General features: G+C 47.3%; 13 protein-coding genes across 30 annotated transcripts in view; 9 read left to right on the top strand and 4 right to left on the bottom strand.

Annotated features, from left to right (window-relative positions):
- NLE1 (notchless homolog 1) overlaps positions 1-2,749 on the top strand; it is a 12,428-nt gene extending 9,679 nt beyond the window's left edge. For all 4 annotated transcript variants that reach the window (XR_003989597.1, XM_030472843.1, XM_030472844.1 and 1 more), the window contains one exon: positions 1-2,749. This exon is cut by the window's left edge and continues 2,552 nt beyond it. The gene's annotated coding sequence lies outside the window, so the exon portion shown is untranslated.
- Positions 2,750-4,182: 1,433 nt separating this feature from the next.
- Positions 4,183-44,875, top strand: ULK2 (unc-51 like autophagy activating kinase 2). Of its 6 annotated transcripts, XM_030472849.1 has the most exons (31): positions 4,897-4,973; positions 5,578-5,719; positions 6,184-6,276; positions 6,589-6,754; positions 7,522-7,563; positions 15,991-16,059; positions 16,963-16,995; positions 17,359-17,395; positions 18,920-19,093; positions 20,225-20,298; positions 21,273-21,374; positions 21,737-21,795; positions 22,112-22,194; positions 25,596-25,646; positions 26,046-26,134; positions 26,866-27,037; positions 27,837-27,897; positions 28,147-28,239; positions 31,299-31,436; positions 32,449-32,594; positions 32,828-32,908; positions 35,679-35,965; positions 36,085-36,275; positions 36,786-36,895; positions 37,749-37,901; positions 38,647-38,855; positions 40,160-40,338; positions 41,280-41,398; positions 41,758-41,915; positions 42,802-42,937; positions 43,039-44,858. In XM_030472849.1, the coding sequence occupies exons 7-31, from the start codon at positions 16,966-16,968 to the stop codon at positions 43,104-43,106; spliced, it is 3,000 nt and encodes a 999-aa protein (XP_030328709.1). In that variant the 5' UTR covers positions 4,897-4,973; positions 5,578-5,719; positions 6,184-6,276; positions 6,589-6,754; positions 7,522-7,563; positions 15,991-16,059; positions 16,963-16,965; the 3' UTR covers positions 43,107-44,858. The 6 variants fall into 6 exon arrangements, with proteins under 6 accessions (XP_030328706.1, XP_030328708.1, XP_030328709.1 ...); XM_030472848.1 differs by lacking the exons at positions 5,578-5,719; positions 15,991-16,059 and having other exon boundaries at positions 4,186-4,973; XM_030472847.1 differs by lacking the exons at positions 6,589-6,754; positions 15,991-16,059.
- A 3,100-nt stretch (positions 44,876-47,975) lies between these two features.
- Positions 47,976-51,733, top strand: LOC115602127. The gene is made up of 5 exons (XM_030472913.1): positions 47,976-47,994; positions 48,212-48,283; positions 49,021-49,423; positions 49,724-49,853; positions 50,231-51,733. Exons 1-5 carry the CDS (start codon positions 47,976-47,978, stop codon positions 50,345-50,347), a joined length of 741 nt encoding a protein of 246 aa, XP_030328773.1. The 3' UTR covers positions 50,348-51,733.
- Positions 51,734-53,268: 1,535 nt separating this feature from the next.
- Positions 53,269-61,407, top strand: ALDH3A2 (aldehyde dehydrogenase 3 family member A2). 9 transcript variants are annotated; one of them, XM_030472683.1, is made up of 12 exons: positions 53,269-53,459; positions 54,669-54,842; positions 55,233-55,464; positions 55,572-55,657; positions 56,506-56,714; positions 56,891-57,008; positions 57,145-57,286; positions 57,484-57,650; positions 58,146-58,245; positions 58,864-59,099; positions 60,122-60,245; positions 60,677-61,407. In XM_030472683.1, exons 2-11 carry the CDS (start codon positions 54,681-54,683, stop codon positions 60,197-60,199), a joined length of 1,530 nt encoding a protein of 509 aa, XP_030328543.1. In that variant the 5' UTR covers positions 53,269-53,459; positions 54,669-54,680; the 3' UTR covers positions 60,200-60,245; positions 60,677-61,407. The 9 variants fall into 9 exon arrangements, with proteins under 9 accessions (XP_030328543.1, XP_030328540.1, XP_030328538.1 ...); XM_030472680.1 differs by having other exon boundaries at positions 53,284-53,442; positions 60,560-61,407; XM_030472678.1 differs by having other exon boundaries at positions 53,285-53,459; positions 60,560-61,407.
- Positions 61,408-63,041: 1,634 nt separating this feature from the next.
- LOC115602005 (multidrug and toxin extrusion protein 1-like) lies at positions 63,042-69,110 on the bottom strand. The gene is made up of 17 exons (XM_030472688.1): positions 68,955-69,110; positions 68,760-68,861; positions 68,507-68,575; positions 68,095-68,243; positions 67,936-67,978; positions 67,762-67,806; positions 67,295-67,392; positions 67,008-67,105; positions 66,383-66,496; positions 66,203-66,270; positions 65,833-65,941; positions 65,618-65,693; positions 65,470-65,539; positions 64,992-65,124; positions 64,560-64,654; positions 63,960-64,107; positions 63,042-63,610 (listed from the first exon to the last, which is right to left on the bottom strand). Exons 1-17 carry the CDS (start codon positions 69,078-69,080, stop codon positions 63,390-63,392), a joined length of 1,764 nt encoding a protein of 587 aa, XP_030328548.1. The 5' UTR covers positions 69,081-69,110; the 3' UTR covers positions 63,042-63,389.
- Positions 69,111-70,389: 1,279 nt separating this feature from the next.
- LOC115602104 (multidrug and toxin extrusion protein 2-like) lies at positions 70,390-79,772 on the bottom strand. The gene is given in 18 exon segments (XM_030472886.1): positions 70,390-71,238; positions 71,598-71,679; positions 71,917-72,011; positions 72,385-72,517; positions 73,153-73,222; positions 73,549-73,624; positions 74,018-74,054; positions 74,056-74,127; positions 74,367-74,434; positions 74,661-74,774; positions 75,095-75,410; positions 75,783-75,827; positions 76,492-76,534; positions 76,688-76,776; positions 76,778-76,821; positions 77,182-77,275; positions 77,766-77,870; positions 79,674-79,772. Coding segments are annotated over 18 exon segments (1,818 nt in total). The 3' UTR covers positions 70,390-71,002.
- Positions 79,773-87,249: 7,477 nt separating this feature from the next.
- NXN (nucleoredoxin) lies at positions 87,250-139,579 on the top strand. Its single transcript, XM_030472397.1, has 8 exons — positions 87,250-87,703; positions 124,305-124,422; positions 125,809-125,942; positions 126,355-126,455; positions 127,006-127,112; positions 133,076-133,255; positions 135,811-135,935; positions 138,409-139,579. The coding sequence occupies exons 1-8, from the start codon at positions 87,386-87,388 to the stop codon at positions 138,589-138,591; spliced, it is 1,266 nt and encodes a 421-aa protein (XP_030328257.1). The 5' UTR covers positions 87,250-87,385; the 3' UTR covers positions 138,592-139,579.
- A 1,329-nt stretch (positions 139,580-140,908) lies between these two features.
- On the bottom strand, positions 140,909-143,054 carry MRM3 (mitochondrial rRNA methyltransferase 3). 2 transcript variants are annotated; one of them, XM_030472398.1, is made up of 4 exons: positions 142,766-143,054; positions 142,303-142,547; positions 141,728-141,895; positions 140,909-141,530 (listed from the first exon to the last, which is right to left on the bottom strand). In XM_030472398.1, the coding sequence occupies exons 1-4, from the start codon at positions 143,044-143,046 to the stop codon at positions 141,001-141,003; spliced, it is 1,224 nt and encodes a 407-aa protein (XP_030328258.1). In that variant the 5' UTR covers positions 143,047-143,054; the 3' UTR covers positions 140,909-141,000. The 2 variants fall into 2 exon arrangements, with proteins under 2 accessions (XP_030328258.1, XP_030328259.1); XM_030472399.1 differs by having other exon boundaries at positions 142,802-142,820.
- Positions 142,820-148,917, top strand: GLOD4 (glyoxalase domain containing 4). Its single transcript, XM_030472400.1, has 9 exons — positions 142,820-143,187; positions 143,493-143,542; positions 144,345-144,465; positions 145,284-145,428; positions 145,629-145,765; positions 146,477-146,563; positions 146,790-146,903; positions 146,991-147,077; positions 147,594-148,917. Exons 1-9 carry the CDS (start codon positions 143,098-143,100, stop codon positions 147,657-147,659), a joined length of 897 nt encoding a protein of 298 aa, XP_030328260.1. The 5' UTR covers positions 142,820-143,097; the 3' UTR covers positions 147,660-148,917.
- Positions 148,918-149,012: 95 nt separating this feature from the next.
- GEMIN4 (gem nuclear organelle associated protein 4) lies at positions 149,013-152,452 on the top strand. The gene is made up of 2 exons (XM_030472736.1): positions 149,013-149,046; positions 149,161-152,452. The coding sequence occupies exons 1-2, from the start codon at positions 149,037-149,039 to the stop codon at positions 152,361-152,363; spliced, it is 3,213 nt and encodes a 1,070-aa protein (XP_030328596.1). The 5' UTR covers positions 149,013-149,036; the 3' UTR covers positions 152,364-152,452.
- Positions 152,453-152,858: 406 nt separating this feature from the next.
- Positions 152,859-158,746, bottom strand: TLCD3A (TLC domain containing 3A). The gene is made up of 5 exons (XM_030472737.1): positions 158,465-158,746; positions 157,882-157,965; positions 155,625-155,838; positions 155,341-155,436; positions 152,859-154,857 (listed from the first exon to the last, which is right to left on the bottom strand). Exons 1-5 carry the CDS (start codon positions 158,584-158,586, stop codon positions 154,588-154,590), a joined length of 786 nt encoding a protein of 261 aa, XP_030328597.1. The 5' UTR covers positions 158,587-158,746; the 3' UTR covers positions 152,859-154,587.
- An 86-nt stretch (positions 158,747-158,832) lies between these two features.
- VPS53 (VPS53 subunit of GARP complex) lies at positions 158,833-226,420 on the top strand. Its single transcript, XM_030472326.2, is given in 23 exon segments — positions 158,833-158,957; positions 161,690-161,770; positions 162,875-162,924; positions 163,690-163,756; positions 178,409-178,495; positions 178,771-178,886; positions 180,037-180,156; positions 185,794-185,872; positions 187,113-187,206; positions 187,209-187,255; positions 188,510-188,652; positions 189,340-189,481; positions 190,776-190,877; positions 194,261-194,355; positions 199,458-199,700; positions 200,821-200,968; positions 201,903-201,985; positions 205,504-205,582; positions 210,524-210,672; positions 215,895-215,964; positions 219,764-219,901; positions 222,984-223,088; positions 223,450-226,420. Coding segments are annotated over 23 exon segments (2,523 nt in total). The 5' UTR covers positions 158,833-158,843; the 3' UTR covers positions 223,621-226,420.
- A 4,296-nt stretch (positions 226,421-230,716) lies between these two features.
- RFLNB (refilin B) lies at positions 230,717-236,769 on the top strand. Its single transcript, XM_030472860.1, has 3 exons — positions 230,717-230,990; positions 232,567-232,676; positions 233,974-236,769. The coding sequence occupies exons 1-3, from the start codon at positions 230,787-230,789 to the stop codon at positions 234,302-234,304; spliced, it is 645 nt and encodes a 214-aa protein (XP_030328720.1). The 5' UTR covers positions 230,717-230,786; the 3' UTR covers positions 234,305-236,769.
- Positions 236,770-241,303: the final 4,534 nt, after the last annotated feature.

The raw sequence follows: 241,303 nt of genomic DNA on the forward strand, positions 1-241,303 counted from the left end.
AGAGCTGCTGCCCTTCACTTCAGAGGTGGCTCTTTTTTTGGCAGGAGGTGAAGCAGGCGCGTGACCTCCCTCACTCTGCTGGCGATGGTGATGTGAGCTTTAATTAGCTAACTTTGAGAATTGCAGATGCAGATTTGGGTTGATGGTGTTAGTAATGGGGGAAGACGTTTAAAGGGCAAATCTAGAAGGTAGGCTGGAGCTTTCTGACTGCTTTTTCTGGGAACTGCATCATTAACCTTACAAAAACCTTCTGAAACACCTGAACTTTTCCAGTACTGTGTGATAGGAATCTCAGTACCTGCTGCTGTGTATCAGTCTAGTTTCTCCTGAGTTACTTGTTAAGCCTACCACACAGGTATGCCTACCACAAGGGTGTTATTTTGCACTGGTAATATAAGAATAATTTTAAGCATATCCAGAAACTATTAGTCCCATGAGCCCTCTGACACTTTGTTCTTTAAAAGCTGTGATAGCTCAGCTGATGCCACCATTAATTTTGTTACAAATGGAAGGGTCGTGATGATAAGGACTGGGAAACAAGCCAGTCCTCAGAGAAGGGTTTACCTGTCTAATAAATTCCTGGGTTATGATGGAGGGAGAAAAGGAAGGAGAGAAGAAAATTGTAAGAACGCCTAGAATGAAGGAGACTGTTTGGGATAGCACTGAGATGAGCAGACAGTGCCAGAGTCCTGCCTTTGGGGGTTGATTTAGGTAAGTGAGGCCTTAGCATCCTCACAAAAACCCTTTTTCGGGCTGTGTGTTCTGGTTATCCATGCTGGAGGGCTGGCCAAGTGGAGTACACATTGTGCTCCCTGGGTCCTTGGAGGCATGTGTTCATGTCCTGCTCAACTCAGCTGATCTTTTTGATTATTTTCCCAGATTAGAAATTTAACTTCCATGTGCATTGCCTGGGGGAAGATAGAAAAAATTTTTCAACGAACAGGAAGAAAATACTCTTCATTCATTGTTATGCGTGAACATTAGGAATAGCAGTTGTCTTTCTGCTTTTCTTTGGGCCAACCCAGGTGCCATTCAGGTGATGTTTCCACCTCAGAAAGGCCTGCGTTTCGGTGGTGTGGCAGAAAAGGGCTTGCTGGGAAGACCATTAGCACTTTTGAGGATGAAATGTGTTATGGAAACCCAGAGCAGTGATGTCTGTGTTCTGGACAGCTGCTACCACATGAAAGCATACTTCTGTGTACTCAGACAACCAACCTGGAAGGTGCCAATTCCTTCCTAGATTTGTTGCTCTTGTGACCATGAGTCCTGGCTCACATCTGAGGGTCTAATTTGTCTGAACCAGAGTAGTGCAGCTGGAGGGAGCCATAAATGCATCTCCAGTGCTGTTATTCTGTGTTTTCTTCACTCTGACCCTGTAAATCAGTGGTCCTTGCTGAGCTGGAGGTCACTGGTGGTCTCTGTCAGTGGGCTGCGGGTCTTGCACAGTATGATGTTTAAAATAAAACAAACTTGGGGACAGTACTCTGTGCTTTTGAAGGATCACTGCAGTCAATGAGACATGGTACTGGTGCCCGCTGCCTGGCCATGCTTTTTGAGCGCACTGGGTGTTCTACTGTCCTGCTGCGTTGCTTGTCACAGCAGAGCAGTGCATCCCTCTGAGTGCTGCAGGGCTGCCAGCACTAAATGGTGAATATCTGTGTGTATTTCTTGGATGAGGGAGGAGCTGCACGAGCCCCATGGGGTTATCCTTCATCGCTCTCCCAACATCTCAAGTAATTCAGTCCATTCTGTCTCTGACCTCTTTCAGCAGCAAAAGCAAATGAAGGTGCTGTTTGTAAATAAGTTTATTGTAGTCCACTGGTGCTGGAAATACTGACATGTAGAAGCTCTACCAGATGCTAATCAAGGACCCAGCTCAAATGAGTGACCTGCATGCAAATCCCACAGTCCTTATGTATTTCAGACATCAGCTCTCCAGATCCCATTCAAATGCCAGTGCGAGGCAGCGTGTTTAGTTATTCTGGTCAAACCTCCCTGCTGCTCCTGGCTGTTTTGTCCTTGCTGTGCTGAAACAAACCTGCTCGAGGGCTTCAGCCCCATTACGAGGACAAAAGGACATCAGACGTTCTACCAGAGGGAAATGTGTCTCAGTTTTGAAGTGTAATGCACATTGGGTGGCTTAGAAATTCCTGTAGTGGTTTTCTCTGTCCAAAAGGCATATTTCTGGGTTATTTTAATTTTTTTTTTTTTTAGCTTCCCTAAAACGTAGCTTGTGACATTGACTTTGAGGCAAGGATACATGCTGATGCTGAGAGGATTAATAGTGAATATGAGAATTGGTGGATGGCAATAAACAGCCAATTCTCAGGGAAATTATTTTCTGAATTGGAATATTTAACACGTTGAGACTTGTGGGCTTTTCCTAGGTTTAAAGGGGCACTGTGAATGCACACTAGAAAGTGTCTGTATTACTACCAACACCTTAATTTATCATTAACTTGGAATGTTTTTACATCTCATATATTCCTTTTCATGGGGGTATTCTGAGCCACTGAAATTACTTGGTCAGATTCACTTTCTCAGTTTTGTTTGCTAGGGTAGTGCCATGAACGGATTTTGGATAGGAGCTCAGAACTTCAGAAAACAAAGTGGGGGATCATGTCTTGAGGGGTTTTAAAACCCTTTGGTTCTCTTTGGCACAAAACAGATGTCTTGGGATTCTTCTGATGTCTTCATATAATGTCTAGAGCTTAAAATGTCCTTCATAAAGTTGTCAGTATTCCCTTAAGAATCTCTTGCTGGCTATTTTTTTAAATCAAGTGCGTTGTCTTTGGAGAATTCTTTAGCCGTGGAGGTTTTGACATGGTACACAGCTCCAGTAGTGCTTGGTGCCAGAAAATGAAGGGAGAGGAGTGAAGAATAGAGAGAGGACCAAGTCTACTCAGTCTTTATTTTGATCCAGCGGTGCTGAAAGCAGAGCCTGTATCACACAAGAGGAGGCACGGCACAGCACAGCTACGTGGGGTTAGAGCTCTGCCCTGAGGATCCCAATATGCACCTTGTGTCGACTGTAACATCAGTGGTGGGTTAATTGCTGATGCTGAGGGTTCTGAGGCAAATGGGGGTATTGAGGAGGCCTGAAGGAGCTTCACAGGTGAAACTGGGATTTGGGGGTGGCCTGATGGAGAATGTGAGCAGAGAGGAAGAGAGCTGTGAGGAATGGGAAGCAGAGGAGTGGAGCGCAATTACGTTGATCTGGAGGTGAAGGTCAAAGGCTCCATGTGACTGGTGTGTGGTGACTGTTTGTTTTTCTTAATGCTTGTACGTGTTGCTGTAAACAGCCTCAGGCTGATCTAAAAGTGCTGAGGGGCAGAGGCTGTAAATTACAGACGTTGTTCTCCTTATAAAGAGAGCAAGCAACTTGAAGTGTCTTTGGCTTACAGCATTTTGTGTGCTCATTCCTCCATTGCTTCTCCATTCATTTAAGTTCCTTGTATTAGGTTTGATGTAGTCTTGGTGAGTGGCTGTGACCCTGGAGGTGCTGGGCTGGCCATATCACCACCCTGGCAGGGTGGGATGATCTGTACCTGCCTTCAGGAACAATTTCTTCCTCAAAGGGTGGTCAGGCATTGGAACAGGCTGCCCAGGGCACTGGTGGAATCACTGTCCCTGGAAGTGTTCAGATACCATGTAGATGAGGACCTTAGTGACATGTTTTAGTGGTGGACTTGGTAGTGCTGGGGGAATGGTTGGACTTGATGATCTGAAAGGTCATTTCCAACCTAGTTGATTACAATTCTATGATTAACCCCTGCCATGCTCTGTGCTGAGGGCAGCTGTCTTGGGGGCACCTCTGGCCCTCCCTTCTCTCCTGGTGGCCCCTCAGCGTTGTGCTCACTGGCCGGTCGGCTTGAGGTGGCTGAGGAAGCAGCTGAAGTGAAAAGCAGCGAGTGTTGGAAGCCATGGCCAGGCGTGGGGGGCTCAACCCACGGTTGGCTTCTACCCCAGCTCTGGGGTGAGGACGGAGGCTTGCTCCCAAGGGCCTGGGTTGATGTGTCCTCCCTGAGGGGACGACAAGGATCGGCCCCAGCGCCGAGGGGGGGCTCGGCGGGGCGCACTGCTGATGGGAGGGCGGCGGAGGGACCCCGCGGCGCGCTCCCGCCGGGTTAAACAGGGTGAGGCACTCTTTAGCCGCCGGCGGAAGCAGCCGAGCGCTGGGGCCTGCGCGATTCAGCCTATAAAAGGCGTGAGGTGGCGCGGAGCTCTGGGTAGTCGGAGCTGGGGCTGGCCGGGTGTGGGTTGTGAGAGAGGCGGTGGCGGAGCGGCGGGAGCCCGAAGGAGGCGGTGACGGCCTGAGAGACCCCCGTGTGCACCCTCGTAGCTTCATCCCCTCCCGCGGGCGGTGCGGCGGCGACAGCGACATCCACCCCCGGCGCCGCGGGCCGCGCCTCCCCACCGCCCTGCTGGATGCTCTGGGGCTCGGTCCCTGAGGGGTGCTGCGGCGCGGGCAGCCCCCGCTGTGGCGGGGCCATGGGGGCGGGCAGCGGCAGGGCGCGGAACCCCTTTCCCCGCTGAAGAAGGCCCCTTGTCCTGGCGCCGATGCCGCACTGTCCCCTCTTCCCCGGCCCCTGAGAGACTTCCCCCCGCCCCGCTCCTTCCCCGCCTTGCCCTCCTCATGCCAGACGGAGCCCCTCGCCTCGGAGACGCCCTGCAGCAGCCCCGCCGGGCCGGGGGTCTGCGGCTGCCCCCGCGGTATGAGAGGAGCTGCTCCCGCCGCCGGGGGCAGCCAGGAGAGGGGCAGGCACCTACCCCGCCGCCGGTTGCCGTGAGGCGGCTGTAGCTGCCTCGGCTGGAGGAAGAGCCCCTTTGTTTTCCCTCCCTCTCTTCTTCCTTCCCGGGGCTTCATGCCCCGCTGAGGGATGATGGAGGTGGTGGGGGACTTTGAGTACAGCAAGAAGGACCTGATAGGACACGGAGCCTTTGCTGTGGTCTTCAAAGGTCGTCACCGCAAGGTAAACAGCGATGGGCTTTGCCCGCAGCCGGAGCGGGGCCGGTTACACAACCCGGGCTGGGGTCGGGGTCGCTCCGCGGGGCTGCAGCCGTCAGGAGCCCCTCCCGGTGGTGGGGGGTGTGTGTGTCCTCTGAGAGAGTTCTGTAGTGATTTGGGTATTTGGGGAGAAATAAGAAGGAAGGGGCCGGGGTGGGCTGGGTACCAGGGCCCGGGGCTGGGCCTGCCGCTGCTGCAGCCCCAGAGCCGAGCTGCCAGCTCCCGGCCTCCATAAACCTCCTTTTTCTCCCCTAACAACCTATCTGCATTTCCACCTCTCCTCTCTGCTGTTTGGTAGCTCCCTAACATAACGGCGAGTGGAGAGTTGCAGCTGTATCGGAGGCTGAGCCCTTTGTTTGTCTGAAGGGTCATGTTTATCTCGCTGGATAACGAGGGATCTAATGGAAAATTGTCTCCTTTGGGATTGGCAGAAGATCTCTTAAATTCAGAGGTGTCTGATTTCCTGGCGTGGCTTGCTAATCACCCTGGATATTCATAGTTACATTATGGTTTCTTGCTGCTGTGAGAGTTTATTCTGGTGTTTGTGCCTAAAGTGCTCTGCTTTTCAGAAAACAACTCTTCAGATTTATCATCTTGGAGCACTAGGGCAGCACTCGCAACTTGGAGAGGCACAGGAGAGTGATTTTTGAGATAAAGGGAGAAAGGAAAACAGAAACTTTAAGGGCCACTGGAGATGCTCCCATCTTACAAGTAATAGTCAATTTATTTTTAGATAATATATAAATAGACAATATAAAAGTTTACTTTAAAAAACCCAGATGTTTTCTTGTGCAATTTTCAGTTGTAGAGCTTAAGGATAAAAATGGGAAGTCCTTAAAGGAGAGTAAAAGTAACTGAATCATTGAGAGAAGACTAAAAAGCAGATACATAGCACCACTACAAAAAAAAAAAAGGCATATGATTACCTACTACTTTTGATTTTTAAATGCTTTGGAACCCATGAACATGCAGTGTAGCTACAGCTGGTTTTTAATAGCTGTCTAAGCTATTGTGGAATGAAATAGTTCTTGATGGTGTCATGTGATGCAGTCACTGGTGGATAGAGTAGGGGTGATATCCCAACTTTTTCTCCAGTTCTTTACTAGGTAGTTGTTAGTGGTTAAAGTTAAAAACAATAGAAAACTGACAATGCTTTTTTGTTTGTTTGCTTCCAGAAAACTGATTGGGAAGTAGCCATAAAGAGTATTAACAAAAAGAACTTGTCAAAGTCACAAATCCTACTTGGAAAAGAAATAAAAATCTTAAAGGTATGTTAATTTGCAATGATTTTTAAAGCTGCTTTGCTTGAAAAGGAGTAGAGACTTTTGCCCTAGTTCATTCCAGGTCATGGGTAGTATCACAATAATTGCTGTTCTGCTGTTTGTTTGTTAGTTCCAGGAGAAATTCAGAACTAAAAAGACCAAGGAGGGGGGAAAAAAAAAATCAAAAGATACTTTTTAATTCTGGAAATGGTCTCAGAATGGGTTATGGGCATGATTTTGTAGTCAAAAGTGGAAAATTATTATAGAACCAGTCTCGGTGCTTTGCTTATTGTACACGTAGAAAACTTTGTCCTTCAGGATGGCTGATGTGGCACCTTTCCCAAGCAGCGCATACAACAAAAGTCATAGCTGAGGGTAGAACTTCAGTCTTTGATCTTTCCTCACCTTCTTTGCTCAAAGATGCCTTGAAAGCTAAAATCAGCATGTTGGATTTGATTCCTGAAGCAGTCTTCCTACTTCTGAGGTGTGTTAATTGATTAAAATGTGTAGTGTGGCTCTAATGAAGGAAAAAGCCCGGAGCATCAGTTTTTCAATGCTGTGTTATGGGAACATCTCCTTGGATGGTCCCTCGTCATTCTCCACTCTCTGAACTTCAACACATGCCATTTTAGACAGCTTTGCAGTAATAGTTAGTGCTGCTTTCTTTCCACATTTCCAAGCTTCTTGAGATACATCACTATTTTATATACTCATGTATACATGTTATATTTTAATATATTTGTTACACACCAGGAATTGTAGTGTTTGGTATATTAGTGTGCTGCAAGCATTTAGCAAAGACTCATGTTATTTTGAGCAGTTACAGTTAGTTTGAGCTGACCTGTGAGTTTAATTTGGTGTTATTTGGTTTGATTTCCTTTTTAGTGCAAAATGGTACAGTTGACTTGAACCAGAGTTGGTAACTCTGCTAAGTGAGAAATGTGTGAGACTAAATTTAGTGAGTTTTCAGTGTTCATTGAAGGATCAGTACTTCCTGTAACAAGACATAGAAAATAGGTTCTGGAACCAAATGTTTTTATGACCTCTGAAGATATTGCCTAATTTCCTATTCCTGTAAATATTGTCTAAACAGCTGGGATTTTGTCCAAATTCCATCATGTGGTCAAAAAGAGATGCTACCTTCCTTTGCAAAATTTGGTTCTCTTTGATTATCACCTAGCATGATAAATTTAAAAGAATAATAACAATGACAACAGGCCATTTCCATAATGCAGATATTTTGTTTTACAGGAACTTCAGCATGAGAACATTGTAGCTCTTTATGATGTCCAGGTAAAACATATTTTGATGCCTTTTCATTAAAATTTATTTATGAAAATACAATGCATATGTATGTTTACTGAGTAGAAAGTTTTGAATGGCCACATATTTTGTTGCTATGATCAGTTTGGTATTTAGAAAAAGAAATTCAGTTCCCTAGCAGTGGCGGGGGAGTTGTCTCATCTTTAACACACTATGCACTTATTTTGTGTTGGCTCTTTCTAATGAGCAGGATGCAGTGTTGGGATAGAAAGCCATGAGGAATACGGTTTACTGCCAGGCAGCAGGGGCAAGTGGTAGCCTGAGAAGCTCTGCAGAGGCTGTTTGTGTATTTTGGTCCTGTCTCCAGAGGAAAAGAATCAGCTGGCTGGGCTGGGAGCTCGATCAGTGGCAGTAACTATTCTGTTGAATTAGCCTTGTTTCCTTGGCCCTATAATTTAATTGGAAAGTGGGTGTTTGTGGATAACGACTGAATACAGCTGAAGGAAAATGTACTAGTAGAAATTGATCTGAATGGATGAAGCAAGTGACGTTAAGAAGTCAACATAACTTAAAATACTATATAGAAAAGAAGTAGCATCCTTGAGGTCTCTGTAACAAGGAAATGCATTGTGTAGCTCTGTATCACAGTGAGGAAGAACTGAAGGAAGTAGAAGACCACAATCACACATGTATATATTGCTGTTGCCTGTGTTCAAGAGGACAGGATAAAGTATAAAAGCCAAGCAGACATTTGGATCTTTTCAAGTAGGAGAAATAAGTATTAAATGGCTTCAAATTGTCTTCCTCTTTTTATGCCCAGGATCTTAAATGGTAAGGTGAAGGAGTTGGCTTTCTGGCCTATCCAGGGTGGTGTATTCCACTTGGTAGGAAGTACATCATATCCTAAGGCCTGCAAGTGTTGAATAAAGCTAAATGTGATGTAGGTTATACAGCCATTTGTTCTGCTTGAATAAGAACTATATATTTATCTCCTCAGCTCAATTCTAATCTTAAATGCAGAGTTACATTTATGAAAAAATTATTAAGACCCACCCTTGGGGCAGTGCATAGTTACAGGAATGGAAAATAGACATTTTTACTTTCTTCAGTATTTTCTGTCTTCACATATTTGCATCCTTAAAGGTTTTCAGCTTATGTGTAGATGTGTATCTCTAGCTATAGTAATCTGTGTTCCCATGACACATGCTAGGCAGGCTCAGGTTTTGCTGTGTGTAGTGCTACAGGACGTGTACTAAATTCTTTTGACTTTGGTACAAAACTGATGTTCATGTAGCTACATGAACTATGCATCAGAACTTCCCATTTGGATGTGTAGACTCTTCTCCCTCCTGGATCTTCACTTACTTCAGAGCTGCTCTGAGAGGGAAAGTACAGTCTCTTGTGCTTCTTGAAGAGACCAGGTTTTCCTGACTATTGCTAAGTGGAAATAATCTCTCAGCATCCTAAATTTAGTATATCCAGACATCTTAAAAGAAGCTTGAATTGTTGACTGAGGGTGTTGGTGTGTGAGTAAGCAGCTGAATTTCAGATTTATCATTTACAGTTATTTATATGTGAGCATTACCTTCTAAGCTTTGCAGCTCAACCTGAGGGTAGTTGACTAGATACATATTTTGATGATTTAACATTGTGTATCTTCTAAGCCTTGGAAAGGCTCTTTCTTCTTTTGATCTACACATAGAGCATCCACAAGGGAAGAGAGGGCAGAGCTGTACACTTGTCTGTGGTTTCTTTACCTACAGGTTATTTATAAACATAACTTTTATGCTTCTCTGCCACAAGAGAAGGTGCCTGTAGGGTGACAGGACTTCTTGAATGATCAGTCCTGTGCTGTCCATTTGAGAAGGGGATGTTGCTGCTTGTCACCGACTATTGCATTTAAATAAAATCAACAGTTAAAACCAAGAGAAGGGAAAACCTGTGTCTCATACCCTGGGCATATTTCAAACACATTCATGGCAAACATAAAGCCTAGCAGTATGATGCTACCTCTATAGAAGAAATTGCTTTACAAAATATGATCTAAAGAATGTGACACTTGCACAAATAAGCTTTTCCCTTTCTGCACAGGGCTGTGTTTGTGAAATATTGTCCATCATTAACTTGTATGATTACATTAATCTATAACCCAGCAAGAATGAACACTATGCAAGGCATTCACATGTCTACTAGGCTGTTACACCTACTAATTTTCTTTAGCATTTCATGTTCTAGCATGTACTGCCCTTTGTGTTGGCCATAATATTGTGAACACAGTGATATAGTACAGCAGATAAGACTTTAGGATTTCAAGCAATTTTTAAGTCACATAAGCTTTTTTTTTTTTCCTCAGTGCTGGAGCTAGTGGAGTCTGTCACAGTAGGCAGTTCTCAGTGAGACCGGGAGTCTGTTTTATTTTTATGGTTCTGTTGGTCTGAAGTTTTTCTTAACCTTAGACAGTTTGAAATAAGAAAATGCTCATGTTTCAGATGCACTGTTTGGCAAACCATTTAGCGGAATAATCCAAGAACTGGTTGTTGCACCAAGTTTCCAGATAAAAAAGATGGTGTGAAACGTAAGTGGCAAAACGAAGTAAAAATGTGTAAATTAATTGCAATGGAGAAGAAATATTTTTACCTCTCATAGTATTAAATGAAATTATTTGTATTTAATAGCAGTACTTTGAGATTAAAGCTGTATCCCTGCGTAGCAATTTGGAATATATCTTTAAAGTTTGAGAATGAAAGGGTAGTTGTTATTTTACATATTGCAAAGGGCTTCATTTGGAATTGTTTTCACAGGAGATAGATTCCTTCTCTTTCATCTCTGTTCATTTATATGTTCGTAAATCAGTGTAATAAAGATACATACGCCATTAGATTTTAATTAGATCTAAGGAGAATTTGTGAGCTATTCTGCTGAGAGTACATGAATATTTTAAAAGCTTCTATACATTGCTGTTGCTTCAGCTCCTATGAACACCATTTTGATACATTACTTGGTATGTACAGGGTGCACTGAGATAAATTACTAGAAATGCCATTCATCCAGAGACACACCCGAATGAATTGGTGTGTGCATTGGTTGGCATCAGAATCTTTTGTTCTGGTGCCAGCACAATAATTGCCCTTGATTTCTGTGAGGTGTTTACATGTAACACTGGCAGGTTTGATCTGCAGTTCAGCATTTGATATAAGCAGAGAAGCAGAGCATACCATTGTTGTTTGTGCCATCTCAGAAGGCTGGGGATCTGCACACCAGGGTGTGGAGACCATTGGTTCTAAGCCTGAAGACATTTGTGCAGACAAACTCAAGTATGAACTCTCCGTCTGTGCGAGGCAGATGTTTTGCAATAGTAGGGCTCTGAAAAATAAATATAAGCAGCTCACCTCTAAATGTGAGATTAATATTTTCACAAAGTGAAATGCCTAAAAAACCCCAGACTATGATAGATGGATAGCAAGATATAACCTGTTGAGACCTATTTTTATTTATCTTCTCGGGCAAGACTTTGGTAGTCTTTTATTTCAAGAAAAAAAGAATCCTGAATCTCTCAAATGGTGTAAGAATGCAGCTCTTTTCCCATGGTGGTGCTGTGGGTTGTCATTCATCCTGCAAAAGAAGACTTGGAAAGGAACCTAAAATAACCTCTTAACTCACCAGCATAAAGTACGTTGAGGTCCTTGAATAAAGTATTATACTGAACTATGAAGGTATCAGTGAGTTATTTGGAATGTGCTATATTTAGGACATGAATTTACAGTTTTGTGCAGTTCATGATCCCAAGTGTGTGCTGGGTGGAACTAATCTCTTACACAGTGCCAGACAGTGCCTGTTTTAGCAAATAATTTAATTCAAAACCTCTTTAGAATGTCAGCAGTCAGAATGAAAGCTGTAATGTATCTTGGAGATAGAGTTTTAGAATGAATTAATGTCTTCACTGTATGGAGTCTGAAGTTTGCTATTTGAACAGTAGTTTAGGGACAACTAATTTCTAGTGTGTTAGTGGAGAAACAGTATCTGAACAGAAATTGTTTCTTGCTTTAGCTCGTTGGTCCATACAGACCAACATTCCTGGTCTGTATGACCAGGAATTTTTGTCTGCATTCCATGCAGACAAAATAACTGCAGCTACTTCTGCTGTCTTTGACAGCACTGAGAGCTATGGGAGCAAGGCCAGTGATCCTTCTGGTATCTGCACCTCAGCCTTTACTTATACACAGGTGCCCGTGAGTTCTTACTGGGGATGTTTGTGGAACAAACCATATTATCTATACCTGCTGTTTTACCAGTGGGAATTAAATATTGCTGTTTGGTTTACCCAAGGACTCCAGGTGGTCTGGTAGCATTGCATATGTTTCTTGAGGCACTTGCTTCAAGTGTTCTGATGTGTGCTCTTGCTCTTGGTATCTCACAGCTTTGATTGCCTCCATACTCTCACCATAGCTCTTTCTGAACTATTGTCTTGTGAAAGAGGATGTCTCAATATATTTATTTTTTCCCTCAGCTCCTTAAGTCCACTGTGTTTGCCAGTATCCATCCTCACTGTGTGTGGAAATAGTCATGTGAAAATATGCTGTTCAGACAAGTTTTCAGACAAGGCAAAAAGAAAAAATCCTGCCCTGTAGAAATTGTAAAGGTTTTGAAATACTACCTGGCAGCTGATGCTAACTGGAAGGTTGGTTACGACAATATTGGGCTGCAAGGAATGACGCCGGTGTAGGCGTTCAAGGTTAGGGACAACCAGTTGGAATTTGTTTTGGCCGACAGAACCAAAGAATTGGAGTTACTACATAGTCCTTAGCTTACCCGCTGTGCCTAGATGCTGTAATTTGTATTTCAAAACTGTTTCAGATGATCTTCTAGTATGTGAGTGTGGTAAATGTTTAGCGTGCTGTGAACAGTTTTGCCTTTCCTTTGCGTTGTGCAGCAGGCCAGTCTCTTTCACTGCCTCCCATATGTATTAGTTAAGTACAGCGTTTCACATAGCAGAAAATGATATGGCTATTGTGGTACATTTCTCCATGACTGATTGCTCTTTTATGTAAATAATTGGCAGCATGCATGCTATTTGAATCCTACAGGCACATGTCAAGTGACATTTAGTCTAAGACTTAACATTTAGTCAGAACTAACAAAATGTTCAGTCCTTTGCATGATAGGAGCTGAACATGTTAAAGCTGCTGCTGTGGTGCACACAGAAAGTGAAACAAGAGTATCTGTAATACAGTAAGAAACAGCCTTAAAAACATCTAGACCAGTCATTTTTTCACTAGATCATTAGAACTTCTGCCAAATGAATTTAATGGGTTTAAAAAAAAAAAAAAAAGTATTGCTGGGGAGAAAAAAAAAAACAAAATCAGAGCAAATAAAGCACAAATTAACATATCAGAAAATCAATCAGATAATAGCAGTGCACAAGCTGTCAGGTTAACTCTCATACTTTTGGGACTCTGATCATAAACTCCAGCTAACCAGAATCTACAGGCCTGGAACAGAAACATGTTAACTGTTTATTTGCTACAGTTTCAGCTGTGGCAGCTCACCAAGAGCTCCTTGCACACTTTCAGCTTGTTCTAAAAGAGGACTTCCTAACCCAAAAGAAATCTAGGCTATGTTTCTGCCAGTACACCAGAGTTCTAGCAACAGCTGTCAGAAGTAACCATGGATGTTTTGACTTCTTTTTCGATTAATGGCTTTTAAATGGAACTGCTGTGCCGAGCCTGTGCTTTGGGTTGGAACTTCACATCCCCTGAGACCACTGGGATTAAAACACAGCAAATTTTGGCAAATATGTTGCCTCTTAATCCCTATTAGGTTTATCTGTAAGCTTTCAGAATTGTAAAATGGTTTCCTATTAACCTTTGTCATCTTTTTCAACTTATAAGTTAAACCTAGATTCAGAATAAGGAGCAAAAATAGGTTTTGTCAAGCAAATTTCAAGCAACAAAGCAAGGCATGCTGGGCAAAACTGCTCTGTAATTGTTGCAACACAACGTACATTTGTTTTGCTTCATTATTTTTCCAGGTAGAAGTGTAGGCGAGAACCATTCCAGCTGCAGTAATTTTATGACCTGTGTATCAATGTAAATATTCAAAAGCTTGTTTCAAGAAGCAGTTTAGAATAGCTTGCTAGATCAGCTTTATTCCTGCAGGTTAGGTCTGAAATATGCTGGTTTACTAATCTTTTCTTTTTTGAACACTTTGCTTAGCAAGTCAACAGCAATCACAAATCTAGGCAATGATGATAGGGATAGCCTTATTTCTCAGCAAAATAATTTAGAAGGGAAACATGTGTCTACAGAATTATTCTGTCTTCTGAGTGTATTCCCAAAATGGAGATCACATTCCCAGTTAGGCTGGCCAAGAACTGTGATGCAAAATTTGAGGGATGAACATGTCAGCTGTTGTGAACTAAAGTTGGCGTTGGTGGGATATTGAAAAGTGTTTGGTTATGTGTTAAACTTGGGATGAGATGTGGCTGGGAATCTTGGTACCAGTAGTGTGCCAAGTATTACTTCAGCAGTACGAATTAGGAAAGACTTTTGACCAGTCTGGGACAATCTCTTTGTAAAACCTCTAATCTGATCTGGTTTAATAAAAAACAATTATCCAAGCTACAGAAGGAAACACTCTAATTCTTACGATGACTTTAACCAAGTGACTTGTTTGATTATTTTTAATCAAGAATATCAGTCAAAATAAGATGAGTGATTCTACTGGAGGGAAATTTAGTGACTTTCTTTAAGCAGGTTAGTACAACAGGACAAATCATTAACTCCATGTTTCTTAAGAGAGCAGATTGATTTGAAAGGACTTTCCAAGTGAATCCAGAAAACACATTCTCTTAGTTTTGAGATGAATAAATGTCTGTTGTGAGCTGAGCATTACATACTGCCATAAGCTGCTGGTTTTGTACAGAGACTGTTGTGTAGTGGAGGCACTGACGCTGTGGAACATCTATTTCTGATTCATGGGATTGCTATGTTTGGGTGGAAATCCATTAGCTGAGCTTCTTTCTTGTCACTGGAGAACAGGCAGTTTCCATGCTTCTTAGCTGCGTTATTCATTTACACATCACAATTGTCCTTTAAGTGACATGCTCTGCCGTTGGCAGAATTTTTAGTTCGGTAAATGGGGATGTCGGAGTTGCTGTTTGTCATCCTTGGGGTTCCTGAAAGAAAGTGAGATTCTGTCTTGTGAGATGTTGTTGTGAAAGAATTATGTAGAAAGAAACAACATTTATCATTATGTAGTTTCAGTAATTTACAGAGCAAGTAATTACTTTTTTATATTTTTTTCACTTTAATGTATACACTTTAGGTTTTGAGGCATTTACAGGATTGCGAATTATGGTTGCCATTGGCCACAGCTGTTACAGAAACATTGAACAATTGGGACTTCTGAAATGTGATCTACTGCTGCTTTAATATTCTATATTAGTTGGAGTTTGCCTTTCATTCCCAACAGATTTGACTAATGTTCCTAGAAACTTGCTTTCTTTGAAGCTCATTTCCAAATGTAAACAGATCTGTAATGTGCTTGATGTTCTGAGCTGGAAAGAACCTCAAACGCATTTCTGTAACACAGACAAAAGTGGCTAAACTAAACGCTTCCCGAACACGAAGCAGCCTAATACAGTCTTGGATTAACCTTAAAACATCCAGTTCATCTTGAACTGAACTTTGTACAGTTATCTGTAGTTGATATCTGTATCTGTGATGGTTTGGTAGAAATCAGCTTTAATGGGTTGTGCCATCCATGTGCCGTGTGTGATATTTAAGGTCTTTGGTTTCCCCCACCTGGGCCTAAGGGCCCATTTTTACTTTATTTTTCTTTTCAAGCTTCCTAGTCTGACCTGTTAGTGAGCCCTTGAAAATGGCACTCCTGTATTAGCTATTGCCAGGTCAGTCAAAGGGAACATGTGCTGAAGCTTTAACACAAACACTGAGAAAGGTGACTTAAGTTCACAGCTTTTGTTTTGCCGTGCAGTGTCCCTTTTGACTTTCTTTTTTGACACTAGCTAGCAGAATACAGTCAGGCTGACTACATTTCCATTTAGAGCTGGGGTATATGTCTGGCCTTGTGTTTTGCCGTGCAGTGTCCCTTTTGACTTTCTTTTTTGACACTAGCTAGCAGAATACAGTCAGGCTGACTACATTTCCATTTAGAGCTGGGGTATATGTCTGGCCTTGTGTGTTTTGCAATCTTGGTATTTGCCTTCAACTGTCTTAAAAACATATTTCCCCACAAACTGTCAATCCATTCTTTATTTTTAAACTGAAAAGGAGGTAACATACCATGCAACTAAAACCATCATCCTGTTTAGTGTGCATCTGTATGTTTCCTTCTGGTTCTCTTTGTGTTCTTTCTGTCTTACTCTGTCAACTCACAGGGAAAAAATGCTTTTAGTTTATAAAAGATCTCAAAGTGTTCTCAACTTCGTTTTGTTGCCAGCTGTAGGCACAACAAAACTTACATGCAGGAGGCTTTGTGGAAAATGATGTTGGTTATTGGCATAGACAGGTAGGTTCTTTCTTCCCTCACACAAAATAAGTATTTGTAAAAAAGGTGAATGTTCTTGTTAGGGTCAGGTTTAAGCACAGACATTTTTACTACATTTTACTGCTTTTAATGCATTTTCGTGTGTAGATAATTTACAGTAGAAGTTGGCTAATCTGTCGTTGAGTAACTTTTACCCAGTTACAAGAGAGGGAATTCAGGTTGCAAATAGGTTAGGTCAGAGGAGGTCACTGCTTTGGAAAATCTCAATAGGGCTGCCATAACAAATCGCACCTTTGCCATAAGGCATTTAGGTCCATGGCAGGGACATGCTTCTGCCAGTGACTTGCTGAGGGAGATATTTTACAGAAGTATGCATGATTCCTGAAGTAATTATCCTACAAAACAGCATTTGGGAATCAGTTTATTCCAGACAGTTAACTGCTGTGTGATTTCTGACTGACCTTTGGCTTGTCAGATGGCAAAACCAAAGCTTGTTTTACCCAGAAGCAAGGAATGTAACTTTGGAATTCCTCCTTAGAAAGCTGGTTGTCATAGCCACATTGTCTTGCTTATGGTTTGTAACTCTGTCCAGTATATTTGTGACTAAATATTACTGGCAATTGAAAGCTGAGGGAGTGATATACAGCAGAAACTGATGTTACTTACTGTATGATGCTCTTTCAAATGATAGCTTTAGTCTTCAGGATATTTATTGCCTGATTTTTTTTTTGCAAATACTAATATTTTTGAAAAGGTGAAGTATTTAATGGTGGGGAATGTATGTATCTGCTACTCTCTAAAGCAGTGACTTTAACATAAGGTGTCTCGATTGAAAAAAATCTCATGTTACACTTGGTTAATGCAGGTGCTGAAGGCTTTGTCTTGTCATATTCTTAAATGGGATTTGTTCTCCTTCTCTTTTAGGAAATGCCCAATTCTGTCTTCTTGGTAATGGAGGTATGTGTTAACGTACATGTTTCTTTCTGGCTGATTTTAAAGGTGTTTTTTAGACAAAGCTTCTTTGCACAGCTGCAAAATAACCATGACTTGTTAAAGCAAGCAGTTCTGAAAACTGTTTACTTCCCATGCACTGCTAAATTAGCAGTGTTTGTTCCATAAAGTATTCCATTTCATTTTCTGATACTAGAAGTATTGATGAAGTGTTACATCTCAAATTATTGATTACAGATAATCAACAAAACAATTTTAAGGCAAACAGCTGGAAGTGATCTTCTCATTTTCATTAAAAGATTACAAAGTAAAAAATATAAAGAAAGTTTCAGTGCTTGTGTTCTGAATAAAAACCTTTCTTTTTGACAGTACTGCAATGGTGGGGATTTGGCAGATTACTTACAAGGTAATTGATCACTGTATTTCCCTATTAAGAAGCTATTGCATTACATGCTTATAGACTGTATTCCTGTAATCCACTGATGTTTCTCTAAGTTGTTTTTTTTTTTTGTTATCTTTTAAATATTTTTCTGTTCATGAAATGTCTATAATTCCACAATGCATGTTCCCCCTGGTGTGATTTCTACAGTCCCCTCTTTACAAATTCACAAAGAATCTCTTGAGTGTTTTATTCTGTCTCAGTCCAGGTCAGCAGCAGAGTGTTATTTATTGTGCATTTGTGTGCCATCCTGGAAACTTGAAAACTAAATTTGAAGCTGCAGGGAACCATAAGGTTTTGCATTTGTTTAAAAATAGTGTTTTTAAATGCCATTCATAATTGAAACAAAAAAGCAATTGAAACAAAGTAGCAATGAAGGTAAATAAAATAATGCACAGGCAGAAACTGCTTTTTGCCACTGCTTTCAAAACAGTTGAATGTAATATTTCCTTATTTGTAAATGGGGGAGAAGATGTAACTAACCATAAATAGCATGCCGAAAAATGTGTGGTTTTCTATTGCTAAAGTTGTGTTTTGGGGGCTGCTCCCAGTGTTTTGATTCCACCTGCTTGCTTTTCCAAGATCTGCACTTAAAAATACCGAATTACTTATATAATAACACTTTCTACAAAGAGGCAGTTCTGGTTCAGAAGTGATTTTGCCCTTCGGCGTGGCTCTGCCCAAAGTGAAGACACAAGTTAGAGAATCATGACAAACCAATTCTTATTCCAAACAAAATTTTGAGCAGAGATGGTGACCTTCCTATTTTTCTTGATGAAAATATTCTTCTACTTGCCCTTGTATCTCAGAATGTTGAAGGAATCTTTCTGTGAATCTTCCTGTGAAAGCTATTGTTATGGTAACTGTGCATATTAAAAGCCTAATTCACTTCCCTTAAAATCCCTGGAAAGACTCATACAGTATAATCCAGCTCCTGTGTTCAGTACTTTTTCAGACTGCAGTGAAGTAATACCTTCTGAAGAGACTTTTAGAAGTACATCCTATTTTTTCCCTTCCAAATAAATTTTATCATGGATGAAATTTTTTTGAGGAGAGTGGTTATTTGCATCCCCATAATAATTTGTTTTAAGAACAGGTTTTGTGGCTTCAGGTTGTAACAAGATTGCAGATATATTTAATGTTCTAAACTGTGAAGCTATTTTATTTTCTTGGCTCCTTTGCCTTTTTGGTGAGTTTAGGATTTAGTGGTGATTGAGAAGTTTTTCAATTATTATGCTACGATGTTGACTGAACTATTATAAACCCAGATAATTAAGTACTGTAGCTAGTGTAAAACTATGGAGATGTGTATGTTGTTGGGAGTATATACATTTATAGGAAAACACTGAAGATTGGAATGTTCTGAATGTAATTCACTATGGTTTGATTGTCTTCATTGTTTTCACAGTCAATCACTGTGAAGTTTATTGCTTTTTGCCCAAAGATAATGATATTTATTTTCTCATCTGTTCCTGTGTATGTTATTTCCAGCTAAAGGAACTCTTAGTGAAGACACCATCCGTGTGTTCCTCCAGCAGATTGCAGCAGCTATGCGCATTCTGCACAGTAAAGGAATCATTCACAGGGATCTTAAGCCACAGAATATTTTGTTGTCTTATGCCAGTCGTAGAAAGTCAAGTGTCACTGGGATACGCATCAAAATAGGTAAATATGCTTTTCTCTGATGTCATTGTAGATCATCACTGTTGGATTGTTTCCCTACTCTGAAGTATCTCTCTACTGAAAGCACAGAGGGTGTACTGGGTATGGTGTGTACTAAATTTATGTAAATCAGGCAGTAAGTCTAGAATGATGAGCTTTATGCTGTAATGCAGGTTCTCAGTATAAGAAAGATGGAGCCATAAAGACCTTTTTGATTAAATCTGTAGGAAAAAGAAACCTATTTAGCTGATGTTTCTAGTATTAAGCTATTTTAAGTAGACATAAATCTGTAACCTTTGAAACTTTGAGTAGCCTTTAGTCCATTTCAAACTGTGCGCATGCAAGATGCCAGTCTGAGTTCCAGCTGGGGGTGTTTTTGTGGTAGACCCTCCTAAGGGTTATTTGAGAAGTTTAGAAATGTAGGTTATGACCTATTTTTGACAGAAGAACATTTGGCATTGTAACTGGGGGGAGATGTCAGTTGGTCAGGATACTACCAAACTCCTCTTCAGAGGACACTTCAGGCATTTTAACCTCTCATTGTTGTCAGTTAAAATGTCCACTTAAAAATACCTTGTTTTAAACAAGTTGACTTTCTGTGCTTTTGCTCAGCCAAAATCTGAGATCTGTTCCAACTCAATCCATCTTCTGAGCAGCACAGAAGAGACAAAATTTATTTCTTCTCTTGCTGTCCTTACTTGATAGTGTCAGATGCTTTTGCCTACATGGAAAATTCAGGCATCAGAAACTTGACTTCTTAAACTTCTACCTGATGTGATTTCACTGAAGCAGATTGTATATTCATCACTCTTAATGAACCATTTATATTTAGCCACTGACTTTAATCCTTTCCTGCTGACGCCAGACAGTGTTCTCTGCAGCTGGGGAGATGGTCGAGCAGCAGTTTGTGCAAATGATGCCACTGCTGTTTCTTGGCTTGCTCTTTGGAAGTTATACATTATTCTTTCAGTGGAACATAGATTTTACTATTCCATGTAGTTGGCTATATATTATATGTGTCTTTTTCTCTCTAGCTGGTAATTGTAGCAGATTTCAATATGAGACATGATTTTTAGACACTAAAAACCTGAAAATTTTCTATCTTTTCATTGACAAATATGTTTCTTTATGTAGCTGACTTTGGTTTTGCTCGTTATCTGCATAGCAACATGATGGCTGCAACTCTCTGTGGTTCCCCTATGTATATGGTAGGTGACAGTATATTTCAGATTATGTTGCTTATCTCAAACATTCTCCTACTAGAACAAAATAATCTACTGCTTGCAGATTGGCAGATGCCTGATATTGCTTCAGAAGTACTGGGGGCAGCATTCAGTGTACCTTTCCATAGATTTACTAGCTCCTGTTTTCTTGTGATGCGGAGATCACAATTGTTGAAATCAGAGAGACATTGAGCATTTTTTAGCACTGCAGGGAGGAAAAATCTTAGAGAATTAAAAGGCAATACATTTTAGTTTTGGGTTTTTTTGTTTTTTTTTTTGTGAAGTGGTTTCATTCCCATATGAACCCACTCCTCCCCCTTGAAAATAAGGCATTATCTCCTTCCCAGTTTCTAAGAAAATAAAAAGTGATCAAATATAGGCTAGAAGTTAAACAGCTACTTGATGTTTCATTCTGGTTATTTAATGTATTCTCTTACATGTGGGGTTTGTTCTGTTTGGGGTTTTTTAACAATTTGGAGTAAATTGCTATTAATTTTTACTAAGTAGTGTGATTGTCAGTTGAGCACTGAACTGTCTGACTTTGGCACTACCACTACTGTACTCTATGGTCATAGGAAGATCTTTTGGCTTTCCCTTGGCTCGTTTTTGTATATGTAAAATGGTGGTAATAATATTCCTTATGAAATGCTTTGTTATTTATCCATGAGGAACACTGCATAAACCAAGTAAATAACACTTAACCTCTTACTCCATATGTGGTAAGCGTTAGGTGCTTTCTTTAGAACATTTCTAGTTTTCTGTGGTTTGGAAAGATCATAGCTTTCATTTTAGATAGAACTGTTACCTTTCAAGTCATGTGATGCAGATTAAAATGTTAATTTTGTCTTACAATAAAGTGCTCTCTGTTAATGCTGCTCTGACAGAAGAACTGTAGAACTTGTATTCCTGTGGGTTTGCTGTTCTGCTTTTCCCCTCTGAGACTTTGCTGTTCTTTCCAGGCCCCTGAAGTGATTATGTCTCAACACTATGATGCTAAAGCAGATCTGTGGAGCATAGGAACTGTGATTTATCAGTGTCTCGTTGGAAAACCACCTTTTCAGGTAACACTTTTTTCCTTTTCCCTCTTTAGTCTCATGGAAATTCCTAGGGTTTTTCCTTCCAGTCACGCAAACAGAAGTAAATAGTGATACCTGAATGTAGTGTCAGTGATTCAAAGGCCAGATCTTTTGAGGATGATACCAAGGGAGGAGGTGCTCATACTTTGTCTGTGAGGTCCATGTGTTCAGTCCAGAGGAAATATGTAAGGATACACAGTACTGAAGTCACTGCTGTGCTTGGGGTTTTCTCCTTTAATGCCTCCTTTTATATGCAAAAGCCTCCTTTTTTGCATTTGTGTGCATAGGTACAAAAACTGTTTTCTACATGAAACTGAGCTTTAATAATGTACGTTTTTATTTGACAGGCCAATAGTCCTCAAGATTTGAGAATGTTTTATGAAAAGAACAGGAATTTGATTCCTAGGTATGTCACCATGGCCTTTTCTGTCACTCGAATTTGTTGACTAAACACTTTTTCATCTTTGGGAATGCTTGGGATTCATAAGAATATTTGGTGTTGCTATCTTTGCAAGGATGTAGTATGATACCAGTGACTCATGTTGCATCTTGCCTTCATTGTACCTTGCTGAGTTGCAAGGGTTACGTGCTAAGGCTGTAGAGCATGTATAGTGAAGACTTAGGGACGTGGCAGAATGCTGACTTTCTGAAATTTAATGTGCTATGCATTATTTAATGCATACATTAAATTTAATGCATGTTTTACTTCCTCTTGTGTGCAGTATTCCTAGGGAAACATCAGCTTATCTGGCTGACCTGCTGTTGGGTTTGCTTCAGAGAAACCAAAAAGATAGAATGGACTTTGGTATGTAATTTTTCCTTTTGCTCTCTTGACTTTCCTTGTTAGTTGTATTCATGTGACCAGAATAACTGTCTTGACCTTTTACCCACGGCCAATTAAATGAACAGTGAAGTATATTTTTTCTTCTCAGTAATGATAAAGAAGGCAGAGTAGCAAAAATAAATCATTAGGTAACTACTGTCAGTATTAAGGAATGCACGTAAATCATGACTTTTTTTTGTAAATTAGTTTAATGTTGTAAATTAGTTTAATTCTTTCAGTTGTGGCCTCCTGTCGTGGTTTAAGTCCAGCTGGTAAATCAGGACCATGCAGCCGCTCACTCACTCACTCCCCCTCAGTGTTAACAGATAGACCTTAAATTTCATGTTACAGTCTTTTATTTCTGTTACTTTCACTGGTGTTTTGGCTTCAGACTGGGAGCAGATATCTCTGATCTCCGTGTGGTGTTGGTTGCAGAAATGTAACAAAGTACTGGCGATGAGAGATGTAATCTTACATCAAAATTGTTTATATTTGCAAAGATGAGCCCCTAGTATTGCACTTGGGTATGATCAACTGTAGAGACTTCTTTATTATAGTGAAGTATTTTTCACTGTTTATTTTCTTTTAAGCCCAAAAGCAGTAGTAACATCAGTTGTATCTTTGTGTTTTGTGAAGTCCTAAAAATGACTGAAGTTTGCACACTGCTAGACATTACTGCAGTGTCTGTTTAGGACTGCACTTTGCATCAGTTGGGAAGTTAAACCTAGTACAAACTAGATGGATACCCTCTTAACAGGAGTGAACTTGTTTGGCTCCAGTTTACTTGTGTGTTTGGCTTTTTCTCTTTAGCTGGAGATCTTTAGTTGCAGAACATTGTTCTAACTTAAGATTTCAAGGCCTTGAGTCACTACCGTTGAATCATTCAAACTGGCTACAACTGCTGCCTCTTCAAAATTAGTCAGGAGTAGAGTTTACATTTGTGTGTGCTTTGTGCTGGCTGGATTGTTGCTCACTTCAGTCTCAAAAAGCCTTTTTAATGCTGGGGTTTTACTTACCTACTAGTGCAAAAGTAGTAATGCTTTTTTCCTTTGTTTTTAATTTAAACATGGGCAGCATTTTTAAAAGACCACTGAAAAGTTAAATCTTGATTAGTTCTTCACCCAAGCTGCATCTTGTATGTCATGTTATTCATGCTGATTGTTTAAATTTTACAGCATTCTTTGTTATTGCAGTTTTACCATAGCTGCCAGGAAATGTTAATCTTGAAATTTGAGTTAATTAAAGCTAACTTATCTAAATACAAGTATCTTTTTCATTACTATATATCAATAACAATGTGATTTATTACTGAGATTCATTTATAGCAACAAGATAGGTGACCCATCAAGTTTAATATATAGAATGGTGAGAAACAGCCTAAACCCCAAAGTCTCTTCATGCTCTTTGTAGATAAGATGTAGTTCTTTCCTCACTGTAAGCTATTAGTTCTTGTGATGCTGAGATCCTAGGTGAGTTGCAACCCAAAGTAAGACATGCTCAGTTTTTGTTTCAGCTTATGAAACTTCACCATCGCTCTTCAGTTATGCATGCGAGCTTGGTTTTGATGCAGTACTGAAATACACAAATTGCTCATGCATTACAGGTGGCCCTTGTGTATTTGTGATAAGACAACTATGTTTGTTAGGCTGTGGAGGGAGGAAGATTCAAAAGGCATTTTAGTTCTTTACTTGAAGCTCGATTTTCCTAGCTACTTTCTTTTTTTTTTTTTTTTTCTTTTCAACTTCTGCTAAGTTTTGCTCCAAGAAATATCAAGTATTTTCTTTTTAGTAATTTGGAATTTAAAACATCAATACTGGCATAATTAAGGTGTTGCTCTTCTGAGGACCAGGCGTGGGGTTTTATGTGTAAATGTGACTGACATAACTCAGCTGCTGTATGTAAAAACTTTAATAGAATTCAGATCCAGAAAAAAATCTTGCTAATTGGGTAAAATGTTCCAAATGATGCCAATATTCAGGGGTTGATACATAAATCTATATATCTAGAAGAATGAATATGTCACAAACATGGAGTTTGAGTAATTGAATCCACTTTGCACTCTGGGTGTGCTGGTCCCTACAGTTTCTTCAAACATGGAGAATTCACTGTATCATTTGTGGTAGTGGGAGAATGCATTTGTGCTTAGAAAGAAAAATAGAAAGCAGAATGCTAGTGATGAAAGTCATGTTTTCCTTGGCTGAGCCACTTAAAGGGCCTCAAAGGGGCTGCTCTGGAATGTGCTTAGCAAAGGGAGTGAAAGGGAGAGTGTGTAACTGAGCCCAGTTGCCTGTTGTTGAAGTAAAAATAGTGTTGGAAATCTTGTTGATCTTCCAGCAATATAAAGTAGAACAGCAGGTGTTGTACAAAAGCTCGAGAACACCTGATCCTCGTGTTAAAGTTAATCATTACATTGTTCTTGCGTTACAGCTGAGCCTGCCTCCCTTATCAGGTTGTGGAAGAAAGTGTGTTGAAGGGAGAGGAGATACTGCAGGCCTCAGATTCTTTCTTTTATTTTTTTATTTTCCCCTTTGTTATTTGCTTAGGCCTGATGAACAGCATTGTTTTTCCTCAACTGTTAGAACATTAAAGTCCCTGAAGCTCAGCAGCTGGCTTCCACCAACCCTCAATTTCCCCTAACTAGCTGAAGGTTGCTTCTTATAGAATACAACTTTCCACGTAAACTGCTAGTCAGCTGGTTATGCCAAGTCAATTAAATGCCCCTTGGCATATTCATTTACAACAAAAGCAAAATGTTTCTATTGTAACAGTAACAAGTTAACTGAGGAAATTGTTAGAGAAATTGTATAATAGTAGAGAATGTAGAGAATTGTTTAATTCTGCTTTGTGCTCTGAACCAGCTGCACAGGTCGTGTTCTACTGTGGGGAGTGGGAAGGAGAGTGGCTGCTGCTCTGTGATATTCAGCCACCTATGGAGCAGTATTAATGGGTTCAAAAATAAACATCAGTCCTTGGGAGAGGCAGAAGTGAAAATACTTTGTGTTTAATGTGAGAGATGCTCATTTTGAACAGCAAATTAAATCTGAATGAGTGCTGTATTTGAACATGGGGAACATAATTTCATGAGGAGTATAGGAAGGCTTCTTGTGTATCCTTAAGTGCAGTCATACGATGTCCTCCAGTAATTCAGTCTGATTTGCTTTGCTGGCCATTGTTTGAAGTTATTCAATTGATTTTTGTTTCCTTTCCAAATACTATAGCAACATATAACATAAAAGGCTTTAATCTTTTATAAGCTCTTCACCCTCTGGCTCTGAAATATTGATTCTGGGAAGGCAACCATTTATCACCATCTGCAGCATAGTCTGTAAATTCTATGCCATTTGTACATTTACTCACAATGGTGGTTGTTTCTTGTTCTACAGAAGCATTTTTCAACCACCCTTTCCTAGATCAGATTTCAACAGTCAAAAAATGTAAGTAGTTTTGGTTTTCCACTTACTTGTGTAAATGATGAATGATGGGGGCTGGAAGGGAGAAAGATGTGCCAAATATCATGCTAAGTGTTTATGAGACATTTTCCTGACTCTAACTGTAGTTGTGCTCTATTGAAAGCCTAAGTGTTGAATCCTTTTTTATATTATGCTAGACTGAAATGTGATACATATTTACTAGTTCCTTTGACATTTCAACTGAACTTAAAATACCCTTGTGTGTTTAAGGATATTTGAAAAATACCCTTGTATGTTTAAGTGCTGTGCCTATAAGTTGTATAAGGGTTTATGAATGAATAACAGTGAGGAAATGAGTTTGTTTGAAATTCAGCTTTTCAAAATCTCAGTCCCATTTTTTTCTCCTGGATTTTCCTCTTCTAGCTTGTCCCGTACCTGTGCCCACATACGCAGGCTCAGTCTCGGGCAGTTCCTGTGGTAGCTCTCCTTCCTGCCGTTTTGCTTCTCCTCCAGTAAGTTGTCTGCTTTACAGAACAATCTCTAGAATATATTTACTGTAATGTTTAGCCCAGAGCTACTGACTGAATTTCAGATCTTTCAATTTTTGATCAGTGTAAGAGCATGTTTAAGAGCACAGAGCAAGTAATACCCCTGTTCTGCTAGAATTCCATTAACATTTTTGTTCTTTTTTTGCTCTGTGTTGTATTTTGTGGGTTTTGTGGTGTTCTTTTTTTGTTAAAGAAAAAATCCCCATATGCGTATGAAATGCTAGAGTAGCAAATCTTTAGATTTGCTAATGTGATTTGCAACATAATGAATGTTACAGGTGATTTTCGAGTTAGCCTTTTTGGCTAAGGCCCCTTTTACTGATACAAACTGGTGACTTCAATTTTATGTAGTATTTGGAAGAGGTGCTTCTGTATCATCAGGAATAATATAATAAATTTGAATTGCTCAAATTCACAGCCTGTTTAATATAAAACTGTCTAAATTGACACTACAGGGGTATCTAGTATTTGAAATTTTCAAATTCAAACACAGTTTCTATTTCTAAATATGTAAATCTTGGGCCATTTTTTTCTTACATTGTTTGGGGTTTTTGTGTGGGGTTTGGTTTTTTTTGTCAAAGTTAGTGATGATTCTTATTTAGAAGCTACATATTCAAAAGAGCAGTTCTACATTCTGAATCACTGGATTTACAGTGGGTTTTTTAACTTTCTTTTTTTCCACCACCCACCTCCAGTCTCTGCCAGACATGCAGCATATTCAAGAAGAAAATTTGTCTTCCCCTCCATTGGGTCCTCCTAACTATCTCCAGGTCTCTAAAGACTCTGCCAGTACCAGTAGTAAGAACTCATCTTGTGATACAGATGACTTTGTTCTTGTCCCACACAATATCTCTTCAGACCACTCATGTAAGAACCTTCCTTATTTTTATATATTAAAACAATTCCCACTTGTAACATACCTTTATGTTCTGTTATTCTTTGTCTCTCTCTTCTCTAAATGTGTCTCAATCACTTTGGAACTAATTTCTAGTTTGATTAATGTTTGAAGGGCAGCTGTTTGGTACACCTCCATGTCCATCTGGGAATGTTTTCACCTTCAGCTTGAGTAGCCAGATATGCCAAAGATGCCAAGGGGATTTAAAGTCATGGAAAATATTGGGGTTTGGCAGTAGAACAAAAGTCAGTTGTAAACAACTGCTGATAAGAAGCCCAAGGATTCTCTTAGTGGAGGCAGGCACTTTGTTACCTCCAGACTAAACTGAACATTTATAGTCCATGCTGTAGAGCTGAAGATAATAAACATATGCAGGTGAAAACATAAAAAAAAAGTCTAACATGAAAGCATGAGAGGTGAGGCATCAGACTGGGCTTATACAATAGAAAGACTTGGAGGTAGCATGTTGCCATTTTACAATGTAGTCCAAACCTGAATTGTCACTAAGAAGCCACTCAGCTGATTTCTATATAATGCCACTAACTTGTGTTAAATATTTGACTAAATTAGTGCCTTGATCTCTGAAGGGCTTCTGTCTTCCCCAGTTATACTTTTTTGTTGGTGGTCACAGTTTATGGAAAACTTCTGTATGTTCACAGAAGTTTGCCAGAAGTGCCTATTTCTACAACAGTAATATTGGAGATTTTAATTTTTCTTTTAAGATTCTATTTCATGACGTGGATTTTCAATGTGTTCTTCTGCTCACTGTAGATGATATGCCATTGGGAGCAGCTGGCAGGCGGGCTTCAAGCGAGTTCTTGATGTGTGGAGGGTAGGTGTGCTGAGCTTTATCCAAAAGGAGTCTCATGTTCTAAAATTGATACTGCAGCTGTAGAAGGGGTTGCTGGGGTTTTGGCAGCGATGGGTTTTGCATAGTTGTGTGGACTTTATCTTAAAGATTAATATGCCAAGTTGAATTTAATGTGAATATGTAAACAGCTTGATTTCAGAAAGCTTTGCTGCAAAGGTAGTTTCTCTGATGTGGAGACCTCTCTTTTGACAGTGGTTTTTGTCTTCACAGGCAGTCACCATTAACTATTTCTGGAAGCTCAGGAACTGTACAGAAACCATCCTCAGCCTCTTCTCGAAGTACTGCTTCTGGTACAGCTAACAGGTGTGTGATGTAGGCTTTCGGATTTCCTCTCTTTTGAAAAGGTCCTCTTCTTCTATATGGGTGGTTTTTTTAATTGTGGGTGGCTACTGGAAACTGAGCTGACATAGAAGCTAGACCTGTTTTTTCCAGGCTCTCTACACTTAAACAGCTGACAATTGCATAGCTAAATTGTGGTTCTGATGCATCCCAAAAGATTTCCTTAAGGAAAGAGAGCATTCTTTTGTCTGTTTAAATTTTGAACTGATTGAAAGCATAAACTTCAGAGACGTAACTGATTTGTCCTTTTTGGTGTTATGAAGCACAGCACAGTCCATTTAGTGAGTCAAGATGTTGAATGCAGTGTACATTTGAAGAAGTAGTTGTGAAAGGAGAGGAACTTACTAAACCCAGATTGCTATGGATTTGTGTCTCGTGGCTGGGTTGTTTCGTGTCTGGTAACTGGGTGCGGCTTCTGTGCAAGCAATTACTGTGAATTTTGTGTTTGTGTCTTGCAAGATACTGAAGAAGCCACATGAAAGAGCTAAACATGTATTACAGCTTTCCCATCAGCAGGACTGTTAGTAAGTCCTCTTTCATCCACATGGTTGTAGACTTCAGTTAGAACTGATATTCGTCAGTGGTGCCTAAAATCTTTCCTGTGTTATAGTGAAAAATGTGAAGCTCAATCATGCTGTTTAACTACTCATGTAATATCTAAACAGAAAGATTAGATTTGTCATTTGACCAAGTAATGAATTTCATAATGTTTTCAGTACAAATAGAAAGATGATGAGTGGCTAAATGGGGAATAAGGCTATTATGTTGGGTGTATTTTTGGCTTATGCTAATACTACAGGGCTGCGAGTCAGCATTATTTGTTTAGAAATGCTTGTCACAAGAAAAGTTTGCTACTTTGTGCTGATCTTTGCACAGTTTGTGAAATCTGCTGACATGGGCTATCAATAGAGCTTTTAGTCTTACCTTTTATGTTTAAGGGCAGATAATGGGGGTGGTTTGTCTGTAAAGATCCATTTGCTCTGGATTGGCTGTGTACGACGTATTAGAAATACATTGTCATTTCCTATTTTAAATTGTGTCAGGCATCACAGTTCATAGAGTTACAGGTTTTATGAAAACATGTCAGTCACATTGTCTGTACATTACTAAGTTAAGAGCTAAACAGTCGTGTGATTAGAAACAGGTGCCTACTGGTCACACTTTCAGTGTCCGTACTGTAATAGTTTGATTTAATTATTGGTTGAGTAATTTCAGTAACTAACTGGCTGCTTGGACCATGGTGTGAAGGAAGCAGTGTGTCTGGTAGTCTACAAGGCACTGCATTTGGTTTTTTATTTCCTGAGAAATGTGCTTTTGTTGTGTCGTTTGGTTGTTGGGTTTTTTTGAGGGGGGGGGAACAGTGTGTAGATTTTTGTTTTGTCTTTTACAAAAGGTTATAACATGTGAAACAGTGATTAGCTGCTTGAACTATGGGAATGAATTGCACTCATAGTTATGCTGCTTTAAGTCAAGTAGAAGAAGCTGTAACGCTTCTCAAGACTCCAGCCAGAATGGGCAGAACAGGTAGAGGTGGTTCGCTTTCCTGTGGTTAATGGCTAATTTTATTCTCTGGATCTCAGAGAAACAAGATTTGCATGCAGGCACTTGCACACATCTGTGTTGCGTTTTCTCTAACTAATAACAAACCACATCAGACTGAGGATGCTGAACCAGAGTTTAGCTTTGGGGTTGAGCTGGGGAGCCCCGAGGTAAGGCCAAGTACTGCGCCATCCCTCTCCACCATGCTAACACCACATTGCTGCCTACAGTTAGCTCACAGAGCTTGCTTGGATATACCTACAAGGCTGTGTGAGAGCAGGGGAAGGGGTTTTACAGGGTGAATATTTTAAAAGTTGAAGCCGCCTCAGTGTCACTGCCACAGTTTAAAGAACATTTGCTTCCCTTCTCCCAGAGCTCGGGCCTAAGGAGTGCCTCCCTGTGCTACCTCAGGGTGTTGTGTTAGTCATAGCAGGCTGCCTCTGTGTTTCTGCTTGTGAGACCTTCTTGTGTAGAAGCTTTTAGGCCTTCCACTGACTGTGTGCTCATGGATGACTTCCAAATTACTCTGTAGTGTCTAGAAACTGAGTGGGAATAAAAGGACAAAGTTATTTTCTTTGCTAAGGCAGTTCTATGTGTATTAGCAAGTACTATTTTGTTCTCAGAGGCAGCAAAGAGAACAGGACAATTACAGTCAGAAACCAAGATTCCTGTTCAGTGCCATGCAGCGTGGCAGAACTTCTTTTACATTTCCACTAAGAATTTCTAATCTTTCTCTGAAGAGGTGGTCAATAAAAGGCTAAATATTAGCCTGATTATCTTCCAAAAAGCCCATTCATTTGAAATTCTTTCCACTGAATTCTGTCCTCCTTTAAAAGTATTGGTAACTGATTACATTGCAGTGGTTTGATTCTCTTATCAGATAGGATGCTGAGTAAGCCAGGTCACTGACACTTCAGTTGAACTCAGGAAGTGCTAATCTGCAGTTTGAGCCTGTGGTTTAATGTTCAGGTGTGTGGTTTTGGTCATTTTGTCAGGGGTTGGTTACATAACATGTTTTCCTTTCGCAAGTTCATGGTGTCTCTTGGGATATCTCTGACTCTGTTTTAGTGGCTTTTGTACACATTCCAGCCCTTGCTGCTGAACTTCCTGTTCTTAGTGCAGCAGGTTTTCCTAGAACGCTATTTTGAAGCTTGGTAAACAGAACAAGCTGATTGGCAGGAAGTCAGAGGGATCTCTGGATCCCGGGAATGAGTGACGAAATGCTTCAGCTACTTCTGCGCTCTCAGCTTGATCTGATACTGGCCAGTATAAGAAAGGCAGGTAGTAATCAACAGTTCCTCATCTTCGTCTCTGAAGTGTTAGAGTTAGATTGGGACAAGCTGAGATCATACGGCATACAGGGAGTGCAGAAGCAGCTTATTTGCCTGTTTCCTATATTTTCTTGAAACTTCATCAGTGGTACAATTCTGAGAGGGACCTGTCCACCCGTATTCACCTCCTGTCTCCACACCTTCCATCTTCAGGCATTGTCAGCCTTCAGTATCCCCCCGCAGTGAAACAGCACCAATCCCGGTTCCCACTCAGCTACGGAATTACCAGCGCATAGAACAGAACCTCTCCTCTACTGCCAGCCCCGTGTCAAACCCCCACGGATCACCAAGGTAAGCCTGGGGGGTTTAAACTCCTTTTCTTGGTTCTAGTGTGTGTTTGTACTCTGTCAGAGGTCCATGCTTTCTTGCTGATGTCATTTTTTGTTCTGCACAAAAACATACTAAAGACATTTTAATGATAACATAAGTCCTTCACAATCTCAAGATTGTTGAATGGGCACTTGAAATTTTTCATGAAAACAAAATGAGCTTGTTCTTTCACTCAAGCCAAGAAGGTAAAAAGATGAAGTCTTGCTTTTTTATTCCTCTTTGTTTATTATATGGCATTACATTATAAACTACAAAGTCAGTAATAAGTTATGTTTTGGTTTTACACATGTAATGATGAGATGAATGCATTGTTCTGTAGAATATAAAGGAAATGATTTTTAGCATGCTAGTTAACCAGCTTGTCTATTACAAAGCTCTAGTGTGCCAGACCTATTCTTTGCCTTGTGGTCTACAGGATCAGGATGGTGAAGGTCAAACAGACTACTCAGAACTCTGGAGATCTTTACAAAAACAAGCCCGTGGTTCCTTGCATATCTTTTTAAGGATCTCTGATTTTATAGTAGTTGCTACACTTGGGAGAGTGCTTTTCTCTTAAATCATCTGTATTCAGTTACCTGACCTGTGTATTTGACCCACTATGAAAACTGTCATAATCTTTGTTGACATAAAAATGGGCATTTGCAGCAATACATTTCACTTTTTTACTGTTTGTAAAATTCAAAATTTGATGGTTTGAATTCGAAGACTAGGATATCTGTTTTAATTTTCTCCAGTTAACAGACTGTTATGGCATTGAAAGTTAAAAAGTCAATGTGAACAAAGAGAATTAAATCTTGTTTGTTTTCAGTATGGGAAGCTTAGCTTAAGTTATTAGCTTAATAAGCTTCAACGTCATAGCTTTCACTTTAAATGTCAGTATTTTCTTTATCTGATATACTTAGGGGATTCTGAAGCTTATCTCAAGGAACCACAGTTAGTATAATGTGTGTAACCATTCTTTTCACCTTGTTAGAGCTGGAGTTGTGAGACGCTCAAATACCAGCCCAATGGGTTTCGTGAAGATGGGTTCCTGTTCTCCAGTACCAGCTGACACTGCACAGGGTGTTGGGCGCAGGTTATCCACAGGATCTTCTAGACCCTATTCTCCTTCACCATTAGGTAAGCCCATAAATTCTTAGCAATTAGTAAAGGTTTATCTGGAACAGTAATTCAGAACACTAATTCTTGTTTGAAATTATCTTAAACCAAATCCACCCAACTAGGTCACGTTTGCAGAAGTAATTTCTGTTAAATGACACACAGAAGTAAACTAACTCAGTTTTATTTTGCTTTACCTTCATTTGTAGGTGAAGCATAAAGTGTAAATTCACATTTTTATTTCATTTGCTTAGTTGGAACCATACCTGAGCAGCTTGGACACTGTTGTTGCGGACAGCTTCAAGGACATGAATCAAGGAGTAGAAACTTCTCAGGTGAGTGACTTTGAACAGTGTAACCACTACTATCTTGATAGAGCTTCTAGAGATTTTTGTGAAGGGAGAGGAGAGCCAAGGTTACACTACATTAGTATGGGTGAATAGGAGACAGTGGGTAAGCAGTGCACTGAGTTTCTCTAGACACTTAGCCCAGTTGTGGCAGAATCAAGACGCCTTTCCCCATGACTAATTCCCTACACAGTAAAGGGGTAACTGAAGTTTCTTTTTCTTGAGGTAAGAAAGAACTCTGATGATGCCTGTCTTGAAGCAGGGGTGGAAGTGGATGGATTATAATGAATGGGAGTAGCGTGCTCCTCAGAATCTGGTTTTGATAGACCAGCTCTGTTATGCCAGCCCTCAGAAAAGGGAGGGAGAACTGCCAGTGTACAGCATGCGATACATTTTCGTCATTCCTTGGAAATTGACTGGGATCTGATGCTAGTGTTGCTAAGCATTCAGTAAGCCTTGCAAGTCATAAATTATTATGGCATGCCAGCAGGAGAAGGGGAAAAAAAAGATCAGGGAGAAATAGGGCTTGTTTTGAGACTGTTAAAGATGGAATTGCACTGTAATGCCAGAAGGATTGGGTATAAAAATATGCAATTCAGCAACACGTTCTGCTCTCTGTACATTTTGGGTGCATTTTCTTCTTATTCTAAAATACTAGTTATACTCTTTAATTTGACTTTCTAAGAGGTGGTGTTGAAACTGTATTGTGGGGTTTTCTCCTATTTTAAACACTTCCCAAAATCATTTGGGGATGATAAAGCCTTCATTTCTTGGAGTAGCCATGTTTCATATCTGAGAGTGGTTTCATCCATAGGAGATGTTTGTAACGGGTCTCAAAAAGTGTCTTCCTAATTGCTGTGCCATTGGCAGTCTCAATAAAAGACAAGGAATAAGTGAAGCCTCAGATTTTAAATAGTCTCTTCTCTTAAAAAGAAAAGAAGGGGGTGATGTGCAGAGAATACAAAGCAGTGTGGATGCTTGTTGCATCTTTTCTTTGGATAGAATTTTGTAGGGCTTTTGGTTTAGTGCCTTTTACCAGTGTCAAACTGACTTGTAACATAACAGAGCACTGGTTTTATGGCTGTAAGGGGTTGGTTTTTTTTAATGTTTCATTTATTCATCTGTTGCCTTCATTCTTTTCCTTCTTGACTTCATGTCTTAATTTCAGATTAATGCAGTGGTATTTCTATTTGGAAAATAGCACAAATTGCAGCGTTTAAATGGCTATGGGAAGCTGTCTTTTGCTTCTGGGTGACAGGAGGCCATCTGTACTGAGATTTTGTAAGGACTGAAGATGTCTGTCATAATGTAGCTTCTAAACTAATTGAGCTACTCTTGCTGCCAGTGGCAGCAATGGACAAACTTCTAATTCAGAAGCCTTCCCCATGGTGGCAATGACACTAGAACAGTAAGCAGTGAGATTTAAGATTAGTTTCTTAAGTGACAGGTGAGGACTTTCAATGGTATGAGACAGAGAAGCAGAGGGATTTCAAACAAGCAAATTCTTGGCTGGGAAATTAATGAGAAATAGACTTGATCTTTGCTGGAGCTGCAGGCAGAAAGGCTATTCTAAAACATACTGTTTAAGGGAGTGGAATGAAATAAAGTAGCTCATATTCAAAATCTAACTAGCCAAAAGCCTTTGAACCTTAAGAAGGTTGAAAGATGTCTCAACAGCTGGGCACTTTAACGAGCAAACTGCAAGTTTGTGATGTTTTTTGAGCATACATTTGTGAAACAGAGCCTATTTCAGAAGATTGTCTTGGCCAGGTCTTAAACATCTTATGTAGTTCGTATGGTTCATTTTAAGTTTTGCTTTTATGTTTTTAACATGAAATTGTCACAAAGAACAGTGTCAGTTCTTTGAGGTTCCTAAGACAGGCATTTTATGTGGGACACTGTGGTCATAAAGCTGAAGTCTTATGTACTGTTGCACAGTTCCTCATCAGAGACATAAAAATATCACAAGGAATGTGATCAAATTTCAGGTTCCTTATTTCAAAAGAGGGGAAGGGCACCTTTGGGTGGGTGAGATGTTCATAAGAGAGATTTCACCAAAGCCCTCTGTTTAAATGACTTCTTTAAATGTTTAAATGACTTCTATTTCCATTTGCTTTAGGAGAAACCTTGTACTAAATTGTGGACTTTCTTTGTACATAATAATCATTTGAAAAAGATTCAGTCTGACAGAGTAAAAAGTAGATGACTGCCCAAAGTAATGATCCCAAACTGTTCTATTTGAATAATGCGGTTATTTTCAGTACCTAGTTTTCTTGCAGGAACCATGAGGTGAGCTGCCTTTTGTGTCTGCAAATTAAGTCACTATGTACAAAACAAGTCACTAACATGCAATGTCACATTCACACACTTGTTTTTAAGAACACAATTCCAGTACTTGAGAACCTCTATTCAACCTAGAGCCTCGATGGCTGCACTTGAAATTTCAGTATTGGTTATGCCATTCCTGCTGAATCTAACCACTTTATTTGTCTTGATGGAGGTTGCCAGAGGTACTGCAGTTGCCAGCACAGCTGTCACCTTGAAATCTTGCCTATTTGGCACCTTAAACATCCAAATAGCCAACAGGCTAAATCCGTTCTCCTTGCCATCTAGGGAATTAATGATCAAACACAACTCACAATATTTGCAGTCCCATCGCCTTTCAGTTTAATGTTGGTCTCTGGCATTTTGGGCTTTGTTGATGTATTTTCCAAGCACTGCAAGTGGAATATTACTTCATTGTTTTTCATCCCCACAGGTTCTCCAATACCACCATCTCAGTCTCCACAGTCACTTCTGATGGGAGCAAGGTTGCAGAGTGCACCTACTCTCACAGATATTTACCAGAACAAGCAGAAGCTCAGAAAGCAGCATTCAGACCCAGTATGCCCATCCTATGCTGGGTATGGGTACAGTCACTCTCCACAGCCAAGTAGGCCAGGTAGCCTGGGAACATCACCTACCAAACATATGGGATCGTCACCTAGGAGTTCAGACTGGCTGTTCAAAACTCCATTACCAACGATCATTGGCTCTCCTACTAAGGTTTGTTAAGTTTGCCACTGTCAGTAAAATGTGGTAACACACTGCCTGAAACCATTCCCAGTAATATTTTCTGGGTTCTAACTTTAGTTTTTGTGTGTTCTTGGTCTTGATTCTTAAAGGCAACAGCTCCTTTCAAAATACCTAAAACTCAAGCGTCCTCAAACTTGCTGGCCCTGGCTAATCGCCAGGGCTTGGTAGATCCCGCACTGCAGCCTAAAGACATCACTGACCCAAGGGATTTCACACACTTCCACTCAACCCAAGGAGGTGAAAAGCAGGCAGAACAGCACAGTAAAACTACCTTCGGCAGGTAGGTATTGTAGTATTTATAACTTGTAAAGCTGGGTAGGTAACTTGGCAGAAGAATGTACGTTGCACACAGCAACTTGGAGGGGAAGAGCATGCAAAAAGTGAGCTGTGAGGAGATGCTGAAGTTTGATGTATACAACAGAAACATTTTGTGCTGTGTATAGATATAGCATGGACTTCCTGAAGAGCTTTGTGTTGCTGTTTAGTTCCCTTTCATTTTGATTATGTGAATATGGAATTTCATTGCCTCTTTGAAGCCTGCTCAGTTTTTGCTTGAAAATCTGTATGATAAAATTTGCAATATAATTTTTTTAAGAGAAAAAGGTCTCTTTATTTTTATAGTTAGCTCTACTTCAGTAGGTCCATGATGAACAGTGAGTTTTCAAGACTTTCTGTACTTTGAAGAATTCTCTATAATGCCAAGAATCTGAAAGTCGTCCTTAGTTGCAAGTTAGGTAGGAAGATCTCACTGAAGAACTTTGTTGTGAATTCATAACGTTTTTCTGACTAGGTCTGTTAGTACTGGGAAGCTCTCAGATCAACAGGTAAAGACTACCCTTGGTGGCCAGTTATATCAAGGCAGCACAGACAGCCTCAATACGGAGCGACCAATGGATACAGGTAAGGAACAGATTGATACATCCAAGTTGTCTTTATGTGCTGGGGTTTTTATGGAGTGCCAACTAGATGCAGTTCTGCTTTCAACTTCAATAATTGGTTCTGACAATTTTTAGCCTCAGTACAGCAGGGCTTTGGGTTTTGTTTTTTTTTAAATCTTTAAGAGGGGATATGTTCCATTTCTTTAGCATAGCTTTAAAAATAACATACAGGAAAATAGCTATTTCTGTGCCAAACACAGAAATATCTCAACTGCCTCTACTGGCTAGAAGGGTCTGGGATTTTTTATGTTTCGTTTTATTTTTAATACATTTTGTGGTTGTTTCATTTCCCAATTACACCCTATTTTCATGTGAAAGACAGTTTATGGAATTCTGGGTATTTTTTTTTATTTTTTTTTTAATTTCTCCTTCCTCCCCCAGCTTATCCCTTGCCATAAGTGGCCACCAGAAGTTCTCACCTTGTTTTTGAGCAGATGGAAGGAGTTCTGCAGACAGGGCCGGCCTTTAGCCTGCAGACCTGTCATGGTCTGCATTTAGAATTTTTCTGTTGTATCTTTTGCTGCAGGACTGGTGGTGTCCTGAGGCTCTCACACAGCCTCTGTTGCTCTTTTCTAGGTGAGAATAGAGCAGAGAGAGATTAAAAGATACGTGTAGGCTGCGTCTTGTTTCTTTTTGTGTATGATCAAGGCTGTCCACTCAGCTTGTTTTATTTGCTGTCAGAACTTCTAACTAGTCTAAATCTTGGATCTACATCCAAGCATGTTGTGCTGCAGTGCTCCAGTTTGCTGCATGTAATTACTTACTGGTATGATTATATGTAATGGGGACTAATTTGTTGAAATTCTCTTTTCCAGCTCCAGCAGGGGCCTATGGAATTGCAATGGCACCCCCTTCCATGGGAAGCGGGGCAAGTTCTCGGGCTGTTATGTTTACTGTTGGGTCCCCTCCAAGCAGTGCTACCCCTCCTACCTGCACCCATATGGTCCTCAGAACAAGAACCACCTCAGGTAAAACTTCCCTGACTACTTTGCACTCTTTTCAAACGCAGTGTTTGGGCTTGCCTACTTCTTGGGCCAGTAACCTGATTACTGCCTTGCACAGTAGTTGCAAGTCCTCTAGGCCATAGGGTAAAAGTAGCCTGTAAAGTAGAGATTAATGTCAGATGAATTCTGCCCTTTCTTCTCCTAAAGAGAGGGCGAGAGGTACAGATTTACAACACAGCAGTGCGTAACCTGTGTACACAGCTTTACTCCACCACAGGGAGTGTAATAGATCTCTGTGAGAAAGGTAGAAAGGAAAAGTTGGATTTCTGATTCTGCTTTTTTGCCTGCTGCTGTGCATTGTACCAGAAACGGCACACAAGGGGTGTGAGCTGCCTGTATTTGGGCATGTGTCAGCTGTGTTGCCAGATATCAAAGATCTCAAGGTAAAGTCCGTCATCTGCTCAGGATGAGCAGGAGCATGCAGCAGTGTGCTTTTGTGAACTATAGCACAACCTTCAGTCTGTACTGTTGGAGACTCTGCCTTGGAATCCTTGTCAGCCATTCCCAGAATCTGCGTTTATGAATTGTCACTGTTCACTGTGGGGTAGCCTTTGCATTCTCTACAGAGTGATGCAAGGAACGATCAGGAGAGCTTCCCAAGAGTGACTCTGTGCTGACTACTGATTTGTTATTTGCTATCAACTGCAGTCCCAGTGCTGCGAGATGGAACAAGCTGTTAGACTGAATGTGTGTGTTGTTTTTCTTTTAGTTGGATCAAACAGTTCTGGAGGGTCTCTCTGCTCTACTAGTGGCCGTGTATATATGGGCTCTCCTCCTGGTATTTATATGGGTTCTTCTCCTCCGGGAGCCGAGGCTGCTCCAAGTCTGAAGTACATGCCTTATGGTACTTCGCCTCCCAGCTTAGAGGGCTTTATCACTTTTGAAGCTCCCGAATTGCCTGAGGAAACTTTAATGGAGGTATAGAAAAAAAAAAAAAAAAAAAAAAATAATGTTTTATAATGTGTAATGCTGCTAAAACAGAGACATGGTAAAAACAGGACCGTTCAGTGCACTTTGTAGCTTCCTCTTCAGTGTCTCACATGTTCCTTTTTAAGATCTTGAAAATAGTCCTGTATCAATAGTGACCAATTTCTCTTTGGTCGTTATTCCTGGCATATCATGTATTTGAATAGGTAACCAAAGGAATATGATTGCTTTTTTTCACCAGAGCCTTCCAAAGAGGCCTCTGTTTTAATGCCAAGTCTCTGGATGTGGGTGCTGACAGTGGCAATATCCCTCTGGGCACTGCTTTTAGCTGCTGCTTCACAGTCGGTGGATGACGTTAAATCCTACTTGTGGGAAGAGTGTCCTATATGGTTTTTTTAATGTGTGGAGGAGTGACACTTTAAAAACACAAATTGGGGTGGTCTTTCACCAGACTGCTATCCTTGGGCTGTAAATTTCTCAAGACAGATTGCTGTTCTGTTTTCTCATTCACATCTTGCTGGAAAGTGTTTGGATCCCTATTGAATCTATTGACTGTTTGACAGTACACTGTATTCTTCCCACAGATAGAGTTAAAATGTATTAAGACCTGTATTACTAATTAAAAGATTATAAATATTGCTAAGGCACATTTGATTAGTTTTGAAGGCTACCTGGGTTTTTTTGAGCAGAGACTATGCATGTGTTATCTGTTTTAGTCACCAAGAACTAGTTTGGTATTAGCTCTAGTTGAAGCTGTTTAGTTTAAATTGTAAACTTTGGCAACAGCCACCTTGTAACACAGTGTAATTCTAGATCTAACTGTAAATTAAAAGTGAAGCAGATAAGTATGAATTTCTAGATCAGTTCTTTTGTAGGTATCAAGTCTGTTTTTTAATAAAAGCCAAATGTTCCTCCTGGCTTCTCACACAAGTGCCGAGCATACTTTTGGGTTGCTGATAATATAATAACAAGTATTATGTCCCACTTGTGATTCCTTTAGTTGCTTGGGTTTCAACAAACATAGAACTCCATGTCCCAATTCCTTCGGCTTTGTCGAAAGACTCTTAAGTATAAGTACAGTATCTTGAAATTATTAACAAAGAACAAGGTAATATCTGTTGATCTATTTGGACCCATTTGATTCTGTAGTTCCTAGTTCTGGCTCTACTGCAATGTGATTTATGCATAGAACTGACATACCAAGAAACTCTCAAATGATTAGCAAGAGTCTTGAGTGTACTTGTTTGTCTTATGGCTTATAATGGTTAAATTGTTGTCATCTTTCCCTCTGACAGAGAGAACATACAGATACACTGCGTCATCTAAACATGATGCTGACATTTACAGAATGTGTTCTGGATCTGACAGCAGTACGAGGAGGAAACCCAGACCTGTGCACTTCTGCAGTATCGCTGTACCAAATCCAAGAGAGCATAGTTGTTGATCAGATCAGCCAGCTAAGCAAAGAATGGGGGTAAGTACACAGTCAAATAGTATTAAGAGAACTAGTGAATATTGAATACATCCAAAATGTATGCAAACTATGCCCTTTTTGTTGGGAGTGATTGTTTTGCTGTATAGAATCTTTTATAGGAATAAGTTTTTAGCAATGAAGACAGATCAGAAAGAGCAAAGGATAGAGAGACATTTGCTAGCAGACAAATAAAAGAACAGTGTTTTCTGGCGTGCCACATGAGTTGGGGAAAGTGGTGAAGAGTTCAGGCTTGAGGTACAGCCCTGCATTTCTAACCTTAGGAATTTGTGTAGCAGCTTCTGTCAGATCTGAGCCCTCATCTGTTCCTGTTGACCAGGCTGAAGCAGTAGCACTGAGGTGGAGGTTGGGAAGGGGGAAGGAGCATCCAACTTTGACCTTTTTTTCCAGTGGAACCAATCAGCCCTAATACAAAATCAAAATCAAAGAGAAATATGAGAAATGTGGAGTGGTGGGAAAGGGCAGTTCCACTTCCTGCTTTGCTTCTGGGGAAAAAAAAACAACAGAAAAGCCCTGCAAAATGTTTGCTTTTCACAACTGAGAATTCCAGGGGCACAGGAAATGACAAGAAAAATGACAAGAAATGACAAGAAAAGTACACCCAGTCACTTGTGGTAAGATGTTGACCTCAGGCAGTTAGTCCTCGCAAATAAGTGTTCTTTTTTAAAATGTCTACATTAAAGCAGTTTGTATTTGCTGCTGCAGCTACTAGATGAGCAGATGTACTCTTCAACCCGTGACAGCGTGTTTGTGAAGGGAAGGGAGGGGTGGAGTTGCATTTTAAACATCTGTCTTCCTCTTCTGCTGCTGCTGGGTCCTGTGTAGGGCTGTGATTTAAAGTGATGTCTGCCCATGGCTTGAATGTGTTCAAGAAAGGTGTGTTGGTACATAATTACTTACTTATTTTTTTCCCCCCTCCCTAGACAAGTAGAGCAGCTGGTGTTGTACATGAAAGCTGCCCAGTTACTTGCATCTTCTCTGCATCTTGCCAAAGCACAGGTCAAATCGGGGAAGCTGAACCCATCCACTGCTGTTAAGCAAGGTAGATGCAACATAATCTAGTTTGCTTTGCTTGTGAGTTTTCTTTGCTGATAGGTCACTCAAAAAGCTTAAATTACAACATTTGTGTGTTTTCTCCAGTACAAGAGATAATGTATGATTCCACAGTTCTAATAGTAAACAAAGGTACAGCTAGAAACTATTAAGAAATGGGCAGTTACTAACTTGAAATGGAAATTATTTGATGCATACCTAATTTGTAGAAGTGGCAGAGTAAATAAACATTAAAAGCTCAAGTTTAAACAGATTGACTCTGCTAGTGCTGGGAAGAGCTGAACTTCGGCTATGTTATTTGGTTGTTTTCTTTTATTGTGTTTTAATTTCTTCTTGCCTTTCTTCCAGTTGTGAAAAGCCTCAATGAGAGATACAAATTCTGTATCGGCATGTGCAAGAAACTGACTGAAAAGTTGAATCGTTTCTTTTCGGACAAGCAGAGGTTCATTGATGAAATCAATAGTGTAACTGCAGAGAAACTCATCTACAGCTGTGCTGTAGAAATGGTAAGTTACTCCTTTTACCTAAATGATAGGACATTGAGAAGAATTGCTTCCTTCTCTCTGCATCACCAGAAAATAGAATGTATGTTTCCAGCATTCTGTTCATCGTAATTTCTGTTAGTCTTTCACTCTCTTTCCTGCCCTGCCTTAACTGTGGCTAAAGTTCCTGGCAGATACTGTTCCTCAGGGACTTTTCCACTACATCAGCACATTTGGTACAAAACCACTAGGAAACAAACTCCTAAGCCACACAGGCGTGTGTGCTGCAGTCTCCTCTAGTAAGGCTTAGTAAAGCACAGAACCAACAGAAGTAGCTTCATCGATCTACCAGGTCAATCTGAAGAACATCAGCCTGTCCATACAAAGCAAAAATAATAGCAAAAATGTGGAAGCCTTTTCATGTAATTGATAAACTTTTTATCTGTTGTGGAGCGATGCAGTAACCACACAAGAAACTTAACTGCTTTTTTGATGAGGGAGGTCTTTTTAACACAGGTGTCACACACAAGACACCTGTGTGTGAAATTCCACACACAAGACTTTGCTAAGCCCTGATAATGGTGTGGTCATTCACAATTAATTTTTCTTCTTTACAAGAGAGTGCAGGTGTAAGAACAAGCATATTTATTCATGTTGTAACACATGTAAGCCAAAAAGATCAGAAAGTGCTGTTATAGTTTATATGTGCAGAATACCCTTAGTTAATACAGCACAGGTGCTATATTCTCTCTGACTTTGTATTGTTATCTCACAGTTATAAAAACAGATCAGCTAAATTAAGCCTCAAAAATATTTTCTTAATGACACTTTTGTATCATTCCATTTGAATTTTTCATTTCATTACTTGCCTCATGCAGTTTACACAACTGAATCTTCTGAATGATTCCAGGTTCAGTCAGCAGCTCTGGATGAGATGTTTCAGCAAACTGAAGATATTACATATCGATACCACAAGGCAGCCTTGCTGCTGGAAGGACTGACTAAAATACTACAAGACCCCGCAGATATAGAAAATGTACACAAGTGTAAGTTTAGATTGAATAATGAAAATATTGACAATTGCATGGAATTAATGCATTGTAAAATAACACTGGAGTCATCACCTATTTGTTACCTCTGTTTGCAGATAAATCTAGCATCGAGCGAAGGCTTTCTGCACTTTGCTATAGCACAGTGGCTGTATATGAGCAGTAGAAATATCCCGAGGACCAGATGGTGTGAACATAAGGGACCACATCAGTGATACTGCACTTTTTTCACTACAGCTTAATTGTTGTTCTTGTTCTGCCCCGTGTGGAAGATGATTCTTACATTTCTGTGGTGACTACCAAAGAAACAGCAGCATTATTCAAAGAGCAGAAATTCCAAAAGTACACTTGCCTTACTGATCCAGCAGCTCCTTTTTCTTCCTAGCAACAGAATTTAAAAGAGTCTCTCTTCACATTTCAAACTGATCCTTGTACGTGTGCTTCGAACTTGAATGATCAGGGGTTTTTTTGTTTTCCTCATGAGGTTTATAGAGAGTGGATCCTTCTGCATCAGGTACAAAAAGACATTTCCCTTGGAAGATTCCCTCAAACGCTTGTGAAAAATATTTTCAAGTTGTCAGTAAAATGTGGCAGAGTGGATTTGGGAAACCCTAACCATGTGCAAGTGCTGTTCGAAGGGGCTAAGCTGGCTTGTATTGGAGCTCACATGTTGTAAACATGGCTCAGCTTGTCATATGAAGGGATGACGAGGAAGTGCTCCTTTACACAGGGGAAAGATGGTCATGGAAGAAATTGTGCTCCATCTGTGCAAAATCCCCAGTGGGTTTTCAGCTGATGTGGATACAATTTGATGATCTTCCAAAATATTTTGTTTTGCACTAATTTACTAAAGCAACTGTATATTCATTTTTGAAGAACAATGTTAAAAAAAAGAGAAAGAAGGCACAATGGACTTGGCTGAATTTCATTTCAGTGTACATAAAATTCTTTTCAGAATTTCAAATGTAGCTTCTAGAAGACTTTCAAACAAACTGTAAAAACTTGTATTCATGTGAACCTTTCCATTTTATACCTATTTGTCTAATACTTGAGTAACTACTGGTCTGGACTTTTCTCAGTAATAGCAATGTTGAGTTGCTGGTTGTTTGCTTTTTATATAGATTTGGTTGCATCTTTTATTGTGCATGCAATACGTGCATTAATGCCTGCAGTCTCTAGGGATGTAATGACAGTTCTCTGTAGTTTGTTTCTTGAGCAGTATTACAAGAAATACTGTAAACTGAAAGGTTCTGCAAGGAACCATGCAAAACCAGAAAATAATGTTGGAGTTTGAAATGCTGATAAATTGATGTAGAATATCTACATACAGTGTGTGTGAAAAATCAGGATTATTATGTGTGCATTTTGGGGGAGAGGTGGGAAGCTTCATTTAGCCTTATAGGCATTATCATTTTAAGCATCCCATGAGATCATCAGGACAGCGATTTGCAAAGTATTTAGGCAGATCAGCTTCTCTGGAAATGGTTCCTATACTTTATTTTGGGGACTTTTTTTGTTACTCAACTGCTTGAATACTTGAATAAACCATTCTCCAGGACAAAAATCATTTTAATCCTCTTAAACACAGTGGTCTGAATTATTTGACAAAGTTGTACAGGGCTTACACATCAAAATACTGTTTCAGTGTTTGGATAACCATGTGTTTCCTTTACTTTGACAGAGTAATGTACTTTTTACCTTATTTATCTGTATGAAATTCCAACAGTTAATTTGAAAGTGTTTGTTTATATAATGTTTGTATTTTTAGGTCTTTAATACGGTGTTTCTACCTCTCCTTTGTAATTGCATGCATTATTCTTGAAACTAGGTAATAACTCACTGAACTGTTGCGTAATAGCCTTTTTATTATGGCCTGTATAAATGTATATTAAGGTAAAAATAAATACTGACACTAGAAGTGTTTCTATGGTAAAACTGACTTTCTGTGTCTCTATAACCAAAAGCCAGTGGTGTTAAAACAGTCTGTACTTGGCTGGTTAAACCAGTTGCTGAATGTTCCCCTCAGCACTTGGATGTGCCACCCAGGGCAGGATGGGGCAACTTGCTCGTGTTTGTTATCTCTGGATAGCTCTGGCACAAAGTGTCCCTGAGTTTGTTTTCCCTGGCTTCAGCAAAACAATTTACCCTGCTTTTTTTAATTTTTTTTGTTTTGTTTTGTTATTGGATTTGAAAACAAATATGCTAAGTTCGTTCCTGGGTAACAGCTGTATGTTCTTTCAACAAGGTGCTTATTTGTTGCCTCTAGCAAAGAAGAGCTGTCTGGGCTGCCAAAACAGCGTATACAGAGCGAATTGACAAAAACTGGCAGTAAGTTACAATTTCTATCCAAGCTTTACAAAAAACATGCTTTGTCCCACTTCTAACCAATATCCTCTCCCCAGCAGAGGTGTGCTGTGGTAGCTGGTACGTGGCTGTTGTATTTCTTAGTTGTACCATCAGATTTTTCCCCCAGTTTATTATTTAAAGAAACCCCCACGCCTTTTGACTGGCACATGAAGAGGATGAGGAAGGAGTGAGCAGGGAATGCTAATGATATGTCTGAACACAGATCTAGGAACAAAGCAAAAGCCTTAATGCACAAGTCTAGGAGATAGGCGGCTTTTCCCAGGAACTCACTGTTTTTTGTTACTTTTCTTCTTTTCCTCAGGATTCAAGCTCATTCTCCTTCCACTCTTGCCAGCAAGACTACAGCTGCACAAACAGGAGAGGAAGAAAAGGCCTATTCTTCTTCGCTGTTTTCAGGAGGAGGGGACCAATGTTCATGGCCTGTCTTTCTGCATAAACTCATTCCACAAAGATCCTGAAGCTGTCCTCTGTCTTCAGCTCTCTTGCGCTGAACAGCAGGTGCTTGTTTCTACCAAACACTTTTTTTCTCAGCCTTTGATAGAACTTGAAAGGAGATACTGGATGTGCTTTTCTAGTTCAGCTCTCTAGCATCTACTCAAGAGCACCATGTTCCGTACTTGTTCCACTCTCCACAGTGTATAATATAGACTGAAGAATCTAAACCACATTTTGATTCTGACATTTGCTGCTTTTTATAAGCAAGAAGTTGAACTCTCCCTGAGCCCTTCCTCTGATACAGGGGATGAAATCCAGTCAACTTAACATGCAACTAAGATACTACAAATTATTGAAAAGCGTTTTTCAGTTGAGAGGTGTGAGTTGCTCTTGGGACTCGCTAGGTTCTGCATAGGTCTTGCTACAGCCATGTCAAGGTATTGCCATTGTCACCTCTGGGTTCAGAGGCAGTAACTGTTGCAATCCACTGGTGCAACAGCATTGTGCTGTGCACAGCCCAGCTGTACCAAAGAGGGAAGCTTTCTCTTTCTTCTACAGTAAGTAAAACTGGATACTGCTGCTTTCACAGCTTGTTGAGGTTTTGAAATTCAGATAGGCTAGCTTGTGACCTGACTTGTGACCCACCTCCTTTTTGTCTCCTGCTTCCTCTCCTATTCCGTTTTTTTAAATTTGGATCCTTTGACTCCTTTGTCTGCTCTGAACTCTGCTTCCTACTATCTTTTTTTTGACTGTCCAGGGTGCCTTTAAGTCTTCAAGCAGATCTCCTTTTATTCCCAACTTCCCTGTCCAACCTGAGCCATAACCCTGGCTGTGGCTTGTTAAAAAGCTCCCCTATAGCTCCTTCTTTCTGTGGATCAGAGAAGTATATCTCCGTAACCCCTTTCTTGAGGTTTTTAAGTCAGCTGGAGCCCAGTCTAACCAAGTCTTGGCACTGCTTCTTCAGACAAACACCTTTTCAATAGGCTTTTGTATGCGGCAGGCTCCCCCCTCCTCTTTGGCTGAAAGCAAACCAAGTGCCAGCGGTGCTGCTGAGTCTTGTTGCAGTCTTTGTGCCAATCATTTCCATTGTTTCTTTGTGTGGCTTTCACATTTTCCATGGCCCCAGCTATGTCTACAATGCAGCCCACAGACCATGGCTCTGTACGACACTGTATCTTGTTCTCGCAAATGTGAGATCAGCCGCAGCTTTCAAAACAAGTGATGCCATAAATGAACTAAGCTGCATTTATTCATGTAGGTTCCTTAAAACCTCTCCCTGTTGTTAATCTTCTGTACCCACTTTCATGATTGAGCGCTGTTTGGGCTTCTGTTTCTGCCTGTTGTCTTGTGCCACTGGCCAGATTGTGTAACTTTAGAAAACACTTGGAACTTGAGACTAGGTAGATGTTTAAGCAGAAATTGGGGATTCTTAGCCTGGCTTAAAACTTGAAGTTCTGTGAGCATGATGTGTGAGCTAAAAACATGTATTGAATAGCTATGTTATTTGGTGGACTCTTGAAACTGCACAGTTTACCTCCTAAACCAAAGTTCTTCCCCAGGCTCTCCATGATGCTTTTGAGAGCAGGGCAAGGAACACTACAAAGGGATGCTCCTCAGGCCTAGTGCAGGGCAGGAGCTTGTCATGCTGCAGTGCCTTACTATCCTTGACTCCACGAGGGCGGTGAAACCAAGAGGCTGTGAGGAATGGAGGGGAGAGGGGAGTCTCAAGCTCCACTTCTCACTGAAAAGTCTCTTGCTGCTCTAAGTATAGCCTGCTAGGAGCACCCCTAGTGCTGCTTACCTCCTGATTCCTCTGGAGTTCAATTTCCCCATAAATAGTTCCCTTTGTTTCCTAGTGACTAAATAAAAATAGAAAATACTGTCAGCTCCCAGGCGTGGGGAGCACGCTGCAGACCATGCATTTCACTGGGTGCTGTCTGGGGTATTCTTCCATTTCACTGAAGATCCCATGCTTCCCCGAAATCCACGTGTCTTGCCCAGCTGCTATAGGGAGGCTCAACTGATATTTTGCAATGCTTAAAACACCCTCAGCCTTGTTTTCTCTCCATAATTTGCTAAAAGGTGTCCCTGACAAAGGACCAAGAGGGACCATCTCCCAGGATGGAGCATGCTGTTGCCAGGTTTCTGTGGAAGCGGGGCACTGTACCAGCCTGCTGTCCACTGCGATGAGCTGGGATGTGACACCAAGCACAAGAAGCACTGCTGTGGCATGATGACCCTCATGCTGAAGGGTGAGAATTTTACAGGCTCTGGAGAATGGCCACTCTGGAAAACACAGGTAAATCACCATCTCCCTGCTCCCGCAGACATCCCCTGGTGTGCGTGCTGCCCACAGAGGATGCGTTGCATTATTTTCCCAGGCACAATGTAATACTCCATGCTCAGACATTTTTTTCACTCTGATTTCAGTTGTGTTAATTCCTTATCTAATTTTCCTTGGACCTCCAGACAGTGTGGTGCCTGGACAGAGCTCCACCTGCAAGGATGCTAACAGTATTAAGGCGAGCATGTTTGCATCGGGTAATGCCCGTGCGAGGAATGTTCCCACTTCTCCTGCCTTTGTATCCTTGAATTCAAAACCCAGCTCCGTTCCGAATACCAAGTTCAAGGGCCCTGTCAAGCCCAGCCTGCTTTTCTTTCACATGCTGCCTCCTGCATGCCAGTATTGGCAGTTGCTCTTATCATTCTCTTCCATAGCAGGTTGTTTACTGCTGAGATTTGTGCAATAGCTTGTGAAATGTTCACATGCTGGTTAAGCTGCAGCCCACAAGTTGTTAGCAAAGCCAACTGACTTTACGAAAGCCAAGCTTTGTGTGTGGGGGGAGTTGTGGCTCAGGTGCAGACTGCTGAGCTAACAGGCACCCCCCGGCTTTGAAGAGCTGGGAAAACGTCATGAAACTTTGAAGGCAGAGCACGTGCTCCATGCTTGCCTCATCTCTTGGGCATGAGCACATGGCCCTGTGTTTTGCAGGCCCGGATTTGGTTGGACATGGTTTCAGCTGAGCAGCATTAGCAGTAAATAGCCTGTGTAAGAGCATGTCAGAAACAGGAGTGTTTAACAACCTGAACGGATGGAATGATGTCCCATGAATGGAATGTTGTCATGGATGGCTGTGTACTCTTCAGAAAGGACAGGTCCAAGAGGTGAGGTGGTGGAGCTGCTCTTTATGTGAGAGACCAAGCGGAAGGTATCGAGCTCTACCCAGTTAAGAGTTAATGGGTGAGAATTTAGTGACGGGCTAATACGGGGGACACAGTTGTGGCGGTTTACTATAGGAGGAGGAAGTTGATCAGGCTTTCTGTGGAAATAGCCTCATGGTCAGAGGTGCGTAGCTCCGGAGAGGCCGCCGTCAGCACCGGAGCGTGGGGAAAACAGCGCGCGGGAGCCTCGCTCCTGGCCGGGAAAAGCCACGGCGCAGCCCCAAGCGCCCACCAGGACCTGCCCGCGGCCGCAGCGCCGCGACCGAGCAGCGACCGACAGCGGAGAAAACACCCCCGGAGAGCGGCCGCGGGGAGGCAGCCGCGGCCGCCGCCATGTGCGCGGTCACCCGTACGCACCGGATTTGCTTCCCTGACGGGGCCGTGGTGCGAGCCCGGCGCGGCGGCAGCGCTTCGAGATCGCCGCTACCGCACCACGGTCCTGGGATGGCGCAGCGGAGCGTGAGTGACGGGCCGGCACCGCCGGGGTCGGTGGGGCGGAAGCAGCCCTGCGTGGGAGTCGGCTGTGGAGCCGGGGAGCTGGCATGGCCCGCGGGCGGGAGGCGCGGGGAGCCGGGCAGGGGCAGCGCCCCGGGGTTGTGCGGTGCCCCTGACCTGCCCTGGCGGTGACATGTGGGTCATGGAAGCTCCCGGGCTCCACCGGTTCAGCCCTGGGCAGTGGGACTCGTTCATTCCTGCTGAAAAGTCCTGTGCTCGCTCTCAGTTTGGTGACTTCACACGATTTCTAACGCGCATCCCCAGGGAGAAAGTCCTCGATGGGGTCTTGCAGACACACACGGTGTTTGTCAGCGTTTCCAAAGGCCAGGTGGTGAAGAAGGAAGATCTCATTCTAGCATTCGGGACACATGACCAAAGAGAAGTGTGTAAGGCGGTAGGTGTCATGCCCCCTTGGAGAGGAAGGGGACAGTTGCTTACTTTGGACAGCTTGAATTGAGTGTTAAGAACAGATCTAATTTCTTAGTCATTCCTCCTTGATGAGACCCAAACTGTGGCCTTGTAGTGAGAGATGAGAAGTCAATCTGCACTTCTCTTTTGGTATTTTAGTGTTTCTGTGGGTGGGTATTTTGTCTGAAGTCTTTCCAGTATCATATGTCATAGTGATGGACATTCTTAATATGGTTATTCTTTTTCTGCACTTCCCGTCTAACAAAATAATACAAACAATTGTTAAATTTAACTAAGTTACCTGCGGTTTCGCTCTTAACCCTGTGATGTTTATTAACTGGCTTTGTTACTTTTCCTGTTTAGATTTCATCAAAAAGAGAGCTGCAGGTATCTGACAAAGAACGACATACACAGCTGGACCTTCAGCATTCCCAGGACCCCCAGCTCAATGCTTGCCATGGCTCAAGCATCGCAGCCTGACAACCTGTAGGCATCCCATCCTCAAAGCTGCTGGCACTTGTGGTGCTGCTGCTGTCGTGGTTTGAGCTCAGCCGGTAACTCGGAACCACGCAGCCGCTCGCTTACTCCCCCCCTTCTTCCTCCCCCCGCTCCCGGAGGGATGGGGAGGAGAATCGGAAGAATGTAACTCCCACGGGTTGAGATAAGAGCAGTCCCGCAACTAAGGTATAATGCAAAACCACTACTGCTACCACCAATGATAATAATGATTAGTGAAATACCAAGGGGAGAGGATACAGTTGCTCACCACCCGCCGACCGATACCCAGCCTGACCCAAGCAGTGATCTGGCCTTCCGGGTAACTCCCCCGGTTTATATACTGGGCATGATGTGCTGTGGTATGGAATACCCCTTTGGCTAGTTTGGGTCAGGTGTCCTGTCTCTGCTTCCTCCCGGCTTCCCCTCCTCCCTGGCAGAGCATGAGACTGAGAAAGTCCTTGGTCAGAGTAAACATTACTTAGCAACAACTGAAAACATCGGTGTTATCAGCGTTGTTCCCAGGCTGAAAGTTAAAAAACACAGCACTGCACCAGCTACTAAGAAGGAGAAAAATGACTGCTGTAGCTGAAGCCAGGACAGCTGCCCAGCCCTGGGGAGACACCCACAGCACGCACCAATCAGTGGTGTTGGTGGCACCACCAAAGCCTGATATGTCCACAATGGTCAGGCACAAACACTCTTCCTGATGTTCACCACATGCTGTGTGATCAGTGTCTGGGTGATGTGCTCTCTCTTGGGTCTCCTCCTGCCCAGCATTTAGGGTCTTCTACAGGGTCTCCAGCAAGTGTCCCAATGACACTGGCTTCAGCAGGCAGATCCCATCCCACAGCTCCATTCCGATGGGTAAGGGGCTGTCCATTGTCTCAAAGATTGGTGTGAGAAGCTGATGTCCGTTTTCTGAGAGGTGGATGTGAGGAGCTGAGATGGGACTCCACCATCCATTGCATGAGTGATGGGTGTGAGGAGCTGCAATAAGACTCCAAGGTCCATTATCTCAAGGACTGGTGTGAGGAAATGCTGTCCCTTATCTCAAGGATTGCTGACAAATGTGCAGGTGAAGAGGTGGTGGCAAGACCAGCGAAATTGGGTGCACCTGATCCACCAGGAATGTGCAGTATGTGACATTAAGAACAGAGGTACTGCCCTCAACACATAATTAAAGGGGAAAAAGGTAATTACTGTGGTGGCCACCCACCTCTGATGACAACTACTGAGCCTCGGGATGGTGGTGACTCTGCACCCCAAATTCTTGCTTAATTTCTCTCCTTTTTTCTGAGCTGTCCTATCGCTATCTTTTCTATAATAATAATATTTTATCTTTTTATAATAAACTGATTGATTATGGTACTTGACCTCACATCTTAATTTCATTCTGGGGATCATGAACGAAATATTTCTGGCACTGGGTTTTTCTCCCTTCAGACCCTGACACCCTCCGTGAGGACACGGGTGGCACATGCTGGATGCTGCCTCAGCACCCTGTAGCACCCACTCCAAGCCTGCTTTGCCAGGGAGCAGTGCAGATGGAGACATTCTTGGGGGGAACACAGGGACATGACACAGTGCTCTGTGGTAAAGCAGCATGGATGGGGACAGCCTGGGGGGTATGATGCTGCAGTGCTCTGCAGGGCACCAATATGGATGGGGGCACGCAGCAGTGGTATGTTGGGAAGCAAGTTTGCTGATACGAAGCTGGGGCAGTGGCTGATACACCTGAAGTGCTGCCATTCAGCAGGACTGTGGTAGGCTGGAGAATTGGGCAAAGAGAAACCTGATGAGGTTCAACAAGAGCAAGCGTAGAGTCCTGCACCTGGGGAGGAAGAACCTGTACAAGTACCAGTACAGGTTGGGGGCTGACCTACTAGAAAGCAGTTCAGCTGGGAAGGACCTGGGACTAGTAGTGGATAACTTTACAAGGAGCCAGCCCTTGAGCCAGGAGGGACAAGAGTATCCTGGGGTACATCAGGAGGAGTTTAGCAGCAGGTCGAGGGAGGTGATTCCTCCCCCTCTACTTGACCCTGGTGAGGCCACATTGGAGCACTGTGACCCATTCTGGGCTCCTCAGTAAAGGAAAGACAAGAAGTTATTGGAGCAGGTCCACCAGAGGCCACAAAGATGGTCAGGGGTCTGAAGCATCTCTTACGAGGAGAGAATTGCAGGAACTGGGCCTGGTTAGTCTGTAGAAGAGGAGACTGAGAGGGGATCTCATGAATGCAGATGAATATCTCAAAGATGGGTGCTACAAGGATGGTGCCAGACTCTTTTCAGTGGTGCCCAGTGACAGGACCAGGAGCAATGGCTATAAACTGAACCATGAGAAGTTTCACCTCAACATGAGGAAGAACTTCTCTATGGTGAGGGTGGCAGAGCCCTGGAACAGGCTGCCCAGGGGGGCTGTAGGGTCTCCCTCTCTGGAGACATTCAACTTGCTTGGAGCCACTCCTGTGTAACCTGCTCTGGGTGGCCCTGCCTTGGCAGCCGCTTGGACTGGGTGATCTCCAGAGGTCCCTTCCAACCCTGATGATTCTGTGATTTCTCAGAGCAAGCTGTGGCAGGGCTGTTTTTAACTGTAATGAGCCCAGCCTTGGCTCATTTCCCTGCCTTTTTTTGGCTTGTTTCCCATGTGAGTGCTGTATCAAGGTCAATTCAATCGCCCTGGCCAGGCTATTCCTGTCGATTACTTTCCCTCCTACAGACCACCACCTGCATTTTCATGTGCTGGCTGGTCTTCCTTGACCCTGGTCTCTCCTTCCCACCCGTTGCTGGCGAACGCCGTGATCCCTTCATCAGCACTTGGCCTCAGAAATGCCGCCCAGAGCCGGAAGGGCTGGGTGCAGCGCTTGCTCTGCAGGGTTAAGCAGCCGTGTACCACCCACTCTCCTGAGGGACTTTGACTCCCTGATACCGCACAACTCACTCCTCTGCCCTAGGTCTGCTGTCGTTTCACAACCGCGGTGCCCAGTCCCGCTCACAGCCCAGCGGAGCTCCTACAGCGCGGCCACTGCAGCGGAGGCACCGGGAGGGAAGGAGCAGCCCTAAGCGGCGGGATCATCGAGGCACCGGCGGGATCGAGGTAGCGGGAGTCCTGCCCAGCTCACGCTCTTCACCCCGCTCTGGTCTTTTGCTCTTTTCTCCTTTAACTTTCGCTCTTGCAAAACAACCTCCTCTCTTGTGCTCGCTAAGCTTCTGCCTGCCGCTAATGGACGCTGCTCTGGTTCCTGCCGCTTCCTCCGTAGGCACCGACACGGCTGCAACCAACTTGCCCGGTGGCGAAGTCGCCGCCGCGGGACCGCTCGGCTCTCCTGCGGCCACAAAACGGGGCCGGAGCCGTATCGGGGGACCAGAGCCGAGGGGTCCGGACCGTACCGGGAGGGGCCAAAGCGGGGAGATCCGGGCCGTACCAGGGCGGGGAGAACGTACAGCAGGAGTCTGGGACTAGCGGGCTTCAGGGACTGATGCACCGCTGCTGTTGCAGCGCCACGGCCGCTTCCATTCTGCGCCCGCCGGGGGGGCTGCGGTGACGCTTGCGGGCTCTCCCATTGCGCCGCCGGGAGGGTTGGAGGGCGCGGCGCCGCGAGAAGCGGACGTGCGTGAGGCGCGCGGCGGCGGGTGTGTGCCGGGGGTAGGCCCGCGGTGCGCGGGTTCGCCTCAGACCGGTTGGCGCTGGGGGTCCTCGGAGGGGCCAGCTCGGGGTCCCTGCGCTCGCCGGGTAGTGCTCGGTGCCGGGGTGCGGGGAAGGCTGCCGGCCCTGGGCTCCGCCCGGCGCCCCTGCTGCGCACTGCCGTTTACTCGCTGTTGGTGCTGCTCAGAACCACAACGTGCAGCGCATCATTGAGGGTTTCAGGAGGATACGGCGGAACTGGGACTGAATGAGAGCAGACACCAGCCCTCGAGCTGGGAGGTGGGGTTGCAGCAGGCAGATGAGGGAGGAAACAAGAAGCTTTGCCTTAATGTGAGGAAGAACTTCTTTGTGCTGGGAGTGGCAGAGCACTGGAGCAGGCTGGCCAGGGAGGTTATGGAATCTCCCTCTCTGGAGACATTCTGAATCCACCTGGAGACATTCCTGTGTAACCTGCTGTGGGTGGCCCTGCCTTGGCAAAGAGGTTAGACTGGGTGATCTCCAAAGGTTCCTTCCAACCCTGATGCTTCTGTGATGTCTTTGACTATATTATTATGTGTAATAATCACATATGATTATGTGATTCTATGGAGGGGAAAACCTGTTCCCACTTGCAGGAGGAAGCCCTGTAGTGAGCTGGGTCTTCTTGTTCTCTCCTTGCAGTGCTGAGCAGCCATGGAGAGGATGGAGCAGGTCATTGGGCGGGCAAGAGCTGCCTTCAACTCGGGCCGGAGCCGTGCGCTGGAGTTCAGGATGCAGCAACTGAAGGCCCTGAAGCTGATGGTGCAGGAGAAGGAGAAGGACATCCTGGCAGCCATCAGTGCAGATCTGCACAAGGTCTGGGTCGAGGGGTTTCTTCTATCAGCCATGCACGGACAGTGGTCGCCCTGGAAGGGAAAGTGGGAAGGCCAAGGGCTGTCTTTCCCATGCCAGATGTCTTTTGCTCATGTCCGCCATGGTTCTGGCTCTCACTATGTACTGCCATCTCACTGCTTGCTGCCATCATGTCTAAGAAGGAGCTAGTCTAAGGCAGGACTGCAAAGGCAGGTCCTGGCTTTTGCCACACCCTGAGCCCCACACACCCAGACTGACTGTCCTCTGCCAGGGATCCACTGGGGCAGCACTACCTGCACCAGACACTTTTGAACCAGCAGAATTTACCTTGCTTCCCTGGGCTGCCAGGGTGGGTGCCTTTGCCTCCCCTCCCCAAGCTCCCTGTCATTGCAGAGTAAGCCCAATGCATACTCCCATGAGATCCTGAGCCTGCTGGCGGAGCTGGCCCTGGTCATGGACAAGCTGAAGTCGTGGGCAGCCCCTCAGCCTGTGAAGAAGAACTTGCTGATGATGCGGGATGAAGCCTACATCTGCCCCGAGCCTCTGGGAGTGGTGCTGATCATTGGGGCCTGGAACTACCCCTTTGCCCTGGTCATCCAGCCTTTAATCGGGGCCATCGCAGCAGGTGGGGACTCACCGCAGCCCCTGTCCTTCGTGGGGCTGGGAGTGGGTGCTGTGGGAGGTGGGAGAGGAGCACAAGGGCTCAGCGGCCGTGCTGCATATGTCTTGTAGGTAATGCCGTGGTGGTGAAGCCGTCGGAGGTCAGCGAGAACACGTCTCAGTTGCTGGCTGATCTTCTTCCCCAGTACCTTGACCCGGTGAGTGTGGCCCCGTGCTCGATGTGATTGTCTTAAGGAAATATCTGTTATGCCTTCAAAGGACTCCTGCAGGTTAGAGTCAAATCAGTCTCCCACTCTCTCCAAAGGGACATAAGCAAAAGATAAAGGAAAGGTTGAGTTACTCTTAGTGTCCAAAGGCATGTTGACATTTTCTACCTGCTTTTGCATAACCTAACATTGCATAATGCTGCTTGCAACACAACAGCCTCTTTGATATTCACAACCATGTAAAGAGCTGTTTGTGTACTTCATACTGCAATGACTGCTCATTTGGATGCTGGGCTGGGGACGCCCCTAGATAAGCACAAGATTGTCTTTCATGCGGGTTGAGCCTGGCTTTTACTGAAAATCAGGCACTCTTTGCTCAGTGGCAATATGTCCTGGCTTTTCCTGTCCTGCTGAACCACACTCATAGTGTCTGGCAGTTCTGACATGTGTTGTGTTACTGAGACACGCTGTTGCTCTGACAGCATGGCCCCACTGCAGTTTTCAGGGAATTAGAGCTTTCTCTAGGTAGGGAGCTAGAGCTGAGGAAGGAGCCAGCCCTTGGGAGAGTCCGACGGTCATACATGCCGAAGGTTTAATGTGTGCGAGCAGCTCCAGAGCCTGACTCAGCCCTGGTCTCAACCTCCATTTCTTGTGGTTCATGTGCGCAAAGCGACAAGTGAAATTTCACTTGAGGGGAGGAAGAAGAGTTCGTCTCTGTTATTGCTATGTTTTCTCCAGATCCTAATGTAGTTTGCGAGTGGGTCTGCCCACGTAGACCTGCTACCTTGATATATGTGCTTTACACCAAGGTAACTGTAAGGCTCTTGTCTGCCCTACAGGAGCTGTACCCTGTGGTCACCGGGGGAGTGTCCGAGACAACAGAGCTGCTGACCCAGAGATTCGATCATATCCTCTACACTGGCAACTCCACAGTGGGCAAAATTGTGATGGCAGCAGCCGCCAAGCACCTGACACCCGTCACCCTGGAGCTGGGTGGGAAGAGCCCCTGCTACATCGACACGGACTGTGACCTGGCTGTCGCCTGCAGGTCAGGCTGTTGAAGCCCTTGGCAGGGTCTCAGCAGTGGGGCAGGTACCCCTTGGGGCAGGTGGACATCTCTGGGCTGTTGTCCCCAGACCATGGGTGTCACTGAGGCAACATCAGCTGGGCTGTGGGGTCTGCAAGGGATTGACCGTGGAGAAACCATCTGCCTTTCCCCCATAGGCGGATAACATGGGGGAAGTACATGAACTGTGGGCAAACCTGTATCGCCCCAGACTACATCCTCTGCAACCCATCCATCCAGAGCAGCGTGGTGGAGAACATCAGGGCAACTCTGCAGGTGAGTGTGGAGTTCCTCATGCTGTGAGAGTTATCCCCGTTACAGCCCAGGTCTGAGTTCCTGGAGCTGCAGCCCTAGAGCTGTGGCTGTTGTAAGGGTCTGTGGAGCACTTTGGTTCTGCTGTGCCTCTTGACAGGAATTCTATGGGGAAGATGTGAAGTCATCTCCGGATTATGAAAGGATCATCAATAAGCGCCACTTCAAGAGGATTGTGAGCCTGATGGAAGGGCAGAAGATTGCTCATGGGGGAGAGGTTGATGAGGCCTCCTGCTTCATAGGTGCTTCTGGTAGCTGTTGGGGTGGGAAGGTGGAGGGTGCGTCCTTCTGCGCTGGCAGTGCATGCCTTTTGGGGGCTGCATGTGTCTGTGGCTTGCTTGGGGTATGTTGAACAGAGGCAGTGCGCAGGATGAGGTCCTGTGATGGGCCATGTCTTCTGTCCTACTCACGCCATCTTCTGCTGTCCTGTTTACTCCAGCACCAACTATCCTGACTGACGTTTCTCCGGAATCAAAGGTGATGGAGGAGGAAATCTTTGGACCAGTCCTCCCCATTCTGACTGTGAAGAATGTAGATGAAGCCATTGAGTTCATCAACCGTCGGGAGAAGCCCCTTGCCCTGTATGTCTTCTCCAACAACAAGAAGGTGGGTCTGGGCTGTGCTCCCCTGCAGACATGTCTCTGTGCAGTTCGATCCTGGACATGGCTGGTCTCAGGCATGGCTCCATGCAGGGCCTGTGTTGGCACATGAATTGTAGTGTTTGGCTCATGGGGGACCTCAGAGCTGCTGGAGGCTCCCAGTCTCTTGCTGAAGTGCTTTGCATTTGCATGGCTTTGTGAAGTAGAAGGATAAAATGCTGCATTTCCTCTTTGGTGCCATGGACTATTAATATATTACTCAGCAGGCAAGCTCCCAGGTTTCCATCTTCCCTAGCCCTCCTCTGAGCTTTCCCGCTTTCCTTGAGTTAACATTGCCTGGAGAGGGCTTGTTTGAGTTATCAGCCAAGAAAACTGCTGAGGAGAGGAGAAGGCGCCATGGCCTGTTGACATGTAGCTCCCTTCCTAGTCCTGCTCTGTTACATGGTCTTGTCTCTTCTGGGCCTTTGTAACGTTTTGGTGGTTTCTTTTTTTCTTTTGCCAGTTAATCAAAAGAGTCATTTCAGGAACCTCCAGTGGGGGTGTTACTGCAAACGATGTCATGATGCATTACCTGCTCTCAACCTTACCCTTCGGTGGAGTTGGTAAGTTACTGGAGGAAGGGTAGGCCTTCAGCTGGGGAACATTGGGAAGAGGTTGCAGAACAGCCTAGAGGAGCTTTGCAGGAGGAGGTTTGAGTGTTAGAGTGCTCACAAGCTGACGATCACTCAGCAGTGTTCTGCTGTGAAGAGCACATGCTGTCCTGATGTTGAAAAACAGAGGTGTACCCTGCCAAGCTCTTCAGGACATCCTTCTCCCACAGCACCAGTCAGATCTCAGAGCCTTAGCAAGGCACTTTGCGAGGGAGCTAAATCCAGGGAAGAGCTGGATGCGGCTCAGAGGCCCAGTGAACAGTGCACAAGGACCACAACAAAGTACTAGAGAGTGTGTAGTTAAAACAAGGTGGGGAAGAAAAGGATGGAGTACAGATGGAAATCTTGGAGACTGAGAAATTCTGCATAGAGGAAGGAGGAGTTGTCCTCTGTGCAGGAACATAGAGGAGAAGCTATGCTTTTAGACTGCAAGACACATGTAGGACAGGTAACATGCTGGCAAGCAACTTAAATCTTCCTGGGCTGCTTCTTACTCTGCTGGTGGCCTCATGTGGCCAAAGGTCTGACTGGTCAAGCCTATGGTGTGATTGCCTGGGTTGTGTCCCTCAGGTAATAGTGGGATGGGCGCCTACCACGGCAAGTACAGCTTTGAGACCTTCTCCCACCACCGCTCCTGCTTGATCAAGGACCTGAAGATGGAGAGTACAAACAAACTCCGGTACCCACCTGGCAGCCAGAAGAAGGTGGATTGGGCCAAGTTCTTCCTCTTGAAAAGGCTTAACAAAGGCCGAATAGGACTGGTCGTCTTGGTCCTGCTGGGGATTGTGGCAGCGCTGGTACTAAAGGTGAGCTTTTCGTCTTTGCCATCTACATGAGTGCATGTGCAATTCATCTGATCTTCTGGACATTCAGTCTTTGCAACTGCAGCCCTTCCTTAGAGCCTGGCCTGTGTTTTCTTCTGTCTTGAGACTTACAGTATCTGACCCACCTGAAATTATCAAAATCTGCTTCTCGCTCTTGCAGGTGGTGTCTAGAATAGAAATGTCCTCAAAGAGGTCTCCTAGCCTGCCTTACTATTTGTAGCTCTGCCTTGGTAGGTGACACCTGTGAGAAGCTCTCTCCAGAGGCAGGGGTTGGTCTGTTTTGGACAGGTTAGGAGTAGTTTCAATTCCAGGGCTTCCTTCAGCAGTGTTGTGAGCTGCTCCACAGCCTAGCCCAGACTGCTGCCGTTTTTTGCCATGGTGCCCTGGGGCAGGCAGCTTGTGTCCTAAAGCTGAGCTTCACACCAAGCTCTTGTTCCTCACCCAGTTGCAGCCCCCATGTGAGCTTAGCTCAGCTATTTTCATTTCCTCCCCTGTTTCCAGCTGGGTAGTGCAGAAGGGTGGGATGTCCTCCCCTTTCTGTAGGAGGCAGAAGCCTGCTGGTGCTGGCTGGAGGACTCAGGATGCCACCTGAAGTGGAGCAGTAAAATCTAAAACCAAGTCTGATCACTGTTTGTTCTCCATGGCTGGCAGACCAGGCACTATGTGCGCCTGTGCTGGCTGCTCCTTGCAAGGCTCAGCTGTGCATCCTGAGGATTTACTAAGCTTAAGGGAGCAGCTGCTGAGGAACAGGAGGTGGCAGGGTGGGTCAGGACTCTGCCCTTCTGTCTGTTTTGTGCTGTTACTGCTGTAGGGAGACATGCAGGAGCCCAACAAGCCAGGGGAAATAACCTGCCTGCATATTTGAGTGCAGGAGGAGGTGTAAGAGCCAACAACTGGCTTGGACCTTGAAGCACCACCTAGGGAAGCTGGCCCTGTCTAGGTGAATGCCTTCTCAGTGAAGGGGGGAAACTCATGGCATCTCAAAATCGTTTGGGTTTTCTCAGAATCACCAGTCTGTGCTGAAGAGAAAAGCCCTCTTGATTGTGCTGGCTGTTCAGAGGCTGGGCTGGCTCAGTGTGTGATAAGGAGGAGCAGGTTTCAGAGCACTGCTGTGGCTGTCACAGTGAGGTAGGAGCCTTTTTCTTCTCCTGTGTGTAGACCTGGTTTGAGATAGGGCAAAGCTTTGTTAGAGTAGTGAATGTGGGGCTTGAAGAATGTTCTCTGTGGAGCTAGAGAGTGATGCTTCCCCCTGGCAGTGCTCAGAGGTCGTACAGCACCCAAGATAACCAGTCCATGCATGCTGAGGGGCAGGAGACAGGTGAGCTGGACCCTGTGGATGTCACCGAGTGAAGGGGCTCTGCTTCAGGCTGTTCTGGAAAGGGAGTTGGCTTTGTTCAGGCCAGTCCTTCACAGGATGTTGGTCTTGTGTTTTGCTTTCGCAGATGGTTTACTACTGAGGAGAGGAGAAGGCACCATGTCCAAGTCATACTCTGAGTGCTCACTTTGTATCTGTCTCCTTAATCTGAGAAGTCCTTTTCTTTTCTGCTGGGTTATTTCAGTGAGGCATGGAGCACACAGAGTAGGCTCAGCGAGGCACTAACCAAGAGAAGGCTTGGATTCCTGTTTACTAAAAACCAGTGCTGCACCAGATGGGCAAGGAATACAGGCTCTCAAAAGGAGGACTGCAGAGCAAGAAATACCAGTCCCTACTTCCACCCTTGCCATGCAGAGCTTCCAGGAATATGCACAGCGTGTCTTGCACCAAACCGCTTACGTTCCTTCAGTGACAAACAGGAGCTTGAGTTTCAGCTGTGATGGGTTGATGATATTTTCCCTGGGATTTTTTGGGATTGTCTGTCTTCTGTTGTGTTCTGAACTACTACCAGCTTGGTGATGAGTCCAAGACAGGCTGTGCTGGCTGATGCATTTGACCAATGGTTATGAATAAACCTGAGCTTCCCCTCACTGTTCAATTGAAGTGAAATATTCATGATCTCTGCAAACCAGAATCCTCCACAGCAGGTATTACAAAGATGATACTTGCACTGCCTGTATTTCACTGTATCGTATGCTCCTACAAAAGAACTTTGAGGCCTTAGAGAAGTTTAGAGAAGTGGGAATTGCAAAGTGCCCTGTTTATAGAAGGTGAATTTAAAACTTATCATTAAATGCAATATATAGAGTAGAAAATTACTGTGCAATAGGTTGGATTTCTTCATGGCTGGTGGAAATCCATGTGCTAAGCCTTTTTAATGATCTATTTTGCAAGTACTAAATAAACACTTATAATTTAAATAACCAAAAAAGGCGTGGTAAGTCCCTGCGGTCTCCTGGGGAATCCTGCTTGTGCTCAGCTGCTCCCAGCTCTGGCCACGGCTTGGCTGGACATCACACGTGTGTTGTGAAGTGCCTCTGCAGGAGCACACATCGCCGGTGGAATGACTCCCCTGCCTGTGGGGAAGGACCAGTCTGGTCCATCTGGATCGCCTCCCACCTGCAGGTGCTGCCAGCCTGGGTTTTGTTCAGATCCAGACGTGGGCTGCACTCGTCAGTTCCCGGCGGGTTCTGTGGCCTGCGGGAAGCACAGCCTGGCCTCATGTCACGACGTGGGCAAAGCCACATGGTGTCTTACAATCCTGTACAGGCAACTGAGGCACTGCTCTGGCTGGATGCTGTAATCCAGGGGTTGTGTGTTCACAGCACGAAGATATCTCTGGGTAAAGGGCATCTTGTATCCAGCGAGAGCCCTGGGCCTGGGCCAGCTGCCCTCTCATGGGAGGAGAGATCGCTCTGAGCCGTGGCAGGGGAAGGGTTTGCCCCTGCTTGGACTCACTGAAGATGACTCCTGGTGGAAAGAGAAGCTTCTCTAAAGGTAACTTTCTTTTTTCCTTCATTTTTTCATGCATCACCTGCTTTCTGGGTCAGGATCGGGCTGTGTCGTGCAGCTGTGGATGTGGGGAGGGAAGGGCAGATTTTAATGGTGGCAATGGAGCCTGGGTGTCTGGTTTGGTTAGGCAGCGGCTGCAGGCAGAACCCATCATGACTGAAAACTGAAAGACTGCTCCCCGGAAGCAGGATGAAATTCCTCCAGTATTTAGGGTGTTGGAGCACCTCCCATACAAAGAGAGGCTGAGAAAATTGGGGCTGTTCGGCCTGGAGAAGAGAAGCTGCGTGGAGACCTCAGAGCAGCTTCCAGTATCTGAAGGGGGCCTACGAGGATGCCAGGGTGGGACTCTTCATCAGGGTCTGTAGTGATAGGACAAGGGGTGATGGGTTCAAACTGAAACAGGGAAGATTCATGTTAGATATACAGAAGAAGTTCCTCCCTGTGAGGGTGCTGAGGCGCTGGCACAGGGTGCCCAGAGAAGCTGTGGCTGCCCCATCCCTGGCAGTGTTCAAGGCTAGGTTGGACGGGGCCTTGGGTGACATGGTCTAGTGGAAGGTGTCCCTGATTGTGGCAGGGGGTTGGAACTGGATAGGCTTTAGGGTCCTTTCCAACCCTAATGATTCTACGATTCTATGATTTTGTCATGTTTCTGCGAAGCCACAAAAGGGCCTTGCAGTGACAGGGTAGATGGAGGCAGGCTGGCTCCAGGCTCTGCTTCCAGCTGGCTGCCCACTGAGCCCATAGTCCTGTCCGTGTTCTGGCTCCACAGGAGCATCCCTGCAAGCAGAGGGTGGCTGGTAGGTTTAAGGGTATCCCCTAGTCAGGTTTACTGGTAGTCTTTTACCTCCAAACTTGTAACTGAAAGCTCATCTTGAGCCTTGCTGAATAAAACTGTTGGTTTATAGTGAAGGCCATCTATAGCAGGACAAGACCCATATCCCCCAGGCTCCCCCAGGGGTTGCAGCCCCCAGCATCGGATGTTTCCGTGCTCCAGCCCAAGTCCTGCCCTCAGCCTGTGCCCAAAGGAGCCAGCCCGATGCAGCTGGGTTTGTTCTTTATTTGGCATGTCATGGAGCAGCAGTGGGAGCCGGGCTGTGCTCGGCTCCACTTGGCAGGTGATGGCTGGAGCTGGAGCGGGTTACCCACATGCTCGGTGTGCATCAGGCAGCCGGGAGCAGTGTTTTAGGTGCTGGAGCAGCTGCAGGGCCTGTTCCTTGAGCAATGGCTGAGTGGATGCTGCTGAATGCTGACAGGGCCCCTTTGGCTCCCATGGGACAGGCATGTGCTTGATTCTCTTGCTGGCCAGTCTGAGCTTTGTAAGTCCATCCCTCAGGAGGGGCTTTCACCCCCTCCCAGAGCAAAGTCCCCAGAGGCCCTGGTGCGAGTCAGTGTTTGCTGGTTGTCAGCTTTATGACAATGCCAAGTGCAAGCACTGCGATGGCTGAGGCCACTGCCAGCCCGCGCCGGATGATCAGTGCCTTGGTGATGGTGGCGGTGGCCGGAGGGGATGTGGCAGGGTTGGATCCCTGGGGCTCCAGCCGGTACGTCAGTCCGTCCATCCTGGTGATACCCGTGAGTATGACACCATTCTGTGCATCCACTCCCGCTGCAAGGAGAATGGGGCATTGAGGGGTTTCTTGAGACGGGTTTTGTCTGAGGTCCTAAAGCATGTTACAAACAGCAGAGAGCATGGAGGTCTCCAGCCCTCGATGAAGCTTCGGTGGGACCTTATGTCTGCAATGTAAGACCTGCCCACAGTGTTCCCCCCACCCAACTCCGTCACTCTCCCAAGCCCACCCTTGTAATTAGTATTTTTCCAGTAATGGAGGGCACCCTCGTTTTGTGGGCTTATTCCTGGCTTATGTGAATCCGTGGGGATGCTTCCTGGACCCAAACCCACCACTGCACACAGTGCCCAGCTCCCCCATCCCACTGTGCCTAGCCCCTGGCCATACCTACACACCCCTGCACCACTGTGGCAGGGGGGTAAGTGTGGGACACTGGGGCTGGCCCCACACCAGAGGGAACTCCCTTGCAGGAGAGTTCAGGGGCTGGGTTTGGCTCCTCCATTGGTGGCTGGATCACTCCTGCGCGGCGCTGAGCCTGGGGGAGAGAACACTGGGTTTAGCCAGTGGTGCAGAAATCCCCACCAAGCAAAGCCAACACGTCACCTCTCATGGGGTTCATCTGGCTGGAAATGACACTGTGTAGCTGAAAGATGCCTGAAATGAGAAGTGCTGGCTGGGGCACAAGGTGATGCTCAGGGCTGCAGGGCTGAGGTAGCTTGGATCACCCTGTCTGCTTTGTGCTTCATGTCCCAAACCAAGAGTGGCACAAGGTGCAGAGAGAAGGAGGCTGTTGAGTGTGGGAGGGAGCTGAATACAGAGACATGGTCACAGAGCACTGCGTTTTGCTGGGGACACTGGATGACAGCCATGGGCAGCTCTATCCCACAGAATCAAACCCATGATGCTGTCTCATCCCACTGCGATCCCAGCCAAGGCACTGAGGACCTTCCTGCCAGCAGGGCATGATGCTGTGGGTGCACAGGTTACCTCCTCGGCTGCCTTCCTCCAGTCCATGCGGAAGATGTAGACGATGAAGCAGGTACAGAGGATGGAGACACAGACGAGCATGCTGAGCCACAGGCCTGTGAGGGTACGCTGGTGTCAGCTGGGTGCCACTGCCAGAGCAACCCCAACCAAGAGTCCATCTCAGGACAGCGAGTCAAGAATGGATGTCACTGAGGTCAGCAGGGACACGGGGATGGGGTGGCCATGGGTGCTGCTGTGGGGCTGCCTGGCAGCAGCTGCTTTTTCCCAGTGCCATTAAAAGCTCTCAGTACTTGCAGGGGCCATCCCAGTCCACCCCAGTGTGCCCAGTCCCCAGCGAGGCAGAAGAGGGTCGTGGTGATCCATCAGTGGAGCTGGGGGGAGCTGCTAGTGGGATTTGGGGCCATGCAGAGCTGCATGCCTTGGGGTTGGTACCTATGACGCCGATCCTGGCCACGAAGAGCAGCACGGCTCCCAGGGGTAGCCCCACACCATAGTAGCCCACGGCGTTGAGGATGGCACCGAATTTCTGCTTGCCTATGCCTCTGAGCACCCCGCTGCAGGCACCCTGACAGGGACAGGGACAGGGGCTGGAGCCAGGGCTGGGAGAGTCACCTTGGCCCAATTTGGGGCTCTGCCGCTGCCTGGGGGTTGGTGAACCAGCTCCCTGCCTCTGCCCCATGACTTCCATGTCTCTGCCCCATGATTTCCACGTCCCTGCTCAGTCCTGTGATCATCATCTTTTTATGCCCTCAGTGTTTTCTGATGGGTGACTGACCCCAGGAGCAATGCAATCCTGGTGCTTGTGCTGGTGCTACCCACAGCCTGAGGGACCCTCAACCAACCAACCTGGGATTCTGCTGCTCAGCACTGAGGTCCCCTATTGAAAATAGCAGCATCCCTAGGGACTTACACACGTGGCTTCAAACAAGTGGAAGACAACGTAGACAGGCATGACCCAGGCCACCAAGGCAACAATCTCCCTGGGGACAGAGAAGAAACAACAATGGCTTTGGGGAATTGACCTCCACACACCAAGGATGGGAGTCAGAGGCACTCACTTGTCCTGAGTGAAGATGTATCCCAGCACATCCTTCGTGGTGGCTAAAATGGCCCCCACGGCTATGCAAAACGCCCCTGAAAAACAGAGCAAAGTGCTGTGGAGCCAGCCAAAAGGAGAGAGCAGGGGGAGAAGAGGACACAGAGGACTGCAAACGCTCCTGCTGTGTCTAGAAGGAGCCCTGGCAAAGGCTTCCCATCCTGCTGTCGGCCTGACCTGTGCAGACCAGGCTGGTGGAGGAGGACCTCTTGGCGGTCTCGATGTCGCCGGCACCCAGCGCGTTCCCCACCTGCACACTGGCGGCCGTGGCGAGCCCCAGGGGGATCTGAAACCACAGGGCTGAGACTTGCACGTGCATCCAGGTAATGGGGCCATCACAGTGACAGTGGAATGACCACTTGGCAGAGAGGGGGACAGAGTTCAGGGTTTGATTTAAAATGTCTCCATAGGAGGGATAAGCAGGATGGGGAGAGGCTTAAGCGCAAAGGGGGAAGACTGAGATTTGCTGGAGCTGGTTTTTGCTGGGTGTCCCTCTCAGGACAGTCACTATGGAGCGTGGTCTGGAATAAGAACCCCCAGTCCTTACCATGAAAGCAACAACGGACACTTCATAGATGATGGACTGGGCAGAGAGCTCTATGACACTCAGCAAACCTGGGGGAGAGGAGAAGGTCAGCGCTGGATGTGGGTGCCCAGGGAAGAGCTGCAGCAGATGCTGCTCTGTCACAGCCTGTCCACATCCCTGCAGCTCCCCTTCTCCACTGACCTATCAAGAAGCTCCCGATTTCGTAGGTCCACCACTCAATGCACATCATGAGCATGCTGGGGATGGCCAGGGAGGTGAAGCTGTCCCACTCCAGCAGGCACTCGCTGGACCAGCCTGCAGAGAGGAGAAACATCGCTGAATGGATGACCAGACTGTCCATGTGTTACATCCTTGAGAACAACTGAGGCAGCTGCAGATGCCATTCCTGTTTGCAGAGCCACCAGGGCAATGCTCCTCAGCTCCATAGGACCTCTAGCAGTACAGCATGCACATATGTGCTCTGCTGACACCATCCTGTGGGCCACAGAGCGGTACAACCCTCAGCTCATCCCTCCCGGAGCAGAGTGTCCAAGGACAACCTCATGCTTACGTCTGTGCTCATCCAGTTTGAACCCTACAAAGCCTCAGCAGAAAGTTTCATTTCCCCAGAATGAACGTTCTCTGCCCAGCATGCCTCTGCCAACGTTCACACGTGACGTGCTGCCACCAGAGCAGCACCGTGTTACCGGGGTGAACCGGGCTGAGGTTAATATTTCACTGTCAGCACTAACAGAATTCACTGGTTAGAAGCGACAGAACATTCATGAACTCTGTGTAAAGCAGGAACTGGAGGAGCTGCTCTTACCTCCCCAGGTCTTCACATGGAGTTTCCTGCCTATAATATACAGGAACAAGAAAATGGCTTGTGAATATTGAGCCACGGTGTTGGCCCAGGCTGAGCCCCTGCAGAGGAAATGAGAAGGGTTGTTGTCATCCTGCTCACGCCTCCCTGGCCTCAGGGTGCCAGAGCAGAACCTCCCCGGTGAGTGCCAGATGTTTGGTTGTGCATAGTGGTGCTGATGTCCCTGAGAAGTCTCATGGCCATTGCCAGCGGCCGTGTTGTCCCCTCTGTGGGATGCGGGCGCTACTCACGTGATGCCCAAGTGGAACACATAGAGGAAGATGCAGTTTGCAATCACATTGACGATGTTGCCAATGACCCCGCTCAGCACCAGCGGCCACATGATCATCTGCAAAGAGGAGATGAGGGCTACGGTGCCTTCACAAAAGCTTCAGGAGAGGAGCAAAGGTCTCCACCAGCCCCACGCTCAGCAGCTTTCCCAAGCCAAAAAATAAACTTCTGATGATGTTGCCTGCTTGGAAAACAAGTGTGCTGGAGGTAAATCCCTGACATGGGGAAGTATGAAGGGAGGTCCATCAGGCAGGTGGGTATAACCGGACGTGAGACGGGGTGATCTCCAGGGTTAGAGCTGCTCAGGGGAGCCTGGGTGGTGGTGGGGACAAACACTGCCCTGCCATTGGGAATGGCAAACATGACAACCCTGGGTGCATGGTTGAAGGGAGTCCTGAGTGCTGCGTCTGAGGGCTGCAGGACCTACCTGGTTCTGCAGGTATCTTGTCTCCAGGTTATAAAGAAAAACCGCCTGAAAAGGAAATTGTTGGATGAGATGAGGCCAGCACTGAGCAGGGGCTGTACTGCTGCAGTAGAAAATAGGAGCAGGATGCCCAGTCCCCATGTGTGACCAGCATCCAGGGTGCCCACAGGGACTCACCGGGAGAGCAGGGACAAATGCTGTCACGTAGTGCTGGGTTAACCTGGGGGACACCAGAGGCTTGGTTAATGTGGGGCCATGGCCATAGCCACCCTCCTGCAGCCCCACTGTGCTGGGGAGGGATGAGGCCATGGTGCCGGGGCCATGGGACCACCCGACCTGGAGACCTCAGGGTCCTGGCGGATGAGGAGCAGGAACTGTTCGATGTTGATGAGGATGGCACAGCAGGGGAAGCAGCAGAGCAGCAGGATGAGGGTGGCACGCTGCAGGATCACCCCCACACGCAGCAGGTTCTTGCTGCCATAGGTCTGCAAGGAGAGAGGATGACAATGAACTCTGCTGCACTGGCAGCACTCCGGTGCGAGTGGGACAGGGACCCCATTGGACCCTGACCACCACAGACTGCCCAAGAAGTATTTGGTATGTCAAGGTAAGCACAGAGCTCTCTGTTATAGGAACAGGCTTCCCCAACCCACATGTACAGCTGGGGCTCTGTGCAGTGCCTGGGCAGCATCAGCCGATGCTGGACAACCCCGTGTCTCCAGGACAAGTGCCAGCATCTCTTACCCACCTGTGATATCAAGGTGTCACATGCCGAAGACAAACCGTAACCTACAGAGATGGCAGTAACATTTATAACCTGGAAACAGGAGTTAAAAAAACAAAAAGCCAATGTGAGCATTTGAGACTCTGAGGTAGGAAGAGGGACTAAAAGGAAAAGTAGGAGTCTGAAATCTCCTCCGTCCTTGTCTGCCTCTGTTCCCGTATCCCGTCCCAGTGTCAGTGAGTGGGAGCTGGTGCCCGGTGCCGGGGCAGATGCTTACAGCGATGGCCAGTGTGACGGAGGCCAGCTCGACCTTGCCCAAGTGGCCACAGAATATGGAGCTGACGAGGTGTATGAGGAAGATCAGCAGCTGGATCAGGATCTAAGCGCAGGGAAGAGGAGAGGTGAAGGTCAGAGGTGGAGATGAGCCGGGGTGGCTGTGCTGGGGGGAGTCTGCTCCTCCCGGGGTCCTTACCAGTGGCCCCGCCAGCACCAGCAGCTTCTTTGTGTCCTCCCAGAAGCTATCCGGAATGAGGCGCCGAAACCAGTGTCGTTTTTTCCCACCGCTGCCTGGTGTAGGATCATGCTGGCCAGTGGCCATGGCCTCTCTGAAGCTGTTCTCCTCGGTGAGGTTCACCTGCTTCATGCTGCTGTTCTGCCACAGGAGTGAAATAACCCTCTTCTTCCTCCGCGCTCTGTTAAAACCACCCAGCCACTGTGAGCAATGTGTAACCACAGTGGGTGAACTTCAGCCGGGGCCAGGTGGGCTGACCGCATGCTGCCAGCAGCGGGGTGGCCATGGGAAGTGCCGGCAGTGGGTCAGGGCAGGACACGGAGCTGAGGAGCTGGTAAAGGTCCCATGCACTGTGCGGGCAGTGCAGAAGAGCCTGGACACGGGACAACGCACTTGCTGCCCACCCTGAGCCAGCGCAAGGGCTGAGCCATCCCAAATCGCACCCAAGAACCCTCCTACCTGTCGTCTGCTTTGCTGTGGCTCCTCTGGCCAGTGCACTGGAGGGTTGTCGTCCTCTTCCAGCAGCACTGGAGGATTTGTGGGTCTGTGTCTGGTGTCCCGTGAGCTGGTGCTGGCAGTGGTGGGGCGGCTGTGCGCTCGGCGCCTCTCACCGCAGCATGGCGGTGGCCAAGACAAGCCACCCTGTTGGCTCCAGCTCTCGGCCTCGCACAGCAGCGTCGAGTTTCCCTGGCACCATTCCCCAGCCAAATATAGTGTCCTGCCTTGTCCCGGGACAGGGGAGGCGGGGGGGAGCTGCTGCTGTGGGGCAGACCCTGCTGAGCTGGGCTCCAGTGCACTGGGTTGAGCAAGGCAGCTTCCTCCTCTTCCCAGCTCCTATCCCAAAAGTACGGGGATTCTGAGCAGGGCAGAGTCTGCCACATCCTTTTCCCCCATCTGAGTTCAGGGTTGATGGCTGTTTCAAGCTCCTTTATGCCAGTCTTTATTATGTCTTTTCATTCCAGGCACCCAGCACCATGTTCCAGGACTGTTGTGGGGCGGCAGGGATGTGCTGTGCACCAGCTACACATGGGATTTATCTCCAATGGCTGAGCATGTGCCATACAGCTGCAGGTAAGACACTGGGACACATTCCAAGGGGCTCGGTGGTGAGGGCAGGGATGGGCAGACAGTGCTGTGGTGGTTGCATTAAGACATATAGCAGTTCCTTTATGGTTCTATAGGGTAGTGCACCACAGCACCCTCTTCCATGCAGCTGATGGGAGCATTCAAGGTGCACAAACCCTGCTTTTGTACCCAGAGCCAGCCCCAAACTGCAGGGTCAGGAGGCTGAGGCTATGTCCTGTGTAAGCCCATCATACTGCACAGACCAGGCACTCCTCTAACAGCTCAGTCATGCCAATGGCCGAGGTCATGCTCACACCACATTAACAGCCCAATGTTTACTCAGAAAACTTTATTGTATCAAAATCCCACCTTACAAAAGTGCAAAGAAGAGTTGCTTTAGGCCCTGTGCCTGCCACACAGCAGGGAGAGCAGGGCCAGCAGCCAGCACCCAACGCCCCAGCAGCAATCAGAGCAGACAACCATGTTCCAACAACGTGGTCCTTGCTCTGTACTGCTGCAACAAGTGGGCTCTGCCATGCCGAGATACTGGCACAAACTGGTGCATGAGGAAAGCTGCTACAGGCAGCAAGAGCCTCTGCCATTAGCAAGTGACATGGACAAATGGCCCCAGGGAGCAGGAAACAGGATAGCAGCACAAAGTCCTTGTTGCCTTCCCCAGACAGCCCCAGGATACATTCCTGCCTGTTACAAGTGACATTCCAGTGCAGTGCAGTGCAGGAGAGGGACCAGCTCTCAAGCACTTTCTTCGCAGGTGCTGCATCCTCACCCCCTTTAAGAACTCTGCATGTGGGATAAAACATTGTGAGTTAACCAGAAACTGCGCAAAGTGACTCTTTACAAGGAATTCCTCCCCCTGCACCATTCTCCTGGGACATCATCACATGCCCTCCTACTCTGTGCACAGCTTCCCAGTTTCCCTGGTTCTATGCATTGCTGGTCAGGAGCCGGACCAGGATGCCCACCAGCAGGACAGCGACAGCAACGGCGGCAGCTAGCATGCGGCGGATGATCACAGCCCTCCATACCACCTCAGGAGGAGCAGGGACAGCAGCAGGCTCCTCCTGCGTGATGAGCTGGTGTTCAGGCTGCCTCTCACCTTCGATGATGCTCTGAGGCAGGACTACAGTGTCCACAGCATCTGTGTCAATGGAGATGTGGTCTGTGTAACAGAAAGGTGAGTGTTGTAGGGAAGCTTGAGCTGCAAAGTCAGGGCATTCCAGTCTGATGCTGCACAAGCATTAGGGGACAGTCCTTTCCCAAGGCTCAGGGACACTGGAACATGACACAGCAAACGTGGCTGGCAACCAGGCCTCTTCCCCTGGAGCAGCCAGAGTGGTAAACAGTGGGTAACAGGGTGTCTTGTACCTCATTACAAAGTACAAGGGAAGTGCCACTGGCCTGGGACCAGCACCAGGCATCCTGGGCTTGCAGGACAGACACACTGCCATGCCTGTGAAGGAAAGAAGAGCCTGGGTGGAGATTTGGGCTCCCTCCCTGTTGTCAGGCCCCGTTACATACCCACAGCAGATGTTTTGTTAGCAGCTGTGCCATTTGAGTTCACATCTTCCAGTTGTTTTTTCAGTCCAGCTCGGACTTGAGCCTAAAAGCACACAAAGAGTTGCTCTTCTCAGAGCAAGGATCTCCTGCCCAGCCAAGCAAACCTCTTTCCTCCACTCCCCCAAAGCAAGCATGATCAGCACCAAATCGCTCCTCCGCTACAGGAGAGGGACAGATCCCATTTCACTTTTGCTTCCTCCCAGAGGGCTGTGGCATTGTACTGGCACAGGAACTCACCTAAAACCTTTCAAGAGTTACCAGAGAGAAGCACAAGTCTCACCTCTTCTGCAGCTTTCTTCCAATCCATGCGCATGACAAAAGTGGAGAAGGAAAGGGCTTGCAAAGAGATGCAGATGATCATTCCCACCCACAGACCTGCAGCAATGGAAAGTTACTTCAGGAAAGGCCTGAGGAAAGCCTGCTTTTGGCAGCCACTGCCAAAATGCCCAAAGTCTTCAGTGGAATCAGACTAACCCAGTCTGGATGGGAAAGCTGCCCTGAGGGGCAGTGATATGAAATGGGGTGTTCCTATGCTGGAAGCAAGCTTGGATTTACTGGGATATCTCAGCCCTGATTTGATGGAGGCTACTCAGAGGCTGTCTCAGGTAAACACTTCAGTGTGCAATCCAGCCCCACTGATCCAAAGAAAGATCCAAGCACACGGGCTGAGCTCAAGGCACAGGATTTGGCTCAGCAGAAGCAGTGCTCGCAGCTCATCCACTGCCAAATGGAGGGAGGACACACATACCTATCACCCCCATCTTAGCTGCAAACATCAGTGAGATGCCGATGGGCAGGCCCACGGCGTAATAGCCGATGGCGTTGGCAATAGCACCCAGCTTCTGCTTCCCCGTGCCCCGCAGCACGCCGCCACACGTCGCCTAAGGAAAGCAGGCAGAGGAATCAATACACTGGACAACATGTGCCCTGGAAGGTACCACCACAGGGGTATGGCATGGCCCTGTGAATAAGGGAACCCACAGCACTGTCCTGCAAAGCCAAGAGGGACCAAAGCCACATCACAGGGCACATGGTGCAGCACTCCTCTTGTTCCAGGCATGAGATGTGGAGCTGTCTGCAGACAGTGAGGCATACCAGCAGACCCCATAGTGCCTTCCGTGCTGCCTGGGTCCCTCTCCCAGGGACATGACAGGAGGAAACAGGATGAAATTACCATCTACCAGTTGTAAGAGTACTGCCCTTATGCTGGGAGTACCTGATATCTCTCAAGATCCAGCTTCCCACTCGTGTTGCTCTGACAAGCTAGTAAAAAGCTAAAGCCTTGCCAGGGGAAAAGAGGGAGAAAGAACTGGGTTGTTTGCAGCAATGCCAAAGGGCAACCACAAGCACAGGGGATACTGAGGTGCTACAGATAATGCAAACAGCTGCTTTGACAGTTATCAGCTTGCTTCTCTGTCTCATTTTAACAGATCAAGAATGAGCTAAAGGCAGCTTTGCACTCTCCATTGCACCCCAACCTACAGAGAGGAATTGCTCCACGTGCTGGAATACTCACTGCTGCTGCATCAAACAAGTGGAACGGAGCAAAGATGATCACCACTTTGGACACCAAGATAACGATCTCCCTGTTGGGAAGATGCACGTACTGATCAGGGAAAAGAGCACAGACTGGCCCCAAGGGACTCTGGTTCTGACACATCTCCCTCAGCCAGCTGCAATGCCTGATCCCAGCCCATGAGACTTAAGGGGATGTGTTCAGCTTGGGTGCCACAATGGTAGTGTCCCAGTGCCAGAAACATCTGTGCTGCCCAGTGGGGAGGAACCTTTGGGGAACATGTTTGCCAGATGGGGGTTTATGAACTCTGTCTGTCAGCAGCTTCTGAGCAGACCCTTGATATAAATCACACCCTCAAAGAAGGTAATAATACTCAAAAGAAAGCTGTTAACCCACTTGTCATTGGTGAAGATGTATCCCACCACGTCCTTCAGGGTTCCCAGTAACGTTGCAACCACCACAGCAAAAACTTCTGAAAGAAAAAGAAATAGTCAAATTGCTTGCCTCGAGGGCAGCAGGTCCTGCTCCTGACCCAGACCTCAGGGACTTCATGTGATGGGGACTGGGCTTGGCTGACCTCCAAGTGACACTACAGTAGAGGACAAGTCTGTTTTCCTCGCTTTCTCCCCAGATGCTCCCTCTGTTTTCTGGAGGTGGAGGACACAAATCTAAATTGCATTTTTAACTATCAAAGCCTTTGTACCAGGCTTCTAACAGAATAGAGAAGCAGGGTTTCACCTTCCCCAAACAGTGTCCAGACAAGTAGGTCTGAGTCATAGGGGAGTCCCCAGCCCCTGAGAGAGGGAAACTGAACCATCTGCCCTGATAATTGCACTTTATTCCACTCTGCAGGACCTAGGCTGACCTGCACACAGCAGGGCAGTGATGCAGGAGGTCTTGGCCTTGCACCACATCCCCTGATCCCAAGGCATTGCCCACTCTGACGCTTGCAGCCACGCTGAATCCCAGAGGCACCTGAGAAGCAGGAGACAAGGAGGAGGTGAGTGGCAACAGAACCTGCAGCAATTGTCCTCTTCCTCAGTAGAGAATATGGGGCAAATGGGCATTGCTGCAGCAAAGGGATTTCCATCTGCAGGCCTGAGAGTCACCACCTGCCTGGGTACCGACTCCCATTTACCCTCCCAGCCCTTGATCTGCAAGACCATAGTTTGGGGGCTTTCTCCAGGCTGATCTTCTATACACACAGCCCTTACCATGTATGCTGCAGAGGAGAGCTCATAGATGACAGACTGTGCACCCAGCTCCACCACACTGAGCAGACCTGGAAAGATTCGGCATTTCCTTCACTGGGTCAGAATTCAACTCCTCCTTTGGTGACAAGAAGGCAGTGACTGCAGGGTTCCCATCTAACAGATGCAGCATCCCGCAGAACCAACCCTGCATGTGAGGAGGCTGCTGGCAGGACACACTCAAGAGGCAGCCACCAGAGCAGGCGTGGCTGGAAGATGACCTGGTGAACTAGAGGAAAAAAGAGGATTTGGACTCACCTGCCAAGAAGCTTCCAATCTCAAAGGTCCACCATTCAATACATAGCATGAGCATGCTGGGCACTGCCAGCCAGATAAAGGAACCCCAGTCCAGGAGACAGTCCTTGGTCCAACCTGCAATGAGGAGGTGAAGCAAAATGAATGCATGTTCTCCCTCTCCTCCACCAAATGAGAACCATATGCTCTTCTGGACACTCTCTGAGGACAATCACCCCCGCAGCTCACAGGACATCACCCTAGTCTTGCTGCTGTATCATGCTGAGACATAATGACCAACAAGAATGTACTTGGAGCTACAGTAAAGGCCTTGAGGACATAGCTACAGCATCTTCCTGCCATGAGGGGATGGTAATCCCTTCGTTAGTTGCTGGTGACAGTGCCAAATCCTCAGGGCCAGATACTGGTGCTTTGAAGGATTAAGCTATGAACAGTACCTCCCCAGGTCTCCACGTGGATCTTCTTCCGCCACACATAAAGGAAGAGGAGAATGGCCTGGGTGTACTGAGAAACAGTGTTAGCCCAGGCAGAGCCCCTGGGGAGAGAGACAGGCAGGTCAGAGGGTGCAGAACTGGGCACCCAGGACACTTCCCAGACTGTAGCAAACCCTTGCACCCAGGGAGAGGCTGTCACCAGCCTCTGCTCAACACTTACAACCATGCCCAGCTTCAGCGCATACAGGAAGAAAGCGTTCATGGCCACATTGAGCAGGTTGGCTGCAATCCCAGTCAGCACCTGAGGCAAAATGATGGCCTGGAAGGCAAGGAGGAACTTTGGAGTTTACTGTCCCAGCACTGCCCAAGCCCCATCCAGCAAACACAGGGGAGACCTACAGCAGCGCCCAAGGAGAAACCAAGAAGGCAGCTCCTGTTTCAGGTAAAGCTGGATTGTGTTAGGGCATGCAGAAGGGAGCTGCAGGGCTCAAGAGCTGGTGCAATCAAAATGCAGAGTTGGGAGGTAGCAATGGGGAAATGGAGCAAACCAAGGGTGGTTCCCATGAGCAATCCCTGCCCTGCAGGTCTGGCTGGGGACTGTGCATCACACATTCCTCAGCTCAGCTCTCCCCTGATGAATTTAGGTCGCAAATTTTATGCATATTCTAGAGTCTGGCTAGTTATACCATACCTGATTTAATAAATATCTTGTCTGCAGCTGGTACAGAAACGCTGCCTGCAAAAGTCAAGATTAATTTCATCAGCACCACCACACTATGGTTCAACTGCCAGCTACCATTTAGCATGCACAGATGGGTCCTTCCCTCAGCTCCCCACGCTGCCCAGCACCTTGCTCCTGTGGTCTGGTTGAAGCATGGCACCCAAAGCCAGGAGTAGCAAAAGGCACCTCCCATTCCCACTGGGAAGAGAGATCATTCTCTAAATGGACAATCTCCTGTGCTTCCTTGTCAGCATGAGAGCACCTGGAAGCCTTGGAGGAAAGGATTAACCTACAGACCCTTATTCCCTAGGGGTACTGCTCCTGTCTTAGAGGAGCCAGGAGCCCAGCAGCTATGAGTGTGTGTGAACAGCAAGCTGCAGGCTTTATCTCAGAGCTAAGAGTGGGCCCTGGAGCCCCTGGTTCCAATGTCCATTACTGGTTATGTGTTGTGCAGAGACGTGGCCTGCAGTAAAAGCCTTTGCACAGCAAGATGAAAGACTGAATGTTTGCTGGTCCAGCAGCTGCTGGCCAACACACATCTGCTAAAGCCCAAGATCAAGGGGCACATTGCAAAACCCTCACTATGCCACTCTGTCATCCACACAGCAAAGACCCTCCCTCCCTTCCCCTAATGTCACTGAGGGATGCAGAGCTTCTAACAGCTTTAGCAGCAACTTACAGGAAGTGCTGGAATAAAGATCATCACGTAGACCTGAGTTAACCTGGAAAGACAGGTGTTTCCTTGGTTAATAACAGAGCAAAGCAAGAACCAAGCCAAGCAGTGTTGCACTCAAGCTCCACAGAGCCCTGATTTCAGCACTGCATGGCAACCCAGCCTAATGCCTGATCCAGAAGGGCTTTATCTCATTGCTGACCTGGAGACCTCGGGGTCCTGTCGGATGAGCAGGAGGATCCGCTCAGTGTTGATGAAGAGCGCCCAGCAAGGGAAGCAGCACAGCAGCAAGGATGAGGATCCCCGCTGCAAGAATGGTGCCCACCTGCTTCGATTCTGCCACCATATGTCTGAGTGGGAGTGAGGAACCAAGGTGAGTGTTACAGGGAACCAAAGGGTCTGGGCACATGCTCAGGACCACAGGGCAGCAATGGGCTGATTAAATGCATTTCCATGCCCCTGCAGTGGCTAATGCCACTATGCTGGTTGGGTGTAACTGGCTCTCAGGTGGATTGCACATCCTTTTGCTACCCAGGGATGACTCAGGGCTCCTTGGGGGAGCTGCAGGGAGGGAGCAGGCTCCAGCCAGTGTATCTGTAGCCCTCATGCTGTCTGGAAGCTGCCATCCCTCCCCTTTGTGCCCAGATCACAACTGGCACAGGAGGTGAGACACCACCAATCAAACCCCACCAGCACAAAAGAAAGAGGGAGCTGCTGCTGACTGGGACATCAGCGTGTCACATGCTGAGGCTAAACCAGAACCGATGGAGATGCCGGTCACGTTGATAACCTGAGGAGAGATAAAGGACTTGGGATGCAAGGGAGGGTGACAGGGGACCTGGTCCAAAGCACCAAGTCCCTCCCAACTGGGTGAAGGACACAGTTCTGCTAACGAGTTTTTGTGAGTTTCCAGAATAACACGTTCTTTTAACCCAAATAGTCTTTCTCCCTTGTAGTGTGGAAAAGAATCCTCTAGCAAGGGATGAATATCAAAAGGGTCACAAACAGTGCTGCTTCCTAGCCACATGTGCACACCTAGGTCTGGTAGGTCCAGAGAGCTGGTCACAGGATCCAGCCCCTTGCTCCCTTACAGTGGGCACAGGCACCCCTGCTCCCATTCCATTCCTGCCTGTGCTCAGGGTCCTCACATACCATTCCTACAGGTTTTGAAGGTTTTGTTTTTTGTTTTTTGTTTTTGGTTTGTTTTTTTTTTTCCCCTCCCTGTTACAGTGACACATAATTCATGTTTGAAACCAGAGGGGAAACAGAGTAATACGTACTGACACAGCCAAGTGTCACAGCATACCAGGCTCGGCTTTCCCCAGGTGGCCACAGAAGATGGAGCTGACCACACTGATCAGGAACCCCAGCAACTGGGCGACAAACTAGGATGGGAGGAAAAAGGAGAGGGGGTGAGATGAGAGCCCATTAGCACTTGAGAGCACCACCCCTGCCCCAGGAGTCAGACTGTGAACAGACAGGTTTGCTAACTGTTCATAGGCTCTGCTGTCCTGTCCCTGCTCACACGAGCACTGCTGAGGTAGAGGAGCCACTCTAGAACTGTCAGTGGATTTTGTCTTTCAAAGCAGACCTCTACCTGCCCCTGTGGTATTTTTGGTGCTACAACAGCCAATCTGCCAGATGACCTTGTTATTGTGGGGCTTAACAGCCTCAGTAGAATACTCTTTTCCAGGATGAAGGATGCACAAGCGAGGGAAATAAAAAATTGCCAATGCTTTTTCCACTCTTCTGTGCATCTGTGGAAAAACTCCTCCTCCCAAACTGCAATGTCCTCTCCTCCTGGAAAGACAACCAAGTCCAGCCCTGCTTGTTCCTTACGCAGGAGCTTACAGCAAGGCTTAACGATGCTGTAGTAGGGATTTGCACTCCAGACCTCATTTCCCTTGGCAAGAGGACGGCCCCTCTACAGGCATCCAAAGCCAGAGTCATGGCACAGCTAGAACCAGATGGTAGGAGTTAGAGATGTTTATACCCCACTGAGGGGTGGGCACAGCTGGAGACCACGCCCAGGGTCTGCTCCCACTCCTTTCCACCAGCAGCTGACAAGCCAGGAAGCCCAGCACTGGTAGAGAACCAGCTCCCTATGGGGGGTCAGAAGAAGAACAGAAACAAAACCTTCTCCTCTCGGCCCTCCTGCCAGGCCCGGGCATGTTTGACCTGCTGCTGTGAATAATCCCCGTGGGAGGGGTCCATACATCCTGTTGTTCCAGCACAAGGGGTGATGTGAAACGATCATTAACTAATGGCAGCTGTAGGTTTGGTTTTGAGGTTATCTGTGCACACAGAGAAGCAGGCTGTGCCACAGGGGAATGGTTGAGGGAACTGAGCTAGTACTGATGTGTTCAGCCACAGAAACTGAAACCCATCTGTACTTCCTCTGCTGCCTGATCACAGCAAAGTCAGTGCTGTGATGTCAGGGAGGACCTCTCTGAGAAGTTCACAGTTGGTACTTATTTACAAGGTAGAGTAGAAGATTCAAAGCAACACAAACTTCACGTGCAATGGATTTAGACCGCGGCTGTGGTGCACACTGCCAAAATGTGGTCAGTGCTGCACCATCTATCCCAGACTGCCAAAGGATGCATGTCCTTCCAAATGGCAGTCCGTTGGTGGACTTCAGGACCATTTGGGTACCTCTGCAGCACCAGAGTCTGGCCATGGAGCTGGCATCAAGCAAAGTGGACCTGCTGTCACCGAGGGGCAATGGCAGTGCCGGGGCTGCACCCTGGCTTCACAGGGAAGATATTTAACAGCTTTCCCTCCTCCCAAGTCCACCGCTGTTCTATAGCCCCCCGCTGCCAGGCGGACCGTGCTGGAACAGCACCAGGAATCCCTGTGGCGAAGCAGCAGCACTTAGATGACAGTTAAGGAAATGAATAGTGGCGTTTGAATCCCTTCAGCAGCGGGCATGGGCTGGGGGCGGTAGGGACCGGGCCGCGGAAGCCGTGCCGGGGGCTGAAGCAGCAGCCAGGCAGGGCTCACCTCGCCGGCCCCGAGGTCTCTGGCTCAGCCCAGGCTGACCGGGGCACCGCTGCCGGGCTGGGGGGTGCCTGAGCGCCGCGGGCGATCCACTGCCCCTCGCCCCAGCACCGCGGCCCGTTCACCCCCGCGCTGGCGCCGCTCCGGGCCCGTCCCCGTCCCACCGTGTCCCCGCCCCCGGCTCTCACCACGGGCACCGCCAGCCGGGCCAGCTCGCAGCTCTCTCGCCGTGCCGCCCGCGCGGGCAGGAGGCGCCGGGCGCTCCGCAGCCACCGCGCTGCCGCCATGGCCCGGGCCACGCTGCTACGGCCGCACGCCGCCGCCGCCCGCCTTATGGGCCCGGCCCGGGGCCGCCCTCCCCGCCCCCGGGGCCGCGGGGCTGCCCGCTGTGGCGGTGCGGGCCGGCTCGGCACGGCCCGGCACGGCCCGGTCCTCGCCGTGCACCAGTTTTAGGGCTTGCGCACCCTCCGCCGACCAAGCGGTAGGACCCCCATCTCCGTGCTCGGGCTGCGAGTCGGAGACTCCCCGTGGGGGAGGCAGGAGCTGAGGATCCCCCCCACGTGCTGGCCAGAGCCAGGGCCCACCGTGGGTTTTGGAGGGGATGGGACACCCCCCATGTGTGTTGGTGAGGAAATCGGGGTTTGGTTTTGGTAATGAGGGTACCCCCCTGTTTCGTAACTGGCATCTAAATCCCTTCTACTCATTGGCTACGGGATGGGGAACCCCTGAGGATCCCACACGTTGATTAGGGACCAGGGGCTCACCGGAGACCCCTATTCCAGGTGGTGGTTAGAGGCTGTGGACCTCCTCATGGGGTGATGGCTTAGGACCCTCCATGTGCTGGCTGTGGGCTGAGTCCCCTAACACAGGGGCCTGTCAAAGGCACGTCCTGCAGGACCCAGGGGATGTCTCCTCTGTCATCAGCATTTCGATAATGGGGGGGGGGGGCAGCTTGCTCTGGGAAGCTTTCTCCTCTCCTCCATCCACTCACCAGCACCCCATGAGCAGGGTGACCTGGGGATCCCCCCTGAACCAGGGATTGCCACCCAGCAGGCTGGCACCAAGTGCTGAGGTGTGGCTGGCAGGGTGGGAAGATTTGAAGGGGGGCTGCTGGGCCCCATCTCTCAGCTGGGGTGTCCATATTTGTCCGGCATCTGGCAAGAAGATTTGGTTTGGGTGGAATGCAGGTTGTAACTTGAGTGAAATTCCACCTAAGTGCAGCTTCTTGTAACCAAGAAGCTGTAATCAAACCTATTTCTAATGCATGGAAAGTTGCAATGGAAAGCAGGGCTTGGTTGTTCAGTATAAATGCTCCCCTGGTACCTTATAGCTGTGGTGTCACCACCTAGAAATGTAAAGTGTTGTTAATATTCCACTTACCCTCTTGCTACCTCAGGTATAATGTGACATCGTGAAGTACTGTGCACTGGTAGTGAGTCACAGCCACTCTGATTTCATGTGCCATAATGAAACCAGGGTATCTAGGGACAAAACAGTGCTTGCTGCTGCAGCAGCCTCGGCTTGAGCTTCCTCCTGATTTGGTGGTACTTAAGGGGGAAAAGAGCAACTTTCAAAAACTTACCTGAAGTTCTTGAAGAAACGCATGTTTTGGTGTAGCCAGAGGATTTTATTCACAGATCACCAAAACCTTTTCACAAATGAGGAAAGAACAAGGTGAAGTTCAGTGTGAACATATTTTAATTTTGGAACAGTTTCTTCTCCCTTCGGTGGTGTTCACATCATCGTGACCCACCCGGCGTGGCTCAGGCCACCCTGATGTGCTTTGCAGCGGGTGCAGGCTGAGCTCAGGTTAACACTTTGCTCCTCTCCAGTGGGGGAAAAGGAGAGGAACAAATGGACTTGCAGAATGGAAATGTCCTGGGCCAATGCTTTCAGACACAGACAATTCAAGTCAGATTGCTACATTAATGTTTCAGAGACTCGAGGCCTTTCTCGTTCTGGGTGCTCAGGGCTCTCACCTGCACGTAGGACTGCTTAGCACCACTGGAAAGAGACTAAATAGAGATTTTAATGCTGATGTTAAGGCAGATAGTGTGCACATCTCCGCCACATCTTCTGAGGGTGGAAAATGGACTGGAGAAAGGAAAGAGAAGGTGTCACTGCAGTCTCGTGCTAGGTGAAAAGCAGCAAGGGTCACTGGTGTTTGCTTCAAATGGCATGGCTTTGTGCAGGGCCTGGTGAGCTGGGGATGATGCTTTCCTCCCCTGGGCAAGAGCAGCAGGCAGTTGAGTGCATGTGCTGCCTGCAGGATGGTGCTGCAGTGGCAGCTATGAAGAACTAGAAGTAGTTAGCAGAGAACAATGTGTGTCCTGGCTGTTGTGTGACTGCTGTGGCCAGTGATGGCCAGAGGGTTCCTGCAGTGCCATTATCTCATGTGGAGGCAGGAGGAGAAATGATAAGGCTCAGATGGTGCCATTCATGGTCCTCAGCACACAGCACAAGTGTGAGTCCCTTTGAAGTTTACTTGTGACCCTGATGAGATCAATATCCTGGGCTGGCAAAGAGGAGGAAGAGAAGCAGGCAGAAACCTGGGAAAAAAGACTTTGAAAATAATAAGCCCTATCTCTTCAGGCATAGGGGAGAAACATTACCTCCTAGGAGCCAGGTACTGGACAACAAAATACACATAGAAGGGTTGCGATTGAAACCCCTCTTGTGTTTTGCTGCTGCTGTTTGAAATCAACTCTATTTGCTTTCAGAAGAGCTGTTTTTGTGTTTCTGTGGGTGACATATGGATCCTAATCTTGCCGAGAAGCAGCAGAACATGACCCGGTCTGATGTGCCCTGAGGTCTCCTCTGTCACTGGTGCATCAGCCCTGGCTCTGCTTCTGCCTCCCCGCTCTCAGACCAGCCTGTGACTGTGGAGAGGGATGTAGGTCGGTGCAAACTTGCAGGCTGAGCCCTGCACTGGTGCTGGATGCTGGCACCTTTGCTCCTTCACTCTCTGTGACACGCACAAGGACCCTGCCAGCTGCCCGGTCAGATTCGATGGGGCTCATCTGCTGGCACTCCCAGAGGGATGGGAAGGGTCAAAGGTACCGCAGGCCTCACACGGAGCTGCCTTCAGCAATCAAGATATTAACAGTATTGCGACACCAGCTAGAAGAATTTGAAGGGTCAAATTCCTTCAGAGTATAAGATCGTTGAACTCAGTCATTTTAGACTTTCAGTGAATTTGGGGCAGTGTTTTGGAAGGCTGACACCTTAACACAGACCTGTTTAAAGGAGTTAATGTGTGACCAGCTACAAACCATCTGGAGCAGGCAGATGGCCGCCCTGTTGGAGCTGGTTTCGGCAGCCCCAGTGATGCTGATGTGAATCCAGAAGGAAGCAGCTGAGGGGAGAAGGATTGCAGTTGGCTTGCATCATCTGCAGAGCAGAATTAGGCGCTTTTCCTGCAGCTTGCCAGGAGGATGACTACCCAGGGCTTTCTCTAGATATGGATGTCCATATTCTGAAATGTAGCCAACATCCTGTTACTAAAATAAACCCCACAAATGCACCGTGTCTGGAACCATTGCGATTAAGAGCTACCAAATAAGAAAACTGTCAGAACACAATGGATTTATGTCAAACGCTCAGCTGTTTGAAGAGTCCCTTTCTTTTAAGAGACCTTGCTGCTGGCTGATGTCCAGGTACCATGGAAAATCCACTCCCCCCGTACAATGTGGAGTTCAGAATACAGCTATATTAAAAACTAAAGAGCCTTTTGCAATTAAATTGGGTTTTATTTAAGTGCCACACCATAGGGTCAGATGATCAGAGCCATCAGTGGCTGCAGCACAGGGATTTGGGGTTTGTCAACACCAAGAACAAACCCCAGTAGCCATCTTCAGATAGGTCCCCTTGTGTGATGATCTGGCTGTGAAGGTGACTGTATTCTGGAGTAGCAATTGCATTAGCAAAACATGCCAATGATCTTAAACTGTAGTGACCCTTACTGCAAGGTAACATCTCTACTGGGTAACAGGGGTGGTTTTTGTGTTTAACCCCACAGAAGTGTTCTCAAATCCATTCTGCTGATTGACATGGCTTCCTCAGACCCAGGAGAATTGGTGTTCCACTGCTCCCTGTGTCTCCAAGGTATAATTAATGTTCAGTAATGTCAAAAAACATAAGGACTAATAATGTTTCAAAATGGTGATGGTTGGTGATGCAGGTGCTGCACTGGAGCCATTACAGGACCTGCAATCACACAGCTGCCAGAAAGGCTGAGCTCAGGAATGGGCAGCTCTCAGCAGTCTCCAATCATCCTGGGTGTTCTTATTGCCCATAACCTCTATTTTTTGGCATGGACACTCACATGAACAGGACTGTTCCCACCATTGTTTGTCCCAGCTTGCTAGTCCAGATATGCCTCTGTAGAAAAGGGTTACAGGGAAGCGCAAAACCGATGTTTACAGTGGATGGAATTTGTCCAAAAGGCAGTTACCTGCTTAAAAAAGGCAATGAGAAATCTAGTGTCTCACTGGCACCAGCAAGCCTGGCAGGGCCTCCATGCCTCTGCATTGCTGCCCATCCGCCGCTGTGTGCTGCTACCTGCCTCTGCCGTTGCAGCACTGTGTGTGCTAGGAACTAACCTGAGGCTCCTTCTGCGTCCTGGAAAGCTGCCTTCCCCAAAATAGAGTCTAAACAGCCTGCTTCTCTCTGCTGTTGATAAATAAGAGATTTCTTCGATGGCTTCTTTTATGCTGTGGCTTCACGGTAACTCAGCTGCTGCTGTTTAAAAAACCACCCTGAGCACACAAGCGAAAGGTCCTGCACCTGGGCTGGGGCAATTCCAAGCACAAGTACGGGCAGGGCAGAAACTGGATCAAGAGCAGCCCTGGAGGGAAGGACTTGGGGGTGTTGGTTGACAAGAAGCTCTTCATTACCTGGCAGCATGCACTTGAGCCCAAACCCCCCCATGTGCTGGGCTGCATCCTCATAGCATGAGCAGCAGGTCATGAAGAGGATTCTCCCCCTCTGCTGCGCTCTGGGGAGACCCCCCCTGCAGTCCTCAAGCTGATGAGCGCCCATCCCCACAGGTCGGTACCATCGGCTTTGTGCAGAGGCATCCCCGGTGAAACAGCAAGCGAGACCGCAGCTCCATGGGCCATTTCTGCTCCCGCCCTTCGGGCTGCGGCACCGGCAGCGGGCTCCGGGCTCGCTGTGCGCGGCCGTCCCGGCAGGGGGCGCTGGAACCCCGCGGGTCCCGGTGGAGCCCCGACAGGGCGGGTGCGGAACGCGAGCGCGCCCGGGCCAACTTCCAGCCGTTCCCGGCTTCTCCCGCGGCTCCGCGCTTCACCCTGCCGTGCTCCGTCCGTATTTGTTCTGCTCCTTGCCGGCAAGAGCCTAGTGGACACCGGGAGGGGGGGACGCAAATCCAGGAAACCGCAAATATTCGGCAAATACTTGGGCAAAGTATTTACTAAATAATTTAGTGAAAAATACAATATATACTAGTCAAAGGGGATGTGGTGTGAAAAAGAGGACTTGGAACGCATAGGAGTTAGGGAAATGCAGCCTGGTTAGCATGTCACTGTCTACACTTTATTTCCTTGCTGTATTCCAGCCAGCCAGCCAGTGTAATTCAATGCAGCCAAATTTCCTCATGTTTACACTTCTGGATTGGCTTTCAGGATTTTCCTGCCCACCGTCGATAAGGGTAAACACGTATTTACATTAGAGTTTGAAAACAAAGGAGGAAAACGCTCTGGTTCTGCAGGCTTTGTGAAAGCTCGCTCTACCCTCGCTGACCCCCAGCACTGCCAAGGCCACCACTAAACTGTGTCGCTATGGGCCTTGTCTACATGCAGATTGCTGCCTTCTAGAGACAAGAAACTGCTTATTAAAAGCCCTGTGGTGTTGTCCTGCCTCTCTAATTCCAGTGTCCCAAGTTGGCTATCAAGTAGGCATCCTGAATCCATGATTCCACTGCGCACAGCCAAACATCCCCCATCACAAGAGCCCTGCAAGCGTTCGTGTGGTTTAACCTCAGGTTGGTCACCCCACACACCATGATGTTGTTTGGTAAGAACGGCTCCCTGGGTCTGTTTTATTGGTCTTTAAGAGAGAGAAATGCTTTTAACTTGTTGTGTGCTTCAGCGCATCTTAGTTCTGCTTTCTTTGCTGAAAACAGGGCCAGGCAAATTCACTGCAGTCATAAATATTGTTTTTATAACCGAGTGTTTATATTGCCACATGGGTTGGTCGAGTTCAGGACTGCAGACTTAAAACCCTGCCCTGAAGAGCCCAAATACTTTATTAAGGCAGATAAGGCAGGACAAATAAAAACAAGACAAAACTCCTCTTGCTTTGAACCTCCTCTAAGGAGCAGGTCTTGGCAAAAGAAAAGAGAGATTGTAAAGCTGTAGTAATAATAATAATAATGATAATTAATTGTATTTATAAAGCATCCCCTAATGGCTCTGGATGCTAGACAACGATTTTAAGTACAATTGAAAGCGGCAACAACAAGAAGCCTAATAAGGACGTGTTGTAAAAATAAAGGTGTCTTTTACAGTAGCAGATTTAAGAGTGCTGCTCTGGGGCTCTTGCAAGCAGTACATGGAGAAGGTGTCCAACCTGTGCACACCCTTTGCTTCCCCTGTGTTTCAGCAGTGCCCATGGAGTTGTGCATCTCTGGAGAACATGTGTGGATGCTCCAAACCAAAACCTCCAAACTTCAGCCCCCAAATCCATCCTCTGTTTTCATGCTTACATGTTTCTTGGTGTGTTAGAGTGGAGAATACACGTTTGCATGATGAGGTGTTTTCTGGTGAGGGCAGGCGGGTCAGGATCTGCGGCATGGACACACAGACATCAGTGGCTATGCCACAGTGAATTCTGCAGGCTTGCAGATTACAGACTTTGATTGCGAAGAGCAAACACATTTTAAAGCCTGGTTTGCATGTCACTGTCTACACTTTATTTCCTTGCTGTATTCCAGCCAGCCAGCCAGTGTAATTCAATGCAGCCAAATTTCCTCATGTTTACACTTCTGGATTGGCTTTCAGGATTTTCCTGCCCACCATCGATAAGCGTAAACACGTATTTACATTAGAGTTTGAAAACAAAGAAGGAAAACGCTCTGGTTCTGCAGGCTTTGTGAAAGCTCGCTCTACCCTCGCTGACCCCCAGCACTGCCAAGGCCACCACTAAACTGTGTCACTATGAGCCTTTTCTACATGGTTTGTGAACACTTCCAGGGACAGTGACTCCACCACTGCCCTGAGCAGCCTGTTCCAATGCCTGACCACCCTTTTGGGGAAGACATTGCCCCCAGTATCCACTCTAAACCTCCCCTGGCACAGCTTGAGGCCATTACCCCTTGTCCCATCACTCGTTACTTGGGAGACCGAGCCCCACCTCTCTACAGCCTCCTGTCAGGCAGTTGCAGAGAGAAATAAGGTCCTCCCCGAGCCTTTTCTTCTCCACACTAAACACCCCCAGCTCCCTCAGCCGCCCCTTTGTTTGTGCGGGGCAAGGCGAGCTGCTGACCCTCCATGGCAGCGGGACGGCGCGGTGAGGCTATCCCTGCCCGGGCGGGCACGGGCCATATCCCCCACCATCCCTCCTGCCATCCTTCAGCCGGCCCTTGGAGCGGCTGAAGCCTGGGTGAGGCCCCGGGGGGCTTGACCCACGGCCTGGGCGCTGCCGACCCCGGCGCTGAGGGCTAGGCTGGCCCATCCCGCTTGTGCGGGGCTGCGGGGAGCGGAGCGGGACGCGGGCGGGGCCGGGCCGTGCGGGGCGCAGGGCGGCGCTGCCCGAGGCGGAGGCGGGCACGGGGCCGCGCGGCGCGGCAGCGCCCCCTGTCGCGGCTGTGCTGGTCTGTGCCGGCGCGGGCTGCGGCGGTGGCGGGCGGAGCGGAGCGGGGAGCGCAGCGGAGCGGGGCGGGATGGCGGGCGCCCTGTCGGAGGTGCTGGGAGAGGTGCTGGTGGCCGCGGACGGGGAGGAGGTGGCCGTGTCGGCGCTGGCAGCCCGCGGTGTCTCGTTGGTGGGGCTTTACTTCGGCTGCAGCCTCGGCGGCCCCTGCGCGCAGCTCGGCGCCAGCCTGGCCGCCTTCTACGGGCGCTTCAGGGGGGAGGCGGCGGCGGCCGGCGGGCAGCGCCTCGAGATCGTCTTCGTGTCGGCCGAGCAGGAGCAGCAGCAGTGGCAGGAGGCCGTGCGGGCCATGCCCTGGCTGGCGCTGCCCTTCGCCGACAAGCACCGCAAGGTGAGACCGCGGGGCCGGGGCGGGGGGGGGCGCGCCCCGGGCTTTGTCTGGGTCCGGCGGGTCTCGGCCGGGCGCCGCTGGGGCCGCGTGGCGGTGGGCGCCTTCCAGAAAGTTCCCGGGGGGAACGGGAGCGGGCGGTGGGGGGTGTCGGCCGCCGTCCCGCGGGGCGACGGCGCCTTGCCCGGCTCCTCCGGTTCCCGGGGCCTGCGCGCCGCAGCGGGCGGGGAGACGCCGCCGGCTCCGTGCGAGGAGGGAGGGGGGGACCCGGGCCTGGGGGTCGCGGTTTCAGGGGAGCGCCCGCCGGCCTCGACGGGTCTCCTCAGGGGAGCCGGGCTGGCTGGCGAGGGGTGTGAGGAGCCGCTCCTCGGGGCTGGAATGTGGGTCCAGGGCTGAGGGAAACAGGCCTCGGCGTGGACAGGGTGCCCGTGGGCTCCTGCGTGGGTCTGGGCACAGAAGGGGGCCATGGCCTCCACCAGCTGCGGGAGGATGTTTGTTGGTTGAGGAGCGAGTTTAGCCTGGCTCGTCACGGAGCTGCCGGGTGAGTTTGTGGGATGTCGTTTGTTATTTGTCTCATTTAGCAGCAGCTGGTGTGTTCGATACTTCACAAGTTACAGCTCCTCATCTAAAGAGTTTAATCTGAAAAGCAGATAACAGACAAAAACCGCTCTGTTAAGACTTAGGGAAGGCTGTGAGGGGCAGGAAGGCAAAGGCTGGGCTTCCCGATCCCAACAAGCTTGCAACGTTGGTAGTTTAAAAGAACCAAGCACAAAACCCTCTTTACAAATCTAATCTCTGGCAGCTACTGAGTAAGAATTAAAAAGATGGTGCCCCACGGTGCCATTTCTAAACGTCTTTCCGGCTGCTGGTCTGAGTGCAGTGGACAGGCGTTGCCTCGGTGCTCGGCAAGCTCTCTGCTTCAGCAGGGATTGGGATAACGCCGGGATCATGGGGTGGCTGAGCCCCTCAGGCATCCCCTGTGTTTGGGCTCTGCGAGGCTGTGTTGGAATGAAAGGGACAATTTCTTCCTGATTGTATCTCTGAACCCTCCTCTGCTGGCACTTTGTGCTGTTCATGAGGCAAAGGAGTCTTTTGAGGAAAAGTTGGCCATCATCTGGCTGTGCCGTGTGATGTCCCCTCTGCTGAGAAGAGGTGTATCTGGTTTGAAACCCATGTGGCTTTTTTTTCCTCATTTGCTGCAGGTTTTTGGTCACTACGCCCCCAGTTCTGCAAAAGCTCTCGTATGTTTAATGCTGTGCACCTGAAGGATGCTGCAGAAGGCCCTCAGTTTGCCCCTTAAGTCCAGACATTTCTAACTGGGAGCTTGCGTAAGTGGTCACAGGTTGAAGTCTGAGATCAGCTTCATTAAAAAGGGGAGTTGCAACAGAACCTTCATCCTTCAGAGAAATTACAGTTTAATTCCAGTTTCTTTAAACACAAACCCTCTTCCTGCAGGGGCTTGAAAAGATTGTGGTTCCAATTAGTAGCTGGCCATTTCCCTTCAGAACATTTCAGATTATTTAGGTGGTGGGGCTTTTGCTTGACATATTTGCTTTAAAAATTCCACTGCAATGTAGTTAAATGGGAAATCATAGAAGTGGGTGGCAGCATTCATTTTACATGCCGGCCAGTACTTACATCTAGTAGATTGCAAGAAAACATGAAATAAAAAGATTATGGGGTCTTAAACTCTTATTCCAAGAAGTTCTGAGTTAAATTCAGGATTATTTTTGTGCGCAGTGTAAAGTAATTGAAGCTCGTGCTGTATATTTTCAAAACTAAGCAGATATGTTATGGCTTTGGAGGAAGCTTAATCTATGGATAACAGAGAACCTATTTGTAAGTTATAAGGGCAATTATGTCAGGATATCAGATTTCTAAACAGGAGATTTATAACTTGTAGTTCAGGCAGTTAGAAGTTCCCTTGTATAATAGGCTGATTTTTAAATGGTTGGGTTAATGACCTGACTCTCCACAACAGCACAAACTTTCTGTTCTTCAGAAACATGCCAGCAGAAGCTGGGGATGTCCAGCGTATGTTCAGTACCTCCTGGGCTTAATTTGTTTTAAAACAAAAGTGTTAGAAAAATGTAGGCAGTCCTTTTAAGTTATGGTTCTTTTGCACTAAAGGCTGCTCCTAAACCCCATGGGAGACAACCCCCAGAGAATTATACGGATTTATGGGAAGAAAGGGATCTTAGAGATACAGAGTAGAGATGGGAACATCGAGCAGGGAGCTGAAGCCTGTCCCTTAGCTCTCAGCCCCTGGAGGTTGCAGAGCCACTGTCCTTGGATGTTTTGGGGCTCGGCTGGGCAAAGCCGTGCCTGGCAGGGTCTGGTGCTGGTGTTTGCAGGGCTTAAAGAGCTCCAGAGGTCCCTTCCAGCCAGCGCTTCCCATTGTGGGTTGGTTGCCTTATCTACGGAGGACGTTAAAGCTTTGGGGAGAGATGGCTTCCCATTGCGTATTGGCTGTAGATCCCTTTTGTTGCTTGGAATTATTGAATAATATGGCTATTACAGTCCTGTTTTCCTGCTGAAACACATATCACTGTGCACATTGTCTTTCTCAGGTGTACTTTGTGGTTTTTTCACATTTCCTCCTTCTTCCAAACCCTGAGCATCAAGTGTTGGTAGGTCTTAAAAAACAGCCTCCTTTCCAGGCTTACAGTAAAATTCCCACAGTCCTAAAAGTAAAATAGCATCTTACTCTCATGGTTATTGGTGAAATGAGTATGAGTTGTCAAAGAAAACAGCCACTCTTCGTTGAATGCCTCAGTAACTCAATAATGCTGGGGTGCAGTTACCAAGGACATAACAGTCTGTGCATCTTGCAGCGACCAGTTAAATTTGAGTAACTTTACCATGTAGCAATTTTTGTTTCCAAACCAGTAATAAAAGAAAGCAGATCAAGTCAGCAAACATCTGGACGTGGGGAAAGCCTTTGATTAATGAGGAAGGTGGCATTATGCCTCTGTCTGAGCCACAGACAGCCGTATTACTGCAGTTATTTTTCAAGGACAAACCCATAATGTGCCAAATGAGATTGGAGGCCTTTACCTTGTGATACACAGCCCTCAATTAAGCTGTTCAGCCCTGAATTTGGGTAGCTATACGTAACCGTTGATAATTGATTTGTTTTCCAATAATGCTTGGCATTGCTGAGCAGAATGTGAGGGAGAGATGTTGCTCTGTGTCTTTGTTTCATTTGGGGTTTTGGTTTAACATCACCCTGTTGTTATCTGTTTGCACCAACATCTGCTCAAGTTCTGGAGGGCTGATTTAATAATAGCTTTAATTCCTGATTACTACTGAGAACCTCGGTAACGTAAACAGCCCCCATCTGTCTACATGCCCTGGTGTCTGCCGGCGCCACGATGGGGCAGGACCCTCCTCTCTGTAAGAACGATCCCAGACTTCTCCTGGTGAGCTCCAGACCATCCCTGCTGCAGTCCACCTACACTCAGGAGGAGTTTGGGTGCTCTTTGTGGGCTTACACCATGCAGGCTTTTGAAGGCGAGCAGGAGTGTGTTGTCGTGCTGTGCTGTTGTAGGACATCTTGGTCATTTCTCCTAAAAAATAGCATAAATTGGCCACATCCTCCATTGAGTAGGTCCTCTCACATAGGTCCATGTAGTAGTGGGAGAAAGGAGGGTCAGGGTGCTGGAGGAGAAAAGGCTGCAAGCGAGTCTGCACTGGGAGAGGAGCACTTTATCTTTTGCTGTTGTTTATTTGCCTTTGCTTTTGATTTTGCTTGTTCCTTACTTGGCCCAGTTGTCTTCCTCATTCTTTTTAATCTTGAGTTTTCCAATTATGCTTACTTGGTGCATCCACACAGCGCCGCAGTGGTGTAGGGTCTGTGCTTTGCCTCTTGTGTTTGTTTTCCGTTGCGTTTGTGCATCTGCTTGTGTGTAGCCCAGATTCTTCTTGGGAAGGCAAACCCGTTCCCGCTGGAGCTGAAATGCCTCTGCTCTGGTTTTAAATAAATGGAAAACATGTTGATTAGGTTTCTGTGATTACTCAGTCAAGGATCTAAAAACAGTTTGAGGATCTCTTTGCTCACACTGGTAAATACACTCTGGTTGGGGCTTAGTGGTGCTCCTTCGTCTTAAAAGTTGGATTTGTATACCCTGCCCTATGTATTTTTATCCCGTGTTCACATGAAGTGTGTCCCTTGCTGAATGGTGTGGCAGAGGCATGTGATCTTTTTCTGTATGTGAAGATGTCTGTTCTGTCTCGCTGTGAGGAGGGGGAAAAGAGCAAGTTGATAGTTTTGGGTTTTGTTTTAGTGGCTTGACTACAATGGTGGGTGATCTGAGTTGGAAGAACCCCTTCTGTGCTGGGAGTACATCTTCCTCAGCACCACATTAAGACAGTGGTCTTAAGATCGATGGGTAAAATGTAACAAACTTCCTGCTTATTTGCAGATATCTCTGTGAAGTCTTTTACAACAAATACCCACTTTAAAAAAAAAATTTTAAATTTAATAATTTAATTTTAATAATTAAAAAAAGGTGGTTTTCCCTCACCTTCCCAAGAAAAGAGCATTTTATTTCCCTCTGCTTAAAAACATTGTCTACTGTGGGAGCCTCTCCTAACAAGACACCAGGTACCATTTTTGTAGGTAGAGTTTGTGCAAGAAACAGTGGGGAGGAGGTAGAAATGTCATTAGATTAGACTACATGTATTTTTTTTTTTGTGGGGGAGGAAACCTCAAACCCTTGATTACAGTTTCAGATACACCCTGATTTTCGGGGACTTGTAAGTTTTCCATTTGAAATCGCCATCTGCTGAGATCTGGGAGGCAAGTGGTCAGCACAGATGTGGGATTTGTCTAACAGAAAATTTTGCAAATCTCTTGAAGCAGCTTTTGAGTTGCATCATATAAAAATATCTAGATAATCACTTTCAGCTGTATTCCTCACTTTGTATTTCTGGGGTGGGAATGTATATGAAATCTTTGGCTCATGGAGATGTAGATTTGAAAAATATGGTCTTTTCATGACATAAGGCTATTGAGTAAAAAGTGAGGCATTAGCAGCACCAACTGATTCTTTGCTTTGAAACTCGCTGGTTCTGAAACATAAGAGTGGGAGATGTATGAAAGGAGCAGAGAGAAGCCTGTGTGCTGTTTTTCATTGTGGCATCTTAATCCAGATGTTGACATGAAAACGTTCATTTTAAAAATGCATGCTTGACAATTTCATTTGTTACTCTCAGGTTGCAGAACTAAGCAAGCAACTTTGCTTTTCAAAGTAATCAGTGCACAGCTCTTCTCCCAAAATGCATTCTTTTTAGGAGCTGAACACGTAACAGATTTACAAAAGAAAGTGCAAAACAATGGAGTGTATTTCTGTGTCGTTTTGGGGAAGTACAACAGTGAACTATGACTGAGGAATAAGCTATTCAGTATTTCCACATTGTGTGGATGACAGTGAAGCCAAAACATTGTCTAATCCTTGTTGTTGTTGATGCCACTTTTCCCAGTTATTTCTAAGTATGTTTTATACAGCTTTGTAGTGATCCTCCATACAATTAACAGTCGTCTTATGCCAAGACCCTAATCCTCGTAAGCATACACTGCTATCAGTAGACAGCAAGTCTGGGGGCTGTGTCCTAGGCCTGTAATAGTTGCAAAAACATCTCTGGCGCCCTTGGAGGTTGGATTTCCCTGTATATCTGAACCTGCCCAAGTAGTTTCCCTGGGGGAGAATTAAGTTTTTAAATGTCTTGCTGATGTGTCATCTGCTGTATTGTTTATTGCACCCTTCAGTCAGGAATTGCCCATGTTTGAGGGCCTGCTCTGAAAGTTCTTGGATGCTTTTCACTTATCAAATCCTCCTGGCTCTGCGGTGGGGGGAAGCAGTGGGAGCTTTGGCTGGTCATGCACAGTTGGGTCTTGGGGTGAGCTCTGCAAGTCCTGCCCCAAAAACTGATATCAGGCTGGCATTGCTTTTGGATGGTAGCTTCTTCAAGCGGTTTGGTAACGTTTTAGTTTGAAATGCAGTAGGCTGTCTCCTTGTTTAACACTCAAAACGATCCTTTGTACCAGTGCTTATAGTTATTCCTTAGTACTGAGAAAGTTTGTGTGAAATTCATTGCGAGTTCATTGTTGGCAGGTCTGGGTTTTGAGGGAGTGCAGGGCGTTTTGAAGTTGGACTTTTTTTGATCCTTTCTCATGGACATACTTTTAATGTTTCAAAGCAGTGTATGGCAGGGTTAGCTCATGCGGCTGGGGTAGGGTTTCACTTCTGAATTGCATCTGGGTAGAGCTCTCTGTTTTGCATTCCTGTTTTTTTTCAGCAATGCTCCCAGCATGGAAGTTGGGGTATGGTTTTAATCTAAGTCAAGTCAGAAGATATTGCACTTCTTGGTGATCAGACTAGGGGGATTCTCGCCATAGCCCCATGCACCCTCCTCCCCAACAAGCCAAATTCGATGTAGCAGTTGTCTGCTTCTTATTGTTAGGGTTTTGATGTGAAATGTAGGGATATAGGGAAACTGAGGGTGTATGGGAGGCTGTGACGCAGTGGGCTGAACTCTTGAGTTCAAGAAAACAAGTTTGAGCAGCGTTTGCCTGAGCATTTGCTTGGCGAGAAGCTTGTTGGTGTGCGTGGATTGCTTCCTCCTCCTTCTCTCCCCATTTTTTATCAGGGAAACAAGTTCCAAGCAAAATATTCCAAAGTGATATTTAATTACTCTTTAAAATGCAACTATTTGTCTTATCAGCCATGTGGATTTCTGTTTGCTGCTTTGATTTGACAGTTAGTAGTTTGTCATTTTTAAAAAGCTTACACACCCCAGGAATCTGTGATTTTTATGCTTTTGAAAGTAGAGATGTTGAATTAACTGCAGCTTTGAACTATTCACGGATAATTTCAGGCCCCCTGCTTTCAGCAGATAACAAGCTGACTACTGAGCTTTCAGGCTGGGTTGAATACTGAGTAGTCACGACTTTATAGCTGCGTGCATTCTCTAAACTGGTTCCATGGCACATCACAGCGTAATGCACGATAGATTTGAAACATTTTTCTAGACAGACCACTTTGTGTTCATGCCATCTCCAGATAATAACGATTAGGGAAGGGGGGAGTAACGCCAGCATGGGCAGGGTGCTTGGATTCATTATGACTTGGGCTTTGTGCATGTTAATTCCATTCCATTCCCATCTGGAGTTCAGCTGGGGAGAAGGTTTTTCTCTGGCACTGCCCTGACCTACCTCTTCAGGGCAGCTTCCTCCGTGCTGGCTGGAACTGCTGCTTCTCTATAGGTGAAAAACACAATTAGAGTTAAATTTGTAGGTCTTAAGGTAAAGACATGGCCAGTGGAGAAACTGGGATCAGGATGAGTTGAAGAATAAGCAAATACACATATTAATTTATCTTGTGGGAAAGTGAATTACACAAGTATTCCAGATGACAACATGAACCTCTTGTATGATAGCTGATCGCATTTGCATCATCTCAAGTTTTCCAAAGAAAATGTAGTGTCTTACGATTTGGCTTAGAGTGTGCACAGTTAATGGAAGGGTGGAACTAAAAAGATGCAGGAATGGTTTCTGCATACTCTCACGTCTGTCTTTCAACACCGTGAACAATTGCAACCAACAATTAATATGTAAAGAATTTGTGGTCTTTATTTAGTGTGAGTGACTGACTGCTTCAGTTGCGTCAGGGCTTTTGCAATCTGATCAAGGCCCTGCTTGGAGCTCAGCAAGCCCCTCTGGCCTCAGAACAAAGTGATGGGAGCCCATGCTGAGGCATGGAGGAGTGCAGGGGTGCTGGCTCTCTGCCCGAGCAGGAGGTGCACAGAGCCTAAACACCAGGGAGAATCTGGTTTGTAAAGGATGTGCTTCAAATCACAGGTGCCATCACAACTGTGGAGACCAGGAATGGTGAGAGAAGGGAGAGCATCTTCAGCAGGGTTGCAGGGATGCAAACCCAGAGCAGAGCAAACCTTGAAGGCTTGTAATGAGAAAGGTAGTGAGGCTACTTGGTGCTGCTTGGGGGCAAGGCTTGACAGCTCTCCGGGCTGTTAAAGTGCTATAGCAGCAGGGTGGCGTGAGACATTGCTGGGTGTGTTTTGCACCCGTGAAGGTCTGCAGTAGTTGAAGCTGTCCTGCCCAGCCAAGGGGACCCAGCTCCAGGGCCCTCTGCTGACATTTTGTCTGTCTTTGCAGCTTTAGGTAAATTTAACATGACTTTAAAATGCTTTAATGGAGAAAAGGTGCAAAGGTCCCTATTTAAAATGAATTTGCCAAGAGTTATCAGATTTTTATTGCATGTCTGAGGCATAAAAAATATCTGGTGGCATCCTCAGATGCAAGTGGGGGCTTGGTGAGGCACCCCCGTGGAAGGGAATAGCAGCCGGTGCCAGGGTTCAGATCCTGCCAGGAGGGATCTCTGCGAAGCTGGGCTCTGACAGCTGAGAAGGGAGCACTGTTTTATGTTTCAGTGCAAGGATTTAAGAATCTGGGTGAGAATTAGGTAATGTTTGCAGAAGAGAGTAGAAAGCAACTGAAATGAATTGCAACTGCGTGAGCGAGCCGGAGAGAGCAATTCTAGTTCTCCCTCGTTCCCAAGAGATTCCCACCGGAGAGATGAAGTCATAGCCATTACTTCATTAGTGTTAACTCAGGATGCTGACAAATGAGCCCTCTTGATCTGTGCCGGGCTGGTTAAGGAGAACAGTGCACGGGCTCTTGCCCTGTGCCTCGGCATTGCTGCCCATGCCACGATGCTGGCAGAAGCACACATGGGCTCCCAGCTCAGCATTTCCTTTTGAACTGCCACCGCTTCATCCAGTGTGCCAGCTCTGAGTTGGCTTCCACTAATCCTGCCGTGCAGAAGGCAGACGCTGAGGGGTAGGCAAGTGTGAGCAGCAGTTTTGGTCTCGCCAGAACCTCTCCATCAACGCCCCAGCCCATGCCCAGTGCGGGGGAGCGTTAATGGTACCCAGCGGTCCGAGCCCCGCTTCCAGAGCAAACACACGGGTGTAGGATCTCACCCTCACAACTCACAGCATTGCCATGGGAGTCCTTTTGTAACTAGTGTGAAATTTATTGTAATACGTGCTGAGGATCTTATGGCGGATCTGAGCTGCTAAATCCTCTAAACCTGAGCCTGCAACTTCATTGACAGGGCCTCTCACTTTGCTCTGCTCCAAGCTTATGGTTTCACTGCTCCAATATTTTTCCATACATGGAAGCATTCCTGCCCCAGCCTGGGCTAATCCTGACATGCCACTGCATCTGGATGTTAGCTCATTTCTCGCAGCTGACACTATGCAAAGGCAGATGTCTGAACTTACTTTTGTTTAAATAGATTTAGTTCAACCAGCAAAAGTCTCACCCCACCGGTAAGTAGGAGGAAATAAAAAGTGGTTTTCCATTTTTTTGACCCAGGGCTGTTAGGGGGATGAATTGGTCGCCGGTAATGCTGTGCTTTGGAAATGGATAGTATCTAAATTGCAGGGGGGTAAAAAACCATGGGTTTGTGTCTCAGGCAGAAGCTGAACCTGTCTCCTTGCTGTGGCTTGGTCAGTGGAGATGAATCCCTGCCTGCCTATCCTGTTGGAGTGCGCTTCTGGTCTCTTCCCTCTGCTCTGGCAGCTCTTCAAAGGCTCCACACTGTTTAGGGCTTATTTAGTGGCTCCGTGAGGCTGGGGCTGCTGCGCTCCTGCAACTGAGCCCAATGCCTTGGTCATACAGGAGAAAGAGATGCTTGTGCTGGTGAGCTGCTGTTTGAGCTGGGGCCTGTTTATAATCCCTCCCTCATTGGGGCGGGTTGTAAGTTTTAATTAAATGTCTGTAAGGTTCCCTGCGATCCTCTGCTGAAAGGCCCTGTGTAAAGACAATGCCTTTGAATAAAAGCTAGAGACCTTTCCCACCCGCTGCGAAAGAGTTGGAGCTGAAACAGTGAGACCCAAGTAGTTGAATCTGAACAGATGTCGGTTCTCCCCCACTTTGATAGTTCAAAAGGATTATTCTGCCTCCCCCAAAAAGGAGAAACAGTGATTTTTTTTTTTACTAGTGTTGCCAGGGATCTCGGCTCCATCCCCTCTTGTTCACTGCTAGTTAAAAGGTTGCGTGCTGTGTCGGAGGTGTGCATATTGAGTTTTGGTTGTGGGCTGTGCTGATGTATTTGCAGTTCAGCATCCATTTGCCCCTTGCTTGGGGTCGTGGCCACACCATGGGTCCCAGTTTGTCTTCTCTTGGCTTGGCTGCTTTTGTTGTGTGCAGGAGTAAGACAACTTGAAGTGAGCTGAGAGAAAGACAGCAAGGATAAAACAGGTTTCAGATGAACCAAGCTGTGTGGGAAGGAGACAATGTCCAGGTTTGCTGTCGGAGCCGTGGAGCAGATGAAACGTCCTTTGTGTGATTGTTCCAGCCCTTGAGAAGCAACTGAGTCCAAGAGCTGTTGGGGCCTGTGGTGCCCCCAGTCCCTCTGCTTACCCCTCCAAATGCATCCCAGGGTCTGGGTGACAGCAGCACTGTGCTCCTTGTGCACATACTTGTTTCTGATGGGATTTCAGCATCAGACAGGTCACCAGGGCAGTAGAAATGTCCTACCCCCACCCCAGGTTTTCCTGACTGCTGTTCTGTCACTCTCAAAGCAAATCAGGCTACAAGTCCTGCCTTGCAAGTACTGCCTGGGTGTTTAGCTTGCAGGAGTGCACTTCTTTTATCAACTGATATCTGGTGCTTTAAGAGGGCAGGGAGCTCTGCTTGTTTCCTTCTGAGAGGCTGATGACTCTACAAGCTTATTTTTTAGGGTGCTGCCTTTTTAGTTCAGGCTTGTGGTTGTCAAAGGTCTCATTGCTGTTACATTACAGGCTACTTATAATGAGCTCTTCCCTGTAATCTCCGTGCTCAGAAGCTTTGCAAATAGCTGCATGCATTAGCGAAGTCCTGCTGTCTTCATCAGATGGGCAGGGAGCTTGGGGAGAGAGTGGTCTTGGGGCCGGGTGAGTGACCAGAGCAGGGCTTTGCAGCCACTGCCACCATGATTTCCAGGTCCCAGCACGCCATTTCCCCAGGAGCAGCCCAGTCTCACCAGCCCCACGCAGCTCATGAGCTTGTGCTCTGCTTCCCTGCCTGCCGCTGCACCAGCCACTGCCCCCCGCTGTTGCCGCCATTGTGCCGCGTGCTTCCAAAATCGGTTTGTTCCAGGGTTAGAAAAGACCCATTTTTGTGTCCTAAGCCTTGGATTTCACAGACACAGAAGGGGAAAGGTCTTAATGCCTGCAGCTTGATCCGCGAGCCTGAAAGCATGGGAAGTTTTTCCTAGGAAGATTTGTTGCCTGGCTTTCTCAATGCAAGTTTGCACAAATACATTCTATTCCTATAATGGGTTGTAGCAGCTGGATGCCTCCCACCAAGATTACTGATATTTAGGTCTTTGATTTTGTTGGAGGCACACAGCAATAAATTAAATGAGCAGGGGAGTTTCTGAGTGTAGTACAGATGGTGGGAAACTTGAGGGCAGGGACTACTTAAGTGCTAATGTATGGCACAGCTTTGACTTCTTTCTTTTTTAAAGGAATGGGAAAAGCTATGGCTGTTGTCCCAGCAATTTTGCCTCCCCCTTGTCTTCAAAGACCCACAGGCCACCTCTTTTGCAGTGCTTTGTTGATGGTCATCCTGTGCATGCTCCTGCCTGCCAGCACAGCGATGCCCTCATGCCTTTCTGTCGTCTTGTGAGCTTGATCCTGGCTTGCTGCGCACTTGAGTGTTCTCTGTCTTTGGTTTTTTGCTGTCTTGGCAAATGCTGGGAAAGCCAACTGTTGAATAAGATTTCTTGAATCTTTCTGAATCTTCTTCTTTTTTCCTCACTAGATTTGACCTGGTTTAGGTTTTGTTTAGCTGTGGGGATTCAAGTGTAACGATTTCATTCCTTTATCCACCTCCATCTGCATTAATTCACTGTGTCTCCTGACAGATGGTTTAATTATTGTGCATGACAGGAACATCCAGGGCCCCACTTAGCAAAAGGTGTTTATCTCTCAGGTGGTGCACAGAGTAGATGTCTGTCACCCTGGTTGCTCCCAGGATGGGTTTTTGCCTAGAGAGGCAGTTTTCAAGCCAGGTAATTGCCATCTTGTGAAGCAGAAGGGTAGGTGGCTGTCCCTGCCCTTCCCTGTGGGCATGTCCCCATCTGCTGTGTGGGACTGGTGAGTCTTGAGATGGAAAGATGGTGACGTGGTAGGTTGGGAAGAAACATCTCAGAGAGGAGTGAGTGTGGGAGGAGCAGGGGGATGGATGGGTGGATGGATGGATGGATGGATGGATGGAGAGGTATGAGGACCAGGCTGGAGCAGGGAGCAGTGCCTCACCTGGAAAGTCACTTTCCTCCAGGCAGCCCATCTCTGAATCACAGGAAGGCTCCAGATTTTACTCCAGTTTAAAAATGCACCGCCCTGTGAGTCCTGCATGGTTTATGTTGCTTTTTGGCTCAGTCTGGTCAAGCAGCAATTCTGTGTTGGGTTGCATCCAGTGTTCTGTTTTTGATGTTTGTCTCTTTGTTTGACTGAGGATTTGCTGCAGTCTTCACAGCTGAAAAAGTGGAGTCATCTGCATAAAACTCAGTAACTCTCTAGGTTAAGAGGCCACCAAATTCCAGCTCTGTCTGTGGCCATCCCTCTAATTATTAAAATAATACCCCCAGGCAGAGCTTACAGCCCCACCAGCGGCTCAAGGTCTGTTGTGCTGGGCCATGTTCAGACAACCACATTAGAGAGAGACAGTCTTTACCCTACATCTGGTTATCTAAGGGAGGGTCCCCCTCATTCTGTGGGGAGAGGGTGGGTGCTTGGCATGCAGTGACAAGCCAGGCTGGTGGAGATGCCTCCCACCTTGTGGGCCCAGAAGTTTGAGATCTGGAAGGGGAAGGCAAGCAGAGTCTTCTTCCATAGCTGTGCTCTACATGATGTGATGCACTTTACATGGCCGTCTTACCCAGTATTAAAACATGCTGACAGCTCGGGGCTGGGCATCTGCCTGCCTGGGTATGGGTATGCCCATCACCCTGATGTCAGTCCACAGAGCTCACTCACCTCCTTCCTGTCTTCATGATGCTGTCTTTTCTTCCCAAGGCTTGAAACTGAAGATGTGATTTACACCTGGCATGTGGCTGGGGGAGAATAAGTTGTATACAAGTAGTGGCTGCCGTCTCTGGCTGAGTGCGTCTCTGGCTGCTTCCTCTTCTCGGGTCCTGAGGGCCGGAGAGGGGATTATCCAGAACAAATCCTGTTACCCAGCTGCTCCCGCAGTGAAGGAGTTGCAGGACAGGAGTGCTCCATCGGACGTAAATCACATCGCTGTTCGTAGATGACATCACGGGTAGAGATCAGGGATTTTTAGGGTTTCATTGCCAGAAAGTGGTGGTGTTGATTGCCAGGCTTATTAGTGAAGAATTTAAAGTTGTGATTCATCCCTCAATCCATGTCTTAAGTATGCAGTGGTAAAGCTAGGAAAATCTGTATATATAAAGCATTTCCTCTTAGGGAGCTGAGAAACCCTTAGGTGCAGCTATTACTATTTTACTTAATTGGGATTGAAATGCCAAACTGCTCCGAACGTGCCAGCTCGTGTCTGTTGTGGGGAAAACTCAATTGCTCAATAGAAATGTCTTTTCATCTTGCTACTCTGAAGAGAAAATAAGGTCAAATCTTTTGAACAGAAAAATTCCTGACATTTTCCTTGTCATCTGCTGAAAGGGCTGTCCAGGCCCATGGAAGTGGCTCATCACAGGTGGCTCTTGGTAGGGAAGTCATTTGTGAGAGGCGGCTCCTGGGAGTGAAAGTGGTTCTTTGCTGATGCTCAGCCTTGTGGTATTTAGTTTGGACTTTAACTTTCTAATTACTCCAGCAATTAGCACAGTTAGAGATTGTGTCTTGCCTTTGCTGTTCTGTGTGCGCTTCTCGCATGGCATTTGCTGGCCCTGAGGATAAATCAGCCTTGTGCAGAAGGTTGTATCTGTGCATGCTGGTACTGAAGGTGTGTGTATGTGAATCATCATCCATATGGATGTTTGCTCTGAAGCTCCGCAGCGGGTGAGGCAGTGCCTGGCTCTGAGCAGCTCATGCACAGGATAGTGCTGTGCCTGCTGTTTTCCTCCTCTTGTTAAAGGATTATAATCAGCCTAGCAGTAGTTGAAGACCAGACAGAGCCCACTGGTGACGTTTGGAGTGTTGGTGCAGTGGGCTGATTGCCTTGTGAACCTTGTAAAAAGAAATGAAACTTACTCTGTAGCTGAGCAAATTAGACACTGGGCTACAGGGGAAACCCCCCTGCCCCCCATGAGTGTGGGCAATCCCTTTTCTTGCAATTCTGTTCTGGTTTTCTGCACCATTACTAACAGTATTTGCTTCATTCAGAGCTTCAAGCTATGTGAACCAGTGTGTACTTCCCATGGAGGGTCCACCACGCTGGCACATTGCTGCCAGACACCTGATTTCAAAGTTGGGAACTGCCATTTACTCAAGGATTTTAGTGTTTCTTGTTTCTGCACCTACCAGCAGAGAAATGGATATCGATGAGAGCAGTGCCTGTTGTTCAGCTGATAGGATGAATGAACAATCTCACTCCAGCTCCCCGTTAAGAGCCACTGAAGAACACTGCAGGGTATTTCCCTCCTTGCGTAACTAAATGTTACTAAAGAAAATAAGTTTAATCAAGCCCAGACCTTTTTGCAGGGATTGCTGTGCTCTTCTCCCCCTTTGCTATCCTTCCCCTCTCAGTGAGCAGAGGCACTGCGCCAGCTCAGCCAGCACTTGCCTGTTGTGTTGGAGGAATCTTGTTTGCTTGGTGGGGTTCAAAGATTCCGCAGCATCCATCTGAGAAGAGCAAATTCTCAGTGGTCTGGCTGCCGTCCCTCTGCTCTCCTCCCTGTCGCAGCCTGTCCAAGCCTGATTGCTGCTCAGGTATGAGCTCTGCTCCATTCTGTTTACGCTCCACTTAGCAGAAGAGGTTGGAGCCAGATGATTTTTCTGCAGAGGATATAATTTCATTGGAGAGTAGCTGGAGTTTGTAAAACAATCCATGGGATTAGTGGCACCTTGGCTCCTGCAGGATCTCCCAACCCCCTTCTCCAGTCTTATTTCTGTTCTTTGAAAGCTGAAATTGCCATTGCTGTTGATGCCCTGCCAGGCACTGTAGCAGGGTTACTTTCCCTTGGATGCACTTCAACAAACCATCTTCCTTTTCTCTACTGCTTGTCATAAAAGGGAGAGGAGCACCTTCCCAGCGCTGCCCAGCTGCGTCCATCCCTGGCAAGGGCAGATGGCCATGGCTGCTCTTCAGTCCCACCATGCTAGAAATGTGACATAGAAAAGATTTTGGTGGCAGGGAAGCTGAAACATTCATGTCCTCAAGAAAATAGACTTCAACATTTAAAAACACCCAAATCAAAGTCTGTTTAAGGTACTGGCAGAGGTCTCAGTTAAAACCCTCCTCCACTAATGCAGCGATCTGAAGGTGAGAGGCTCAGCTGCCTGATGCACTTTAGGTTTGTACATTTAGGCAGGATTTGCCTTAGTAAAGACTGCTGAAGTCAGAGGTTTTAGCTAAAAAAAAAAAAAAAAAAAAGAAAAGGAAATTAAAAAAATTATATTGGAGCAAGGATAGGTTCAAAACTGGGGTGGTTTGGGGTCTGCTCAGGCTGGAGCCCGCAGCAGGTGCTGTCTTTGCTGGCTGTTGTGCTCTGCCAGGTACTGTAAGGCAGGATGCAGTTACTAAGGAGGGGAGACAGGAGAGGAAACCCACCCTCCTGCTTCCTGCGGCCATGCCCTCTGCTTGGGCACAGGCTGCTTCCTCTGGCACAGGGGATGTGTTCCAGTTTTATCGTATCTTCCTTGTTTTAGGGTTCAGGCTAACTTGTAGAATCATATTGTGTAGATTAATAAAAATATTTTGTTAAAACTAAAAAAAAATTAAAAGATTTGTTTAGGAAGGAAAAGAAGGCCCAAGCATAGCTTTCTGCTTCTTGTAGGAGGAGCTGGCTACAGCACAGACTGTTTTCTAATTGCTCCTCCACACATTTCAGTGTGGTATCATTAATCTTCATGATATGTATCATTTAAGTAGACTACGTTTGGTGAACTGGTGTGTGTCTGCTTCCTATCCGTCCACCTGATTTACCTGACCTTTCCTTATCCTCGTCATAATGAAACTACAACAGGTTTTCGGGTTGTTGGGGGAAAGCCCATTTTCCTAGAGAGAATATAGAGGTTTGCTGCATTTTCAGAGAAAATATATGAGCTTCACTGCAGGAGAACCGGCCGAGCAAGTTAGCGGTGGATTTGAGATGTTAGCTTTGTGGCTTTTGTCTACCAGAGCCTGAGCAGCATTTGATGTGCAGACATGTTTTCAGACATTTCTCATAGAGAAGGTGTTGGCAGGTCTGTTGTTAACACCCTTGCCTTTAGGCCAAACTATTGAAAATTCAAGTTCAGCTTGAATCTCAGTTCAATGGCTTGGAAGGCTGCAATCTGATGGGCTGAAAAATCTCGTCCAACTCCAGCCCTTATTAGGAGCTTAATCTTAAGTGCAGCCAAAGCCCAATAAGGGGGAGAGCAAGAAAGGAAAAAAAAGGCAGTAAAATGGAACAAGAAATGTGCATCTAATTTACAGTATTCCTCTGCAACCTTAATTCAGCCCCCTATATGCGTTACGGTGCAGTTTCTAATTACGGGATCACGTATGGTTTTTTCCATGGCATTTCTGTCCTCAGAGCTTGGGGAGGGCAGTCGAGGTGGCCCAGTAAATGATGGGGTTGTGTGTGTAGGACCATAGGACCTCTGCCCTGCATGGTGCAGGATTTGGAGGGAATGGAGTGAGGCAAGTCATGGAAAAATAGCAGGGGTAAAGTGACGGTTAAGGAGACGGGATTCCTGCTCTGCTTCTGCCGCGGGGCTCATGTATGGCGCCGAGTAAATTGCTTTTCATGCACAGTGAGGGACTTGATTTCCTGGGTCCCCAGGCTGAGGGTTGAGTTGCAGAAGTGCCGAGTGCTCCTGCTGCAGATGATCTCATGGGAAGCTGTATGTCAAACATGTAAAACGGCGCTCAGTGCTGTTTATCTTTTAAAAATGGAGCTGTAGGCTGATTCTGGAACTGGGTGCCCAGAGCTTCTCTGTACCTGTTCTTCAGCTATAAACTGAAGGTGCTGTCAACAGAGTTCTCTAGGATTTTATGAAAACAAATTCACCATTGTTTGAGAAGTATCCCAGTCTGCAGTGGCAAGATGCCTTCAGTTTTGCCTTAGAGCAGCACATGAAAAGTGTGAAGAGAGCCGGGTTCTGTGCATGAGCAACCAGTTGAAAACCAAAACTGAGTAATTCCTTGCTTGTAGAGCATCTTCTATTCTCAGTACTAACTGCGTCAGGACTGTATGCACACGTGGTGTGTGGCCATGCTGTAAAGATCCTACGCAAGTGGACCAGATTAAAGCTACAGAGAAAACTTATTTCCAGCACATCCCAGCTTTTCAGGGCTTGGCAACTGTAATATTTTCTTAATGCAGCTCTTCAGATGTAGTATGGTATAAATTACAGGGCTGGGAGAGTAAGGGGTTGTGTGCAGAGGGGTTGTTGTCGTTCTCTAGCAAACCTAATGAGGAGAAGGTTGAATGGCTCGGTCCTGAAGGTGGTAATTCATTTTTGTTTCTGACCTGTAGCAGAAAGTGGGAGCTTTCTGGATCATTCAGGAAGGACCTTGTGTGTAGTTTAGGTGGCTAATGCCAGATGTCTGCTTTTGGCTTATCTGAACATGGGTTGTGTTTGATCTTTAGGTTGGACCACTGTTGTATTGGAGCCTCACTTGCAAAATAGCTCCTATGTCCATCAAATAAAGAGGTTGAGGAAGTTATTTTTCCTGTGGTTTTAGGGAACTCTATACCGTTGTCTGTCTCTAAGGAAGATGTGACGCACAATGGCTTTGCAGCTATGCAGCTTGATGGAGAGGCACATAGCTGTGGATGCTGTCACAGGGATGCTCCAGCAAGAGGTTTGCGAAATCAAGAGGCAGCTAGCATCCCTCTTCCTTCTCCAGAACCCTTTGGACTTTGTTCCAGCTTATCTTCTTCCTCTTAAAACATGGATTAAGAGCTGCAAAGCTCTCTGCAGGAGGAGCAGCATGTTTCATACCAACCTGGCAAGAAGAGCCCCATAGGCTGTGCCGTTGGAAGGGCTGTGCTCAGCCATGCTCCTCTAGGGCTGTGCAAGGTTCTGAACAGGGCTCGCTTCAATCAGCAGATGTTTTCAGGCATGCACAGGCAAAACCTTGCTCTAATTCACTAATTACAGAAATTCCTGGCAGAAGCTTCATGTGAGTCAGCTACAAAAAAATTATTTAGGAAGAAAAGAAGTTGAGGGTATAAGGCTGACTTTAGCACACAAGAAGAAGAGAAGCCAGGGCTTTCTGTAAATCCAGCATTAGCCCACCTCATCCTTGTCTGGAGAGAGTGGTGATGGAAGAAGCAGAGTGGTGAAAGCCCAGGAGCTTGTCCTACCTTGCCTGCAGCTCTCCGAAGCTGTGATGGTGTGGAAGGGGATAGATGGAGACTTCCCTTTGCACTGTCACAGGAGAGCTGGTGCCCAGCCCGGGAGCTGGAATGGCTCTGGCTTGTGAGCGGGGGCAAGGCAGCCCCTTCCGTGCCAGCCCTGAGGATGGAAGAGGCTGCTGCTGGTTTGCGTTTGCCTTTCGCCTCCCTGCACACATCAGCCAGCACAGGGAATTGAGGAAGCCTCAGATCCAGACAGGTCCTGAATTGCAGAGGGTGTTCACAGCACTGTCTCCTAGGGAAGCTGCCTCTTTTTTTTCCTTTATAAACATTGGATTTTATTTTATTTTTATTATAAAGCCCACATAACTAATTTCCCTTGGAATCTTTTGCAGGCGTCTGCTCTGAGTGTGTTTTGGCCTCACTGCCCAGTGCTGGTTTGGAATCCCAGTCCCAGTGGTGGGAAGTTTTTAGAATCGATGCCAATTGTATTTTTTTAATAGAATCACAGTGTCTGCCTATGGGTTTTAAACAAGTATCCTTAGCTTTATGCAAGTAGCCAGTATCCAAAGGGTGTGTGGCCAACAACAGCAGTTCGGCAAGGATACAGCATTTCTTCTTTGTAAAAAATGACTTTGTAAAAAATGACTTTGTATTTCTTTTTGTAAGCTGGTGTGCACCTCCCTGCCCCTGCTGCTGTGCTGGACTGTTCTGCTCCACTGCAGCAGGCAGGATATGTGCCTTTGCTCCCAGGGGAGGTGTGTGACAGCCCCATCAGTGAGTAATTTAAAATTACACCTGGGGAATGTGAGTAGGAAACACAGAGTCCTGCCCGGTGCCTCTCGGAATGGATGTGTCTTTCTAGGGTTGACTTTTCAGCTGGGCAAAATGTATTTGCTTGCACTTAACACACACTTGTGCTGGATTTTCTGCCTGCTCTGATTCTGTCTTCACTTTTGTTCCTGGTTTTCTGATACAGCTCTCAAAGCAGAAGATAATTTTTCATTATGTAGCACCATCGTTTTGATCCCGACTTTCCCCTTATTTCCTTACCAGGATTTCTTTTGTAATACAACCTTACTGTGCTTCCCCTGCTGCTGTTCTCTCTCTCTGGCCTGCTGGCACAGGTTGCTGGCAGAAGGGGAGCATCTCTGCACTGCTGTGCCGCCGAGGCATGTCTCACGGATGCTGGCATCCTCCCTTCCATGAAACACCGAGCACAGTCTCTGCAAACTGCCCTATCTTGCCCAGGAGCGGCTGGGATCCAGGAAAGCTGTTTTCCCAGGAAAAACAGCTTTGCTGGGGCAGGCAGCAGGCTGGGGTCAGCCCCTCACAGCCACACGTGCGTGTTACAGTGACTCTGTTGTTCAGGTGCTTCTCAGCATTTCCATTACGAAAAGTAAGTTTCAGCACTAAGCTGTCTGCAGAGTTACTGTTGTTTGGATTTGTGGGGCTTTTTTTAATACATGATTCTCCAAGGAGCTTTTAAGAGCATGCAAGTCCCTGATGTTTCCATTGTGGCAGTGATGACTGTAGCACTCATCAGCTCTGCTTTTAATAGTCCTTTTCCTTTCGGTCAGCAGTTTTTGTAGTTCTTTTCCCTTTGATGGTGGTCACTGTCAGCAAAGAAGTTTGAAGCTGGTCTGATAGGCAATAGCTGATAGATAATATAATGTATTAGTAAAGAAATGAGAAGCAAGCAGAAGACTCTGGTGGTGGTACCAGCAGGAACACCCAGTGAAAGCAGTTGATTTTAGTATTAAGGAAGGTCAGTATAAATATGCCTTTCATCTGGAGTAGGAGAGGAGGCAGAAGTCCTGACAATAGGTTTGTATCTGAATGAAGCTTCACTAGCTGAAGAGCCGTCTATATCCTAGAAGAGACTTTTATTTATTCATCGGAATCCAGAGTTTTTAGAACACATGTTGGCCATGCAAACTCTCAGCTTTGCCATAAATCTGTGTTTTGGCAGCACTTTTCCAAGTGCCATATTATTGAGATAAGAATAGATAGGGGATTAAAGCAGAATCCGTTGCTATTTATGGACTCCCTGGGGGAATACATTGTAATATTCTTTTGAATTGAGTCAAAGGTAACCACAACCCAACGCTTCACGTACTAAGTCTTCCCTGTGGCCCTCCTGTAGACCTGCAGAGGGGGAAAAGAGGATGTGGCGAGATACTTCAACAGCACTGAAATAATGTTGAGGCTTTAATGATTTGCACCTGCTGATTTCCTGGGATTCAGAACAGAATTTGGGACTCGTACAAGTGCAGACTTGGAAAGTATTAATTATTTTGTGCTATCTGTAGAAGCATCTTTCTGTAGAAGTTGCTAAGTCTTTCCCTCCTGCTGTGTGTCTTCACAAACTCAGGTCCCGCGTATCTGGGTGTCCCTGTTGGCACAAGAGTAGAGGCACAGGCTGGGTGCCAGCGTGCCAGACGGAGCCTGCAAGTGTTCAGTGGAGCTCCTGGCTCAGATTGTCCTGGTGCCCTTCAAACTGAGCAGCAAGAACTTACCCGACAAGGGCTCTTCCCTTCTTTTATAACGTTGTCAGTAATCCAAAGTGCCACATATGTGTGTGCACAGAGTTTAACTTTTCAGTCTCAAGCTTTGCCTGGTGGAGAGAAGAGGTCCTTTGCCCTCCTGAAGAAAACACAGAAGACCCAGTCCAGCTGTGTTTGAGTTTTATACTGCTATATTTTGGAGCGCTGTAGAAGGGTCTATGCAGGTGGACCTCTTCCCTCAGCTGCATCATGGCAAGCAGTACCACTGAAGACTGGGCACCTGACCCTCAGGCACCCCTTTGCTTGCCCACTGCCATGCAAAACCACACATGTAATTTATAATGTGCAGAGCAAACGCCATGAACTTCGTAAACTGAAGACAAGCAAAGTTTTTGTGTAAGGATGAAGCTTTGCAGACCAGCTGACTCTGGTTTGGTTTCTCCAGGCTTGGGAATTTCCTGGGTTTGGGTGTTTAATTCCAGCTGCCCAGCCCCTGGGGTGTGTGTCTACAAGGGGGACAAGGTGTGCTTCTTGCCTGCTACATGGTGGAGGAGAACAATGCAGAGACTCTGAAACACCAATTTCTCTCACAAAGTTCTTGCTTTTTATTCAGGAGCAGCAGGTTTGTTCTTGGAGCGGAGGGAGCTTCTTCCATCCCCTTTGTGCAAGGCTTAACGCAGCCCTTGTGCTCACTGAGGAACAGCAAAAATCAGGAGCAAGCACATGGTCAGCGCTTTCTTTCTCCTTTACATGCCTGTTTGATTGGATAATACGCGTGGCCTTGCCTTTTTGTTTACCTTAAGGTTTGTTATGACAAAGAAGATGGATTTTTCCTGACTCTTGCATACACAGTATGTAAACCAACACAATGCAGCGTGTGAACTCTGCCGCGACCTGGGAACTCGGGTTGTTCTTTGATGTGCCCCGTTGACGTCAAATCGTTGCTTGGTGCCTGTGTTGCACCTCTATGACTGGGAAGAACATCTCATGCTTGTAGCTACTTGCGCTGGTCACCAACACATAAGTGCTGGTTTCAGATTACTTTTTTTGGAAGGAGAAGAGAGACCTTTGGGGGATCTCTATCTCCACCTCTGGACCCGGTTAATTCTTGGCAATGATGGGGAGGGAGTCTGCCTGCATCTTCAGATGGTTTTGCTCTCCCCTTTTAATACAAATTGCCCTCTAATCTTGGGATGATTTTTGTACAGACTTTTCTTTGAGTCCTGTGTTTCTGAGCCCTTATTTCCCGCCTGGGAAATTGTGTTTTGGATTTTTGTTGGGTTTTTTTTGCCTGTGCATCCTAATTCCTGGGTGATTTCTGTAACTTAACAATGCTAGTTTGTCGGAAGAGACTTGGAATAAAAGGCTTTGTAGTGTGCTGCTTAGCTGGCTGTATAAACATGAAAGTACCATGTTTTTAACTAGCTTGCTCACATGGCTTTCCTCTGCAAAGCTTTAGCCAAAACACTCTGCTAGATAAAAGGGATGCTGGGAAAGTCCAGGTCAGGTGGAGATTGTCTGAGAAGGGGTATAACGTTGATCTTTGTTTAGTTTTATTTCTTGTAACTTCTCAGGAAGAGCAGGGAATCAGGATAAATTGTTTTCATCTCTCGGTGGTCAAAGATTGTGATGGATTAGGCAGTGGGCTGCCTGGAAGAAGCTGTTAAGTAAGAGCCCACGTGTCCCCCCTCTCTTGCATCTTGGATGAAGTTGGCTTCATGCTTCCTGCTTCCTATGCGCCCTTCCCCAAACTCTTCCTTAAGTATGTGAGCTGGTGAGTGATTGCCTTGAGTTTTTTGAGCTCTTTGAACTAGAATAAATGAGAAGGGCCCTGGGGGACGAGGCCTCCCATCGGTCACTTGCCCTTCACCTCTGAAGGCAGGGGTTTGCATCAGGTGTGGCATTAAACACACAGGGTTTGGTGCCCCTCAGGTTACATCCCTCTAACCCTGCCTGAGCTGCTTGGTGTTTGCTGTAGCTGACACAGATCTGAAACCCAGGAGTTTTAGATCCGTCCCATAGAGTTTGAGTAAAGAAAGGATGAAGGAGGCTTTGGGTAAGAGGCAGCGTGGTGTTTGGGTTCAGCCTCTGGGATTTCATGGTCTTCATTTGCCATTCGTTGTGCAAGTTTTCACCGAACAGGAATTATCTCATCTGCATCCCAGATTCAAATCTGCAGGGAGAAGTTTCCAGGAAACTTTGGACAATATTAATCCCATTTTGGGAGGACACAGGAAGGGTGTAGTGCTGGGAAGTGGGATTTTTGGGCTGTACTCATGTGGAGAGGGGGTGTGCGTACTGCAGCATGACCATGCTTTAGGTATTTAGTGAATTAAGTGGAGTCAGTTCATCACCAAAGGTGCCTGTGGGGTTGAAAATGTGACACCCTTGGATAGGGGAAATGGTCATGTTGAATCCCCAATATTTTGCCCTGTTCAAAAGAAAAAAGCCCTTTTTGAGGTAAGGCAGAAGCTGTTGCCTGTTGGCACACGTGCACAGTGTAATTAGGACTCACTTTGTATGGCAAATACAAAGCTGCTGTGCTGGGGCAGAGCAGGATTGGAGCTGGCTCTGCTCTGCCCCACAGCAGCTCCTGTCCCTGCCCTGAAGCAGCCCTGCCTTGGCAAGCCCTCTCTCTCCTGCCAGCCTCTCGTGGATGACTGAGAGGCTCCTGGCACCTTGCACAGTGCTCTCTTAATGTTGTCATTTTGCTAATGAGCATCTGAAGATGCTGGCTGGATCTGGGTGCAGGCAGGGATGGCTGGTCCCTCGTGTTCTGCTTTGAACACACAGGCTCGGATGGAATAGAGCATTGGAGAAACGCTCAGCTTTGTATCCAGTGGATGGGGCTCCCTGAGGAGCTGCAATAGCTGGAGTTGAGCTCTGGAGCACCAAGAGAATTCTCTACAGAAACACATCACTGTTACTTGTTGCTGCTGCTGAAACAGCCCCTGGATGGCATCCTTCATAGTGTCACAAAGCTTGAAAAGGCCTTTTTACTCTCTTGGCTCTTCACCCTGAGCCAAAAGCTTTGGATGGGGAGGAGATGCTGAGTGCATGTGGGTCGGGCAGGGCGCTGGGCAATGTCTCTCCGGTGCATGGCGAGGCGGCTGCCTTCCTGCCTTTGCTGCCCTTTGATGTGCTGTGGGGTATATAATGAGCATCTGCCCTCTAAGAGAAACCAGATTTGAGTTATAAAGTTGAAAAAAGAGGGAGTAATTTTGCTTAATCATTTTCACACAGATCCACAGGCGTTTCTGTAAGAGCGAGCAGCATCTGGTTCAAGGGCAGCCTTGGCTGCTTTGAGCTCTCCTGCAGCTTCTGCAGTCTCAGAGAGAGATGGATGTTCCAGATGCTGTTCCCAGCAATCGGATCAATGACATGCTTACTCAGACTTTTCATTTTGTAAAGGAAAAAAGAAGTAGATTATACTTTTAAGATCAACTGAAGTATCGAGGATCTGTGAGCCTTGATTTTTTTCTTTTTCCCTAGAATAGGGCACTGCAAATTATTTCCCTATTTATGAACACCACTCAGAAAGCAGAAGGAAGTGAGCTGCCTGCCTTAGTACCTTGGTATTCACTCGTTCCCTCCCTTCAGCTTCTAGTCACTGCAAGAAATACAGGATTTTTTTGTTCCAAATAGTAAGCATTCATTTCGAGGAGAAAGGACTTAAATGCAGTATTGCGCCTGTGCCCTGCCAGCTGCACAAGGTGTCCTGGTGCATGTTTTCTGGGCATTTCCAAACTTGTCTGTGTATGTGGAAGAGTTATTGAGCGACAGGGAAAGCGCTGGAAAGCTTTAGGGATTTGGTTTAAATCTGATGAAAATGCAAGGCTGCCTGGTCGCTTCTCAGCTGCCAGCACCCATCGAGGTGAATGTGAAAATGGTCGCTGTGAGTTTGCTGCTGTGGTTTGCCAAACCCAGGCTTGTTATTTACACGTTTCCATCTATAGCGGTGTCACTGCTGCCCACCTCGTGGTGGCTGGTGTGGTGTTTTGAAGGTGGAGAGGCCCTGGGAGAGACTGAGTTGCTTGCCAAAGAGCCTGGATTTGGCAGGAACTTTCCCTTTGTCACCACAGCAAGTCCCATGGGAGTCCTTAACCACTGCACCAGCTCTCTTATTTGCTGCCTGGGTTGCTGAGCTTTAATTACCACGATCACAACTGCTGTGTTTTCCTTGGGATGCTGTGGCTATGTTTGGCTCCTGGCATACACTTCGGCTGTCCTGGAATGAGAGTTTCTGATGGAGATCCGTAAAAGCTGCTTGCCAACAGAAGCAGCAGCATCTTGTCCATCTCAAGAACAGTTTGGCTGGTTGCAGAGATGGACCCTGAAGCCCACATTTGGCTTTTGGCAGGGGGAGCATACAGTGTCCAAGCAGACCTATGGTCTTGGCTGGGGTAGATGTTGCAGGTTAATTTTTGCCCTTTTTGGGGTCTGCACGCTGCATGAGATACAGAGAAAAAACCTCCACAAACTGGAATTAAACTGCAGGTTTTGTTCTCATTAGTGTAAAGTCATAAAATCTGGTGTTTCTGATGTCTGTGAGGAGAGAAGGAGAATTAACTCCTGGAGAAAGTAACCGGAGGATACTTAAAAGGCAAATTGTTCACATACTTTCTTTAAAATTTGCATGAGTATAGTAAAAGGTCATCGTAACTGCAGTCTCTTCCTCAGATCCCTGCCTGCCCATGGCTGATTGCAAGAGCCTGTTGCTAAGTGTTCCTGGAAACAGAATAAAGATGAAGCAAGATAATTGAACAAGAAGGAGGGGAGTGGGGAAGCTTGGAGCTTGCAGCCGAGCCACAGGGCTGCCAAATGAGATGAGTGTGTTGGAGTTTGACTTGGTGGCTGCATTTAATCAGTTCTGACCCAGGGTAGGGAACGGGTGACTGAGCCTGTAACTTTATGGCAGATCTTTGGAAAAAGCCACTTGGACACAAGCAGATGATTTACTTGTGTTTCCTGTGGCTTGTCCACCTCCCAGCACTGTGCTTCCTAGCACTGAGGCTGGAGTGGGGATGGGAAGGCACACTGTGTTCCCACGGTGCTTTGTGCTCTTTTCCTGGATAAAATCTCTGTTCCCTGCAGTGTGCATTTTGGTAGCCTAGGATCTACTGGGCTGTCAGTAGTCACAGAAGGCAGCAAGATAAAACAAGAATGCAAACAAACAAATCCAGATCTTGACAAAGGCAGAAAGCCTTCAACTCCAGATGACTTGAGGGGAATTTTCTACCCATCTCAGGTCAGGCTTTTGAGGAAGTAACTGATGGTTGGTTTGCATATTGCAGAATCAATAAACCCCTGATGCAGCTCCTTTTTATCGCCAAAAAGACAAGGAAGCAGAACTTCCTTCTTAACTTTTGGTCTTTCTTTAGTCGAAGCTCTTGTGAGGACACAAGACTTTCTCCATCTCCATGGATCAATTTCCTGGAAACAGTTTTAATAACTGTTTCTGGAGTTCTTTTTATCATCCCAGAGCATTTTTACAAACTCTGAATATAGTAACAGCTGAAATACAGCCACATCTGAGGAAGGTCGCTGCCAAGGCACAGCAGTCTTCAGTGTTTTATAGAACACGTGGTCAGCTCTTCCTTTTGCACAGAATCTCCCTTATTCTCACCAAAAAGAATCAGCCAAAAATCACCCCAAATCAGCCGTCTGTGTTACCTCCTGGCTCGCCGCTGACTTGAAGCCTTAGCAGCAGAGTGGGCTCTGGGCATCCTTGGCTCGCTGAAGCCTGCGATCCCTGAGCCTCCCCCTCCAGCTGAGGCTGGCTGTCAGCAGAGGGAATTAATACGCTGCATCTTATCTGACATTTTGAATGCTCCCATGGGATTCGCGTTGTCATCAGTTCCTGGCAGCAGCCTCTCATTTCGCTGCGGCTGCAGGAGGGATGCCATGCCTGAGCCTCGCTCACACCAGGGGTCGGTCCTGCCTTCCCGGTGCCGTATTTCATCCGTGTGCTGACTCACGGGCTCTCACCGCTTTGAGAAACTGTATATTTTGATACTTCCGTCAGTCAAGTCAGGATGGAGCTGGAGCTTTTGACCTTGCTACTGATTTATCACTGTTCCTGTTGGTCTTTTTAATTGGTTCTGCAGTCACGAGACCTGCTGCTCAAGCCTTAAAATAAAGAAGAGGGACCCCAGCTTGGTGTCTTGTTCCTGCCCTGTCAATGGCTCCAGAGCCGGGGGCCTCTTGTCTCTCAGTGCTGGGTTTCATGAGACGGATTGGGTTCCCTCGCCTGCCCTGCACCTGGCCCAACATATGTGTCTTGTAAACCCTACATCCCCTCAGCCCCACTGCCTGACCAGGCTCACCCAGCTCTGGTTAACCCTCCCCTCCCTTCTCTGCCTCTGTACCCAGCCCATCCCACATCTCTGCTCCTTTCCTTGGCCCTCCCAATTTCCCTGTCCCTCTGCCTTCTCTTTGCAGCTAATGCCACCAGCTTTGCTGGAGCACAATTCCATGGGAAAGCTTCTCTGCAAAGGAGCAGCTGGGTGGATAAATGGCTTCTCCGACTCCCCACCGGCTGGCTTGTGTTGCGGTTGAGACGTCAGTGCACCTGAGCTGCGGTCAGTTTTGTTCTGCTCTTTTAACGTGTGCAGGGGATGAATTGCGCTCACAGTGGTGTTTTCACATTTAGAGGTCAGTGGCTTGGTGTCAGGCAGGTTTATGTTTCCAACCCTTGCAGCCTTCGGGCCAAGGGGCTGTGTCTGTCTGGGGAGTAGGAGGAAGAGGATAAACGCTCGGCAGGAGAATGTTTTCCAGGAGCCTGACCTGTTACATCCGTCCTGCCTGTGTCACGAGTCAGGTTGATGGTCTTTCCTTGCAGGGCACCCAGTGTTGCTGGCTCAGGCCACTGCAGCGCTGGGTCTCAGCTATGCTTGAGAGGTGTGTGAAGAGGACACAGAGGCCCTGAGAGCACATCATTGTCGGTGGTTTAACCCAGAATAGCTTCAGTGGTGGGATATTTGCACAGGATGGACTTTACAGCTGCAGATAAGTCCCTGTGAGCGCTGCGGCTGTGGTGGGTCAGCGCAGGCTGTGGGACCTCATTGCACCCCAAGAGCCGAGGAGGAGCTGAGAGCTGTCACTGGCAGAGATTGCTCTTTCCAGCTGGAGTTTGAGAGCACCTGGATCTGGTTAGTTCCAAGTGTATTCTGACCCGAGTGTGGTTACGGATTGAATCCCTGGAGCTGTGCTGCCCTTCCGAGCTGTGAGCAGAGCCTGTTGCCTGTGTTACATGCAAAGCTCAGAGCTACCCCGGCAGTGTGGGCTGCGAGCAGGCGCTGGGGCTGTGGTTATGGCCTTTTTAGCTCTGCAGCTGTGTAACCTTTGCATGAAAATCCTCCTTGGGTTTCAAACCAGGAGTGCTGCCAGACTGAGATTCAACGCTGTCAGCTCTGAGACGCTGAGCTGGATGTGGCTGTAGGGAGGGCTGCACCAACCAGTGCACCGTCTCCTGAGATCAACAGGAGGAAGGTAGTTGCTTTTAAATAGTCTGAGTGTTCGCAGTGATGCAAGTGGTGTGTTGAGGGGAGGTTGTTGTAACAAAGTGCCCGCAGTGATGCTATGGATGAGCTATTGCATTTCAGACACTGCGTAATGAGGTTTCCCATCCAGTGGGTGCATCATCTGCAGTGGGCACAAGCACGTGTCTTGGTAGTTTTACAAGGGTCTCCCAGGTTCTTGGTCCGGGGATGTCCTGGTGCTGCTGTGTGCTAGAGAGGTTACTGCTCGTGAGTCATCCTGAAGCCCTCACTCCCCTGGGTGCTTTACAGTGCTAACAAATACTCTATTGTTTTCCAGCATTTTGTTGGTTTGATTGTGTAAGGTTCCCTTTTGGATTAACTGCTGAAAACAAAACAGAAACCACACTAATACCTCACTGTGTGCATTAAACAAGAAAAATAATCCACGTTTCCCTGCAGATTTCAAAGGCTTTTGTGTTTGGTGGGAACTCTGTCTAAACTCAGGGCTTTTCAGAAGTGTTTGTTTCTTAATGATCCAGGATTGCGAGGCGGTTGACTTCGAGATTACTACCAGGGCTTGAATGCAGCTGCCTTCAACTGAACGGTAGCAGCAAAAGCAAAGGCAGTGGGTAGGAAACCCAGGCTGTGATGTGCGAGTGTGCTGGCAGCCATCCCGCTTCCAATGACAGATGAGACTTGGGACCAAGAGAGGCCCTGAACTTCGATTAAACGTCCCAGACTGCCACCCCACCCCTCGCCTTTCCTATAAACAGATGGAAAAATATCCCTTCCCCATAGAGAGAGACAAATTATTATTTTTTCTTATTACTTTTGTGTTTACATAGCTATTTCTTACTCAGTGCTAGTCATCTGGGGGCATAATTTATAGGGGCCATGTATGTATGATACGCTTCTACATATGTCTTACATTTTTCCCACAAACACTTTAACTCCCTCCGTCCTCACTGCTCTTTCTGTGTTTGTCTTGCTATCTTACTGACCGGGAAAGCATGAAAAAGCACCAGTGAAAACAGGTAACAGAAGGTGGGTTGGAGGTGGTGGCAGACCCCCTGGGTTCTGCACCCATGTTCGTGCTAGCCCTGGGCCCCCATTCTCCTGCGGCAAAGGGAGAGTGCTTGGCTCGAAGCAGAACCACAGGGAGAAGAAATTCTTTATGGAATATTCGGAAATGCATGGACGTGTATTTTCTAGTCCTTGTTACCCTGCTGCACCCCTAAATTCTGCATCGTTTTTGGGCTGTTCAGTACACTTTGAGGAATACCTTGGAAAAAAAAGAGGTTTATAAAAGACATCCTTATAGTGTTCATAGACCAGCCTGTGCTGGAGCATCCTCCCTGCGTGATTTGCTGCCTGGATTGTTATCTGTATGTTCAGACAAATGCTGTTTTGCCCTGATCCTGAGATTAAACCAAGCTGCCAGCCCAGCGCCTCTTGGAAACTTGGATGTATAAAACAACCAGGCCACCTCTCATGTCTGCTCCGGGCTCTGGGGCTTTGCTCTCCATAGATCATGTTAACCACTCTTCAGTTCTGCTCAAATTAAATGTTTTCCTATCAGATGTGGGCTGCAGAAGATCCAGCCTGTCAGCCTGCATGTGCATCAGGGCGAGACGAGGCAGCCTGTGCTCTGAGCCAGGCATATGCTGCTTTGCCCTCAGATGAAATGCTCAGCTCGCAGTCGGTGGAGGGCTTAGCCTGGGAAATTGCAAAGATCAGTGCTGGGTGACCAGGGTGGTAGGAGGAGGAAACTGGGAAGAAGTGATGGGGACAGGAGGGCTGGCCCAGGTCCCTCACGCTGGGGCTTTGGCTGTGGAGCTCCTCAGGGGAACAAAGAGCAGCCCTCCGCTGGTGGCCTCCTTGCCAGAAAACCCCGCAGAGAGGATTTCCTTCCGCTTCAGCTCCAAAGCTTTTGCTGTTGTGTTTCATGGTTGGGAGGAACAAAAGCCCAGGGTTGCAATCTGGCTCCTGCCAGGGTCTCCCCTGCCCTCCCTCCAGCTGTGGGGTGATACCGGCAGGCACAAGCTGGACCGTGCTGTGCCGGTCTCCCACCATGGAGCTGCACCAAGGAGAGGATGGAGGTGACAAGCAGGACTTGTGGCTTGATTTGTTTTATTTTGGGGGAGTATCCACAGCAAGCGCTGCTGGGCTGAGTGCTGGGGGGAAACTGGTCCGAAGGTTGGGTTTAACTGGGCTTTCTCCCATCACAGACAGCATGGGGGCAGAAGGGAACAATAACGCATTGGCCTGCACCATCAGTCTCAGCTGTTCACATCAATCTTATTTATTGCAATTCCAAATCCTCCCACCTCAGCTCATTAATGTTCTCAGAGCAGACATCTCTCTCACCATCATATTCTGTAATTAGATTTTGATTTGCTTTCAGAGAGAAACAGCAGCACAATAGACATTAATTTATCCCAAGCCTCACTTGGTCTCCTCCGTGTCACAAGGTCAGGCCTTGGCGTGCACCATCTGCCCTCAACGCCTCCCCCCACTATTTGGCTGTATGTCGTTTATACACTGCATTCCCCTTCTGTTGAGGGGGTTTCCTTACGCATGAAGGGAAAGGAGCAGCAAGGGAGGGCTGGAAGAGGAGCCTTTGCCCAAGCTGAGCTTGAATTGCAGGGACAGGCGTGAACTGGATTTAAATCGACAGGGCGAGGGAGCAGCCTGTGCTGCAGCTCTGTGCCTGTTGTCTGCAGAGCCTGGGTGGCCCCTGGTGCTTGTAAACCCTTTAAGGCACGATGTAAAAGTTGCAGTTTAATATTGTGAGTGAGTGAGGACAGAGAGGTCCCCCGCAGCGCCGGACTGTGGGAGCGGAGCAGTGGGAACAACCATGGCTGTCTCACCAGCCCGGAGCCGGTCTGTGTGGCCGAGCTGGAGGCAGAGCTGGGCCGTGGAGCTGGGCGATGGGCTCTGCTGGTCCCTGCGGCCCTGGATCAAGGATGTTTTTCCATCCGAGCACTGCCCATGTGTTCCTCACACAGACTTCGTGTTTCAGCCTGTGGCTCTGGGATGAGAGACCAGCAAGAGCCGAGCTCGTGTCTGTAATGGAAACCCTGCTGCACTCTCGCATAGGCACTCATGGGGCTGTTGGAAAGTGGTGCCTTTCCAATGCCTCACTGGAGGAATTGTCCAGACCCTGGGGGTGTTGTGTCCAAGGATTGTTTTTTAGAAGAAAAGAGGCTTTGCATTTCATTTAGCAGAAAGCAGCAGTTCTCTGCTGTGGGAACATATTTGTTATTGCTGAGGAATCTGCTTTTGAGTTTTTAAACCAGCTTTGTCTGGCTGTGGCTGGTCAGGGTGGAAGCATGGGCTGCAAGATGGGCAGTGTCTGCCCTCTGCATCTCGCAGTCAGAGGCAGCTCCATATCCTATAGAAGATGGAGGCATGAGAGCTTTTATGGTCCAGGTTCAACAGCAGCGAAACACAGCCCTTGACGAGGCCAGAGGACCACTTCCCACTGGCCAGGGCTCATTTCACTGCAAGCAGTTATGCTTTATCTTTGCCATCATTAACTGCTGCATCTTAGGGTTTATGTTAGTAAGTAAATGTGGCCAGGGCTGATAATCAGTCAGCATAACCGAAAATAGCACCCAGCAGCTGTTGGAAGTAGAGGATCTCTTCCCCAGGAGGGGATTTCATCCACCCCGGCTGGGTGCCAGCCCTGCACAGAAAGAGCCGTGGGCTGCTGGGGAGACCTCTTGTCTGACACCTTTATCTGGAAAAATTCCTGTGGCTGTCTGCAAACTTCTCTCCAGCATCCGTCTCAGCCAGGCATTTCCCAGTCACCAGTGCAGAGAGCAGCTCTGCGACCGATGCAGAGTGCTGCTGCACAGCGGTTTCCAGGTCCTCCAGGACGGCGTGGTGATGCTTTGTGTAGGGATAAGATTACTGGAGGAATCTGGTGACTCTGTTTTTTCCACTGGACTGCTGTACTTAACCACCTGCACAGGAGCCAGGGAGCTTTCTGTGAAGCTGAGCAGCCTGTACGGCATCTTGCAAGGGGCTGTATTTCCTTGCTCCTTCTCCAGCGGGCATCCTGGGGTGAGTATTGAGTTAGCAGGCATGCAGCCTGAACCAGGAGCGAGGGGTGCTCCAAGAGGATCAGCTGCTTTCGGGCTGAATAGTCCGTAGATTATTTCCACATCTGTGTTAGCTTTGGCTTGATCCCACGGATTTGCAACAGCTGTTGGGAAGCAGAGCAGAGATCCCCTCCTTAAATGGATGATCAAATCCTTAGAGTGTGGAGTATGTTATTTCTATGTCATCCTCTTCACGGCAGGAAAAACAGCTTTTAAAAGTTGCTGAGGCAGCGCTCTGCCCTGCTGCCTGCCTGTCATCCCGTCATCCCGCGGTTTCAGACTAAGTTGTAATTTGCTTTCTGCATCCCACGCCCAGACACAGGATGCTTTGCGAGGTGAGTGGCTCTGCAGGTACTTGTACAAGGGTTGCTTTTTTCCTTCTGGGCTTTACTTTCTCTGTGGACTAGAACCAGCAGGCGTATGCTGAGCAGGACTGAGGAGTAACTGGTCATGAGGAAAAAATTATTTGCTATGAGGGTGCTGAGGCGCTGGCACAGGGTGCCCAGAGAAGCGGTGGCTGCCCCATCCCTGGCAGTGTTCAAGGCCAGGTTGGACACAGGGGCTTGGAGCAACCTGCTCTAGTGGAAGGTGTCCCTGTCCATGGCAGGGGGTTGGAGCCGGAGGAGCTTCCAACCTAACCCATTCTGTGATTCTATGAGTAGCTTGCCTCCTTTCCAGAACCTGCGTGTGTACAAGCTCTTGGCAATTTACTCTGAGAAAAACTACCTGGTGCAATAGTTTTCCACAAGACAGGTTAGGTCAACTTGGATCCAGAGGTTTTGTTGATCATATGTCTTTGCTGGAAGCTGCAGTTCAGCTGCAAAATAGTGGCATGGTGTGAGAATCCAGTAGTGAGCTGTCTTATTCAAAAAGCCCAGCTAAAATGAACCAGCCCATTTCCTATCAAGGTTCTGCTCATTCAGGTCAGACCTCCAGTAATGGAGCCATCAGGCTTCCCTCAGAAGTGTCCAACAGGCTTTTGAAAGCCAAGTCTGGCGGAAGAGGGCCAGGGCAGTGCGAATGGTGGTAGATCTTGGCACTCATCCTGCAGCACATGCGTTTCTCATTCCCCTCAGCTTTCTTAGCACACAGGAGAATCATCAAACCAAACTGATCCCACTTGAAACAGCACATTCGTGTACTTTCCGATGCAGACAGCAAAATTAATATGGTTAGTGCATTGAGACCACTAATTTCCAGTTCAAGTCTTTAATACCCTGACTTAAAATGACAGCCCAGTTCCAGTCGTCTTACGTGCAATTGTCGTGTTTGTTTGTTGGTGTCATATGATGGGTTTCAGTGATAACCCAGGCAGCAAATACGTAGCAAATAGTAAGCATTGCTCAGTGAGTATGGAGCTCTGAAATGTTTGGCATGACCTGAGAGGGTGGGTTGTGGTGTCTGGTGGCTGCAGCTTTTGCAGAGATGCAAGGTAAAACCTTGCAATTTTGATTGCCTTTTCTCATTCAAGGTGTGACTGAGCATAACATGACGTTTCTTGGGTTCCGGTCTCAGAGCCTGGTGATGGATGCACTCCCCCCGCAGCAGCAGCAGTCACATTGATGTTTTTTGAGCCTTTCAACACATGCCTAACTTCATGCTTGCTCGAGGCGTTCTCTTACCCTCAATGATGAGTTAGAAGCGGCAGCCCTCCATTTCATGGGGACAGAGTATCTGGATTGCACATTACCCATACCGTGGATGTCTGGGCAGCCAAGACCAGTCTTTAGTTTGGGTTCAGTGGGCCTGATGGCTTATAGGTCCTGAGTAGACCCAAGGCCAGTTGCTGGCAAAAGCTGCCATGTGTGCTGGACCCCGTAGAATGCCTGGAGCCGGCCATGCACTGCTTGCTCCAGTGCTTCCAGCAAGAGTGGGTTTGGTTTGATCTTACCCATTACCTGAGGTGTCCCAGCCCCATCCCTCTGAGCACAACGAGTGGATACAGCCTCTTGGCTCTGAAGTGCAGACCCTGCCGCTTCCCCAGCCAAGCAAAACTGCCACGACCATCCGTGGTGCCCCAGGGGAGCTGCTTCTGTATACAAAGGACTTGGCAAAATGAAGTGTAATGTAAGCAACTATTTAAAGAGAACGATCCAATTGCTAGTTGTAATTTCCTCATTGTTTGCAACACCCTCTTAAATGCCTGTGATCCTTGTAAAGAGCTTTTCTCCACCCTTTAAACTTCACAGAAATTGATTTTTACCTTCTGTGGTTTGAACGTGGTCATTGTGACGGAGCTGGTTTGCATTTAGTATGAATTCTGATTTTTTCTCTTCATGCCCAAGGCCATTTGGTTTGTGAGTCAGCATTGTGAATGAGTTGGCTTGTCTCAAGAAATCCGTCTATTGGAAACTGAAGGCTGGTGGCCAGGACACACAACCTTGCCTCTCTCTAGGTCCTAGGAGATGAAGGTTAATAAAGTGTTACATCAGTGGTAGTGCTTTCCTTCAGACCCAAGAGTGTTTGCTAACACCCTTTGCAAGCAGGCTGACTCAGGCCACTCATCCAGATCTGTCTTCTATAAAAAGATGTTGGAAGAAATACCTAATAGAGTGACAGTAAAACCTGAATGTGGATGTGTCTTTCTTCCTCAGCTAGACCTCTGGTAAGATCTGCACATTGCATCCCATTCCTGCCTCCTTGCCTGGTCCCCAGATCATTCCCATTCAGGAAATGGGATTGCCTCTATTCGGAAATCAGGGATGATGGTCTGCAGAGTTGTGGCCTCTTCCTCTGGGAAAACAATTGGGTCCAGTTTCTATGTGAGATGCTGATGGAAGCAGCAGCACGTTGTGCATAGGTTTCTCCAGCTCTTGTGCTTGAACCCATGCTGGTGCTGGGTGGGATTCTCGGTGGTCTCCTCCTGCCCTTCTCCCACGGCTGGGTTTTATTCTTCAAACCTGAGCGAGCTGTAAACACCCAGAGCCCAAGGGGCTTTGCAGAGCAGAGCTTGGTGATTCATTTCCTTCCCCTCTGGCTCTCGGCTATGGTTTGGCTTTTGTTTAAGGATTCGATAATTCACCGCTGGGCTGTTTAGGTTGAAATGCTTGGAGAAATGTAAGTCAATGTGGTAATTGCAGCAGCTCCTCCGTGCGTGGCGTGGTGGGGAGGCCAGCTCCTCTGGCCACAGCCAGCCCACACCTGCAGGCTGGGCTGTGCCAGCAGCTGCCGTCGTCTTGTTCCTCTCCATCCCAGTGAGCTGCTGTGTGTGGGTTAAGCTCCAAATTACCCTGTGCCAGAAGCATATGCTGAGAAATGGCAACCCAGGTCTGTGTGACACTGGCATTGCATGGAGCTGAGCTCGCTGCAAAATGTGATGACCAGCAGAAGGCAACATCTAGACCAGGATGCCCAAAACGTGACCATCACATCTACATGGCTTCTGCCCACAACAGGGGCAGTGCGGGGTGGATGAGCTGGGCTGCGTGGCCCCAAAACTGATGTTAAACGCGTTAATCAGCTCTTGGGAACAAACCTGGGAAGCCCCACTTGCAGAAGAATGTGTGTTGGCCTTGTTTTCAGTGTGGCTCTATCTTGGCAGGGGTTGCTGGTTTGTTTAATGAACATTGAAATGTGAGGGGAGGAAACAGCCAGGGAAGCATTACAAATTGCTTCGAAGGAGTGGCATTGTACTTGTGCTTACAGTGTCTTCTAAACAAAGACCTCAAAGTATGGTAAATATTATCCCCATTTTACTTGCAAAGAGGCAAATGCAGCAGGAGTTGAAGCTTTACCTGTACTTGCAGGCAAGCGTGCAGGAGATGTGAGACAAACAGTGGTCTCATCCATGGTATTGAGGGAATGGTGTTGATGGTGAGGGTTTCAGTGGGCGATGGAGGTCCAAGCTGGCTCTGCAGCTCTGGAAAGATGCCTTCACACTCATCATGGAAGCACCAGCTCTGTTTCATTGCTTAGGTCTAACTTCTAGTCTGAAAGATGCTAAGACTCCAAAGTTCTCCTCTTCACGCTGCCAAGTTTACCTTTCTTCTCTCCCCTGCCAATCTCTTTTACAGCTGAAGCTGTGGAACAAGTACAGAGTCTCCAACATTCCTTCCCTAATATTTATCGATGCCTCCACCGGGAAGGTGGTTTGCAGGAACGGCCTCCTGGTCATCCGAGATGACCCTGAAGGTAAGACCTGGACTCCCGTGTGCCACATAAGCGTGGGCACAGAGCTGCCTCTTCATTTCAGTTTGTTCTGAATTGCCTTGGAGGTGGAGGAGGAGGGAAGGGAAACAAACAACTATTGTCATACTTAACTTAATTGAGGTGCTGTATTATTGTCAGCATAAAATTTTCTGCATCATTCCTGCCAGATCTTGTGTTTCGGTTTTGCTTGTTGAAAAGAACAAAGGTTTCCCCTCCGGGATTTTTGTCTGGAGTGGTAATGAAGAAAAAGTTAGACTAGCTGAAACATTAAATATGGATATTTCCGTGATGGAGGGACATGGATAGACAGACTCAGAGCCGAGACATTCCATATCCTGGGAGCAGAATCCTTCCAGAATACCGAGTGGGACTTTATGACCGACATCACACCCTGTTGGGATAACGAATTCTCCATTATTTACAAATGCAGCAGAAAAATGCTACTGTTCTCCATTTCTGAGGTTTAGTGTGCTGGGAGTTGATGTTAAATCCATCTTCTTCTAATTTGCAAAAACCAAAATGAGCAAAACGTGTGCCCTTATTCATGGACCCTGCAGACCCATCATTCAACTGCTGTAGTCTGTCCATGCACACGTGTTGCTGGCTCAACATTTCTTCATGCGGTAGATACTGAGCACAGTGACCAAGTCTTTAATTCAGGTGGCAGGAACTGTACAGCAAGTACATGTTGTGGCCTGAGCCATCTGTGATGTTTCCTCCTCTCTGGCTGAATGCATAGATTGATTGCTCTGGGAGCTGGCAGCAGATGATTTGAAGCATGTGTTTGTGCGTACACACACATGCTTGCTTTGGGGTGCAGAGGGTTAGTGTAAGTTTAGCTTATATATATGTGTGTGTGTGTATACGTATACATAAAAATATATATAAACTATCTTTTACACATATATAAGGTTTTATAAATAAATAAATATATGTATATATACATAAAAATATATGGTTAGTGTCAGTATAAGGTAAACAGTCTGACTACATTCCTGAGCACGTACCACCTTGCCTGCCTGCTGTGGTTAAAACAAATGCTGTTGATAAGGAAAAGATGCCTCATCAGGCACAAAACCAGCACAGGCTTCATCAAGCCAAAGGTGCTGTGACTTGGGCTCAGGTGCAGTCTCCCTGTGAGAAAGAGGTGGCTCCAGGTAGAGGAGTGGTGGTGCCCGACAGCTGAGTTGCGCTTCATCCCCCTTAGACGGGGATAAACCCCAGTGGGATTCCTCAGATAGGATCCCCCTTATCTTTGCAGAAGGTGGGATGTTTTTCTTTCAGTGGAACTTCCTGAAACTGTAAAAGCTGCATGTACATGTTACTGTTTTGTGTTTTCTTTCCATCCCCATCCCAACCCCTCCCCAGGTCTGGAGTTCCCTTGGGGGCCAAAACCCTTCAGTGAAGTTGTTGCTGGGCCTCTGCTAAGGTACAATGGCCAGACGCTAGACAGCAATGCCCTGGAGGGCTCTTATGTTGGGGTCTATTTCTCTGCACACTGGGTGAGTAGCAGGTGCTTTGCAGAGCAGTTGGAGTGAGCTCAGGGGTGCTCTGGGGATCCCCCTGCAGCTCTTGCTGCAGAGCTCTGTGGGAAAGTAAAGACATTGGGCTGGTTGGTGTTGAAGCAGTTAAGATGCTCTGGTCATTCTGGAAGAAGCTACAGCATTGCAGTGGCCTGTCACCCTCAGTCGGTCCTTTAGAAGGGAAAGAGTGGTCAGATTTTAAAAATGGAAGAGGTTTTGTTGGCAATGTGCAGGCCATAAACCTCAGCCACATTCAAGACTGTGGCCCAGCACTCCAACAAAGATAAGGTTACATCTGTCTTTGCATGGTCACTAGGTCATTGGAGCTGCTGGATGTGGATCTGTCCCAGTGGAGCAGATGGTGTCCTCATGCATGTGTTGTGTTTTGCAGTGCCCACCGTGCCGAAGCCTCACAAGGGTCCTGGTGGAGTCCTACCGGAAAATCAAGGAGGCAGGCCAGAAGTTTGAGATACTCTTTGTTAGTGCAGACAGGTAAGGAAGTGCTAACACCCTGTGCGGGCAGAGCTGGCTGCCCCCAGGCTGGGAAGCTGTGAGCATTTCTGGTTCAATTTGAGGAGGAAATTTGGCTTGGTGCAGAGCAGATTGGCTCTAGTATCAGAAAGGCTGCCCGAGTCCTTTGTCCTCTGCCCAGTGGCAAAGTGCAAAGAGGGGTTTAGCAAGGGCAGGGGTGGGCTGAGAGCAGGCTCTGTCTGTGGAGCAGCTCTGTATTTTGCTTTGTGGCTTGTGGGTCTGAGGTCTGAAGGATGCTCGAGCTGCTGCTGTCACCACAGGTTGACATTCAGATGCCTTGGAGAGTTTGAAATGTTTTATCAGGCAAAAACGCACTGTGGACCCCTTCTTGAGAGACTGGCAGCTTCAAATTTGGTCTGCCTCTCCGCAGGTTGTGTCTGCCAGCAGCCTTTAACCGGTGGGTTTTGGTGGAAAGGATAAAGGGCTTTGCAGGCCAGGTTTTTAATGAGAAGAGGTGAAAGCCTGGCAGGCAGAGGGGCCCCTGGATCCCATGCCCTGTTCCCTTGCACAGGTCAGAGGACTCCTTCAAGCAGTATTTCAGCGAGATGCCATGGGTAGCTGTGCCATATGCTGACGAGGCCAGACGGTCACGCCTGAATCGACTCTATGGCATACAAGGTAAGAAAGGCTGCACTGATACACAGCTCTCCTTTCTGCTCCTTCTGTTGAATATTTGTAATGTCTCCTCTTGTTTAACTAAAATAAAACCCAGCAAAGCAAAGCACAGTGCCCCAGGCAGAGCCGCTTCATGTTTCTGCTCTCCACAAACTCACATTCCTACCACCTGCCAGGCAGGCTGTTAGTTGAAACAGGACTTCCATAAACAACCTAATTCTTCCTGGAAACTTGGAAGCTGTTTTTGGCTTAGATGTTTTGTGCCTAATTACTGATTTATTTATTTTGCTTTTTCTTGAAGGTTTAAATTTCATTTTCTTGCTCTTTTGTGTAATGCAAAGGCAGGCTATCGTTCTTTGCAGAGGCTGTGGAAGATGGCATCTGGTTTATGTTAGTGACATGAATTACAGAAGAGTGCGTGTTTGATGTAAACCATGGCCTTGCTTTTACTGTACGTGCCAGTGCCAGAATTCCAGCAGCCCCGGCTGCTCGTAGAGGCAGGAGAGAGACTCTTGTCTGTCTGGGTGGCTTCAAAGAGTCATGAAGATGATAAAAGCGCACAGCAGCCCCCCGGGGGACTGGCACCTTGTTCCTGCAGGAGACAAACTGCAGCACAGAAACATGCAAGGTGACTAGCTCACAAGGAGGTCTTATGTGTGTACATATAGTTAAAGGGTCCTGCTGCAACGTGCCTGTTTCTCATCTGTTTCTGTGCAATATTGGTCAGGTAGGTGCAGGATGGCAGAATGTTAATGTGGTCTGCAGGGAAGGAGGAGTGTTGCCAAAGGTGGCCAAGGGCCTGGGGAGGGCGACAGGAGAAATAATCCCTCCTTGGGGTCCTCTCCAGACACCTTTTCTGGCATGAGCTCAGGTGCTTTCACTCATCTCTGTTCCCTGACCTTAAACCAAGAATAACCATTTGCCTGCTTTAAATAGCCATCCGTTAGCTGCCTAATTACCTTCCCATGAGGCAAGAGCTTTCCAAGTTCATCCGTCTTTTCCCGGCCTGCTCACAAACTGGTTTCGGCTGAGTGCTGCAGGACTGCTGCCAGTTTCACTGGGACTTCGTGTAAATAAGGCGTCCAGACATTGATACTCGAGCACCAGGCATGCTGTAGCCAGGGAAACAGTGACAACAGCTTTCCCTCTGACTCCAGCCGTTGGCTCCTTAAATGTCTTTCTTCACTCTGTGCTGACCTGAAAATGTAAATATTTGCTGTTCCCTTGCGCCCTGACCCCTTCCTCTGCCAGTGTAGCTCCCATATTACCCCTGTGTTTCAGCTGCTCTCCCAGAGACACTGGTGCTGGGGTTTGGGCATGTTTCAGTGCAAACCCTTCTGCTTATCTATGGTTTTCCTGTAGAGTGGGAATCTCTCCACAAGGATGAACTGTGATCCTACAAAATCATGTTGAAAAGTGGAGGCAGGCTAATTTGCTCCTGTGCAGGAGGCATTGCCATCCCACCACCTCCCTCCCTACCCAGGTACTGCAAAGGCTTTGCGAGGCTGGGCTGGGCTCCGTTTCCCCATCGTGGTCCAAGGTGGAGCAGAGTGATGCGGGAGTGTGCTGGGGGCACCACCAGACGAGAGAGAGGGCTGGAGGTGAACCCGTGTGCTGCTTCTGGAGGCTCTAGGTTGTCATTGACCCCTGCACAGGCAGCAACTCAGGATTTCTGTGCTGACTTTGGGTTGCTCGCCTGTTTGCAGTCAAGCTTTGGCAGCAGGCTGCTGCACCAGCTGTTTCTGAAACAGAGCTGGATGTCGTGGGCTCAGCTCATCATCCACCTAAATGTCAGATAAGATCCATATAATCCTATCTGCCTTTCCCCAGATGGAGGGCTCCGATGCTGCCAAGCATCGTTGAACCCCTTTGGAGCTGCACCTGTGCAGCAGAGAGACCATGTAGCCCATTCACTGTCCAGGTTACCATCCTGGTGGTGCATGTAGGATGGTTTCTCTGCCGTTTTTTGCAAGGCTGGGAGCTGAAACAACAGAAGAGCTTGTCTTCCCTGACTGCTTTAAGTTTCTGAGTGGTGGAAAGCAGCAAGAGAGTCAAGTCTCTTGTTTTAGTCCTGTGTTGGCCCTCACAGCATTCAAAAACTCGGTATGAAATGTAAGTTGAGTTATTGGCCTTTATTTGGGTTTACGTGAATGCCTCCATTCATAACCCATGCGCAGTCAGTGGACTGTACTGTACCCACCTATATTAAATTGCTTCTGGGCGCAGCACTATCTTGAGAAAAAGCTATGTCTTGTGGCGTGGCTGCTTAGAAATAATCCTCTGTTGTGCAGGCAGCTCCCGGTCTGCATGGTCCTACCTTAGGTGAAATCCCCTGATGTTAGCTCTCCTTCCGATGGGGTGGGGAGCAGTTGTAAATTTTATGCTTGGATAGGAATCAGCCCTTGTTATTGTGTATCTTGGGGCTGACAAGAAATCTGGAAAGGGACTTTTTTTTGACAAGGGCCTGTAGGGACAGGACAAGGGGAATGGCTTTAACCTGCCAGAGGGGAGATCGAGATGAGCTCTTAGGCAGAAGTTCTTCCCTGTGAGGGTGCTGAGGCGCTGGCACAGGGTGCCCAGAGAAGCTGTGGCTGCCCCATCCCTGGCAGTGTTCAAGGCCAGGTTGGACACAGGGGCTTGGAGCAACCTGCTCTAGTGGAAGGTGTCCCTGCCCATGGCAGGGGGTCGGAACTGGATGAGCTTAAAGCTCCCTTCCATTCTATGATTCTATGATCTTAGGAGACCATTCATGAATATTCCTTATGGACTCTGTGACATCTCTTTGGTATTTGCAATCCATTGGGGAAACTTCCAAAAACCTTTTGTTCCCCCTTCCTGCTTTATGCTTTAACCCAGACACCTGCAGGTCACTCTCACAGCCTGGTCATTGTTACAGGAGGATTCTCCTACCAGGTTTCTGGAGCTTTCTTCTGAAAAGGTAAAAAAAGAGCAATAAATCCACCACCCATCTTGCAGCTGCTATATTCTGAGTGTTCGCATTGGTTTTGATTACTCACCTGACAGACTTAATGCAGATGAGATTTCCATGTCGGATATGGGTTTTAATATATAAATATGTAAATGTGTTGCCAGGTTCAGTAACAAATCATTTGGCCCCTGTGTTTTCATAAAATGCTAGCCCCGTGGGAACCGAATCCATTTTCTAATGCATAAAATCAAACTGAGCCCGTCTATGCTAATTTTCATCTGAGCTAATACAATATTCATTGCAGAGTGTCTGATCTGTGATTCTTCTTGATAAATTCTGGTGTTGTGACTCATGGCAATTACCAAAGCCCCTGAAGGCACTAAAATAACAAATAGTGGCTCGGATGAGAAGGGATGGGGGGAAATATTGGGGTTAGCAGGTGTGAATAAAGTTAAGGACAGTTTCCCTGGTCTGGCTGGTCTTTGTCCCATGCAAAGAGCATGTGTTTGCTAGGGGAGCAGTAACAAGGTTCGCCTCAGAAGACAAGGATGATCCTATGGGATGCCATTGTGAGCCAGGTAGTGCTCTGTCCTCTAACCCCTGGGTCTCAGCCAGGGATGTGCAGGAAGGAGGCACAGCAGTGATGCTTGGGACTGGGAGCAGATGGGTTGTGGCAGCCTCAGCCTTTGTCAGGCAGGTCCAGAAAGGAAACCAGAGCTTTGTGGCTGGTGAGAAACCTCTGATGCAGGGTAAAAGGTGCAGAGATTGACCTAGCACATGTCATTCACCTCCTAACAGGCTGAAAACCCAGCACCAAGTTTTCTGATGTTATTTATATTTCCTGAACATGCTAAACCCAGGATGAGTTATCTTAAAGAGTCTTCGTTTTCTGAGTCAGTTTTGTGTTTGCAATTGGAGGTTTTAGTGGCTGGGTGCTTTGGTGTGCACGTTTCTGCACACACAATCAGGTAAAGTTGAAATGTTTTGAGTAGTAAATGAAGTCCCTGATAGCTGTGGGATCACACTTGCAACAATCTGTGTCTAAATTGAGCCCTTCATTTTCCCATATCAGCAAAGCTCATTTCAAGTCTCTGCCTTGGTATGTCAGGTTGGACAGGATACTGAGATGAACCTATGTTCCTAGCCTGTCCCTCGTGGATAATGCAGGTCTGGAGGGGATGGAAAAGCAGGTATTTCGGACAGAGTTGGAAACCTAAATTAGGATATAGATCTGAATCGTGGGATGCTGAGCACCGGCTGCTTCTCCTGGCTTCAGTAGCATTTTTTACCTTGAAGGGTAGGGCCAGAGTGAGATTTCCCAATTCCTTCTAGTCTCTTTAACCCATCCCTGCCCTAGAGCTATGTTGATACCAGCAGGTAATGAATGAATAAGCCTTTTTGTGATACAAAATGGTTTTCTTGGCAGACCCTTAGGATTTGCAAGCCCAGCCATTGGGCATGTTCTTGTGCTGCTGCAGCACCAGCCTCATCCTTGCAGCCCCAGCGCGCAATGCCGGCAGGAATGTGAGCAGCTGGAATGAAGGGAATGCAGCCGCTCGCCCGGACCTGCAAGGCAGGCGTGGGACAGACAGATGGCCATGTATTTCCTAGAGAAATGCCTAGAATTCAGAGGGCTTGTGAGTAACCCACTGTTGTACAAACATGGGAGCATAGTGCCAGGAGTCTGGCAGAAGCAAGCATGCTGGGTTCCCCCTGCACAGAGAATGGCTCTGCAGGGTGTTTCTGATGAACGAGCCTTAAAGTGAACCTTTGGGTGAGGGCAGGAGGGTTCGAGTTGCCTTGGTTTGCTGGTTGTGGCTTGGGGTATGTTGCTGGGTAAAGAAGGAGATGCTGGATAGCGAGCAAATGAGAAGCAGACAGCAGCGCCTGGCACTCACACTGGTTACCTTGTCTCTTGGGGCCTGATCCCAGACTTTCCCCTCTTCCTTCCTTGTGGGATGTTTGTCTCCTTGATGAGAGAGGAATGATGTGCTTTCCAGATGAAGTCACTAACATGAGTTACTCCTGTTGACTGTTTTGTGGCTGGAAAGCCTTTTCAGATGGGACAGTCACCAGCTGGTGTCTACCCTGCCCCACTGCCAGCGCAGCCACATTTGATAGGTGACTCGTGCTAAATCTCTGATGCAAGTGTGTTTCCTCCCTTATAATGGCTTCTCCTTTATGATGGGTCTTTCCAGCCCCATAGCTTGGGCCAAAATGCTGCTTTTTCCCAAGGGTCAGAACCTCATCAGATGTCCCCAGTGAGACACGTGACAAAGTCTGCTGGCATTAACGCGTATGATCCTGCTCCATCTCCACTTGCAGAGATGTGGGTATTGGGTATTCCAGGCATGATCCTGAGCACTAAATCACTGTGGTTTGTGACTTATGAGATGCATCCCTGTGCTCTGGAAACAGCTGGGCAATCCGATCTGAGTGCTGGAGAGGTGTGGGGGTTCATGGAGGAGTTTGTGACTGCTAAAATACATGGCCTTCCTTCTGGGAAGGAACACACCCTGCTTCCTGGCTGCCATTGCCTGCGGAACACCCTGCAAAAAGGTTTGTGTGTGTTGCTGTGAGCTGGGGACCAAGCTTTTCCAGCAGCAGCCACATCTCAGCACTGGGGTGGTGGTGTCCGCAAGGCAGCGATGCTCTGCCTTGTGCGCAGGAGGCACGTCTGTCTGGCACTTTGCAAGAGGGAGCTTGTGAGGGGGGTCCCTGCCATGGTATGGTGGGTTTGCATCTGGCAGCACCACATGGCAGTGACCCCTGCCTGCACTTGGGCAGGGAAAGGCAGGCAATGCCAGAGCCTGTCTCTCGGCTTCCTGCTCTGGCTGCTGAATTACAGCGCTCTGCTAGGACAGAAACAGGATCCAGGGACCCCGATTCCCGCTCTGCCTGAGCTGTGGAGAGGCAGCATTGCTCGCTGGGCTCCTGCCAGAGCCGGAGGCGATAGGAAAAGGCCTTTCTCCCCACGCCCTGTTGCTGGCCAGTTCACACTTTGGCTGATCCCCCCTTGTTTTTCTTCCTTCCACAGGCATCCCAACGCTCATTGTCCTGGACTCCAAGGGGGATGTGATCACGCGGCAGGGGCGGGTGGAGGTGCTGAACGACATCGAGTGTCACGAGTTCCCCTGGCACCCCAAACCCGTGCTGGAGCTGACGGACACCAACGCCGTGCAGCTGAATGAGGGCCCCTGCCTCGTTCTCTTTGTAGGTATGGAGCATTCTGCTTTGAAAGCAGAGCCTGTGCTCGGGAAGGGGGCTGGGCTACCTGCCCGCTCGTCTAGAGCTGGCCACGGGGCTGAGAATCTGCTTCTGGTGGTGGCAGTGTCCTTAGGAAGGGCTATCAGCCTGTTTCCATCACCAAGACCAGTGCTGTGTGCTCACATGCCCAGAGAGGCCTTGGGGAGAGAGAGGTCCCCATGGAGTCCCTTCAGGGGATCCAAGGGGTCTGACAGACCTGGAGCCTTGCCTGTACCATAGAAATGGGCTGCTGCAGCTCACAGGGCTTTGCCAGAGCCTGCCTGTGCCCATGGGTCTCCTGCAGTTCCTACCCAGCAACCTGAGGAGTAGTGATTTGCAGCGGACAGGAGTGGCCATATCAAAGATGCTTTAATGGTGGCTGTGGAGGGGAATGCTGAGTAGATGTGCAAGAGTACAAGAAATACACTGTCACAGCCGGTGGTGATGGAGATGGGAAAAGCCTTTCTGAAGCAGGGACTTCAGGCACATGTTGATGTTCCAGAGGAAGCATCTCTGGGAGAGATTACAGCTCTGTGCTGGAAACCACAGCTTGGGCCTTGAATCCCTGGCTGAATGGGTCTGTGAAAGTCAGAGGAGCCTCTTTCATACTCTGCTGGTCCTTGGTTATTCACCCTGTGGGGTGCTGGCTGCAGGACAGGGCAGGCTTTTCCCCTAAGTTCCTGTCCCTCTTCCACTGCTAACCCACACATGAAGCTCCCCTGCAGTTGGAGAGAGGCCTAGAGCTCATCACGGGCACAGCTGGCTTGTTCCTCATTCCTTCCCTGCCAGCGACAGACAGTTAAATCAGGCCGTGGCTGGGATGAGCTGTGCTTCAGGCTGAGCCCCGGGGGATGTCAGAGGGGGGTGCACAGCATCCCGGGGAGCCAGCCAAGAGCTCCTGGGCTGTTGGGGTAGTGTGGCTGTCCCTGGAGCGCTCTGTGGAGCTGTGGTAGGGGTTTGTTGAAGAAACCCCCCTTGTCCTGAGCCCGCTGGTGTTGTGCAGGGGCCTGGCCCAGGGCAGGGCTCGTGTCCCGCTTCCTCACATGCTCTCTGTGAGCAGCACGCCCTTCTCTGCAGTGCTGATAATATGGCTCTTGCTCTTTCCCTTCTTCCTTTTCAGATTTCCTTTTGACCCTGATTATTTATTCAGCACAGCCCAGCAAGGGATGTGAGCACAGAGCCAAAAATCCTCTCCTCGCGCGGGAAGGACCGGCCGGCCACGCCAAGCGTGACTGATTGGGGCCGGCGCTGCAGGCGTCTGGAAAGAGTTATTTTCATCTTGCTCTGAGCAAAGTTTTTCTATCACCTTGCTGCAAACTGCTTGTTGGAAGAGCACTGTCCAGTCAGAGGCTACGGCTTTTGCTCAGTGCTCGAGGGGATGTGTGGCCTCAGTGAAACCTGCTGGCAATGTGCTGGGGCAGAGGTGAAGCTGGTGGTGCACTGGAGCAGGAGAAGGCAGGCTTAGGAAGTGCTGGTTGTGAATAAATCCCGACTGATGTACATCCTCCCTGGAGAGGTTAGGGCTAGGTTAGCCAGAGTCTGCAGGGCTGCCTGGAGTGCCGCCAGCAGCGGTTGTTCGTAGAAAAATCAATCCCTGCAGACATCCCATAACTCTACATATTTATCACTGTCATGCACACAGGACAAACCCTGAAATCCAGTGTGCAGTGTCCCTGGCGTCTCCTACTTTGCTTGGAGAAGCCAGAGAGGAGGACAGGGATGTGTGGAGCAAGGCCAGAGAGTGCTTTGAGTGCAGGCATTGCCTGTCCCAGCTGGGGACTGGACTGGTTGTGTCGGGTGGTTACATCTAGGACCACGAGAGCTGCACGAGCTGCGCACAAGAAGAGACCAGAGGCCGCTCTTCTGCCATCTTCCTTGTTTTTTAAATGCTAAAAGTTGTCCCCAAATTGAAATTGTTTCATCTCGATGCTGCTCAAGGACGCAGTCTCTCCTCTTTCCAGCTCAGTATTTGAACTTCAGTGGCGGCTGGCGTTTGATTGATGTTGCCATCTCTTTCTACTCTACCTCTGTCAAATCAAAGCTGCCTTCACAGTGCTGCTGCTGTGGAGACTCGAGCAGAAAAGCTGCTGAGCAGTGGTCCCAAGGCGGAGGGATGGTGGGTGGCGAGCAGGGGTGGCAGGCAGCCTCAGATCAGCGCCTTCGTTTGGTCTTCAAAACATGCCGACTCTTCTCAAACTGCAGAGCAGCTTTTTTTTGTGCCTGTTTGTCCCTGCGCTTCAGCAATGGCACCAGGGAGTGAGCAGAGAAGTATTTGGGGAGCAGGAGCTGCTCTTCTCCCTGTTACATGTCTCCCTGTCTCACATGAAAAGCACATTTCAGCTGCTCCCTAATTGCTACAGAGCTGTGCAGCTTTGAAGTTCGTGCTGTGCATCCGGGCTCTGGCTTCCTGAGTGGTGGTGCTGTGGGATAGAGCTGCCAGCACCCAGCCTGTTTGCATCCATTTGATCCTAACCTTCTTTTTGCCTTGCCTCTTTTGTTTTGCCTCCCCACCTCTGTGTCCTGCAGATTCAGAGGATGACGGAGAGTCAGATGCAGCAAAACAACTGATTCAGCCCATAGCTGAGAAAATCATTGCCAAGTACAAAGCCAAAGAGGAGGAGGCACCGTTGCTCTTCTTTGTGGCAGGCGAGGTAAGCAAGAGGAGAGCACAAGGCTGTAAACTGCTGTGTCTTTGTGCAAGGACTGAGCTGGGTTGGGTACTGCTGTTGCCATTGATCAGGTGGGTAAACTGAGGCATTGGAGCTACTGCAGCTAGTCCGGGACCGTGGGGCAAAACCAGACCTGAGTCCTGGCTCTGTTGCCTGTTCTTATTGCTAGATACTACTTCTGGCAAAGGGGTCCCAGCCCAGTGTTTGCTCACAAGTGGAGAATCCTGATGGCAGGCGAGGGAATTGCTGTGGATGGGTGGAGCGGGGCCGAGGGAGGCTGAGAGGGAGCTGCGCTGCCCCTTGAACCCTGAGCCTGTGCGGGCAGGGAAGTGAGCTGGGGAGGGGGAGAGCAGCCGGGGTTTGGGTTTCAGCCTGACCCAGCCTGCGCTGCCCTCCTTGCTCAGGTGCTGCTGCCTGCATTCCCACCCTGGGAAGACGGCAGGGACTGGTGTTCCAGCCTCTTCCATAAGGGGTACTTGTGGGAGGCAGCCCCAGTCCCACGGGCTGGGCCTGTTTCTGTGCTGTGCGGATGGTGCCAGACAAAACCGCCCCTGGAAGCGGGCAGGAGCCGTGCTGGGAGCAGGAGGGCAGCACAGGGCTGTGCTCATTGCAGCACAAGCATCTCAGCTCCGGGCTGTTTCCTGGGCTGGCCGCGCTGTTGGTGGCTGGGATGGTATTTGGAGCATATGCAGGCTGCAGTGCTTGGAGGCAGGGATGTGCTGGAGAAAATAGGAAATAGGAAAATGGGGCTTCTGGCCTCCCTTTCCTCCGCATAGGCACTTTTGCTGGTCTTGCAAATTAGGAGGGTTTGGTGCAAGGGTGAGAAAAGCTCCCAGCCCCTCCCCAGGCCCGCAGTTCCCCTCCTGCGGCGCTGCTTGGGTCCTGGGCAGGTGGCAACCACTGCAGAGCTGTGCGCCTGCTCCATCCATCCCTCCACGCTCACGTCACAGCTGCAGTGTGCTGCAAGCGGGGCCACCCGGAGCCGCCCTGCGCACAAAAGGGTCCCCACCACTGCACCCTGTCCCCCCCTGCCAGGAAGCACCCGCCACCGCCTCCCGTAGCCTCATGGGCCCCCTCTCAGCAGGCGTTCCCGCTCCCACCACTGTAACGGGTCTCTGAGCATCCCAGCTCAGCCCCACAGCCCTGAATAAGCCCCTTGTTGGAAAGGCTATTTTGGGAGGGTCTAGGACCTGCCCCCCCTCCCCCAGAGCCTGCAAAGCATTTTCCTCCTGCTCACTGGCTGTAGCTGAAACATTGCTGCTATTCATCCAGCTCCCGACGTCCCTGCAGCAGCCAGGCCAAAGAATGGGGAGCGTCCGGCACGTCCCATTCATCCGTCACCTCAATAGCTGGGAGCACTGGCCCCAGGTCTCTGCCGGCCCCCATGCACAAAAGCAGCCTGGCCATGGATGGAATAGGCACCTCCCATTCCTCTCCCAGCGCTGTCTGGGCTGGTTTTGCATTGATTAAAAACGGGTTTTGGTCCCTTGGCAGTGATTAGATAAAGGAAAAGGCACCCCAACACCTAGGCTGGGAGGCAGGAAGGGTGGGGGCTGGCCGAGCACCCCAGCCCCAAGGCAGTGGTCTCAGCCCGGCTTGCCCTTCCCTGCCACGTGGTCTGACTGCGCCAGAAACCTCTGCAATGGAAGGGGAGGCGCGACAGGAGTTATCCTGGCGACCGCCACATGCCGCAGAGCCCCCAGCCGCTCACCGGATTGATTCATTCCCATTATTGCCCTTGGAAGGGGGCTCAGAGGAATGCTCTGTTTTGGATGCTGTGCATCATGGGCTTGGCCGGGAGCAGGAGACGAATTGCCCCAGTGCCAGCTCTTGCTTTGCACAGCCTTGGCAGAGATAAATTCTTCCCTTCACCTAGAGGTGCTGTGCCTGGCCAAGGGGAGCTCAGCCTGCTGGTAGGGAGTCCTGTGGCTTTAGTTGTGCCCTCAGACACTTGGACATGCTGGTGGGGTCTCGACGTTGGCACAGGCGTGTCTCATTCATATGTTCTCGTTTGCTCCATGCACCCTGATCCCTTCGGCATCTGCCCATTGTGAGCAGCAGGGCCGTGGCTGTGCTGGCAGGGGCTGGCCAGTCCCCACATTCAGCACTTGTCCCAGCTGCTGAGCTGTGGATGCTGAAATCACTCCTGCCTCAGAAGCTCTGGAGTAGCCTGGCACAGTGGGTCATTCTAGGAGACATGCCCTACGCGGGAAGGGTTGGAGGAGTGCCTGGTCCCATCCCAGCCTGGGATAAATCAGCCCAGTTTGGGTTTGATGCAAACCGCAGGCAGCAAGGCCGCTGCTGCCTGCTGCGCTCACGGTACTGCAGCGTTGGTGCAAGGCCCAGTCCCTTGGAAAGATACCTGTGGGCAGGACCATGGTGTGGAAGCTGTAAACTGCTCCTGGTGTTCTGGCTCTGCTGATGACTTCTCTCTCCCTCTGGTTTTGGCCTCCAGGATGACATGACTGACTCCCTGCGGGATTACACCAACCTGCCCGAAGCTGCGCCCCTGCTCACCATCCTGGACATGTCGGCCCGAGCCAAGTATGTGATGGATGTGGAGGAGATCACACCCGAAATCGTGGAAGCCTTTGTCAGCGACTTTCTAGCAGACAAGCTAAAACCTGAGCCCATCTAAGGGGGCTTCTGTGCCAACAGACATTATTTAAAACTAGGTCTCTCTTCCGCCGCTTGTGGATTCTCCAGCGTGTCCTCACGCCCGACCCAGTATCCAACCTTCTTGTGGTGCCTTGTTTTACGCAGTGAATCCTTCTCCTAAGCAAACTCCTTGAGATGCACTTTCAGCAGGGAGTTGTTGGCGTTTGGAGACTTCGCTTGTGCTTCATGGTGATATATTCTCTAATAACCAGGCCAGAACTGTTATCGTTATTTTATACATGGCACTAGCTAGCAGGCAAATCTTTTTGCATGGTGTTCTTCCCAACGTATGCATCAGGCAGTGGATGGGGTTCTTGGGGCTCTTTTCTTCTCCCCCTTCTTTCCTTTCCTACCACCCCTGCTGACCAAGTGACTTCAAGGAAGCAATAAGGAAACCATCCCCTTTGCCCCTGGCCCGTCCTTTCCCATGCAAGTGCCCTGACGAGGCGAAGACAAAGTCTTAACTGCTGACAACCTCTGAAAGACCACGACGCAGCCGAGCTCTTCCTCCTGGGGGTGAGACCTTTCCTGGTGGGTTTCCCACCTCCCACCCCAAGCACCGACAGCCTTAGGTGGCGCTGGCTGTGCGTGTCAGGGTCCACCCGCCTGCAATAGGTGATACTCCATCCCTCCCTCTCTCCGAGCCAGGAGGAGGACCACCAACGGGCTGCCCTCCCCTCTCTAATCTCTCCCTTGTGCTCTCCCCATCCCCTTGTTGCCCCTTTCTCTTGTATGAATTGTCTTCTCCCTCTATGTTAGTTGATTGAGCTGTTTTTCGTAGGTGTGTCCCAAACTCAATGTTAATGGTGCTGTTCTTTAAAAAATAACCAAAAAAACCCCCCAAACCCCAACAACAAAAAAAATCCCTCCCTAACCCAAGCAGCACAGCCGAGCCCCCCAAAGTGACATTGTAAAAACTGTACATGGTGATTGGAACTTTGTAATAAAACTGTTACAACAACCTCGTCCCCAGAGGTGCCGTGTCCTGCTCTTAGGGAGAGGGATGCAGCGGTGGCTGTGATGGTTCCTGCAGCATCCCTGGGAGGGCAGTGTCCCCGAGGTGTGTGGTGAACAGTGGGTGTTCTGCAAGTCACTGTCAGTCAGCAGGGGCAGGATCACAGCCTCTCCCCTTTTATCACTGCTACAGCAACCTACCTGGGCAGGAGCTGAGGAAAGCCACCAGCTCAGCGAGGCAGGAACTGTATAAATCCTCCTTCTGTTTTGCACATTGCAGAGGTTCCCGTGTTCGGCGGTGATTGACTGGTGAGCTGTTGGGAGAGCAGCAGTGCTGCCCAGCTCCCTGGTCCCTGAGCTGGGGAGGGAAGGAGCAACTGGAGGGGGCTGTGTGTGGCTGGGGCAGGAGCTGGCCAGGCTGCATTAGGAAACTGCAGCTTGCTGCATGTCCCTGGGCACTGGCCTGCAAACAACCTACCCTAAATAACCCCTAAATTAACTTGTATTCCCTTTATTGGAGATTTTCGAGAGGCTGGTGCTAAGTAGCTGGTTGAACAACTGGCCTGTTTAACTGCACAGCAAGCCAAACGGAATCCAGCACTGCCGCAGGAGCCATCCATCAACATGGAACTGCCAGCAGCGCAGAGACCATGGTGCAGTCTGGGAGCCGCCAGCATGATCAGGGCTGTGCAGCACATCCCAGATCCACACAGGTGGGTTGCTGTAAGCAGAGTGTTGCCCTTGGGGAGTCACAGTGAGGCTTGGGTGTCCCTTCCCTGCAACCAGTGCCTCTTCCCTCTGAGGGACAGCCACAGCAGCAGTGCCTGCAGCTCCTTCTCCACCTTTCCCCTCCTTCATTCCTAATTCATCCGTGCTGAAGCCCAGCTCCCAGAGCTCAGACACCCCACCCTGCAGCCAGCCTGGTGTGCAGCAGGCACCCTTGGCAGGACTGGTGTGCTGCTCTCATCGCTTATTAGAACTCAGGGTTTGGGTAAGCACAGCCAGGAGCCATTCAGGTGGCTGCTATTTGGCCTTTCTGACCCCAAAACCACCAGCCAGGCCACACAGCACAGGAAGGACACGGGCTGTCAGCAGCAGCCTCACCGGTCCAGCACAAATGCCACTGCAGCAGCTGCGCCCTGACCCCGCAGGGAGGGACCTGAGGCCTCCCGAGATCTGCTTGATGGGAGAAGTCGGGAGCCGGCTGCGGCAAGCCAAGGGCTCCCGCCGGCCTTTCCTTTCTCACTAGCATCCCCGTGCGGCCGCAGCGCCTGCAGGCTTGCCCGGTAGTCTGACACTCAGCCAGGCGCAGCTCCAACGCTGCCAGAGCTGTTCAACACTCGTTTACTGAAAAACAAACAGCCCGAGCTGCTCCTTTATTAACTCTACAGCGCGCCAAAGGGAAGAGAAGCTTCATCAGCACCCAAACCTCAGTTCAGCCCACTACAGGGAACTTCTGCCTTTCATCTTCCTGCTTGTGCCTCTGCAGCAGCTGTCTCTTCCCCTCAAACAGCACAATGGCAGCAGCGATAGCAGAGTTCAAGCTGTCCACGCCTGGCACCACAGGAATGACCAGTCTCTTCCCACCCGTGCTGGCTGCGAGGTGAAGCGCGTCGGGACTCAGACCGTGGGTCTCTCCGCCGATCACCACTGCCACCGGAGTCTGTGTCCAGCTCTCATAGTAATACTGTGCAGGCAGCTCTGGGATGCAGACACCTGCTTCTCCCTCTTCATCCTCATGCTCAGGAGCAGCTCTGGGTTTGGATTCCACAGGAGCCTTTGGGCTGTCAGCAGAGCCAGACCCATCAGCTCCTCTCGGGTCTTTGTTGTCAGCCACACAAACCTGGACACCAGCAGGAAGGCTGCTGGGAACAGATTCCCAGTCCAGGTTGGCGATGATGGGCAGTCGGAAGTGAGCCCCCATGCCTGCCCGGAGCACCTTTGGCTCCCAGGGATCCACACAGCCTGAGATGGAAGCAGGGAAAATGGTGACAGTGAATCCCACAAAGATCGGATTCAGCTTCCCACAGCAAATCCCGTCTGTGCCAGGCACTGCTTACAAACTCTTGGGAACAATATCTTCAAGCATCTCTCATTCTCTGCCTTATGCCTAAAATTACTCAAACTGCACTTTTTTCCCCCCCCCAGGGAAAGGCTCTTACCTTTGGTGAGCAGCACTTTCTCACAGCCTGCTCCTGCTGCAGATCTCAGAATAGTCCCCAGGTTTCCTGGATCTCGGATATTGTCGCAGATGAGGAGCAGTGGCAAGGAGCTGGTCAGCTGAGGAGCAGGATAGGACATCTTGGCATGGTCAGGCTTGGAGAAGATCCCTGAGGAGACAAAGTGCTGACAGGCTTCTGACTAACACACCCCAAGGAGAGGGCTGTCTCTGGTTTAGTTGCCCCAAATCCCACTAAGGATGTGCTGGAGGAAGCATGAGGAAAAGCATCGCTTAAAAGAAGTTTGGGAGGTTTGACACTTTGGAAGAAGAACTATTTCCCAGCAGAGCTGAAGCAACATGCGGTTAAAATGAGTGGTAACACCTTCAGTGCGCTCCAGGAGCCACTTTCACAGTTACCAAAGCAGGGCTAATAAAAGAGAATTCTCTCAAATCATATCCCTCTGGACAGACTGTCAGAATGTTCAGGGGAAGTTCAGGGAGGGGAAGGGAGAGCCATTATCCACTTAAATAAGTTTCCCTTTGAGCAGTGCTGTGACCATTTCCAAAGCAACTTACCTATAAGCCCCTGAGGAGTTATGAGGTCTGACCAGCTCTTAATGTCTTCAAATTTCACCTTAACTAAGCTGGCTTGCTTCAGCTTGGCCTCGGGCAGCTCCTTCAGGTGCCCGATGGTGCTGAAGAAGAAGGTCTGCGGCACAGCTCCCGCTTCCAGGGCATCCTTGATCAGCCTGTGACCCTCCAGCAGAACCTTCCCGTGGTGATCCCGAAACTTCTTCGACTTGGCGAGAGTCACCACTTTTCTGTGGGGAAGATAATCAGAGAAAAGCGCTGTTGACGCTCTGGAGAGCTTTGTCCCGAAGCCCCCGCGGACCGGCTGTACCAGCACCGCGGCAGCAGCCTCTGCCTAGAACCCCCGGGCGCTGGATTCCGCCTCACGCTGCAGACGCGACACCGGCAGCTCAGGGCCGGCTCCACAGCCCCGAGCCCGCCCCGCCGGTGCCCGCGGGCCACGCCTCACCCCAGCCTCCTGTCACCGGGCGCCGCCTTCTCGTACCACAGCCCCGGCCCGGCCGAGCTCCGCTCCACCGCTGGCGGCGGCGGGGGGGGCTTCTTGGGGCTCGGCTGCTTCTCCTGCTTCTCTCCCGCCGCGCCCCGCTCCTTCCGCGGCGGCAGCACCCGCACGGGGCTCCTCCGCAGCGCCCGCACCCCGCGCCGCGCCGCCGCAGCCGCCTCCCGGGGCCCGCCGGGCCTCAGCAGCGACCGGCACAGCCCCGGCGCCAGCCTGCCCAGCGCAGCCATCTTGCGCCGTCAGCGCTGCGCGACGGGCGCCCGCGGAGTGACGCCGCCGCCATGGGGTGCCGACGGGCGCTGCACTTCGTCTTCAAAGTGGGCGATCGCCCCCGGACCGCGCGGTTCTACCGCGACCTGCTGGGCATGAGCGTGAGCGCGGGGACCTGGGGATGGGTCGGTCGGTGTCACCCACCGCAGCGGCCCTGGAGGGAGGGGGCATCGGGGGGATGTCGGTGTCACCCACGGGAGCCGCCCCGGGCCATGAGGGGTGGGCGGAAGGTTGGGCGGGTCGCACCCGCTCAGCCCCGAGAGTGCGGCCCCCCCGGCTCCTTCGGCCCTCGCCCTCTGTGCTCCGGGGCTGCCAGCGCGGCCCGGTGATAACCGTGAAGTGAAACGGGGAGGGAGGGAAGCGACGTGCCGCAACTGAGCGTCTGTCTCCTCGCCTAATCCGGCAGGTGCTGAGGCATGAGGAGTTCGAGGAGGGCTGCAAAGCCAGCTGCAACGGGTGAGTGCCCGCAGCCCCTCTCCAGCCCGTTACTTCCCGTAAAAGACCTGCTGTGTATCGTTGTTTCATCTGTAAAACAGGGGTTTGGTTGGGTTGTGTTGGGGGTTTTAAGTATAAGGATGCTGGAGAAGGACTCTTCATCATGGGCTGTGGTAATAGGACAAGGGGTAACGGGTTCAAACTTAAAAGAGGGAAGTTCGGGTTAGATGTAAGGCAGAAGTTCTTCCCTGTGAGGGTGCTGAGGTGCTGGCACAGGGTGCCCAGAGAAGCTGTGGCTGCCCCATCCCTGGCAGTGTTCAAGGCCAGGTTGGACACAGGGGCTTGGAGCAACCTGCTCTAGCGGAAGGTGTCCCTGCCTGTGGCAGGGGGTTGGAACTGAATGAACTTTAAGCTCCCTTCAACCCAAACCAGTCTGGGATTCTACGATTTTACTCCCTGTAGGATCATAGAAAGATGAAAGAAATCTTACAGCCTAACCGTTTACTTTTCTTAATGAGAAAGTGCTCATATAATTCCAGTTAATGAGCAGCTTGTGCTCTTAAAATGTGAGCAGTTTGAAAGGAGGTGGCATTGCTTTTGTTGTATGGCCATGAACTACAGACAAAGGTCAGAAGTATTGACTGGGCGGTGCCTGTGGGCTGAGCTGGGAGGAGAACAGGTATCAGCTCCTACACGTGGGAGGTTACTGGGTTGCCTGTACCATTTGTTTACTCTAGAAATGCAATTTTTCCTTGAAACACAAGTACTTCAGTTCTTGAGGTTTATGTCCAATGCTCATGACAATTAAATATGGATGTTCCAGCCCTTATGATGGAAAATGGAGCAAAACGATGGTGGGCTACGGGCCAGAAGACAACCACTTTGTTGCAGAGTTGACTTACAATTATGGAATTGGAGAATATCGCCTAGGCAACGACTTTCTGGTAAGTGCCACACTTAGCAGCAAGACCTTTCTTCTTACAAGCATTTTACTTTTACAGTTAGGAGTCTGTTTGACATATAAGTTATACCAGTTGCTTTTTTATGCTGTTTGGTTCCTTAAATACTTTTTATTCTTGCTTTTGTAGTTGTCTCGAGGTTGGAAGAGCAGAAACTAGAGCAGCTTTGTGCTCACTTAGGATCCAGGAAATGCTTCCTTAAGCTTCCTCTCTTAGCTGCTGTGTGTGTAGGACAACTGGTATTTGCTGCCAGGTCCAATATGGAATGGTTAGCTAAGAAAGATCTTGCTGTAGGAAAACACTCTTTTATTTGTTATTATTTATTTCTGTACTATTTGCTTGCTGACAGCCAACGAAGATCTTGTCTTTCATACACGAAAACATGTAATGTGTTTGCTCATCATTTCCCCTGAGCTGATTAATATTCTTCCTCCAGCCTGTGGGGTGCCAAGGAATGGCCACTTGGAGCCATGGATGTCTACCTAACCTGGCAGAACAGTTAGGATCTTGATTTTCTGCTTCTGTACAATGTGTTGAGTCAGAGTTTTAAATTCCTTTTGCTTTTCATTTCCCTTTTATATGAAAGAAAGGCAAATGGATGCATTCCAAATATAATGGGATGTAGAATAAGGTTAAGTTTATTTTGTAGGAGCAAGATGCCCTGCTCTCAGGAGATCATATGGTCCATCTGTTATAAAAAGTGTATTTTCCAGTTTGTTTCCGGTTGTTTGTAGAGGCTGATTGTTAAAAGACAGGATTTGGTCAGCATCCTCCCCATGAATTTTGTGTTCTGTTCTCACCAGGGCATAACACTTGTGTCCAGCCAGGCTGTGAGCAATGCTAAGAAGATGGGGTGGCCCATCAGAGAAGTCACCACTGGTGTTTTTGAAACTGAAGCCCCAGGGGGATACAAGTTCTACCTGGAAGACAAGGAACAGCTCAAGCAAGGTGAAACATAGACACTTGCTCTTACTTTGTTCGAGAGATTTACGAGTGGGCTATTAAATCAGGCTGTGCATTTGTGTTGATAGTGTTTTAGGAAGCAGATATGCTTTTATTCTCTCTACATTACTTGTGAAGAATGTAAAACTGTGCTTTTAAAACTACAATATATTTGTAACTAATTTCAAATGATTGCATTCTTCAAGATCCTGTGCAGAAGGTGACCTTGGGTGTCTCCAATCTCCAGAAGTCTGTAAATTACTGGTCTAATTTGCTCGAGATGAAAATCTACGAGAAGGATGAGGAAAAGCAAAGGGCTTTGCTGGGCTATGCAGATAACCAGGTTAGTCTTTGGAAAACTTTCCACTTCTGATCTTTAAGAGTTACATCTCATCATAGAAAACCTCTCATTTCTTGAGAACAAAATCTTAAAGGAGAAAAAAGGTTTCAATTATAGCAACTGTGCACTTAATTCTGTGCGTTTTAATTAAAGCTTGTGTACACTCGGCTGCATTTTTTAAATAAAAAAAGCTGTGGTTTGCTCTGGTAGTTCTGGCTTGTTGGGAAATATGTCTATGGGTGATTTTGAAATCATCCACATGACTGAAAAGCTGGAGCGAATGTAGTGTGGAGAGCAGTGCCCTTGCAGGTCAGGCTTGCTAACAAAGTTGCGGCTGTTCAGCCTGGAGAAGAGAAGCTGTGTGGAGACCTCAGAGCAGCTTGCAGTGTCTGAAGGGGGCTACAAGGATGCTGGAGAGGGACTCTTCATCAGGGACTGGAGCGACAGGACAAGGGGTGATGGGTTCAAACTGAAACAGGGGAAGTTCAGGTTAGATGTAAGGAAGAAGTTCTTTACTGTGAGGGTGGTGAGGTGCTGGAACAGGTTGCCCAGAGAGGTGGAAATGCTCTATCCCTGGCAGTGTTCAAGGCCAGGTTGGACAGAGCCTTGGGCAACATGGTCTAGTATGAGGTGTCCCTGCCCAGGGCAGGGGGGTTGGAACTAGATCATCTTAAGGTCCTTTTCAACCTAAACCATTCTATGATTCTCTGTCAGTGTAAGCTGGAGCTGAAGGCTGTTGGAGGAGCAGTGGATCACGGGACAGCGTTTGGCCGAATCGCCTTCTCCTGTGCAAAGGAAGAGGTAACAGCCATGTTTCCCTCCCCACCTTACATTGCCCAGTGCTGGCTAGTGGGAAGTTAATTCCTAGTATTGGCAAATATCTCAGTTAATACTGGGCAGATATTTATGTTCCTCACAGTGGGAATGCAGCGGAGCTGTGTGTAATGGGGAACTGTAAACAGGAACAGTCTGAATACATCTGATCTTCACCTGACTATGGCTGATTTTTGTTTGTTTTCTGTTCTAGTTGCCAAAGATTGAAGCGCTGATGAAAAAAGAGAATCAGAAAATTCTAACACCTCTGGTCAGCTTGGACACACCTGGCAAAGCCACAGTGCAAGTGGTTATTTTGGCAGATCCTGTGAGTAATATTGGAAATGGCAATTAAATTAGATTTAAATTTCTTCATGTCATTTATCTAGCTTATCTGCTCTTACATTTGGTTTAGGATGGCCATGAGATCTGCTTTGTGGGAGATGAAGCATTTAGAGATCTGTCCAAGGTGGACCCTAATGGTGCCAAACTGTTGGATGATGTAAGTAACGCTGTCTGCACATCCGTTTTCCTCCTGATTATCAATACCTGTAGAATGTGATTTTCATTCCATGTGGAGTTTTTCTGAGAAGCAAATCATACAGTCTTGCTAAGGAAAACAAATCGGTTTTGAAACTTCACTTTCAAAACTCCTGGATAGAGTTTTCCAGCCTTGCTCTTGGGGCAGCTGGATGGTGTTGTGTCGCCAACACTGGTGTAAGGTACTACAGGGAATGATGAGCTGCCGTAACGTCAGTGCAGCTGTATGTCCCCCCGTGGCAGAGGGGCTCTGGTACAGAGCGTGAGCTCTGCAAGAAGGCTGTGAGGCTGTGTTTAAACTGTCCTGGCTTGCTCTTACCAGCTCATTTGATTGATTTTCAGTGTCTTTTCCTTACTAGTAGCTTTCCTCCTGATTAGAAAGTGTCCTTGTAGTCAGTCTGGGGTGTGGGATGGGTTGGTGAGTGTGAGCAGCAGCTCAGCTCCTGTTCTGAACATGTAAACACTTTCCTCCACACAGGCCATGGCGTCAGACAACAGTGACAAATGGTTTGCTGCGCAGAATATGAAGAAGGCTGCTGCTTAGCTGGAGGAGAGACTGGGCTGCTCCTTCTTGCTATGGTTTTCATCCAGGAAAAATGCCAATCCCATGTACCGTGTTGCGTTACCCCTTCCAGTAAGAGGGTGCTATTGTGTCCTGCATTGTTTATTTGATTTAAGCTTTTGTCTCTTCCTGCTGCTTACTCCTTTCAAGCATGTTCTCCTTCAAAAAAAGTCAGGCTGCACAGCAGGGAGCAGGTTGAGCCCGTGGCTTCCAAAACAGGTCCTCCATTAAGAGGAAGACCTCACACTTTTGTGGTGGTATACTTGGAAAAGAGGTTGCTTGACTAATTACAGTACCAAGTTCTCTAACTAATTGGCTTTAGCTGTCTTGGGTTTGCTGCTTAGAGAATGGATTTTCAGGAGGCTGTGAGTATTGCAGCTACCCTGCTTCAGTGGTGGAGTGTGGGTCTGAAGGGAAGGGCTGGGTATGGGGAGCTGGAGCAGTTCAGCTGTCACAGCCTGGGCCTGTTCGCTGCAAACAGCAGAATCACTCACTAAACCACATGAACATTACAGTCTGGAGCAAACTCTCTTTTCATTCCAAGATATTTCCCCAGCTTTCAAGGTGAAATCTTCACTTGAGAAGCACAGGGTGTGTTTCTCACTGGGGTCACATTATTGATGTGGTGTTTTCCACCCCTTACCCAGGAGCCTTCTACATTCCGGGCAGGAGCTGGGGCCGTGCTCCGGGGTGTGAGGCAGCGCTGTGCTGTCTGCAGAGGCGCCAGGAGGTGACTTGAATTAAGCACATTGTGGGTTTGCAATTAGCTTTTGATGAAATTGCCTTTGGAAGTAACAGTTTGGAGTTTATTCCGTTGGAATGAAGTCACTCTGCTTTTGCTAGTGGAATAAGGGCTGGGAATGGAGGGAGTAATTACAGCACTGTCCGCATCAGGCACGCTGCGGTTTGTCATCTTCATGAAAACCTTAAATGTTTCACAGAGAAAAAGCAGGAAAATCAGCAGTGCTGGAAGCCACCGAGGCGTGTCAGTGCTTGTAGTGAGTATTCTGAGTTTAAGCAGGAAAAATCACTGTGATTTATGTCATTTGAGCTTTTTGGTTTGGGTTCAATGATGATTTTTGAATCACGTAGCAATCGAGTCAATGCCATGTGTAGCCGCACCCTGAAACCGGCGCTGCTTGCCGGTGTCACCGTTAAACCAATAAAAGCGGTCCGGGAGGCCGGTTTGTGCTCCTGCTTCAGTGCACCGGCCCTTCCTCTCCCTTTTTAGTTGAGCTCCTCATTTTCGTCCACGCAAATTAATCATGGGAAGGGTGGGGCGGTGCCACCGCCGGGCCGCCAGGGGGCGCTGTGGGCAGCGCGGGACTGCCCCCGCTGACGCCGGAGCGCGCCGCCGCCATGGAGGCAGGTGGGTGCGGGAGCGGAGGGAGCGGGGCCGGGGCGGGACGCGGCGCGGAGCGGTCGGGGCTGGGGTCGGAGCCGGAGCTGGGGCCGGTCCGAGGTAACGGTGTGTCCCGCGCAGGGCCGTGGGGCGTGTGCGAGGAGACGGCCATCCTGCACGGCGGGTTCCTGCTGGCCGCACGGCTCATCCAGCCGCGGCCGCTGCGGGAGCTGCGCAAAGCCGACTGGCCACGCGTGGGACCCCCCATCACCGACGCCCTCGGGGAGATCGGGGCCCGCTGCCCCTCACCGCTGCAGCACAGCCGCTGGAAGGAGGAGGCTGTGGCCATCGTCTGGGCTAAAGTCCTGCTGCCGGCTCCCCCGGCTGCTTCGCTGGACCACGGCTGGAAGGAGGATGGCTTCTTCTCCATGGGCAGGATGATCCCCGACGTTAACCATACCGTCCTCTTCGAGCTGGTCAAAGCCCTTAGCGAGCCCCGGCTCTTCGTGCGCCTGCTGCTGGCGCTGCCCCAGGATGTGTGCCAGAGCCAGCTGGAGCACTTGGTGGAGTACATCGCCAGTGAGACGTCCCCATCAGACATCAGGTTCTTCTTGGACGTGTGGTGGGAGGTGATGAAGCACAAGGAGGGAGAGGAAGATGCAACAGTCTCTGCGTTCAGCGCTCTCATATGTCAGCATGAGTGTGAGTCCTCCCTGGATGATGGCCTCCAGCCCCCAAAGCGGTTCAAGGGTGACCCTGGTCCTCTGAGCGACCCCCCTGCTGCTACCAGCCTGCTCGTGGTCCTGATAGAGGGGTTAAAGCGAATCTACGGGAGCATCGCCCTGCCCCGCATGAAGTGCTATGCTCTGGCCAACCTGGCAGAGCTGCTGTCCGTGTTCACTGAGCTGGAGCCAGAGAGCAGCCCCCTCCCTGTGGCAGAGTACCTGGAGAAGATCAGCGCTGTGGTCAGCCTCTGGTCTGGGGACACTGAAAGCATGTACCACCACAGGGGGCTGGATGAGAAGGTGAGGGAAGCAGAGAGAAGCATGAGCCTCTTGTCCATGGACAAGCTGTCCCGTGAAGAGCTCTTTGTTGGCTTGGACTTTCTCTCTAGCATGTTGCATGCCTGGGGGGAGGAGCTGCAGGGCACCCTGAACAGCTCTGAGGAGAAGCTCTGCTATGAGAGTTACCGGCTCCTGGATACGCTTACCACCCTTGGGAGGAACCTGGCTTGCTTCTCAGAAGCTAAAGACGTGAGTGAGGATGAGACACGTGTAGTGTTAGAGCTGACACAGATTTCTAAGGACTTTCTCAAGGAGATTAGTGCCAGCCTGAAGAGCAAGGATTTGGACACCAGCCTTGTGTCTTCAGTTGCTATGACAATCATTGAGCAAAAGCTGGACCGATATGTGGAGATGTGCTCCGTTTTTGCATCTGAGAAGACCTGGGCCTTTTCAAGGGACTGGCTTGACTGCCTTGTGAAAAACAAAGCTCTCTTCCAGAAACCAGAGCTAGTTTTGAAATTGCTGGAGACGCTGGTGAGCTTTGCCATGCTCCACCAAGACAAGGAGGCCCGAGAGCTGCAGAGGCAAGTGACCAAAGCCATTGTGGAGTGTTACACTGAGCTTTCATTAACTGACAAAAACCAAGTGATCTCAGGCATCCTGGTGTCCTGGGGTGGACGGGGTCTGTCCCTGAACTTGCAGGTTGTCATGGAGGGGTTCCAGGAGGATCTGAATGTGACTTTCAACCAGATCACGAAGAGCGTGTCTGATGAAGGCCTGACCAGGGCTGTGGCTTCTGTGGCCAGGCTCACGCTGCTGTACCCTGAAGCCACAGTGAAGCAGGTTTGTAACCTTGCTGTAGTCAATCTGGGAGCACACCACTTCCTCGCACAAATCCTCTGCTCCTTCCCAGCACTGAGCTTCCTGGAGACCCGTGATGATCCCAGCAGGCCACGCAGCCTGGTGGTGAGGTGTCTGGAGGAGGCAGTATGGGGGAGGCTTTCCACTGCGAGGGAAGAGGAGCAGTTCCTTGAGTTCCTGGCCTTTCTCATGCAGCCAAACTCAGCCACCCCACTGGTGTCACCTGCAGAGGTGACCAAAACCTTTGTCCTTCCCTATTTGAAGTCAGACTGTGTTCACATTGAGCTGAGCCTGCAGATTCTCAGTAAAGTTTTGGGGATACAGTCCTGTTCAGAAGAGCACTGGATCAAGTCCTGTCACCCGTTCCCACTTCTCCTCAGCCTCTGCAAGCTTCTAGATGGTTACACAAAGTACTGGCATCAGCCTAGAGACCAGTTCTTCCCTTCACTGGAGACCAAAGACCTGATTCTGAACATCCTCTGCCAGCTCTGTGAGGTGGTAAGACCAGAAACTGCCCCTTCCCCTGAGCTGTGGGTCCAGTCGCTCGCTTGGCTTCACAGGAAGGTGGTGTCGCTGGACTGGACCATTGGTCTGCGGCTGAAGAAGCTTTATGGAGACCACTTCAAGAACGAGGTCCCGGCCACACTGTTTGAGATCTGCACACTTCCTGAGGATGAGTGGACATCCCAGCCTTTGGCAGCCTATGGACCAGGCAGCGGGCTCCTGGCATGGATGGAATGCTGCTGCGTGTCCACAGCACTCAGGGAGACGATGCTGACGCTCCTCAGAGTCAACGTGGACAACCCCGAAGAAGTGAATCTCTTCAGCAAAGGATTCCTGGTGGCCCTCATACAGGTCCTCCCTTGGTGCAGCCACAGTGAATGGAAAAGGCTCACACACGTGGTCAAAAACCTGCTGGAGAGGCAAATCCTGCACGTGCCGTACACGCTGGAGTACGTGCAGTACATACCCTTGCTGAACCTCCGGCCGTTTGCCTGCTATCTCCAGTTCTCCGTGCTCTTCCTGCGGGGCTTCCAGCTCCTCTGCAGCTCCAGCTGCTCCACCTGGCTGCAGGCAGAGGCTTGGTTCCATGTGGTCCAGCTCTACTGCAGCAGCCTTACAGACCTGCTGGGATCTGTCAAGAGCATCGCAGGGTCCCCCTCACACCCTGAGGACAGGACCTCCACGCAGGAGGTGTCCTTCATCTGCATCCAGATGTTCTGCCACCTGCTGCATGTTGCTGCCATGCTGCCAGAGCAGGGGTGCAGCGAGCCGCTGGTGGTGGTGGCACTGGAGATCCTCTCACAGTATGAGGTGTTCAGCAGCGCCGATACGTCCCCTGGCAACACACTGCAGAGAGCCAACGAGAGGCACTTCCTGGAGTCCATCACGGACAATGTCAGTGACAAGGAGCTGCGCAGCACCCTGCTGCAGAAACTCAGCAAGCTGGGAGCACACTCAGCTGGGGAGCTGGCTTGAGGAGCTGGAGGGAGCGACAGAGGGGACCTCTTTCATGGGAAGCTGTAAGATCTGTAATAAACCTTTTCTGTTTTTCTCCTTTGAGCTTATTTCCCCCTCCTGTGTATTCTTCCAACCCATCTAAGTGAAGGGGCTGCGTAAAGATAGATCAGAACAACCACTCCCTAATTTTCCAGTGGGAATAGCTGTGGACAGAGCTGTTCCTGAGCCAAGCTGCTGGTCCCATGGCTCCAGCTTTGCCTGCTGGCAGCCTGGATTTATAGAGAGCCTGGCATCCTCCAGCATCAGGGAGATCATTTCCCTTGGGCTTCCCTGCCGCTAGCCCTCCCTTGTCCTGCGTGGGTTGCTGCTGCTGGAGCCTGGGAAGCGAGTCAGGTAAGCTCAGGACAGGCAGGAACCTTTGGAAATACATGTGCTGAGGTGGGGGTGCAGCAGTAACCTTGTATGTTAACACCCCCCACCCAGAAATGAACAGCACATGGAAGAGACATCCAGTGGTGTGACTCAGAAAGGAAATTTTTATTGGTCTCCTGACAGTGAATGGGGCAGTGTTAGTGCAAACAGAGGTGCCTCATTGGCTTTTTATTTCTGTCCTTACATAAGGCACATTATTTGCAGTGAAAACAGTGAGATAAAAACATCGGTAAGAGCTTGCAAGCGGTTTATAACATCAGCTGGTCTTGGTCGTTAATGTAACCGTAGTGTTTGTGCAATAACCGACCGCGTGTTGGAAGAGGCTCTTTATTTTACTCTTTCCAGAATACAGCCATGGCCAGGACAGGATCAGACCCAAGAGAACCAGATTTCCCAGAGCTCCGCTGTTGTTTTTAGGCAGAATGAAAGGCACAGAGTGGTTACAGGTCTCTGGGCATGGGGGACTGCCAGGGCCATGCTGGCGCAGTACCTGCCCTGGAGCAGGGGACCCCCAGGCAAGCTCAGAGGGCTGCAGGAAGGAGGTGACTGCCCTGGCTTGTGCTGGCTGCAGGGAGGGAACTGAGCTGTTGCTGTCTGACTCACACACCCGCAAGGCTTGTGAACCCCGTGGTGCAGGGTGAGCTGGGAAGCCCGTACCCATTTTGCTGAGAGTGAAGGTGGAAATGGGCTAGACCACTGAAGGATGTAGCTCAGCGCCCCGCTCTGGAGGTGCTGGTTCCTCCTGCACCAAGAATGGAATGTGGCTGGAGGGATGAATATGAGGTGCTGGTGGGAGAGCAGGGCAGAGGATTTAAAATACCCACCAGGGGGGACGTGGGACAGAAAAACAACTGCAGTTGGGGAAGAGGTTGAAAGTTGCATCCCCTGCTGATTAAGGGCTCTGCACAGTGGCCCGTTTGTTGGTGAGACAAGGACGTAGCAGTTGCTTGTCCCCATCCTGCTCTTCAGCCATGGGTGCTCTGCTCTGCCCTGCCAGCATTGTGCAACTGTGTGCTCTGCTGTGCCCTCCAGCATTGCTGGAGACAGCGTAACCATTCCTCTGTCCTGGCACAAGCTTCTCTCTCCTCCAGCCCTGCTGGGGACACCGGAACATCCAACTCTGGGACCATCAGCCACGGACATCAGTTGTAGTGAAAAGCACCTTTAGGTTAAGTGGAGTTTGAGTCCAGCAGCAGGAGGAGGCGCATGTGGGAGGTAAGAGGCTGAACACGAAGTTGGTGAAGGTCAGGAACAGGCTCTGCAGAACCACTGGAGCCCCCGGCCTGGCTCTGCTCTCAGCTGGAGGCTGATCCAGAGATGGAGCAGCGAGCTGGGGCTGTGGCAGGTCCAGCACACGGCTCCTGTGTCCCCAGTGCTGCTGCGTGGGGCTGGGCACGCTCCAGCATCACCTCCACTGCTGCTTCCAGCACTGCAGGCTCCTTCACACCGCACTGCACTGGTGTCTGGTGTCAGCCCTGAAAGACACGGCGGGGGGGTTGTAACAAACCCCTCTCGTGTAACCATTCAGAGCCACAGCATTGAATCCCAGAAGGAATGTCGTGCTTACAGGCTGGCTCCTACCCCAGCTCCCACGGGTGGGAGGACACAGGGCACTGGAGCAGTGTGGGAGTAAAGCCTTCCTAGCCCAGGCTGGTGCTGCCTGGCACAGCAGTGGGGATGGTGTGAGGCTGCTCCAGCTAACACAGCCCAGTGTTATTGCTGCTCCCGCTGCTCTGCTCCCACGCTGGTCCCCGCAGTGAAGGTGGAAGATCCGGGGGGAGCCGACCCTTTTCCAGCCCCGTGCTGGCCGTTATCTGCTCTTGTCGGCAGGTGAGCTGCCGTAGAGGCGGGCAGCTTTGCGGCAGATGAGCCTGAACCAGTAGAGCTGGGGGGCGATGAGGGAGGCGTTGGCGATGTTGCAGTGCAGGGGGATGCGGAAAGGCACCATGTAAACAGGGATTCCCACCTGCCGGGCGTAAGCCACGTACATGAAGGGGAAGAGGAGAATACGGCAGAGGAAGAAGGTCACCAGGATGAGGATCCCGTTCACCTTGTGCAGGAGCGTGTCCTGCATTTTGAGCTGGGGAAGGAAGAAGGTGAATGTGGGGTGAGTGTTGGGCAGGCAGCACCCCATTGCTCCTTGGGTACCGGCTGTGCTGGGAGCATGGAGACAAGCACCCAGGAGGTAATGGGTGAGGGCAAGTGTTTTGGAGGGAGCAGGGAAGTGGGGTGGGAAGGGATGGAGGAGGGTAGGAGGGAGCAGGGTGCACGGGGAGTTACAGGGTACAGACAGGAGGGGGCAGCACCAGGACACGGCACAGCCCCAGTTCGAGGATGCTACTGGGCATGCTGCTTACTGGGAGAAAGGGACATAGGACGGGAATCTGATGGAAGGCAGCACTGGGCGGGAGCGTGGGGTTACAGCTGTGGGGCTGCCCCCTCCGAGACCCCCAGCTCAGCTGCTGCATGAACAGGGACTGATGGAGAAGGACAGCCTGGGGCAGGGAAAGGGTATGAACTGTTGTGCGGTTCCCAGACGCAAGCCCAGTCCCTCCTCACCTACCTGCATGAGGATTTTGCCCAGCGATACAAAAGGTGTGCTCAGCTCTGCTATGAAGATGCAGCCCACGAAGAAGTCCCCCAGCTCTCCCCTGAAGTGCTGCAAATAAAGCCAGCAGTGAGCATGAGGCCCTCCTGGCTGGGAGCTAACGCTGACTATCTCCAGGGGGTCATGGGCTTCTGACCATCACAAAGTTTTCACAGTCACAGCCTCCATCAGAAGCCCTTGCAGCCACATGGGGCTCCCATCACAAGCTGGGTTTCACTGCAGCCATGCCCAGCCCTTACCTGGGTGATGGGGGTGAGCACGATGAGGATGAAGAGGTGGTGGGTCACCATCAGCCGCTCCTGCAGGAGGAAGCTCCACACGCTGGCCAGTGAGTGCTTCTTCTCTGCAACTCCCCTGTCCAGGCTCTTGTGCCAGTGGCAGAGGTACATGACATAAATGTCGTAAGTCATGTAGGGAACGAGGACCCAGATGTACTCCACAGCCAGCCAGTGCCTAGAGGAGGAGCAGCACACACAGAGGCATCACAACGGCTCTGAGCACCTCATGATGCTCTAGAAGGTGGAAGGGAGTCTTTAGGTTTGAAATGGAAGCAGTGGATTTTAAAGCTGACGGCAAGCTGAAAGGTGGTGAATTTCAACTGGATTTGGCTCAGCAGGTGCAGACTGTCTCAGAGAAAAGGTACCTGGTACAAATGGAGGACGCCTCCCTGTGCCAGGCACCAAGCTCAGCCCAGCCCAGCACAAACACAGCGCTAACGGGAGGATGTTGATTAGCCCTACAGTGAGTGTTTGCTGTGCAGGGTCACAGCTCAGGATCCAGCACTAATCCGACACCTTGCAGCAGGTAATCTTCTCCCCTCACACCCAGAGCTGATGTTTGGCAGGGGGAAAAACTCCAAGCTTGGGTCTCTCCTGCCTGCCACACTCCTTTGACTGGCTGCCTAACCCAGGGAGCACTCGGAAAGCACCCAGAGACCTCAGAGTTAATTAGAGATGCCCGGCCTGGTCTTTGGAGAGTGAGCTGCAAAATATCCAATATAGGCAATAAGCCCCTACGAGGCGTTTTGTCTGTTGGGAAATAATTGCAGGCAGCTGCCTGTTCCCAATGCATGTTGGAATCCCGGTTGCACAATCCAGGCAGCAGCAAGCCCTGCTCTGCAGGACACCAGGCTCCTTAAAACGTCCTTGTGTGAAATCACACTGATAAACCAATACAAAACCAAACCATCCTACGCTGCTGCTTGAAGAAATGTAGCTCGGGGCTCAAACAAATCTGCTTCTGCTCGCCTGGCATCTCCAGAGAAAAACTGGCACATGCGTTCCTGTTCCAGATAGAAAGATGTAAGTGATGTAAAGCAGGGAGGGGAAGTGACTAGCTATTGTGTTTGCAAAACTTGCCCAGGGCTTTGGAGGGCAATTATGGTGCCAGCATTATGATGATTGCCTGCCTGTGTAAATAAATTGGCAAATTTTACTGCAACCTTTATGATGCTTCCCGGCTCTCTGTCTTGCTGTCATTCTCCAAGGCCTTCCCTGCTGAGCACTGAGCTGTATTTCCTTATGATTCAAAGAAAATCTAGGTCTCTGACCACAAAGTGGTTGCATGGAGCTGCTGGCCTTGAGAACACTGGGTTCTGGGAGGAGGAGGGCTGCTGGCAGCGCCTGTGACTGTGTGCGTCTGGGATTCATCATCTGCCTTATCTGTACAGCAGAGATTTTATTTGAGAGTAAAATGGTAACTCATTAGACTGCCCTGGGTTAACAGGACTGAACAATTGGGATAGATCTCGATCTCCAGAGCAAGGGAGGACATTTCACATCTGTGTATTAAGGGCAAGTCTGCAATGACCAAGAGGGCAGCCCTCCCTGAAAATCATCCTAAAATCCAGGGTGTGATGGTCAAATGCCAGCTTAGCGTAATTACATTCTTCCCTCCTACAATTTTCTCTGCTATTCTGATAATAGCTCTGTTTTTAAGTCTTCTGACCCAGATTGCACTATCGCTGCTAGTGAGAGTCACTTCTGGGGCAGATTATCTTGGGGCACTGAGGACAAGGCACTGTGCTTTTCCTTCAGAGCGAACTCCATACTGATTTTCTCATTTCTGGACTCCTTCAGAATCCATCTGGCGCGGAGAAGGCGATGCACCTCTAAAATCAGTTCTCACTAGGTCTGCTTCACTCGTTAGCCATTTCACCTTCCAGCAAGGAGAATCCCTACCCCTTTAGAAGTGATGATGTCTTTATTTTTGGCTCATATATGAGCCTATGTTACAGCCCATCCTCAGAAGCAGAACCTCCATGCTGGCACAGCAGCCCCAGGGCTGAGCTCAGGAAACAAGCCAGTGCCTTTTGGGAGATGTATGGCCAACGCATTACCCAACCCTTCACCCGCAGCAGAGGAAATAGGAACATGAAACTGGTTTCCCTCTCCCCTTTGTACATGCAAGCCCTTGGCACAAAACTCCAGCTGCAAGCTGGCTGGGCACAGCCTCTGCATGCTCCTCATGGGGTAGCAAGGCTCCCCGGGTGGTTACCTGTCATACACCACATCCTTGCAGTTACGGACAACTGTGATCCCCGACACTGTGGCCATCGTGGCTTGGACCGTCGACACCAACCTAAAACCCAGAGAGCAGGAACGGGTCACCCCAAATGTCTCCCGGCAGGGCCGAGGTGGCCCCGGTTGCACCGGGTTTGCTGCTGGCACTCGACGCCTACTCGGTGCACGCCCGAACGCCTTGTCACGACTCTGCCCCGCGCCCAGCGGCGTGGGACGCGGCTGTGCCAGGCCCCGACACCGGGACACGGCGCGGGGGGATCCGGGGCTCGTCCCTCCCACCCCCGAGCCTCAGCGGGTGCAGAGCAGGAGCTGCACCGGAGCATCCCCGCACCGCCAACGGGAGCCCGCGGGGCGCCGCTTCCTGCTCCCCTCGCGGGGTCCGGGCTCGGGGCTGCCGGGGGTCGGGACACCCCCGGGGGGCAGCTCCCAGCGCCGGGGCTCGGTGCTCTTGGCCCGCCCGGATCGCTCCGGTCCCGGTCCCGGTCCCTGTCCGCCGCGATGTGTAACGGTGGCAGCCCTCCGCGATCCGCGTCTCCTCCCGCCGATCCCGCCCGTACCTGCCGCTGAGGAGGATGCGGTCCTTGAGGCTCCATCCCGGGGCGGCCCAGCGCAGCAACCGGATGCAGAGGACGAAGAGCCCCGGGAAGAAGGCGGAGGCGAGGGCCAGTGTCCGCCACATGAGGATGACCACAGCCGCCGCGCTGCCGCTTGTCAACAGCGGGACGGGAGGCGGGAGGGTCCCCCTCGGCTCCGTTCGGCTCCACTCGGCACGGACCGGCCCCGCCGCTCCCGCCGTCGCCGGGACGCGCCCCGCACCGCCGGGCGGCAGGCCCCGCCCCCGCCCCGGGAAACCACGCCCCCAACGGGACCCCGCCCAATCGCAGGCCACGCCCCCGAGAGCCTGTGGTGGAGGGGGCGTGTCCTTCGGCTCCCGCCATGCCGCGCGGCCCGGAAGCAGCGGCCGCCATGGAGGAGGACGAGCCGGAGCTGGCGGCCGGGCTGGAGGCGGCGCTGGAGCTGGCCCCCGCCGTGCAGGCCGCCATCGAGCAGGTGCGCCGGGACGGACGGGCAGGGCTGGGCTGGGCTCGGCTCGGCTCCTCCGGTGAGGCGCCGGCTGTGGGCGCGGCCCGGTGCCCGCCCTTGTGAGGGCCCCGGCGGGCTCTGCCGGTGTCCGGGGCCCACGGTAGCGCTGAGGGGTTGTCAGCGGCTTCCGCAGCGGCCTGCGGCTGCCCTCAGCGCGGCGCATCTCATCTATTCGCTTCCCCATCGGGGTAGTGACCGCTCCGGGCCGGCCGTGCCGGTTCTGTCTGCTGAGCATTGGGTGTGTAAAGTGTCTTAATGGAGCTCAGTGTTCCGGGACTCGGCTGTGAGGGTGCTGAGGCGCTGGCACAGGGTGCCCAGAGAAACTGTGGCTGCCCCATCCCTGGCAGTGTTCAAGGCCAGGTTGGACACGGGGGCTTGGAGCAACCTGCTCTAGTGGAAGGTGTCCCTGCCCGTCCCAGGGGGTTGGAACTAGGTGATCTTAGGGTCCTTTTTATCCCAAACCATCCTATGGGTCTATAAAGTCAGGATGATCTAAATGGCTTGGCGTGACTTTTGTGATTGGTATGTTCCAGCCCAAGCCCTCCAGTGTTCCTTGAAACCCTTTGTGGTGCTTGGACCCCAGCAAAAGTCCAAGAGAACCCAGGGTAAAACCATGTGTCCGTTGGAATCTGTGACAGCTTGAATTCAGCCAACCCTTCCATCTGAAGAGCTCCTCCATGTAGTAGAAGCCTGTGGGCGGCAATAGCTGTCTCTCAAAGCATCATTTGAGTTTTCATAGTTTCTTTGGTGTTGAGGCTGGTGGATCACCTTTGGTGGCTCTCCTCAAAGAACTGGGGCAGATCATGGCATCTGGAGTGAGCCCAGCACCAGAAGGTGAGAAGGGCAGCACAGATCCTCTGTGGATGCTGTGCCAGCTTTGGAATATTGTTTCTCCAAAGAAAGAGACACCCCACATACTCTTATCTTTGCATGGGGTTGGCAAACCTGGCAGTAAATCATTGAGTAATTTTTGCTGAAACTTTGCGAATTGCTGAATTAAATGCCAGCTTCTAAAGCAAACCTGGAACTTGTCCAGAAGAACCCTCTGCACTTGATAGAACCCATGTGTTTGAAAGCATGCTGTGATTCCTCACGTTAGACAACCAAGGAAAGTTACCTAATGACATTTTAATCAAGCACAAAATGTTGCTTCACCGTAAACCGTGTCTTTTAGAGACAGTCTTGACTTGAGTTTTCAAGCAGCGGAGAATCCACCACATCCCTGGCTGAATTATTTTAACAGGCAGTAGGGCCATTGGCAAACACATCCTGAGTGAGGGGAGATGTCGATGCTGCTGCCTCCTGCCTTCCATCACTTCCTCACTGCACTTCCCAACCCAATAATCCTGTTGTTCCTTTGTGTGTTCCTTAATCAGCTTTGGGCAGAACCTGCCAGGCTCTGGTTAAATGAGCAGAACTGGCTCAGCTGACTCCTGCCTGAAGCAGGGCAGGGAGCACACGTGGTGCTCCACCGAATGTGGGATGGTCATTTCTGGTTAATGGGCTGTGGCAAAAGCAGAGGAGTAGCAACCTCTACAGCTGGTGCAGCTGCCAGCAGCATTGATCTGTATCTGCAGTTGGAGTGAAGCTCCTGACCAGCCTTTATCTTCCATCCCAACCCTTGCTTCAGCTGTTTATGGAGATTTGGGATTAATTGAATCTGCAGGAGCTGTGAGCTCAGAGCAGGGCAGGCTGGTTGTGATGCTGCAACTGTCCTGTGAGGTTGGGCTAATGTCAGAGCATGTTCGTCACTCAGGAACCACTTCATGCATATTTAATTGCTGCCTGCTTCTCCTTGGCCACAGGAGTAGCTTTGGGAAAGCTGCTGAAGAGGTCTGATTCATGGAAATGGTCTCAAAAAACCACTGCTTTTAAGCTGAAAAATGTGTAAACCAGCATAAATGCTGTGTATGCTCAGGTCATGCAGGTTTCTGTGGAGGCTTTTGGTGACCAGGGTGATGTGTAGGGGTGAGCTGTGCATTTGCTAGGCAGGGTTTTGACCACGGAGTGCAGAGCTGATGGCTGTGTGAATATGGAATGAATATGTTAGCAGAGAAATGAAAGCACCATTTTTTAGTCAGTGGGGACAAAAAGCAAAGCTTGACAGCTGCCTTTGTATCGTTTGAGCTACTTCTGAGGAGAGACGAGATCTGTTGTACTGCAGCTGCTCTTTCCCGTGGGTAGGAATAATCATTCAGCAGATTCTGTTTCTCTCCCTCTTTGTCATGTGGAAGTGGCAAACCCAAGTCTCCAGAGAACTTGTACAACCATTTCTCAATTCATCATGTTCCCTGTTACGTGGCTGTGAACAGCAAACCCTCTCACCACAGGGCCTTGCAAAGAGCAGGACAATGCCTCAGGACAGGGGTTAATTTCCAGACACATCAGAATGGTTTGGGATGGATAATTAATGGTTTGTCTATGTCAGGAATTCCTTGGGTATGATTGATTGTGTTGGGCCTGTATGCAGAAGCATGCATGTACATTATTGGTGTTTACCTAGGCTGATATCCACAGCCATGTAGCTGCTTTACTCCTGTGCAGAGGCCTGACTACTCTCTGTGCATACTTGTTAGAACAATGCAGTGAAACACAATCAGAAGTGGGTGCTGAAGTAACTAAAAGTAGTAGATACTATGTAAAGTTACAGAAATTAACAGTGATGTATTGATTGTATTCGTTTTCTTCCCTCTCTTCAGGTATTTCCCAGCCAAGATCCACTGGACAGAGCAGATTTCAATGCTGTGGAGTATATTAACACTCTCTTTCCCACTGAGCAAGTAAGTAGTGCTCACAGCACAGCCTTCTCTGTGAGGGGTAACTTGATAGTAAATGACTGAAGGCATGTTGAAACCTGTACCCAAGCCTTTTACTTTAAACAGTAGCACAGGTAGTACGACTATAACAATAATCACTTCTTAAATTCACATCTTATGATGTTCACTGTCATTATGTAGTCTCTTTCCACCCAAAGTGCTTGCTGCATTAAAACTCCTGATCTGTAGAAATAGTTTTCTATATAGAGGTTTCTCTTGCAGTAAATGTCGTGACTTGCTGTGTATTAATCAGTGGTGAATCCTCAGTGGTTTCAGCCAAATCAGGCAGGTGTTGCCTTGAAGTGTCACTGGAGAGTTGCTCATGTTTGAAAGCTATTGTTTCTTTCGAGATTTAAGGAATGAGATTGCCATGGGCTCATAACTGTACTTTGTCTTACCCAGATCAGCCTCAGGAGCAGTTTTGGACTAATCTATTGCAAAAGGAAGTGATTCTGCAGCTCATGATTGGGTTGTGAGGCAGCCCCAATTTACCAATTTAAACATTTACCATGTTTAAGATCCTCTGCAGCACCAGCTGTTTTGGCTCTCTGCTGTTTCTAGTTAGTTTGCTGGTGCTGCTGGCTTGGCTTTTTCCTTTTGCTAGTAGTGAAGAGCTGTTTTCCCTGCAATACCCCCACTACAGCTCCAGCAGCAGCCAGGCCTCCTCCAGCCCATGTGCTGGGCTCTGCAGGAGGGTCTCTGCCCAGGGAAGGTGCAGGCTCTGTCCCCGTTGCCCACTGGAGGTCACTGTCACCACAGCGTTTCGGGAGCAGTTGCTGACAAGGCAGGGCTCGGGGCACCCTGCTTGCTCAGGGCTGGGTGGGAAGCAGGGAGGAGCCTTTGGGACCTGGAGGGCTGCATCCTGGCCTGCCCTGGCTTTTGCTGCATGATGTGGCCTGAGGGTTGCAGCTAAGTTGCCGTATATCTCAGTTCTTCCATCTGTAAAACAAAGTAATTGCTCTTCTCTTTAAAGTGCCACTCATGAGAAAGCAAGAGGTGTCACAGCTGATTTGTGTCACAGTAAAAGGTTCCCCATTTCACTTCTTTTTTTTTTTTTTCTTGTTGTAGTCTTTGGCAAACATTGATGAAGTTGTGAACAAAATCAGGTTGAAAATAAGGTAAATGTTTCTCCATTTCATTGCATCTCAGATGCTGAGTTTTCACTGAGGCTTCATAAATACAACCCTTGCACTAGAGCTGGGAGGAATTAATTTGCTTGAGAGACAAACAGGATCAGCCTCGAAGCGTAATAGTGAGACAGAGACAATTATTTATTATTTTATATTTTGCCCCTATTGTGTAATACTCTTCAGGTTATTTTAGCTGATGGGTTGCAAAGTAGAGCTTTGAAAAACAATGAATTAAGAATCAACAAGTACCAAATTTTAGTACAGTTTAAAGGCTGAAGGAACAAACAACCCAGAAGACTAATTTGCCCAGAATTTATTGTTTGTGGGGTCAAAATAGCAATTGTAAGAACTTTTATTATGTATCATTTGTCCTATAAGTACAAAATAAATGTAAGTCTGCAGGAAATGCTTAAATTTCTGAGCAGTTTGGCATTGCCAACTTGAAATGATCGAAACAGCATTTTAATATGGGGAAAGCTGAAATGAAAACTGACAAGAGAGGACTGACAGTATTGCTTAAAGGAAGAGAAATGCAAGAAGCCCTGAATAAATTAGGAAATGGATTCTTATTTTTGCAACAGGAGTTTTAAATTATATACAATAGTGATGTCCTGTGGCGAAGGGGGAAGTGAGTTTAGCATCGATAGCATCAGCTTTTTTATATTAAATCAGTTCTGTAGCTCTTAAGGTTCCCACAACTGTTGGGGTCAGGCACATAGAGAATGAGTTTGACATGATACTCTTTTTTTCCAGGAGGTTGGATGACAACATTCGAACTGTAGTGAGAGGACAGACCAATGTTGGACAGGATGGCAGGCAGGTACGTGCATCTCATCTCTGGTGTGCCATGGGTTCTCGTCTTGTGATGCTGAATTGAGGAATGGCTCTGGCAGGCAGAAACCAGCTCTCATTGTTAGGGAGGTGTTTCTGCTGTCTCTTACACTGACTGCGAGCTGCTCACTGAACAACTGTTCTAACCTGCTTTTTGATCACCCTCCAAAGAGAAGTGAATGAGAAATTGATTTAAAAAATCAAAAGCAAAAACAGGAGGCTTGCAGTTATGGCACTCTGAAGCTGAAGATAAAATGAGCAGGATTAAGTAGGTACAAGTACATTTTGCTGCAGAGAAAGGATCAATAAAAGGCTATTTAGCTTTTTAACTAGGCTGTTTGCTGAAGTGTCCTGAGTTGGTAGTGACTAAGCCTGATGACTGCCAGTTCATCTCAAATGTCCTGTTCAGCTTTTCACTCTCTTTTACTTGACAGATGTATTTGCTTGGAATACAGTATTGAATAGCACAGCCATGGCTGCAGTGTTTGTGAATGCTGAACTTGGTCCATGTGTTATCTGATATTGAGCTATCATCCAGTGTGGCTGTATTTCCTGTGTCTGTTCTGGTTTAGACCGGGAACATTAATGCCTTGAGTCGTCATCATGATGCTTTTCTCAGTGTCAACACTGACTCACCTTTCTAATACCAGATTTAAGACTAGTTTACTAGCATGGGGTAGTCAGGCCTTCACCAGCATGGCTGACTGTATTTTCCACTTCTTGCTGCAGTAGTCCTTGCAAGTCCTAATCTGACCTCTGCCAGTCTGTGACCTTGAGTGAATTATGAATTATTATGAATTATTGAACTTTTCTATGCTTTCTTATCGCTTTTGGGGAAAAAAAATAGCAAGATGCATACCTCTCCTGGCAGAACTAGTTTGATGGTTGCAAGGTTTCCTGAGTACTGCTATTAAACTGGGGATGTGCTTGGAATGTGGCATACCTAGGAGTGGTGCTGCCTGCAATCACTGTGCAGGACTTAGACAAGAAATCAAGTGGAGAGGCAATTACAGAAATTGAGGAGGGGTGCAATACTCAGAGTTTGGGTATGATTGAAAGCTGGTGCTATTGCAGCCTTTTGGGCCATTCACGGTGACAGATTCAGAGAAGACAACAAAAAAAGTGGGATTAAGCGCAGCTATGGGTGAGAATTGCCCTGTGTGCCTCAGGACTTGCAGGTCCAAAGGATGATCATGGGGAGAGATGAACAAAAGCAGTTCCGTGGTCAGCCGTGCTTGCAGGATAACAAAAGTGCCTCTGTGCTATGGAGATTCATCGAGCTTTGTTTAGAACTTTGTCTTATGTCTGTGCTTTCTCACTCTTTAATCTCTTTGAAGTTCTCCAAAGCATGTACAGACAGACTTGGACAGTATCCTGCTCTGAAGTACTGGGGAAGCAGATCTGTCTGTGCAGCCTTTCATTTAGTTTATTGTAAAGGAACCAATTAAACTCCTGTGCAAGTAAAAACTTTCAAACATGCGTGTGTATGTGGCGAGTCTGTGCAGGGCATCTTACAAGTAGCCTGGAGCTGCAGTTATTCACAAATACTCCTGTATTTAACTGTGAATTTTCCCATTTTTCTTCACTTTGCTGCTTTGCAAGGTAGAAGACTTTAAGACAGGCACCAGAGCCTGCAGTTGCATGGGCTAAGGCCAGACAGTCTCCCAGGAGCATAACAGTTGTTTCTTACTTTAAGAGATCCTAACAAATACTAAAACAATTCAATTATTGAAAGTGTTAGTTCTCCAGTAAGAAAAATTGTTTCAATCTGAAATGGTGAGAGCATTTCTGCATTTCTAATCCAAGTCCACCATCTCACACTTGTATGTGAATTCCATATGTGAATTGCTGGAACCAGGCTGTTATAGTGGCAGGACTTGGCTGGGTCTTGAAATTTAAAGCAGTAAAGGAGCATCAGCAAGCTTTGCATGTTATCTGGTGGGAGGAACCCGCAGCAGAGGAGGTCATTTTACAGTGCTGGGGAGTGTTTGAGTCGCATTTCAGTTTGAGATGGAATTTTGTATTTGTCTCCCCAGAATCAGACAGAGGAAACCTAGAACAAACATTTGCTGTTCCTCTCACCCCCTGCACTACTTTCTCAGAGTTAGTGTATCCTGCGTGCTAGCTGGGGGAGTGAGCAGCCTTTTTCACATCACCACCCCGTTGATAACCCGATTGTGGGGGTGAAAAACTCTCGCTTCTCAGCTTCAGCTGCCTGCTTCTGTACTGAAGAGTGTCTTTGTTTCACCAGCCTATTCTCAGTGGAATCAAGGACACTTAGAAATGTTAATTTTTGTATAGAGCAATAGGCCTGGCTTCTCCCACTTGCAGAGGAAGGGTTTAGTTTTCCAATGTACAGTAAGAAATTGGTTTGAAACAACTGAAAGCCATGTGCCTTTAAGACAAGTCAGTGCTCTGCTAGGAAGGGAGTCTGCTACTGAAAGGGGCTTTTTTTCCTTATTTACCTTTTCTGGTAGTAGTTTGTAGTTTGGTCCCACAATAAAATTAGGTTCTTGCTTCTCTGATCTTCTGTTCTTATTAAATTTATGTGAAATTTGTATCCTCAAGACTAGTATTACCCTGCAAAATTTGATTGAAGCATATACATGGATAGATACTGTCATCCTGTGAACCTCTCCCCAGGATGAAGATCATTATTGCATTTTATCATAGTAACCACAACTGCAAACCACCCTTGATTAATAACCCCACCTGCAAAACATCTGCAAACCACCACTGATTAATAAAGAAAGAGCTGGCAACCAGCTTTTGCAATAGGTTTGAAACAAAGCTTAACCCCAGCCGCAGCAAAAGGTTTAATCTTCAGATACCTTTTCCTATTTATAATGCTTTCCTACTAGAAGAGATGTGTATAGCCTACACAGTGCTTGCAGCAGAGTAGCTTTCGAAAAAGCCATTCCTGTCTTTTGCTTGACACACTGGGAGCCAAGAGAAAGGATGCAATCCATCCTGTCCTTGAAAGTGTGTGCTGTAAACAAAATGTATATGAACTCTGATGTTGTAGCTGCCTGAATTTCAGTGAGAGCTCAGAATCTTGTGCATTTATTGCAAGATCGAGCCTGGAAGGTGTTTTGCAAAAGCCTCTTCCCTTCAGTCACATTCTCTCCTAACAATTCATGATACAAACTGTGATCAGTGTTTGCCAGAATTGCCTGACTGCGTGGTATCTGAGCTAGAGGAGCTGTTCTTGTCTGGAGAGTAAATAACAGTTTGAATAAACATCCTTTCAATCTCTGACTTCCTTCCAAAGGAAACATAAACTGCAGATGCAGCGGTAGAAGGAAAAAAGTTCTTGTTTAAGTCAAAGCAAGCCAGGAGGGGGTTCCCTGCTGAGTCCTGATGCTCTGTTGTCCATTTTAGCTGTTCCCTGCTTGCCTCAGGTTTGAGTGGGGACACAGAGCTGCACAGACAGGGGGCTGCCATCCCTGCTGCCCTTGCAGGTGAGGGAGCACTGTGTGCCCAGAGGCTAGCCTTGACTTTCCTATCTCCTGTCAGCCTTAACTGCTCACCAAGAGGCTGGAACCAGGCAGGTTTCTAGAAGACAAACCAAGGGTATTTAGTCTTTAACAGCTTGCTTTGTCTTTGGGGAAAGGCTTATTTCCTAACTGAGCCCAGCCAAGCAGCTTTCCCTCTCTTGTGCAGAGGAGCCTTGTTGGGAGCTGCACCTTCGCGGCCGTCCAGGAGAGGGGAGCCCAGTCTTGATTTTGAGACCAGGATAACGTTTTGCTGATAACTGATGGAGAGGGAGTGCTGCCAGTGGAGACATGTCTGAATAGTGATGCGTGTTATTCTCCCAGTTAGAGCAATCTGAATCCCAGCTGGACCCAGTGGGAATATGTAGCATGCAACTATGGAAACATGCTCTCCATGCTCCTTGAGGGAAAGGAGACCTTAAGGATAGCAGGTTCAAAATCCTAATTGCAGATCCAGCCACTGTACTTGCTGTGATCCAAGTCTCCTGTCCCATCTGGCTGGTAGTGTGGCAGTGTTGGGGATGACACTTCTGTGCTCCACCTGGGTGTTGAAATGATTGAGCAGGTCTTCGAGGTGAGTTGTAGGTGTGAGAAGGATGGAAGAATAGGTTTTTTTATAGTCAGTCCTTAACTTTTAAACTGTTTCCCAAATAGTCTTGATCACGTACACGTGTTCGTATAAAGTAGTATCTGGGTATCTGAAAAAGCAGATTCTAAATTTAAAAATAAAGTCGTTCAAATAGATGTGGCCCCAAAAGGGTTATTCAAGCAACTCTAAAGGCAGGAATGCTCCTTCTCCACAAGGCCTAATGTTTCCCAGTTCAAAGCATCTGTCTTTTTGAAATTTTGCCCTAGAATTTCCTCCAACTGCAAAAGCCTTAAAATAGTCTGGCTCATTTGGCTTCCCCTTCCTGGTGCAATATTTCAGTAAAATCTGTAGACAATACCATGAACTTCAGAAATTGTCTCACTAATGATCCTTTTATGGGAGGAAACAACAGTCGTGGGTGGAACATTCCTCAGTAGGGCGTAACAAAATTTTCCTTGGGACTCCCAGACTTGGGCTATTTCGGATGCCTTGGGAGAGGCTGGGAATGCAGGAGCTGCTGTGCTTCAGTGGTAACAATACGCAGTTCAAGCTGTGCCTGCAGTTTCTGGGGAGCCAGTGCTATCTGATTTTTTTCCTTCTGTAAGGTTTTTCTCAGAGCTGCTGCTGAACTGGAGTCTGGGCTGACCTTGCTATGAGCTGCAGTCCACTTGTGGCATGATTTCCTCTCTGCCCTGGGGTGTAATATAAAAAGTTCCCATAGATTTTTTTTTCCACTGAGCATTTAACACACTCCGTACGGTTTTGTCACTCTTTAGTTGTGTTTGTTGCTAAACCTTCTGCATCAACTGGCTGTAATTTTTTTGACAGTTGCTGACATGCCTTTACTGGTTGTTTGGCTGAAGCTGCTTCACTGATCACAGAATCATTTGTCCTTGTAGTATAGTAGCCTCTGCCTTTGCAGTAGAGTTTAACCCTTGACACTATCAGTGCAACCAGGATGGGGGTGCCCAGGTCAGTAAAGGTGAGGCAGCTTCATATGAAATCCACTTCAGAAGGAATCAAGGATTCCAGAAGAATCCCAAGATCCCCAATGGATTTGTGGCTTTATAGTTTGAATCTAAAAAACTACAGATTTCTTTCTGTTATCTCTGCTCCATCTCTGCCTTCCTGCCCTGTAGGAAGTAATAAAAAATAAAGTAATGTAAAAGTAAAGTAATAATAAAGTAAATAAAGTAATAAACACATAAAGTAAATGACAGAAATTGAATGAGTAAACACCGTGTTTTAAAGAAAAGCTTCGTTTATTGCTTAGTATCTCCTGTTGTATGGGGGTCTGGCTCAATTTAGTGCTAGAACAAAGTTAAGCGTTAACTAGAAGAGAAAATGGATTTGTTCTGGGCTGGGAAGAGCTTTGCATGTTTCTCATGGCTGAAGATGCTGGTTGGTAACTGGGATTGCTTTGGTTGGCTCCTCCTCCTTTGCTTTGCCCCGTGAGAACAGTAATGTTTTTATTTCATAACTACAGCAGTACAAGCAAAGAGATGGCAGCTGCTGTGGTTAAAGAATACAGATATATTCTTGCTGTCCAGCCTGAGCCCAGTACAGCAGCAGACAGTTCAATTAACCAGCCCATCCTTTGGAAAGCAGTGCTGTCCTTTCTGGTGGCATGTAAAAATAAACATCTCAGCTCTGCAGCTGTGGGGAGGCTCAGACTGCCTGCCCTGTGTGTGCTGCCCTGTCTGGCAGCGGTTAAGCCTCTGGAAGGAGGAGGATGCGTCTGGCATAGAAAAATGCCCACAGGTTATTGGGTTTGACAGGTTATTCATAGATGGAAGTATGTGAAATATATTTTTGTTGGGGTTTGGTTTTTTTTTTCTTTAAATAGAGATCAGGAAGCAGTTTGCAGAATCAATATAGGGAGGAAGAACGAGACAAAGATGGACAGTGAGCAGAAGAGAGGCATGCAGGTGCTGCATGTGGCTGAGAGCCATAGGGGTATGGTACTCCCATGCTGATGGAATCATCCTCACTACTCGGGTGCCTGTGCAGCCAGCGATGTCCTGAGCTACAGGGCAGCTGGAGGATGGTGTCACTGGAGCCAGCAGCTTGTCCTCTCTCCCCAGTGCTGAGTGCTGGGTTACAGCAGTGTCAGCCTGGCAGGCAGGGAGGTGATTCTGTGCACTGTTTGCATAAACATGCTTCACACGCAGCGCTGTTGCTTCAGCCTCTCTTCTTACCTCCACCTGGTTGTGTGGAGGTGGCTTTTTGGCTGCACGTTGCATTTCACACTAAACAAAGATAGTCAGGACTTTCAGATCTCTTACTGTAGGCACTTTAATTTCATTCTTAGTGTTTATTTAAGTACATGCTTGCTTCCAGACATCATATTGCATGCTGCTTCATTGGCTGCAGCGCCCAGTTTTGGCTCACAGGGTTGGTGTTGATGTGCCTCTGCTGCTGGGACAGCACTGACTGCTTTTGCCTGAGCCTTAAAAGCACAAGGTAAATCACTATCAGCTCTTAATAACTAATTAATCTATAAAATATTCGGGTGCTTTTTTTTTTTTTGTGTCACAATCCCTGATGCAGGCACCATCTTTCAATTATATTCATTCTCTCCTGCATTGATAAGCTTTATTTTCTGGGGTTTTTTGATGAATGGCTCATTATTCTGAAATATGAGCAGACTAGTGTTAGTTTTCAATTTGTTTTAAGATGGTGGATGGATGAGGGTCAAATATTGTGTCTTAAGCTGTGTAATTTTATATATTTAAAGAAAAAAAAAGTCATGCTGCAGATTCTGTGACTCCAGTTGAGTGATTAAAGCCCCATAATATTCTTTTGTAACCAATGAATGATAAGCAGAAGTTGAGCTGCCAAAATAAATCAGAAGTGAGTTTCAGTCGTTTCCCTAGTGAATTATGACAGTTGGACAGTGTCCTTCCCATCAAGAGACATGGTGAGCTTTTTCTAGCCTAGAACATATTTATTGAAAAGGGTTTCAGGTAAATGGCATGCCAAGAAGAAATAGTGCTTTTTATTATCATCCTGGCTACTGGCCATGCAAACTGGCGTCTGCAACTGTATGAAGAGGTCAGGCATAACTTTTGCATCTGCTGCAAAGCCTGGTTCAAGGCAGAAGCAGGTCTGAGCTTGACCTTGCCTTGTGCTTCTGTATGGAAAGGTGGTGGGTGCACCCTGTTGCTGTCCTACAGCCTCAGGCTGGAAACCAAGTTATGTTTTGTGCTGGCAAGAGGCACGCTTGCTTGCTGATGCCATTGAAGGCAGTGAAGCTGCAAAGTAAGACAGGGCTGTTCCACAGCCAGTGCTGTTTGATTTTGATGCCAGAAAAGCAAGAAGCCCAGCCTGAAAATAGAAATCCTGACCAGGCAGGAGATTTTGGTTTACTGTAGATCTATTTTTTTTTTTTAACTTCCTTTCTGTTTTTTGTTGTTGTCTCCTATCTGCTGTGTGGTAATGTTTATCCCAGCTGTGTTGCTTCAATGCTTATGGCAGGTGGACTGTCAGCATTTCCACTTAGAAATCCCTACTTGTAGGGTTCATGGCATGATTGTTTATTCCCCCCACCTGTATTTTGCTTCTTAGCTCTCAATCTGAACATGAATTCATCTTGCAAAGTCTGATTCAACTCGAGTGGGTGCTAAACTTGCCCCCTGTGGAAGTCAGGCATAGCTCTGATACAGTAAATATGACCAAAATATGTCTGCATGCAGACAAATTAACTGGAATCCCTCAGTCATTTACAGGCAAATACAGTGTGCAGCACTCTGGATCAAACAGAAACAGGCGACTTGCAGGTGAGCACAGGAGCATGTGTGTGCCACTGCCTCAGCAGCAGAGGGCAGCCAGTTATTCCATGCTGGAGGAGAGGCCCTAGAAGACGATGTGGGTCATGGACACAGGGAGGTGCAGTCAAGGTGTGAACAGAAATGATGTGAAGGGCAGAGACTCACAGCTTTGAGCTTTGCTATTCTGAAATAATGAGGAGTGATGAAGGAAATAATAAGTGTCTGCCCAGAGCAGTTTTTCCTGCGTGATAATGGTGTTTAATGCGTCAAGCTGGGCAGGGGGGAAGGCTGTGGCCATTCACCTGCCAACCTAGAGCTGTGTGATGGAGCTGTGGTAAACCACCATGTGGTCCATGAGGAAGCTAAAGGCTTTGCTAGAGGGTTGTGCAACTCACAGCACTGATGTTTAAATGGCCACGCTGTTCTGGTGCACGTTAGCTGCATGACTGTAAAGCTACTCGCCACAGCAAAGCCACTAAACCCACTCACAGCACATCCCCACCTTTCTTCATGGTGCAGGCATCAGTGTGCAGGGCTGGGCAATGCAATTAAAACTGACAGCTCAGAAGGGTGTTGGACTGGCACAGTTTGGGAGTTAAGCTGCAAGGTTTCAACTAGCACAACCTGGAAATCACCTCTCACTTAACCCCTGTGTCCATTGGTATTTGTGCAGCTGCTCAGAACATGGGGTTTGATTTCTAAGCCCTATTTGGGGGAGCTAAGTGAAGGGGCAGTAGTAGCAATTTTAAGCTTGGTGCAGTGTTGGACATAACCTGCTTTGTTGATTTAAAGTGTCCTTTGCAGCCTTAGTGGTTAGGATTGGAGCTGATGACACAAAACTGTCTTTTTTTTAGTGTCAGTTGTAGGAGTTACATAGTATTTGATCAACTCCTGGGGTAGAAATCTGCTAAAATCAAAACCAAGGGTGATGAGCCCTTTGGGTTTGTCTGCTCAGGGAAATTAGGTGGCACGGCTGTGGTGCAAAGTTGTCCTGCTCTGACAGACAAGCCCTCAGCTTCAGCTGCAGTGGCTTATCCCTAACTTTAAAACTTAAGAGTTTTTTCCAAAATGAAAGCAGCCTGAGAATCAAAGTACATTTCTATTCTTTCTCAATCTGGAGGGACTCATTTATATGAGGTTTTTAGTGATGGAAATTGTTAGGCTGGTCCCCGTGTGCAGGGGTTTCTTTGAAATCTCTGCAGCTGAGGCTCCTTGGAGAATTGGGGATGGGAGCTTATTTTTAGTCATGGTCTAGATTTCCATTGATCTGGGTTGTAAGTGTGGCAGCAAATGAAAGAAGCATTAACGCTCTGTATTCAAGAGTGGGGACCCATCCAGGAACATGAAATTCTCAGCATCCTAACCACAGCCCAATTTGTAACATTAAAAATACATTTGGATGCTGTGAATTTGGCAGATGTGTCAAGTGTCTATAAAATACTTTGTAGAGGACAGCTTTCTGATGCGAGTAATAACATCCAATTGAAATACATATTGGCTAGGATTAAAGCTAGCACGTTTCTAGCACAACACCAGTGAGCATATGGAAACCATCGAGGTGTTTTAACAATTACTGAGGACAGAATGGTGTTAATTCAGTTAGTCACCAAGCTCAGGCTTTCCCAAGAAACCAAACTTCCTCTGAAAATTTGCTTTTTCCCCAGTTCAGCAACATTTTGTAGTAACGCACGGGCCTCTCAATTCCTGTTTGTGTATTTTGTAGTATTTCAGTAGTTGCTTTCACAAGATTCCTGGTAGGATGAATGAAGAGGTATTTAGAAATCAACACACTCGCTACTCACTGTAGCTTGAAGGGAGCGATGTGACAGCTCCGTGCCTAGGCTGGGGAGGGAAGGAGGAGGCTGTGTCCATCTGCAGCAGCTGTAGGCATTTGGAGACACTGACTTGAATTCACTGAACTGGGTTTTTTTTCTTGAATATTATTGCTTATGCTGCTTTTGTGTGTGTTAATGCCAGTCTGGTACTGTTAGTCACTGGAACATAATCTTTCGAATGATGCATTGCTTCAAAATCTAATGAATTAGATGTGGTCTTGTCCTACCTCTCACTTTGGGTTATTTTCTTTCCTCCTTTCGCTGCTTAGAAGATCTCATATGAAAAGGTGACTCAAGTGGTGATGTGCAGACTGACCTTAGAAGTTGCTTGGGATAATGCCAAGTAAAGCTGTTTTTTAGGTAGCCTTTTTCTTAGTGATTCATGGTTTAACTCTGCTCCCTCTTGTTTTATGCTGGTGTGTTTGGACTCTTTTCCCATTGCATTCAAGGTGAAGAAGGTTGGAGAGCTGTAGCTGATTCATGTGCTGTGTTTTTCCCTCCAGCTTTGGAGAATTTGATGAAAAACTGTGTAGCTCAGTGACTGCCCAGCTTACCTGGAGTCTGGCTGTGTGCTCTGGAGTTGGGTCTTCCAACTCTTGCGTGTGATTTCTCAGTCTTCTGCATTTCATCTCTGCCATTAACAGAAGAGCAGGGGAGCTTCCACTGCAAAAATACAGATTAGCTGAGAAATGGGGATGGTTAAAAAGACATGATTCTATGGTTCTACATCTGTGGTTTTAAACCAGAAGATCCCACTGTGTGTTCCCCGCCAAGAATGGTGCTTTAGGTCCCTGCTCTGCAGGTGCTGGGGCTGTACCTCCTCGGGTGCTACACGTGGAGCTGTGCAGTGCCCCACAGAGACACCTCACTGTCACACCTCACCATTGCTGCTTCCCTCCTGCAGCCAGGATGTGCTCCTGAACCCTTCCGGGGCAGAAGATGAGACACACTACACCAGAGGAGGAGGAAACTGATACGTAGCTGAAGCCGTCTTGTGTTGAGTGCTCTGTCTAGAGTCTCTCGCTCTGTTGCTGGTCCTGCCCTCTTTGCTAAATTTACTGTTGTCAGAGCAGCTGAGGTACCCCGGGGACAAACATGATGGAAAGAGCCTCAGATACCGCTGACCGATGGCTCTGCCTCTCTCCAGCAGTCAGGCCTTACCCGTGCTGTGTTTCTGAGCTGGTGCCTGGCGTTCAGGGACCTCAGAGGTTGCATAAAGTTTAATAAATAATGCTGGTGGGTTAATTGTAGCTTGCAGGCTCAGTTGTTGATTAGAGTCATATGGTGTTTTTCCAGTACATCGCAACCTTAATTTCAACATCCTTGTTTCATATAACCACAACAGACTATGTATCCAGTCTCTTTCTTTATTTGTGGTCCTGTATCCCTGAAATGAACTGCTATTGTAGGGAAGGAAACACAATAACTTCACATTTGGGGTGTGTACATTTACATGTTTCCCAGTTGTGCTGATGAGGAAAGCAATAAATTAGTAATGCAAGGTGAACCCTGCCTCAAGTAATCTTACAGATGAAAGATTACTGCGTGTAAACCAGTTATGCTGGAGTAAGAGCAATTCCTATTCTCTGGATACTGTTTTGGGTTTAGAATTTCTGTCCAAAATAGAACTGCTGTTAATAAAACAATTACAAAAGCAGTAAGAAAATGCTGAATGGTTTCCCTTCTCTTTTACAGGTAAAAGGATAATTGGTAGATACATCAATAAACTTCTATATTACACCTTGAACAATTAAACCTATTTCCATGCCCTTTGTCCCAGCTTCTTATCCCTTAATAATGAAAGCCATTTATCAAATGTGAGGTGTTTTCTTAAAATTGAAGGTTTTTTTTCCTTAGTTTTGCTCTTTGCTTTACTCTGTCTTTACAGTGACCAGGAAGGTGAAGGTTTTTCTCCATCATTGATTGGTTTCTTTGTTTCCTTCCTCACGCAGTATTTTACTATCAGGTGCTGCAGTGGGAATGTTACAGCAAAAAAACTTTCATTGGTTTCTTTAAAAAGAACCATGAGAAAGTTTAATTACAGGTTTTGTGCAAGAGGTAACACTTCTAATTTGGTTCTGAACTTCCCATCATCTCTGTCTGACAGTGCCCTCCTAACTTAAAATAACAGATTTTCACAGCGTTACTTTCAGCAAATCTTATATACGTTTGAAGAAATGTTTTCATCTGTAAATGTGAATTATATAGAAAACCAAGCATGTTGATGAATTAGTGTGTTCTGACCCAAATAAGGAATATGCAGCTCTATTTTAGGAGAGTAGCTAAAGATTTATGTCTTAATGGTGAAGCAAATACTTGGAAGCAAGCTTTAGAAAGGAAACGAGTGTTTATGAGCAGTTCTGATTCACTGAAGTCTATGAAGTTTGCTGTGGAGTTGTGTGTGTGGTATTTTTTTCTTTAACGGTTATGGAAATGTCTGCCCCTCTCCAAGAGATTCGATACAGAACTTGAACAGAATGGCAGGGGCTGTTGGGTCTCTCCCTCCATCCCACCCATGTTATCTTTCACAGCAGCGGGAAACCACAGTTCTTTAATTCATCAGATGGGGACAGAGCATGTTGTCTTGTTTATGTTTTTCCAGAGTCTATAAGAAGGTAAAAGCCACAAGTATCTGAGGATAAATTATGGGCAGTAACATTGGAAAAGGTCCCTATATTCAAGTAGATGATATTCTATCTCACAAGGAAAACAGATAAGACCGTTATCCTTTTGTGGATAGGGATTTCAATGTAAAACCTGTAAGACCTCAGGTGGAATGTCTCACTCGTAGTATTGTTTACTGTGAACTTGGTTGCTGAAGGCTGTCAAGAACAAATGGCTTTGAGCTGCCTATTGATGCTTAAAGTAGCAACTCAAATGCTCTCTTCCTTGGAGAGCAGGTTAGAGATGCACCCCAAGGAAAGGATTGTGGCAGATGGCTGGAGGTCTTTAGAGTTTGCCTTGCCAGTCATGCTAAGGAGAGCTGCTGTGGCTCTTGTCTGAGCTTGCATCTGAAAATTTAGCCCTAGGAGAGGGGAATGGGATCAGAGCTGTGTCTTAAGTGTATTGCTAATTGGGAATATGGGATGGTCCTGCTGCGTGTCTGCATGGCTCTGCTGTGCTGCATGCGTATTGGACTTCCCCAGGCTACTTACAGCTGATTCTCCATACCCTGCTCTCAGGAGTTCTGCATGTGTGAGATCCTAACAAATACCTATCCCTGCAAGTTGGATTGAGATAATCCAAAGTTTGGGTAAATTCTGTGAGATTGCCTTGGCTTTGGATATGAAGGAGGATAGCATCTGGTTTTGGAGAATCTTTTTAATTGGCAGGATAAAGCCTCATCTCTTCTTCTGCAGAGTTCAGCAGCTCTGACTTCTCTGGGATCATGCAGAGAAATTAGCATTTAACATTAGTGCTGAAGCAAAGGGAAACAGCAGTTGGCTTCTGTGAGGAATTTCAGGTTGACTTTTTTTTAATACATACATATATATATACACACAGACCTATCCACATCTTGGAATATGCAGGATAGTTGCTTCTTGCTTAATAGCTCGCGTGAGTAATGTGCTGCAACCCTGGTCTGGGACTGAGTACAGAGACTATAGTTAAATATGTTGAAAGGAGCATTCTTTAGTTCTTTGGTTTGCATTTAATCCACATGCCTTTAAATGGAAGAGAAAACCTTATCCTAAAAGGTGGCTATGCTGGAGCCAAATGAGAAGGTAGGTGGTGGTGTCCATTTCTGATTTAGTTGTCCCTGCAGCACACTTGTGTGTTCATTTCCCTTAGTGAACATGCTATATGATAGCTGTGTGACACTAATAGATAAAGTGTTAACTTTCACATGATTCAGAAGATATTGCAGAGGAGACTTTTTTTTTCCCCTTCTGGAAAGTGAATTATAAAATGTTTCCAACTTTTATGCTTTTATTATAACGCAGCTATGTTCCAGCAATAGCTCCTGGCACATAGTTTGCGCATACATTTCCAAATGAAGATGTGTTAAATTTATTTGCTGAAGGAGCTTGTAGCTTGTGCTGTAATCTTGGTCATGGGACTGGATATAAAAACAGAAGGATAGAAGCCCACTGAACAGCGGGAAACAAAGTGGAGCTGGAGCTGGAAATGTTATCAGAGCGGGAAGGCAAAATGTGTTGAATTACTTCAGAAGTCAGATTTTGGACATGTGATTGTGGACATGTGGCTTCACTCACTGAATCCACGTGTAGTTCACACTGGTTGTGTGAGGTCAGGATGCACCATGGTTGTATAAAGGGGACCACGTGCCCGAGGAAGCTTGCAGTAAAACAGCACAAAACCCCAGGCCGGGTCCGTTTCCCATGCTCAACCCTCTTTACCCACTAATCCTGTGCCTACTCTTCTGTGCCTAGAAAGAGCCATTCCTCCTGCAGGTGGGTGGGAGGCTGAGCTGTCCACCCCGAAGGAACCAGCAAAATATGTTGCTTTCCAACAGGATAATATCCTGCTGATTCAGTGAGAGGTTTAGGCAAGCACTCACTGTTCTGTGTGTAATGTTGTGTATTTTTTATTTAGAGCTAATGGTGAATGTAGTTTGTGGAGGTTTTGTTTTCCTGCTCTAAATACATATTGACTGAGTACGTTCTATATTTTTCCACACTTAATGCGTCGAAATTTATTGCAGTAACCTTAAATCTATTCACAGTTCTTATTACAGAGGTGATTTCCTAGAATTTCTCATTCAGATTTTGCCAAAGCATTATTGTAAAATGGATACTGACCTTGTCCACTCAGGTTAAATATCCCAACATGGTACATTGACTTTTGATGTGCTGACAGTATTTTCTTTGTATGAAAACGGCATCCCTCCACTGCCCCAGCCCAGGGGCTGTAGGGAGCAATTGTGTATTTCTTAGAAGGTGAAAACTGAATGCAGGTTTTCTTTCCACTCTGACCTTGTTTCTTTTCCAGGCCCTGGAAGAAGCCCAGAAAGCCATTCAACAGCTCTTTGGGAAAATTAAGGATATTAAAGACAAGGCTGAAAAATCTGAACAAATGGTGAGCAGTAGTTTCTTTCTAACCTTTGAAAGGGAGCGGGGCACTGACCTTTACTTCCAGTTCTCCTTAAGGAGGGAACATTTTTGTCTCTGGCCCTGCTGACTGCGTGGTAATGTACTGTTAAGCATGTGTTGAACCTGTACCCTTGTCTGTGCGTTAACATGGTTGTAGAGCTAAAGTGTCTGTAGTCCTGAAAAGAGGATAGAGTGCTTCATCTCCTTAAAATGTTGCTGTGGCTTGATATTTAACCAGACTCATGGTTTTTTATGCTCTAGGTTAAAGAAATCACACGTGACATCAAGCAGCTAGATCATGCCAAGCGTCATCTGACCACCTCCATCACCACCCTCAACCACCTGCACATGCTGGCGGGGGGTGTGGACTCACTGGAGTAAGTATGTGAATTTTTAGTGGTACTTTGATGCCACTGCTGAGTTTTTAAGTTTGGTGCAGTGCTCTAAATAGGTCTGTAGCAGCTGCTTGTTTTTCTGGAGGGAAGTTTGCTTAATAGGTTGCAGTCTTGATTTTTGCTGGCAAATTCTTTCCGTGTTGCTCTGAGCGACCTGCAGCCTGTGTTGCTGTATTTAATGGTTTGCAGCATCGATTGCTTGAATTGCTGTGTTGATCCTGGGTGATAAGGAATGAGTCTGGCTTCATTAAAGAGTAAGTCTGCAGTTAGGCATCCTCCTTAGGGATATACTGTTCAGGGATCTGGGGGGATTTTTATCAGTTTTATGTCTTAAACTGGAATGAGTTCTCTTTCTAAGGTCTCTTTCTAAGGTCTACTCTAAGTGCTGAGAATGAGTTTAAAGAAGCCTTACAGCTTGTACTCTGTATGAAGAGGGTTAGATGTTTCTAATAGTCCTCTGTGGGGTTTTTTGATGTGCTTGAGGAACACAGAGGCTGGGGACATTCAGTCTTTTTCATGTTGCATCTCTGAACTTGGGAGACCCAGGCACAGCCTGTTCTTGGAATGTAGCAAATGAACACTGGGTTCTTGAGTGTTCAGAATACAGTTTTACTTAGGCTACTGTCTTCATTGGAATCATCTTAAAGGATGAAATAAAAATAAACAAACTTGATTTTTTTTTCTGTCAGTTGCCTGTGAAAGTTATTAACAGAAAAGTCAAGGCTAACAGCTTTTCAGCATAATAATCCTTCTCCCTGTGAAGCTTTAGCTCACACTTTCTGTCTGGTGACGAATGGCTTAACTCGGGTCATTACAGTGAAATAACATTTACTGCCTCCGGACCCATACTGGGAAGCGGATGCATTCAGGAGTTTACATGTTCTTTGCCAAGCATTGCTTTTGACATTTATGTTTTTGAGGCATTGTTAGATGTGTGCTGGATTGGTTTATTTTGGTATCAGTTAAGTGAAATTTTAATGCTGCATTGGAACGTTAATGAGGAGTTGTGTGTTTTAGAAGAAGAAATGTCCGTAGGGACTGGCATGAACCAGTGGGGATGAGGTAACCTATGGAATTACCACCCAGGATTTTCATCAAGTCTGCCTTTGTAAATCTTTAATTTCCTCTACAGGGCTATGACCAGGAGGAGACAATATGGGGAAGTTGCCAACCTTCTCCAGGGTGTTGTGAATGTGTTAGAGCACTTCAACAAATACATGGGGATTCCTCAGATTCGACAGCTTTCTGAAAGGTAAAATGGTCAAACCCTGAGCACTTGCATGCCTGCTGGGAAGGGAGGTTAGAAAATGCATTAGGCAGAATTAGTGTTTCAAGGATGTAAAGTCTGGACGTGGTCCTTTGAGATTCTTTCCAGCCAAAACAAACAGGTTAAAATTGGACACAATTTGCGCAAATCTTGAGCGGCCTATTCTGTTAAATAACAGTAATTAGTACAGATGTAATTAATGAAAACTCTGTGTTTCTCATTGACTGGCTTTGAATTTACTTACTAGAGTAACCTGTGGAAGTTGAAATTGTTATAGGTGATCTTCATGTGCAGGGGTTGAACCCTGAGGTGATGCTTTCTCCTGCTTTCTTGACCTCAGTGATACAATTCAGCAGCCTGGCATGAAGCAGAAATATATACATTAACATAGTGGTGCTTGGGGCCCCTTTCTGCCCAGACATGTGCCTTGCTGCTGTCTAATTGCTGTTAAGATGCACAGTTGCCCAAGGCTTTAGGCAGGCAGGATTTCTTTTTGTGCATTGTCCAAACTCAGTTATTCTGAGCATCTTGAGTTTCTTCTGCCAAAACCTGCTCCAGTTGCCCAGTTCTATTGAGATTTGAGGCTTATAGCAAATCCTCCCAAAATTGCATGCAGTACACCTTGACTGCTCTAAACATTTATGCTGAGTTTATGTAGTCTTGATTTTCTAATGTGGAGTCACACATTCAAATTTGGTGAGTTTTGATGGAGCTCCAGCAGCAAATGCCCACAGTTCTCAGCAGTAGCTTGATCTCTGAGAGTCTTGGCTTCATTTGGGAGGGGACAGCTGGGTGTTGAGGGAATGAGGCCCTCTCTGTTCTAGGGGCCATTGCTGTCCCTGGCCAAAACCTATTCTTCCTGCTTTACAGCAGGCTTTATTTCTCTTACATCACACACAGAATGTTCGCTTAGCAGCCTGTAGTAGTGGCGAGCACAGCTCAGAACCTTCTTAATGATACAGCTATACCTGAGAGTGTTTCTTTGCAGTGTGAAAGTTGCAGATGTATCACCACTATCCTCTTGATGCCCGAGATGACTTCGCTCATTCCAGAGGTACTTGAAGGAGCCTTCTAGGCACAGTAATTAATGTTTTTGGTAACTCCCTTTGCTAAGACAGCAGCTAGCTGTCTGTGCTGTTCAGTGATGGAAACAGTGGTTGAATGATTTGTTTGTAATATTTTCATCTGTTGGCCTTTCTTTATGGTATAGATACCTCTTCCAGAAAGCCCAGATGGAATCCATGAGATGGAGCAAAAGAAAAATTCACCCAAAGTCTAGAGAGAGAGAGAGATGGGGCCTTGTTTTAACAAAGCATTTGGCCATAAGCATTTGCTTAAATGAACATGAACATCAAGGAAATATAAACACATGTCAGGGCTTTTCTGAATTTAGGCTGTTGTCTCTTCCAACTTCATGCTCAGAAAGATAGCTTGCTTCATTTTCTTCGAGTGGTAATACCTGTGGGCAGAAACCTGCTGTCATTGGCCATTTTAAGACCAAATATAATTTAAGCCCTAGTCCAGAATTTTGGCTGGTTTTCTGATGGATGATTATTTAATACTTTTGTAGCTGCTGATAATTACAGCAAACAATTCATGCTGCTGCTAAAAGGCACAGTGGTTTCGAGTCACGCCAGAGAGACTGGCAAGGACATTGAGAGAAACTTCTTTTGTTTTATTCTCCCTTCAAGATAAGGATCTGAAAAGCTCAAGAAAGTCTGTTCTTCCTATTTTTAGAATTGCCTCGGCAGGGTTTTCCTTCCAGTGTTTACACAGGGAGAGTTGCACCATCTGGTAGCGATAGAAGCGGCTGCTTGTGGGGTGAAAGGAGAGCTGCACCCAGGGTGTTGCTGGGTTCTCTTTACTGCTTTGACATCCAGGCAGCAAATTACTACAGGGAGGTCTATGGCACAGTAATATCTGCTTTGGAGTTTGACTACGCGTGTACGTATTAGGGCCCAATTTAGAGTTGAGTTTTCGCTCTCTTTGCTTGGAAATACTTTCGTGATTCATGAAACATCAAAGGAAGTTTGCCTGGCTTCTTGCAGGGCTATTTTTAGACTGTGAAATTGCTGGGGTTTGATATCTCATGAGTTTGGTTTAATGGTACAAATGAAGCCTCTAGGATGTTTGTGAAGACAAGAAATGCTTTAGTAGATGTTGGTGCAGACCTGTGACAGTAAGCAAAATCTATTATATACAATAAGTCTATTATATACACTGCTAAACGAGCAGATTCTGTTGCTTGCTTTAATAAAAGAGCCTCTCTTTCTTGGCATGAACGGAGTGAAGCCAAATATGAATGGGAAACCATGGGAAGGAAAAGTGCCTGCTCAGGGGTGTTGGATGTGCTCTTTATCATGGGGTATTCAATTGATGTTCCTGCTTCTAGATGCTGTGAAAACTAATGATGTATTTTTAATGTTGTTTTTCACTTGTTGTGTCCCTTTGAAAATAACCAAACAAAATCCCTCTTTAAGTATTAATTGGAAACCTGGACTGAAATCTCAATTAGAGCCAACAAGAAGTTGGCTTCTTGTGCAAATCCTGTTGATGTAAAAATAGCACAATTCATATCCAAGTGTAAATATTTTCCTAATCATGTTCCTAAACCAATTTCTTATATGGTACATTGGAAGTTGTTTGTTGTAGTAAATAGGAATATTTTGTTTTCTGTCAATCATCTTCTGTTTTCTGTCTCTGGAGGGAGCGTACAATTAGCACTTACAAACCCACCCATGAAAGTGGTCGAGAAAGCCTAACAGATAGTGGAAAAAAGCCTGGAAAGTATTTAGGAGAAAGATGATTATAAGTTTGCCACAGAAAAACAGGCTAGCTCAGCCTCTTTTTATCTCACCAAGCTGCCAGGCGTAGTTTAAGATTTCTGGTAGCTTTGGCTAAAAGAATTGTGGTTTCTAGTAATTTAATGTCATTTGAAACATAACAGTGGGTTTTCTTGTTCTTATGTTTTTTTAAAGGCGGGGAAATTGGGAACAAAAGCCACTAATAATAAAACAAAAGTCAGAGAAACAGAAATCACTAATACTTGGATAACCAAAGGTTTTAGCACATGCAAGCAACCCCAGGAAAAGGCAATTCCCTGCTGTGGCGAACCAGGATGGCTGCTGTCCTACCCCTGCACGCTGGCAGGGGGAATCTAGTCAGGAAAAATATTCTAGGAAGAGATCCTAAATCTGTTATCAGCGGAGAGTTGCTGGGGTTGCTGAGCTTTAGTAGGTAATTCACTTCCTGCAAGTGGTTAAACACACACACTTATACTCGTGCAGAAATGGTCCTTCAATGGTGAATGTGAATGAAGCCAGCCATGGGATTGAGGCTTTTATCACTGCAGTTTCCATTGCATGAAGATTATTCTGAATTATTGAAAGCATTACAGCCTTCCATGGGGAGTAATAATCCATAGTGGCTGAAGCAAGCGCCTTCTTGTGTTCTCTGCCTAAAGCAGTTGCTCTGGAAAGAGATGGCATAAAGGTTTTCATGTTTCTGGGTGCCTGCTCGTGGGGAAAAAATAATTGTGTATATCTGTGTGTGTGCCTGTGTAAAGAGGGATAATTACTGAAGGGACAGTGGGAGTCACACATACCTAAACCTTTGGCTACTTCAATGTGTCTATCCTATCCCCATTTTACAAAATATGATGGGAAGAAAAAAAGCTAAAACTCATTTTCCCTATTTGCTTTTGAGAGATTTTTAAGCAAGACAGAAATATGTATTTTTAACATCCCAGCTCAAGGCATTCCTGCAAGTTTCTTAATTTAAGGATATGAGAATCCTTGTTAAGACTATCCTTAAGTACTTTCCTGAATCGGAGCCTAAAACAACAAAGCCCACGGACAGGGCTTTTAACTGTTTGACAGTGCCTCTTTTAAATTTGTTGAGTCTTTAGGAATCTGGCTGCTGCTCTTCTCAGTGCCTCCACTGTGCTCGCTGCAGCTGTTGTCAAATAGGAAGGTTGCTGTAGCTGGTCATAAGGAAAGAAGTACAACAGCTAATAACTTCCAGTTGTTTATAAAAACTCATTAATTTCTGCACCTCCTAACGCTAAAGACCCATTGTTCCTTGAATGTTTCAGAGGTAAACATTTTCAATCCATGTTTAGCATCTTTTTTCTTCTTTTTTCCCTCCTTTATCTTAAGGATCAGAGGGTTTGGTTCTATGATGCTTTCTTACCTGAATTACTAGTGCTTACTTGTACAATGTAGGCAGGATTATACCTGTAGTTGTGGCTGCTGGGCTGGGTTCCTCCTCACTGCTTAAATTTCCCACTCTTTCTATTTCAACATATTAGTGAATCCCTTTTGTTTCACAGTTAGGAAGGTGTTAACTGGGGATCTATACCTGAAAGAGTAGAAGAGTGTCTAAACATTCCTGTGAAGCAGAGAGCTTAAATAAGAATTATGTTTGACATTGCAGGCAGGAAGCTTTTCCAGCAAAATCCCCATAAATAAATCCTGGATAAGGCAGGTCATACATACAGTTAAATCACAGATCTAAAGTTATATTTCATTTAAAGGACTAGAATTTTCTGCACTTGGCACCATTAAAGAATCCAGCCTGTTCTCCAGCATTGTCAGGTCATCTTGTAGAGTTTTGCTACTAATGAACCTCAAATGGGAAGATGAAAGAAGCAGTTCATTCTTTGATAAGGCTGAGGAATCGTAATAAAAAGAATCCAAGTCTTTTCCTCACAGTCTGAGCAAACATTTTGACAAAAGTAAATGTAGCCACTCATTCTAACGTCTCAATCTCAGTGGAAAAATCCACTGCTTTGAGTGATCAATTTAGACCTTAAAGCGTTTCCAGTATAATAAAAAGTGATGGAAGAATTCAAGGGCTGCAGAGGGACATAAGTGCCTAACTGTTTGTTTTGGCTCTTTCCAGTATGTGTAGGCATTTCCATTTCCCTAGAAGTATCAATTAAGCTGTATTGACTTTTTTTTTCTGGAAATGGGAAGCTTTCTTCTCTCAGCCAAATAAAGAGCAAGGTTGTGGTTTGTTCAGAACTTTTTCACCCATTTCATACCTTTGCTTTTTTATGCTCCTTAAGACGTGGAGGATTTATAGAATAAAACTGCAGCCAACAGTATTCACATGGATGCATTGAAAAGTAGGTCAGTGCACCTGGAACTGTGAAAGGTTCATGATGAAGCTTGAGATATTGTGAAGCTTTGTATATGTTAGAAACATGCTTTTGTTGAAATGTGATGAACATACACAAATGGAAAGATAGATTGGTCACATTGACATTAAAGGAACCCTACTGATTTCTCAGCTGATTAACAGGCCTTTATTGAAATACTAAATTGCAGCAGGGTTAGACCATCTACGACACATTCTGCTACAGCTCAGAGATGAATGCTGCAGAGCTGGAGTTGTCATCCTGGTGTTATTCAGGGAGCAAATGCTCTCCCAGTTTTGACATACAGGCCTTCATGGATGGGTGAAAGATGTTTTCTCTTTAGCATGCTTTTTCTTTTGTCCCTTAAAAACCTTTGTGTATCTGTTAGCGTTTCAGACCACTTTGTAGTGATGTTTGCAGGCAATGAAACAAGGAAGTTGTTGTACTACTAACAAAGCCTGTGCTTTCTCTGTCCTCATCAGGGTGAAGGCAGCACAGAATGAGTTGGGACAGCAGATCCTGGCTGATTTCGAGGAAGCCTTTCCTTCTCAAGGTACAAAGGTAAAGTTCTCACTTCCCCTCTTCTTCCCATTGAAAAGTATTGCTGAAAACTATTCAATGTAATTGGCTTTGGTTTAAATCTCATTTTACATCTAGATTGGATATCTCTCTGTTTCAGGAGTTGTTTTAGAAAGCAAACAAATCTCCTAAGCTGTAGTGTGCCAGGTATGTTTCTCACTGCTTATGTTGAATGAATGTGGGAGAGAAATGACACCCTTCCTCTGTCACACTGCGCACATCTATTGCAGTGAGGCCTGCAAGCCAGTCAAGGAATGCCCCAAGCAAACCATGTCTGGCTCTGTAGACCAGAGTGGGGTTCCCTCAGCACCTCACCCAGCTTACTGGTTATTTGTTAGACACACAAAGGTTTGTGTTGTGTTCAGAGAAAGCCAAGCACAGGCTGTTTGTTGACATACCGCCACCAAGTTTGTCTCTGGTTTACTCAGCACAGACACAAATCTGGGCGAAGGCTGAGGCACCAAATGTGCTTCCCCAAAATTAGGCATCCAAATGTTTGCAAACAATATGGGGGGGTAGGTGTGAATTTAAATTTACTTCAAGGAAAACACTAGTTTTGTCTTCCAAAGTACCAGCTCTGCTGGTTTCTTCATAAAACTAACAAGTACAGAGATGTGGAAGCTATTTGGAACAGATCCTTGATGAAGGGCAAATCTGTGTCCACGTGAAGCAGCATCGAAAGAGCTTTTTTTAAAAAGAAGTTTCTAATTTTTCTGATTCTCCACTAACATCATGGTTTGTGCCACTACAGACCAGCAGATGCTACTTTGTGTTGCAAATTGATCATCTGTAGACTGCTTTTTTCTCCCATTAATTTGGCCTTCAGGTTTGGAGAAAAGGGCTTTGCTTTTCCCACTTGTCAGCCACTTCTCTTAGCTGTTCCTCAGAGTATCTAGGCTGATGAAAGGTTTTGCAGAAGTAATTGGACAACAGTTCTTTCTGTAGATGGAGCTGGCAGCTTTTCTGTGGTAGGGAGCTTCCTGGCTGCTGAGCTGTAGAACAACTTTATGGCCAGTGAAATGGAAGCAGCTCAGTTTTCGTCCAACAGAAAGATGCCTATGTGATAATAAAGAATAGCAGCAGAAGCATCAAGGAGAGAAGAATAATGGGAAAGGATAAAAACAAGATAAGCTGAATTACTGCAGGGTAACCTGCAGTGCAGTTTACAATCTCCCATTCAGCTATTTAACCTTGAAACGTTTTGTTCCTGTTATTTTGATAGAGGCCTGGCGGACCCAGCAATGTTCTACGTGATGCGTGTCTGGGTCGCAACGTCCTGATCCCAGAATCAAACAGGGAAATCATCAAGAAATTTATTAACAACACCTCTCAGAGTATCTGGTCCTTTTCCAGGAAAACCAAGATGTAAGGAAGCTTAGCAAGCTACATGTGGATTTCACATTTTGCTGGCGTTCACGGAGGTCACGTTTCCACAGGTTCCTGTGGTGAAATGTTTCTAACCTGAGGGCTCAGGAGCAGAGATGTGTGGTTGTGAGATGAACTAGCTGATGAGTTGGGGGTCAATGTCATCTCTCCCAGGATGACTTCTTCCCACCGTAGACCTCACTTTCATGTATTAGCACTGAAATGTTTCCCCCTCATATAGTAATAAATAAATTGAAGTTAGATAAACTCTCAAACTTTCTGCCCTGTAAAGGGTTGAAAAATTAAGCTCTGAAAATTGCAGACCTAAAAGCTTTGAAAAACAACAAGACTTCCCCCCAAACAAGCAAAAAAACCCAAACAACCAAAATGCCTAAAAAGAGGGGAAGGGTTTTCCAGAAGTGGATTAATCTTTGCAGCTAATTTTTAAACTTCCTGTCCTGATGCTAACAGCTTTAGAAAAATTTACTATAATCATCTTGAATTTGAAAAAGCTAAAATGCTTCATTTTAAATAGCATTTTTCCATCAAAGTTTCTTTTTTTATTAATCTTGCACCTCTTTGACCAGAAAGCACTAATACTGAGGGGGAAAAAAATCCCATCCTGTTCGTTGTAAGGATTCTTGTAGAAGTTTGTGTGTCCACAGCCCAGCTGAATGTAAGCATCCAGGAATTCCTGCGTTCTCATCCCACTGTTGATTTTAACCTCTCTTTCTGCGAAGCAAAGAGGGTGGGATATGGATTGAGTTTTCAATAGTACCTACATGATTTAGGAGTACTGTTATCCTCATTTTCAAGAGAACTTGCTCTCTTAATTCTCAGAAGATACAGTTTTCAGTCTGGCATGTGTTTAAGCACTTTGAATCATAGAATAATTTAGGTTGGAAAAGACCTTTAAAATCATCGAGTCTAACCGTTAACCAAGAACTGCCAAGTCCACCACTAAACCAGGTGCTTAAGTGCTGCATCTACACGTCTTTTAAATACCCCTAGGGATGGTGACTCCACCACTTCCCTGGGCAGCCCATTGCAGTGCTTGACAGCTCTTTCAGGGAAGAAATTTTTCCTAATATCCAGTCTGAACTTCCCCTAATGCATCTTGAAGGATTCGCAGAATTATTAATAGTGGTCAAGTTAGCTTGGATCAATAACAGAAGCTGCTCTGTCAAAATACAGCAGCACAGTTAAGCAGTCAGGCTGCTGCTGTTTAAGGATGATGTTATCCATCTTACTCAGGTGGCCTGGCTGGACAAGATCGACAGGCGCTATGCTTGGATAAAGCGTCAGCTGGTGGACTACGAGGAGAAGTACGGGCGGATGTTTCCCCCGGAGTGGTGCATGACGGAGCGCATCGCTGTGGAGTTCTGCCATGTCACGAGGTGAGTGTCTGGAGAGCTCACGATGCCTCCCAGCAGTCACCTTCCTTAAAACAACGGGTTGGCTTGTCTTCTGCCAAATTGAGCGTTTATCCATAGGACTCTAAAGGCAGTCTTCAAATATCTATGTAGAATTCTCCATGATTAAGAGCAAGTGAAGAATGAAAACCCCAAGAAGCATCACTAAAACTGCATGTACTGTTGAGAGTGAGATAATGTGGGAATCAATTTTCAATGTAACAGAGGTAAAAATCAGTAACATTAGAGACCAAGTGAAGCTGACTGCCTCAGACTATGCTTTTTGCCAGCCAGAAACAGGGGACCTGCGGAAGGTGCCAGCTGGAGTCCCAGTAGCACCATTGCTGTTGATCTGGGACCCCAGTCAGGGACACTGCACTTCCCAAGGTTTGATCCTGCAGGCTTTCCTGGCTGCAGTGGGGTGCTGGCTGTTAGGAGATGGGGTTCTGTTACCCACAAAGCTCTGAACAACTGTGGTTATGTTTGAAATGCGATCTGTAAAGCAGTTTTATGTTAGAGAGCATCTTAGGAATTAGCTTGACTTTTTCTGTGATGAAAGTCTGTCTAGGGAATAGACTGAATTATAGTGTTAGATTTCAGATCTTTCTCTTTATAGAAAACCACATTTGTTTTTTCTATTCCCCCTTCACCCCCCTTCCCTCTCTCTTTCAGGACAGAGCTTGCTAAGATAATGCGCACGAGAGCAAAGGAGATTGAGGTGAAATTGCTTTTGTTTGCAATTCAGAGGACAACCAACTTTGAAGGACTTCTGGCTAAACGCTTCTCGGGTTGCACTCTGGCTGATGGAACAGTGGTAAGGGGATTTCTGAGGAGCAGCCTTTACTCGACAGCATCTTTGGGAGAAAGAATCCCTCTCACACATAGCTATGGTAATGGCAGACTGCAAAAGGTGTCATGGGCAGCCTTCTCTTGCACTGGCAGGTTAAGGGTGTTTAGTGTGATGTGCTTAATGGCTTGTAGTTGGAAAAGTGATTCTTGATATTGACTGTGGCAGAGAGGATGGCCCAGGGCTCACAAGAAGGAGAAAGGATACTGTTTGTGTACTTTTTTGGTTCTCCTGGGCCCTGTGCTGTTTGCAGCTGAAGCCACGTTGCCAGTGAGAACCACAAAGTAATTATGGCATGGTGACTGTGTTATAATGTTTGTTCTCTGCGTGGTGATGACACATCATAACTGAAAGTTCCCTCTTGTCTTCATTTCTAGCTACCACACACTGACCACATGGTACCAACTTTCAATCCCACATTGTCTGTTGGGTTAGTCTTACTTGCAGGGGCATTAGTGGTTTCTAGTTTTCAGTGTCTCATTTGGTAGATTGTAAAGTCAGAGCCAAGAGAAACAGCTCAGTGACTATCTCTGGGGCCACCTCTGTGCTTTTTCTGCCTGAAATCTCAGCCAAGAGCTCTGCCAACCAAGTGCCCTGGGAGCACAGAGTCCATGTGTGGCTCAGAAGCTGCTGGTTTGAGGTTGGCTTCTCTGACCAGCTGGTGTCTTGAAGCTTACTTGGATGTGATAATTCAGCCTATGAGGCAAACCTGATGGACCCACTTGTAATTTGCTGTGGATCAGTAGGTGCCACTAATTAAAAAAGGGAAGTCCTGTAAGGTTTTCCTTCTGGCTGAATTTAGATCTCTCAAGAATATGGCTTTATTTTTCTGACAAATTTCGTATGGAATCTGCAGCTTTGATTAAATTGGCTTCACTGGGTTGTTATCCCTTTGGAGAAGGTAGGCACAGAGGCTGTTACAACTGAGAAAAACAGGAGGAGAGTGTAGTTTGCAATAAAAGAAAATTCTCTGTGCTCCTTTCTGATGTGCCCAGAGGCTTTGACACACTGACAGCCGGTGAGCATGGGTGCAAGAAGTGCAGGATGTAATATGGTGCTGAAGATGAATGTGCTGGTGGAGCAGTGGAGAGGAGCCAGACTCCTGCCCTGTAGTAGGAGGGAGTGTGCTGTAACCTTGATGAAGAGGCACTGCCTGGCACTCTGCAGTCACCTCTGTGTTTGGAAAAGACAAACTCTTGTACAGTGCTTTGAAGTAAAGCAAAACAGACTGTTCTCTAAGGAGCTTCCTCTTTTTTAACAGAAGAAGCCAGAAGTGCCACCTCCCTCCACCAACCCGTTTCTGGAGGATGAAACTGGGACAGAGACAGATGAGATTGTGATCGAGAAGAGTGATATGGACAAAGTAAGTCTTTGAAGTTCTCCAGTTGTCAGAGAGGCAGTCTCTGTGTCAAAATCTCTAATGGTGCCTAAGCTTTTCCCATCACATAGATTTGAAAGGTTTGTTTTCACAGCAATTAATTTAGTGCAGTTTTGATCCTCTGGGCAGCATAGACTCCCAGTACACCCATGGTTTGCTCTGGCTCACTTCACTGAAACCAAAGCAATCTTTATTTCCGTTAATAGTGCGGAGACAATCTGCCACATGGGAGTGAGTTGGATTCTGTTCTAGGCCATACAGCAGTGGCTCAAATGTAACTAAGGATTTCTGTCAAAGAAAGATGAACTAGCAGAGTTGGGTTGTCAGATCCCAGAAGAAGCTCCCGCTACAAACAGTTGCAATTCATATTTAGCCTTGTCAGCCAGGCAAACTGAGCCTGGAGTCACCAGGCAGCTCATTGAACTTTCAAGTGCCAGTTTTAGATTTTCACTCTAGATATATTACTTCTGGGATTTTTATCTCTATAGTGCTTTTCATCCATTACCTCTGCAAAGCAGGCAACACCTAACCACTTGTAAAAGCACTGGGTTTCCAAAGCCCTCAGCAAACATTAGAGGAGTGAATAGTAAACGCAATTGTTTTAATTGGCACGAATATCAAAGCCTGTTAAAGCCCCATATTTTTTACTCACCAGATGGACATTTTTCAAGTGTTCAGTTGTAAGTTGCTCAAGGCAGGTACCCTCTCCTTGTTTGATGAGTTTACAGCCCTGTAAATGGGCCATTTGCAGGTGATATCCTGATGGATGTCCAGGGCCCTGGGACCTACTGAGATCCATGCCACTAGGGAGATCTGTGGGATGGTAGCTCTCCACCAGCACAGTTTGTGGAAAATCTGCATCCCCTCCAGATTTTCATGTCAGCAGGGCAGCCCTCTGCCTTCCATCCCAGCCAAAGTCCTGAAAACACAATGGTGAAGTGTTGCTCTTTCTATTAAAATACAACTTGGGCAGTTATCAGTGATGTGGGAGACAGAGATGGGAACTCAGGGAGGCAGGTGTGTGGTGTGTTCTTTGTGAAGAGCTTGCTTTCCCTTGTCTGTAATGGCTTGGAGAAGGTTGGCTCTGACGTTGCAGTGTGACATCCTTGGAGAAGTCAGTGGTGCTTGAAGACACATGAGAGATAATTGCACTAATTAAGCTGCTTTAGGGCTGGTTGTATTGAGTAGTAGAATGCACTACCTTGGCCAGAAGCACTTCTGAGAAAGGAAACTGCTCTGCTTCCTGTACTTTACGTGGGCAGGCTGGTATGAAGCCATCCATGGAGCTATCCCTTGAAATGCCATTTGTGGTGAGGTTGCCCTCTCTTTTCTGCGTACACCCTGTGTTAATGCTCACAACACAGTCCCGGACTCTGCCAAATGGGAAGCCCTGTAGGTTCTGGTATTTCAGTTTCAAAAGCACTAACAGCTTGGTGGTTAGTGCTGGTGAGTTCATGTTGGAGGTCTCCTGCTGTCACTAGCTGAAGAAGAGAATGGGCAGGAAGAGTTGAAGATGAATAACTTGAGTGGTAGAGTTCTTGCAAGACACTAGTCCTGAGAATTCAAGACACTTGGGAGTGTAAAAGGGAGCACAAGAATTTTGGGGGGGGAATCCATGTTAAAAAAGAACCTCTTTTAGTAATCCTAGCAGTTCAATTTAATCTGTTTACTTTGGATAGTAATGAAAGGAAACTGGGCCAGCTGCAGACCTCCTTACTGTGACAACAGTAACCTTTTATTATTTCCATCAAACTCAAGGAGGAAATAGCTTAAACATCTGTAGCTTTTGGACAGGATTGCACACTCCGAAATACAGCTTCACCGCTACTGTTAAAAGATTTAGTATTCTGTCCACCAGACGTGCTGGGAGCAGCATGGTGCAAAGACACACACGCACACACAGAGAAAACCAGTCCTGCATTAGGAGTTGGCTCTTCCAGCTTGGTAAATCTTAAACATTGTGAATCTGCAACCTTGTGTTGGTGCTGCCATCCTGGAGACTTGGCCACTGGAAGTTTGCTGTAATTGCCACCTATTGTTTTCCTCCTGCTCCACTGAGCATGTGCATCTGGCAGAAATGGGTAGGCCCTGGCAGAGGGGTTGGGATGCAGAGTGCTGGGTAGTGGCTCTCTCCCAAAGCTGTAAAAACTTATATTCTCCAGTCATGCTCTTAGTGAGAAGGTTAATGAAACCAGTCTTACAGAGGTGGTCTGGCCTCCATACAACCATTTGCTCACTTCAAGTTTGCAGCCATATGTTAGTATTCATTGTGTCTTTGAATCTGAATTACTTCTGAGCAATGCTTACCTAGTCATTCTGAAAAAGACTTAGTGCCACCTCCTCTGGCATTTAGGAGAGTATGTCCTTGAGGGTCTCTTGTTTTGCTTTTCTTATGCTTAAAAGAAAAAAAAAAAAATCAATTGGAAAAATTCATATCTTCATTGGCTGGAAGCTGATCCTGGCTTTTTGCAGAGAGAGGCAAGAATTCCATTCCAGAGTCACTGCAGCCCTCTTTGCAGGCAGGGAAAACTTGTCAGCTTGCCGGGGAGCATCAGGAAAGATTGTCTATCATCAGTAAAAAACAATAATAAAAATGTAGCTGTAGGGCAAAAATGAACTTAAAAGCTCTGCCCAGCCTGGTACTTGAACATGCAGAGATGTAAGCATATGAGTGGTCCCAATGGCTTCAGTGAGATGAGCTTGGCCACTGTGAGGAGTGCAGTACTAAGCTAAAATGAGAGTAAACCGGATGACTCCCAAATGGTATGTGCTTAATGCTCTAAATGTGACTTTAAAATACAAGTCTTTCCATCCCCAGAAACACGCTTCACAGTGAAAGCATTCCTGAATTGTTGCCTATATAATTCCAGCTTCTCCAGTGATTATGTGCTGTTTATCTAAATAAAAACATCCAGATGAAGACTGTAACTTTGAGTTATTCTCATTTAATGTTCTAAAATGCAGGGATTTTTCAATTTTCTTCTAAATAAGTGCTGCATTTCATTTCAGAGGTGACTAGTGGAATCTTAGTACTGTTCAAAGGATTCAGTGAGGTTTTATTTACAAACTGCATTAAGATTCTTCTACTGAAACCTGTTAGCATGGAGCAGCCTTTTTGGTAAGGGTAAGAATATCTTGCAAGTGAAAAGATAATTCCTTGGAATACTAGCAGCTCTGCAAGAGGAAGGGAAGACTTGGACATGTGGACCCCGTATATACTGTCAGTTGCATGCCTTTGATTATTTGACAGCAAATTTGTGTGTTGTAATATTTCTAAAGACTTAGATCCTTCTGTGCTGTTGCATTGCTGTTTCTTCTGGGTCTTACAGGGCACGTTTGAAACCAACACTGTAAATGTTTTCTTACAGCCAAAGAAGCCAAAAGTCCCTGACAACCCTTTCCATGGCATTGTTTCCAAGTGCTTTGAGCCTCACCTGTATGTGTATATCGAGTCCCAGGACAAGTGAGTAACCAGCATGGACTTTTGGGTTTGTTTGAGTTTGAAAGTGCATTACAGTTGGATTGTCCTAGATTCTGTACTCAAGCTGCAGAAAACTAATTTCTTGAAAGTCTGCTTTCTAATTTCTTCAGGAGCAGTGTTCATGGTTCAAGAAAGTTAGAATGAGTGGGACCTTTGCTTGGGCAAAAATGAGTGTTCAGAGGGCTGTGAGTGTTGGTTTCGTCTGGAATTGCAAAGGCCTGCAGGAATGATGCCCACTGCCTTTCTGCGGAAGAGGCTTAGTGTTTGTGAAATTGCTTCTGTTGCCTCTGCAATTCCCACTGCAGACATATGCCTTTCTTTCGTCTCATGTCTTCCACAAATAGTAGGTTTGCTTTTTCTGTAAAATACACATGTGGCTTCCTGGCAGAGGACTTTCAAGATTTGCTTTGTACAAATAAGTTATTTGAGATCCTCAGATGAAAGCTGCTGTAGATGAGCTGGCTGTAAGATAACATTATCATTGCTCACAGATTGGGACTTTGTCAAGGGCTTTAATCCCTGGAAACCCTTCTTCATCTTCCTCTTTGACTTGCAGCACAATAACTTGAATGAAAGGAACTTTCAGCTTAGAGCTCCAAGAAGTTTTTAGAGCTCTCATCATACTTTCTTGTGCACCTTGATTCACACCAGGGTTTATATAACATCTCTGTAACAAGTGCAGTGCCAGTTGGGAGAGGAGGTAGTTGAAAAATGTTCAATTCGGTCTTTCAGTGCAGGTTAGTGGCTGGAAAGGAGAAGGAGGTGTCTGCCTTATGTAACTCATCTGTCTATGTCCTTCTAGCTTCCAAGGGCTTACACGTGAGAGAGTGCATAACTTGAGGCTTGTAGTGCCCTGACTTTGCCCAAACGCCAAGGTAGCCACTTGAAAAAGCTTTCCCATGTCCCATCAACCTTTTATGCTTTAAATTAAACAAGTAAATAAACCTTGCACAATGGTCTGTCATGCTGGGTTTAGGTTCCGCTCTGCAGTGTAACAAAGGGAAACAGATATTCCCCCCCCTGCCCTCTGCCAACTGAGCACTAACTTGTTTGAATGTTTCTTCCCTTCTCACTGGGGGCCATCTTAATCCCCGTTTCGGTAATTCTACCCCACTGTGCTCCTAGCCCTTTCAGTTGCCTTTTTTTTCCCCTTTTCCTTTACAATCATGAGATGGTTTATATTAGCTTTATAGCCACAGGCTGTGAGGAGTTCAAAGAAATACTGCCACAGTATTCCCCATGCTGCCCCTGTCTGCCAGAAATTGCTTTCCTTTATGATTTTCTCTCTTCTTCCCCCTTTGATTGAACTTTTGAGGAATCTGCTGCTGATGTCTGAAAACGAGGATTTCCTAAATAATTAATTGTATGTTTGGGCTCTAAATAGCAAGAATAGTGTGACAGTTGTGTTCATCATTGCCTTAAGTCTGTGGCAGAATGCAGCCTGGACCTTTTCTCCTGAAAAATTGTTTCCATACCCATTTAAAGAAACACGGTGCCAAATCTGTAGCAATTTAAGAGGAGACACCTGAAAGAAAGGCTTTAAAGATGCTGCTCTCCACCCTTAGCTGCAATGTAAATATCAGATTTCTTAGCAGCGAAGCAGATTTCATTTCTGCCCCTTTGGGATATGTATCTTTAGCTCTTCTTTGTGGTCTGTAGGAGCAACAGGAGCATACATGTGTGAGCTGAGCTGTTCTGCAGTGAAGGAAGAGCTCTGTCAGGTCTGCAGTGCTGAGAGTATGCAGAGCCATGGTTAAGTGTGCTAATATGCACGTGTGCATTTGGATTGTTTGGAAAACTGGGACTTTGTCTCTGTGGGGTGTGTGTGTGTGGCCTCATGAGGAAAGGGGCTTCCAAAATGCCCAGTCCATGGAAATTATCCTACAAGTGGTCCAGATGTCTCAATGCCATTGCCCTTCCCCGATGCTAAGCAGATACCAGCTGTTCACATCACTGAACAGACCAACTGGCTGAGCACCATGTTCTTCTCTCGTGCTGCTGAGGAGTTGCATAGTTCCTCTTGTGATTTCCAGATATACGGAAAAACACTGAATAGGTTGAGTGAAAGAAAAGAATAAGAAGAATGTAGAAATGAATGGATTCAAGAACCCGAATAAAATTCCCTTTACTGGGAGTTCATTTCATATTTTCTCATTGTTAGATTTGGCGAGTTCTTGCTCCCCATAAATACACTACTGTTAGGAAATACCACAGCTGCACTACCAGAGAATTTTCTTGGAGTTTTTTGCAGAGTCTGTAGGGAAAATGTTCATTTTCTGTAGCTCTCCTGCCTTCTTCGTGTTTCATCTCCCAGTAGCTTTTCCTGCCAAATTCTTTCTGCTCCCATTGTACCACACAAAGGTTGTTAGCCTTTATATTGTATTGGGCCAACTGAGACTAGTGTGAAAGTTTGATTGACATCAACTGAGGTGTGCATTAGTAATATATTAGTTCCTTTAGTGCACAACAGCCTAATGTTTTGCTTTTATCAAGCCCATGCTGAAATAAGAGCAGTCCTTATAGCCTGCCTTTGACAGGCAGTTTGTCCAGGTTAGGATCAAAAAAAGCATGAAGCTCCAGTGCTGTTCTCTCAGCTCCATCCCTGGCAGTGTTCAGGGCCACATGGGATGGGGCTTTGAGCAACCTGGTCTGGTGGAAGGTGTCCCTGCCCGTGGCAGGGGGGTTGGAACTAGGTAATCTTAAGGTGCTTTCCAACCCAAACCATTTTGTGATTCTATGACAGCTGCATTTGCTCCTGCATCCCAGTTGACAAGACCTTGGGGGACCCAGGAAAAATGTAGATACATTTCACTTTGTCTCAGAGAAAAGGAGAACATGTGGAGTAAGCATAAAAAAACAAAAGCCATTGACATTCCTGACTGTGTCTTGAGACTGAGAGAGTGAGGGGAAAAAAAAAAAGTGGCTGGTGAATGCTAAGAAAGCTCCACTTTGTTGCCCAGATGGAGCAAAGTGCAGATGCAGAGGTGGAAATGCAGCTGTTTAGTTTAGTGGGACTTTTGACAAGGAGCAAGCCATGTCCGCTTTACTTGGGAACCTGAAGGAATGCTGCAGCTTGCAGCACGTGTGAGCCCTCCTGCAGCAGCCATCTGTTTGGCTCTCCTACAGCTACAGGGGGGAGGTCTATTTTGCTTCACTGTGGTCAAATACAATCAATGCTTTGGTTCAGTGTTCAATTGCTGGTGCCAGTGTAGAGATTTATCACATCAGTTGAACGGCCTGATGTTTTTATGGTTCTTGTAACACAGCCGAGGAACTGTGTGTATCTGTAGAATCAGAGGTATGTAAAGTACTTAAAGCAGCAAGCAATAAGCATGAATAAAGGGGCTACTTGTCTTTGCAATAGCCTGTGAGGCTGCCTTAAGCCAAAGAGCCTTGCTTCATGATTTAAAACGCTGTTATTGCAAGCACATGGTGGATCACCCATGGTAGGAGCTCATCTGCTTTGATGCAGCAATCTCTTGTTTATCAGGGAAGAGACAGGTCACCTTTTCTACTGGTGCAGTGTTGTGGGTTCTTTGGTAAGCTGGAATCAGAGTGGGTTTTCTCCTTTACAAGATGAAAAGAAAGAAGGGACAGAAACTGGGGAAAAGTTTTCATTGTTGGCAATTTTTTTCCCCTTTCATTGGCAGAGGTAAGTGAAAACATGCTGAAGAGTCTCAGCTGCTGTGCTGCTGGTGCTGGTGGTAACGCTGTACCCATCCCAGGAAACTCTAACCCAGCCTCTGCATGAACTCTTGGGTTGTGCTGAGTGCCCTATGAGCTGGCTTAAGACTAGGAGAACACTTCCAGTTGAAACTCTTTCACAGGATTTTAAAGAACAGTTTTCACTTCTATGGACAGAATTGCAATTCAGTCAGTTGGGTCTGCTCCTGAAAAATAATGATAATATATTAACTATAAAGTAATGAATTTTCTCCCATTCTCCTTCTAAGGATTTGGCTTTCTACTTATGTACCCTGGATCAGCCGTTAGTTGCACTCTCAGCAGTGAGAGGGGTGAAGGCTGTGCAGTGGAAGGGGAGAGCTGGGGAAATGAAGCCAAGGCCGTAATGGAAATGGGATATAAAATACAGGAATCTCACAACTCCTTTTGGTCAGCAGAGTGCCATTCTCATCCAAAATGTCTATATATTCCTCAAAAGCCAAATTTCCTTGTAGGAGGTTGTGTATATTTGTGTGTCTGGGGGAGGAGGCTTATTGCTGTATTTTAGTTCATCTGGCAAAGGTTACTCCACTTAGTTGAGCTCTGGTGTCAGGGGAGCTGGTCTTGGTTCCTGACACGGATGTGCTGTCTTTGGAGGAGTAGGACCAGAGGAATTCCTCAAGATCAGAAGACTTCTTTGGTTCTGTATTGATGGTTCTGGCCCTCTGCCACACTAAAAAGCCTTTTTGTCATGATGAAACGATGGAGTGAAGTTTATTGTTGCCTAAAGACCAAAAAATTTGAGTAGGGACCAGGTTATAATGAATCACTGGAGACAATAGGAGGGCTTTTTGTGCTTTTAAAGAGTTTAAGTAGGAAGTGCACTTTGTGCTCGTGCTAAATAAAACTTCTTTAAAGGATGTGTGAAGTTGTGCAAAACCAGGTGGTATCCAAATGGGACCAAGAAATAGCAAATGGCACACCATTTTGAGCACATCCCTTTAAAAGCCATATTCCCTGAGGTCTGCTCTGGAGGCCGCTGATACGGAAAGCCCGACTGTTACTTTTGCTGGTGCCAGGAGTGAAACTTGAGCATACGCTTTATGCACTTGCATCAGATGTGCTGAACCCAGCCCTGGCAGACTTGTGCTCTTTTATATGTGGCTGGAGAACAGATTGAAGCTGCCACTATAACTCTTGAGTACAAAAGGTTGTTACTCATCGGTCCAGTCCGCGTTATTGTATGAGCTTTGTGCTGAGAGGGTGGAGATAAGAAACGGCTGGAATACCCAACTGCTAGAATCTCGATGTGTTTGCTGGTGTCTCAAGACAGGGCATCTGGTTTTAAGCATTATTCTCTACCTTCCTTTGTTTCCTCTCCCATCATATTAAAATATCTTTCTATTGTTCCCCCACATCAGAAATCTCGGTGAACTGATTGACAGGTTTGTGGCTGACTTCAAGGCTCAAGGTCCCCCCAAGCCCAATGTGGATGAAGGAGGAGCCGTCCTGCCCAGCTGTGCCGACCTCTTCGTGTACTACAAGAAGTGCATGGTGCAGTGCTCCCAGCTCAGCACAGGCGAGCCCATGATAGCCCTAACCACCATATTCCAGAAGTACCTTCGGGAATATGCCTGGAAAATTCTGTCTGGAAACCTGCCTAAGTGAGTTTTGCTTTCAGAATTGCACTTAACCCTGCTACTTGGGTAACCAATTCATATTGATTCTTCACTGCCTTAGCTCACCATTACACATATAATAATTTCTAATGAAAGTGGCTTATTTCTGTGATGCTTACCTGTAACTCACTCTGCTCTGTCACATTTTATACATGTATGAATAAAATATGTAGATGTAAATCCAGTGAAAATACAGGAAACTGTTAGGTGTTTACACCGATATGGATAAGTATACAGGCTAAAGGAGCTCCTTGAGGTGCTGCCAACCTTTACTACAGATAATTTTGTATGCTATTTCCCATCTTCAGTTTGTTTCTCTTGTGAACCTGGGAGCAGAAGAATTAATTTCTGAAACCAGTAAAATCTTTTACAGATGGAAGGGGAGAGGGTTACATCCAGACAAGTGGAAAGATAAATTTAATGTGCATTCTCCATCAGACCTCAGTTGCATTCTTTATACGCATTTTTTTGTGTGCTCCGTTTTTTCTGTCCAAGATAAATATCACTGTCCTATTTTTCTTTTTTTTTAATGGATTTAGATTATAAAGAGTTGAGAGGTAGGGAATTTCCTGACTCTAAACTGTTCTGAGTCTTTCTTTGTTGATACACGGCTGTTAATCACTGGAAGACAGTGGAAAGAAGCCACGTTTTCTGTAATTTACTGTGTTGATATCATCAGTTTTTAAAACAGGTTACCACAGTTTCAAATGCATGCTGACATCTGTTTAGTACTGAGGAGATAAATATGACAAGCTGCCCGATAGTTACTGAGATTTTTCTGTAATCTTTAATTAGATTTTGAGTAACTGGCAGTGAAGGTGAAGCTAGCTGGGGAGAGCTGTATTCCACTTTCATTCTAATCTCCCATGTTGTGAATGAATGAGTTGCCCTTTGCCTGAAGCCTTGATATAAAGTTCTATTTGTCTTTCTAAAAGATATTCCTTAACCAAAATAGCTATTTTGGGTTTTCTGTAGAACAACACTGTTGCATTGGACTTTGTGGTCACAAGGGCTTTTTATGGCACTGAAATCTAGTAGTAATTTTGCAGTGTGTGTGTCTGTACAGCTGAAAGCTTTACAGGTTTTGTCTTATTTTTTTATGCAGGACAACTAGCAGCAGTGGTGGGCTCACCATCACTAGTTTGCTGAAAGAAAAGGAAGGCTCTGAAGTGGCAAAGTTTACTTTAGAAGAACTCTGCCTCATCTGCAGCATCCTAAGTACTGCAGAGTACTGCTTGGCGACCACCCAGCAGGTGAGCTTTCCTCTACAGCACCTCTGGGAAGGCACCCAGCAGCAGCCCCTCTTCTGTCAGGAGATACTGTGCTGCTCGCACTTCAGGGTTAGGCTGCTGTGGAGACTTACAGAGTCAGAAGTGCTAAAATATCCAGAGTACTGTCTGATCCACATGCATCCTGTTGGTTATTGAGCTCTACATTGTTAAATCTATATTTCAAAGAAAGAAAAGTATTGATTTTGCTGTTTCTACCTGAGAAAAGTCATTTGCTTGTAATACTGCCTTGCAGCATCAGTTTTGGATTCAGTCCTTTTATACTTTTTACATAATTTGTTTTGCTTTGGGGACCAAATTTAAAGCAAATACTCCTTGTGGTTCATGATCTCCCTCTTGTAAAAACAAGAAAAACAGTAATTCAAAATAGGTTTGGGAAAATGCTTGCATAAAATACTGGGGCTAGGTAAAGTGAAGAGAGGTGGTATTTATGCTGATACGCTTTGCAGCCCCAGTGTTTGTAACATTCAGGTGCTTTCAAAATGCCATAGGTTAGTAGATGAGCTGTGATGTTTGGCTGTATCAAGGCCTCTCCACCACTAGAACTGGCAATCCTCTTCCTTTGCAATTTGGGCACAGGCAGGGTGTTGAAAAACATCTTTATTAGCAGGACAGGTGCCGCACTGTTAAGCTAGTACATTAGCATGTCATACTAGAGTTACATAAATGACCTTGGAGGTTTACTTCTTTGGGGACGTGGTGCCACCATAGGCCATCCTGGCAGGTTTAGGGCGTCCAACAAGAAGAGATTTCCACTGTTCACTGGCTTAGTTTTGGATAATAGTCTGGGCACAGATTAAGTTTTTAAAAGCTGACTTTTCCAGGACATAAGTTTTCAAGAATGGTCATTTCAAGTAAGAAATCTGATCTTTCTGTTGCTTGTTTTGTTTCCTAACAGTTGGAAGAGAAACTCAAAGAAAAAGTGGATGCAAGTCTAGTGGAGAGGATCAACCTGACGGGAGAGATGGACACTTTCAGCATGTATGTTCAGCAAATGCCTCCTCCCACAGTATATCAAAATCCTAGTTCATCAACCAGATGGTGCTGGAGTAATACAAGCCCAAGATTCCAGTGTTGTAGGATCCAGCCAGCAGTAGGACCGACCCAGATACACAGCCTAGGCATAGGCATTTCCCTGGTGAAGGAACAGTCATCCTTTGGCGAGTCCAAGAGCAGCAGTAGTACAGACTTTAGATGTAGTTGTTCCCCATCGTCCTAGCCAAAGGAACAAAACCACTGGAAAGGGGAAAGGAAATAGTGAGTTTTCATCTGAAACATCATTTGCATCTTGGCAGCTCTGGGAGGTGGCTGCTACATTTCAAGAAAGGAAGCTATTTCAGTACATTCCTTCCTGCTTTAACTTCCCCCGTTAATCAGCAGCCTTGTCAGTATGATCAAACCCCATTTCAGATGACATAAAAGACTGATCCAATCTTATATTTGGGGATTATAATTGAGAGAAGATTATCATTCATTAAAATAACTTTTCACGTAATGATGCTAAAAATATTCCCTTCTGACATCCTCTTCACCACGACAAACAGATTGAATATTTTTGAGAGAAGGAAATTGAGGCAAAAAAAATTGTTTTGCCTCACATCAGACAAAAGAAAACCTTGGTAAAGCTGGGAAAATAATCCCTATCAGCAGCTCTCCTCCTCCCTAAAACTAAGATTCAGCCCACATAGCAGTAAGATTTTTTTTTTTTTTCCAGAAGACTTCCTTCCTGTGATTCCTCCTCTCTTGCTCCAGTGGGCAGGATCCCACTGAATCTCCATCCAGGTTTTTCACATGGTCTTGGGCTCCATTCCAGGCTGCAGAGAGTCCCTTCCCTTTAGATATTTCTCAGACCTTTTTAAGAGTAAGTCCCTGATCAAAATCTAGGGTTGTTGTGTCCACTAAGCCAAAGGAAGCAAGGTAGCTGGGAAGTAGAAATAAAATATGCCATAAAATATGCCATTTTCTGGCATTTTCTTACGACCTGTCCAGCAAGAGCCAGCTGCCTTGAGTCACTGCTGTTTCCCCTATGGCTGCCTCATGAGGTGGTTGGTTGTAGGCAGCCAGTATGATGTCTTTGGAAATTGTTTAAATGTATAGCTCACGTTCGCTGTTTTGGACAGCTTTAAAGTTCACCTGACAGGCCTGATGCATCCTGTAACAGAGGCTTTTTAATTGGCTTTCAGTCTGTTCCAATATAGTGCTTTGTCCAGTCTTCTGTCAGTGTAAGTCATAGCTATAAACCTCTCTGGCGTTGGCTCATTCAACATCAAACATTCTTTTGGGATTTGATGTCTTGTTAGGCACAGTCATAGAGTGATAAAACATTGCTGCTTACACACCCTGGAAAGTGTTTCTACCTTTGCAGAAAGGAGAGTGCTGAACCACCCCAAATGTGTATAAAGCGATTGACTCGAGATGGGGGGTTACCCCTGGGGTGGCTAAAAATTTTCTATAGCTATGTTGGAAAAAATGTGCTCTTCTTGAAGTTCAAAAGTAGGAAAATTATTGTCATTTAAATCCAGAAATACGTGATTCCCACCCCCCTGCCCTACTTGTCTGTTGTGAGATCAGGGGTAGTGTTCAGAGACCCCTTGAAAGCCTGAAGCGTTGAACTTATTGTACTAAGAACTTACTATACTGCTCATTTATGGCCTCAGATTCCCGATCTGTGCATCTGTCAGGGATTGTCTGAGGATTCATTAACTGCTCCTGAAGTACTGTTACGTGCTACCCAGGGCAAAGATGTGAAGTGGCTTCTGGCAGAACCAGGATCATGTCATGATGCTTTGCGTTTGCAACACCACTTTCTTGTTGCACTGTTTCCACTCTACAGCCGGTATTTATTTTGAAGAGTAGACAAATAGGTTTCTCTGCCTGTTTGCAATTTTGTGGTTTTTAGGTGAGAGCCTGCGCTTGGGGCAGGCTCCTGATGTATGGACACTAGTGGTGAGGTCGCTTTCCTTCCACTGAGAGGGTTGTGTTTCATTTTGGTGCTGAACCACAGCTCTTTCCTAAAAGTCACTGACAGCAGGTGCCCTGCAGGAGTCAGCTGTGCCCAAGAGACATTATTTCAGTCCAGCTGGTGGAATCCCCCAAGGAAGTAAATCCTGTAGTGCCCAGCAGAAGCAGAGGCACCAGCAGAAATGGTCATAGGCTTTTTTTATCCCAATGCAAGTTTTAGATCATGTAACTTGAAGCCAGTATTCACTTCATCTCCCAGACTAAGTTTTCCAACTAATTTTGGATGAGTTTGCCTTTACAAACAAATAAATTGCTCTGAAGGAACACTCCTTTACTTGCCATTCTGTTCCAAACTTTATGTGCTAGAGCTTTAGGAAAGGGAATAGATAACCTCTGTGGTTTGCAGGGAAGAACACGACCCAGCTCCCAGCAGCAGAATTAAGAGTGGGTGATACCATATCTCAATGAGGAGGTGGATATTTAAAAATATTTTGAACAGTGAACTCCACAGTAGTAGCCAGAACTTCAAAAAGAAGATGAGGGGGAGGAAAACTGGTTGGAAGAAGCATTGGTCAGATTTCTTACAGATCTGCGATTCCCATCTGTGCTACCATCATAAGAAAGAGCGAAAGTAAAACCCAGTTTTTACATATATAATCCCAAAGTTGTAAACAGGCATCTGGGGCAGATTTAAAGTTTACTCTTCCTTAAAAACTGTACTTACTCAGTGAAACAGAGTCACTTACTACTTCTAGCAGAAGTTGTCTGTAATGTGAGTACTGCGTTATGTGCCCTCAAGGGTGGTCTGAGCTGTTGCAGACAATGTTTCTTGGTTGTTGTTTTAGGATCGGTTGCACCTTTATGCACATCATAGTATGGTGGCATCAAATATGTCTCTAAGCAATATTGTGCTGTTAGGAAAAAAAAGAGGGAGGGAAATGTGTTTAACTAATGTGTTCTTTAGTCTGGTATATGTCTTTGAGAAACTCAAACAATAGATGGCGGCAATCCTAGACATAGTGTAAATAAGGCATCTGCCTTGATCTTCTCAAATGGGAGACATGTTCAGAACTCACGCAGATGTACTTTTTTAAATCCTCTTTGCAAGTTTCTGTGAGTAGTAGAGTATTGGCTGTGAATAAGTGGAGAGATGATAAAATATTAGTTTTATACATTAAATTTGAAGCCAAATCCAAGTCTGGGCTTGGGTTCTTGGGGGTTCCTCTCCTTCCTGATGCGAAGGTGGGGGTTACCCCATGTGACACCTTTGATCTCCAGCCCCTTCCATGTGTCAAAACAGAGAAAGGTCTACTGTTAAAATGTTCTCTCTACACTAAAGCCCATTGTGTAGCTCCCTGATGAACAGCATGTAGAAATTCCCAGCTCCTTTTCAGTACAAGTTTTAGCCATGGGTATTCACAGCATAATGCTACTGTCAGCCAGTAGATTATTTTCCTCCTTTCACAGTCAAATACGCCAGTTGTGGCACTGTGTCACTCAGTACTGTTCTAAAACTCATGCTTGACTTTTTTTTGCAGTGTGATCTCCAACAGCATACAGTTGTTAGTGCAGGACCTGGATGCAGCCTGCGACCCTGCCCTGACTGCTATGAGCAAGGTAGGGTGTGGATTTGTTTTGGGAAGAGGTAGCCTTAAGATCCATGTGGAGTTCTTGGTTGCTTTGATGGCTTTATTTCACAATTGACATACCCTGTCACACTGCCATATATTGATTTCTTTTTGCTTCTTAGAGCAGCAATTGCTTTATTTACAAATGTGTCCTTTTAAGTTGCCATACATTGATTTCTTCTTGCTTCTCAGAGCAGCAATTGCTGTATTTATAAATATATCCTTCACTTCAAAACCTCTTACTGTTCAGGTTAGAGCTTTCAGTCTTCTGCAGCGCAATAAAACACACAGACAAATACTGTCTGTAAGTACATAAGGCTTTATTTTTTACTCCTAATGCCAGTGAAAGCCTTTAAAATTGGGAAAACTTTTGTTAGCATAAAATTTCAACTACAGCTTCTTGTTTGCTGTCCTCTTTGTGTTCTTTAACAAGGAATTTTACTAGCCTGCTTGTTTGTGGTTGTTAAATGGAGGCACTCAAAGGGTAATAAGGAATTGAGATTGAGCCCTATTGCTTCTGTGATCCTCTCAAGGACATATGGAGCCATTCCTAGAGAGGCCCATATGATTAGCACTTAAGGATTTTGTTGCAGTTACACTGCTGGCTTTTATACGTTTGAAATGCAGAGCTGTGTTTTCTTGCCAAAGTATTGTGAAAACCCAGACTGCTTTAGACTGAGGTGAAGACAACAAAAGTGGATTGAACTATTTTTTTTTAATTAGAAATATTAAACATAGAGCTCCATTTTTGTAGGATCAACACACTGTCTCGCTGCCATGAATTTTAATAGCTTTCTGCTTTATGATGTATTCCAGCTGTAACTAGCCCCGCCACCCCCAGCTAATATTTGAAGTGGAATGCAGCTGGTAATAGAGCTTGTACATGTTCCAAGTGAAAAGAGGAATTTTTTTTTCCCCCTGTAAAATAACACTGTTAGGAAGGGCTCAGCACTTCAGGTGTTGTATGTGTGCTGTGTCAGTTCCTTAGATTTCCTGAACCTACAGAGTATAGTAGTATTTGAATCACTTAGCTCTGACTGTTTATACCCAAGTAAACCACAACCTTGAGAAAGCAGCAGCTGGTAGGCCATTTATTTTTGTCTTTGGAACACTGGTAAAATGCAGCACATGTGACGGGACTGATGATATATAAACAAGTTAAGTGTTATGAAATTAGCTAAATAAATACTTGTCACTTGTGCACACATTCCACTATTTGCATCAGACAGAGTCACATTTATGTGATATTTACTAGACCTGGGTTTGGTGTAAGAGTTTTTTCCTTCACCCTCCTCCTTCCTTTCCTTCAGGGCTGGGTTGTTACTCTGACAGTTGAATAAGAAATGCATATGATTGATTATTTAAATGCAGAGTTAGTATTTGGAAGTATAAAATTTCAGTCTATATTAAAGGAGTAAAGGCTGTGTGGCTGGTCCGTTCCAATTTTCCTGTAGTGGGAAGGCATGTCTGTCTCAAGACCTATACTCCATTAGGGCTCTTCCTTTGTTTAGCTTCTTTTCATTTACTTCGCTCTGGTGTCCTCCAAGATTGAACATTCCCAATCCTTTGTTGGAGTCTGGCTTTTCTTTTTCCTTGCAAAAATGTTCAGTAACTATGGAGGTAAATTAAGAAATACTTAAACCTCTAAATCCACTTTGGCTGTGAGCCACTTAGAGAGATTTAACACAGTAAATGGCATTGTGACTATTGATTTCAGCTGGGAATGGTAGTTGGTTTCCCTGATTCTTTACCTTGTGTGTTCTGGAAGAAGTGGTAAATGATGAGAAGGCCCCATATTACAAAATGTGTAGGTGTTAATCTTTAGTCAAACTGTACAGCAGGTGTAGAGTGATTAAACACGGCTGTAGGATGGGGAGCTGCGATGTGGGGTAGGAGAGGAATTTGCCCTAAAACCCCGTTGTCATATTCTGGATAACAAACTACTGTGAATGTGTTGTACTGATCTGTAGCAGGCCCTTAAATTGCCTGGTGTGCTTTATTTTTAATTGTTGGGATAAGGGAACTGCTAATCTGCATGGGATATTTTTGCCCCAATTAAGTTTATGGATTGTACTGGCTAAGCCTTGATTCACTTGCTGAATTAAGCATCGATTTATGTGTAAAACTGTGCTGGTAAGTGGGGCTGGGGGACATTTTAGTGACTCAAGTCGATCGCTTGCTGGGTTTTTATATTTTGCTAAAACCTTTTGGCACAGCTAGAATTTCCTACTTCCTTTACAACTGAGTGGACACCAGCAAGCGCTTAAACATGGAGCTTTAATAATCTCTCCAATACATACAAGGAAAACCCCAAGAGCAGAGCAATCAGAGCTGCCAACTGCTAATTAAAAGTCACCATGGGTACGTTTTAGCGCTCAGACAAGGTGCAGCATGTAACAGTGCAAACCAGAACTCGTGTTGGAAAACAATGGAAGCAGTTTCAAAGGCAGCAATATCTGCTGCCTGCAGCACCCACTGGCTTTCCTCTCCCCTCCCACCTCTTCCTGCATGACCAATGTGTGGTCAAGGGTGAAGGTGCTGGCCTAGTGGTTACGTGTGCTCTCCGTGCCCAGTCTGGAGCCTGTAACTGGCAGTGAGATGCTGCTGAGCATGGGGGGACTTGGAGACTGGTCTATCTTCCATTAAATCATGAAGCAACTCCTTTGCTAGAGACCCAGGTCAGTGCTGGACATGGAAGAAGGACCTGGTGGCTTGTGGCTTGGTGCTGTCACCCCACTCCCAGCTCTCTGGGGACACAGGGACATATGGAGACCTGGGGACCCACAGCTGGGCAGACCCAGGGATGCTTTTGAGCCCCTGCTATGCCCAGAAGGTCGTGCAGCTCTTGTTACGTGCCAAACCACTCCAGTTTTGCTTAGGGTTTCTCTTTTCTCCTTCCTTTTTAGGAAAGCACCCTAAAATCTTGACAGTCCTGGGTTTTTGTTGTGAAAACCAACTCTGAAGGTACCACCAGGGCTTCAAACCCGGGTCCTGCCCTTGCAGGCAGCCGCATTGCCCTGTGTCCTTGCAGTGTGCAGGTGCCTTTTGGCTGCTGTCAGAGACCCTGTGTGCTGGGATTCTCCCTTTGGCCAGCGAGTGCGAGGCCTCGCTGCTCCAGTTCTTTGGACTCATTTTCAGCTTGTGTATGTAAACTATGTGGATATCCCAAGAAAAACATAGGATGAGGGAAAAAGAGGAATAAATTTAAAATGACAGGAACAAAGCTTTACCAGAAGAGTTGGGCTCATATTTCTTCTGATGACTTTTCAGTATGTGTACTATTTCTTTCATTGCAGCTACTGGTCTTTTCTTTGGGTGAAACACACCCACAGACACACACAAAGGGCTATTTTTACTGTTCATGCTTTAAAGGTTTGGTTGTAAAGTATTGCTTTTGGAATGAAGACCAACAAAATGAAAAAGCTACTGTTCTATTGTTGGTGCAATAATTCAACTCAGCAGTCCCTTCCCACTTTCTGGCCATTGCCACTATATGGGGATGGCCTGTTGGTTGAGGATCACTGTCTGTCAGGAAGGGCCAGCGCTGGGAACGTGCGAGTCCATCAGGGAGACAGGCACAAAGTGTTTTCTTTGGATATGGCATGTACCATGAGGAGTAGAAAAGCAGTTGACTCTTGAGCAATCTTCAAATGAAAGATGGAATGAAAACCCATAGAGCAGGTGATGAGAGAGAGATCCTTGCTTGCTGCCTGGGCGATGTGAGATGAGCAGGTTGGGGTTTTGTTTGTTTGGTTTCAATAAAGCTTTGGTAGAACATGTGTAGACTCTCCCAGACATTGTGGTTTTGCAAAGAATTCGGCTTCTCTTGCCTGTTAAGTTGTTTGGCTGGGGTGCAGGGGACAAAGTAGCCATAATTAAATTAAAACCAGGAATAAAAAACTTGTGCACGCAAAATCCAGAACTTGAGAAAACAAGTTTGAGGACAAATACCCCTCAAAAGGAAAAGCTCATCTTCCACATATGTCCAGTTTCCTATCCTGATTTCATATCTGTTTTCCTCCTGTTTCATCTCCAGCATGAGGAGCAGCATCTCCAGATAGTTGGAGCACTTTGCAGAGCGCATGGTCTCTGAACAGTAGCAGAGCTATGAGTGCTTTTCTGGATGCTAGTGTTCCGTGGTGAGACATTGTTACATTCATGGGTGCTTTGGCCAGTCTTTACCCAATTACCTCTTCTTTTTTTCCCCACAACTTACATTTTGTACTCACTGTGTACTCACTGCAAATAAGGCTCAGAGAAAGTCAAGTGAGTTGTACATCTGGCTCACAGGGGCTATTCTGTTGTATTTCTGCTGACTGTAAATGAAAACAAAATGGGAGGTTGAGTAACTCTTCTTAGTTTGTATTTTTTGATGTGAATTTGATAAGAGATGAAGCATCCTACCTTGTACACAAGAAGTGTTTTCAGTGTCAGCTATGCTGGACTTTAAGAGTATTTCTACCTCTTCCATCTATCTGTCATCAGTCTCACCAGTATTAAAGTCTTGGCTGCCATACAGGAATCCAGACTTTGCAAGCTTGCAGATATTATCTCAAATGCCTGTAATCAGGATTTATATGGGCACTTCATCCCAGCAAACTGGAAACTGTTAAATATTAAGGCAGTCTGGCATGCTTCAAAAGCTTTTTTAATCCTGCTGGTCCCCATTTGTGTAGGTTACTGGTCACAATCTCTCTCTGCTCTGGTGCAAAAAGGGCTGTTCTGGGTTTTCTTTCCATTTTGTTGTGGAAAGGTTTTGCTCAATCAATGTAGTGACGAAGAACTTGACCTTGGTGGTGAATTGCAGTGACAGTGTCTTAATGATTCCTCAGAGACCTTTGGACAGGAAGTTTGTACAGTTTTCGTTAACTATTGCTTGAATCTTAATGAATTTAACACTCTTTTTGGTTGTTATTTCCCCTCTGTGCAGATGCAGTGGCAGAACGTGGAACACGTTGGTGACCAGAGTCCTTATGTCACCTCAGTGATTCTCCACATTAAACAGAATGTCCCCATCATCCGTGACAATCTGGCCTCCACAAGAAAGTATTTCACTCAGTTCTGCATAAAATTTGCCAAGTAAGTTACCAACATGGTACAGAGTGTATTGAGGTGTCTGGTTCTCACTAGCCTCTACATGATAATCTGTTTGCTTTCTAGTGTGCTGCATCATGGCTGTTAGTGTCTGGGTGAACATCCAAAGAGGGCACAGAGGGAGGTGGGGTCGGGCAGCAAACACCAGCAGCTGCTGGCAAGGTTAAAAGATACTTCAATTTCTTGTCTCAAGTTTCCTGCTGAGGCAGATTTTCTCAGATATTTCTATTGATTGGTTCTTCCTTACATACCTAAACCATCCCATAAAATACTGTGATGATCACTGCTTACTCTGCGAAGTGCAGAAGGTTTTTTTGGTTGGACATCTTTAAAAGGCTTTGAATGTCTGAATTAGACATGACTCCTGCTGTGGGAACCTACCTTCCTTCCGGTGATAAGAGGCTTTGGTGCTTCCAGGTACTAAAAAATCTAGTGCATCATTTGATTCAATATAACTCCTAAAATACCTATAGCCCTGTAAGGAGGGCATGTGTGATGAGTATATTTTGCCTTGACAGACTAAAAGCTACTTTTTTGTGCAAAAATAGTTCAATAAGGAGGGGAGTATTCAGGGGAGTAGTTCAGATTTGGGGGAATATTATAAGTGTCTTCCTGTCAAGTCGCTTAAAGTTGAGCATTGTGAAAGAACTGGAAGATGAGGCAGAAATGCTCCTTGCCTCTGGGTTTAGGTTTGAAGATGCAGCTCTCCAGCATCTCTTGGACAGCCAAACTTTGAAGCTATGTGTCTGAAAAAAAAATTCAATTCTTTGGGAAGATACTTGGAACTCTTCCCTGCTTGCCTGTGGCCAGCAGAGCTTTGCATGCCAATGCCCCAAGAAAAACTCTCAGGAGGACTCTGCCAGTTGTAGCTGCTGCTTTTGGTGTTGCATGTGACTCTGCTGGTGGACTTGTGAGCTGTGCCATGCATATCATGTGTCACTCTAAAATACCTTAACGTTTCATTCATCTGCAATAAGCTAACCATCCTGAAATAAACTATGGCCTGGCAGTTACTGTATTGGTTTGAGACTGGAGCTTCAGCTCCTTCTTCAGCAGGGAAGGATGCAGCAGACTCTCCTGAGAACTGTTAGCTCTCGCAGCAGGGAGGCTGGCCTGAGAGTTTCATTCCCCCTTTCTATCTCAGGGTACTCATTAGTTTGCATTAAGGAGCAGTTACTGATAAATCATATTATGACATTGCCCATAATCACTGTTTGAAATGCTGTCTCAGTGCAAATTTATTGCACGTAAGCCTTCTATGTGGTTTCACTTGAATTTTATATCACTAACATGGTGATAAATAAAAACCCCCATTTACTCAGCTGTTCACAGCACACTCTTAATACCTCAGCTTAGTTGCCTCCCTTTTAACTTTATTGCTAAGCACATACCAAGTCAACTCAGGATAAAATGAACATCTAAGCTGAGTGCCTTCATCATAGCTTGTTCCATAGCTGAGCACAGAAACCTGCAAAACTACCACTCCACTTCAAAACCTTTTTTAAGACAACTACAGCTCTGATCTGCAGCACATTAAAATGAAGACATAGTCCTGAGTTCACTGTGCTGTGAATCAGGTGGAGAAGTGAAAATTTGGTTCCTAAGGATTGTTTTGCCAGATCCTATTTAGAGTTCTTCTGTACAACTTGATTTTAAGGAGAACTAGCACAGTGGTAAGGGTGCATTGATGTACTTAAAATGCTTATGACATTTTAATGCATATAAACACTTGTATCTTTGAAGCTCTGAATTCTTATGGAATATGCTTGCCTGCCTGATATTAATACCTGGCCTTTTGTGTGCTCCACAACACTGAAAATCCTTTTAACAGGCATTGTACTTCTCCATATGTTAATGCCTGTATCTTTTTGAACTGCCAGCCACTTCTCAGCTCTAATGGATTGTATAAAGCACTAGTGTTGAGTTACAGGACCACAGGGGAGAAGGCATCTAAAGTCACTAAATTTAAAATTGAGGGATGTGAGCCAAGTCTGCAAGAAGAAAAATGGCCATCAGAAATTGCATCAATCCTCTAACCTAATTTGTCATTTTTGTTTTGTTTTGACCAATATGCAACCCTCACTCCCATGAAATAGTGAGAAGCAGTCAGCTTTCCAGGAGGCACTTGCCGGCAGGGTGAGGGGCTCTGTTCTCATTGCACCTCAGTCCTTATCCTTTGAAATCAAAACCCACAGTGGTGAAGCTGTGGCTGCTACGCAGGGATGTGTTTGGGAAGTCTGTGACCTGACCTCAATGAGGAAGAGATTAGGACCGAGAGACAGGAAAAACAAACATCTCTCCCCCTCGCCAGAAAAGCGGCTCATCCATTACGAACAGGCAAGCATGGTGGGTAACTGCAGCAGGCACCCTTCCAGTTCTGGCCTTTACATCGTGCTTCTAGTGAGAGGAGTTGGGTGGAAGAAGATCATGACAAGGAGGCTCCTGGAGGTTTCGAAGCAGCGAGCCAAACTAAGCCTGGGCAAGCTGCAAGGGCTGGTCACTGCCTTGGAGCGGCGTGTAAAGCAAAACCCTTCTCAGCTGCAGTGACTCAGTGACACCAGGATGCTTTGAATGGTGCCCTGCAGTAGTTCATCTTCTTTCAGACAGACAAGACTGTGGTTGCATCTCTGTCTGCCTTGCTTAGCAAGGCATTGTGTCTGATGCATCATCAGTGCAAGGGATTAGGAAAGCAAAGGCTTTGGCAGAGCCACTCACATTGGATGGGAGCCTCTCAGATGCTGTGGTTTCTCTGCTTTAGGTTCCTAATCTGTCTTGCACTGCTTTATTATTACGCTGGGGGCTTGTCTGCTTCTATGGAGGGTTTGCTGGATTCGGTTTTATAGCTGAAACTGTAAATGAATTCTGGCATCCAGTCTAGCTCTGTGGATGTGCAGGGAGTGAAGGCATTTAGAGTACAAAACCTCGTGCAGAGCATTAACATTGAATTTGCACGTATTATTTGCATCAGGATTGCCTGCTGTACGCTGAGAGAGCCAAGCACTGAGTCCAGCCTAGGCAAGAGACTCAAGTGAATTTTTCAGTTAAGTGCAACTGCTCTCGATGGTCTCTGCTTGTCCAAAAAACCCTCCCAAAATACCAGAGCAGCCCTTGGTTCTTATGGTTTGTCTTGTCTGTCCTGCTGGAGTTGAGAAGCTGTTTCCAATAAGGCAGCGTGAAATAACAGGCATGTGGGGATGGAAGGTCACTTTACCCTTCTGCATTGATTGTGGGTGGCCATCCTAAGGGGCCTGGGAATTGTTTCATGCAAGACAGAGAGCTGTCTATGGGAGACCATGTGGTTACATAGAAAAGAAGATTAAAAAAAGACAGGGGAGAGGGTCCTTTGGCTGCTGGTCTGCCACCCTGTAGAAAGAGAGGCTCACTCATACAGAACATGAGCATTAGCTCCATGTCTGACCTTACAGATGGAAGGACAGTTGGACCTAGTTGCAAGATCAAAGGTAGAGTTAATTTCTTGCTCTCTTCAGCTTGTAGCAAGGTGCTGCACCCAGGGCTGCTACCCATTGATCATTTTATAGGATCACCTAAGCTCCAGCTGTGCTTAGCACTCTAATTGCCCTCCGGGAATTAGCTATACACCTGAAAAATGGATTTTAAAACAGATATATTACATCTCTGCTGTAATGCTTTCGTGCAAGAGGAGATAGGGCTTGTTTCTCTCCTCGTATTTGTATTTTGTTGCCAAGGTTGTTTCTCTGGTGGCCAAATTCAAATCTGTTTGGGGCAGCCCAGTAGCTAGTTCTCAGTAGTAGTTCGAAATTGTTCTCCCTGACGCCTCTCCAGGAAAGGATGATTCACTGAGAGAGGTCGTGGCTGTGTCTGAGGGAAGGGGAAAGGAAGGAGCCTTTGCTTGGACTCTTCCTTGAACCATTTCTTTGGATTTTCTCAGCAGCTTGGCATGCTCTGTGCCTGAGTTACACTTTTGTCATTCTTCCATGAGAAAGGGCAAAAAATAAATGTCCTGGCTTGGAAAACAGGTGGCAGGACAAACAAGATGCTGTCCGTGCTCCTTGCTTCGTGGGAAGGAAACAAATAGCTTGTCAGATGCGAGGGGGAAACCACACTGAATTTAGATCATCATCATAAATGGTGTCTCATTCAAAAATTAAAAAACCAGACTGACTTACGTGAACTTAGAACAGTGTCATTAAAATCTAAGACCTGCCACCAGCTCATGGGCAAGGTCCTGGAAACATGAGCCTGGTAGGCATTCAGCCAATGAAGGCCATGTGAAAGAGGCAGAGTACATTGAAAAACAAGGCAGCAAAAGGAAGACAAGGGTATGAGTGGTGTGGTCCTGAGAGTTTGTGTTGTTCATGCTGGCCCTTCTCCTCACGTTCAGCTCCCGAGTTTTCCTGGTGCTGCACCTCAGTAGAGTAGGTTGGGCAGGAGCTTGTCGTATAGGTGATCAGCCAGCGCTTCTGCTAGCAGGGAGCGTCTGCTTCTCCGCTGAAGAATGAAATTGCAACAAAGCCTAAAACCAGGAAGCAGAAAGCTAAAACCAGAGCTGGTGCTCTGGAGTGTGTTGGCAAATATTGGGCTTCCATCCTTGCCAAGTTCTCCCCACTTGAGTATATGTACCTTAGTCGTTTTTCTGAGTCTGAAGTCCACGTTAGTAAAACAGGGTAATGGTGTTTTCACAAAACTTTTTCTTGTCTTGATTGTGTTGGCCAGAAGCTTTCTGGAAGAGTGCCTTTCTCTGTGAGTGTCCAGGGCCCAGCAGACCTCCAGCCTTGGCTGGACCTCAAGTTCAGGGTGTAATATGCATGTTATGGAATTACTTGTATGCAGTAAATTGTAGGTTCTGGATTCTTCTCCTCCGTGAATAGCTGTGCTAATCCTGGCGTGTTGCTGTGTTTATTATGTACAATAGTTTGCTTGTTCTTGACCTTGTACTGTAGTACTTCGTGTATAGTTTATAGCAATTTATTTACACAGAGTATGTGTGCAACTTCTCAATTAACTTTGAGATCAGTATGGATTAAAGCAAAAGAATTGTACCTCGGGTTTGTTGGATTTTTATTTAGTACACTTAATGTGTCTGGAATCATCTTGAGAACCAGGCACTTACAGTATCTTTGTGGAAAGCCATCCTGATTTGTTTTTGCATGCTTTGTTACCACAGAAGACTGTATGACTTCAAATACTCACATGTAATTGTGTCATTTTGTATCTCATCTCTGCAGCTCCTTCATTCCCAAGTTCATTAACCATCTCTTCAAGTGCAAACCAATTAGCATGGTGGGCGCAGAACAGGTAAGAAGAAGTAGTTGGATAGTCTGTCATGTTATATGACAAGTTTTATGACTTCTGGGTTCAAAAAGTCAAGGCAGCTTTTGGTAGAAAGGGGCAGAGAGCTAAGTTACGTGTCCTGAACTCTGGTTCCGCTGAGGCAACAGGGATACACTGGTACAGGGCAGAGTGGAAGCAGGTTTACAGGGATCCTGCCGCAGTGAACCTGTCATGGGAGAGGGGCCTTAGGCACCTTCCCAAGCAGAGGAGCTCTCACTTTGCCAGTCAAAGTAATGATAGCCCAGGAACAACAAACCTCTTACACACCGGTCTAAGGTGTCATGATGAGATTGTCTTCAGTGTGCTCACACAAAGGAAAAGAATGTTGCTTGTGGCAGAAACTATTGCAAGAAGCTTCCATGTCCTTCTCAGGAAGACTATTTTCTCACACATCCTTTCTCAAATCTCCGTCTGCTGCTACTGTACCTTCTCACTTGGTTAAATTCAAGCCTATCGCTTCTCTGCTTGGAAGAGCTGGGGCATCATTAACTTGTAGTTGCTGGTTAAGATGTGCTTCCTCTTTCGTTCCCTTCAAGAAGTGCCAGGGTGGAGAGTGGGCAGTGAAGAAGGCCTGTACAGTAATGGCTTTAATCCTTTATTCATACGTAAGTCTGCTCCTTAAAAGGAATTGCTGGAGGAAGCATCATTTGGAGGGGAAGTGAGACAACAGGAAAACTTTACCAAAAAAAACAGCAACAACCCCAGACCAAAACCCCAAACCCCCAGGTGGCGTCCAGGCAATTTCTCAGCTCAGGAGTTTAAACAGCAATACTCCAGCAGAGCAATGCTGCATCCTCTCAGGGACTGCGTGTGCTGCTCCCAGGTGCTGGCTCCTTCCTCTCGGAGGAAGTGAAGCTGTGGGAGCCCAAGGGCTCCTCTGCAGCCTGATGCAGTTTTGCCACAACCTGTGTCCTGGCTCAATTCCAGTGAGTGCAATTAGATTTTTGCCTCCTCTGGTTTGCCTATGGATGGTTGCTGTCTTCCTCCCCTCAGAGCTGTGCAGGAAGGATGGGACTGGGGAGGCATAGTGCAGAGTTTTCTCTATGCTGTCCCCAAAAAAAATGCTAAATGGAGGCCCTGTTTTGGGGGCAAGTGATGCTGCAGTATCTGAAGACAGGACAGTTTCTTTCCTGCGTAAATGCCTTCCAGGCCTCGCTTCCTCAGGCATTGCAAACTCATCTGATGCTGTAGCATGCAAGATGCTGCAACATGGTGGGGAAGAGCTGTCCCCACCTCTGCCACTCAGTGACTGAGACCCAGAGAAGTGACCACTCAGCATCTGGGGCTCAGGACACCCCAGCTTTCTCCCATGAACCTGTCTCCCTGTTGCACTGAGAGCTGTAGGTACCGCAAGATGGTGAGACACAATCTTAGGGAAGGAAGCACATTGAATTAATGCCACTTGAATTAACACATGCATTTCTGTTGAAATACTGCCCTTTCACAGGAGTCCCTGTCCCTGAATTGCACATGGGCAGCGCAGGGTATTTATTGCCTTGAGACCCTTCATCTCCCACCCCTTGCCTGTGGGCTGGGACCCCGCTGCTCTGTGAGGATGAGGTTTGGATGAGGCAGGTTCTCAGCTGTCCCCAGCACAAACAGCTGCTTCCCTGTGGGCTAATTAGACAAAATCAGAATTGTCCCTAATGGGACTGCTATGAACTTCAAATCAGTGCCTTAAAAGCTGCTTGGGTTTTAGGCATCAAAGATGGGTTCTGAGCAGTGTGTGTCTGCAAAATGAAACAGGAGCTTTACATCAAAACCTTCCTCTTTCTTAATGGGAAGCAAATGAGTGAAGCGCAGTTCCTGCTCATCTTGTGCAATGAGCAAACCTGAGAGTGATTAAACTAAGTCTTTTTTTGAATAACCATCTAAAGTGATTAACCAATTTCCAGCAGTGGGTTTGTGTTTAATGTTAAAAGGTTTTAACATTACTGTATTGGAATAACAGGCCCAATTTTGCTGCTTTAAAGCAGACTGGGAAGATTTTTATTAGCCCGTTTCACAGTGAATATATGTCATTTTTAAGTGGGACATACCTTCCTGGGGTTAGATGTACAGAGGTCTTCAGAAGCTAATCTCCTCTGTCTCTGCAGCATGTAGGTCCTCCATTGCCTTAGCATCTTTTGAACACCCGCCCTGCTCACCCACCAGCATCTTTCCACACCAGTTTTTCTCCCCTGCAAATATTGCTGTGGAATATGCTTTCCAGGCCTTCCCCATCCTAAACACAGTGCTGTTTCCCAATAATCAAGTTTGAAATCTAGGCACTGGGGCATTATTTACGGAAGTGTTCAGTGCAGGGAGAACCAGACCTGTAGGGTTTCACATTGTGTTTGTATCTCTGACTTGACAATCCTCTGTCTCAGCAAGCTTTGGCAGTGAGACAGTAATGCCAGGGACCTGGAATGGGTAACGGGGGAAAATAGGGCGAGTGGACAGAGCTTGCAAGTGCTGTGTCTGTGGGAAAGGCTGCAGAGTGCACAGAACTCCTATTAGCCATGAGAGAGTTTACATGGGAAAGATGTGAATTCTCCAACCATGGAAAAATCTTCCATCTATGGGGTTGCTCGTAGACACACAGGCATCCAGCTACGACAGCCTGAGGCTCCAGCAGCTCTGGGGTGCACAGAGCTGCTCGTTTGTGCTGTGATTTCCTGGCTTCCCAGGACAAGATTGATGGCATCGATTCATCTCATGCAAACCATGAAACAGGCAGCACACAGCAATGATACGCTGCTGCAGATAACAGAGACCAGATTTGAAGTGGTGTGATCCACCATCTCTCCTCCTCGTCTCAGTCCTTTGTATTTGCAGTGAATTCCCGTGTGTGCTGAAGGTTGTACCATAAATGTTCAGATTGTCCACAGTGACTGCTGGGGGGTTCTGCAGGGCCTATAACGTTGTGTGATGCTTCAGAAGAACGAGTTTCCACCTGCTGCTGAGAACCCCTTTGCAGGAGGAAATGCACTGGGTGTGCCAGCGAGCTTTCACTCATTGCTGCGTAAATCAGTTGTGCTCCTCTTCCTCTAGTTTGATTTCATATTTCTGTCCTTCGCTGGTCTTATCTTACTTCTTCAGATACACCTTTTGCAATCAGAAGTGTGTGGTATCGGGGGTAATTTTGCTCTAAGAAACCCTAACCCATAGAATTTTGTCATCAGTGCTTGTGTGGGCTAAATTTCATGGCTGCTGCTTGCTGCTTATTTAGCCACTAGTACAGTAAAAAGCAATATCCAGGCTGGGAGCTTCAGTGTACACAGGGTATTGAGCAGTTCTCCATGGAGCTGTATTGTGTTGCTACTTTCTTTTTAAAGAAAAAAAACCTTAAAATCAAGTGGTTGAGTAAAGCAGAAAACCTGACACAGTGGGTGGCTGGGGGCTGTAGAAAGCATGGTGTTAATTCATTTGACCTCAGTATCTAAATAATGATACAGCTATAGGTAATCAAGATTGTTTCACTTTATACTGTCAAGGGGAAGAGGACTGGATGGAAAACTCTGCTTATGGCAGTTCAACATCTGGCACATAAGTCATTTCAAGTCAGCAGAGTAGTGCTCTGTTCAAATCAGTGAATGGTATTGATACGTAGCCATGGGTGATCATGTCTCCTTGGAGTATCGTTACATGGGTCAGCCCCTCCTGTTCCTGCAGTCCAATTACTGGGATTTTTTCCAGTGTGGGAAGTGTTAAACTTTTAAGGATGTTGGATTATGGCAGGTCATGGAGCTTGGTAATAAGAGGGTGTAATTAACTATTGCAGCTGCTGCTGGACACTCACTCTCTGAAGATGGTTCTCCTGGATCTGCCCTCCATTGGGTCCCAAGTCGTGAGGAAGGCTCCTGCCAGCTATACGAAGATAGTGGTGAAAGGCATGACTCGGGCTGAAATGATTCTGAAGGTAACTCAAGACTTTTGATAACCTGCCAGCCAGACTGCTGGACTGGGATTTGGAGCGAGCGAATTCCAGGGGGCCCTTCCTTTGAACACAGCAATCTGCAATTGCACATGAACGTATGTGAGCTTGTCCGGGTGCGCTGCCAGCTGTTCGACAGAACTGGCTTATTTGCCTTGGGTTTGCCCCCAGTCTCTTTTAACATCTCATTTGAGTTTTCATCCTCATTTTTCAAGGTAACTGGGGGCTCAAGTTCTGCTTACTAGGAGAGCTGAGGCACCAGAGTCCCTCAGGAGCTTGTGAAAATCAGAGCTAGCATCCATAAGTGTCTGCTGCAGGGCAAACCCTCCAGTTCAGGTTACTCCAGGCCTTTGTGCAGACTCCTTCACGCAGGGGAGCCAAGCCGTGCTTGAGTCACCTGTTTACTGTCTAGTGTAACAGCCAGTGCAAACATGTCTGGGTTACTGTATTCACCAGAGTCCTTTTTTATTTTCCAGACCTGGTGCCTGGAAAATGACCCAAAAGCAGTGTGTTGTCTTCATAAAAAGTAACAAGCAAACCAACCTCCCCTTCCCCCTTGTTGCCGGAGTAAGAAGTTTGGGTTGATCCCAGGAGAAGCCATGGGAGCTGTGCAGTTGTACCGTCCTGGGTGATGGGATTGTCCCCTGTTTACCAACAATGCTGAAGTGAAGATGTTCCTCTACGTGTATAGGTCAGACAGGACAGGCTGCTGCCAGGCAGAGCCTCCTATAAACCACAGCCAATGCAAGGAGGGGGTGCAGAGCCCAGGCTCTCCATGCTTTCTGCTTAGTGCGGCTTTGCTCCTGTGCCCCAAGGTAATGTCATGGCTGAGTTTGCATTCTGAATCCAGAAATTAGTTCTGCAATTCCATGCTTCTGGAGTAAGGTGATTATGGTGTTAGTAGATACGTTAGAGCAAGTTTAAATTTTCTTATAAATGGCCTGAAGAAAAATACCTTGGTACTGCTAATGGAGGCGCAGCAAAGATTGGAGCCTGTTGCATAAAGAAATGGGTTTTTCCTTGGAGCTTATGTTTGAATCAGAAAGGTAATGAAATTAATTTGTCTACCTTAGCATCACATTGGCTTCTTTGAGATTGAGATGAAAGCAGTGTAGGAAGTGCTTTGGGCAGGGAATGCAGGGTGCTGCTGGACTGCAGGCTGGGCAGTAGCAGCGTGTCTGCATTTTCAGTCATTTCATGCTTGCCCTGCTGCTGCAGAGCACACTTCTGCTGGCCCTGAGTGAGGGCTCCATGTCGATGTAACTAGTAATGAAACAACAAAACACTTATGGTGCTCAGTGCTCCACAGAGCTGTTGGACAAATCAGGCCCTGTGTGATCAGCAGGTGATTGGGCTGAATCATGGAATCACAGAATGGTTTGGGTTGGAAGACACCTTAAAGCTCATATAGTTCTAAGCTCCTGCCATAGGCAGGGGCACCTTCCACTAGAGCAGGTTGCTCTGAGCCCCATCCAGCCTGGCCTTGAAGACTGCCAGGAATGGGGCATTTCAGTAGGAAGGCTTGTTTGCAGGGGCCCAGAGCTGACTGGTCATCTCTGGCTGTTGTGTTTGCCTTGTGGATTGTCTCTTTTTATCAGTGCTCAGACTCTGCTGTTTCCAAATTGTGTATCAGAGACTTTTCCCTAAGAGCTGTTTCACCCTCTCAGAGGCACAGGCCGCTACACTCCTCCATGGTGTTTTCAGGGCTCTCCTACCTAGTTAGAAGATGGCTCAGAAATGATGCCTCTGTTGCATACAGCAATGCCACCACACAGCAGCGTGCCCAGGTTTATACTGGTGCAGCTGTAATTCAGTAGGAGTATCCATGAGCTCAAAGATGGCACAAAAAATTCATTTAGCAAAGCCCTACAAAGCATAGATGAAAGCGAGAAGGAGGGCGTCAGGGTATGCACGTCCCACGGAGCTGTTTCCTTTCTTCTCTGGCTCTGCTGTCTGAAGTTCCAGCTTTTCATCTTGGCAGAAGATTTTTACAAGGGCTGTAAATTAAGGACTTATAAGTATATACATGGCTATGATGTTTCATTGGTCTGAAGTGCAGGGAAAGAAAGAAATGTCTCTGTGACAGAATACAGTGTGGGGTGAGCTGGGTCAATGGAAACATATGGAAATGTTTTCAGAGACAGGGAAGAGTTTGGTCCTGTGCTGTTTCTGCCCTGCATGCACACACATTCACACACACGCTTCCCCAGAATGATGGTTTTGCTGCCCAGCATTATCAAAAGGTGTGTTCTCTATGGAGCTTGCTGCTTATGTAAGGAAAATATAACAATGAGTAATCATCTTTCCAGCTTCAAGGCTGTTCTGATTTTTTTTCCTGACTTGACTGTTGCTGGCATTAAGAGGGTGTGAGCTCCGGGGCAGACGACAGCAGGGGGTCACACATTGCACCCCAGCCTCTCCAGAGGAGCATACCCAAAGGACCGAGTGGCTGCATGTGGCACCGCTCACCCATCAGGTTCCATGTCAGAAGCAGGAAGACTGCACAGCAGATTGTTCTGACCACGCTGTCCTGGGGATGGAGGGAAGGACTGCAGAGTGTTGTCAGATTCCCTTGTGCTGTCTCTACCCTGCCTCCAGGCAGGAGGGAGCAGAGGGACACATAAAGTGAGGGTCTAGGCTGCGTCCAGGCTGCCTGACCCGATGGGGACTTTCTGTCACCACCACCAGCACTGCCGTTCTCCCCCAAGCAACTCCCCAGCAAGTCTTCCCCATGCAACAAGATAAAATCTTGAGCTTTGACAATACACCAGTGCCTGCCAGCCCACAGGCATAGAGACAAAGTCCTGCTCCTCTTTGAAATGAGATCTGCAGCCTCCTGGGTCCAGGCACCACTGCTGTGCGGAAAGAGACCCCATCCATCTTCCTGCTCCTTACTTTACTTCACTAACCTTTACCTCTCAGTTACTAGCAGCACATACAGCCTCCTTGTTCCTTAAGCATTTTATTTTAGAGAAGCCAGTCCTGCTGTCTCTCATGTGCCTGGGTTGACCAAGTGCTGGATTTAACTCATAGAATTTGTCTAATCTCTTTTTTCTTGTCTTGGCAGGTAGTTATGGCTCCCCATGAACCCCCAGTTGTGTTTGTTGACAATTACATCAAGCTCCTTGCTGACTGCAGCACCGACACTTTCCAGAAGATACTAGACATGAAGGTTAGAACCTGTCCCACAGAGTTTCTGCTTGTCCACTAGCACTGCACTGAGATTGTTGGTGACTTTTTTCAGTAGAAATATAGAGAGGTTTGGGGGTGGGAAAAGCACTCGACGGCAGGTGCTTTTAGAAGATATATTAGAAGATATATTAGAAGAATATCTTTGCAGTTCACTTTATATACACGTACCTGCTCTTGCTCCTGGGGCTGAGCTCAGTTGTCGCAGGACCATCCAGAGGTGTAAAACTAGCTCTTGGTGGGTGAAAAAAAGGTTGAGGTTTGACTCCTGCGGCTGTTCTCATGCACACCCGCTCTCACATGAATGAAGTCTGACCATGGTGCTTCGCTCTTTGCTCCTGCAGGGCCTGAAGAGGAGCGAGCAGAGCAGCATGCTGGACCTTTTCCGCCAGCGCCTCCCAGCTCCTCCCTCCGGCGTGGAGAACACCAGCTCCCTCTCGCTGAGCACTCCCACGCCCGAGCAGGAATCCTCTCGGATACGGAAACTGGAGAAACTAATCAAAAAAAGACTCTAAGTGAGCAGAAGAAAACTCTGTTGCTCAGGACTAGCTGCAGTGACTGGGAGCAAAGCTCCTCACATACATGATTGACAGTATGCTGCTGAAAAATCCCTGTCCTGTCACCCCCATGTCCTGTGATCTCTTAACCATCATAAACTGTGGTGCTGCATCTCCATTCAGACCGAGAAAGAATCTGACCAAGGTGTTTGATGTGAGACAGCTTAGCAGGAGTGAAACCCAGGACACTGGTAAGTCCGTGTGGTGGAGAAAATAGAGGTATCTGGAAGTCAGCAGCTACAAAAACAGTTTAGGAGGATTCAGAGAATATCCGGCTGTGATACACTTGGTGTCCCAGCCTTCAGCCTGGCTGAGCTCCTGCTGCAGCACTGAGGATTTTGCCTGAGAGTTCGGTGTTACTGCTCACTCCCTGTTGCAGAGCTGTTCCTGTGTTTCATTATTTATTGCAGGGGGGAGAACTTACCCCAAACCACCACCACCACCAAATTCCCAACCCCTTTAACAGCTGGGATCCAGGCATCTGCAGCTCCAATGGATTAATGAGATGCCCAGGAGAGAAACCCTAAGCAGACTTCTCCCCTGCTTCCAGGACAGGCGTGTGTAAACTACCAGTAAAACAGCAAAGCAAATCCTTTCAGAACAGGAGGAAAGGGTTGAATTGATGCCTTCTGCACCTTGGCAAACCTCCTGCCAACAAGCCAGCAGCCTCGGTCGCTGTTACAGCTTAAAGGCCAAACCAGGCATCTGCAGAGCCCATCTCCAGCTGCTTGTTGTTACTCTTGTGTGTGCTGGACTCGCTGCTGTCCCTGATGGGAGTTCCCGTACAGCATCTCGCCCTCTCTCCACAAAGGGCTGTTCATGGAGCAAGTGTCAAACAGCACCAGCCCCTCGCTCTCATGCCAGCAGGGGTGTGTCCCTTTGGCACCTTCACTGCCCTGCAAGGAGAGATGCTGGAAATGGCTTTAACAGCGAGCCGGGGCCTCTTCCCAGGACAGGATGCTTGCACCAGCCTCAGACCTTGAGGGCCTTCCTTTCCTCCTTTGAGCTTCAGCTTGCACCAGTGCGGAGAGGAGAAGAACCAGAGGTGAAATAATTTTGGATAACCTGGCACCCAGCCACAAAGCTAGTGTGGAGCAGGGCTGCGTTTGGTGCATGTCTGCACCCTGCCCATTGTGTTAGTTTCCCTAAGGAGCCTCGATGGAGGGAAACATCACCTTGTCATTAGCAACGCTGGATTCCCAAACTCTCTGTACCCTTTTTGAGGGACTTTGAAGGCCCAACCATGAACAATTGAATCCCATATGGGTTTAGGGGCAGATCGACCAGTCGTGCCTGCTTTATTCTAACTCAAGCCTCACTTGCATGTGCAGGAGAGAGAAGTCCTGTACCAGTTTGGCAGGTGAGGAGCAATCATGCTGTCAGATGCCTTCTTGGATGGGTCACATTCCCCACCAGGCTGAGTTTGGGCCTTAGCGCTACTTATTAGGAGCTGTGCTCAATAGAGATTGAGTACTTGCTGCTGCACAGCTGGGAGGGGGTAATCAGACATGCTCCAGAAGAATGAGCTCTGTCCACCCAAAATCCAGGTCTTCACCACGATCAGGGAGGGAGAAGGGGAAATGAGAAATCCCAAAGTGAGGCAGAACCTGGGCTCAAGCTGTCTGCCTCTTCATGCTTCAGCACTGTCCCCTCTTGGGTGCAGGCTGCTCCCCTTCCCTCTCTTTAGTCCTGTGGCTGTGGGAGGGCAAATTTGGTGCCTGTTTGGTAAAATCCCATCCTCCCTTTGCCCAGTTGGCAGGTGAGCCTGCATTTGAACAGGCAGGACTCGAGCACAGGATTGGAGCAGGAAGAATAAATCCACAGGGATGAACTCCTCACTGTCAGGTTTTCTAATGCTGCTCAGACCGACCTGCTGCTGCAGCAAGGTGTGCACCAACAGGTACGCGAACACCAACCCTTTAGGATGTGTTTTCAGGGGTCCCCAGGCTTGGGTCTTGGGGGGTGCTCAGCTGCAGAGCACCATAGTGGTGACATCCATTGCAGAGGCGCAGTAACAACACTAGTGGGGAGGGAAGGCAGTTTCTCATCACTCCGAATTCCTAAATCTTTCCAAGTCTGCCGTTGCATTTATTTCCTCTCCTGATTTCATGTCAGGTGACTAAAGAAGGAACGGTGGTTGAAAGCACATTGGGATTATGAACAGCCATTCCCTAAGGACAGATTAACTCAAGGTGCATATGCAGGATGGTTCACACGTTATCAAGTGCAGTAGCCAGGGAGGAGGGAACATGGGTTTGCAGAGATTCATTATTCCCTTGGGAGGATGAATAATCCATTCTAGATTCATTTTTCTTTGCTCTGTCTGCAGATGACTCTAACTCAATTATGAATAGCTGAAGATGATGTTCAAGTTAATAGTCGTGTGTCTTTCCCCAAAGGCTTCCCCGGTTCAATTTCCACATTTCATTCTGTAGACAAGAGGAAATAAAAGAAAAAACGGATTTTTAGTTTCAGCCCTGCAAGAGTGCTACAGGTCTGGGTGGCTGGAGTTCCACTTTTAGAGAGCAGGTCTGCATTTTTCTACTGTCAGTGTAAGGGTTTTGTCCCCCAGCTCTTGGGTATTTATCAGGTCTGGCATGTCTGTATGCATATGTTAGCTGTTTGGGATTTACATCTCTGGGGAATAAAGGAGTATGATTTTTTTTTCCTGTATAAAATGCCACTTTTTATAGGTTTTGGCTGAGGTGTAGTTCTGGCTGTGTGTCGGAGTGTGACACTAAAATGAATTCAATGGTTACTGATGTTCAGTGTTTTCTTTACAAAGCCCCAGTGGCTGGGAGGGACCTCACCCAAACCACGCCAGCCCCAGGGCTCCGTGCTGCCTCTCTCCACTGCTCTGCCCTGCAGCTTCTCTCTCTTCTGGCTTTTCCACCTTATGCTGCTCCAGCAAGCGACTCTCGACCAGCAGCATCTGCATTCACAGCAGCTCCCTGTGCTGTGCGGGCAGCTCAGCACAGCTGACCCTGTGCCCCTAAATAATCAGATCGTTTCTGATGACTTTTAACCACTGGAGGGATTTCTGTGAGAGCCTAATTTTTCCTTTGACATGAAGAGGTAGTGCCTTTTTTCCACACGATGCATGACGCTGGAAGAGTTTCTTTCGCTTGGAGAATTAATGACTCATTTGCTTTCCTCCTGCTGCTCCTGCCCCCTCCGCCCTTGGGCAGCCTGCTCCGGGTGACATGGGTGTTTATTTCTTTCACCAGATTTACAGCGTGACTCCGAGCATCCCAGTGATGATGTCCAAGTCTCCACAAGCCTTTCCCTCGCGGCAGCTGGGCGGGCAGCAGATGCGGATGCTGTTCAGCAGCATCAGGCCGCGGCTCTGCTGTGCTCAGGAAAATGGGCTGAAGCGTTTGTCTTTGGGCTGTGTCAGAAGAGGCTGTGGCAGAAGGTGTTCCTCTGTGCGCCTGCTCTGCTGGGGCCGCTTACACCAAACAATGCTACTGCCACCCAAATTTCCTAGATTAAAGCGCATGCTCATTCCCTTCTCTTAGCCAGAGAGGCTCCACCACTCTCTAGCTGCAGCCCAGGTGGGCTCCAGTACTTTTCCAGCCTTGCCTTTGTGAACACAGAGATGTCTGAGGGTGTTGGAGACCTGGGGCCAGCGCTGCTTTGAGTGCCAGTGGGTCCCTGCTGGGAGTGGGATATGGGGGGGTTCCCTGGGCCTTTACCTGGGCTGCAGGGTCATGAGGACCAGAGTACCACAGTTTGATGGAATCATAGAATAGTTCAGGTCGGAAGGGACCTTAAAGCTCATGCAGTTCCGACCTCCTGCCACAGGCAGGGACACCTTCCACTAGAGCAGGTTGCTCCAAGCCCCTGTGTCCAACCTGGCCTTGAACACTGCCAGGGATGGGGCAGCCACAGCTTCTCTGGGCACCCTGTGCCAGCGCCTCAGCACCCTCACAGGGAAGAACTTCTGCCTCAGAGCTCATCTCAATCTCCCCTCTGGCAGGTTAAAGCCATTCCCCTTGTCCTGTCCCTACAGGCCCTTGTCCAAAGCCCCTCTCCAGGTTTCTTGTAGTCCCTTTAGGCACTGGAGCTACTCTAAGGTCTCCCCTTAAGGAGCCTTCTCTTTTCCAGGCTGAACCAGCCCAGCTCTCTCAGCCTGGCTCCAGAGCAGAGCTGCTCCAGCCCTCACAGCAGCTCTGTGACCTCCTCCGGACTCACTCCAACAGCTCCATGTCCCTCTTGTGTTGTTGCCCCAGAGCTGGATGCGGGGGTGCAGCCCAAGCACACGGGGGGGGGGTTCTGAGCTCAAGCACACACTGCTGGGCCATGGGGAGCTTCTTGTCAACCGACACCCCCAAATCTTTCTTCTCAGGGCTGCTCTTAATCCAGCCTCCCTGTGATCAGGCCCCTAGGAAGTGGTGATGCCTTCCCATTCCCAGCAGGACATGGGGAGCCTATGGGGCTGCCATCAGGGTCTGAATCCTGCAGGGAGAGGAAAATCAGCCTTTGGTACTTGCAGCACATGGAGCTTCCTGAAGCCCTGGGACAATCTTGGCTCGTGGCTCAGTGGTTCGCAGGGTGGTGGCAGCAGGGCTGTAAAATCTGATCAAAACAGCCATTTCAGCCATGTGCCGTCAGCATTCATCCCTGCAGCCGAGCCGCTCCCAGGGCTCCCATCAATCCCACCTCTTGGAAGCATTGCTGTGACTCCGGTGCCTGGCGGGTTCTCGGTCTGCGCCACAGGGAGCAGCCTGGTATTTCCCATCATTTGGAAATAGTTTTCCATCGTTATCAAATAACATGGGATCCTTCTGATTTGCTTCCCCCCACATGCAGCAACAGCCCCCCACACCGCATCAATGTGCCTATTGTTCCATTGCTGATTAAGCCAAGTGCGCCCGGCCTGCTGGAAAGTCCTTTATGGAAGGAGGATCTTGATAAGATACTGGAATCTGGTCTGTCCCGGCTGTGCACAGGCAGTTAAAAAGTAAATAACATGGACAAACAGGCTGTGATGTACAGGCAGGGGCAAAGATTTCCAGTGCCATCCGGGATTGCACGGATCGGTACGGTTTGAGAGGCTTAAGAAGACACAGGCCTTCTGAGAGGGCAGAGTACATGTGCCTTAGAAGCAGGGCCCCTGTATGAAGCAGATATCAATAGTATTTTAGTTACTGAGTAGTTAAAATTATGGTTGAATGTTTCCTTTTTGTCACAGCAGGGAAATTTACCTGGATGTTGGTGGTGTGGGAGATCCTCAGGTCTGAGTTCCCTTGCATGCTCTAACACCTCCACTTCACCTGCCAAGCCCAGAAATGAGAGCCTGGATCGGCACAAACCATTGTCCTTTCTGCCAAGCCAGGCCAGAGTAGGAGGGTTTTGGCTGGGAAATAAAGAGTAGCAAGACTTCCAGAAGCCAGTGCAGCTCTGCTTATCCCCTGCAGCTCCCCAGGCACCGGGGTCCCTCACACCCAGACCCTGATCCCCATGGAAGCAGCTGTGGGGACACCCATACCACAGAGGCAGCTGCTGGGAGATGCCACAGGTTCCCCCTCTCCTAAATTGCACCAACTCGGTTGTTGGCAGCGTGGTTTTGAACCTAGGAGCTGCACAGCAGCTCTGAAATAATGATGGTGTTCATCTGGAAACTGCTCCAGCGCCTTCTGAGGCGTCTAATTTCATAAAGGGCTTTTATGGGAGATTTTGGAGCGAGGAGTGAGCAGCTTTCCCATTGCTCCCGGAAATCAGAAGCTCTCTTTTTTGGGATGCATTTAAATCAAAAGGAAGAAAACACCTGTCCAGCACATTTGCTCAGACCCCAAAGATTACAGTCAAAAACTTTTAATGTTCTTTTTCTTTCCATCTGCATTTTTCTGCAAAGACAAACAGCCTCATAGTATTTCTTCAAAGGAATGTAAATTCCTTGAGGAAGTCTCCGGAGTTCCCAGCACTGCATAGCTGCAAACCACAGACGCCTACGGCTGAAAACTCTGCTCTGCTTTTAATTTTGGGGCAGGGAAGGAATTCTTTTCAGGGGTTTGGGTTCACTTGTGCTGGGCCCGTCGGGCCAGACTGTTACTGCACAGGGGAGTGTTGACTTTGGCTGGCTGCAGGCAGTCGCTTTCCCTCCACAAGAGTATTCCCCCACCGAATCTGATGACATGGTGCAATTATTTCATTAGGATTTTCCAAAAAAGGTTCCCTCGCTCTCCTCTAGTGCTAGAAAAAACCTTTTCCCTCTGTTTTCTTGTTTCAGCTTCAGCAGTTTTGCCTGAAAAAGACGATAAAGGGTGGCAGAGGTGCTGCCTGAGTCTGAATCCTTGGGACAGGGGTGTGAGAAAGAGCAACATGGGGAGGAAACCCAAGTTTTGAAGGGTGTCATTCAATGCTATACCTGTCAATGCTGGTCAGTGCTGGCATTAACCACTATGGCCTGTCTCGACCCTGGAGGAGAACCCAGGCAGACAGTGGGGTCAGGCCTGGTCTTGGCAAAACCATTTCACTTAATAAATATGGCTGCAGTGCATGGACACTGCTAACAATTCCAGGTTGCTTTTCCACACCCTCCATCCCAGGCAGCTGTGACACTCGGTCCAGGGGGCCTGGGGGGCTTAACCTGGCTTCCAGAACCCACAGGGGACCCTTGTTATTGGAGAAATCTGCATGTTGGAGGTGAGGACAGCCCAGCAGGAGCAGCAGTCAGGGCTCACTCTTTCTGTGCTCCCCAAAATCCATGCTGGCGTGGGAACGGGCAGCACAATCAGGTCAATAGGTTGGACTAGCGCTGCATTTAGGGAAGCCTGTCGGGAGCTCGTTTGGCCACTTCCATGTGGCTGGGGATGGGAATGAAGGTGCAGTGTCCGGGTAGGGATGTTGTCCTGGGATACGGGGGTGGGAGCACAGGGAGAGGATGGGAGGATGGGGACGCCGGGAGGACGAGGGCACCGAGAGAGGATGGGCGCAGAGGGAGAGGATGGGAACACGGGGAGAGGACAGGGACACCGGCGGGATACGGGATGGGGCGCTGGGCAGCCTCCGCCCCCTGCCCTGGCCCCGCCCCCGGGCGCTGGCTCCGCCTGTCCCGCCGCCGCCCGGGCGCAGCGGTCGCAGCGGAGTGGAGTGGCGGACGCGGGGCAGGCGGCTCGGCCATGGTGGGTCGGCTCAGCCTGCGGGAGGTGCCCGACCTCCCGGACATGAGGAAGCGGGGCGACGCGGGGCTCGACAGCCCCGACTCCGGGCTGCCCCCCAGCCCCGGGCCCGCCCCGTCGCCCTGGCTCCTCTCCTCGGGCAGCCCCGACCGCGCCGCGACCAACGGGCTGCCGGAGCCCGACCCGCCCGCGCCCGCCGCCGCGGTGAGTACTGGCACCGGCCGACCCCGGCACCCCGTCCTGCGGCGCCGGACACCCGCCTCTGCGCACCGCAGGGCCGGCGGGACCCTCCGCCCGGGGCTGCAGCACGGAGCGGGACCCGCAGCCCCGGGCACCCGCTGCCGCCGGCCCCGGGCTCGGTCCCGCTGCGGCAGGTGCTGGGCCCCGCGCCCCGGGGCTGCCGCCGCTGCCCTTTGGACCCTGCCGTGAGGTATCGCCCGGGGGGAGCTTCTCCGTCCCCCGCGCTCCAGGCCCCGCAGCATCCTTTGAGGAAAGGAGGGTGGAAAACCGGCGCCGAGGCTCGGGGGGGCTGTGGACAGCTTGGAAAGGTTGCCCCGCGTTTCTCTCCCTTCCACCAGCGTCTCCCGCAGCTGCCGTATCTCCTACCGCACACACACCGGGAGGGAGCCCGCCGGGAACTGCGGTGCCCGCAGCAAGGGCTGGGGCTGTGTTTGTGTCAGGGGAACCCGCGGTGCGTTTAAAAAGCACCGGCTTTGAGGTCGGTTTTTGCTGATCGAAGGGAAGCCCCAACTCTCCTGACCCCGGTAGAGGTTGGGGCTGCATCGCAGCACATCTTTGCAAGATCCCAGGGGAAAACGAACTCTCATTATTCCAGAGAGTGGCCCCGAGTAGAAAGTTTCTATGTTAACTTTTGGCTTCAGATAATAGTATCAGATAGAGATGTGCTAGTTTTTCACAAGACCATTTTTGGATGTTGATGCTGAGCGGTTGGTACAAATACTTTGGAAATTGCAGGTCAGAGGAAACATCCCTTTTCTACAGGGGTGCTGCCATGGAGTTGGAAAAGGCCATAGGAGAACCATGTGTTGAGCAGAAGGATTCCCATAGCCCCCTCACCCTGGGTAGTAAAACAGAGATGGCTTCAAAAAGGCCCCTCCAGGGCCACTTTCGTTTCCTTCTGGCTGTGGGACGGTGCCGGGCTGGTGTCGGCTCAAGGTGCTGCCTGTCCAGGAGAGGAGCACCGGGATGCTCTGTGCATTGCCGCTCGGTGGGAATGAGTTAATCCTTCCCAACAGGTTGCATGTGAACTAGGTTGGATTTAATGCCTTCAAATAGTAGCCACTGAGTAGCTATGAAACAAGGAGTTGCTTCTAGCGAGATGCCCTGCAATAATTTCCTGCTGTGATCTGCCCATGGGCGTATCTGATGACTCCAGCAAGGAGGGCGCGCTCGTACGCTCGTATAATGTTAGCTATAAATTGAAGGTGAGCTCATCCAGCGAGTGGGCTATAGTTCATGCTGCAGGAAGCTACACTGCACTGAGGGGCCATTTTCCTCTCTCATTTCCCAGAGTGGCTTCTCTGAAGTAAGCTGCTGGAGTTAGGACTTCAAAAAATACACCTTGCCACATCATTGGTGCTATAGACCAGTGTCAAGTGAGTCCTGCAGGTTGCACCTGTAGGCATGTCTTGGACTAGCAGATCCTCTTGCATGTAAACGTGAACCTTGACAGCTCTGTACCAAGGGCTAAATAAATGCATTTTATTGAGAATATACCGAATTGTAACATAAAAGGGATTATTTTTGCATTTCTTTTCAGAATTCTGTGTTCTCCCCCAGCCCTGTTCTCTCCAGCTGCCCTCCAAGATTGTGTCCTTTATCATTTGGCGAAGGAGTTGAGTTTGACCCTTTACCACCAAAGGAAATAAGGTAAATGCAGTGTTACAGCCATCTAGTTTTGAAGGAGTTAGCATGTAAAGGAGTAGTTAGGCCTTATCAGTGCCTGTGAGTCAGGTTAATTTATTTGCAGAGTTATTGTTCCATGCAGCTGTACATTCCTGGACCTGGGCATTTGTACAGGCTGAAGGAGTGTTCAGCCCCTTTTAATCCCATATGGGGTTTTTTTTACCCAGGAAGACTTTCCTGTATTTTACTCTCCTGCTTTTCCTTCAGTGCGCTGCTCCAAAATGTTGTCTTTCAACCAATTAACCAGAAGGTAATCATGATGAAAGGTCTTCAAAGCAGCCTCCTTTCTAGGAGTGTTTTATTAGGGGAAAGGAATTTTGCTCTCGTAACCTCATAGTTTTATAATACGTACTTTCTACCTTATCAGCTGTGGCTGGTTTATGAACTAAAAGAAAAGTTAGTATTCAGAGAGTACATAATTACTTTTTTTTTTTTTAATGTGCTGCATCACAGCCTGTGAGTTATTCCTTTGAATGTGGTGATTTGCTGTAAGGAGAAATGAAGGCTCCCAGCTGATCAGTGTGCAACCAGAGTTAGACAGGTACAATCAAACAGAAGCCTAATGCAGGATAGAAAGGGTAGATGCTCTGGTGTGGGTAAGGAGCCTGTGCTGGGGCTGGAACCAAAGGCAATCAGCTAACAAAAAGCTAACACAGAGTTGTTGCAGTGTGAAGGACATGAGAACTTTCTTCTGCAATCCAGGACAGAGGATTTTCTTGCCAGTGGAGTTTGGTGTATAAATTGTAGCATTTTCCTGCCAGTTGAATCTCCAAAAGTTTGCCTTCAGAGAGTGCCCCATGCTGTGAATGATCCCAGATTACTCCTGTGTGGCTCTTGCCAGAGGGTAACTAGGAAAATAACGTGTGCTGCCATGCACTTGGCACTCTGAGGAATGAGGATGCTCATGTGCAAAGCCTAAATGTAGATGTAGGCCTCTGGGTTTAGTCACTGGAGTTTGAAGGAGGTTGTTAGGTTCATAGAGCTGAGGCTTAAAACAGTGGACACAAGGATTGAGATGATGTTTGGTAGTGCTGGCAGCTGCACAAAACAGAGACAGTGCCGGGCGTGCTGCTAACGAAAGGCTTTTTCTTCTTCCCATAAATAAGTATGACACCAGCGGAACAATGTGATGTGGCTGTTCCTGTGTTGAGGTGGTAGGTGCAAGGCTGAGGACCCACCCCACATGACAGCTCAGCTTTCCAGGCAAAGCAGCCTGCTGCTCTGGAGCAGAGCTCACACACTTCTCTCTCTTGTATTTCAGGTACACATCCTCAGTTAAATACGACTCGGAGAAGCACTTCATCGATGACATCTATATGCCAGTGGGCTTAAGCGTTTCCTCTTGCAGTCAGACAGTCATCTGTGTCCCAAACTGCACATGGCGCAATTACAAAGTTGAGGTCCACTTCGAGCCCCGCAACAAGCCCCAGCGTTTCACCAGCACCACCATCATCTACCCAAAGCATGCCAAGACTGTGTACACCACCACGCTGGATTACAACTGTCGTAAGACCACACGGCGGTTCCTCTCCAGCATAGAGCTGGAAACATCGGAATACCTTGGGAGCGACTGCGTCCTGGATGGTTGCTGACTGACAGCCATCTCGCTTGATCTGATCCATCTCAGTCCAATCTAACGTACTGTGCTAACTCCACTAGCTAGAGCGGGTACAGACCCTCTTTCTCAGCTATTAATTCCTGCTTTAAGCATCAGAATGGCCTGAACATGGTTTTCTGTGGGAACATAACTTAGTAAGGAACTTCTTTCTTCACCTTTAAAGTCATGAGTTCCCTCCCCTTCCCCACAGTTCAGTAATCACATGAAAATAATGGGAAGTATTTTCCCAGAGAAAAAATTGACAGGTAAGAAAGAATGTGGAATAGTGCCTGGCAGGTGGGAATCTGATGCTTTGTGTTGATGTGCAAAAATAAGGGCCGTTTGATCTCTTGTAGGGATTCTACCAGGTCATTTGGTTACAGATAGCCAGAGCTGTCACTCATGTCAGTTCAGATCATGAGACTTTTCTCTAGAAGAACCACTTCCTGGAAATTGCTGGAAAAAGCTAACACAGGAAAATCTAGAATTCTGCAGTTTAAAATGTTATCCTATGGCAGTCATGTCCGGTTTGAAGGTGTGAGTTGGAAAGGAATTCTGAGTAGAGCAGGAGATAAACTGCTTTTGCAGCTCCAGGCAGCAAAGGATCAGGTAATTCAAGTTCTGTAGAGGAATGGTGTATCTTCTTTTCTTGCAACTTCTACAGCGCTGTAGTCTGTGTAACATGCTGGCATTTCTGTGCATGTAGTAGGAGTTGTAATGAAGAATATCGGGCCCAAAATTATCCCTGTATTGTTGAAAAGTCGGGTCTTGACAACACAGTGACAGAAAAACACTGGTGCCTTGTTTTTACCAACATTGTACTGTCTGTGCTGAGGGAGTTGTAACTAGGAGTTGGAAAATGCACAGCATATACAGGGACCTAGAATGGAGGAGATGCTGGGATCGGTGTGATATGCTGTCATGATGGGGGTTGTGAAGAATTAGGAGATAGCAAAGGACAGGCAAATTTTTATTGCGTACCAAAATCCACAGCTGTAGCTCTGCTTCCCCATTGAGTTTCTCATTGCAAAGGTCCATGTCCTCTCTGGACTTCGGTGTTCAGGATGTCACTGGGATGGGGCAGCGTCTGCCTGTCCGTAGGCTGCTGAATAACCCCTCCAGTCCCAAGTGCATGGTGAGGTTGGGGACCAAAGGGAATAACTTCAGATACTATGAAAGTCCATCTGTATGTTATGTGCATTAGTTTATCATGTGCTTTGATGAAAGTAAGTTGGAGAGGTTTCTTACTTTACCCAGTTTGTTTTTCCAATATTGACAGGGAGCAGTGTAGTATGGAGAGCATCTGCTTTTGAGAGCATGGGCTAGTGCTGGCTATGTTGGTGGCTAGTGTGGTGTAGCCGCTCAGAAACACTTGGTAGACTTGACTTGGCTAGATGGGGCTTTTCCATGTATTGCAAAGCTCCTCTGAGGTGTGGGTAACCTTGTGATGTAATATCAGCCCTGGACCTGCTTTTAAGGAGGACTTTGCTAGTGCATAGCCCCAAGAGTGAATTTTGTCAGTGGTGAGTTCAAAACTCGGGAGGCTGTTCTTGAGCTGTACTTAACGTGTGTTTGTGCAAGTGTGATGAATGGTGTGGAAGTGCTCTTGAGTGGCAGCTGAAATGATTTGGGAGACTAAAATGCAGCAAGAAGGCAGGTTTGTGTGGTTTGGTTCTTTAGTTGTTTTGTTTTGCTTTTTTACTTATTTATTAGCTCAGAACAGAATGTCCTTAATCTTTGGTACATGCCTCGGAAAACCAGATCCCAAAACAATCCCAGGGTGACAGAGGATGCCAAAGTCAGGTAGGCATTGCTCCAGAGTGGTTAAGAACAGCACAGTCTTCTCACTAAACATGTTGGTTTCAGGTTCCAGTATTTAGGAGGTGTCTTCAATACACGTCTTGCAATTCTCCCCTAAACATTGCCCCGGGATGTACTTGCTATGTAGCGGAAGGCACAACTCAAGCCCTATGCGTGTGGGGTTTCAAATGGACAGAACTCCTTTGGGAAAGCTATTGCAGCATTGCTTGCTTGGCAGTTTCATGTACCTTGCTCCTGAAACATCTGGTGCTGGCCACTGTTGGACACAGGACGCTGGAAGAACACGGACCCTGGATTGCTCCGACAACGCTCTTCCAATCAATTCGTTTGCAGGAGATCTAAGAGAGGATTATTTTAAGTTGTAATCGTTAATTGTCCCTAGTTAGAAATGAACTGATCCTTACATATGGTTTTAGGATAAAGCACCTGATTTTTATAAAGCAAACAAACTTAATTATGTACCTCTTAAAAACATTTTAATTGGTAGAGATACCTTTTAAATTATTTATGTTCTAGCATTTGCAAAGCTCTGATTAGCTCCGTGCAAGTGTCCCGATGTCCGTGACGTTTCCCACCCCCTCCTTCTAATTTTCAGTTTGTCTTTTACTTTATTGGTAATAAATGATCTGAAAACCATCATATAGGGAAGTCTCTTTATTTTTCATTCACAGCTTTTCAGTGTTTATTATAGTATTTACTTAGAAATAAATATATCCTGCCCATCCCAGCTCCCCTTTTGTTTCTCTTATGTCATGCGTTACTGTTGTTCAGATATTCTAGGAAGGCGTTTCCTGTATAAACCTATATTAAAAAAAACCCAAAACAACACCAAATGTTGTAGGTTTATCACTTTAAGACATTGAAAAAGTGTCTTGAAGACAGCTGAAAATCCTCTCCAGTATGTTTTTGAGTTGTTCATCTGGTATAGTTTTATTTTTAAAGAAAGTTTCTGGTGTGGTTTGCAGCATATCCTACAAGCGAAGCACTTCCCCTTTTCCAGTACAACAGGTATTTAACCAGGCAGAAATTTCCTTTTAATTTTGGTTAAAAATGTAGATGCTTGATGTTAGATAATTTACTAGATTAGTAAATACAGCGTAAAATAAGGCTCGAATGTGTTATGCATTAAACTTTATAAAAAACAAAACAGTTACAAACTACTATTTTGAGGGAAGTGCTGTAGTGTTCTGGATGCCTAATCTGTTCTTTAATCCTTTCTGAATTTGCAGGCATGCTGATTTTGTTTGTATCTCTGGCAGAGTAGAATTGAACATCAGTTAATTAATTCTTAATTGGATTTTTTTGCTTACTTTTTATTGTTCATCTGGTTATCTGCTTGCAAAAGCTCTAGATTTGCATGTAATGACATTATTGGAATCTAGGGAGCTCTGAAGCTATTTTAAACCTTGCCGCTGCTCTTGCAAAAGTCTATGCAAGCATTTGAGTGTCATGCAGTGTTTAAGTATTAAACAGGAGAAAAAGATGTATCTAAACATGAATTGCTCTATAAAAGACAGTCCATTTGAAGAACCATTAAGAAAACCTTTAAAAATCAGAACATTATCTTTTAGGAGGGCTTCAGGAAAAACTCTTTCCTTTGTGATGTACCATCTTACTTCCAAATATCTCCTTTAGCATCGTCTGGGCTGTTTTCCTTTAATATTGTAGGAACACTCTATATGAACAATGTTCCTTTACTATGAGAAGTCGAAGGGGTACAAGGCAGCCTACTGCTTGACCTGATTTTTACTTCAGATTGGCCAAATAGGCTTCTTGTTAGTACATATAATGACAAGGACAGCCCCATTGTTAGAGATGTGCTCCATTTTCCTTGTATAAATGTTGTGCTTCTCTAGGATGTCAAATCTGAGGGGCTGATACAATGAATTTTTATAAAAGTACTGTAGATAGATTATAAGCCTGAAGATGAGGGTTGGATTCCAATCCCAATTTTGCAGCTGGCTCAATTTTAAGTACTAGGTAAGTCCGTACGCTTGCAATCATTTGCAATCAAAATAATGGTTGGACTTGGTGATCTTAAAGGTCTTTTCCAACCTAGTTGATTCTGTTATTCTATTTTAGCCTCTAAACAAGGTATCTGGTCATTCAGCTGCCCATCTGCCACAAGGGCTGTGCTTGCTGGTTTTGGGAGCAGCAACTGACAACATCAACACCTAAAAAGCTCAGGTGTAATGCAGTGAGTAGTATTTTGAAATAAACAAATAGCAACAACTAGGGATACTCCAGGGCAAATTGGCAGCATGGAAAAGAGCACTTCTAATTGCTGAAGTAGTCTGAGTTGAATCCAAATTTAACTAACAGGTCAGTTTGCTTTTAAAATACAAATGACCTTTCTCCACACAGATGTAAGACAGTGGGTAATCAGTGCTAAGCTGCAGAATGTGTTGAGAGATTTTTGGGTGACACTGCTGGTTGCAGCTCGTTCAGCATTAGGAACCAGTTCATGCTTGCTGCTCTGGAAAACAACTGCAGCAATCTTCTTTACATACAGTGTGATCGCTGCTGGTGCACAATGCTCTGCAATGCAGTTGTGGGGAACGCCTGGCACTTGGGCATGGCTCAGTGGGCGAGTGTTGCTGGAGATACAATTCATACCGTTTCCTCCTGTTCATCTTGTAGATGCGCAGCCTTTCTTCCTCTGCTACAGGATCTTCAAGAATCCCGTCCCATCGAAGGCTTTCGTTAAGCTGAGCAGAAAGACCTTGATCTGTTTGAGCAGAGTCCAGAATGGTGGCAGTTGATATTACAACCTTGTTTATTCCTGCATCCTTCCGATTCTCTTCTGCGTTATTTTGGGCTGGGTCAGGGTTCCTCCCAGGCCCTGGGATTTCAAGCAATTGAGAGGAGCAGGCCTGCTCTTTTCTGGTTTTGTGGTGGTGTTTAGCTGTTAAAAAGGTAAATGCTGTTAGCAAAAATGTATGCATTGCCTCTGAGGCTTTCCTGGCTATTTCATAAAGAGGATGATGAGAGAAGTGGTTGCTGTGCCTTTATTGTCCATTAATAAGAAACCAAATCGATAAGAAAATATTAATGCCCTAATGGCCCATTATTTTTAAGTGGGAAATATATATTTATCTGATTGGCTAACACAATGATCCTTACACCTCTAAAATGTATTTATCAAGGCTGTTAATGCATTAATAGCACTTCTGCACTGGAGTCAACTTCACTGTGCTTGCCTAACTCAATTTAGGCAGGAAATTGATTCTTGGTTGTGGGGGATTTTTTTAAAGCTGTTATCCATTAATATAGCAAGCAATGTGATTTTATTAATTTTTTTTATAGAACAATTTCTAGAAACTTTCAGGCACATTTTCTACCGAGATACTATTCCTTTACATGGCAGACTTTTTTAAATTAACCTCCCATTGCTGTAGCTATAACAGCAACTCAACCCCACTGATGGGAAGTTAGATCAGTGCTGTGACTCTCACCCGTGGAACAGCGAATATTTAAACAACTATAATGTAGCTTACCCAAAGAAAACCACTAAATATTTACAGCACCCCAAATGTTAGGCAGTTTATGAAATTTCCTACTTCTCAACAGATGTCTTATGCCTCCTACTGCTTATGCTGTGTAGTTGCATAGACCCAACCTTTTTCTTTTTTGGGTAGATTGGTCGCTATATATGAAACTATATGTATAAACAGGATGCAGTTCAGTGAATGGTTTTAAAGTGCCATAGACGGTTTCCAAGGAAAGTTGTGTTTTCTCTCCATGGCAGCTGTCCTGCAGGATGGAGGGAGAGCCAAGCACCATATGCTCTGGCCAACACAGGTGGATCTGAGCTGCTTTCCTGCTGGTACCCACGCTCTGGCTGCCCTTCGTGTCTGTGCAGCATCAATTGCACAAACATGCGATGCTGAGCAGCAGTCACGTACCAGCCTGGTGCACACATGGCTTCGCCCAGTGACCCCTTCCCTCCCCAGATGCCGAATGGGGTGTTTTGGAGGGCATGGGGGGACGGTGCCCTTTGCCCACGCCTGCTGCAAAGCCAGCCCAGCTCACCTGCCCGCACAATGGTGGTGGTGGTGGCACTCCTGCATGGCAGCCGCTGCTGCTTCTTTCTCCGTGGTGGCTTTGTGCCAGGGGGCTGCAGTGGAGGGGGGCATGGGCAGCCCCTCGCCCCCCGCTGCCTGCCCGTGGCTTTCTCCTGCTCTGCGGCCGGCCTGGCATGGCTCCCCACGGCTGCCCTCGAGGCTGGCAGGGAGCAAGGGAGGGAAGGTCAGCAGCCCTGGTCCAGCCTCCATCCTTGTCCATGACCCCCCCTCCATCTTCCTTTCTCTCCCCATCTCCCCTCAGGTTTTGCCTTTCCATCTCCTCTCCCTTCTATGCCTTCCCGCCCCATCTCCCCTCAGCTCTTCCCCTCAGTGCCTTCCCCCCGATCTCCCCTCAGTTTTTGCCCTCTATCTCCCCCCCGCCAGTGCTTTCCCCCTCCATCTCCCCTCAGCACCTTCTCTTCCACCTCACCTTCCCCCTTCACCTCTCCTCCCCTCAGCACCTTCCCCTCCATCTCACTGCTGCCTTCCCTCTTCCCCTTTCCCCACTGCTCCCCTCAGCGCCCGCCCTCCAACGAGGTCTCCAGGGCAGCCATGGCGCAGCAGCAAGCCTGGGCCTGCCCGCTTGGCCAGGGGCCCAGCGCCGTTGCTCTGTCCAGCACAGGTTTCCTCTCCTGTGCCCCTCTGCACGGGTAGGTGCTGGGGCTTGCCTGAAGTAATATGGCGACACCAGGAAGTATTGGCTTGTCTGAGGTAGTACAGCCCTGTATCTATTGCAAGGAGACTGGTTACCGGGATCCTTCCCCCCCTTCGTAGTACCTCAGCCCTGTAAATGAAGGTGCTGAGGGAAACTCCCCTACATCTTCCCTCCCCTCTGCCTTTCCCCATACCAGAGCAGCAAAGGCACATATGAAACAGTTTCTGAGGTGGCAACAGTTCTCCCAAGTGTTTTGGGGACAGTGCAGTCCTCAGATCTCCCGCCCTTGCTGCTCTGCTGTGGTGTGGGTGTTTTAACAGCCCCACCAGCGAGGGAGATTAGCATGTCTCCTTCAGAGGGGAGCCTGGACGAAAAGCCTCTGCGGGAACTCTAGCAACAGTTGCTGAAGCAATGCACCTCTTATTTGTCATCCTCTCCCTGGAAATAACACAAT

Source organism: Strigops habroptila (genome assembly GCF_004027225.2).
Source record: "Strigops habroptila isolate Jane chromosome 13 unlocalized genomic scaffold, bStrHab1.2.pri S16, whole genome shotgun sequence".
Taxonomy (NCBI): domain Eukaryota; kingdom Metazoa; phylum Chordata; class Aves; order Psittaciformes; family Psittacidae; genus Strigops; species Strigops habroptila.

Excerpts from the sequence above, each read along its gene's own strand:
- GLOD4 (XM_030472400.1), top strand. The coding sequence starts at position 143,098 with ATGGGGTGCCGACGGGCGCTGCACTTCGTCTTCAAAGTGGGCGATCGC. Across the intron at positions 143,188-143,492 it reads GCGACCTGCTGGGCATGAGC|GTGCTGAGGCATGAGGAGTT; the intron begins GTGAGCGCGGGG and ends CTAATCCGGCAG. Across the intron at positions 145,766-146,476 it reads TGGGCTATGCAGATAACCAG|TGTAAGCTGGAGCTGAAGGC; the intron begins GTTAGTCTTTGG and ends ATTCTCTGTCAG.
- LOC115602127 (XM_030472913.1), top strand. Across the intron at positions 49,424-49,723 it reads CTGGGATGGCGCAGCGGAGC|GGAGAAAGTCCTCGATGGGG; the intron begins GTGAGTGACGGG and ends GCGCATCCCCAG. Across the intron at positions 49,854-50,230 it reads AAAGAGAAGTGTGTAAGGCG|ATTTCATCAAAAAGAGAGCT; the intron begins GTAGGTGTCATG and ends TTTCCTGTTTAG.
- MRM3 (XM_030472398.1), bottom strand. The coding sequence starts at position 143,046 with ATGGCTGCGCTGGGCAGGCTGGCGCCGGGGCTGTGCCGGTCGCTGCTG. Across the intron at positions 142,548-142,765 it reads CCCGGTGACAGGAGGCTGGG|AAAAGTGGTGACTCTCGCCA; the intron begins GTGAGGCGTGGC and ends TCTTCCCCACAG. Across the intron at positions 141,531-141,727 it reads GAAAGTGCTGCTCACCAAAG|GCTGTGTGGATCCCTGGGAG; the intron begins GTAAGAGCCTTT and ends CTTCCATCTCAG.
- ULK2 (XM_030472846.1), top strand. The coding sequence starts at position 4,881 with ATGATGGAGGTGGTGGGGGACTTTGAGTACAGCAAGAAGGACCTGATA. Across the intron at positions 20,299-21,272 it reads GTGGTTCCCCTATGTATATG|GCCCCTGAAGTGATTATGTC; the intron begins GTAGGTGACAGT and ends TGTTCTTTCCAG. Across the intron at positions 21,796-22,111 it reads AACAGGAATTTGATTCCTAG|TATTCCTAGGGAAACATCAG; the intron begins GTATGTCACCAT and ends TCTTGTGTGCAG.
- NXN (XM_030472397.1), top strand. The coding sequence starts at position 87,386 with ATGGCGGGCGCCCTGTCGGAGGTGCTGGGAGAGGTGCTGGTGGCCGCG. Across the intron at positions 87,704-124,304 it reads TCGCCGACAAGCACCGCAAG|CTGAAGCTGTGGAACAAGTA; the intron begins GTGAGACCGCGG and ends TCTCTTTTACAG. Across the intron at positions 135,936-138,408 it reads TCTTCTTTGTGGCAGGCGAG|GATGACATGACTGACTCCCT; the intron begins GTAAGCAAGAGG and ends TTTGGCCTCCAG.
- LOC115602005 (XM_030472688.1), bottom strand. The coding sequence starts at position 69,080 with ATGGCCACTGGCCAGCATGATCCTACACCAGGCAGCGGTGGGAAAAAA. Across the intron at positions 67,106-67,294 it reads GTGTTCCACTTGGGCATCAC|GGGCTCAGCCTGGGCCAACA; the intron begins GTGAGTAGCGCC and ends TTTCCTCTGCAG. Across the intron at positions 65,694-65,832 it reads CACCAGCCTGGTCTGCACAG|GGGCGTTTTGCATAGCCGTG; the intron begins GTCAGGCCGACA and ends TCTGTTTTTCAG.
- RFLNB (XM_030472860.1), top strand. The coding sequence starts at position 230,787 with ATGGTGGGTCGGCTCAGCCTGCGGGAGGTGCCCGACCTCCCGGACATG. Across the intron at positions 230,991-232,566 it reads CGCCCGCGCCCGCCGCCGCG|AATTCTGTGTTCTCCCCCAG; the intron begins GTGAGTACTGGC and ends ATTTCTTTTCAG. Across the intron at positions 232,677-233,973 it reads TTACCACCAAAGGAAATAAG|GTACACATCCTCAGTTAAAT; the intron begins GTAAATGCAGTG and ends CTTGTATTTCAG.
- TLCD3A (XM_030472737.1), bottom strand. The coding sequence starts at position 158,586 with ATGTGGCGGACACTGGCCCTCGCCTCCGCCTTCTTCCCGGGGCTCTTC. Across the intron at positions 155,839-157,881 it reads AAGGATGTGGTGTATGACAG|GCACTGGCTGGCTGTGGAGT; the intron begins GTAACCACCCGG and ends CTCCTCCTCTAG. Across the intron at positions 155,437-155,624 it reads TGCTCACCCCCATCACCCAG|CACTTCAGGGGAGAGCTGGG; the intron begins GTAAGGGCTGGG and ends CTTTATTTGCAG.
- ALDH3A2 (XM_030472683.1), top strand. The coding sequence starts at position 54,681 with ATGGAGAGGATGGAGCAGGTCATTGGGCGGGCAAGAGCTGCCTTCAAC. Across the intron at positions 54,843-55,232 it reads TCAGTGCAGATCTGCACAAG|AGTAAGCCCAATGCATACTC; the intron begins GTCTGGGTCGAG and ends CTGTCATTGCAG. Across the intron at positions 55,658-56,505 it reads TTCCCCAGTACCTTGACCCG|GAGCTGTACCCTGTGGTCAC; the intron begins GTGAGTGTGGCC and ends TCTGCCCTACAG.